Source organism: Myotis nattereri (assembly GCF_964212035.1).
Source record: "Myotis nattereri genome assembly, chromosome: 9".
In the NCBI taxonomy this organism is placed as follows: Eukaryota; Metazoa; Chordata; class Mammalia; order Chiroptera; family Vespertilionidae; genus Myotis; species Myotis nattereri.
Genome location: NC_138084.1, coordinates 47,186,339 through 47,403,339, shown reverse-complemented (window position 1 = coordinate 47,403,339; position 217,001 = coordinate 47,186,339). Strand labels below are relative to the sequence as shown.

General features: G+C 46.3%; 3 protein-coding genes across 3 annotated transcripts; 2 read left to right on the top strand and 1 right to left on the bottom strand.

Moving 5' to 3' along the window:
• Positions 1-5,108: 5,108 nt before the first annotated feature.
• Positions 5,109-166,456, top strand: GAB2 (GRB2 associated binding protein 2). The gene is made up of 10 exons (XM_081100105.1): positions 5,109-5,335; positions 120,537-120,837; positions 140,271-140,514; positions 154,281-154,870; positions 157,233-157,327; positions 158,545-158,809; positions 160,260-160,350; positions 160,658-160,760; positions 161,971-162,096; positions 162,791-166,456. Exons 1-10 carry the CDS (start codon positions 5,261-5,263, stop codon positions 162,932-162,934), a joined length of 2,034 nt encoding a protein of 677 aa, XP_080956231.1. The 5' UTR covers positions 5,109-5,260; the 3' UTR covers positions 162,935-166,456.
• A 1,039-nt stretch (positions 166,457-167,495) lies between these two features.
• Positions 167,496-189,118, bottom strand: USP35 (ubiquitin specific peptidase 35; the record flags this gene model as incomplete). The annotated part of the gene is made up of 10 exons (XM_081100104.1): positions 167,496-168,594; positions 169,523-170,762; positions 171,215-171,321; positions 172,153-172,246; positions 177,540-177,733; positions 183,366-183,524; positions 185,050-185,151; positions 185,565-185,694; positions 187,055-187,187; positions 188,446-189,118. The coding sequence occupies 10 exons, from the start codon at positions 189,116-189,118 to the stop codon at positions 168,427-168,429; spliced, it is 3,000 nt and encodes a 999-aa protein (XP_080956230.1). The 3' UTR covers positions 167,496-168,426.
• A 7,510-nt stretch (positions 189,119-196,628) lies between these two features.
• KCTD21 (potassium channel tetramerization domain containing 21) lies at positions 196,629-212,245 on the top strand (the record flags this gene model as incomplete). Its single annotated transcript, XM_081099485.1, has 2 exons — positions 196,629-196,776; positions 211,433-212,245. Exons 1-2 carry the CDS (start codon positions 196,699-196,701, stop codon positions 212,243-212,245), a joined length of 891 nt encoding a protein of 296 aa, XP_080955611.1. The 5' UTR covers positions 196,629-196,698.
• Positions 212,246-217,001: the final 4,756 nt, after the last annotated feature.

The following is a 217,001-nucleotide window of genomic DNA, read 5'->3' as shown; positions in this document are numbered from 1 at the left end:
ATAACAAGTATTGGAGAAGATGTGGACAGTTTGGAGCCCTGTGCATTGCTGGTAAGAATGTAAATGATGTAGTAACCACAATGGGAAACAGTTCACGGAGTCACAGTATGATCCAGCCATTTGACCCCTAAGTATATACCCAAGAGTATTGAAAGTGTAGATTCACACAAAAATGTGTACATGAATGCTCTTCATAATACCCACAAGTGGAAACAACTGAAAAATCCATCTACTCATGAATGGATAATTTTCATCCATATATTGAAATATTATTCAGCCATAGAACGTAATGAAAAACTGACATATGGCCCAGCCGGTGTGGCTCCGTGGTTGAGCGTCGACCTATGAACCAGGAGGTCATGGTTCGATTCCCGGTCAGGACATATCCTTGGGCTGCAGGTTCCATCCCCAGTGTGAGGTGTGTAGGAGGCAGCTGATCAATGATTCTCAACGTCGATGTTTCTCTTTCTCCCTCTCCCTTCCTCTCTGAAATTAATTTTAAAAAATAAAACTTACATATGCTACATGAATGAACCTTGAATACATTATACAAAGTGAAAGAAGGCAAACACAAGAGGCCACATATTGTATGATTCTATGAAATGTGCAAAATTGGCAAATCCATAGAGACAGTAGATTAGTGGTTGTCAGGGGTTAGGGTTGGGGGGATGAGGAGTGGCTGCTAATAAATATGGAGTTTCTTTTTGAGGTAATGATGATGTTCTGAAATTAGATAGCCATCATGGTTGCACAATTTGGTAAATATACTAAGAAAAAAACACTGAATTGTGCATTTTAACATGCTGACTTTAAGTTATATTAAAAATAAGGGGGAATAAACCAAAATTCATTAGTTGCTAATTATTTTAGTACATGTTGCTCTTATCTCTGCTATTGGTGTTATATCTATTTTATCTTTATGTTGGAAATACTAAATAACTGTATCTCTTAACTCTGCATTCAAAGACATGAAGTTGATATCCTGACATCGATCAGGCAAGGGGTGGAGAGAGTATGGTATTTCCACCACAAAAAAATTGTCACATACTACAAATCAATGCTTCCACCACGAGAGAGCCCATCTTTAAACATGTGCCCACACATCACGGGCTGTATGAGTCAGACAAACATCTTGGGTAATTCTGGTAGAATCAGGGAGTTAGATGAGATGATCTCCTGTGGCCCTTGGGTGCCCAGCAACACAGAGACTAGTGAGTATGCACAGCCACTATGCTTGCATTGAGAAACAATTGCTATTGGTCAGCCGTCGGATGAAACCCACTTTGAGTCAGGGGACCAGATTTCTCCAGCTTTGCTAGTATGTGTGTGGGTACAAAGGGTTCTCTGCTGGAGCTCCTCTAGGACCATCATAGTGAAACCAGGCACCAGATAAACCATAACCAGTTTAAACCTTAGTCCCAGAGATGTCTGGACAACAGTGTCAGGGTTTGGAGACCAAGGGTTAACGTAGTTACCAGTAGCTCTGTAGAGCCTGGGGGTAGAAGTCAAACGTCTACGGAGTTATTGTTTTTTAAACTCTCCAAGGGTTTTGACCTGTATTTAAAGTGAAATTGGGATTACCCCCACCTACTTCTGCCCTCCCCACCAGGCCAGTCCCTGGGGGTCTAAACACTCCAGCTGTTTATAAGGACCTTCACAGATACTGTTGGGGATGGGTCAGAAAGTTCTGGATGCTCCAGGGCCCACAGCTTCCACTGGTTATCCTTTAAGGATTGGTTCCTTCCTTCTCCCAACAGACATTTAATGGGCACCTGTGTGTGTCTGGCAGCACGCTGGGAGGCTCTAGGCTAGGGAAACAAATATTCGCAGTACATTGTGATGGCCCAGTTTGTAAGGGCGTGATGTGAGTCTACGAAAAGAATGAACAACTATGCTGGGGAGTAGGGGTGGCGAATTTTGGGGGATGGGTTCACGATCCAAGTGGAGGCAGGACTTCTCTCTGGAGGAAGTGGTCATCGTGCAGAGCATGGTTTGGAGCACTGGAGGCACCTTCCCAGGGACCTGGCAGTCTGTTCTTGGAAGACAATGATAACCAAGTCTGCAGCACGATCCGTGCACACTGATGTTACCACCCCACCGGTGTCTGGAGAAATGTTCCCGGAGCCTAACTAGCCCCCAAGCAATCAGCACAGGTTCTGGTTCTTTGCGAAGGAAAATTGGGAAGCTGGACTTGCTCAGCCTTTTCTCATTCAGAAAATTCATTTCCAGAATGTTTCCCACTGGGTGTAATGTCAAGTATAAACTGTTAGTGGCCACAGACAGGGAGGGAACCCAGTGAGGTCTTCAACCACTCCCCAAGCCCACTTCCAGATCTCCGTCCCATCCACAGGCCAAGCGCTGATCTGAGCAGGTCGGAGTAATTTGGTGGAGGGGACCAAGTGGGCTCAAAGCAGAACGGGGTTAAAGGAGCCCAGACCTCAATATGCCTGGGAGACACGGTGAAAGCCACCACGCCGAGGCGGCTCAGCTGGCCACGCTGACCTCGGCAAGCAGCACTCAGCGCTGAATCTAACCTGTCAACTAGACTGAAGGGGAGAAAAGGCAGAAGGACACAAACATCCACCCCCACCCCCGGCCCAGCCCCTGACGTCAAGCCTGGCGTGGGTGGTATTAATCACACCAGCCTGGTGTGCAGTTGGGCACAGCTCTCCTTCCAGCCCTTCCAACCCGTTCCTGGGAGCGTTCCACCAGCCATGCACCTGCCGCTGGCCACAAACCCTCAACCCCCAGACAGGCACGGATGCAGGCTGGCGCTGATGAGACTCAAAGCCACAGTGCACCCTTTACAACCCAGGCTTGGTGGGGGGAGGGGGACGCACAACGCGGTGCCCATGCTTCCCTCCCAGGTGTTCATTTTCTAATGTCTGCAATGCTCCCTCCAGAGAAACCCTCCCCATAAGATGGCCATTTCCTGAGAATTTAATGAGTATAGGATTAATGACCCAAAGCCCTCCTTGCAGCCGGTCATTAATTCCTCCAGGAAATAACCATGGTCTTTAATCAAAATTGCCTAAATTATAGACTAGTGGTGCATGTCCTCGCAGGTGGGGGGGTGGGGGAGTTATTCCAACCGATTCCAATAGATGGCGCTTAGCTTCATAAATCACTCAATTTGTTTTCCATTTTCCCTTGGCCAAAGGCAGGGAGCATTGGAAAAAAAACAAAAAAACAAAAAAACAGCAGGGAGTGGAGAGGATTTAGTAAAGGCCCAGACAGGAACGTTCTGTCCAGCGCTGTTTTCCGACCTGGCACGCACCGCAGGCTCATAAGACTGGAGCCACCCCAGCGTGCAGCCAGGGGCCACAGCAGCAGCCCTGCCTCCTCCGTGCAGGCAGAGCTGGGTGCTGGCAGCCTCCTCCTAAGAAAGTTAGGGTGGCTGCAGACACACCATGCGGATTTCTCAGTCTGCAGCCCTTGGACCTGGCACCATGACTCAGATGTGAATGAAGTCAGAAGTTGCTTTAGGTTGAGAGTCGCCGCCTCCTGATGGATTTGGCAGACTTGAGTATTTTGATATTTGTCGCACCGATTTCTAAAGTACCTCAAGCCAGAGGTTAAAACGGCCATAATTTTGGTGGTGGCCCTTGCATGTGGCTTACAGATCCCGAAATTGGAAGGCTAGGGGAGCTCTGGTACCAGCCACCGCCTCATAGCTCTGGCTTCCGTTCAGCCCCAGCAGCACACTGAAGAGTGAAGAAAGTCAGTGAAATGCTGGGTCCCGGGGAGCTGACCTAAACCTCCTGGAGTGTGTAGAAAGGCTGCATATATAGTAAATGATTCGCTTGTACAAGCTGATTGAAAGTGAACTTGTCCCAACCCAACCAAGATCTGTACAACCAGAAGGGTGTCCCACTGCTTGAAGCAACTAGCTTTGCTGCAAAAAGACAGGGGAATGAACAAAATCGCCTCAGTCCAAAGGTCTATGGGGAGTGCGAGACGCTGTCCCTCCAGCTCACCTGCAGGCAGAGCTGTTCCTTACTGATGCAGCGGGTCACTCTCCCCTTCTCAAAGTGGAGGGAGGACCTACCTTTTACTGTTGTTTCTAAAGGTGCTTCCTGAGTGCAAAAGTGCTCCTAGGAAAGGATTTACCCTCCACCCTCCGCTTGAAGTTGGGGTTGTCTGGTCCAGTGCGTGCTTCCCCCCATTCATCTCGGGTAAACCCACCAGGGCAGTCAGAGGGGCTGCTATGCCGCACTTTTCATGTGAGCCAGAGAGGTCTCCAGTGTGGGGGTGCGCTGGGACCCCAGTGTCTGGTCCTACCACACCTTGCCTCCCGGTTTACTATGACACACATTGACTCACTTTTGCTTCCTTGGTTCTGCACATCATACGAGTTTTCTTTTACTGAATTGTATTTCCCAGAGGCAGTGGAGGAGCCAGCGGGACTTTATTTCCTGGTAGTCAGGTGAGAGGGCCCCAAGGTGATCTGCACACATTAAAGCCGCCCCCCCTTTAAAAAGAGACGGGCAGGCCCACCCCCACCCCCCACAATTAGAAGCCTGGCCCTGCGCTGCACTGTCTTTGGACTTGAAGCTGTTCGTGAAATGGGACTAACGTTGCCCGCCCAGTTCGTAGACCCGTCAAGACAATCGTGCAAACGCGGACTACAACGGCGCCAGCGCCTAGTGGTCTGTTTTCTTCTTTCCTCTCCCGCCAAGGGTGCCAGTGAAACCAACTCTTGCTGGGAAGCGGGTCACTCATTTCAGCAGAACCTGACCCACTGGGCCCCGAAACTCGGGGATGGGAGAGTCCAGCCGCCCTCGGGTCCCTTCCTGACGACCCCCCCGGCGCAAAACCGATTGGCGACCAGGGGCGCAGCCCCTTCCCCTAACCCCGCCCCCGCTCCCCCCGGGGCCCGGCCGCCACCGCCGCGTGCGGCTGGAGGCTTCGGGAATAAAGCAAAACGGGGCGGGGGCGCGGCCGGCGGCAGGCTTCGGCGTCCCCGCGCACCTCGGCCTCGGGGTCCCAGGCGCCCGGCGGTGTTTGTGTCTCCGAGGGCGGCGGCCGGGGGCGCGGCGGGCTGTGGGCGTGGCGAGCGCGCGCCGCCTTCCTGCTGTGGCGCCCCCTCCGGGGCCGAGCGCGAGTGCGCGCCGGGAGCGAGTGCGCGCGCGCGGCCGCCGGTCTGCCGCCTCGGCCCCTCCCCGCCCCGCGAGCTGCGCACCGCCCGCCGCCCGCCCCAGGGACTCGCGCCCGCGCCCTTGTCCAGCCGACCCCGCGGCGGGCTCCAGGCGCCGGCAGCATGAGCGGCGGCGGCGACGTGGTGTGCACCGGCTGGCTGAGGAAATCGCCCCCCGAGAAGAAGTTGAGGCGCTATGTGAGTGCGGGCGGGGAACGGGCGCGGCCCGGAGGGCGCGGGCAGGGGGCGCGGCGCGGCCTGCCGAGGGGCTGGGGGTTCGGGAGGGACCGCGAGGACGGGGAGGGCGGGCTCCCGGTCGCCTGGGGCCGAGGGGCGGGGCGGGTGCGCCCCGAGACGCGGGTGTGCGGGGGGCGCCTGCACACCTGTCACAGGTGCGCCGCCGAGGGGCGGGGCGGGCCGGCAGGTGGAGGCTGCGGTGCGTTCTCGGCCGGGCGCGCGGCGGCCTCGGCAGCCAGCCTCCCCGTGAACTGCACACAGGATTGAAGTTTGTATCCATGGTGTTCGGACAGCGACGGAGTTGGCTCCCGGGGCCGGGGGCGCGAGGAACCCTGAGCGGCTTCCGCCTGCAGGATGGGGGGGAGGGGGGCCCAGGCTCCGCACACCCCTTCCCCTTCCCTTTCCCCGCCCGCCCCTCCGGCGGCCGCCTGCTCCTTCCAGCCCAAAGCCTCCCCGTCACGGGCAGCGGCAGCGGCATGTGCAGCCCGTGTGGTCAGTGGCTCATTTGTCTGTCCCCCTCCGTCCCTTTATTCTGTGTGTCTGTCTCGCACATGCACCCCCCAGCCCAGCCCTCGGCGGGGACACTGCAGTTGGGTTTGCTCCAATGACCCGGGTTTTCTGTTGTGCAGCCCCGGGGTCGGGAGAGACCATGCTGCTCAGTTGCCGGGCGGTGCTGACCGACAGTGTTTACTGACGTCGCTGGGACTTCTCCCTTCCAGATGAGAAACTGGCCGCCTCGCGGGGAGAGTGGTCCAGTCTGGGGTTGAGTGGTGAGGAGGTCTGGCTCTCACCCACCCCCCAAACTAGAAGATGACTTGCCTGGTGGGGGTCAAAGTACAGGCTGGTGCCAGTTACTGAGATTTGGCAGAAGTCAGCCCTGGGCTCTGCGCAGGAGTTTGGAACTAGAAGTAAGGTTGCTAAAAGGTGTCAAGGTCTTCATCCGTTCCTGTTCGCTTCCTGTGAAATGCCCTTGTTACATGGACTCCCAGTGCGGGACTCTGGGATCATTCCCGCAGCGTGGAAGTGAGCTGCTGCCTTCCAGCTGCAGTGCATCAAGGGAGCTCTGAATAGACCCTGCCCCCTGTCAGCTGCACCAGTGCTGGGGGGGTGGGGGGGAGCGGATTGGGGGGGAGATGGAGGGGGGAGGGGGCGGCGGCAGCAGGAGGTAGAAGCTCACCAGAGTTTCCTGTCTTGGCTCCCCAGATCAGAACCAGAGGACTTCTGGCCTCTGGATTGAGGAAGTGACATTGTGTGTGTGTGTGTGTGTGTGTGTGTGTGTGTGTGTGTTTTAAGGAAGTATTGTTGCTGGTGAGTGCAAGTGTGTGTGTATGTAAATGAAATCAGGCTCTTGTGTAGATCATTTGCTGGGGAAAAAAATTCCAAAGGTTTAGCACAGGACTTTTGAAAGAGGACATAGATTTAAAATACAGTAGGGATGTGGCAAGGAAGTGTTCATCTCAGTTTAAAAGCTCATTTTCAGACATGTCCATGTAGCCAAAGAACTATAATTACTAAGAAAGAAACTTTTCTGTTCTTCAAAGTGGTATCAGTTCATTAGACACGGTTTTTATATTAGGTTGGGGAAGAGCAATTGGCTATTAATGTTTTCATAAATATAAAAAAACACAAAAATATTTGGCCCCCAAAGAGCTTCTGAAAACTAGCAATGGAAGTGGAATGCCATACCAGCTATGGAATAGAGTATCCAGTAAAAATGTGACTTTTAGTTGTCAGATTAGACCACTAACCTCCAGAACCTTGAAACTTTGTTTTTGAAACAGTTTGCAAACAATTTGATACTGTATCTATATTTGACTGTGACTACTTCAACTCCATCGCCCAGACTCTCCTTATGACCCACTTATTGAGTATGTTTGTCCCCCCCCAAAAAGAACTTTCGTTCAAAAAACCAAGTTTGGGGTCTTTGGGGTTAAGCACCTTTTCCACTCATTTGAAGTACAGGCATACCTCGCTTTCTTGCGCTTCACTTTGTTGCACCACACAGGTATTGCGTCTTTTACAAATGGCAAGATCCTCCACCAGCAAAAAAGATTATATCTGACTTTATTGTGAAACTCACATTACTGAGATACTTGGTTTATTGTGGTGGTCTGCAACCAAACCTACATGATCTCGAAGGAATGCCTCTACATACTTGACTACCTGCATTCGTACAATGACTTCAGCCTCCCTCCCATCTTCCCCACAGCTGCAGCCTGTACGCAGCTAATGACACGAACAGCTTTCGTTAGGCTGTAGTGTGATGTGTTCCATTGGTATGACTGGAAGTCTCCCAGACTGTGGAAAGTTCAGATCCCTTAGTTAAAACTGAACTGATCGGCGTAACCCTGAATTCTTGAGGAACAAACTGTCTGCTTTTACATCTTTTCTTTTCGGGTGTTGAAAATGTTGCAGCCTGTTTTAAATTTGAATTCTGCCAGTTCCCTCTGTATATTAGAGGCCCGCATTTGTTAGAACCAAACTGGGAAAGAAGTATGTTCCAGCCCCATTGCTAACCATATACACCAAAATATAATTCTAGTGTATATATAATAGCCATGTGGTATGATAGGTTGATAACACTTCATTGTATGAATGTATCAAGCATCTGAATAATGGGGAAAAAAGCAGCTTATAAAATAGATCACAGCTATTTAAAATTAATCCAACAAATCCTTGTTACCAAGGATTAGCTTTAGGGATTTCTTTTCATCCACCTTTTGTAACTGATTAATCATAAGAAAATGTAAAAGGTCTATTCAGCATTTTCTATGTGCCCTGGAGGAGTTACAAAAGTGACCTATGCAAAATGGTGAGTATTACCTCTGGGCATCATGATTTGATTGCAGTGGAAGGCTGGTAGAAAGACTAGCCCTTCCATCCTGCGGCAGTGTGTGTGTGTGTGTGTGTGTGTGTGTGTGTGTGTACACGCGCACACACGCCCTTCCCAAAGCCAACCCAAAGCAAAGACTTTGAAGACAAAGAAAGCAGTGCTGAAAAGCATCCACAGCCCCCCCGCCCCGCCCACACACACACACAGAAGATCCACACATCACCCACCTTCCTATGCCCAGTACACGGGGGCTCTGAAGGCAGCCCAGACATTCTTAGAAGATCGCCCCAGGGAGGAACAAGCTCAACCACCATCATCAGGTTCCCCCCAGCTACTGAGTCAGCCATGAAGAAGACAGAAGACAGCAATACACTTGTGTTGACTGTGGATGCCAAGGCCAACAAGCATCAGGTCAAACAGGCTGTGAAGAAGTCCTCTGACATTGATGTGGCCAAGGTCAACACCCTCGTCAGGCCTGATGCTTCGCTGGCTCCTGACTATGATGCTGTGGATGTTGCCAACAAAATTGGGATCATCTAAACTGAGTCCAGCTGGCTCACTATAAATATAACATTTTTACACTCTAAAAAAAAAAATACATATTATGACATACACTACTCTGTAATTTTCTATTTCATGGTGTTAAAAGATGTAGCTTCAGATTGACAGCAGTAATGCCCTCTAGTGGCTAGTTTGGAGAAAGTTGAGTATTGACTCTAATGAGCAACTGAATGAAGGAAATTGTTTGTTTTTCTTTTATTTATTAAATACATGTATTTATTAAGTATCTGTGTCCAAGGCACTGGATTTCATGCTGGGAATAAAAATTAAACCAGCCTTTCAGTCTTATCAGATGACCTTGCCTTCTCTTTCACAAAGGAAATTGAAGCTACCAGGGAGCAGCTGTCTGCACATACTGTGACCAAATTTCCAAATGCATGTGTATCCTCAAGGTTCCTTTCCTTCCCCCCTCTTCTTAGAGTAGATGAGGTGCCTCTTCTGACTGAGCTGTCCTTCTACATGTGCTCTGGGTCAGATCCTCTCCTACCTATTCAGATAATTCATACCCTTTGTGTCATGAATCTTCAACTTCTTCCCCTCTACCTATTCCTTTTCATTAGTATTTACACACACTGCTTTTTTTCTTTCTTTCTTTTTATTTATTTATTTTTTTAGAGAGAGAGAGAATAAGGGAGAGTGATAAAGAGATAGAAACATCGATAAGAGAGAAACATCCATCCAGCTGCCTCCTACAGGCCCCCTACTAGGAGTCAAGCCCACAGCCCAGGCATGTGCCCTGACTGGGAATCAAACCAGTGACCTCTTGGTTCATGAGTTGACTCTCAACCACTGAGCCACACCGACCAGGCAACACATACTTGCTTTTAATAAAATTCTTCCTTAGTATCACACCCCTTCCTTCTCACTGTGCTGCTTTTTTTTTTTTTCTTTAGAGCTAAACTTGTTAATGGTTGTTTATATTATGTCTCCCGTTCTTCCACCTTCTTCTCAGTTAGCTCCAGTCTGAAACCTACTTTGTCATTTCACCAAAGTGATTCTCAGCAGGTTATAAATTACAGGTTTATTTTTCACTCCTCGTTTTAGTTCATCTCTTCACTGCTTGGTCACAGTGGACCACTCGCTCTTTCTTGAAACACCTTCCTCTGATCTTCAGCGATAACGTATATGCCAGGTTTTTCTCCTTTTCTGGCCACACTCAGTCTCCTTGGCTAGATGGGCCCTCTTTACCCAGCACTTAAAGGGTGAAGCTACTTTATCGTCACAGTGGCTCTGGTCTAGGCTCTTTTCTCTTCCTCAGTCATCCATTCTGCTGGCTTCGGTTATCATGTGCATGCTGGTCATGATCAAGTTGACGTTCCAGCTTAGAGCTGTGTTCCGAACTCCAGACTTGTATATGCACTTGTTAACTGGACATCTCTACCTGCATGTCTCTCAGTCAACACAGGCTCACCACACCCAAACTAAACTCATCTTTATTCCTCTCTTCTTTACCCCATGGCTGCTCAGTAAATGGCGCCACTGTCAAGTGGGAAACTTGGGAATCATCTTTGACTCCCGGTCACCCACTGTTCTACATCTAATCTTTCGCCCACATCCGCTAGTACTATTATCCAGAGGTCTTCTTCGATACCCTTCTCCACCCCCACTGCCTCTCGTGGTTATCATTTTAATAGCCGTCAGCTTAGTACTTACCCTGTGCCAGGCACCATGCTTAGACCATTGATCTCTTCACTTAATCCTTTAGCCCTGAGAGAAGGGAAGGGACTTTCCCAACTTCATCTAGCGTTGTCCCAAAGCCTGAGCTTTTTTAAAAATTAAACTTATTATTTTGAGGTCATTGCAGATGCATATCTAGTTTTAAGAAATAGTAAAGAGAGATCCCGTGTCATCTTTTCCAGTTTCTCCTAGTGGTAACATCTTGAAAAACTCTAGTATAATTTCACAATAGGATATTGACAATGATACAGTCAAGACACAAGACATTTCGATATCTACATGATCCCTCCTGCTGCCATTTGTAGTCACCATCCCACTCCCACCGAGTCCTTACCCATGACAACCACTAATCTGTTCTCCACCTTTGTCATTTTGTCACTTCAGGAGTGTTACCTAAGTGGATTCATACAGTGTGTGACCTTTAGGGTTTGGCTCTTTTTCCTTGAGCATAATCTGGAGACTCATCCAAGTTGTATTTGTTCTTTATTGCTTAGTGGTATTCCAGGGTATGGATGTACCACAGTTCATTTGTTTAACTGTTCACCCATTGGTTTTCCTTATGGATAATGACATTGAACATCATTTCATATGATTTTTGTACATTCTCTTTCAAACATCTCTAAGTCTTTTGTCCATTTTATACGGATTGTTTATGTTTCTTTGCTGTTGAGTTTTGAGAGTTCTTTATATGCACAAGGTATCAGTCCTTGTCAAATATGTAGTTTGTAAATATTTTATTTCAGTCTGTAGTTTGTCTTTTAATTCACTTAATAGTATAGCGGTTCCTCAAAAAAAATAAAAATAGAATTGTATGATCCAGCAGTTCCCCTTCTGGGTATATATGCAAAGGAGATGAAAACAGGATATCCAAGAGATATGTATACCCCAGTGTTCATTGTAACATTATTCACAATATCCAAGATTATATTGGTGGGCTATATTGGCATACAATGGATTATATTGTCCATTGAGATACACTGGATGAATGGGGAAAGAAGATGTGTGTGTGTGTGTATTAAAATATATATTAATATATATAACACACAATGGAATATTATTCAGCCACGAGAAAGAAGGAGATCCTGGCATTTGCAACACATGGAAGGACCTTGAGGGCATTATGAGAAGTGAAAGAAGTCAGATAAAGAAATATTGTATGATATCACTTGTATATGGAATCTAAAAAAGCCAAACTTATGGAAGGATAGAGTAGAGTGGTGGTTACCAGAGGCTGGGAGTGAGGAATTAAGCAATTATTGGTCAAAGGGTACAAGCTTCCAGTTAGAAGATGAATAAGTTCAGAGATCCAGTACACAGCATTGTGAAATAGTTAACAGTACTATATTGTATGCTTGAAAACTGCTAAACGAGTCTCTCTTAAATGTTCTCCATAAAAAGAAATGGTATTTCTGTGATGTGAGGGAGCTGTGTAGTGGTAATCATATTGCAGTATATAAGGGTGTCAAATCAACATGTACACCTTAAACTTACACAATGTTATATTTCATTAACTCTCAATAGAGCTGAGGGAGAGAAAAACAGGGGAGAGGGAGGTCTTTAGAAACTAGAGTGAATTCAAGATTTGTTTCTAGACCATCCTAGGCCGCCAAGGCTTTATTCTAACAAACTATTTGAGTATTTAAATAAATGTTCTTTCTGGTTCCAGTTCCTGGGTCAGATAACCAGGTGGAAATTCCTTTTGGCAGCTTTCTGTTCTGTGGTCCTCATCACGGATTGGTTCTTTGAATGTGTTCACAACATCAAGGAAACTGCTCTGACCCAGGGCCAGTCTCCTGAGCTTCTTTGTCACAAGCGTTGGATCAGAATTTCTCAATAGATGAATCAATAAACAAAATATGGTATATACATGCAATGGAACATTATTCAACCTTTAAAAGGAAGGAGATTTTGATTGCTGGACACGCTACACCATGGGTGAATCTTAATTACATTTAGCTAGGTAAATAAGCCAACAAAAGGATTCCACTTATAGGAGGTACCTAGAGGAGTCAAATTCGTAGACAGAAAGTAGAATGGTGGTCTCCAGGGCTTGATGGCGGGGAGACAGGAGGGAGGGGAGAATGGGGAGTTATTATTTAATGGATACAAAGTGAAAAGAGTTCTTGAGGCAGATGTTAGTGAGGGTAGCACAAAAATGTGAGTACTGTACTTAAGACTATTGAACTGTATACTTAAAAAGTGGTTAACATAGTAAATTTTGTGTTATACGTATTGCAGCACAGTTTTTTAAATGCCAAACTCCTTATTTGCTAAGGGTTAGTACTTGGCTTTGCTAATACTTCTAATCCAAAGGAAAAGAGGATGGAATGTTCACAGCCTTAATGATAATGGAATGTTCTCTCAGGGATATCTGAGGAGCAAAGGCAGTGAAATCGTACAAAGCAGGAACACATGCCTGCTGCTTTGCTTAATGAAAAGACTTTGGTATGGCTTTTCTATCCCTAGCTAGAAGGGAATAATGGAATGTGGTAACCTCAAGTTTATGAGATATGCGGAGAAATATAGGCTCCTGAGCAGGCTATTGCCTGCATCCACATTAATGTTGACAGGCATTTCTTTTGCACCCTTTTCCTTCCCAAGGGAATGCATCAATACTCAACCCTGCCTTCAAGGAATTTGCAAGCTAGGGAGACAGAAGTGTACATGTGAAGTAGCAATGCCCTTATATGGAGCGATACGGTCCAGGCAGCAAGCTTCATGAACGCGAGGGCTCTGAGCATGGGGACAATGGAGGAGGAGTTGGGGTTGAGAGTTGGGCCCGAAAGATTAGAGCCTAGAAAGGAACAAGGCAATTCAAGTGGGAAAGGGGTAGTACGTATGGGATTTGGGGGCAGTGAAAATCCATCCAGAGTGGAGAATAAATCAAAGAGAGGTTGGAAAAGTAAATGGAGAGCTGAGGCTGAGAGTCCATAAAAGGCCTTAGAGGGTAGGATGACATTTAATAATGAAGAGCATCACTCTGACTCATAAGTCTTTGCCTCTGAGATAGCCACTCCTTTCATGTGAAATGTCAGTGGTGGGTGGACATTGTTTTTTGTGTGGCTTTTTTAAAAAAAATTATTTTTCAACTACAGTTTACATTCAATATATGTGTAGACAAATTTTTATCTTCAGAAATCTTAGTGCTTCAAGGGCCTTGGGGTCCTTAAACAAGTGACTTGATTCTTTGAGTCCATGTACTTCCTTGTCTGTAAAATTGGAGCAGTACCTCTTACCTCACTGAGTTTGAGAATTTACTGGGATATAACAAGTTTAAAAAATATTTAGCCCAAATAGGTATTTAATATTGGGGGAGGGGTGATGTTTATTGATATGTGTTAACCTTTCATAGGGACTCTGAACATGGGTGTCTTCGCCTCCCTTTCACATTTGGGGCAGACCCGAAGTTTGCAAGGTCAGAATGTAAGTGAAATTCCAAAGCTTGATATGACATCGAGATCTAGGGAGTTAGTTTTCCTGAAGGGAACATCTCAGGGCCTCTGGATTCCTGGGAAGGGAAATGAAACCACATGGGGATTTGTCTGGAGCTGTAACTCTGACCAGGGGATGTAAAGATCAATGTGTGGGATTCTAGAGCCCATGTTTGAGAATGGTTTAAAGTGCAGAAACTTCCCAGTAAGTGGCAACCCCCTCCCTTTTAAAAAAGCAACAACGTTTTCATTGTCCTGGAATTGAACCGGTGTACAGGACAACGTTCAACCATGGCCCAAGTGGTAACCCTTTTAAGCTGATGTCTCCCAACCTCCAGGCCGCTCCAAAGGGCACTTTTTTCATGTCTAGTGTAGCATTGGGCTGTGTCTGTCTCTCTTTGCTAGGTTACGAGCACTTTACATGATGGTGTAGGCATTTCTCTTAGGACTTGTTGCAGTGCCACTTGTCAGGCACCAGCTATAAGCAAGGCACTTTCATAGCCACTGTCATTCTTTACCCCACCCCCAGCTTTATGCTTTCTTCTTTTTATTTGCCTACCATTCATCAAAATAGTGGGTTCTTTATTATCCTTCAAAGTGATCCATGAGGGTATTTTTAGTGCCCATATGAGCTCACATTTATACACATACGATGGGTTTGAATCTGTTCTAGTTGTTATCCTTATGGATGCTGGGGTTGTGCTGTCTGTGGCCAGTGGGAGCCTGTTGTCTTCTGAGTTCTTCTGACATGACCTTACCAGTACTTGATAGTTTCTTTATTATCTGGTGCGACAAGATGTTCCAGGTCTATCTTTCCTGATCCAGACCTAGAATTAGCTATTTCCTCAAAGACTTCTTTACTTTTAGTAAAAATGGTATCTAGAAACCCACATGGACATTAAGGGGTTGCTTATTGCTATTGGATTGGTAACACTTATTTTTTTACATAGTTATAATTAACATAAATCATCACTTTATATTCTGCTTCCCCCCCCAAACCATCATTGTGAATACTTTAAATTTATTTCTACATAATATTTTTCCAGTTCTTAATTATGAAAAATTTCAATCACACACAAAAAGTAGAGAAAATAGCCTAATGCACACCAATTCACACCGTTTCAAATCGTTTTCAAGATTTCACTGCATTCGTTTCATGTATCCCTTTCACTGTTCCTTTGCTGGAATATTTTAAAGCAAAGCCTAGACATATTTATAAGTCTTACAAATGCCATGTCAGTGAATGTATCACACCTTAGGTACACATTTGCCCTGGCTAGACATTTATGCTGCTTCCAGTTATTCAGTGTTGTGTACAGTACAGGCTTGTTCTGTTAAACAGGTGGGACATCTCAGAGTTTCACACCTGCTGATGAGCCACAGCAATTAGGTGTGGTTACCTCTCCCTGCAGTTTACTTCGTCAGGCAATCAGTATACGTAGCCTGCTTTGGAAAAACGTGCCAGTGGAGTTCCACGGGCTAGCAAGAGCCTTTTACATACAGATTTTCTTATAAGGATTATAGGAATGAGTCTGTTGCTTTGATCTTCTTTTGACCTTTTGATATAATTTTCTAGAGAAAAAAAAATGAGTCTAGGCTAGATGTATATATACTTTATTGGGTCCCAACAGGGGTTACGTGTGTTGAGTTTAATGCCCATTAGAAGTCTATCTGAAGAGATTGTTTTACCAAATAGTAAAAGTCTACGGTGTGCATGGTGTTCCCCTCCGAGATTACAGACGTGTCCGGGAAGCAGCTTGGGTTATAATGGCGGGCTGTGCCAGTGGCAACGACTGGTGCTGCAGGAGTCCAGGAGAGACTGGGCTAGTGCGGTCAGTGAGTTGTGTCACAAGACCTGTGTTTATATGTCACTTCTGGGTAATCTTCCATTTCACCTTTCTGCACCCATTTCCTCATATACTGTTAGGACTCCTATTGTGGCAGCCTTTTACTGCCCCGCCTCCCGCTCAGAATGAGTTATGGAACCCCTTCTTCACACTCGTTTGTCATTATGCCTTCGTACCACTGGCTGGCAGCTTCTAGAGTGTACATGTCCTTTGTTCATTCTCATAGCCTGGTACCTGAGGCATAATATATTCTCAGTTGACTAGGATTTTATATGCTGTTAAGTTTTGAACAGATACTGCTTTAGGATTGTTTACATTTCTCTGGAGAAGTAGGAGCTTGAGATGGAATTGGACTGAAAGTGCGATTTATTTAATTTTCTTTTTTAGCAACAGATTTTGGGAACTTTCATGAGATAGGCTATTAAAATTGAATTTTTTTAGTAATACTTAAATTTCACTCTTATAATAAAGCTAGTATAAGCAGGTTGTTAGAAAAAACAAATAGCAGTATTAATTAAGAGTACCCATTATGCTCTTACCATGGCATAAATATTATTAACATCTTAGTGTATTTCCTCATCTCTTCTTTCTATGTTTACATGTGCTTTGTATATTTTACAATATCAGAGTAAGGCTACCGCCTTTTCTATGCTTTATGTTGATGTATTGAAAATATTTCCTTGTGTCACAAATAGTCTCTGAAGACATGACTTTCAGTGGCTGCTTAAGCAGAATGACATCAGACAGAGCTTCTCAAGCATATGTAATGTAAGGACACTTTAAACAAACATTTCTACAAGTTATTGATGTTGAGTTAAATTATCTTTATCATTATGTAACCAAAATGTTTATAAACAAAAACTATGAGGGATAAATGCATACTTACAGCTCTTCTACAATTATAAAATTAAAACAGATTTGCAAATTAAATATACAACTTTGGAACCAATATAATTCACACTAACAACAGTGGATATTTTGATGAAACTAAATTGCTGCTTAAAAATGTGAATATTGCCTTTTTTTTTCTATGGGGCCTGTCTGTTCTGGGTCCCATTCTTTTCTGTGTTTGAACTACAGTAAAACTTTGGTTTGTATAGCAAGCCACTTGGCTGTTAACTGGCATGCCTATATTATTTATTTATGCTGTCCCTCTGTCCTTTCTCATTAAAAAATAGTGTACGATATTGAAGAGCTTCATACTTGATATCAATGCGATAAATGCAAATGCTGATAAACAAGGAGCACTTTTCACTTGTAAGATGATCAGTCAGATCATTGAGACTAGGCTTGTGTATTTTAAGATCACTCTAACCCCGGAGATGAAAACTCAATGTTGAAAACGTTTTTTGAAGTCGGTCTGGGGATCCCTAGGGATATGTCTTTGGATCCTATATTGAGAAATTCTGGTTTCACTGTAAAAGGCATGGGCTCTGAGGTTAGCACTGGGTGGGATCCACACGACGCCTCCCATGTAGTTTGTGGAATTGAGCAAGTTTCATTTCACCCTGTGAAATGGAGCGAATGGTAACTGTAACCAGTTACCCGAATAGTTTTAACGCGGAGGGGTGCAAGCACGAGTGCTCTTCTCTTTCTCCAGTCAGAACGTCCCAGTGTGGTTTGTCAAAGTCTCCTTCCTCTTCTAGAGGGTAAGTCCCTCGATACTTTGGGCAGAGTCCAAAACCTCTGGTCACTCTGGGTTATTCAAAGTCCACCATTTTAAAATTTCAACCTAGCTCAGTGATGGCGAACCTGTGACATGCGGGTCAGAAGTGACACGCGAACTCATTTTTTTGTGTGATTTTTCTTTGTTAAATGGCATTTAAATATATAAAATAAACATCAAAAATGTAAATCTTTGTTTTACTATGGTTGCAAAGGTCAAAAAATTTCTATATGTGACACGGCACCAGAGTTAAGTTAGGGTTTTTCAAAATGCTGACACGCCGAGCTCAAAAGGTTCGCCATCACTGGCCTAGCTCATCGAACGCTTTTCCTATTCCTGTTGGCTGGCCAAACGTGTGGCTCTGGGGACGTGAGGTGGATTTGCTTTATTCGGAGCATGTGGAGGTGGGAGGACATACAGTCCCTCTGGACGACTTCCCTGCTCTCTTCTAAGCTCCTGCTCTGCGGTCCAGGTGGAGAGGGACAGGGATAAGTGCCTCTTCCACGGTGGCTGTTGGGTCTTCCTGGGTGACATTTACTGGTGGTTGGACCAGCACTGCCTGTGTGTGCACGCCTCACCCACACTTGTGAGTTCTTGGGAGGATGGGCTTTCCCACTGCAGTCTCCAGACCTGGAGAGGAAACTGTATGCAGTTCTTTCCATCTCTTTCAGGCCAGCCACTCCCTCTCTGGGTACTGCACAGCAGGGGTCTACTTGCTCAGTGGACAGCCCTCATGGGTAGGGACCTGATAAGAGGGCTTAAGGCCAACAGTTCCATGGAACTGCTTGACACAAGGGACTCGTATCCATGCCACGCAGTCAGGTAGCAACATTGCTGCCCCTCCTCCCTCCGTGTCCACTCCCGTTGTCCACAGTGGTACAGGGCAGATCTTTAAGTCACCTGCCTGAGCAGATTTTCACCAGGCATTATAATATTTAAAAAATTCTTGTCCCAATCCTTTATTTGTGGCACCCCGAATCTCTTAGAGGAGCCCACTGTAGGGGTAGGGAGAGTACCATCCTAAAATACAGCACTGGCCACTAGGTCCGAGGATACACGCTTTCCCCTCCCCATCTCTACTCTTCTTTTGTGGGCTGTGAAGAGGGAGGGGCAGTGCAGGGCCACCAGTGGCAGTTGGGCTAGAAGGTCGCACAAGTACATCTTCTTAATAGATTCTTGAATTAGCCCAGCCCCTGTTTTTGACTGTTCCCTTTACCTTATGGGGAACTTACCTACTCTCAATCCAGTGGTGCCACTGGAAAAGTCCTACTCAACTACTAGTCCTTTACAACTACGACTTTGTAAACTACTGTGGTATTAAATATGATAACATCAGACACACTGTAAGCACTCTATAAATGGCAACTGTTACAATTATTATAGTGCCAAATTCATTTGACTCTTACGTTTTCGGACATTTATGTGGTCTCCTATTTTCCACTATTTTAAGTAACACTGTGATCTTCATAGCAAAGACTTTTTATCCTTAGGACAAATTCCTATAAATAGAATGTTTAATTCTCAAAGGGCGCAGTTATTTGCAAGGCTTTTGATATTTTGGTACATCGCACCAAATTGCCTCTCAGAAAGGCTAGTTAGGGTTTCTCTGATTCTTCTTTGATACCAGGTACTATAATTTTTTTAATATATATATTTTTTTATTGATTTCAGAGAGGAAGGGAGAGGGAGAGAGAAAAATAGAAACATCAATGATGAGAGAGAACCATTGATCAGCTGCCTCCTGCATGCCCCACACTGGGGATCAAGCCCACAACCCGGGCATGTGCCCCCCGCCAGAATCGAACCTGGGATCCCCCAGTCTGCAAGCTGACGCTCTATCCATTGAGCCAAACCAGTAGGGCCAGGTACTATAATTTTTTAAAAATACCTGACAATTTAACAGGTACAAAAGTAGTTCCTTCTTTGAATTTCAATGACCGCTACTGATTTGAATACATTTTCATGTAGTTTGACTTGTGTTTTTAAAGGAGTTGCTTGTTCAAATGACAGGTGCTTTTTTAATATAAATAAATGATGCAATTGGGAAGATTGTGTGGCTTTGGGCAACATAAAAAGAGAACTTGGAATAACTTGAGCAGGGAATCTCCAACAGTGGGGAGAAAAAAGATGGACCAGACCTGACCAGATGCTCCCCGTGTTTAGCAGTTCTCTTCTGCGACCTTTCAGCTCGGATTCCAGAGATTCCCCCCAGCCTTTTGATTTTAACTCGGTTTCAAGGCCCACCTCAAATGTCAGCTTCTTCGTGCCACTTCCTGATTTCCTTCTGAAGATTTGTCTTCCCACGTCATCCTGCCTTAACCTCTGTCCAGCTCTCATGACATCGCAATGTGACTGTCTTCTTAGATCTCTCCCCATACTTATGTGGGCTCCTCAGAGCCAGCAGTTTTCTTTTTTTGACCTAGTGTCTGGCACAAAGATACTCAAGCAGGAGATAAGTTGACGAATAAAAATCATCCTTGCTCTTTGGTAGCTCACAGTTTATCAAGGAAAATAGACATCTGAACTTACTAATCCTCCTATATAATAAAAGCCTAATATGTAAATTGTTTGACCAGGAGCTGGACCGCTCGCTATGACATGTGCTGACCACCAGGGGGCGGCACGGAACAAGGTGGGCATCAGCGATGCAGTGCTGGCAGCAGCAGCAGTGGAGATGCTGCTGGCCCCGATGGGCCCCGTTGAAAGCGGGACCGTGGTGGGATGGTGGAGCAGGTGAGCGGGTGGTGCCAGGCCAGGGCGGGTGTGAGTGGTGTGCCTGATTGCCCTGCCAATCGCTCCGCAGATGGCAACCAATGGTAGGGGGTGGGGCCACCACCCAGCTTCCAGGCGCTGAGGGAGCCAGGCAGGAGGCCCAGCCCTGACCCAATCGCCCCCGATGGTGGAGCAGGTAAGGGGGCAGCGCCAGGCCACAGCAGGATGCCAGGCAGGGCTTCAAGCCTGGGGGTGTGAGCTGGGGCCCGATCCCCGCAGGCCACCCTGAGGGACCCCACCCATGCACGAATTCGTGCACCAGGCCTCTAGTTAAATATAATGCAGAGTATCCTGCTATGCGAGAGGTTGTAGAAAGGGTTGCAGTAGTGGGATGGAGTGATTAATTCCACTTGGAGTGGGGCAGTATCAGAGAAAGCCCTGGAGAAAATGACAGGGGGGTTGGCCTTGAAGAATAAGTAGGAGCTCATTAAGCAGATGGGGAAAGAATATTTCAGATAATGAAAACAACTAAAGACCTAAAGATATGGGCACATAAATGTTGAGGAAAGTGTACATATGGAAAAGGATGAAGGATGAAGTTCACATGGCCCCCTGTGTTCTCCCTGGGACCCCATCTTCATTACCTTACTCACCACAAGCCCTTTGCTTTGTTTGGAATATCATCTCTCTCCCCTAAACCCTCAGAACCTGTCAGTCATTCTGAAAAGTTACCGATACCTTCTGTGTACCATGCACCAAGGGAAAGAGGCAGAAATGGATTTGTGGACGACTCTGAATGGCATCATGGGGATGCTCGTCCCCGACTGAAAATCTAGGCGAGAGAGCGGTGTCTTGCCCAGATTCTTCCAAGTAACTGAGGCATTTTCTATGATAGCAACTGCAGATCAAGTACACATTCTTAACTATCCAAAGAGTGTTACAGTGTAGTCCCCATGTGACAGGATAACAGTTTCCCCCACACTAGGCTTAAACAGTCAAAGAAAATGCAGCTTCTTTTTTTTTTCTTCTATCACGGATCTGCTGCTTTTCTGGCCGTTCCCATCTGTTCCAGTCACTTTTGCCTGAGGATAAATTTTTGGACCTGATAAAGCATGCCCCAAACTAAGTGGCATAGGACAACCATTTTGTTTTGCTCACAGGTTCTGTGGGTCAGGAATTCAGACAGGGCATGGCAGGGACTTGTTTCTGTTCCCCAATGTCTGGTGCCTCAGCTGGGAAGACTTAAATGGCAAGGGGTGCCTCAACCACTAGGAAGCATCTGAAAGTGTCTTCACTCACGTACTCATCAGGGCAGGGATGACTCAAAGGTTCCACTGCCGGAGGGGGGGGAGGGGAGCGGGCACCTGCACATGGCCTTGGCATGCAGCCTGGCATGCAACATGGTAGCCTCTTAAGTAATCAGACTTCTTGTGTGGTGGTTCAGAGGCCCCAGGAGTGAATGTCTTAGTGGCCAAGATGGACACTTCATGGACCTTTTTAATGGCCTTGCCTTAGAAGCCATACCGTGACTCTAGTGGTCGAAGGAATCACAGACCCACTCAGGTTCAAGGAAAGGGCACAGCCTCTTAGTAGATGGAGCATCAAAGAATTGTTGGCTATTTTTTAAAAAACTGCCATAATAATATTTTAATTTTTTCAGTATAAACAGTCTCCTTTGAATCTGTTCAAAGTTCAACTTCCTAATCAGAGATCTCTGAGTAAATACTTCATCTTTCAGAGTGACTCCCACTTCCCTTTCTCCACCCTCAAATCTTGTTTGGTCTGGGATTCTGTCGGCCTCATTTATCTCCAGTCCCCCTCAACCTAGAACAGTGTCTGGCAAGTAGTTGGTGCTTAAGATCTATTGCTGACTGCTTAAGGAGAATGCTCGCTAAGTCTGTGTGTGAGTTAGAAGAGGATCCCTGGGTGGTGCCCTCCGCGTCAGGGTCGAGTTGGAATGTGGCCTGGAGTTGTCTGTTGAGTTGTAAATCATTCTGTCTGCCCTTTGGGAGTGACATGTGGAACCCACTATGGAGGTTGTGATGCCAGACCTCTGTCCCAAAGTCCCCGTGCACTGAGAATCTTTGCTCCAACCACAGACCTCTGCTAGTCACCAGTCTCTTAGCAGCTTCCAGATACCCTGCTCGTCAGGCTCAGGTTTTAGGGAGTGAGTAGCGCTGCCCCCAAATTCCTCTTTTCTGGCCACCTCCTGCTACTGCGTCCCAGCACCAGCTCCCACACCGCCCTCCTGTTGTGGTTGGGGAAGTGGAGGCACAGTATTTCTGAAGTTCCATTGTTCACTAATTTGAACCAGCTTGGTGACAAAGAGGGTGTGCATGTGAATGGGGACCGTTTCTTTGTTTATCTCCTCTACCCTTTTCTTCCCCATAGAGCCGGAAGGAGCAGGCTTCTCTCTTACTTCCCCTTCCACAAGCGAGGGCTTCTCCTATAGCACATCCTCCTTTCAGCTTAGCTGCAAATAAGGAGCCACTTTCTATACGGAGTATGTGAAGAGAAGCTGCTCTGTCAACAAGAGGATACCAGTTAGGGAGCATTTCAAAAATACTGTAGCAATTATTCTTCATTACATGGAGGCTGAAGTAAAATGACCTAAACTAATTGTACGTATTGTATTGTCTTGGATCAAGTCAAGACTTCTGTTTAAGCTGGACTTGTCCAAATTAGAAATCACTTACTTACAGCTTGCTGTTGAAGTAATGGCCTTGCCAAGCCCAATGTTCATTTATTTCAAACTCTATAAACCAGGGGACAGGTGCCAAGTGCCTCCTCGTTTGCAGGAACGTCAGTATCCGAGTTTCCTAGTAACTAGATTTGTGGTTGGTGAGTTCTGAGCGCCCAGCTGTGCTGTACTCTCTTGCACTGCACTTAGTGTGTCCGCGGTGTTGATGTAAACTGGACCTCTCAGGCTGCCTGTGACCCTGATCCAGTGAACTTGTGTGCTGGCGGATACGGAAGGATCTACATCATCCTGAAGAGGACAAAACAGTGTGACTTTATCCTTATACAAAGTTATTGTGCAACAAATGCCTAAAATGCTTGTTGTGTGCAAGAACCCCTGCGAGGCATTGTGAGGGATAAGGGTGTTATAAAAAGGAGTCATGCTAACCTGCTAATAGTGGTAATGAGTGTATGTGTGCCATGAGATGAAAAAGGTGAAAATCGCTGGTTTAAGGCAAGGGAAGAGTTAACTTTTTTCTTTTTTCTTTTTTTTTTTTCAATAAAACAAAAGTAAGCAGAACTACTTGTGGGAGTAGGATCATTGTGTTACTTACTGTGTAGCTCTGTTTCTAAGGATATCCATAGCTCTGAGGGCAGAGGTTGGTAGAGAGCATTTGAGTAAAGATAAGAAAAATTCTTGCCCAGCCAGCGTGGCTCAGTGTTTGAGTGATGACCTATGAACCAGGAGGTCATGGTTTGATTCCCTGTCAGGGCACATGCCTGGGTTGCAGGCTTGATCCCCAATAGGGGGTGTGCAGGAGGCAGCTGATCAATGATTCTCTTATCATTGATGTTTCTATCTCTCCCTCTCCCTTCATCTCTGAAATCACAAAAAAATATATTTTTAAAAATCCTTTTCTGAGAATATATTGTGTATATATACACACACACATGCATACATATCTAGCTATCTATAGTATATAGCAGTGATGGCGAACCTATGACATGCGTGTCAGAGGTGACATGCAAACTCATTTTTTTGGTTGATTTTTCTTTGTTAAATGGGATTTAAATATATAAAATAAATATCAAAAATATAAGTCTTTGTTTTACTATGGTTGCAGATATCAAAAAATTTCTGTATGTGACACGGCACCAGAGTTAAGTTAGGGTTTTTCAAAATGCTGACACGCCAAGCTCAAAAGGTTCGCCATCACTGGTATATAGCCATACCTCATTTTATTGTGCGTCACTTCATAGTTCTTCACAGATATTGTGTTTTTTACAAATTCAAGCTTTTTGGTAACTCCATGTCAAACAAGCCTCTTGGCACCATTTTTCTAAGAGGCTCAGATGATAGTTTTTAGCAATAAAGTATTTTTAATTGAGGTATGAACATTGTTTATTTGAGCAATGCTGTTGCACACTTGATAGACTAAGTATAGCATAAGCATAACTTCTATATGCACAGGGAAACCAAAAAACTGGTGTGAATTTTTGTGTGTGTGATTTTATTTCGATATTTGTTTTATTGTGGTGGTCTGGAGCCAAACCTGCAGTATCTCTGAGGTATTCCTGTATATTGAATGTGTGTGTGTGTGTGTGTGTGTGTGTGTGTGTGTGTGTGTGTGTATATATATATATATATATATATATATATATGGTAAAAGAGTACTATAGTAATTAGACTGGACAGCCGAACTTCCGGACGTCATTCTGGACGTCCTTCCGGATAAAGCCGCTGCTGCGGGGTCCAAGGTAGAGGCAGTTAGGGGTGATCAGGCAGGTAATCAGAGTGGTTAGGGGTGATCAGACAGGCAGGCAGGCAAGTAAGTGGTTAGGAGGCAGCAGTCCCGGATTTTGAGAGGGATGTCCAACTGCCAGTTTAGGCAGGATCAGACCTAAACCAGCAGTCGGACATCCCCTGAGGGGTCCTGGATTGCAAGAGGGTACAGGCCAGGCTGAGGGATGCCCCTCCCCCCGCATGAATTTCGTGCACCAGGCCTCTAGTGTGTGTGTGTGTGTGTGTGTGTGTGTGTGTGTGTGTGTGTATTTGCCTATTGATAGATAAATTGATTTGTCTATTCATGTATATGGGAAACTGTTCTGAGCACTTCTTATATATTATCTCATTTAATCTCCACCACAGCCCTAAAAAATACGCACTTTTATTTTCCCTACTTCATCGATAAGGAACCGAGAGGATCAGGGACTTTAGGAAGTTTACTTAAACTTCCCTATTAAAAAAAGAAATAGATTTTGAACCCAAGTGCCGGCTGGCCTCTCTTTATAGAATAAACATGTTTTTGTCAGACAGATCTGAATTTGAATCCTGGCTCTACTCTAATAAAAAGGCGACCTTAGACGAGTTATCTGAGCTCGCTGAGCCCTTTCTACATGGGGCAGCTGGCAGACTGTAAGTGAAGTTCCTCATTCCATTTTAATTCTCTCTGCCACTTCTTTGTGGCTGTATCTGTGCCAGCATTACACAACCTGACAGTGACAGGGTATGATGGCAGATTTCAACTGAAAATTTTTGGAGTTTGGTTGTGTAGCAAGTAAGTTTATTCAACACATCCTTTCCTGGCCACGTTGGCAACTTTGCTTTCTCAATTCGCTGAGAGACCATTGTAACTGTGGTCTCTGACCCAGTGGGAACTATCTTGGTCACAGGAACTTGACGAGAGCTTGGGAATGTGGTGTCAATTTGGTGTGCTATCAGTAAAGAGAGAGGAAGCTGGACCTCAGACTTTAGGAATACATATTTCAGAAAATGTGCATCTTAAAATCTTGACCAGTGCTAGCACGTCTAGAGAAGATGACTAAGGGATCAGGTAGGAACCATGTCAGAAAGGGGTAGTAGGAGCTTCAGAGCCCTTCTGGTGAGAGGAAAAGAGATTTATTTTCTTCTGGCCGTGGTATTTCTTGTGCTTCAGTGTTTGAGTGAATTCTGTATCATATTCTACTTCCCGTGGAAATTGATAGTATTCTCTCCATGATTTCTTGCCTTTTCTGGTGGCTATTGCTAAGGTCAGACTACAGTTATATTAAATGTACTTTTTGAGAAACATGAATCAAGAGAATCTGAGAGGCATGAAACTTTCGCTGTGAGTAGAAGAATCATGGCTCACAGCCACTAGTTTTGATCTCAAAACATTGATCTTACTGGAATTCCTTGTTCTTAATAGACGCATATAAATGTGTTCTGCTCCCAAATCCACAGGGACTTTTTAAAATTGGAGGTACGGTATTTTCCAGTGCTTTGAACTGTTAGAAAAGATAGGCTTTATCCTGGCTAAGTCTAAAGGCACTCATGGTTACAATAGACTGTGGAAAGCTAGGAGTGAGTTGGTCCCCATGCATGGTGACTTAGCATTGTGTAGGGGACTGTGCAATACACAGAAACTTGCATGGTTGCTGTTCTTGGAAAGTTGATTAGATATAAAAGTATAAGTATCCTTGTTATTGTGTTAGAAAAAAAAAGCATCCCTCGAGCCTTCCCATTTGTAGATTCCAAAGCTTTGTTTTGGAATACGGTGGCCCCAGCAGAAGAAACTAAGAAAGTGGAGGCTTCCACCAAGTGCCTATAGGATGCCTCTCACTGAGGATGTAAATGATACAGTCCTCAGCCTTAAGGAAATCGACCAATCAATCAATAGCTAGCTGAGAGCCACTGAGAACAGTGCTGCTATATAGACATAAGCAAAGTGCCGTGAGGGCACAGAGGAGGTACCACTAATTGACTAGTAATGTTCAGAGAAGAGCCGTTGTATTAAGAAATGATATAATGTAACGTCAATATAAGGCATTTAGCTCAGTCTCTGACATATAGTAAGTAAAGAAACTACTTGGTAGGGCCTGTTCGGCCTCTCACATCCAATCTCGTGCTACACTGCCCCATTGTCCGTTACTGTTCAGCCACCATGGCCTCTTCTCTTCCTCAAAAGAACCAAGTCCTTCCCTTCTTCAGGGCCTTTGCTCTTGCTTTTTCCTCTTCCTGGAATATCTCCTCCTCTCTTCCTGCACCGCCCTCTTCCCCTCACCCTCCCTCACCGGCATTAACTAGTATCTTCAAGGAGTATAGCAGGTAGTAAAGGGCATGGACTCTGGATTCAAATTCACTTACTGGCTCTGTGATCTTGGGCAGGTTACTTCTTTGCATTCCAATTTTTTCAAATGTAAAACAGGGTAATAATATGTTTTTTATGAAGTGGTTGTGAGGATTCAGTCAAAAGTATATATAAAGCATTTGGGCTAGGGCTTGGCTTGTAGTAGAGCTTTGATGAAGTGATTGCTGTTATAATAAAATGTCGTTACCTCAGCGAGACCTTTCTTGACCAGTTTACCTAGAGTTTTCCCCAAACCACTGTAGTTACCTATTGTGATTACTGGCATATGTGGATGTTTTTCAGCATCTTATGTCATGCCTTCTGTTCCCCTCCCTTCCGTTGGTTTCATCTGGTCTCCTTCATTTTTCCTTTTCTTCCTCCCACGACTTGGAATTTATTTACACATCTTATTTCTATTATTTTTAATGATTTTTCCTTGAAATCTTTAATACAAATTCCTTACTTGAAGTCTAAAGTAAAATATCTCTCCCCTCCTTCAAATTCAAGATCCTTAGGCATCTGTGCTTTAATTCTGCTCGCTCCCCTCACTTTCATCTTCATTGTTGTCTAGTCTTTTGATTCCACCTTATTTTTCCACTCTTCAGATTAGTTGCCATCAATGCTTTACACTGTCAGTGCTGCAGATAACCACATTTACCAGTTTTTTTTGCTTATAAGATATACATGTGGTTGGAAGGATAAATGACCATAGTAGTGACAGGTAGGAGTACAAACCAGTTGGAGAAAAAGGAGACCTATGTAAAACTTTAGACAAAAAAAAAAAGAGTACAAACCGGGAATGAAATATATCTTAGCAAAACATCTATAATAAATGCCACTAATGAAGACTGAACCATCATAAAACATAACTGGTTGTCACGTGGTCGTTGAGTGCTGTCTTCCCTCTGATCATAGTACATTAATTCAGCAGATGGCTATGCTGCACTGTGCTTACAGCCTTGATGGCTGTACTGGTGATGCATCAGGGTAAAAGAAGGTCCCTGCCTTTGAAGAAGCCTGTGCCTTATTTACTTATTTGTTAAAAAACATCTACTGTATAGGAAGCCACGTCTTAGACACGAATGTGAACTACATGAGAGACAAGGTGCCTGACGGGTGTAGTCATTGTCAGGGTCGTAGGAGGGGTGCGGCGATGGCAAGGACACAGTCGAGGGCAGGCAGAAGCTCAAGCAGTGAGCACGGTTCATTCCAACACTGTTTACTGATCTCCTGCCAAGTATGAGTTACTGCTCTGGACCTAAGACGTTACCAGAGAATGAAAACAGAAACCCCTTCCTTCATGGAGTTTATAGTCCAGTGGGGGAAAGACTGGAGATAAGAAAGCAAAAGATGCTGTGGAGAAAATAAAGCATAGGAGGGGAGTAGGAAGTGTGTCTGTGTGAGATACCGTTTTAAGAAAGATAGAGAAGGCCTCTAACTGAGAAACTGACATTTGAGCAAAAAACTGAAAGAGGTGAGGGAAGGAATCATGCAGTTGTCTGGAACGGGGATTTACAGGAAGAACTGCAGGGGCAAAGGCTCTGAGGAAAAGAAAAAAAAAGGAAAGAAAAAGCACTTGGAGAGGCCCAGGAAGGGAGGGGGGCCGGTGGTGGTAGATGAAGTCAGAGAGGTCATTGGGGAATAGAAAACTTGGGCCATTGTGAGGAATTTCACATTAGCTGGGAGGTAAGAGTGAAATAAGCGTTATAAAGGAATTAAGTATTAGGTGATTAAGTAAAATATGGTTTGAATGCCTCAAACACTTTTTCTTCGTTTTGTTTTTATGTTTTTCTGGATTGAAGATGATTTATCTAGTACGATTTTAGAATTGTTCATCCTTAAAAGTTGAGGTGGGAGAAGTTCCAATTTTTCATCATGGTATCAGACTAAATCTCCTGTAGGGGGTAATATATATATATATTCTACACAAAATATATAAAAACAATTGAAGGGCAACCAGAGTAGGCAAAAACTAGAGAGGATTTGACTCTTACCATAAGGGCTTTAACTTAGAATGAAGGATTATATCCCCAGAAAAAGGGAATCACCCTAGGACTAAGAGCAATACCAAAATAGACCTGTTCCAACAAAGCATAAAAAAATAAAAAGCCTGCTAGAACAAAAATAACTCTTCAGAGAAATATAAAAGAATCCAGAATCTCCTCAATGTATCATCCACAATAAAAGATTATACAACTTGAAGAAGTTGAAAAATATGTCTATACTCAAGAGAAAAATCAGTATTTTGGATAACTACAAATAACCCAGGTATTGTAATTAGTAGACAAGAACTTTAAAGAAACTATGGTAAATATGTTACTGCCTAAAGCAAAAAATGAATATAATTGGTGAACAGATAGATAATTTCAGTAGAGATTTGGAAATTAGAGGGGTACAAATGGAAATTCTGGAACTAAAAATATATGAAATAAAAAATAATTGGTGGGATTAACAGATCACTGAAGAAAAAAAGAGAGAGAGGAGTAGGGTTGAGACATTATTCAAACCAAAGCCAGTAAAAGAGATTTTAAAGAAAATGAATAGAAGCTCAGCAACTTGTGGGATAGCATCAAAATGTCTAACATACTAGTATGTATAATCGGAGGTCCAGAAGCAGGAGGAGGAAGAGGAAAGGGTGGAGAGATTAGGACAGAAAAATTATTTGAAGGAACACTAGCTGAAATTTTGCCAAATTTGACCACAAGCAGAAACCTACAGATCCTGGAAGCTCAGTGAATTCCAAGCAAGATAAACAAAGAAAAGCACACCTAGGCACATCATGGTGAAAAGGCTAAAAATACAAAGGTTTTAAAACCTGAAAAGCAGCCCATGGGGGGAAACAGATACATGGTCATTACCAGAAGGACAGCCAACTTTTATCAGAAACAGTGGAAGCCAGAAGAAAATGTAATGACATCTCTACAGTCCTGAAAGAAGAACACTGTCGTCCTAGATTCCATATCCAGTGATAAAGAAATAATTCGGGCTGTAGGAAATTGGAACCAGACGGTAAATTAATTATATAGGGAAGGAAAAAGGATGGGCATAGGATATGATAACTATATGGCTAAATCTAACACATTACTTTTCTTTCCGTTAGGTTTTTTTAAAATATGTTTTTATTGATTTTTTAGAGAGAGAGAACGTAAGAGGGAGAGATAGAAACATTGATCAGCTGCCTCCTGCACTCTCCCTACTGGGGATCAAGCCCAAAACCTGGGCATGTGTCCTGACCAGGAATCAAACTAGTAACCTCTTGGTGTATGGGTAGATGCTCAACCACTGAGCCACACCAGCTGGGCTGTGCTAGTCAATTTTTAAAAAGTAAGTTGACTTTTTAAATAATAGTATATTGTTGGGTTTATAACCTACATAGAAGTGAAATGTATGACAGCAAAAAATATATATAACACAAAGGATAGAATGGGGTATAAATGGAATTTGAAGGTTCTTGCATTACAATTTAAAGTAATATTCATTTGAGATATACTGTGATGAATTCAGGATACATATTACAATCCCCAGATGAAGCACTAAAGAAATAAAAGAAAGGGGAGAGGAAGTAAGGAGGAGAGAAAATAACTTGATCAACTAAAAAGAGACAGGAGAAACAAACAGAAACAAAGTCTACTTAAACCCAACTCTATCAATAAATTCAATAAATATATTGAATATAAACAAACTAAGCACTAATTAAATGGCAGAGATGTCACACTGGATAAAAATATGAGACTCAACTGTAGCTGTATCGGTCAACGAGAGAGAGAGAGAGAGAGAGAGAGAGAGAGAGAGAGAGAGAGAAGAAGAAGAAGAAGAAGAAGAAGAAGAAGAAGAAGAAGAAGAAGAGGAAGAGGAAGAGGAAGAGGAAGAGGAAGAGGAAGAGGAAGAGGAAGAGGAAGAGGAAGAGGAAGAGGAAGAGGAAGAGGAAGAAGAGGAGGAGGAGGAGGAGGAGGAGGAGGAGGAGGAAGAGGAAGAAGAGGAAGAAGAGGAAGGGGGAAGGGAGAGGGGGGAGAGGGGAGGGGGGAGGGGGAGGGGGGAGAAGAGGAAAGGCTGCTTCTGTGTAAGAGTGTGTCTGGCAGCTTTATTCATAATTGCCCAAAACTGGAAACACCCAAATGAGTACTGCGTTTCACAACTGCAGAATTTACATTCTTTTCAAATATTTAAGTGACACATGTTCAGGTAATACATTTCAGTCATAGCTAAACTTTATTTAATCATCTTATCAGTCTAATGAGGTAGATTATGATACCATCATTTTGAAAAGTCTGGAAATGAGGCTCAGAGGAAGATTGGTCTTGTCAGGATGGCAGTCATGATGAGAGGTGGGACATCTCTCCCCATGGAGGTAAACAGTGAGCATCTGTTCAACCAAAAATCAAAATTATTTCTGTTCAAGAGCTCAGTGTAAGTTTGAGCATTAGCTCTAGAAAGCTGTCTCCTGAATCTAGAGGCAGAGACCTGTATCATTTTCTCATTACATTCTAACAGAAATTTCTGTAAAAACAAACAAGCATCTATTTGCTCATTGTCAGTCCAACTAATGGGAAATCTGTTCGTGTTTTTTGGATGTTGTGTTTTTGTGTGTGTGTTTTGTTTGTTTGTTTGTTTGTTTGTTTTTTGCTAATCCTCACCCAAGGATATCTTTCCATTGATTTTTAGGAAAAGTGGAAGAGAGGGGGAGAGAGAGAGAGAGAGAGAGAGAGAGAGAGAGAGAGAGAGAGAGAGAGAGAAAGAGAAAGAGAAATATCAGTGTGAGAGAGGCACATCAACTGGTTGCCTCCTACATGCGCCCTGCCCAGGGCTGGGTATCAAGCTTGACCAGAATGAACCCATTACCCCACAGGCCGAGGCTCTATCCACTGAACCAAACTGGCAAAGGCGGGAAATCTGTTTTGTTGGTTAATTGAATGATAAAACCCTTTTCTAAAGGAAAGCCCATCCTTTCTTAGTTTCTCATTATTTTGAGTTTACGCTTAATAAGGAGGAAGCCAAGGCAAGGACACAGCCAAGGACATTGTAATTGAGTCAAGTGGGACATGCTTTTAATCAGGGCTTTGGTGCTCAGCTTCTGGAGAGAGCCTTGAGACCTCTTCATAATCTTGCAAATCAGCATTTCAGTCTGGTACTCCTGAGGACTGAGAGTCAGTGATAAACTGACTGGCTTCCCTGTGGAAAATCAGAGAAGCGCTGGAGGACAGCCTTCAGTCAGACTGAAGAAGGGGGAGCGCACAATAGAAAGTGATATGAACAGAGGGAATTGCTGATCAGATGGTCCAGAAATCTAGGTAATCTTAAAAACTGTTTATTCCAGTTTTCCTTTGGAGTATGTAGTAAGCACTTGTTGATTGCTTCCCCATGAATTTATTTCCCCCTTTCCCCTTTCTAGCAGTGCCTTAATTCCTGTTAAGACCTCTGTGAGGAGTAAATGAGTTAATATAGAAAGTGCTTAGAACGGTTAGTACACAGTAAGTACTATATCAGTGTTAGCTCTCTTTATTATAATTTGTTACTCATCATGAATAGACTCCTCTGATTAATGCTGAAACAGCAGACTCTTGCTTAAGGAATCTGTTTTGCTACTTGGGTCCATGTCTGGGATGTCTGCACTTAGCTCTCAAAGGAGTAAGCCCATCTTACTATATAATCTAAGGAGAAATAAACTACTTATGGTCCAGGAAGCACAGTTCCAGGCCCATCTGGTCCTGTTCACACACCTACAATGAACATTTTCCCCATAGGTCTCCTTACCATACCTCTGTACTGATCTTTTAAACACACAAGTTTAAATAAACTCTCTCTGTGAGCTCTGCCACACTGTGGGAAACAGATGAGTCTGGAGTGCAGGGTTACTAATGTCATGAAGGTGAGTTGGCAGAAGGGCGACACAAGGAGTGGCCTGGACCAGAATCCTACAGAGTCTGTGTATGTGGCTTCTGAAGGAAATGAAATACAGTTTCCCCGGGGAAGAACTAGGACAACATAGCAGAATTCCAGGGGTGCAGGGTCCCAGAGAGCACTGTGTGTGACCCATCAGTCACTGAGTCAGAAAGGGAGATGGAGGGACATGTCACTCACAATGACTACGTACCTGACAGGTTTGGGGGTAGCCCCATTCTGGGGCTCTTTCTCTGCTTCTCTCTAGCTCAGTTCAGATTAGAACTTGATTCTAGGATTGGGTCTGAGACTCATTTGTAATTGATAAATCTCAAGATTTTGCCTCTGCATCAGGGACCACATTGGGAGCCAGCTACACCTTCATGTTATTAAGCTCTTCAGTGCTTGCTGGTCTGTAAGTTCTGCTATGGGAGTATGTACAGATAACCTAACACCAAAGAGCTGGGATGGTCAGGAAAAATAATAATAGCTACATGAATTGAGTGCCAGTCCTATTCTAAACAGTTTGCATGTATTAATAAACTACTTATGATCTAGGGATCTGTTTATGTTTTTGGAAGTTTTCATTTCTTGGTCCCCTTCAATATATTAAAAGGCTTTTAATTCTACATTTAAACCTTTGACCTTTTTTGTTTCATGACTTGAGCTCCCTTATTTGATTCGAGGGAGTCATTACCACACCCAGCAGCTTTAGATCTGGCTCTTTATATATAGTTTATATAACAGAAAAATCACTGACATCAGCATTCATTTATTGTTTCCTCCCTGTGTTCTTCCTGGCTGGCCTTCTTGCTTTCCGGGTCTTCTCCCAGGATCTACTTTGTTTAACAGGCTGAATGGAGTGACAGTATAAAATCAGGAATTTCCACACTAAAGAATTGAAAGATAACTGGGAAAGGGGAAAGTGCAAATTTAAAAGCGGACTTTGAAGGTCAGGGGCTGGGTAGGTTGGTCTGTGAGAGACCCTTGAACAACTGTAGTAATTGGTGAGGAGAAGATAAAAAGTGTGGGTTATAACTTTGATTCCTTTTGATAGCCATTGAGAAATTTAAGTAAAGGCTGGAATTACCTTTTTTTTTTTTTTTTAACCTTTGACTGCTGGAATGTCTGTAAAGTGCCATTCTGCCCAGAACTAAGGCCCTAAATTGCTGGACTTTATTCAGGTTACACACATCATGTCTTCCACTTTAGCTGGCATTTTGTACCTTTCCTTGCTTAATAGTTTTTAAAAAAATGTTTTATTGCTTTCAGAGAGAGGAAGGGACAGGGAGATAGAGAGAAAGATAGAAACATCAATGAGAGAAAAACATCAGTCGGCTGTCCCCTCCATGCCCCCTACTGGGGTTTGAGCCCACAACCCGGGCATGTGCCCTGCGTGGGAATGGAACCGTGACCTCCTGGTTCATGGGACGATGCTTAACCAACTGAGCCACACTAGTCAGGCAATAGTATTTCTTTTAGGGCAAGAACTGATGAATGAGAAATTCTTACATTTTTTTTAGAGTTTTTCCTGAAAGAAAACTTTATGAGAGGTAGAGTGGGCCTAGGGAATAACACAGGCTGGAAGTACTCACCATTGAACCGTATGGGGCCCATCAAATTTACTTGAAATGCTGTTATTTTTAACCATATTGCCAACTAGGACTTGTACGTCTTCCTTGCTTAATGCCTTTGTGGCTGCAGCTACAGTCCTCATCGGCCCCAGGGGTCCTGGAAGCTCCAAGTCTCTCGGCACCTCTAGCGGGCTCCCTGCAGGCCCAGAGCACAGGCAGCAGGATGGAGCTGAAAGAGAGGCTCATGTGAAAGCTCTTTGTAAACCTACAATGGATAGTATTTTGTACAAAGGCTGGCACAGAGCTGACATTCAGTAAAAGTTTGTTGAATGAAAAGAAAAGGGAGAAAAAAGCAGATACCTTTCACTCATACCAGAAATCTCTTTTCTTTTTTTGATCTTACCACCACCACCACACACACACACACACACACACACACACACACACAGAGCCATTCTTTTACAACTTGAGCATTTGCCAAAGAGTTGCCCAAGTCACCGTAACTAGTGACTTTCCTACGTGTATATGTTGGACCACCACTCAGTAAGTTAGGAATTGTGTCTGGTAGCTACTAATAGAAACCGGCTCTAGTGGCTTAGATATGCCAGGGTTGTTTTCCAACATAAAAGGAGTTGAGAGATTTGGATCCATGGAGTGAGGGGCCTAGGCTCCGTGGTCTTTGCTGCTGGTGACTTTCATCCTTGATCAGCTGGGAAAGCGCTCTTCTTGCTCTGCCGCTACCCGGGATGTAGACACAACAGTGGTGCTCCAGAAATCAGCTTGTACCAAAAGGCTCCAAACACGGAGTGAGCAGTTGCTATCACCTCCATCTCTCCTGTCTTCATGACCTTCAACAACAATGCCAACAATGAGGGAAATCTGGAAGATCCAGTCGTGTTTCAAAGAAGTTTCTTTCTCCTGGAAAGGAACATAGGCAGTTTTTCCCCTCCGGCTGTAAGTTTTCAGAAAAGAAGAAAACAGTCAAAGGTCACTGCTCTCAGGGCTGGAGTGTCCTCCCCTGGGATCGACACTGGCAGTTTGTGTCCTGCAGAGGAGTAAGAGAAATATCTGTGCCAGTGTTGTGCCCAGATTTCAAGATTCCCAAGAACCCACAGGGAGCCAGCGAGTCCGATGCAAAAGCAAAGAGTCCCTCATTTCGAACTAGTTCGGCTCCCCGACCACACTCACTGATGCAACAGTAGCCCAGTGGCCGAGAGAGAGTGAGGCCTGATGGGATTGTGGGTTTTATAGTAAGGGCAGGGGAGGGGACTGTGGGCCCGGCCGATTGGCCAGGCGCGAGTCGGGTCTTGTTACACAGGATGTGGTCATCTCTATGGCACGCACGCCCCTTGATTGTCATTGGTTAGTTTAAAGAAATCTTGGGCATGGCCAGCAGGGGCCTGGGCTTCCGGGAAGAAGGCACTCTCCTGAGCACATGGTGGCCGCCCCAAAAATGGAGGACCCAGGGCAAGATGGAGGGCGCAGTCCTAGCCCCCCCCCCCCCCAGGGGGAGCTGAGCCCAGGCTCCAGGGGCCAGTCCGGTTGCTGGGGGTCCAGCAGATCGACCAGTTCCAGCCCAGACAGGAAGTCCACGTCCTCCGTCTCGTTCCCGGGGGTGCCGGCGATCGCCTCCTCCTCCATCTCCTCGGGCGCCCCGCCCCGCCGCCGCTGCTGCCGCATGGGTCCGGTCCGCGGGCGGCGGGCGGGTGGCAGCCTGCGCCGGGCTCCCGCCATGGGCTGGGGAGTCGGTGCCCGAGGCCGCCAGCAGCGTGGTCAGGCTGTGCCTCATGGGGCCCGGCGGCCAGCCCACGTAGGCCCCGCGACGACTCGCCCTTTCACCAGTAGAAAGAAACTGTCATCATGTGGCTCCGCAAACCCCTCCATCACCTGGATCCACAGGGTCTCCCTTTTGCAGAAAAGTACCCTTAGAGGTTAGGGAAAGGATGAGACCTTTCCAATCTCAGGAGTGGAGGGACTGAGCAGCCTTGATCAGGGTCAGAGCGTAGGGGGCACAAGAGTGCCCTGCAGCATAGATTAGCACCATGCCAATCATAGTTTGTATTATGTAACTTCAGTCCCAACAGTAACCCTATGAAATATAGTAGGATCCCCATTTTTGTTTATGTGTTATACAGAGAGGAAGGGAGAGAGAGAGATATATAAACATCAATGATGAGATAGAGTCATTGATCTCCTGCACATCCCCCTCTGGGGATCGAGCCTGCAACCCCAGGCATGTGCCCTGACCGGGAATCAAACCGTGACCTCCTGGTTCATAGGTCGATGCTCAACCACTGAGCAACACTGGCTGGGCTAGGATCCCCATTTTATGTTTAAGGGAACTAACATTTTAGAGGGTTTGTGTGTCACTTGCCCACATGTCACTTATAGTGAGCGATGGAACCTGAGATTGGAATGCAAATCTGTCCACCTTCAAAGCCTTTGATATTTTTTTTCTACCTTTCTAGTCAGAACCAATGTCAAGCTGTGTTTAGGAAGTCTCATGGGTCCTTCAAGTGACTTTACTAATAGTCATATGAAAAGCTATTTCCCATAAGAGTTGGTGTTTGGAGTTCTTTTTCATTCAGCAAACATGTGCTCGGCTTCAGATATGACCGGGACACCAAACAGGGAACCCCAGAGAATCAAATAATAACCCTTTTCTCAAGGAGCTTCAGGGTAGCAGGTGACCAGAAATACAAATCATGCTAAGCAGAACGCTCTTGGTAGTGTAGTCTGAGGTCTCCTGCAGGGGCGTGGGGGAGGGATTGAACGAGGGAAGGAAAAGAATCAGCCTTTCTTATGTGAGGCAGAGCCATGTTTGCCAGAGCCCAGCACCTCTCTTAGCCACCTGAGCTCACTTAATCTCCACAGTGACCATGCAATGTCCTTGTAGTCTCCATGATTACAGGGAGAGCAACCCACCCAAAGGTTCCCAACAAGGTTCCCAGGAGAATAGAATTCTCGAACTCACAACTGGCTGGCTGCAAGGTCATGCCCTTTCCATTAAGCCATTAACCATTAATCAACTGAGCAACCTGGGTGTAGCCTAAATGCAGTTTCTCCTGTTTTAAAAAATAATATATGCATAATGTGCTATATGGGACTCAAAGGTTCCCTTGGTTCTACCTTCCCCCAGGCCCTAGCCAGCTTGCTCAATGGCGAAGCCCAGCTGCTGCTGCGTTTGCCTTACTTCCTAGCACTGCCTGGCCACCTCAGCCTCCCTTTGGTCTCCGTTGTGCCCACCATGGAGAGAGCAGCAGGTCGATGCCTGAGCTCCAAGGGAACAGAGCCAAGAAGTCTCTGGCTCCTCCTACCACTTCCAGATGAAATGCAGGGTGTGTTATTCCTCAGTGACTGTCAGGAGGGGCTGGGTAACAGCCTGGGTGTGGGGAAGGGGTTGGAGAGGGGGTGTGGGAAAGGGAGGAGCTAGTCCATTACTTGCTGTCTGTCCCCCCATCGCGTCCCCCAGCACCCTCCCCCACCATTCCTCACATACACTGTTCCTAGGCACTGTCGTCTGTTGGAAACATTCTGAATGATAGGGCCAGTGGCTGTGCTTTCATGCTAAGCTGAAGTCAGTTTGTTAATGCACAACCTTGTGTTTGCTTTCCTTCCCACCCTGCCTCACTAATTTTTCCCCTCTCTGCTCCTAGACTTCAACACCCGATAAAAAGCAGATACGTTTTGCCCCTGGCGTTGTTATTTAGGGAACCTGGGCAGGGTAATAGTCAATGAAAGATAAATATCTTACCGGTACCCTTGTCCGGTTTACCTTGTCTTCTCCCTTCTTATATCTCACTTAACAGTGTAACAAGGGTAATGCCTGAATGCTCTGTGCCAGCCACTGTTCTAAATCCTTATGATCAATGTGCGCCACACCCTGAGAGAGAAAGTAAACCAGGGAGACAGTTCCACGTTAGCATATACACAGAGCAATTGCATTTGTTTTTTAAAGAAATGGTCCTCACTTTTCTTAAAATGCACCATGTTTGTTATAAATTTTAAAATGCTGAAAAACTCAATGAAGAAAGCAAACATTCACCCCCAAATTTCATGTCTGAGAATAATCAATAGGCAAATAACATCCATGCAGCTCCCACAAACCTCAAGTTTTCACAACCGTATGTTGTGTGAGAATAATTGCCTTTGTTATTTTCATAATTTACTGACGTACAAGACATGTCTCTACACACACACACACACACACACACACACACACACCACCTTTTTTCCAGATAAAATGCACCTATTTGGCAGATGAAAGTCTGGGCGGGAGAGAAGGTATGTAACAGCAGATCTGCCCTGAAGTGACTCCTCTAGTGGAGGAGAATGGGAACACAAATGTGACAGCCGTGCAAGTTTCACATCCCAGAGGTTTAGCAGCTCAAAGAAGCCATAGGCCACACAGCCTGCCAGAGGTACATTTTGGATTATTCCATTCCATTTTAGATTTACATTTTGCTACACTGTGTCATGGCTCAGAAGTGATAGAGGCACTAATTTATCAATGCGTTTTTGTGTTTTGTGGTTTTTATCATTGCATTCATATACATTGACCCTTGAACAACACGGGTTTGAACTACGCAAGTCCATTTATATGCCGATTTTTTCAATACAGTCAGTCCTTTGTATCATGGGTTTTAAATCCAAGGCTTCAACTAACTGTGGATAAAAGACAGTATTTTTGTATTCCCAACAATCAAAAATAGTATTTTGATTGTTGCTTGAATCTGTGGATGCGAAGGGCTGACTAGAGAGTCAACAGTTACATGTGGATTTTTGACTCTATAGTTAAACCTTGCATTGTTCAAGGGTCAGCTTTACACTACAAAGCAACCCAGTTAATGAGCAACAGAACCCCATTTTAAAGTCAGGGGTGACCGAAGTTTCTATTGCTGTGAGTGCCAGTGATTAAGAGAATTGGCTGGAGACCTGCAGGGATGATGGATTTTCTGGTGTTGGGGATGTTTGACCTAACTTTGAAGATGATTTTCCAGGGTCTGAAGTTGAAGATTAAAACTTAACAATTTATTTTTTCTTCTTTTCTTTCTTTCTGTTTATTATTATGCTGTATAGTTACTTATATAGGTAGATAATTGGATTCATTGAAATACCAACTTCATTGTTTCTTCTCTTAACTTTATACATATAGAAATTCTTGCTTTAAAAAAATTAATTGATTTTTTAGAGAGAGAGGGGAAGGAGAGGGAAAGAGAGAATCATCGATGTGAGAGCTGAACATTGATCAGCTGCCTTACCCCCTACTCAGGATGGAGTCTGCAACCCCAGGCATGTGCCCTGACCTGGAATCAACTGAGCACCTTTTGGTGCACAGGATGATGCCCAACCAACTTAGCCACACAGGCCAGGGCGAAATTCTTGTTTTTTATAGTATGCTTATTCCAGTTTTTATTGAAGCATGTGCTTGTACTGTGACAACCTGTGTAGCAATTTGTGTACATTTATTTTATATTGTAGTGTGTTTTTTAATCACCAGTATCATATTTTTAAAATTTTTTATTAATTTCAGAGAGGAAGGAAGAGGGAGAGAAAGATGGGAACATCAATGATGAGAGAGAATCATTGATTGGCTGCCTCCTGCATGCCCCCTACTGGGGTCGAGCCTCCAACCTGGGCATGTGCCCTGACTGGGAGTCAAACTGTGACCTCCTGATTCATAGGTCGATGCTCAATCCCTTGAGCCACCCCAGCCGGGAACCAGTATCATATGTTAATGACTTCTGGACAAACATGACTTAGCTTTAAGATTTTCTAGTACAGTTTCTAGATCAAAACATATGTGCATTTTGAATTTTGACATTGTCAAATTGCCTTTGAAAGAAGTGATGAGAAATAAAGAAGGACGGATTGGGTTCATTCCTCCCCCCCCCCCCCGCCCTCCCCCCCCATATATTTTAAGGTAATTTATTTGGCCTCAAATAATACGGATAAAGACCCTGAGAATTGGAGGTGACAGAACTTTTCTGAATATCTTTCCAGCTTAGCAAGCCTTTTATAGAGAAGATTGGAATTAATCATACTGATGAGCAGTGTTAATCTGTTGACTGGCAGGACAAACCAGCAAGGCAGCTGTTTTGATTGTGTTGTTATTTATGAACTTTCTGTTTGGAGAAAGGTCTTGCCATTCTTAGCAAGGAAGTACCTAAGCACATCAGTGTAGCCAGTAAGTGCTGTGAGAAATGAAAAACTAATGAGAGAATTAAGAACTATAAACTTTCTGGGATATTGTCTGAAAGAGGTGAAACTTCAAAATTCAAGCTCAATGCCTCCACCTCCTTGATGCTTGTCCAGACCTGCTTAGCTGGAACTGGTTTCTCCTTCTCAAGGCAGTGGCGCTTCATTTGTAACACTTATGTGTGGCCACTGTCTCTCTCAATCAAAAATCATGATACATGTTCTAAGACAGGTCATAAACTGGTATCTTTAGCCTGAACTCCATCCACAGAGTGTTTTGCTTTGCCTGCATACTATTAAACAATTCTTCTTAGTTGTAGATTATTAAAAGCTGAGACATTTTGCATAAAATTTCCAGCTTCCAGATTTGGGGACACGGGGCCCAGATCTCTGCTGAGCAGCAATTGGTTGGAACTGCTTGGCGACTGCCCAGAGTGTGTGCTTTCCAGTTTTCCGTATTCCCTCCTCTCCCTGCCCAGGAATCACACATATATGGACCTGCTTGACCCTTTACACCTCTAGAACATATGCCCTTTGAAAGCAGGGTTTTTCTGTTTTGTTCATTGCTTTGTTTCCTTTCTCATAACCAGAGTGTTGTCGGGCACATAGTAGATTAAAGAATATTGTTGATGGAAAGGATGAATTTGTGACTTTTGGTCTGACCTTCATGGGGAGGAATGAGTCAGAGATTTTCAACTTCTAACTCTTCCAGAAAGTGGGATGATGTGCCCCTTTGCCCTTGAGGCCTTATATAGGGCCTCCTCATATTATAATGTCCTTTATGACTTTCCTCTCTTGATGGATGGTAAACTCACTGCGGTCAGAGACCTACCTGCTTTGCAGTGTTTGGTATCTTTAGCAACAACTTGCACGAAGAGATGCTTAAATATTCCTTGGATGGTTGGCAGAATTTTTAATTTCCCATGGGGAAAAAAAAACTTTGTGAATAAAGGCAGGGAGGGAGATGTTAATGAATATATTGTAGTGGGGAATCATGAAATCGCCCACTTGAGTTTCTTTTTCGTCTTTTTTTCTGCAGACCCTCACACCCAATTATATCCTATTTACCATCAAGACCATAGAAGGTTTTGACAATCATCACCCCTATTCTTTAGTAACAGGATAAATTACTCCCCATTCCTCATATTGTGCATACTCTTACTTAACACTCATATATATTTGAGGCCTTACCTTCTACACCAGTCTGTGACTTCCACATAGTTATGAATTCTGTTTGGTTTGTTTTTGTGTATCTAACCGTAGCATTTATGTTATAACATTCATACACCAACTCTGTATGAGCACTATTCTAGGGACTCAGTAAATGTTTGAACTTGGGTTTGTATTATCAGTTGTGTTACAGCTTTTGCACCACTTTATAGTTGATAAAACATTTTTATACTCATTGTCTCCTTTTATCTTGAAATCAACGCCGAGAGTTGCAAAGAGTTTCACAGCAGTCAATGGCTGCATTTTGCCAGTTAGTGGCTGAATATGTACTAAATTATGATGCCTAGATAGGGAGGGGTGAAACTGTGTAGGACTTGTCATTCTTGGCTGAGAATTTGGACCTGAAGCAAGAAGAGAAAGGGAAAGGCTTCTTGATCATTTATTTTTGGATGAGGGCTCTTTGCCATCCCAGGCTAGCCTATCCCCTCACTCTGGGTGACAATAGCATTCCTTAGGGGAGTGAGAAAGATGATGAGTCGTCACCAGTTTGCTTGCCTCACCCAGATTCCATTCCTACCTCCCAGATTTTTCCCTGTTTCCACCCAGCTCTTCAGTAACAATCAATCCCAGTCAGTGGCTCTACTTTACTTTTTGGATCAAGGAGTACCCCTCCCTTCTCCATCTTCCTCCTTAGGGCTTTGGATAGGAGCCCTTTAATTGCTGTTGACTGAAGAACAGGAGGCCAGCCCCTGCATACCAGAAATGCCAGTGGCTTTGTTAGTTGAGGAGGGCATGGCATTAGCACTGCCCTCTAAATCCCAGAGCAGGTGGAGGAAATCTAATTAGCACTTAGGAAGCCAAGGCCCCTTGGGGAATTTCTGATAAGGAAAAGGTCAATTCGAAAGGAGAAGGAACACTGATAGACTTCATTTTCCTGGTGGCAGCTTTCTGAAATGGATTGGGGATCAAATGAGTTGGGGCTGGGCTGACATGGCTCAGTGTTTGAGCGTCGACCTATGAACTGGGAGGTCACAGTTGAATTCCCGGTCAGGACACAGGCCCGGGTTGTGAGCTCGATACCCAGGTGTGCAAGAGGCAGCCAATCAATGACTCTCTCTCATCATTGATGTTTCTGTCTCTCTCTCCATCTCCCTTCCTCTCTGAAATTAATAGAAATATATATTTTTCATGAGTTGGAGTCTAATTCTTGCACTACCACTGGCTAGTTGGCCCCTGGTAAGTCCTTTTACTTATCTGAGATTTCATTTCTCTTGTCTGTGTCCACTCCTTTACTAAGCTTCCTTTCCTGAACAAATGCTTGTTTTGTCAGAGTGGAAGGGACCTGGGATCATCAATTCAGTGCCACCTGGGGAAAGCTTTCCCCAACATTCACAATATCCAAACCTCACTGTGTACCTATCTCAGTAGAGTCAGTAGATATGTAGCCAATATGTATAGTTTGGGGGAAGTTTCCTCCCAAAATTTGATACTAATCTTGTGCTTTTTTTGGAAAAGTTAGCCACATTCTGCCAACTAGAGTCCCACACTGTGTGTCCTTGGCACACAGTAGTTGCTCAGTAATATGTCTGAATGGGACTGTTAAGTGAGGAGCTGGAAGTGGAATTCCAGTTGGGAGAAGCAACCAAGATTTTGACCTTGAATAAATAAACAGCCAGATATTTTTTCCAGCAAAAAATGGGTTTATTTGGGAAGAACAAAGAATTTCAGTTTGGGGCATGTGGTCTTATGGTGAACCATATGGAATTCCAGAGAAACATGGGAGAGGAATGCTTTATTATGGACCTGGGAGGGGCTGTTGTAAATAGTCTGTTGCAGGAAACTGAAAGTTGGAAGTACTGTGACTTTTGACTGAGTTATGGCAGTCTCTCACTGGCAGAGCTGTTACTGGGCAAGAAGGAATCTTTTCTTCTTCCTGCTGAGGTGGTAATATGGTATCACTTCCTGTTGGGGCCAGCAGTGTGCGTTGAATGACACGTGTGTGAGAGTTCTCTCTTCTAGCCTCCCTACTCCATTTTAAATGAGGTTTCTGTTTACTAATTTTCACACACTGCCCCCCCCCCTTTTTTTAATCCTCATATAAGGATATGTTTTCCATTGCTTTTCAAAGAGAGTGGAAGGAAGGGAAAGGGATGGAGAGAGAGACACATCGATTGGTTGCCTCCCACACGTGAACCCACAACCCAGGTACATGCCCTTGACTGGGAATTGAACCCCCAACCCTTCTGTGTGTGGCTCAGGGCACATTTCCTCCTTTACCCCTTTTGATCAAGGTCTTTCTCTGAAAGCATTGCTGATCAACAGCCAGGTTTTTCTGGCTTCAGTGGTCTGTCCTAAGAATTTTAAGGGTGGAGATTTTAGGGGAGGTCCTAGGGCAGTGGTTTTCAACCTTCCTAATGCCGCGACCCTTTAATACAGTTCCTCATGTTGTGGTGACCCCCAACCATAAAATTATTTTCATTGCTATTTCATAACTGTAATTTTGCTACTGTTATGAATCGTAATGTAAATATCTGATATGCAGGATGTATTTAGGCGACCCTTGTGAAAAGGTCGTTCGACCCCCAAAGGGGTCTCCACCCACAGGTTGAGAACCCCTGTCCTAGGGGAAGATCTCAATAGAAAATTCAGCAGCTTCCTAGGTGTGTCCTTTCAGGGTCAGGTTTCCACTGATTGATTGGTCAGCACCAAGGTAGGGGGTCATTATCCAATGCAGCTGGTCCTGAGGGCAGCCATGGGTCGCTGGTCTGGTTTTGTTTCTTTTCTGGGCCCGGAGCTGAAATACAACTGAGGCTGAGATGTTAACTCTAGGGAGGAAAGGTGAGGGGGTCCAAACCTCATGACCAGTGATATGCTAGGGGAGGAAAGGTCACCCTGGGGGCGAGGTCCCACCCTGCAATTGTCTTTTGCTAGGCCCTGGGCTTTCTGCCCTGGTGACCTTCTGTACCTGGCCCATCGTCCTTGCTCTGCTCATGTCTAACAGCCTACCACACTAGGAAGGACCTTTCCAGGTGTCACGTCCCATATTGGAGGGAAAGTGCACAGATGGGAAACCTTTTGTGTTCACATCTGAGTAACAGAGAGAGGTAGGAGAGAGGTCCCTGGGGCATTGCATTGTGTGTATCTTAAAAGAGAGATTATGGCAAAGGTACACTCAGAACTGAAAGACTTAAGTGTTCTGGGAAGACACAATGCAGAAATTTATATAAAGCATTTAAGTAGTATTATTCTTAAAAACCTGGTACAAGTAATACTGCCTGTAAGTTGAAAATGCAGAGAGTGAATATGGATAAAAATCCAGAATCAGTTAATAGTCTAGATTAGAATCTCTAGACTCTAGAGCAGGGGTGGGCAAACTTTTTGACTCGAGGGCCACAATGGGTTCTTAAACTGGACCAGAGGGCCGGAACAAAAGCATGGATGGAGTGTTTGTGTGAACTAATATAAATTCAAAGTAAACATCATTACATAAAAGGGTACGGTCTTTTTTTTCAATAGTTTTATTCATTTCAAACGGGCCGGATCCAGCCCTCGGGCCGTAGTTTGCCCACGGCTGCTCTAGAGAGTCTAGATGAAAGAGACCTGTGTGTGAATTTGAAACCTTCTAAGTGGCCTGGTCTGCACATGTGGGAAGGTTGTCTCATCAAGTGTCGTCTGCTGCAGTTTCAGGACATCTTCACCTGTAGGTCACCTCAGCTGTGCAGGTCCGGTTAGGGCAGGTGCGTCCTTCAGATGCATTGCATGACTCCAGAAGTCTGTTCCCTGGAGTTGGGCAGCCCCAGAGTTGATTAGCAGTCCTAACTGGGGCCTTACCAGTGAGGTCAAAGAGTATCTTTCTGGAGGTGTCCTTCCCCCTGGACAGAACTTCCAGTTTGCAAAATGTGTTGCTTAAGGTCTTCATCTCCATGGAATACACTGAAAAGATTGCACTACTAGAACTGGCTGACTCTGATAGAAGGAGTTAGACTTTTACAATATTAAAATATAACTCCTTGTGTAAGCTGCAAATCAAAAGAGGCAGGGTCCAGGTACAGACTATCTCAAAGGATGAGAGTATATGGTTCTCAAAGTGGGTGGGTCTGAGATTTAGAAGGACCCTGTTATTTGAAGGGTCTCTGCAAATGTTGCCAATTGCATCTTAATAACGCCATGCGTGTGTCCAACTAAACCTGAGGATTAAGGGTGGCTAGTGCAGCATAAGTGTTGTAAAACCGGTCAGACAGCACCTGACCAGTAAAATGGGTTCTCCAATCGCTGTGGAGTTTGACAGGGGTTTCCTTAGTAGGGATACTCTTCTTTAAAGGGACTTTTAGCCCTTTGAGGAGGCAGTAACCTGGCTCCAATGAGAAAACAGACAGACCATGACTAAAATGTATTTACATCCATGAGGATGTGTGAAATCCACCTGCCAAACCTCCAGTAGTCTGTCAGGGAATTTAAAATGTCTGGGAGCAGTGGCTTCCCTGGTTATACTTTGGACAAGTGGGACCACTGAGGGAGGTGCTTTTTCAGCCTTATGAATATTTCCCCACCAATACTGATTCATGAGTGCTGTCAGTTTTCAGTGGACCCATAGTTTGATGCATGTATAATCGTTAGGAAGTGGAAGTTTTAGGGACATAGGACTGGGTTGTTATTTGGGCCAAACCAAAGCTTTCTCTTTTTATCAGACCAACAATTGTTAGATTTCCAATCTTGTTTTTCCTTTTCTGAAGCCAATTGTTGGGCTTCTCTGGCCAGTTTTTCTAAGTTGTTATTTTGGGGGGGGGGGGGAGGATATCTCTTTGGATCAGGGTAGAAGGTTGGTTCCTTTAAAGGTACCATTCCCTGAGGGAATGTCAGCAAAGAGGTTTCCTTTAGCTTTCAGAGGGTCAACTTTAGAATGCCCTGGGATCTTAACAAAAGCCAAAGCAGCGCGTAAAAGTCATCTAGTAATTCCTTAACATACTGGCCACTTTACATTTTATTTCTGCTGGAAGTAAGGAAGTCACTTTGCTTACACAACATTCCAGAATCATGAGCCACTCAGAAAGCATGTCTACTAGCAGTAGAAATGTTGGCAGTTTTGCCCTTGGCCAGGGTGCAGGCCTGTGCGCGTGCATATCATTTGGCTTGTGGGCCATAGTAGCTGAAGGCAAAGGTACTGCTTCAGTTCCACCAAAGGGTATTGATATTACATATCCTGCACAATATTTGCCATTATCATCACCTTTTAACTAAGAACTATCAGCAAACGCTGGGAAGTCTGCATCACTCAAAGGAGTTTCCTGCAGATGATGATGAGGGTCAGGAGGCGACCCTTCGGTGTTAAGCAGATGTGAGCATAAGGGCTTCCTCTGTAACTGAATGGAGAAGAGTAACAGGGTTAAAGTTATTCCAACGTGAAAGAGTTATGTGAGGAGCAGTTAAAAAAAGGATTTCAAAGAGGACATACAGATGTCCAATAAACACATGAAAAGATGCTCAAGATCACTAATCATCAGAGAAATGCAAATTAAAACCACAATGAGATATCACCTCACACCTATCAGAATGGCTGTCATCAATAAATCCACAAGTGACAAATATAGGCGAAGATGTGCAGAAAAGGGAACCCTTGTACACTGTTGGTGGGAATATAGGCTGGTGCAGCCACTGTGAAAGCAATATGGAGATTCCTCAAAAAATTAAATATGGAACTGCCTTATGACCCAGTGATTCCACTGAAACACTAATTCAAAAGAATATATGCACCCTTATGTTCATTGCAGCATTATTTACAATAGCCAAGATTTGAAAGCAGCCCAAGTGCTGTCAGTAGATGAGTGTATAAAAAAGTTGTGGTAGCCCTAGCCGGTTTGGCTCAATGGACAGAGCATCAGCCTGTGGACTGAAGGGCCCCAGGTTCAATTCTGGTCAAGGGCACATACCTGGCTTGCAGGCTCGATTCCCAGTAAGGGGCGTGCAGGAGGCAGCCAATCAATGATTCTCTCTCATCATCATTGATGTTTCTATCTCTCTCTCCCTGTCTCTTCCTCCCTGAAATCAATAAAAAATATATATATATTTTAAAGTTGTGGTACATTTTTACACAATGGAATACTACTTGATAGCAAAAAAGAAGGAAATCTTACCTTTTGTGACAGCATGGATGGACCTGGAGAGTATTATGCTAAGTAAAATAAGCCAGTCGGAGATCTAAGACAAGTACCATATGATTTCATTTATATGTGCAATCTAATGAACAGAATTAACAAAATAGAGACAGACTCATGGATACACAGAACAGACTGACAGTTGTCAGAGAGGAGGAGGGTTGGGGGGCGGAGTGAAAAAGGTGATAGGATTAAGCAAAACAAAAACAAAAAACTCATAAGTACAGACAACAATATGATGATTACCAGAGGGGAAGCGGGGCGGAGGAGATAGAAGAGGGTACAGGGGATGTAAATGGTGATGGAAGGAGATTTGAGTTGGGGTGGTGAACACACAGTACAATATATAGATGATGCAGTGTAGAATTGTACACCTGAAATCTATATAATATTATTAACCAATATTATCTCAATAAATTCCATACAAATTTAAAAAAGAAAAATAACATAAAAGCAGAGAACTGCTATTTTTAGTGAGCCCTACATATGCATCGGTTAAGCAGTAAATTCAATTTCCATTAAAAAAGGGGGGGGGGTGTTATAGGAGGTAGAGAAGCTGAGTGAAAAATGTTAAGTGTGATGAGAATTCAGGAGGGCTTCTGCATGGGGTACAAAAATTATTAAAGGGGACCCTGCAACATTCTCCTCAGTGGCCTTCACCTAAAGGGCCGTGGCAGTAATGGCTCTAAGGCAAGAGGGATATCACTGTGACATGGGGTCCAGTGGCTGGCTATAATGCCCTGTGGTCAATGGTGGCCCCTGTTTTGGGGTGTGTACCCCAAGAACATTCTCTTCCTTTTCATATACAAGAAGGACAGGGGAATCTGGTCATTGAGATGCCCAAGAGCAGGTAGGTTCATTGCACTCTCTTTTAAGGCTTTAAAGGCTATATCATCCTGTTGTTCCCATAAAATTGGGTCGGGGGAGGGGTGATTGTTAATCTTTAGTGAAACATACAGAGGTTTGTCCATAAGGGAGAGATGTAGGATCCAATTTCAGCAATAACCAACTAGTGGGGGGAGACCTCGCAGTTTTGGGTTTGAGGAAACTTAGGAAGCCATAAAGTCTGTCTGCATCTAGGTGCAGCCCTTGTTCTGATATGAGACCCCCTAAATATAGAAGTTAGGTTTGGGCAAGCTGCAATTTTTTCCTTGCAACTGTATGCCCCTTAAAGGCTAAAAGCTCCAGCCAGTGGATGCTGCCTTCCTGTGAGGAGACTTGGGAGGAAGAGCAAAGAATCAAGTCATCCACATATTGCAACAAAGTAGAAGCCCTAGGGAACTTTGTATCCCTGATATCCGCCTTCAGCATTGTGAGAAATAAGGACTGTCAGTAAAACCCTGAGGCATTACCTTCCAGTGAATTGTTTTCCATCCCAAATGAAGGCAAAAGTGTATTGCCTCGTTTCATCAACTGGAATGCTGAAGAACGCATGACATAATTCAGTTATAGTAAAGAATTTGCTTTCATTTGAGGTGGATGTTAGTACTGTGTATTGCTTGGAGGTCCGGGACAAACTACCCTTCACCCTTAACTTGTGGATTTTCTCATAGTAACACAGGAGTATAAGAGGGGATTAGTGCAAGGGATAACAAGTCTGAGTCTTGTAATATTCTTTTACAGGCTTCATATTTTGGAGGATGTCTTTACTTACGTGGTATTGATTGATTCTGGGAAAGGGTTTTGAGGGATCCATTTGAGTATGATAGGTTATGCACTGTGGATTCTGCCAATATCAGTTGAAGATTTTGCCCATAAACAGGATGGTAGCTTATCCAATAAGGACAAAATGATCAGGGCTCCCAGATTCAGTCATCAGAAATGGAGCAAGTGTCGATGGGTCATTCAGTTCACCTGATTGGCTATTTTTATGGCTCCTGTCAAATTCTAGAATTATTTTCCTCTTTTGGAAGAAAGAACTTGCAGCATGACTCTTTTCTAAGAAATCTCGGGCTAATAAACGAATAGAGGTGGAGCAAGGGATGACTCTCTTTCAAAGGGCCTAAACAAAATAGGATAGGTTCAGAGACAGGAGCCTGTTGAGGTTTATTAGAGATCGCCACTATTTTAACTGTTTTAGTACTCTGAGGAAGGAGAGCTCTATAGCAGTGGGGTTGAGCTCCAAGAGTGTGGCTCCAGTATCCATGAGGACAGAGAGATATTCATTCCCAATCTTTAGCGGGGTTTCTCTAAGGCGATTGAGAGGGAGAACTGGGAAGAGCACCAGTAGGTCCTCAAAGCCCCATCATTGGAATTCAGAGGACATTTGAAGGGCTGGTTAGAAGGCTGAAGGCACCTATCATGCATAAGTTTGTGACCATTTCTTTTCCAATATCCTGGTTCTTTGCAATAATAACAGAAACTAGGAGGTTTTTTTATTTTACATACGTGGCAAGGTAGTAAGAAGCTAGGAAATTCCTGGGCAAGTGGAATGAGGACCTGAGACAAGAAAATTTAACAAGGTCCAACAGTTTGGGAAGCTTGCAGCCAGCTTGTGAATTGCTAGACCTTATCTTCCCCAACCAAGGACACTTGAGAGCTAATGGTTTATACCTCTCCTCCCTAACCAGAGAATACATAGTTTAAATCACCCTGGCCTGGGACAATAGAGAACAAAGACCCATTAATGCCATTTGTGCCAGCTAAACCCAAGGACAGATGAAGTCTGGAGGACAAATAATCAAAACCCTGGAAGCATATGGATAGTATCACTTGAGGGGGGAATGTGGCAGGATAAATAGCTTCTAGGTCAGGAGGAGGGGAAGGGGGAACAAAGGAGAGTTTATCTCACCCACTGAACAGAGACGTCAGCAGTCTTGGGACTGGCCAAGATAAAATTGCCAGATGTTCTCATAAAGTCTGGGAAAAGCCAAAACAGAGTAAAAGGGGAACCCTGAAACCTATAGGAGAAAGAAGTATAAAACCCTTAAACCCCCACCAGGCAGTGCACTCACACTACCTGGGTTGCCCTCTTGTGCTTTAGGCCAAGTGTATTCTTAATAAATTCACTTGCTTTGCTTCCTTAATAAATTCGCTTCTTTTGCTTCAACACTGCTTTCTGTCACTCATCTGTATTCTTTCTCACGAGTGTGATAAGAGCCGAGGAGGGGCGAGCCAAGCCTCCTTTAACTTGGCTGGCTCTATGGTAAAATAGGGATCTCCATTGGCCAGAGTTAACAAATTAGAATTTTTGTGGTTTTTCTTTCAGGTGAATCATATTCTAGGGCAGCACTACGGCCCGCGGGCCGGATCCGGCCCGTTTGAAATGAATAAAACTAAAAAAAAAAAAAAGACCGTACCCTTTTATGTAATGATGTTTACTTTGAATTTATATTAGTTCACACAAACACTCCATCCGTGCTTTTGTTCCGGCCCTCCAGTCCAGTTTAAGAACCCATTGTGGCCCTCGAGTCAAAAAGTTTGCCCACCCCTGTTCTAGGGTGTGAGCAAGCTAATTTGCCAAATTGACAAAATCTGGAATGGACATGGTCTCCCATTCCATCCTGGTCTTTTTAACTAAAAGAGAAAGGTCATGGTTCAGCCCTTTAATAACTATAAGTTATGAGCTACCCCAGAGGAATAAACATTGGAAGGAAGACCAGAGTTTTCTTTGATACAATCTGAAGTTGATTCTGATAGTCATAAACAGTTTCATCACACTTTCATGAGAAAGCCTGAATTTTGTTCCAATCAACAGGCTTTGGGAGAGCATTAGGAATTGACCCTTGAAGTTGGTTAGTGACTGCACAAGCCTGATCATATTACAGGTCTCCCACTTGTAATTTTAGAGACCTTTTAGGATTTTCCCAGTCAGCAGCTTTCATCCAGTTGTGAGCCTAGCCTTCATCAATAAGCACATAAACTAGCTGATACAAGTCAGAGAAACCAGGTTGATGAGTTTGAATGACTATATTCAGTTTCTCAACAAATCTGCAAGGATCCACAGTTACTTTGGGAAAATCTTTGGCAATGGTTTAGAGTTCAGTTATAGTCCAGAAACTATTAGAAACGAGTTTAGCCTTTTGATCCTCAGAAGGCTTAATTTTAAAGGGACAAGCCTGATAGGTTCAGAGAAGGATGTGGGGAGAGGTTCAGAAGAGGAAGGTGGTGCCAGAAGAAGAGCCTAAGACAAAGGGGCTGGGAAAAGAGCGTGAGGCACCAAGAGCCTTTTTGTCTTTAGACATTTGTTTACTTACTTCAGTTAATCTTAACTTTTTTATTTTTTAGAGAGGCAATTTTAGACTCCTGGTAATGTTTGGAAGCCTTAAAATACCAATCTAAATAGGCATTCCATTCATTTTTGACAATTTCAGAGCTATGGTTGTCCAATATGGTTTTAAGACAAGTAAGTTTGGGGAATTCAAAAGTTACACATAATGGCCTTTGGTATTCTGAGTTACTTTTGGTCACATCACTTCATTTAGTTAGAAATGTGCATTAGGAGGAAAGGTGATTTCTAAACATAAAACCAGTCAAGAGAGCCTGAAGGGGCATAGTTTCAGTTCCAAAAGGAGTCAGTCCTAAGGCCAGCACAGTTCCGTTGGAAGAGCCTCATTTGAAAAGGGTCAGGCTGAAGTGCCAATCAAGTACTCATGAGCAAAACAAGGCCTTAACCAGAAAAGGATGAAGCTTTTAACGAGATCCTGAATAGAGACCAGAGAGCTTCAAAATGCAAAGGCAGCGGAAGCTCAGATCCAGGAGAAAAACTTACTCTCAAACTCCAGGGTGGGCGAGGAGCAGCGAGTTTAGTGGGCTCTGTGGGTACTGCACCTATTTCCTCACCAGCCTCTAGGTTGTTTGGGGGTGAGGGTGGGGGTCTTCTCTTGGTCCCCATATGAGGCACCAAATAATGTTGACTTTAAACAAATAGCCAGATATTTCCCCAGCAAAATGGGTTTATTCTAGAATAACAGAATTACAATTCAGGGCATGTGATTTAATGGTGAACCACATACCCAGTCTGTTGGAGGAAACGGAAACTTTGAAGTATAAGGACTTTTCATTGGCTGAATTATGGCAGCCTCTCATAGGCTGAGATGTTACTGGATAGGAAGGAATCTCTTCTTTCTCCTGCTGAGATGATGTAGTATCACTTCCTGTCAGATGCAAGATACTTTTCTTTCTGTTGGGGTCAGTAGTGTGTGTTGAGTGACCATGCATAAGAGTTCTCTTCTAGCCTCCCAACTCCATTTTAAATGAAATTTCTGTTTATTTTCACAGAGAGAAGTGCATTATAAACCATTACAAGCAATAAGCATTTTACAAATGGAGTTGGGAGCTATTAGTGAGCGATGAAGTCAATGGTAGTGAATTGCAAGAAGCATCTTTAAAAATAAAATAGAATAGAGTAGCTTGCATTGTGTCCAGTAAAGGTATCTCATGAAACTTTTAAATTTATGGGTACCATGCTGCAATTTTAAAAGAATTTCTTGCTGGATTGTGGTCAAAAGCCATTGATTGAGACAGGGATCTATATTGAAATAAATCGGGGTCCTGAAGGGAAGGAATGTCAAGAAGCAATGTGGAAGAGACCCTAGGAATGTCCATTCTAGTCTTTACCTAAGCTGTTTGTCTTTGAGCAAATCACGTTTTCTCCTGAACTTCATATTCTTCTTTCTCATTGCCCTGGATATTCCTTGCCTGACTTGACCCTCACATCTGCTTGGTAAGACTCACTTAAATGGCCCTGATTCTGGAATACAGCGGGTACTTATAAATACATGCTAAATGGTTGAGAACTTCCTCTTATACCTTCCTCTCACTCAAATATCTGTTTATAGGTTTTTAAAAATATATGTATATTTCTTTCTCTTCTCCTGGAGAACAGACACTGCTTTATTCATCTGTGTATCCCCAGTACTTAACATTGTGCCTAGTACATGGTAAGTGTTTCATACATGTTGGAATGAATAAGTATTTTTAAAAGGAGTGTATAATAGATGATTCAATAAAACACTTACTGAGCATCTGTTATAAACGGTAGGTGCTGGAATAGGTACAAATAAGTGTAAAAAAGCAATATTTTTTCTTGAGGAGCTTATGGATAAAGAAATGGAAGCATAAGCACATAGAGTTCCCGACAAAGCCATTAGTGTTAGTGTCCAGCTCTATGGTTGCTCTGTGGATAATGTGTAAATTCCCATTTCTGTGTTTGAATATTGGCCACCAAACCTGGGCAGCAGGAAGCATGGCTCTCCATCCTGACTTATTTCCTCAGGACATAAGTGAAGAACCTTGTTTCTGATTTGGGGATCTAGCAGTTCCAAAGCAGGTTAATTTGAGGAGGAGCCTTACCCTTTTATATCAGTTACTAAGAGGTTGTTTAAAATCTCCATTATGAGAATGGGCTTGTCAGTTTCTACCGGCAGTGATCACAGTTCTTGTTTCATATACTTTGAGGCTATATTTTAGAATGATATATCTTCCTGCACCTTTGAATCTCATGTCTTTGTAAAGTGACTCTTTTTTGTCTTAATAGCCCTTTGCTTGATATTGATATAACTACAGCAGCTTTCTTTTGAGTCATACATGTGCCTTGTATAATTTTTTAAACTACCTGTGCTATCATATTTTAGATGTATCTTTTAAGAACAGTCTGCATGCCCTAACTGGTTTGGCTCAGTGGATAGAGCGTTGGCCTGTGGACTGAGGGGTCCCAGGTTCGATTCCAGTCAAGGGCATATATGTTGTTTGCGGGCACATCCCCAGTAGGAGGTGTGCAAGAGGCAGCTGATCGATGTTTCTCTCTCATCAATATTTCTAACTCTCTATCCCTCTCCCTTCCTCTCTGTAAAAAATCAATAAAATATATATTTTTTTAAAAAGAACAGTCTGCAGCTGGATTGTGTTTCTGTTTAATCTGACCTTTTTTTAAGATATATTTTTATTGACTTCAGAGAGGAAGGGAGAGGGAGAGATAGAAACATCAATGATGAGAGAGAATCATTGATCAGCTGCCTCCTGCATGCCCCCTACTGGGGATGGAGTCCACAACCCAGGTATGTGCCCTGACCGGGAATCCACCCCTGACTCTTGGTTCATAGGTCGATGCTCAACTACTGACCTACATCCACCTGGCTAGTCTGACAGTTTGTCTTTTAACTGAGGAGTTTAGATAATTCATGTTTATTGTACTTAATACACTGAGAAAGTATTTGTCTTTTGATTAGTGAGTTTAATTGAGTCATAATTTATTGTGTTTATGGAAGTAATTTAGATTTATGTCAACCGCCTAGTATTGTGCCTTCTGTGTGTTTTTGTCTTTTGGATTGAGTATTTTATTTTTATTGTCTCATTACCTTTTTACATTTGGAAGTTATACTGTATTTACTTTGTTAGAAGTTATCCACGATATTCCATTATATATATTTATTAAAAATTTTAATGTAATAGATAAGGTATTCACCTGGTTTCAATATCAAATAGTTGAAAAATATACTATGAAGAGTCTCCTCTCTATCCTCTGTCCCATCTGTTCAATTTCAATCCCCCAATACATCTATGTCTATAAATTCAAATATAGATTATAAATATAGATGCAAATGTATAGGTAGTCTGTTTATTTCATGCAAGTGGTAGTATAAAGCACTTTATATTTAACTTTTTTCACTCTATAGTATATCTTGATACTCTTTCCATATTGATACATGAAGACTCATTCCCCAGTCCTTTTTTTTTTTTAACAATAACATCAAATGATGGAACCATAACTAAATGTCTTTATTGATGGACATTTACACTGTTTTCAGTCTTACTCTTTTAAATAGACCTGCAAAATGTACATAAGTCATTGTGCACATGTATTAGTTTGTCTCTAGGATAACTTTCTAGAAAGGAATTGCTGGGTTAAAGTACATATACGATTATAGTTTTGATATATGTAACTTTGCCACATTACCTTCCACAGAGTTTATAACTATTTACTTCCACCAGCATGTATGAGAGCACCTGTTTTCCCACAATCTTGCCGACATAGTTATCAAACTTCTGAATTTTCCAGTCTAAGGGGTGGAAAATAGTATCTCAGCATAGTTTTCATTTGCATTCCTTTTACTAGTCTAAGTCAGCATGGATCATCTTTTCACATGTTTAAAATCATTTGTATTTTTCCTTGAACTACCTGTTTATATGTTTCATTTATTGCGGGTTTGTTGGGTCTTATTGATTTGTAGGTGCTCTTTGCTTACGAGATTAGCCTTTTATAGTAGGAATTGTAAACTTGAACACAATATTTATGACTTTAACTCAGTTTATTGTTCTCTTACTTTGCTGGTAGGTAGGTAGGATGTGTGTGTGTGTGTGTGTGCATGTTTTCACGTTTATGTGCTTTTTTGTGTGTTACCATGCAGAATAGGTAGCTTTTTGTGTAGTTATTGTAATGATCTTTTCTTTCTATGGTTCTTACACATCATGTAATAGACTTTCCCACTCAGAAATTATAAAAGAAATGTACAGCCGAAACCGGTTTGGCTCAGTGGATAGAGCGTCAGCTTGCGGACTGAAAGGTCCCAGGTTCGATTCCGGTCAAGGGCATGTACCTGGGTTGCGGGCACATCCCCAGTAGGAGATGTGCGGGAGGCAGCTGATCGATGTTTCTCTCTCATCGATGTTTCTAACTCTCTATCTCTCTCCCTTTCTCTCTGTAAAAAATCAATAAAATATATTTTAAAAAAAAAGAAATGTACAATTTTATTCTATTACTTTTACAGTTTCATTTTATACTAAATGCAAATATCCAGTTCCTTTAGAATTGATCCTAATATATGCTTAGAGAGACAGATTCAACTTTGTCACAATGTCATTGAAACATCAAATGCCATCTCAGATCTTTTCTCCATGAATTGAGAAGCCACCTCTATCATAACCTAAACATTTTATGCATGAACTAGGGGCCCAGTGCACGAAATTCGTGCAAGGGGGAGTGTGTCCCTTAGCCTGACCTGCACCCTCTCTAATCTGGGAGCCCTCAGGGGACCCCTCTCCAATCCGGGAGTTTCTGTCTGTCTTTGCAATCATATGAGCGAATTGTCTGAGACCCCAACCCAGTTTGGTTTGGTGCTCACAGAATAATAGAGGTCTTTTTTTTTCTTTGCTCCATTGGTGGAGATTTCCAAGAAGTTGCAGGATATCTTCCTTTCAATTTTTCCTCGACACTCTGACTTTACTTATGTCTCTCACCTTTGCTTTCCCTCCATCCCCCACCTGCAACAGTAACTTGCTCCAGGCTCACTTTGCTCTAGGGTCTAGGAAATCCCACAAGGCGTCTGCCACCAGAACTACGATTTCCAGCATTCCTGGTGCTCCCCGCGCCCTGGGCTTCCGCCCTCCAAGCCGCTCGCTCTCCACCCACTCTCCCACTCTGCCAAGCCCCCCAAGCCACCCACTCTCCAGCTCTGCTGTTCATCTGGCTAGGAGCGACCGAGGGAGCCAAGCCCCCAAAGCCATCCACTCTCCGTCCGCTCGCCCTCTCTGCCAAGCCCCCGAAGCTGCCTGCTCTCCTGCTCTACCCCCGGCCGCTCAGTGCCTACGCACATGCATGCTGCCCACAGGCCTGCCATCTTTGTCGGGTTAATTTGCATACTCCTAATTGACTGTGGGTGTTGTGGATGGACAGTCAATTTACATATTTGTCTATTATTAGTATAGATACCCATTTGTGGACTTAATATATTACATTGTGATGATTGGTCTGTCTATATATTTGGCAACACATTCTGTTTTCATTAATGAAGTTTTATAGTATGTTTATATTATATGGTTATCTAAGTCTCCCCTCATTGCTATTCTCATTTTTCTGTATGAACCTTACAATTACCTTTTTCTATTTTAAAAAATGTTGCTTTTTACTGAGTTCATGTTAACTTTTAAAATCCACTTAGGGAGAATTGAGCTCTTTATTAGCACATATATTTTAATTTGGCCTAAAGTAATATCTGTACCTACTGTATTAGTTTCCTGTGGTTACTGTATAAAATTACTTCAAGTTTGTTGGCTTAAGACAACAGAAATTTACTCTTCTCTCACAGTTCTGGAGGACCGAAGTCCAATGTCAAGGTGTCATGGGGCCTTGCTCCCACTGAAGACTGTAGGGGAAAATCTTGTCTTTGCCTCTCTCGGCTTCTGCTGGCTCCGCATTGTTCTGTGGCCTGTCGCTGTGCTATTCCAGTCTCTGCCTCCACGGCCACACTGCCTCCTTCTCTCCTGCGTCTGTTCTCCCTCTGTCCTTCAAAATGATACGTGTGATTGAATTTCGATCTCACCTAGGTTATCCAAGTTAAGTACCTCCTCTCAAGATACTTGACTTAATCACATCTTTTGCCATAGAAGATAATATTCACCATTTCCAGGGATTAGAATGCGGACCTATGTTTTTGGGGGAGCTGCCATTCAGCACACTACATCTTCCTTCCCAATTACTACGTAAGAATCGCAGAATGCTTAAACTCTGATTATTCCTCCCAACTTATGTTTTTTGTTGTCTAGTATTTTCATTTTATTTTGTTTATTTTTAACCACACAAATTAAGTGGTATTCTTGAATTCCATTGTCACTGTTCAGATTTCCCACATATTTATCAATATCTCTGCTTATCATTGTTTCAGTTTATGTTAGACCTTCCATCTGGGATCATTTTTCTTCTTCCTAAAATTTACCCTTTAGCATTGCTTTTAGTGACGGTCTGGCTGTGGCAATGTCTGTTGTTGTCTGAAAAGCTATATTTTGCTTTTATTGTTGAAAGTGTTTCATTAGCTATAAACTTCCGCATTGTCAGTTAATATTTTTAAGATTCTTTTTATTTTAGAGCAGTTTTAGGTTCACAGCAAAATTGAGGGAAAGTACAGAGATTTCTCATATAATCCCTGCCCCTACACATGCATAGCCTCCCCCTTTATTAACATCCCCCACTAGAGTGGTATATTTTTTAAAACCAATGAACCTACATTGATGTGTCAGAGTCACCCAAAGCCTACAGTTTATATTATAGTTTATTCTTGGTGTTTTACATTCTATGGGTTTGAACAATGTACAATAACATGTATCTATCATTATGGTATCATACAGAGTATTTTCACTGACCTAAAAGTTCTCTGTGCTCAGCCAATTCATACCTTTTCCCCACTCCCCAACCTGTGGCAACCATTGATCTTTTTACTATTTCCATAGTTTTGCCTTTTCCAAGATGTCATATCATTGGAATTATACAGTATGTAGCCTTTTCAGATTGGCTTCTTTCACTTACTAATAAGCATTTAACATTTCTCCATGTCTTTTTGTGGCTTGATAGTGCATTTTTTAATTGAGTTATTTGATATACCATACTGTGTAAGTTTAAAGTATATACATATTGATTTATATACTTATGTGCTATGTGATTGTCATAGTAGCATTAATTAACACATCTATTGCATCACAAAATTGTTTCTTTTTAATGTTGAGAATAGTTCATATCTTTTTAGTGCTGAATTATATTTCATTGTCTGAATGTACCACAGTTTATTCACCTACTGAAGGATATCTTGGTTGTTTTCAAGTTTGAGCCATTATAAATAAGCTCCTATAAATATCAGTGTGCAAATTTCTATGGGGATTTAAGCTTTCAACTCCTTTAGGTAAATACCAAGGAGTACAATTGCTGAATCGTATATGAAGAGTATGTTTAGTTTTGCAAGGAACCACCAAACTGTTTTCAAAATAGCTGTACCATTTTATGTTACCACCAACAATGAATGAGCATTCCTGTTGGCATCACCTCCTCACTAGCATTTGGTGTTGTCAGTGTCCTGGATTTTGGCCACTGTAGTGGGTGTGTAATGGTATCTTGTTTTAATTTTCATTTCCCTGAGAACATATGATGTGGGTCCTCTTTTCATATGCTTATTTGCCATCTGTATGATTTTTTTGGTGAGGTATCTGTTGGTTTGGCCCATTTTTTAGTCGGGGTGTTTATTTTCTTATTGTTGAGCTTGAAGAGTTCTTTGTATATTTTGGATAACAGTCCTTCATCAGATGTGTGTTTTGGAAATATTTTCTTCCAGTCTGTGGCTTGTCTTCTCATAGTTTTGACAGTTGTTGTTTTTTTTAGCACACTGAAAATATTATTCTGTGGTCTTCTAGATTTTATTATTGCTGTTGAGAAGTCTACATTGCATGATAGTCTAATTGCTATTTTTTGTAGGTGAATTTTCTGCTTCTCTTTTAATATCTTCTTTTTTTGTCTTTGGTGGTTTTGTTTGTTTGTTTGTTTTTTGGTTAATCCTCACCTGAGGATATTTTTCCATTGATTTTTAGAGAGAGTGGGAAGGAGGGGGAGAGACAGAGAGAGAGAAACATTGATGTCGTGCCCCAACTGGGGGCAGGGATAGAATCTGCATTTGAGGTACATGCCCTTGACTGGAATTGAACCTGGGACCCTTCAGTCCACAGGCTGACTCAGCTCTATCCACTGAGCTAAACTGGCTAGGGCCATCTTTGGTGTTCTTAAGCTTTATTAAAATGTTTCATGTTATTTCTACTTATCTTGTTTGACATTTGTTGAGCTTCCAGGAGCTGAGGTATGGTGTTCTAACAGATAGTGAAAAAATTCTCACTCATTAATTGCTTGAATAATGACTTTCTCCAACCTCTCTAATTTCATTCTTTTAAAAAAATATGTTTTTATTTATTTCAGAGAGGGGGGAGGAGAGAGAGAAATATATATGTGAGAGAGAAACATTGATCGGTTGCCTCCCACACACACTCTACCAGAGATCAGCCTGAAACCTGGGCATGTGCCCTGACCGGGAATTGAACTGGTGACCTTTTGATGCATGGGATGACACTCATCCAACTGAGCCAAACCAGCCAGGACTCTAATCTCTTTTTTTTTTTTTTAAAAGAAACCACTCTTAAAAAAAATATTTTATTTCAGAGAGAGAGAAACATCAATAAGAGAATCATTGATGGGCTGCCTCCTGCACACCCCAAACTGGAGATTGAGCCCCCAACCCGGGCATGTGCCCTGATCAGGAACCCAACCATGACCTCATTGTATGTGTAAATCATATTTTGTTTATCCTTTCATTGTTGATGGATATTGGTTTTGTTTCCACCTGATTTTTTTTATTTAACTTTTGTTCTTTGCAGATTTCTTACTTTCTTGACAGTTCAGCATTAATTTTAAAAATTAATTTTTAGGAATAATGTATTTAGATTTTTAATTGTTTTCTTTGGGATGGTCGTTCAGAGTATCTAAACCACCCTACTGCAGGAAACCAAAGTCTCACACCTTCCTCCTGTGTGAAGGCCAGAAGACAAGTGCAGAGAACACATGTTTACATTTTTCCTTTTGGGCACTGGAAAGGGGAGTTTCTGAGGTATGCCATAATTAATATAGTTTTATACGTTTTAATTCTTTCCTTGAGGTCTGTTAGATAGTTATTTCTTTACCTCTGTCATAGGCCCTATGAGAAAACCTTTAGACCAGTGGTCGGCAAACTGCGGCTCCTTGAGTGTGGCTCTTCCACAAAATACCACGTGCGGGCGCGCACGTACAGTGCGATTGAAACTTCGTGGCCTCACTCAAAGGGCCAAAGAGCTGCATGTGGCTCGCGAGCCACGGTTTGCCAACCAGGGCTTTAGACTAAGAAAACTCATCTCTTGCCGAAACCGGTTTTGCTCAGCGGATAGAGCGTCGGCCTGCAGACTGAAAGGTCCCAGGTTCGATTCCGGTCAAGGGCATGTACCTGGGTTGCGGGCACGTCCCCAGTGGGAGATGTGCAGGAGGCAGCTGATCGATGTTTCTCTCTCATTGATGTTTCTAACTCTCTATTTCTCTCCCTTCCTCTCTGTAAAAAATCAATAAAATATATAAAATAAAATAAAATATATCCACACTTAACATTAAAAAAATAATAATAAATAAATAAATACAGTTCCTCATGTTGTGACCCAACCATAAAAATAAATAAATAAATAAATAAATAAATAAATAAATAAATAAATAAATAAAAAACTCATCTCTGTCTTGCAGGATTTGGCACTCAAAGCACATTTTTTGTGCCAACCTCCACCTACCCCTGCATGCCTCAGTATTCAGTAGTAGCATTCGAAACTTGTACGGAGATATCAAAATTGTAGACTGCGTGAGCTGAAAGGATCTAATTCTAACTCCTCTCCCCCCCACCACATGTCTTAAAGATGAGTTGACCTTGACCAAAGTCAAGCGACTAGCTCAGGGTCACAGAAGGAGCCTGACAGCCAGAACTTAAGTTGCCTCACTTCTGTCCCAGCGTACCTTCTACTTCCATGTTCCGTCTCTGTTTGAGGTGACTTTCTGTGACCCAGTAATGAGTTCTGAGCTTGGTCTTTTGAAAAATTGATATGGATATTGATGAAGATGATTGGACACTGATACGTGGGTCAGAGTCTAGGCAAAAATCCTCATCTAATTAACAGTTTGAAAGACCAAACAGAATTGGCCTTCCATATTGTACTCCACTCCTGTCTCCCCTATTCATGGAATCTTTTTAGATATGTTAGAGTTTGGGAAACTTGTGATCATTCATCCAATCTCAAATTTTCTACAGGGACATTTTGGGAACTTCCACCTGCAAACTTTGCTATTTTTTATAGTTGAGAAAACGGAAACCTAAAAGATGCAGATGATTTATCCAAGGTCATGAACGTGTTCATAGGCAAACCAGAGCTATCCCCAGGTCTCCCAATTCTTATTGTAGTGGAGGACTTCTGGCGTGCTAAAAATGCATTAACTTTGCTCCCGGTCTTCAACTAAGTTCCACCTCCATGTTCTGTGTTTTAAGATTGTGAAATGTCCTAACGGTGGTTTGCCTTTGAGAAGAAGCCAGAACCTGAAGGGTTAATGGGAATTGAACAGTGAAGGGGGAGCCCTTTTCTCCTCTCCTTAACTGGGGAGCCTGGGCTGTCTCCCTTGCACCGCAGGTGTACATCATTATGGTGTAATGATGTAATTACCAGTAATGCTGCTGCCGCCTGAGTCGTGGTGGAGAGCAGCATTAAGGAAAAGACCAGGCCCAGCTCTCTCCTAAGAGCCATTTCAGCCCACTTCAGTCTGTTAGATTGAAGATGCTGGGAGGCGAATGGCTTCAGCCGAGGAAAAGGTCAGATTTAAAAGCTTTTCTGGGCATGGTATTTATTGTTGCTTTTTTGACCTTCAGAAAAGTCCCCTGGGTGTTTGTCCTTGATTTTTTGCCTTCCCATTAATGCTTCAAAGCTGTATTGCTGGCCATGCAAGGTCTTTAGCATAGGTGGCTTCCTGTTTGTGTTACTTGAGAAGGCAAAGTTCTATTGCCTTTCATACCACCATTACAAAGTCTTTTTGACTCTTGAAAATTTCAGTTTTTACCATTTCCGTGTGTATATATATATTCTTCTACAAATATACTTTAACCTAAATAATTTATGAGATATACTTTAAATACAGAAAAATAAGGAATAGGATCTGGTGCCTTGGGCAAATCACTTAACCTCTTCCAAAACATACAGCCTGCCACCTGATGATTATGAGGAGGCAGTCATGGTCTCTGGAACGGGGTAGACCCTTCCAAAGGTGTTCTTCTTTGTGGGGACAGCCATTATTCTTTGTGTAATGTCACCTGATGGATCCAAGTGTGTGCTGTGGAATTAGATGTCAGCTCCTGCTGTCAGGGGACTTGACCTGTTTGTTAATTTGATGAACACAAAGGAAAGCATGGGTTAGGATGGTAGAAAAGTGGCTTTGACACAGGATGTAGGAAAGCACACAAGCAAGTTTTGCTTTCTCCAGTGGATCAATAGCATCAGCGCCACATAGGAACCTATTAGAAGTGCAGATTCTCGGGCCCCAAGCCAGACCTACTGAGTCAGAAATTCTAAAGATAGAGGCTACAATCTGTTTAAACGCTCTAGCCATTATTCTTTTCTTTTCTTTCTTCCTTTTTTTTTTTTTTTTTTTTTTTTTTGCCTTCTAGTAGTTATGGCGCTTATTGAAGTTTGGAAACCACTGGCTTATTTTATTACTTGGTACTAAGAGCCATTTGATAATATAAAGTCCTTTATGTTTATCTAGGGCCGCAATGTCCGATACAGTAGCCCCTAATCATGAGTGGCTATTTAAACTTAAATAAATTAAAACTAAATAAAATTAAAAATTCAGTTTCTCAGTTGCACCAGCCACATTACAAGTGCTCAGTGGATACATGTGGCTAGTGGCTACCATACTGGATAGTGCAGATATAAACATTTCTACTGTCACAGAGATGGAGTAATGCTGGGCTCAGAGTGTTGGTCCTCACACTTAGCATGAATCGGATCGCCCAGAGCACTTGGCAAAACGTAAACCATGAAACTCCATCGTAGGAGTTTCTGCCTCAGTAGGTCTGGGACGCGCTGGAGAAATTACACTTATCTCAAGTTCCTGGCGATGCTGCTGCTGCTGGTCCGGGAGAATGCCTTGAGAACGAACCACCAGTCTAGCGTACGGATCCTTGACCTGAAACCTGTGACCCTCCTAAAATTGAAGGCGAAATGCTGTACATATCCATATAGTAAAGGCCCCAGGATATAAGGTCTGCAGTTTTCATCTGAGTCTCAAGTGGGTCAGCAGGTCAGTCAGGAGACCGCTTAGCTGCAGTTGAAGGAAAATCTGACTACTAGTGACTTAAATCACATGGACAGTGATGTTCATTGAGCAACGGAAGAGGCAGGACGTTTCAGGGTTCTTTCAGTGGCTCAGGCACCTCACTAAGAAAACCAGGCACTTGACCTCCCCAGGAAACCCCTTCTGAATTTCTGGTCAGAATCCTCACCTGCCCACCCCTAGACCAGTCCTAACCAAGGGGAATGGGATTTGCATAATTAATTTCTCTAGACTAATTGTGATTCAACCCTGGGGGTGAGAGGGAGGGAGCCTGCCTTCTGAGACCAAGGGGTCTCTGTCAGTTCTCTGAACCAAATATTAGTTCCCTAGCAGGGGTTAGAAGAGAAATGGCTGCTAGGTTGATAGGGATCTTTGTCTATCTCAGTAAGTAACCTAAAAAATGTTAGGAACATCTGGCCTGCATCTTTTTAGATCACCACATGCTTCCAACTTGCTGGACAAGGAGGGCCTGGACAAGCTCAGCTATGAAGATGTACTTGGCTTTGTCCTCTCATGCCTTATGGCAGGTCTGTGAAGCAGTTCTGCCTGTAATGGGGGCGAGGTGGGGTGGAATTTAGGAATCATATTCAGGTTTCTGGAGTCAGCATCTCACCACCCTGAAAGTTGGTCCCCCTCTGACTTTGGCCCCAATTTTAAAAAAGGGCTCCTGCCTGGTTCCTTTGGCCAAGTCCCTGCGCTTGGGATTCACATTATTCCTTTTCTCTCACTAGTCCTCTTAGAACTAGTCCTGAATTTTGAGCCCAAATACTTAGATTCTGCTGCCAGAGTTCCTGTCTGCCTGCCTGGGTCCCTGCTTATCTCCTCCCATCTGTATGCTTCAGCTCCTCCACTTCGCTAAGTAGAGAGATCATGTCTAAAAATGTGCATTTGTGTCTTCCATGCAGAAGCGGTAAGTGAAGCCCTGGGAGTAATGAGATCATTGGAGGAGATGATGTCAGAAAAAGAGCTGAGCACGCCCACCCCCGTCCACCGAATCTAATTAAGGGCCTGGTCATCTGTTTTTATCTGTAAACTCCACAAATCAATAGACCATAAATCCCACACAAGTCACCACGCATCAGTAGTCCTAATAGTGCTCCTTGCAACCCTGGGAATCCAGAGATGCCCAATGAAAGGGATGATGGCGGCTGAGCGGGCAGAGCTCTCCGCCTGTGTCCCCTGCCCCAAGAGCAGTTCTGCTTTGATGTGTTTTTGTATAGTATGGACACAATTTTATATGCAGAAATAAAGGGTTCCACTTCTCATTAAAACAGGTGGGAGCCCTGGCTAAATGATGTCGAAGGTGCCTTTTAACACTGGCATTGAGCTCCAGGGCTGGAAGCCAGAACACAGGTCCCAGGCTGTCGCATAGGAAACAGAAGTGCAGTACTTTCCTGTTTAGGAGCTAGAACTCTGACCCTCTTGTTCTGTGGTTTTGAGCTCACAGTTGCCTCCGTTTAACAGCTGGATACAGTACCCAATTGTTTGCAGCCAAAGTCCTGCAAGTCTGTTTCCTCTAAAAGCCTCTTCCGCAACCTCCCTCCCCCATCCTCCCAGGACAGAGGTGGACAAGAGGGGAAATGAATGTTTCGGTTCCCCTGGGGGGTTGTGTGTCTTCCTCTCACACCCTTGTCCAGAATTTCTTGTGTAGGGAATTTCTATTTTCCAAAGATGCTTACCAGAAACAATTTGGCAGAGAGAGCATAGTTTGGGGGCAGAAGCTCTAGTTAAATGATCACAAAAGCACATGTCCCCGTGGCGAATCTTACCTCATGTGAGGAAGGACGCAGCAGAGTGAAACCGCAGTTCAAGCTGAATCCGGAGTGGAAATGAGGAACAACCCCAAACACTGCCGCGCGCATCAGGGCGCTTAATCCCTGACAGAATTCCGGGGTGTCTGTACATACTTGTTAAAAGTCTGTGTCTGGTATTAGAATGTGTACTGAAGCCATGGAAAGCTGCCCATTTTTTGCTGACAGATTTCAGAACGTAAAGCTTGGCTCCTGGGGAATGAGCAGACAGCAGAGCTGTTCTCAGAGGACGGGCACCAGCCTCTTGAGGGTTTCGGGGGAGATTATTTTTGGTTATAAACGGAGGGCCTTTGTTAAAAGTTGAAAAACATGGTCAGTCCAAGCTTCTGAGGCTGTGAGAGAGTGACTTGCCAAGGTCACACAGACCATTAGACCAAGTTAACCCCAGACCCAGGTGGCTTCACTCTCTGCCCACAGAGCAGGCCCGATCCTGACTACCCCTCCAGGCTCCGCGGGTTCCTCCCTGCGGCCCACGTTCTGCAGCTCCAGCCACCTTCTCCTTGATCTGTTGGCCTGGCTCCGGGGGAGATGAGCTACAGCTGGTCTGCAATAGAAAGACGATACATTTATGCAGACTTTCAGAGTGACCTATTCACCTTACATTTTCCACTGAGATGAATGAAAATGTAGACAACCAGACGGACAACTCAAGGAGAACAAGGAAAACCCAGAACAGAGAAATGTGCGATTTGTTTTTGCTTTTAAAAAGAAGCATATCACAGAACTTCTTGGTTTTGTTTTTTTGTTTTTTTACCTCTGTCATCTGTGACCCATTCGCCTGTGCAGCCAAGATATTTTGGCGTTTTTCTCTCTGGGAAAGCAGTGGGTGGGTGCGTGTAGAGGAGCCAAGAGTTAACAAAATACCAGCAGATGCTGGAGCTGAGGGAGAGGGTTCTCCCAGCCTCCCAGGCAGAGGCGCACCCACCTCCCCTCCTCCAGGCTCCCTAGAGAAAGACTAAAACTCTTCTACGTGAGAGGGCTTCCCAATCCTGAGAAAGGCAATCTCTAGGAGTCAGCAGGCTCTTAGGGCTTTGCCTTTCTGAGGATGCCCCCAGCCCTGTAGGAAGTAATAGCATTGTGTGTGAAGTCAAGCTACCTGGGTTGATTCCAGATCCATCATAGCATCCAAATCAACCACTTCCCATCTGGGTGGAAATGGATGAGTTCCTCAAACTTTCCAAGGCTGCGTTCTCATCTGTGATAGAGATAATTAGTGCCTACCTCATCAGATATGTTAGAACTAAATAAGATAACGTGTATAAAGGACCAGGCACAGTGCCAAACACCTGACAGAGACTCAGTAAATTAAAAGGTTTTTGCAATGCCTCCCTTTTCCTGAGCAACTTCAATGCAGCTTTCTCTTTTCCCTGAGACGAGGAATAGTAGCTTTCTACTTTGATTCTGGTTGCAGTAGGAATAGCAGAGTGAATTCATTTTCCTTAAAATTGACAAGGAAAAAAATTTTACACACAGTAAACTGCATCTTTTCAAATTCAGTGAGTTTGAAGCATTCAGAACATTTCTATCAGCCCCAAAAGATTCCTCTGGTCCCTTTGCGTCTGTCCCTTCTCCTTTGCCCTTCGCCCCAGGCAACCACTCATCTGTTGTCGCTATAAATTAATTTGCATTTATATGAATAGAATCCTACAGTATGTACATTTTTATCTTTTTTTCACTCAACATACTGATGTTTAAATGCGTCCATATTGCATATGTTCTTTTTATCATTGAGTAGTAGTCCACTGTATGGATATACCAGCTTCTAATGGACATTTGAGTTGTTTTCAGTTTCTGGCTATTTTAAATAAGCTGATTTGAACATTGATTTGCATGTCTTTGTATGGCATATGTTTTCATTTCTCCCAGTTGAGTGGCTGGGCCATATGGTAGTTGTTTGTTAAACTTTTTAAGAAACTGCCAAAATGTTTTCCAAACTGACTATACTCTTTATTCCTTTTCTATTCCCACCAATAGTGTATGCAATTTTCAGTTGCTCCACATCCTCATCAACACTTAGTTCGTATAATCAATCTTTTCAGTTTTAGTCATTCTAATGGGTTTACAGGTAATAGTATTTCATTGTGGTTTTAATTTGTGTTTCCTTGATGTCTAATGATGCTGAACATCTATTCATGGCTTTTTGTATATCTTTTGTGTAGTCTCTGTTCAAATCTTTTGTGCATCTTAGAAAGTATATAGTTTATCTTCCTGTTATTGAATTGTCAGAGTTCTTTACAAGGTCTGGATACCATGTCTTTGTAAGATAGAAATATGTGAAATTTTTCTTTCAGTTTGTGAAAACATGTGAATTCTCCCAGTCTGACTTGTGTTTTTATTTTCTTAATGGGGCCATTTGAGGAGCAAACACTTTGAATTTCTATGAAGTCTACATTTCCTTTCTTTCTTTTTTGTTGTTGTTAATCCTCACCTGAGGATATTTTTTTTCTTTGCTTATTTTAGAAAAAGTGGAAGGGGGGTGGGGGGGGGGGAGAGAGAGAGAGAGAGAGAGAGAGAGAGAGAGAGAGAGAGAGAGAGAAACATCGATGTAAGAGACACATGATTGATTGCCTCCTGTACACAGCCTGACTGGTGGGGATCAAACCTGAACCCAGGTATATGCCCTTGACTGGGAATTGAACCTGAGACCTTTCAGTATGTGGACCGACACTCTAACCACCAAGCCACCTACCAGAGCAAGTCTAATTTTTCTATTTTTCTTTTATGGTTTGTGCATTTTGTATACCTACCTCAGGATTTCATATATTCTGTGAGCTTTTAATTTTACCTTTTATACTGAGATCTATCATCCATTTCAAGTTAATTTTTGTATATGGTATGAAGTAAGGGTTAGTATGGAAATTATTTTAGTGTCTATTATGTAAATAAATGTCCCAAGACATGTAATTATTGCCATTTTAATAATGAAGAAAACAGATCTCCGAAAGATTAAGCGACTTGCTCAAATCATCCAACCAAGATTCAAGCCCATCCTTTCCCAGTACCAAAGCCCGTGTTCTCCCTACCATATTATGCTGGCACTGTGTCTTCAACTTTGAACTGGAATCCACATAAGCAGTGTCCAGCTGTAACCTGTGAAGAGGATATAAAAATATGAGATGCTACTGCCATTCTGAGGGCATTCCCTGCCTTAGGGTATGAACCACATGGATGTTGAGAACCAGGGCAGGGGTTGCATGTCAGCCAGCTTGCTTAGGTCTGTATCTCAGAAGCTATAATTACAACTCTTTCGGTGCACTCTTGGCAAGAAGCCTAATTCTGAATTCTTTTCCATTTTACAGCTGGTCCATCAGGAATATGAAGTTAAGTGCCTGTCCATATAGACAGTTAATCCTTAGAGCACCCGGCTGGATGGCTGAGTTCCACTGTGTTTGGTTTGAGTTTTTATTTTTGGAACACAAATAGTGAGTCAGCCTCCCTTCTCTCCCTCTCCCTTCCTCACTACCCCTTCTGGGTTCTCTTAGACGCTGTGGTCACACTAGGTAAATAGTCTTTTCCCTAAAACGTCCTTTGAACCATGACAAAGTAAGGCGAGAGAAGTCCCCTGCCCTCTGTTACTCAGTGTGCCTCCCCCACTTTAAAAGAAAGGTCTATTTAAGGCCATTCACTTTTGCCATTTTCGAAGAGTCTCTGAGTCTTACTTAGCCAGGACTATTTTATTTCTTTAAAAAAAAAAAATGGGGGAGGGAATGTGAAGATAACAGCTATACCTCTCTGTTCTTGCTTTTCAACACTGTAGCGTTGGTAAATTCACTCCCTTTCTTCCTTTCTTTTTGTGAGGCAGTGTGGTGTTGGGGGAAGAGCATGAGGCTTTGGAGTAAGAAGTTTGTAGGTTTGAATCCCATATCCAATGCTTACATAGCCAGCAAATCATTCAGTCTCCATGAAGTTCAACTTCCTTTTCCTTTTTGTAAAATGGGAATGACATGTACCTAAGCGTTTGTCATAGAATGTCTATACCGTGCCTGGCATATATGTGTGCTTCTGTCATCTCTTCCTGTTACCTTTTGTTCTCTTTCTGAAGAGTAAGGACATGGGATACTCATAAAAAGTCTGAATAGGGGGAGTTTTGAGTTTTATAAACAGTGTTGTTGTTTTTTTAGTTCAGAGCCCTATTTAAGGTGCCCTTAAAAAAGAGAAATGCTGCTTTCTCTTTGGCCGAGCTGGGCAGTCTAATTCAAAGCCCCGCCATGGAGGGTGAAACATCGGAGTCATCCTGCCTGTTGTTTTTCTTGCTGCTGCCAAGTATATTGTCTTTGGTCTCTGGAAGCAAACTCTGCTGTGATGTGATTATTTGCTAGTGAGAAGCTTATCTTATGGGCAGAAGTGTGAGCTGGGAAAGGGTTGGAGGAAAAAAGACAACCTATCTGTCTAATACGGAGAGGGCCAAGTATAGGTTGATAGAAGGAGAGGGAAACCTAGTTTTCATATTTGAGAGGGTTATACCTCCATCTTCTGCAGTACAGCCCTGAAAAACGCTGATCTCTGTCCGGGTGGGATGAGGACACATCAGTGTCTCTTAGTACCTTCTGGTTGACATGCCTCACAACTGACCTTATTTTCCTCTTTGCTCTAGAGCCTCCTTTGCATTTCAGCTGGGGAGGGGGCTGCCCTCTGCTTCCCCTTTGGCCACTAAGGATTCTGTGGTCTCCCCAGTCACCATGTTCAAACCTGTATACCCTTTGAGATACAGTTCAGGGCTTAGCTCTTCCAAGACGCCGACCTTGACCACTATGCCTGGTTTGATGATTCCTTGGCCATCCTAAATCATTCAGGTAGCCCTGAGAATCTAAATCTGTGAATATTTAATGAGTACACACTGTGTGTTAGAGAAAAGGGATTGGTTACAGAGACAGATGAGAGGTAGGACCAGTGCCTAGCACTTAGACTTGACTATTTCTTGCTCCACTTTCCTCTCCTCCACCAGGTTCCTAGACCTCTTCAGGATTGCCTCAGCAGTCTAGTGATTCCTCACTCTAACCTGCTCCTCTGCTAGTACAGAAATGTAGTTGAAATTTTGTTTCCGTTTCCCAGGCTTCATACTGTCTCTACAATTTTGGATGCAGTTCATTTTACTTAACATTACAAATTTAAAAATGCTTATTATAAACCTTGAGGGCAATTTAATGTCTGCAAATGTAACTTACTCACTGAAGCACTGTACTGCCAGAACACTGGAGGCTTAGTTTTCCTAGATGGAAATGGGCTTCCAGGAACCATTAAAACCCCTGCGTGAGGCTTGTTTTATGCAGGTCACCACTTGGGCCTAAAATTCTGTTTCCCCCTCTCCTACTGCATACAGACTATTTTGACTCTCCAACAAATAAGATGAGAAATTTAGTCTTGTTTATCTTAAGGTATGTGTTATATGGCTGAAGAACATTTACATTCAGATCTGTAAAATAAGTCTTAAGTTTCACCTATGGATTAATTCTAAGAATAAATAACTACTAATTGTCCTTTGCAGTGTTACAGTTGTATAAATGTGCATAGCAGAGTTGGTGAAGAAAATAAAGATCTATGATACTAAGCCTGTGACATTTAAGAAGAATATTTCAAGCATCAGGATCAAATAGGAAATTCCGTTCCTATATTCTATCATTTGCCACATTTTCTTTGCTTCATATTTATACCTTGTCTTTGCTTTTTGTTTTCCTTGGAGTTTGTGATTGCCTTTTTCTCCTGATAAAGGAAAGAAGCATCTGCTTTTACCTTATGACTGACTTCATTTAGCTTCTTAGTCATAATGTTCATTGTAGGGAAATGACTTTCATCATGACACATTCTTCTCTTAAGTCCACAGAGTTCCTGCTCTGATTTATAGTCCTGCTACCCTTTCATTGAATTCCTGCGTTAAACCTCCTTTCTTGTACCCCATGTTGTCCTCTTTCTTAAAATCCTTTTTAATTTTGCTGTAAAGCATACTTGGTAACTTTTTTTAAAAGAACGCATGGAAGTTAAACTAGGTCCTTGCATATCTAAAAGGTTTATTTAGCCCAGCTGTTTTTTTAGACAGCCCTTCAATTAATCACCTTGATTTCTGCTCCTCTTCCTGACCTTGCTCTACTTATTCTCTAATTCTATACTGTCAGTCACAGTAGCCACTAGCCACAGGTGAGCTGTCAAGTGCTTGAAATCTGTCTCATCTGAATTGCGATATGCAGTAAATGTGAAATACTCACCAGATTTTCAAAAAGAAAAACAGTATTTTTATGTTGATTTTATGTTGAAATGATAATATTTTGGAATATTATTAAAATTAATTTCACCTGTTTCTTTTTACTTTTTAAATGTAAACAGAAAATTTTAAATTATATATGTGATTCACATTACATTTCTATTGGACAATCTTTTCTCATCCCCAACATGGCCCCTTCCGGGCCTTCTCAAGGAGCAGCATTAGCTCCTGCCTGCAGCCGGTCCGGGTTCTTTCACCTGGTTCCCTTCACTGGGTTGTCTGTAGATGCATCTACGATGTCGTACAACTACAACATAGTACACTGACCAGTATAATCTCATCTACTTCCTATCTTTTGAAAAGTGTTTAAATTTCTGGTCTGTTCCTTTTTTCTCTTTTTTCCTCTCTCCCCACCCTAACCACAGGTACTAAATTAGTCTTCTTTGTTCTGCTTTGTCACATCTTTAGGATTTAGGAGGGAGGAGAAGTAAAGATATTTTTATTCTGTCAATTGGGAAACAGAAGAATTGACTGATTTTTTATCACTATTTTGAACAACAGTACTGTGGTCATCTTTATGCATAAGTCTGTCTGTATCTCTAGATATTTTCTTAAGATGGTTTCTAGTTCAGATTATATGACTTTCTTTATGGCTCTTGATATACATATCGACAAGTGTATTCCAAAAAAAGATACCAATTTATGTTCTCTGTGGGTTGTTCGATAAAAGATGGGAGCAGTTATCCGAAAGGTGCCAGATTCCATCTGAATCCTCTTATGTGGGCCTTTTATCTCAGCTTCCATGGAAAGCATGTCCTCTTTTCTGAATCACTTAACTTTTATGAGCCTTCATTTTCTTATTTGTAAAGTAGCAATAATCATGTCCTAAAGTAATGTGCATAATAACTCGCTGAAGGCAATATTTCCATTAATTCATTTTGGCAAGTGTTTGAGAGCCTCCTACTTATACTGAGTACATGTGCTACAGAAGGAATTATGGGGGGTGTCCAAATGATATAGACCGTGGCCTCAAAACAGATTTCTAATGAAGAGACTAGAGCGGGAAATAAGACACACTCATAAGAAACTGTCTCTTAGTGACTTGTAATAAGATAGATGCGTGACATTAAAGGGGTTTAGATGGAAAAGGGTTTGCACTCCACTTAAGAGATCAAAGAAGACAGCCTAGAGGAGGTGGCATTTAAGGTAGGCCTTGAAGGAGAAGTATAATTTCAACGTAGTTGGGAAGTAGGGTGGAGGGTGTATGAGGTGTGAGAAAGGCACGGGAGTGAGTTCTAGACAGAAAGTTGATAATGTTCACTAAGGTATTGGCAGAAGGTAAGGAAAACAAACATTTTTATTTCTCTGGGTATACTTATTTTCATGTGCCAACCAATAAGGTTCTTTCTGTTTTTATTTCTGCTGTGCTTCAATAGGGAAGGCGGGGAGAAATCATCTTACTCAGTTTGGGCTCTGACCAGAACTGAGTAGGCGAAGTTTGTCCATAGGGACAAGAACATAATATATTTACACTGGCCCTTCTCTCCCACAGAGGTCGGAAATTCTGAGGCATTTTTAAATAGTTCTGAGCCTGTGACACATTACACTCATCCCACCAAATGATAACTTGCATCAGAAATATTGAGATGTGGCCAGAGAAAGAAGATTCCCGAAGAGAAGAGTAACTTAGACAGAGGATGGGCTGCCAATAGAGAGAGGAAAGGGAGGGCATTAGATCTTTTGGTGTCATCATGAAAAGGTGAGGAATTTTGTGAAACAAGATAAGGATTGTGTTTTTGATCCATCTTTCTGGCCTTTCCTTCTGGGAGTTCACTACCCTCTGTTCTCTGACAATCTAGAACTATTCTGGTCACCCACCTCCCTCCCTCCCTCCCAAGTACTATACCCAAAATTTTTTTCGTCCTCAGCAACATTCAGGATTCTCTTTTTTGTTGCCTATAAAATGGAGCCAAGTTCCTATGCCTGGCTTTCAGGCACTCCCAGTCCCTCTGGCAGCTGTGGCATGGGAGATCGGGCCTAAGCTGGCAGTCAGACATCCCTCTGGCAGCCTGGGAGCCTTCAGGGGATGTCCACCTGCCAGTTTAAGGCCTAAGCCAGCAGTCAGACATCCTTAGCGCTGCCAAGGACGCAGGAGAGGCTCCCGCCACCTTCCACTGTGCTTGCACCTGTCAGCCCAGCTTGTGGCTGAGTGGAGCTCCCCCTGTGGGAGCACACTGACCACCAGGGGGCAACTCCTGTGTTGAGTGTCATAGCAACCAGTCGTTTTGCCATTAGGGTCAATTTACATATTGCCCTTTTATTATATAGGATGGGAAAAGATCATGAGATATATTTGGAGAAATCATAGAGCACACTGTACTAAATTAGGTGTGACAGGAGGTGCCCATGTAGTCCCCTCAAGTAATCATTGCCTTTTGTGTATGCTTGGCTAGATAACACTGGGATCAAGACTCAGGTATTGTTTAGGTTCGATTCAAACACATTGCCAGACGGAGATGATGGATGCAGCAACAATCATGGTCCTGAACTAGAGCCACCAGCTCCATGATGCGAATGGTTTCTTAAAAATATATGACTTACTGCCTGTTTCAATTCATCTTGTCAAAATGGTCAACAGTTTCATTCTGGTTATACCTAGCAGCACGATTGGACTCTGTCTTCTGGGGTCCTTTTCTTTAAATGGTGACTCCCAAAGAGCAAGACACTCAGAATCTGCCACTCGCTTACCTACTGTATCGGCTCAGATCCCTAAATGAGCCAGCCCTTTACTGCCTCGGTGCCTCTCATTACTCCTCAGTGTGGTGGGAACAGAGATGATCTGGAGCTAGATCTGGGTTTGAGACCTAGATTAACCTCTTGTCTGTATCTTTGAACAAATTTCCTAGGCTGGTTAAAGGTTTTTGAGAATAATAATACCTGCCCTTCCCAGTGTGGTTTGTTATAAGGTGTAGATGAGAATTTGTGCTAAAGTACTTAGCACGGTAGCTGTCACATGGTAAGTACTCTTTTCTGTCTACCTCTCCTGGGGGGTTTCCTTTTAATCCTCCCCCTTCTCTATTTGTTAAAATCTGTCCATCCTTATTTAGCTTCTATGTCATCAACAGTGAAGCTTTTCCAGGACTCCCAGATGCGAGAGATTGCTGTTTTCCCTGTTGCAAATGCTCTTTTGTGGAATTTTAGACTTTTGAAGAAAACGGTCTAAGTAGCAGGGGGACTGGCACAGGAAAGTATAGAAATCTGAACAAAATAGCACTATATTAGGAAGCAGGAACATCAGGGTCAGTGAGAAACAGTATGCAAATGGTATAAGTAAGGGTGTTTTGCTATTCCATGTAAGATGTTTGATTCTCAGCCTATCTCATTCCAGTAGGCCAAATATGAAGGTTGACTCTAGTTCCTAGTATTAACTATAAAAAGGGGGCCACTCACTCCTCTGTATTCAGTGAGAGCCAGGTATCCAATCTTCTAGATAGTTCTGTATTTTTAGAATTTGATGCTATGTTTTGATCAGAATTGGGCATTCCGTCTATAGATTTTTCTAGGAAGACCTTGCTTGGTCAGCAGAATAGAATGCATCCAGAATGACATCAGTCTGGCAAGCTTTAAAGAAAACAACCCAAGATAGCCAACACAACTTCTGTTTCTTTTATTTACCATTTTATACCTGGTACCATCAGGAAGTTACATTTAAAAACAATTTTCACTTAAAAAAAAATCCCATAGTCAAAAAAAGCACCGATTCGCTGTGAAGCCGGAAAGATTCATTCATGGGAGCTGATTGTTCATATTTGTAGAATTTAGAATTTTTAGATGGAAGGGACCTTAAAGTTGAATAGGGTCTTCAAAAGGAAACAAAAGGCTCTTCCTTTCTGCATGAACAGAATTCATTCACAAGACAGTGTTTCTTGATCTACGAGGAGTGATTTCAGACAATTAGCTAATTGGTTGAGGGAGGTGACCTATCAGCTTTGCAGAAAGGATGTGTGCTCTTAGGGATACACATAAAGAATATATCTTAAGCTTTCCCTGACAGCCAAAAGGAGCCCCATTAATCCTCCTATGTAATGGCCAGTCATAACCACAGAGAAGGAGTATATTTCACTGGAGAGTAAAGCTATGCAAACCCCAGCAGCTGCCAACAGCCGGTCACTGTCACCATTAGCTCAGTGTTGTTTTAGGCTTTGAAATATTTCTGAATGATCTTCCAATTTGCTCTATTTTAAGGGGATAAGTGACCCTCCAGAAACAGTCTACTGCTTATTTTTAAGTGTTATCTGCTGCTTAGTTCATTAAAATGATACTTGTCTTATTATATAGAAAACAAGAGCATAACTCATTTGTAGCCATCTTGAAAGTCCAAATGGATGCACACAAAAAGGGGTGGGGTGTTTCTGTAGGCAAATGTTAATTTTTCTCTGGATTTCAAATGTGAAATAAATTTAAAATGAAAGAAAAGGGTCATAGACTTGTCAAGAAGTGAATCAGCCAAAACCGGTTTGGCTCAGTGGATAGAGCATCGGCCTGCGGACTGAAAGGTCCCAGGTTCGATTCCGGTCAAGGGCATGTACGTGGGTTGCGGGCATATCCCCAGTGGGGGATGTGCAGGAGGCAGCTGATCGATGTTTCTCTCTCATCGATGTTTCTAACTCTCTATCTCTCTCCCTTCCTCTCTGTAAAAAATCAATAAAATATATTTTTTAAAAAAAAGTGAATCAGGGAAAGATACCTGATATATCAATATGTTGAATCTCTTTGCTCCTAGACTGAGAGCTAGTGAAATTGGTGTCATTGTTTTTTTGAATATATTATTAAGATGTACTCAAACTATAAAGTTTTATGATGAAACTGGCTGTGATCATCATCAGATGTCTAGTCCCTACAGCCAAAATAACCACAGGACTGGTCATTAAGAGACAAGTTTTCGTAGCACTGAGTGCACCCTTATTAGGATAGTGGTTAAGAGGGCATTGGACATGACTTGAATTGTTTCTATTACCTACCTACTTTATAACCGTGGCTAAGCACATGCTAAGTATCTATATCAGGAATATTTTCACTTATTAAACTGACTGACACTGGTTTAAATACATTACATTACATTACAAGAAGTCTAGGATAAGCACTTGCTGCCTTTGGTTTAGAGACTCAGTGTTACAATCAAGGATGCTTAATCTTTATGTCTTCCCATTCAGTCATCCATCACATATTGGCTTTCAACCTCAGGATAAAAGGAAATCAAATGCTTTCCCAAGAGTCCCCAGCAGATTTCTGGTTATGTCTTATTGTCCAGAACTGTGAAATACAGTTGAATACTTCCAGTTTGAAGGAAGACTAGGGAAGTAAATGTTATGGTTTTCTAGACTCTATAATGAGGCAGATTGGCACAACATTCAGTTAATGATGATGATGATGGAGACAAAGCACCTTGTGCTCTCCTGAAAATTCAAGTGATATGATAGTTAACATTTTATACTTTACGAGGTACTTTTTCTAACATGCATAAGGAGTTTGTTGGTAGTTATTGTTGTTGTTGCATGTTTAGAAGTTCTTTGATGATTGATCCACCAACAAAGAAAAGCCAACTAGGAAGGAGAGCATAGTTTAAGCCTTCACATTTTTTTTTTTGGCCCAACTCAGGTCTATTGCTTACAAAACCTTCCTAGACCACCCAGAACCAAAGCTCACTGCTCTAAACTAATATCACTTACGACATAATATTTATTTGCTACTTTATGCTTTAAAAATACTCATGGCTTCTTAGCTAGGTTTGGAGCTCCTTAATCTCAGTCTCCATAGAAATGCCCTCTGGAATGTAGAGAACTCAGTGTTATTCATTTATTAACAGAACATTTTCTGTTTCTCATTATTAGCTGAATTTGAGGTAGTTTAGGGATGGGGAGTGATTACAATGATGCTTTTTTTTTTATGAGGAAAGAATTTTGTTTTCTTTTGCTTAAAGCTTCATGTTTTTTTCAAACTTTCCCCTTATGGCTCTTTTCCTCCTAAGAGAGTAGGATGTCAAGGGGTGAAGTATATCATTCCTTTTTTATTACTCCCCAGCCTCTTCTTAAATAAGCTTAACTCGAACTTAGCTATGAGGAATTCAGCCGTCATTTGTAGTAGATCAAAAACTTCTCCCCCTCACTGACATCTATTAAGACTTCACTCAAGAGGAAACCCTTGCATCGTAGCATCATTGGTGCCTTTTGGACACTCTGCCACTCTTCTTATGTCTTTTTGGAGGATTGACTTAAGAGGCCAATAGTATTGGGTAAGGACATCAAACCCATTGACTGATATCTACAATGAGGCGTAAACAAGTATCTAATATTTTGCTGAGACCAAATGCTAAGAATCTGTAGGGATTTTGGAACTTGAAGATATTAGATGACCATTTCCCAAGGAGTCTTTAGTTGCAAAGCCAGTTGGAGAATCCTATTTCCCAGTCCAAGGTTCTTTCAACATCATTCTCTGCTAATGTTAGAGTCTTCAGAAGTCCATTGTAGAATGTAGATGTCAGAGTAATCACAGTCAGATTTCTGAGCCATTGAATCCAGTAGGTCTCTTCTCTTTACCATGACTCTGCGACTTTAGAAATAGAGATGAGGGTAGTTTTGCTAACATATTTTAGTATAATTTATATCCCTTTTAAAGTGACTAACCCAGTTTGTTTGTTTTGTTTCTAACTGCACAAGACCCAAGAATTTCCTAACATCGTGTTTCTCATACCCTTTGGCCACTTAGTTTTCCCACACTTTTAATTCCAGTTTTCACTGTTTGATGATGGTTGTTCTTTAGATATAGCAAATGTGGTACCTGTATTTCCAAGTTCTAAAATAGACTTTATGTGTAGACATTTGTAGACAAAACAAAACACAAAATCTTAATTATTAACTATTTACATTATAAAGCAGTTCACCATGGCTTGGGAGATCTGGAGGCCAGTTAATTATCTCCCCTTCCTTCTGATCTAAACAGTAGGAAGAAGAACCAAATGGAGGTGAAGGTATCAACTCTACTCATGGCTGCCCAGTGGTTCCTCAAGTACAGTCTAGAGATGTAAGTCTAGGAGTGCTCCATGCACTGAGTGAAATCTAAATCCCTCAGGACTATATAGAATAAGAAGAGAGGAAGCTAAGGATGAAATCCTGAGGATTGTAGTTCTTAAAAGGATCCTCATGAAGACTGACAAGGAGCACAGAGTTGCAGGAAGTTATGGTGTCACAAAATCCAAAGGATTTGGGAGCAGCATTTAGGAAAAGAAGGAGTGCCCACCTGCCTCAAATGCTGCCAAGAAATCAGTGAAGGTGTGAGCCGCAACCACAAACGCATCCATGGGATTTTACAACAAAAGAAGTCTTAAAAAACAAAAACAAAAAAAAAACAACCCACAAAACTTGCTGTTCTCCCATCCCAACCTCCCTAGAGTCTAATCACATAGGACCATCTACATTTTGTTTTCCAGTGTACCTTCACATATGGCTCCCATTGGGTATAAAAATATGACACTGAAAGATCTTCGGCCTCTAATTATTCATTCAAAACCTTGAGGCACAACTTAATGGTGTGTGTCCGTGTGTCTGAAGGACGATTGGTGATAAGATTTTCCTTTGTAATCAGGGCCCAAAATTTGTGAGTGTGAGGACTGTAAACTGTGGACTAGGAGGAGGTACTGATGGGGCAGCAGGAGGATGAGTCCTTCAGAAGGTCCCAGGTTCCCAGGCAGCCCAGCACTGCCTCCTCCTGTTATTTGTAGGATAGGTCTCTGCTATGTGAGGGTTCTTGATCCGTTGTTGTTCAGTGCCAGAGGAGGAGGAACATTGATATTGGGGATGGTTAAATGTTGGCAAAATTAGGCTTCTGGGAGTATAAGAGAGGCTCTGAAAACAAACTTCCGTGTTCTTCAAATTTCTGCTCAGGCCCTAGGATATGAAGGGAATAGCGTGGGCTGGCTTCTGCCTCTAAGCACCTACAGAAAGATGCTTTCCTAAAATGAAACAAATAACGCCATCTAATAGATACCTTTTGGTCTCCTAATGTTGCATTTTAATTCCCCTGCTGTTCAAGCCAAGCTTTGATTTGTCACTCCAAATGCTTTCAAGTGCAAATAAATTTCCTATATTTCATTGCCACCTCTATGCAGGTTTCCTAACCCTTTAAATCTTCCTAACTATTAAATCGTGAGGTTTATTACATGATAATCAGAATTCACTTAAACATAGGATATAATTTGTACCCCCTGCCCACTTCTCCCATCATTTGAAGCCAGCCGTGTGTAGAAGACACGAGACTCATACCTTCTGTGCTGTAATGACTTGAGCAAATAGAAAACCTCGCACACAGTGAGGACTTGATTGAGGTTAAATTGAAATTTAAATCACACCAGGTGCCTGATGAGCTAGCTTTTTCTGGGGAATAAAGCCAATGCTGAATTGAGCGCATTGGGTTGGTGGGTGGGGAGGGTTGGAAGCCCAGTAGCTGGCTTCCTCAGACAGTTCTTGAAGAACTAGGGGCCTCCCCACCAGCTTCCAATAGCCTGAGTATTTTTAGTCCTCGCTTTTCATGTAAGTTTCCCGTTAACTGCTTGCAGGAAATCTTTTCTTGGACATAATCTGCCCATTTCCTGAAGTCTTCCTCTCGGCATTGTGTCAGTTAGGGGATGAATCAAGTCAGCAGATTTAGAGAGTGTGTGTTCTCTTCCCTGCCTGGCTCCCCCTTTGTGGAATACCAGAAAGCTGCCTTTCTTGTCTGTTTCTAGGGGTGAAGGGAGGAGGGGCAAGTCCTTGGTGTGTGTCAGCCTCTTAGGCAGCCTGGCACAAATGTCCTTTTGTATGTGGAGGGGGCATGTGTGTGTTTTGCCCCTTCCCAGTGGACACTTCCATTTATTAGGGCCAGATGGTGTCCTCTGAGCTGTAAACAATGGTGTAGGAGATAAAGAGCCGCCTCAGTGAGGAAGCTGTGGTGACAGCAACTGGGTCGCCTTCTCTGCCTCTGCTCTCCTCTACCTCGTCCTGTCCATCCGTCCGTTGTGCCTGTGGGCTGGTGTGAGCCAGCTGGGACCTCGGTCATTCCTTCTGAGGGCCGAGCAGCTTGGGCACTGTTTTCTAACCTTGAAGACGTCAAACTTGGAGAGAGAGAGGCTTTTCATGATAAGGATAACAGTTTCTCACGTTTGCACAATGTTCGTTTTTAAACGTATCTTTCGAAGAACTGAAATTCTGGCTTTGAATGTAGGGTTTGTATCAAAAGATAGGACTTTGAGTGCTGGCCCTGCTCTTTAGTAACTGTGAGACCACAGGCAAGTTACTGAGCTAATGACAGTTTCTGCTTCATAGCGTGTTCCAAAGCTTAAAAGAGGAAAAATATATAAAGTGCCTGCCACATAAGAAGCACTCAAATATTAACCCAAATAAAAGGGGAGACAGAGAGGAGTATTAAGTGAGATAATTTAGATGAATATGCAATGCATGGGATGCTAAATGTTTTAGTTACTGTTTGGTGTGAGATCTGAGACTAAGCATTTTCTCTCACCTCTGAAGCTTCCCTCTCACCTGGATTCTCGCCCTGACCACTCCTTCCTTGTCTCAGGTGTCCATCACTGTCAGCTCTTCTCGCACATGTTATTGTGGTTCTGCTGAGAGCAAACCACTGTCTTTAGGCCAGCTCCTAGCCCAGTGCTTGGTGCAAAGTAGGGTTCAACAATTAAATGAATAGATACTCATTGTGAGAAACTCCAAAATGCACCCCCTTTCCCATTCACAGAGGCCTGTCCCTAGTCACGCAAGCTTATTTCTTGATTTGTTGTTGTTAATCCTCACCAGAGGATATTGTTTCCATTGATTTTTAGAGAGAGTCAAAGGGAAGGAGAGAGAGAGGGGGAGAGAGAGAGAGAAACATTGATGTGAGAGACACATTCTGGGAATCAAACCCATGACCCTACAGTGCACTGGCTGGTGCTCTAACCATTTAGCAACCCAGGCCAGGGCACTTATTTTTTTTTTTTTTATACCCAGGTGTTAGAAATGGAAACCATTCCATAGGCTTTCAACAGAAAGGAATTTAATATAAGGAATAAGTTGCTTATCAAATGCATCTAGAAAGAACTAAAGCTAGATGTTCTCCACAAGTGACACTTCCCATGCTCTCAGAATACTGCCGCAATGATCAGTCCACACCCCACTCCACTCTGTAGCTGTGATATAGTTAGTGATTGGGAGGTCAGACCTGAGAAGCTATTGCTGCTCCTGAGTGCCCCTGGCACTCAGAAGGCTGGAAAATGCCTCAGCTGCATAAAAACCCTTTCATGGCTACACTCTTGTTTGTCAGAGAAACAAGAAATAGCCAAGAGAGCAGGAAAATGGTCTTTGCCTCACTTTGCCTCACTTCTAACCTGCCAGTCTTGTATGAATGCAAATAATTGGCAGATTAACTGCAAGCAACTCCTGTAAAGGTGATTTTTTTTTAAGTTTTTTACTAAAGGGGAGTAGGTGGAATTTGAGTGAGCCACCCTGCAGTATATATTACACCAGCTTCATCTAGAAGGTACTTCAGGTTGCAATATGACAGGATAAAAACTAGGTGAGGAAGTACCCAAGAGGTTCCTCTGCATCCAGTTGTTACCTTCCAAGTGCAGAATCACTTGGATCACATGTCTCTATGGGAATCTTCCAGATCTCACATGGCCTTGAAAGGGTCTAAGTCCCCATGGATGTACTAACAAGTGTTTGAAGGAATGCCCTCTTGTCTATGTCAGGTACTGTGCTAAGCAGAGGAAACACAAAGTCAGAAAAGAAAGACAAGGCCCTGCCTTCAAGGAGTTCTCAGTAGCCTAATAGAGTGATATGGAGATGAAAGCAGTTACAAAATGATATTATAAATGTTAAAATAGAGATAGTCTCAGGAGCCCAGAAGAGGAGATGAAATGACGATAAATGTGAAAAGGCTGTCTGTATTCATGTGAAGCTATGAGCCTAGCCTTATACACTGAAGGAGATTATATATTTCTCCTGTTCACCCAACCTGGACACAAGACCCCAAAATCTTTTTTTTCCTTAACATTTTTAATGAAAAATTTCAAATATACAGCAAAATTGAAAGAATTTTACAGTCTATATCCATATATCTACCATCTAGATTTTGCCATTAATAGTTTATGATAGTTGCTGTATCACACATCTATCTATCCATTCCATTGTCCATCCATTATCCATCTTATTTTTTAAAGCATTTCAAGTAAATTGCAGACATCAGTATATTTCTCCCTAAATACTTCAGCATGCACATCATGAACTCATTAACTAGAGTCCAGTATTTGTTTAGTATTTTTCTTTTAGGTAAAATGTACATGGAATGAAACACCCAAATCTTAAGTGAGCTTTCTTTGAGATACCTTTGTAACTCAAGCATATGTAAGCATAAATTAATTACCAGCATCTCACAAAGTTTCCTCATGCCCTTCCTAGACAGTTCCCACCCCCACCCTCAAGAAGCAACCACCATTCTGGTTTTTCCCCACCAAACATTATTTTCGTCAGTTTTAGAATTTCATACAAATGAAACTGGTAGTATTTGCTCTTTTTGTAAGGTTTCTTTCATCGAGCATTATACCTTTTTTAAAAATATATATTTTTTTATTGATTTCAGAGTGGAAGGGAGAGGGAGCAAGAGCTAGAAACATCAATGATGAGAGAGAATCATTGATTGGCTGCATCCTGCACACCCCCTGCTGGGGATCGAGCCCACAACCCCGGGCATGTGCCCTTGACCAGAATCGAACCTGGAACCCTTTGGTCTGCAGGCTGACGCTCTATCCACTGAGTCAAACCAGCCAGGGCCCAGCATTATACCTTTGAGATCCATCCATGTAGTTGATTGTGTTTATAGCCCATTCCTTTTTACTGCTGAGTAGTATGCCATTGCATGAATGCCCAGGTTGTTTATCCATTCTCCTGTGGATGGATACCTGGATTGTTTCCAGTTTGGGACTATTATGAATAAATCTACTCTGAACCTGTAATGTACTTTAAAAAATAAAACTTTTATTTCTTCACACAGCTTTAAATTTACAGAGAAAATGAAAAGATAGTGCAGAGATTTCCCATATACCCAACATCCAGTTTCCCCTATTATTAACATCTTACACTCAATATCTTTTTTAAAGCTCCCTTTGGCTTAATGGATTGCTGTTGGGGAAGACTGCAAATACAATGCTACCAGTAAATACCCATAACGGGAAATCATTTTTGTTGTTCCTTTGAGATTATTGACCCAGGATTTATTTTGTCAAATAAGTCGGAGTCATGAATGCCTAATTGTTGGCCTGTATCCATTCCTGGGAGTCTTACCTAAGGAAGGATTCAAGGTCAGGTCCTGGGTCTGTAGGTGAGGGTTGATAGGGCTTATGTCGACACTGCACTAGCAAATGATCACCCCACCACCCCCACTTCTGTCTTCTTCACTTCCTGGCTTTCCTGTCACCCCCAACAAATCCTCAATAAGACTGTAAGATTTTTTCCCAAAGTGCAGCTTATGATTATAACAATAATTAATATTTATGTTGCACTTGCCAGTCTATAAAACTTTCTAACATCCATTTCTTCTTAATTTCAATCTAGTAAGGTATCTGTATACTTACAAAGGAAATACTGAAGCTTGAAAAGATTAATTTACTTCTCCAAAGTCACACTACCAGTGATTATTGGTTTAGGGTATATACCCAGCTCTCTCTTGCTCTTAAATCCTGTTTTGTTTTGTTTTTTTTATATCATATTCTTTCTACTCAAATTTTGGACCTCACAATTCTTTTTCAAGGCAAAGCTCAAAGCACTAGTGGATCATTTAAGACCCTCTGTGATTGGGACTTAATCTACTTTTTCTTTTTTTTTCCTTTTTAGTTTTTAAATTTTATTAATTTATTGGGGTGATATCAGTAAGATTATATAAGTTTCAACTGTACAGTTCTATAATACATCATCTGTGTGGTGCATTGTGTGTTCACCACCCCAGGTCAAGTCTCCTTCCATCACCATATATTTGACCCCCTTTACCCTCTCCCACCTCCTTCCCCTCTGGTAACCACCATACTGTTGTCTGTGTTTCAATTTTTTGTTTGTTTGTTCATTTGTTGCCTTCTGTTTTACATCCCACATATGAGTGAAATCATATGTCACCCTACTTTTTCATTGTCATCTCAGAAACACCTGAGATGACACTTAGATGCATATTGTTTCCTGAACACATCACAAAGATTGCTATCTCCATGCATTTTGATGATGATGTCTTCCCCTTTACATTCAGAATACTTTCTCTTTCTCCCATCTTTCATCTCTTGTTCCCAGAACTTGATTCTGGGAATATCTTTAATCCTGTAAGATTACTTTCATATGAAGCATCCCTTGATCACTTACCTCCCCCATCATTCCCCTTCCCTCACTACTTCCCTTCCCCAATGAGTCCCACAATGAGATACAAGGGACTTTATGTAAGTTGTTTACAGTCTATAAGGAGAATTAGGAAGTGATAACATAACATGGAGATTAAAAATTGACCCAGATATAGATTTATTGAGTTCCCACTGTGTACCCAGCACGGCTACTCAGTACATAGTTGTAGAATTGTATTGAATAATAGACATGATATATCTGGGCTAAGTAGCAATGATCTTTAGCGTAGGCACAAATGAGGCTTACCTGCTGTAGTTAGAGAGATAGAAGCGGTCTCATTCCACATACATCTCTATCCAACTCTTCTTAGCCTTCATCCCACTGGGTCAGAACTGTGTATTCTTTGGACATGTTTGAGGGTAGCAAACTGAAAAGTGAGTTCTCAGGTGATTTAAACATTCTCTGTAATATTTCATCTATCCTGCAAAAGTCACTGATATCCTAATCTCTGTGTCTTTATCTATGACTGAGAATACAAAGATGAACACATTGTTAGTGTCAAGAAGCTCAGAGCAGAATGTAAGCACCTTCACAGACAAATAACAATAAATCCATAACTGGAATCTTTTTTGGAATAAGATAAGAGAGAAGTTAATTTAAAGTAACAATTTCTTTTCCTATAGAAAAGCCCTTTAAAATGCTTTCATGACCACCTGGCTGGAGTGACTCAGTTGGCTTCCCTCCTTTCCTCCCTCCCTACCTCCTTCCTTTCCTCCCTCCCTCTCTCTTTTCATTCTTCTCTCTAAGCATGTTCTCGGGTGAGGATTAGAAAAAAATACTTCTCATGACCATAATTTGTTATTTGCTCTACATATAACCTCTTTTTGAACCCACGGGAAAAAAATTAGCACCAATTTGACTCAATAGAGCTTACTACTCTTATCTTATTGACCTGAAGCCACTATATCTCATTTCATTTTATAAGGAAAACTAAATGCATACAAAAACAAAATCCCCTAACATTTATCAACATGAGCCCAAGTAATTTTCTCACTTGAATAGTATTTGTGTTTGCTAGCTCTCCCCTGGCACAAGTTGTGATGATTTTAAATAAGACATTTATCTGAACATAACACCTGTTCTGATTATCTCACAAGGTTAGAAGTATCTGCTGTAAAAAAAAAAAAAAAAAAAAAAAAGTAATGAAGCAGTTCTTTAGATACTGATATGAAATAAGCTCCAAGGTATAATTTAAGGAAAAAAGTGAGCCTCAGTTACACTATCTGTAATGATACTAAATCATAGACTATCTGTATAAAGAGGAAAATAGTATATATATTTACCTTTTTTGTACACATAAAATATCTCTTACTTGAAACACAAGAAACTCGTAACAGTGATTTTCTCTACACAGCAGAAAAGGATGGCTGGGGTTAGGGTGGAAGGAGACTTTTCATTGTTTGCCATTTTATACATCTTAATTCTTGAGCCACATTACTTCTTCAAAAATACAGTGCTCAGAAAAAAGGAACAAAGAAAGGATTTAGTGCCCAGAAAAAAGGAACAAAACATGGTTTGGGGATAATTTACCACTAAAGTTCATAGGAATAGGCTATTGTGAATTTTATTTCAGGTATCATTCATTTCATGCTTTCTGGTCAAATCACCCTGCAAGATAATCTATCTCTTGACTGCTGACAGTGTGGTGGTTGTCAGGGTGTTGTTAAGTCACCTAAGGTTCTTAGAAATCGCACACTTTGGGTTGGTAGTAGTTTCTGTGGTCAGGAAGAAGGCACATATGAGCAAAGATAGAGTTCTTGGAAACCTAGCATTATAAATTTCCAGGGAGGAAAGAGCCAGAAGGTCAGTCCAGGGCCTGCCTCACTGTATGTCTGTATGCACTCTGCAGCATTCCTGCCCAGTGATCACTGTCACTACGACGTTGCTCGATACTATAAATAAAGATGCTGGCTAAGTCAAGAGGCTCTCAGTTCCCTGGTCTAGGTGCTGCCCTGGGAGGGTCACTGGACCAGAAGTCAGATTATTCGACTTGTAGCTCAGCTCTGCCACTGATTCACTCTGTGGCTTCAGGCAAATCACCTACCTTCTCTGGCTTTCTTTCTTCATCTCTAAAATCAGAGCGTTAGACTGGGTCAGGGACAGCAGGTACATGGCATGGCTGCAGCCATTCTCCCTCCCTTCCCAGGACAGACATCACTTCACATTTTGAGTATATTTTTATGATAAATAATGACAAATGAAGGTTCAGAAGCCTTCTCAGCACAGTCTTCCAAGCAACTAGAACCAATAGGTGGGACTTGAATGGCACTTGGCAATGAAATGAAAGTTACTTCCTTTCATAGCTCCAAGGTTCTCAAGTAGCAGTGTGCTAGTAAACATTTAACAACAGGTTCTCAGAAGAGAGGAGAAGGAGGAGAAGGAGGAGGGAGAAGAAGCTGGGGAGGAGGAGGAGGAGGGAAGGAGGAGGAGGAAGAAGAGGGGAGGAGGAGGAGGAGGAGGAAGAAGAAGAGGGGAGGAGGAGGAAACAGGAGGAGAAGGAGGAGGAGGAGGAAGAAGGAGAAGGAGAAAGAAGGAGAAGGAGAAGGAGAAGGAGAAGGAGAAAGAAGGAGAAGGATGATACCCTAATTTGCAGCCTTTGCCAGTTTCCATGATGTAAATTCTGCAATCATAGCTGATTTCAGACCACTAGGATGAGGTCATCTGGATTGCAAAACTCCTGAAAATGTAATAATCTGTTATGAGCTGATAGACACTGACTCCAGCACATCACTGTGAAATTGATGACTGAGTTAACTGGCCACGGCCGTAAATGAAAGTGACCATCCGTCTCAGGAAGTTTATCAAGAGGCATAATTCTTTGGAAATACCTGAAGGTCATAAGACTTTGACACACTTATTCTACTTCCCTGAGCCTCAGCTACACTATCTGTAAACCGGGACTAAGGATTCCTACCTCATAGGATTATAGTCAATAAAAAGAGACTACAGCTAAATCCTGTAGCGCAGTGCCTACCACATCATCTGACCTCTGGAATGTGCCCCTCCCCTCACCAATGTGGGAGGCTATTACGTTAGTGTGTCCTTATCTTTCCCAGCCTCACAAAGGCTGGTCATTGCTTTCCCTCCAGCTCTCTCTATTTCTAACCATTATACATTCCCTTTCCTCTGTCTCTCTCTGCTCTACTATACTTAATCCTGTCTGGATGGATATAAAACATTTAATCCTACCTATTCCTAATGTTTTATCTGAATATTTATCCTCTGTCCAATTCTCTGGTGGTGGTCTGTGCTGTCAGAGATTAGAGGCACACCTGTGGGTAGAGACCAACCCTTTGGTCATCGATGTTTCTCTCTCACTCTCCCTCTCCCTCTCTCTTTTTTCCTTCCTCCCTCTCCCTGTCCCTCCCTTCCATTCTCTTTACTAAATAAATAAATAAATAAATGGGGGAAAATATCCTCAGGTGAGGATTTAAAAAAAAAAAAAATGAGCTCAGAATCATCTGCTCCAGGAAACCAGTAGATGTCACAGTTTGCTCAAGCCAGATGCTTAGAAGTCATTCTTCTCTGTCACTGAGCAATCACTAAGAAGTTGATTCTAGCTATTAAATATCCCTTTTGCATTACCTTTTCTTTCCATTGCCTCACTGCAGCCTAAGCCACAATCATTTCTCACTGGGACGTGCCTGGTCCTAGACTTGCTCGTCTCCAGCTTTTCACATGGCAGCCAGAGTGATCTTTCCAGAACACAGTCCAGCCATACCACTCCCCTTTAAAAAAAATCCTAGTGTTTTCTGTTATTCTTAGGATGAAGTCCAAATTCCTTAACTTCTTTCCACTGGCTTTTTCTGACCCTTTCAATAAGGATAATTCATCCCCCTAGCACACCATATTTCCCTGTATGCTAATATTGCTCATGCTATGTTGTAATTGTTTATTCCTTGTTGACATCTTTGCTCTGAGATCAAGGCCTTATCTGTGTTGTTTATGCCCCTAGCATGGTGCCTGATACACGGTGGAATACTGAATGGGTATATGAGTTCATTCTTTTAATTTTTAAAAATAATAATCTGCTATCCTGTAAAATGGATAGAAGACCTCCAGTGTCACTCATTGGTAGGTGTGGTTAGTCATACAGTATATTTTTTTCTAGCAGATCTGTGTACACAGGTGAGGGTCCAGTGTCTGTCATTACACCTGGAGTAGTCCAGAGCCACGGAGATCAACTTCCGTGGCCTGGAGGGCAAGACAGGAAGAAAAAAAACCCTGAAGCACTGAAGCTTCACCGCTTTCTTTGCCTTCTGGTGCTATAATAGTGGTCTTCGTGTGTGTATCGTTTTCTTTCCTCCGAATCGTTCCTTTAGTCAGTTGCTAGACATGAGAATTATTGGATAAAAAGGGGTGAACATTTTTAAGGCTCTCGAATGCTGCCAAGTTGTTTTCCAACGGCATCATACCAACAAATAACTTTGAGCTATGGACAAGGGTGCCTGTTTAATCACGCGCTTAGCACCCCTGGGAAATGTCAATGAAAAAATTTTTTTTCTAGTTTAATAAAGGAGGGGAAATGGTCTTCCCCGTTCCTGTTACTTAACATTTGGTCTTTTCACTTGCTTCTTCGTGCCTCTCCTGCAGGAGCATCCTGCCCCTCGAAGGCTTGGTGGGGCGGTGGGGCTGTCCACCTCGACGACCTCTGGGCATAGCATCTGCCTTGTGCTCAGTGTGGGGAGGGGCCGCGATGGAGGAAAAACATAACCACGCCATTGTTAGGGGATGAGGTCGCGGGGATAATGCAGTGAGAAGGATGAAAAGAACGATTCTCCATTCTCCATTGTTGTGACTCCCAAGGATGAGCCAACAGCCCCAGCCCGGGAAGGGATGGGTCTTCGCTGCAGCCAGATGCTCCTTTTTCCAGCGCTGCCTGCCATTATTTCTGGCGAGAAGAGGTAGGGGGAGCCTAGCAGCTGAAACAGATTAACCTTTATGCCAGTTTCCTCCCTTTGAGTGATTGCCCTGGACCTGGGGACAGTCAGAATTAGTCAGAAATTGTTTAGAGGTCCCAGTGTGTAAGAGCCAGCCTCTGGAGTTAATGCGCCATTCCTGCTTTATCTACAGAGCTACACGAGGCAAACAGAGCCTCCTTTCCTCTCCTTCCCCACGGCCACTGCCTTCTGCAGGCCTCATCCTGTTTTGTCTGGGCCCTGGCAATAGCTTCCTGTTCCCCTTCATCTGGCCTCTCGTGCACTGTTGCCAAAGTGATGTTTCTGCCATGCACGTTGGATCCTCTCTCTCTCTCTCTCCTGTGTCAACCGTCACAGATAAAACCCAAGCTCCTTTCTCCAGCTTTTTGGGCATTTAGCACTGAATTCCAGAACTGCTTTTCCAGACAGTCCTCGGCCTCTCCTCTGACCTGGGCCTGACCAGGTGTTCATCCCCCCGACATGGTGCTCAGCACCTGTCGGTCCTTCTGCCTCTGTTCTATCTGATTAACTCCTATTCCCTCACATCCCCCCTCAAAAAGCAGGACCCCCTCAATTATCACCTCTTTGGCATATTTTTTCCTAGATTGCCCTGAGCAGTTAACCACTCTCTCCTGTAGCCTACACACAAGTTGTGATTTCTGTTTATTTCCCTCAAATCAGGAATGATCACCTCCCTTTTGTATATTTATATTTGTGAATCCCCAGCCCCCGCCACAATGTTTTACACATAATAAATGCTCAAAAATGTTTCCTTTCTGCTAGCCTATTCTTATGTATTTAACCTTAAATGTGTTCTTATTTTTAGAGCTGAAAGGGAATGGAATGTAGTTTAATCCTTTTTTTTCCCCCTCCTTTTAAAAAAATGGTTAACAAAATCAAAGTCCAGTGAGGGAAGGAATTCACCTTGGGATGCACAGCTGAATTTAATGGCGGAGCTGGGGAACCTAGCTGGGGCTGAACTCCTTAGGTAACTTGAAAAGAACCTTGAAATAAAGGATTGTAGGGGGGAAGGGAAAGAACTAGGTTCATTGCCCTGTTTTTTTGCTAGATGATTTATATATGTTACCTTATTTTTATTTGGGGGAACATTTCTTTTTAAAAATTGTAGTAAAATACACATAACATAAAATTTACCATCTTGAGCATTTTTTTAAAAATGTTTTTATTTAAGAGAGAAAGGAAGGGAAAGGAAGAGAAGCACATAGGTGGGTGGTCAGTAAATTAGCTGAAAAGATGACTACACATTTCTCTTCACGTGTAATGATGAATACCTAATCATTATTATTATATTCATATTAATATATATTTATAATGATTGCAAAAGCACAATCATACAGCATATGCAATAAAGTCTTACTTGTAGGGATTAGAAAAGATCAGGTGACATGGTCTGCCCACCAGGATTGCAGTGTAGCCGGGAGAAGATAGGATACTTTCACACGTACTTTACACGTTATTCTGTATTACATGTAGCCCTTGTAACATTCATGAATGGCAGGGAGGACTAGTTTTATCTCCACTCTTAGGATTCTAGAACCCACTAAGTTGGGGGATTTGACTCAGGTCTCACATAGCTAGAAGATCGAGGTGACTGACTTCAGGCAAGATGCTCAGTCATGTTAAGCAACTCAGTTTGTTCATCTACAAAGTGAAGATAATAGCATCTACTTCTGAGGTCATTGTGAGTCTTGAAAAGCAGACAGTGTAGATGAGTAAAGAATTCAACACAGTCCTGGCACACTGGACTATTATTTGTCTCTACATCTAGTGTTTTGTCCTTGTTGTAACTCTGCAGATTACTTTGGAAAAGAGGCTTGCAAGTCCCATCCCAGTGGTTTTGCCTCGGGCGGTTAGGAGTATTAATAGCCACTTCTGCTTTACATATAAGTCCTATGTAAAGCACCTCATGTGATTCCTGTCTGACTCAGGCCCTCTGTGAATGCTTCCTGTACTTCCGCTCCTGGCTTTGTGCTTTTACATAGGACTTGATGCTTCTAAGTCCAGAGGCTAAGGCATAAATCCCATTAGGAATAAAACACAGGATGCTCGCGTGTTTTCCGGACTGTGAGTTCTTTTCGATTACCCTCTCTGCAGTCTTCCCTGTGTTCTCGTCACACTTTACGTGGTAGGTGGATTTCAGTTGGTCAGATCATTGAGGCATAGTAGAAACTAATCTGTACTGATGTCTTAGTTTGGTGAGGCCCCAGGGCACTTCTGTGATAAACAGTGCTGTGTAAATTAAAATGCAACTAAGGGTCTCTTCGGTTTTTCTTGAATTAAGTTTATTATGTGTGGTAATTTGCACCTCGGGGCTTTTGTTGTTATTTGTCGCAGTGTCTGTGGCAGTAATGAGCCTGCTCCCAGCATCATTGGCACGGTGCCCCACGGACCATCTATTTGCATTTGGCAGGACTCCGTGGTGTACCCTGAACAAATAAATCAGCCTCTTTGGGTGGTGGGGAGCCTGAATCATAGGGAGGCCGTGAGCCTTGCTCAGGATCCACAGTGATCCGGGATGGGGGAATACCAGCGAGTTCTTGTTCTGTTCCTAACAGGATTACCCCTTAGCTGGTGAGTCTCAGGTGCCCTAACTCATCCATAGAAGCACAAAGCCAGGGCAGGGAAGTACAGGAAGCATTCATGGAGCCTGAGTCAGACAGGAATCACATGGGGTGCTCTAATAGGACTCACATGTAAAGCAGGAGTGTAGAGCTATTAATATTCCCAGCCATCTAGGACTCTGATGCAGAATCCTTGACTATCTGCTTTATTGTAATAGGTAACACTTTGTTTGCAGCTGCATTGATCCAAACCATTTGAAGGACTAAAAAAGAAAATCTTCAAACTGGTCCCGAAGCCAGTACACTAAAGCTTGTACATCTCTGCGTCTCACATGACAGCTTTATCAGATAGAGCAGGTGGTACTCTCGTCATGAGTCTTACAGAGGTCGTGGAACTCTACTGGGATCACATAATCAATAGCAGGCTGAGCATTGAGCCCAGGTTTTCTGACAGATCACCACTCAGAGATTCTCTAATTCTAAGAGTCAACAAAAAATAATATATTACACAATGACTTATTTTCAGTTCCTGCTTTTACCACCCTCATTGAGCATCTTAATACTTTAGACTGGGAAAGTTGCAGAAGCTCCTAGCTGAGAGGTGTAAGGCAGGCTGGGGTTTAAGAGAGGAAGCCTTGGTTATCCAGAAGCACCCAGGAGACAGAGTCAGAAGTCCTTGCTTTGCCACTTCATAGCTTTACACCTACAGTTAAGTTACTTACCTGCTTCGTGCCCCAGTTTCTTCATCTTTAAAATGGGATAATAGCAGAAACCGGTTTGGCTCAGTGGATAGAGCGTCGGCCTGCGGACTGAAGGGTCCCAGGTTCGATTCCGGTCAAGGGCATGTACCTGGGTTGCGGGCACATCCCCAGTAGGAGATGTGCAGGAGGCAGCTGATCGATGTTTCTCTCTCATCGATGTTTCTAACTCTCTATCTCTCTCCCTTCTTCTCTGTAAAAAATCAATAAAATATATTTTAAAAATAAATAAATAAATAAATAAAATGGGATAATAATAGCAACTACTCATAGGGTGGGAAGAGTTAATATATGCCAAATGCTTATTAGTTCAGTGCCTGGCAGGGAGTAAATGTATTTAGTTATTCTTACAGTAAACACCACGCAGCATAGAGAAACTTCAAAATGATCTCCCTCTTGCTTTCCTCATACTTTCTTTTTGAAGACTTACAGGGAAATAACCCATGCTGTTTCCTCCTCCTCCTCTTCCTCTTCCTCCCCAACTCCCTCCCCTTCCACATCCTTCTTCCTTTCCACATCCCTCTTTCTCTCCACAGACCAGCCTGGCTCAGAGCATGCAGTGAACACTAGGGGGCATTCATTTGGTTCAGGGCATCTTATATAATCCTGTATAATAAAAGGCTAATATACAAATCAACCAAATGGCAGAACAACCAGTCGCTATGACATGCACTGACCACCAGAGGGCAGACGCTCAACACAGGAGCTGCCCCCTGGTGGTCAGTGCACTCCCATAGGGGAGCACTGCTCAGCCAGAAGCCAGGCTCATGGCTGGCAAGTGCAGCAGCAGTGGCGGGAGCCTCTCTGGCCTCCACAGTAGCGCTCTGGACTCCTCAGGGGATGTCTGCCTGCCGGCTTAGACCTGCTTCCCTAAGCAGGCAGGTGGACATCCCTGAGGTGTCCCAGACTGCAAGAGGGCACAGACAGGCTGAGGGACCCCCCTCCCTCCAGTGCACAAATGTCGTGCACTGGGCCTCTAATGTGTGTATGTATGTATGTGTGTGTGTGTGTGTGTGTGTATATATATATATATATATATATATATATATATATATATGGCTAATATGCTAAGTGTTCAACCATCCGACTCACTATGACACACACTGACCACCAGGGGGTAGACGCTCAACGCAGGAGCTGCCGTGATGCGCACTGGCCATTTACAAAAAAACAACACTGTGTATCTGGTGCTGACAAAGCAACACTCAGCTTCCCCCAGGTGGGACACAACCCCAGAGCAACACCCCACCAAATCACATCCGATGCTGCCGAGACCCCATGGCGCAAAATGCGGCCCACAGCCCAGCCCAGCCCAGAAACAGTGGCTGTGGGCGCTGGGTAATGATGTCACGTAGCAACACCCAGCTTCCTCTCCCTAGCAACTAGCCTTGCAGTTTCTTCAGCCCAGGAACATGCCTTGCTTTATAGCCAGGTGGAAACATTTTACACTTTAACCAAATGTCTGTGAAGCATTTTCCTGTGCCTCATCTCATTTGATCCTCACAGAAGTCCTGGAGTAGGTAGATAGGAGACTCAGTGGAATCCTATTTTCTTTTCATTAGCCAGAAAACAGAGATTCAGAAAGCTTAGAAACTTTACCTGACTGAAAAGAAGTAAGAAATGGTAGGCCTTAAAATGACTTCAAGTTTTCTCACTGCACAGAATATAGTCAAACACTGCTGCAGTTAAATATTTTACCCTTTGTTCTCCCTGCATGATCTATAATAATAATCTGCTTCATGTTGATATTTACTGCTATGTTGCTGACAGTTACCTGAAAGAGAAGTTGGGGTGCTTCACTGAGCTGGAAAAAGTTTAGCTACATCAGAAAGCTGATCTAATTAAGCAAGCTTATTCTATGTATATAAAAGGCTAAGTTGACTCATGCATGCACGATACATATAAAGCTCTCACTGGCACCAATTGTACGCATGTGTTTCTATCTGTCATTGTCAATCATGAATTTGGTTGACACTTCTATTATAGAGAAAGGGCAAATAATGATATTAAAATATTTCTTCTAATTAATTTCCTTTCAATGTGCATGAATTCTTGCACCGGGCCACTAGTCTTATATAATGATGTACCTTGTGACAGACATGGAATCAAGGTGGCAGAGAGAGACAGGTTACATTGGCTTTCAACCAGTGAAAATACTGCCCGCCCTCCTGGGTTTGGAAATGTGTGTGTATGTATGTGTTGGGGGGGTGGTTAAGTTGTCACAATGATTTGGGAGCACTAGAGGCATCAGAGGGCAGGGGATAGGCATATTAATCTCAAACAATGTATGGACAGTCCTGCATAACAAAGAATTGCCTCACCTGAAACTCCAGTACAGCCCTCTCTCCCCTAGAATTAACAGGGGCAATATACCTATTATTTCTGCAAATACAAAAACCAAAATGGGGAGTTAAGACCTATAATTGGGAACCAGGCCCAGGCCCAAGACTATGTGGTTAAGAACAGCTTAGAAAACAGATTTAAATTAGCGCACAGTGAAACGAGAGTATTAATAGAAATCCAGATATTAATAGTGATGAGTCTCCCTTAGCTGAGGAGGACCTCGGCTCAGAACTTGTCCGACCATCACTGTTCTTGAGTCAATGCTGATAGGGAGTCTACCCAGGGATACATGTTTGGTTTGTCTTCCCCAAAACCTTTTTATCTCTACACTGACTTTGTATGAAATTCTGCTATTGGTCACCCCTCAGATTGAAGCATCAAAAAACCCTATAGTCCTAGCCAGTTTTGCTCAGTGGTTAGAGCGTCAGCCTAAAGACTAAAGGGTCCTGGGTTTGATTCTGGTCAAGGGCACATGCCCCAGTTGTGGACTTGATCCCCAGTAGGGGGCATGAAGGAGGCAGTCAATCAATGATTCTCTCTCATTGTTGGTGTTTCTATTTCTCCCTCCCTTCCTCTCTGAAATCAATAAAAAAATATTTTTTAAAAAAAAACCTATAAAAGTAGGAGTTTTACTTTTGAACATCTCTAGGAGGCAAAGCAGCAGTATGAGCCAGTCCTTAGATTAAAAGAACTTCCATTCTAGTGGTAAAGTTAAAACATGACCACAACTAAATAAAATACACATTGCCTGTATAAGGTATCATGACAGAAATGATTATTCCTGTCTATAATCATGTGAGGTAGGTGGAATTTGTTCCATTTTACAGATAAAGAAACTCAGACTCACAGAGGTCAGGTGACTCATTAGGGTCACACAGCGTAAGTGATTCATGGAGTTTGAACCCACGTCTTCAGATTTGAAATCCTGCTTATTTTCCACCGTACCATGCATCTTTTCTGTGTCTGCCTTCAGGAAGCTTACAACACATGGGTGCATCTGAAGTAACATAGATAACATTCATGATGAAACTTGAAGCAATAAACCAAGACTACTTACGAATGAAATCTCTACTTATACTCCTTTCAGAGAAAGTTTCTGTTCTAATTGGACTCGACATTGATAGTTTTAGAAAGCACATAGGTTTGGATTTGGTTGGAATTGATTTATTCAGGTTAGTAGATCATGCTACATTCTTGTTTATGAAAAGTTCATTTCAGTTTGAAGTATAGTAAAGTGGAAGATTCTAACAAAATAAAATGCCACATTTCTAAGTTTAGTAGATGGGTACAGGGGCTTCATAGAAGGCTATGCATTCTAGATGTTAAACTGTTGAACTTGATTGTATTTTTCAGTGATGCAATGTAATATTTTTTTGCTCAGGGAAGAGTTAAGATCAGAAACGGTTGCTTCAATCATGGAGCTTTATTTAGAAAGTCGCCTGTGTTGAACCTGGGAGATACTTGACTTTTCCTCAAGGAAGGCATAGCTCCTCAAGACTACAAACTTTTGTTCTGAAGTCTTGGCAGAAACGGAGACCTTGGGAAAGTAGGGCCCCAGAGGGCCCTGTGACACAGAGTCAGGGGGCCTCGAGATAGAAAAATCATCTAAATACTGAGTTTCAACCTCTATTTATTCAGCTGCTCTGTTCATGCAGACACAGGTAGGCAGGGTGCCTAGAAATAAAAGGATTAGGTGGCTTTTACTTCTAAGATGAAAAGGTCCTGGTGCTTTGGTTGCCTGAAGTGGTCAGCATCTACCTCCACACACAGAGACAACGCTGACTCAGCTAAGGGGCTAACACCAGATTATGAAGCTGCAAAGAAGGCTTCCAGGCATCCAAAGCCCTAGTGGGCCACCTCCCTTTCTCTGTGGAATGCGTTTCCCAGTCTAGACTTTCAGAATTCACTCATATCTTCACCCCTGATCTCCAGCCTGGTATCAGTCTTACATCCTAAAGTTAATGCAAGTTGGTATAGACCACTGCTAGGAAATTTTTGCAGTTTAAGAGGATATATATATATATATATATATATATATATATATATATATATTTATATATATCTGAAATCACCATGATATACACTTTAAATATTTTATAGTTTTATATGACATGCATACCTCAATAGGGCTGAGAAAATGTTTTCCAAAATTTTTTAAAAAATAGACTTAGTTTAGAGTAAAAGCTTTGGTTCCTGTCTTTTATAACACTAGGATAGCACATTGCATGCTGAAAGGGAGACTTGGGGTCTTGTTCCAGCTCTGTATGCAACTTCCATGTATGAATTTAGTAGGCCATTATTGTTTGCTGCATGAATGTTCTTTGATCTACAAAATGATGATAACCCCTTTCTTGCCCTCCTCATAAAACAATTTCAAAAATACAAAAAAGAGATTTGTATTCTGTGAGCCTGTCAGTACTGGGTCCTTAGCCAGCATTCAGTTCAGCTATTGCTTAGTGAAGGGTAGGATTGACCTGGTCCCTGTCTTTCCAGAGTGTTTCCCAAATGCACTGGAGTAGAATCTAGAAGCGTTAGTGGTATTTGACAGGGGGCATCTCAAAGGTAGACAATTCCAGGGATTCTTGAGTGAAAGCACTTTATGCTGCCTAAAGTCTAGGACATTTATGGGAGTAAGAATAAGATTGGAGAGAAGGAAGGGTGAAGAAGACAATTACAGGAAACAGTTTGGGGCAAAATGAATGCAATCCTGATTAGTTTGGACTTGGTACTCTAGGCCAGTGCTTCCCAAACTTTGTCATAGCATATCACTTTTTTTAAGTTTTTTAAATAACAGGCTATAAGTAGTTTATGACCCCAGATAACTGGCCCAAGAATTTCAACTTTCCTTTAGGCTGAAGTAATCAAGAACTTTCAATAAGTAGGCACACATCCACTGTTTGAAAAGTAGTACTTGGCAATGATAATTTTCCAGACTTCAGGAAAATTCTCTCCTTCCATCTCTTCAGAGGCCCAGATTGTAATGTGACTGCAACTCTGGATTCCTGCATTAGAACTGGATCCCTGTGGAAACAGAGCTCCCCAAAAATAGATCAGCCCATCACTACAGATCCTACAGACATTGAAAGATAATAGAAGATTAGTAGTTTCCAGGGTCTGGAAAGAAGGAGGAGTGGATAGTGACTGCTAATGGGTACAGGATTTCTTTTTGGGGTGAATAAAATGTTCAGGAATTAGATAGTAGTGATAGTTCCAGATCCTTGTGAATATACTTAAAACTATTGAATTGTACACTCTAAAAGATGGATATTATGATGTAATTTATATCTCAATTTTGTTAAAAGGGTAATAGGAAAACAGTATTACCTGAATAAATTTGATAACTTATATGCAGTGGACAAATCCTGTGAAAGACGTATTATGAAAGCTGACACAGATGGAGTAAAAATCCAAATAGTCCTATATTTAGTATATAAACTAAATTCTCATTTAAAACCCCCCACAAAGAAAACTCCAGGCCTGAAGGCTTCTCTGGTGAACGCTAGTAAACATTTATAGAAGAAATTATACCATGTCATTTATTTCCAAATTGATTTATAGATTCAATGCAATCCCTGTCAAAACCCCAGCGCTTTCTTTTTGGTAGAAATTGACAAGCTGATTCTAAAATTTTTATGAAAATGCAAAGGAACTAGAATAGCTAAAACAATTTTGAAAAAAGAAAAAGTTGAAGGATTCACAGTATCTGATTTCAAGACTTAATTGTAAAACTACAGTAATGAAGACAATATGATATTGGCATAAGTATATATAGAGAGATCAATTGAACATAACAGAAAGTCCAGAAATAGACCTACATATATTTGATCATTGATTTTCAATAAACACCCAAGGTAATTTGAAAAGGAAAGAATATTTCTTTTCAACAAACATTGCTGGAACAGCCAGATATGGAAAACATGGACCATGATGCTTACCTCACACTCTGCACCAAAATGGATCATAGACCTAAACATAAAAACTCCACTTGTAAAACTTATAGAAGAAAACAAAACAGAAAATTCTTTTGATGTTAGAATAGACAGGAATTTCTTAGAAAAGAAATATAAGATACACAAAAAGCCTGAACTACTTAAAAAATTATAAATTGGACTTCATCAAATTTAAAGACATTTGGCCTTTAAAAGACATCATTGTAAAAATGAAAGAGCATGCCACACTGGGAGAAAACATACTCGATACTTAAATCTGACAAAGGACTGTATCCAGAATATATGTAGAGAACTTTTACTACTCAATAATGAAAGAGACAAAAACAAAACAAAACACCCTCAGTTAAAAATGGCCAAAAGATTTGAATAGACACATCACAAAAGAAAATAAATGACCAATAAGCACATGGAAAGTTGCTCAATATTGTTATCAGGGAAATGCAATTTTAAAATACAGTGAGATACTGTTACATAGGGCTAGGCGGGTCTCAAGATCTGGGTGGTTCTGACTAAATGCTGTTCTTGCTGAATGGTAAAATGTAACACAGTATTTTGCCCAGGCAGATGTAAAAAACTGCATAAGTGGAGTCAACTGCAAAGAAGAAATTAATATGTAATTAGCCAAATAATGTATAAACAGTGTCCACAAAAAAATGTATACGCACTTTAAAAGGTGATAGTTCAATTTTGAAAGTGAAATGTATTTTAATAAACACTACTTCATAGTTATTCAAAGTGTGTGGATACATTTATTGGGACACCCTATGTCAGTAATGGCTAAGCCTCCCTGACAGGAGACAGAGCTTTGGAGGTGAATCCTGTTTCCTTTACTTGATGCAGGGAAACAAAACTACCTAATGACAAACATCTTGTTCTTTTTTTTTTTTTTTTTTCTTCATTGATTCCAGAGAGAGGAAGGGAGATGGAGAGAAAGGGAGAGAAAAATCGATGTGAGAAACATCGATCAGTTTCCTCCCGTATGCGCCGCAACCTAGGTATGTGCCCTGACTGGGAATCAAATCCATGACCCTTTGGTGCACAGGACAGCGCTCCAACCAACTGAGACACAGCAGCCAGGACACATCTCGTTCTTGAATGGAACATTTCAAGCAGTGAACCCTTTGTGTTTGGTAACAATACCACTACACACCCATTAGGTTGACTCTGATGGCTAAATGTTTTTGGACACTGGACTTCTCATGCATTGCTGGCGAGAGGTGGGGGGGAGATGCAAAAATGGACAACCACTTTGGAAAACAGTTTGATAATCTCTACACTAATAAAAGAGAAACATGGAGCCGAAACCGGTTTGGCTCAGTGGATAGAGCGTTGGCCTGCGGACTGAAAGGTCCCAGGTTCGATTCCAGTCAAGGGCATGTACCTGGGTTGCAGGCATATCCCCAGTAGGAGATGTGCAGGAAGCAGCTGATCGATGTTTCTCTCTCATCGATGTTTCTAACTCTCTATCTCTCTCCCTTCCTCTCTGTAAAAAATCAATAAAGTATATTTAAAAAAAAAGAGAGAGAGAAACATGGTAATTGGCGTACGACCACTACCCTTTTCATTGGCTAATCAGCGAGATATGCAAATTAACTGTCAGCCAAGATGGCGGCCAGCAGCCAGGCAGCTTGAAACTAACATGAGGCTTGCTTGCCTCAGTGACGGAGGACTCCAACGTTCCCCGCCTGAGGCTGCAGGCCTCTGAGCGGGCAGTTTAAGAAACATTGTAACAAATACCGCCGGACTTCAGCCAGCAGATTCGCAACATTGTAAGCAAAGGCCAGAAACCTACTTTCAGCCGCGGAGGCCTAAGAGCTGGAGCCAAACCTCAAGGTAAAGCTGGCCCAGAATGAAAAAAAAAAAGAAGAAGGAGAAAAGGAGCGGTTGGGAACTTCAGTCACTCCCAGCCTGAAAACAGCCCTCAGCCCCTCACCCAGACTGGCCAGGCACCCCAGTGGGGACCCCCACCCTGATCCAGGACACCCTTCAGGGCAAACCAGCCGGCCCCACCCATGCACCAGGCCTCTACCCTATATAGTAAAAGGGTAATATGCCTCCCGGCACCGGGATCAGCATGACAGGGGGCAGCACCCAAACCCCCTGATTGCGCTGAGGCTCTGTGTGTGAGGGGGGGGCCCAACCCCCTGAGCAGCCCTGCTCTGTGCCTGATAGGGGGGAGCTCCCCAACGCCCCCCCACCCACGGGCCCTGCTCTGTGTGTGATGGGGTAGAGCCATAACCTCCCCATCGGCCCTGCCCTGAGTGTGAGAGTGGCAGCGCCCCAACCCCCTGATCAGCCCTGCTCTGTGGGTGATAGAGGGCGGTGCCCCAACCCCCTGATGGGCCCTGCTCTGTGTGTGACGGGGGCAGCGCCCCAACCCCCTGATTGGCCCTGCTCTGTGCGTGACAGGGGGTGGCGCCGCAACCTCCCCATCGACCCTGCCTTGAGTGTGACAGGGGATGGTGCCCCAACCCCCCAATTGGCCCTACCCTGAGCGTGACTGAGGGTGGCATCACAACCTCCCAATCTGCCCTGCTCCGTGCATGACGGGGCAGTGCCCCAACTCCCCAATCGGCCCTGCTCTGAGCCCGACCAGGGGCTGCACCTAGGGATTGGGCCTGCCCTCTGCCACCCAGGAGCAGGCGTTATCTCCCGAGCGGTCCCAGACTGCGAGAGGGCACAGGCCGGGCTGAGGGACCCCCCCCCCCCCCGAGTGCACAAATTTTTGTGCACCGGACCTCTAGTGTTTTATAAAATTAAGCATACATTTACCATGTGACCCAGCCATTCCCCTCCAAAGTATATACCTAGGACAAATGAAAACATGTTCACAAAAAGACATGTACAGACTATTCATGGCTGCTTTTTCATAATAGCTTCAAACTGGAAACACCCTAATTGTCCATCTCTAAGTGACTAGGTAACCAAATTATGTTACATCCATAAAATGGTATCCTATCAGCAATTTTAAAAAACCGCTGATCCTTGCAATAATATGGATGAATCGTAAAACTTTGCTATGCAAAAGGAGCCAGCCAGAAACGAACATATAATGTACTGTATGATTCCATTTCTGTGACAGAACAGATAGATCTAATTTATAGTGATAGAAAGCAGACCAGTGGTTGCCCGGGTGGGAGCGGGGCACGGAGTGGGGAGAGGAGATCAACCTGGAAAGCGTACAACACTTTGGGTTGTTGGAAGTGTTCTATCTTAATTGTGGTGGTGGTTATGTGGTATATATATTTTGTCAAAATCCATCGACCTAAAAATCTTAAATGGGTGAATTTAATTGTATGTAAATCATACCTCCATAATGTTGACTCTTAAAAAACAAGGGGGGAAATGGAGGCATTAGCGCAAAAATAATTCTTCTAATGCTGTGTACTGACTTCTTATAAGTTAAACAAAACCCTTTTAAATGGGTCATATACAGGCAATGGAATTGTCTCTATGTGGGAATGCTTTTCAGATGTACATAGTTCAGGCAGCTGGATTGATGTAAATTTGGGCTCCCAAGATGCAGGGAGGTCATTATTTGAGCATCTTACTAGTAGTTAATCTGCACAATTAGGTTCTGTTTCTCCTTCCATCCTTTGAATCACTTCCCTACATTTTTATTTAGTGGTGTGATTAGGGAAAGAAGACAGGTTCTGAAAGGGCCCCATGCCTTAGATATAGCTCTTTTACAGTATTCGCTCATGACCAGCAAATTCCAGAAAGCACTAGATTTTGTGCTCTTTGTGTATATTCACAATCTGAGTGCTTTGGGGAGAGTCAGTCTTATACAGTGGAGCAAGTATACAGTATACGCTATACCTGGCATTTCCAGCCCTTTGTCTTTTCCTTGTCTTAAAATGTCAGAATTTGAAGGGAATTTGGAAATTCATGAATTCAGTACTTGTGCTTTATCAGTGAGGAAACCGTAGCCCAGAGCAGAAAAGTGTTCTCCCCCTTTCCCCCTTCCGGGTTCACATGCCCAGCTAACTGACTAGGACAGAGCTGGACGCACAGCCCAGATCTTTATGATCCACTTATTCCTCCAGGGCAGCTCACTAAATTGTAATCACACTTTATCAACTGTCCTCAATAGTGGAGGGCAGTGTTGCCCAACATGCTTTTCTTGGATGTTCTGTAGTAGAGTCACTTGGGGTTTGTATTCCTGAACCCCACTCTAGACCTATTGAGTCTGAATCCCTATTGAGGTTCCCTGAGGCCTGGGAGTAGCTGCGTTACAACAGGTGTCTCCGTGGTTCTGATGCACAATAGAATTTTAATTACCTCTGTCGAAGCAAGAAAGTCACACAGTCAGAAGTGTGTTTGAGGAAGTCTGAAATCAGGTCTTTTAGGGAAGCCAAAGCCCATGAGTCTTCTCTTCTCCCATTACTCGGGGGCTGGGCAGCTGATGAGAGAGGCCTCCTTTGTCCTAGAGCAGCGATTTTCAACCGGTGTGCCACAAGAATTTTTAAAACATGCAATACCTGACTACTTAATCAGTGGAACTGACCTCGTTCCCCTGAGATTGTCAAATAAAAAATGACAATAGCCAACACAACGGTAGCCATCTGATGTGAGTGAATCAAATTATACCTATTTTTTTAGTCAGATTGGCTAAAAATATATTTATTGGTATGCTGCGTAATGTTAGTAATTAGTTTATGTGGGCCGTGAGATGAGAAAGGTTGAGCATCGCTGTGCTAGAGGAAACAGTTTCACTATATTCATGGGCATTATTTGTGTACCCTTCCCCCAACTTTGCCCTGATTTTTCTCGTAACCTTTGCTTAATTCAGTGTTTTAAATACAACTGAGATCAGATCATTCCAGGACATGAAAGAGAGGTCGCTCAATGGAATGACCTTTGTTTCATGCAAAGGGTTGGCAACAGTTCATTTTTGTTTTGTTTTTTTGTCAATGGGAGATGTAATTCCACTAATTGATTCCCTGAGTCCTCTGCAGAAAGAGTCCTCTGCTCTTTGGGGATCAATCTCATAGAATCCAGTCAGTGTCATCAGAGGGTCTCCCAGATGTGACCCTCTCCTTCTCACACATGTCACATTTATTTTACCTCTTTGTTGTTGATGCAGTCAAGGCAAAGAATGGGTAGAGGGCGCCGTGATAAGCTTGTCAGGGAGATGTGGCTGTGGTTCTCTTCCCCACCGTAAGTCATAACACAGCCCACCTGCTTGCTCGAGCGGGAAACCTTGGGAGTCTTTATTCTTCATTCACCCATATCCCCCCTATTCAGTCCATCACCAAGGTCCGTGATCACAGTCTCTGAAATGCATCATATATATATATCCTATGCCACTCTCCTGGTCCTAATCGCCGTTATCTGTCTGGGCTCCCTATTCATGCTCTTCATTTGCCACAAGCCAGAATGATTTCAAACAATGATCTGTTAATATGAAAAAATGTAAAACCACTCAGTGGTCTCATGGTCTATTTATTTAAAAATACAGAACTAATAGATTAAAGTGTGAAAAAAAAAGTCTCCATATTTCATTTCTCCTCCACAGGGAGCCATTGGCAGTAGTTTGGAATGCTTTTCTAAGCATTTGTAAAATGTGTGTGGGTGTGTGCACATGCACACAGGTGTGTGTACATAGATGTATGCTATATATATGTATATATGTGGTGGTATGCATATACAGTTGACTTTGAACAACTGCGGTTAGGGCCACTGATTTCCCTACCCCACCTCCTCATACAGTGGAACATCTGCATATAACTTTTGACTTCCCCAAAATTTCAGTCATCCCTTGGTATTTGTAGGGGATTCCAGGATTCCCATGGATACCAGAATCCAAGGATGCTCAAGTTTCTGATATAAAATGGCATAGACAGTGCATATAGTCAGCCCTCCACATCTGTAGATTCCTAATCATGAATTGAAAATACTCTTTTGGTTGGTTAAATCCGTGGATGTGAAATCCAGGGATATGGAAGGCCAGCTGTATATTTATTGGAAAAAATCTGCATATAAGTGGACCTGCACAGTTCAAACCTGTGTTGTTCAAGGGTCAACTATAAATGCGTCCATAAATATACAGGGTTTTTCATATAAATAGGATCATACTGTGTTGTTCTCAAGTTGGTTTCTTCAGTTGCTGATATATCAATTAATTTAATTATGCTGTTATTGGGGGATCTTGTACTATTTCAGATAGAATCTAAACTTCATAAAATGGCCTTCAAGGTTCCATTTTAATCTTCCCCTGCCTTTCCCTCGTGCTACTTTCCACATTGCTCACTATATTCCATCCATTGCCTTCCTGTCACATCTTCCCATGAACCAAGGTTTTTTTCCTTCTCAGAGAACATGCTGTTCCCTCTGCCTGGGCTGCCCACTTAGGTACATGACAGTGATTCCCACATAGTAGGCTGGGTCTTTGAAACACACACACACACACACACACACACACACACACATGCATTGCTTATATACCGGTTTGCATGTAATCATACTTTAAAAAATATAAATATTGTGAATAATAAAATAATCCAGTTAATTTATAGTAACTTTTACTTATTAGTTAATACTAAAAAGTACAGTCTTGTTGTATGGGAGAATTCTATAATTTTAAATTTTGCATTAATAATTGGTATTAAGCCCTGGCCAGTATGGCTCAGTTGGTTGGGCATTGTACCATGCACCAAAAGGTTGCTGGCTCAATACCCCGTCAGGGCACATGCCCTGGTTGCAAAGTCACTTCCTGGTAGGGAACGTGCAGGAGGCAGCGATGGATGTTCCCCTCTCACTTCTGTGTTTCTCTTTCTTTCTCCCTTTCTCTTCCTCTCTCTATAAAAATCAATAATAGCCCAGCTGGTGTGGCGCCAGGGTTGAGCATTGACCTATGAACCAGGAGGTCACGTTTCGATTCCCAGTCAGGGCACAAGCCTGGGTTGTGGGCTTGATCCCCAGTGAGGGGTGTGCAGGAGGCAGCCAATCAATGATTCTCTCTCATCGTTGATGTTTCTATCTCTCTCTACCTCTCCCTTCCTCTCTGAAATCAATAAAAATATATTTTTTAAAAAAATAAAAATCAATGATATTTTTAAATAATTAATATTAAGAACCATTAATCTAGATAAAATGCATAAAACCCAGGTTGTGAAGCCCTTCTTAAAATGGCTCCTTTTGCCCTAACTGTTTTGGCTCAGTGGATAGAGCGTCAGCCTGCGGACTGAAGGGTCCCGGGTTCGATTCCTGTCAAGGGCATGTACCTTGGTTGTGGGCACATCCCCAGTAAGGGGTGTGCAGGAGGCAGCTGATCGGTGTTTCTCTCATCCATGTTTCTAACTCTCTATCCCTCTCCCTTCCTCTCTGTAAAAGCTCAATAAAATATATATATATTTTTAAATGGCTCCTTTCCACAGTTTTCATCCTCTCTTCAGCTTCACCAAACTCACCTTTATTATTTGAACACACCAAGCTTTATCTTATACTAGTGGCCCATTGCATGAAGATTCCCCTGGCTGCCGGCACAGGTTTTCCTCCGGCACCTGGGACCCAGGCCTTTGGTCTAGCTGCAGCAGCGAGGCTTGGCTGCTCCTAGCCCCTCCTTTTTTATTTTCCAGCTCCTCCAGTGGAGCCCAGGGCGGATTGGAAGCCTGGGTTGTCCCCAGCAACCCAGGCCCCCAGCCCCTCCTGAGCAGAGCCCAGGGCACACTGGAAGTCTGGGTTGCCTCTGGCAACCCATGCCCCCTGTGACCCAGACCCCCAGCCACTCCTTGAGCAGAGCCCAGGGCAAACTGGAAGCCTGGGTTGCCCCCTGAGACCCGCCTGCGTATGCAAATTAACCGCCATCTTTGTTGGGTTAATTTGCATAGTTGCTCTGATTGGCTGGTGGGTGTGGCAGAGTGACAGAGTGATGGTTAATTTGCATGTTTCTATTTTATTAGTGTAGATCAGTGATGGTGAACCTCAGAGGTGACATGCGAAGTCATTTTTTTGGTTGATTTTTCTTTGTTAAATGGCGTTTAAATATATAAAATAAATATCAAAAATATAAATCGTTGTTTTACTATGGTTGCAAATATCAAAAAATTTCTATATGTGACACGGCACCAGAGTTAAGTTAGGGTTTTTCAAAATGCTGACATGCCGAGCTCAAAAGGTTCACCATCACTGGTGTAGATAGTTGATACTCCTATTCACGAATTCCATCTTTAAAAAACTCACCTACTTGCTAAAATTTATTTAAAACCCCCAACTCAGTATTCACAGTGCTTTCCTGGTCAGTCCCAGACAAGCACATGTGCAGAGCAATGAAGACTGGAGTAGCCCCCACACACTCATTCCCAGCTGGGGCAGAACAAAGCCACACTCAGCCTTCTCGTTTCAGCTCTCACACTGTAAACGAGTGTCCTTTATCTGTCTGTTTAATGTCATGCTCTTCACACTGTTGTGCTTTTTATGGTGGTTTTGCTGCTTAAGATGGCCCCCAAGCTTAGTGTTGCAGTTCGGTCTGGTGTTCTAAACGTGAAAAGATACATGTGTTAGTTAGAGAAGCTTCATTCAGACTTGAGTTATGTGCTGCTGGGCCCAATTTCAATGTTAATGAGTCAATAGTATAACGTGTCTTCACACAGAAACAAGCATAAAACACGATTATGTGTTGATTGGTTGACAATAAGTGTTGTGGCCAGAGGCTTGCGGACCCTAGCCCTGTGGTTCTCCTAGGAAAAGTGACTCCGTGTTCACCAATGCAGTGTTTGTGGTGACATTATAACCGTAACTTTTGTGGACAACGAGAGTCAGCTGTGCTCATATTATTCTCTTTTCCCGAAGAGTTTCCCTTCCAGCATGTTTTCTTGCACCAGCAAAGCACCTCTCATCATTTAAAACCCAGTCTAGGTGTCACCTGTGCAATGCAACTTTTCCCGGCTCCTCCCTAGCAGGTGATCTCTGTTCATGCCACTGTTGGAGCAGTGATCTCCATGCACAGAGGTACCTGTGTACACTACCTGAGTCCTTTCCACAGGACATGAGGCCCTACGGGGCCTGGCTCGCATAGGTTTGATAAATGTTGATTGAATGATTCAAAGGAGGAAGGGGGGTTGTACATACTAATGGAAAAGAAACATAAAGTGGAATGTGGATTGAATAATGGATGTGACAGGAGCACATGGAAAGGACCCTTGTGTTATTCCTGGGGTAGGTCATGAACTGGTTCTGGGTCTCAATACAGAACACACGCTAAAACAGCCGTGGGCAAACTACGGCCCGCATGGCCCGTTTGAAATGAATAAAACTAAAAAAAAAAAAAAAGACCGTACCCTTTTATGTAATGATGTTTACTTTGAATTTATATTAGTTCACACAAACACTCCATCCATGCTTTTGTTCCGGCCTCCGGTCCAGTTTAAGAACCCATTGTGGCCCTCGAGTCAAAAAGTTTGCCTACCCCTGCACTAAAACCTCTGTTGATTAGATAGTGGCCTAAATTGCCTTAAGTGAGAAAAGAGTGTGAGTCTCCTCAGCCAACAAGGGGAAAACCTGGCTTCAGGGTCAACTTGTTTTAGGACGCACATTTCATCTTTTTTAACTCTGCCCTCTCTAGCTTGGCTGTTCCAGACTCCACAGGGTGGGCTCTGCAAGTTCTGGCTCCCATCACCACACTCTCCTGTCCAGTGAGAGAAAGGGTCCACTTTGAGATGAATCTTAATGACCGCACTGGCAACCAGTCACTGGATGAAATGCATGCATTAATTGGCTTCATCTAGGCCAGTGGTTCTCAACCTTGGCTGCACATTAGAATCACCTGGGAATCTTTTTAAAATCCTGATTTCTGGGCCGCATCCTCTGGAAATTCTGTTTCTTTGTTACTAATGTTGTGGCCTCACCCCATAACAAAGAAACAGAATTTCCGGAGGATGAGGCCCAGAAATCAGGATTTTTAAAAGATTCCCAGGCGATTCTAATGTGCAGCCAAGGTTGAGAACCACTGATCTAGGCTGCTATGACCCCCCCTCCCCCAAAGCCTTGAGTTGAGTCAGTGTCACATAAAAGGTGTCTGTGTACCGTCTCACTCAGGATGGAGATAGGGCCAAATCCTGGAAGTGTTACCTTGGCAGGTCATCTGATTGAGAGGTTTTGTTTGTTTCTACCAAAAGAAGAGCAAATAGATATTCTTTCCTCTTGTTCCTTTGGTATACTTTTCATTGACTTACATAGTATATAACATGGTGTCAAGCACTGAGCTAAATTCTGGAAATAAAAAAGCCCCTGACCAGAATGTTGCAGTCTTTGTGGTAAAATAAAGTTCATTCTGTGCCGTAGGAACAAATATGGTTCTCTAGAATCAGAGAGAAACTTTATTACTCAGATGAGCATATAGTTATGCTGCCCTCTCTTAGGGGGATTTGGATTTGAGAAGTGGAAATGATTTTGGACTAGAAATTGAGGCCTAGATTCTAATCCCTCTATTGCCATCACCAACTAATGGTGAACTTGGCCTTGTATAAACTCTGTGGGCAGTGTTTCTCAAAGTGTAGTCAGTAATCTGCATTAGCTCTCCTCAGGTTCTCCCTGACCCACTGGACCAGAAGTTCTGGGACCGTGATCACTGCAAATTGTTTAACCTCAATGAACTTCATTTTCCTCGTCTGTAAAAAGGGGATCGTGTTTGCCTTGCAGCGTTGGTTTGAGGATTAAATGTGTTAGTAGATAGGAAGCACACGGCACGTGGCGGGAGCTCAGCAAGTGCCATTCTCTTGCCTCCCTCAGAGTATACAGTCCCTGGGTCCAGAGTAGCTGAAGGATTCCCAGAGGAAGGGCAGCAAGGGAGACTCTAATTAATACTTGGTTATTCAGTAAAACTCGTACTTCTGTTCCAGGAATCTGATTAAATAAAGTATTATTGTATCCGATTTTCTTAGTTAAAAACACATAAGGCTGTCAGGGTTGGGAGAGACCCTAGCCCCTTGTCCATCTACAGATACACTGCTTGAGCCCCCTCTTCCGTCTCCTCCCCACCCCTAGCCTAGGCCAGGGGTCAGCCAGCAAATCACTCACTCAGGAAGTGTTCCTCCAGAAATGTGTGCCTGTTACATGACCCACTGGACTCTCTTATTGGTTGCTCTTAACTGTTATGGGACAGAAGACTGCTCCAGAGTCCTTCATGCTGCAGTGTATTGGGGTAGAGTTGTGTACATCATGCACTCACAGTCAGATCAAATTCTGTGTCTTTGTGATTGTTTGAGCTGGAACTCAAACCTCATCACCACCGGGGAGTTTCACTAAGCAAAAGTATTTGAGTATGTGTGTTTTATTGGTGAATTCTTTTTATATAAAGCAAACAGCTTTTGGAGATGCAAGTGTTATGTTTTTAATATCCCTGACTAATCAGTTCAGTTTATTGATATCACCTAGAGAGCTCAGTTAGAGTCTGATTAACTAACTATAATCCTCACTTGAGAGAATCCTCCTGGGTTTGTTGGCAGTTTTTAGCTTTACCCTCATCAGAAAGAGGGAAGTTAAAAGGACACGCCCATTTCTAGGAGTTACACAAAACCCTCTTCCAAGAAATGTCTTGACCCTTCTACAGCTTTAGCCACAAGGCATGTGAGATTTGGTATCTGAAAAGATTATTTGAGGCTCTGAGAAGCCCTTAGTCAGCAAGTTCTGTTATCGTTGGTCTAATACCTAAGGCAGGGCGGAAGATTCTGGAGTTTTAGAAATATTTTCAACGGTCAAGGCTGAAACTAAAAGAGTTTCTAGTTAGTACTTGGTTATTCAGTAAAAGGCATCCCCTGTTCCAATAATCTGAGATAACGGATTAGATGAAGTATTACCGTATCCAATTTTCTTGATTAAAAAGATACAAGGCTGTCAGGATTGGGAGAGACAGTAGTCCCTTGTCTATCTACTGATCCACTGCTCAAGCCTCCTCTTCAGTCTCCCCCTGACTCCCAGCCTTGACCAGGGGCCACCTCTTTCTCTGAATAGTTTGGCTGGAACACAGCCACTCTTGTTTGCTTTCAAATTGTCTGTGGCTTCTCCATGCCACCATAGAATAGGCCAGTTGTGGCATTTGGCCTACAAAGCCTAAAATATTTCCTCTTTGACCTTTACCCAGAAACTTTGCTGACCCCTGGCCTAGTCTACCTCCTTCAGTATCTCCAGTGATGAGTAGTTCTTCCGTTTCCGAGGCACCAACTATAGACCGCTCTTTTGGAAACATTTTCTTATACTGAGCCAAAACCTGCTTGTCTGTAGCATGCCCCTACTGGCACTAGTTCCACTTTAGTATGTGGAGTCACTCAAGAGAAAGACAATCACTCTTCCTTGTGTCGGCCCCTTAAGCCTCAAAACACTACAACATGACTCCAGGCAGAAGCTCACTGAATCCTGGTCCCAAGTGCCTTCATCACGCCCAGGACTGAACACCACACTCATGTGATCGACACTCCAGTGTAAAGTCAAATTGGGGCACACCTGCATTTTCTAGGTGCCAAGAGCTATAGGTAGAAGCCATGGCTTCATTCTACATGCTCAGAGACCTTGTAATCTAACCCAAATAACAGAGACAGGTTTATGTGGGACATCACTCTCTGTTCAACAGCTAGGAATGATGCAACTTCCGGGCCTTATGTACCCAGGGTGCGTGTCTGTGGTCTGGGTGGTTGTGAAATGGTTTGGTTTTTTTTTTACTAGATTTGGGTGCAAAAGGAAAATAGTCACTTCTATTTCATCAGAGAAGGTGGAGGCATTCTCTCTTCACTTTGAGAGTAGAGCCCCCATGCCATATACTTACTTCTTTAAGCTCCGTTGTTGAGTAAAGCGATTTGCATTGTCTTCCCCTATCTCCTTGCCATCTTCTCTCGCTGTTATAGACTATTGCAACAGCTTCTTAAATAGTTCTCCTGCCTCTGATTTTTCCTTTCCCTATTTGGCCTTCCTCATTCTGTCAGTTAGAGCACAGCTATTGTTACCATTTGTCTGCTGATCTGTACTCTTCAGTGGAAAGATAAAAGTTCTTAGGATGGCATCCAAGGCTTCCCAGGAACACCAGACTCATCTTTTCCACATTGAAAGAGACTATTCCACATTCTCTGAACTCATTTTTTAAATTAATTTTATTGGAATGACATAGATTAATAAAATTATATAGGTTTCAAGTGTACAATCCTATAATATATCATCTGTGTATTGCATTGTGTGTTCACCACCCATAGTCAAGTCTCCTTCTGTTACCATATACTTGACCCCTTTTACCTCTTCTGCCTCCCTCCCCACTCCCTTTCCCTCTGTTAACCACCATACTGTTGTCTATGTGAGGTTTTTGAATAGGTTTTATGTTTTTCCATACCCAGGCCTTAGTCATACTGTATGCTGTAAACAAAAGGTTCTTTTCTCCTTCTTTCCCAAAACCATATAGCAAACCCTACCTTCTTCATTATTCATATTCATTCATATTTCTCTTTCTCTCTTTCCCTCTCCCCTCACCACTACCCACTGATTCCCTGTCAGTGGTCTGATAGCATATTGTGTCTCTTTTCATGGTGTTTCTGAAAAGCTGCCTTTTGTTTTAGGGATATGAGCAACATCATAAATAAGTTACTTGAAAGGAGTGTTTGGGTCTTGCCTCTTTTCTTTATAAGCATTTAGCGGAATGTGTGCTTGTTTTACTGAGTACTATAGAAGGAGCTCATTGATTGGGCACTGGCAAGGAAGTAGCAGGAAGAGCTGAAGGGGAGTAGACGATTTTGATCTGAGAGCCTGAAAGAATAGTGATACCTTTGACCAAAGAGGCAGAACTCAGAGGCATGCTGATACGTGGTTCAGGGCAAGAGAAAGGACACACTAAACCCTCCGCAGTGATGATACAGTAGAAAGAATACTGAATTGGAAATCTGGGCATCTTTTATAACAGTGACTCTTCTGCCAATTACGTGATCTCAGAATGTCCTCAGGGAGCTTTAGATCCAATAACTATGTCCTTGGCACCTGTCACACGTCAACGTTTATTAGTTTCACTTAATTCTCAAAGCAATATTATTAGTTTTGCATTTCCCCCCTTTTATATATATTTTATATATTAGAGAAGTTAACAAATTTGTTCAAGTTTATAGAAATATAATTCAGTCTTTTCACTCTAATCTTAAGCTTTTCTCACCACACTCTGCATCATCTACCTCATTCTGCTCTCCTTCTTTCTCTGCACATGTTCCCCCAGGTCTGAATTTTTGTTGATCTGAATTAATAGTGTTTCTTCTGCTTAGATGGGTTGTACCAGGAATTAGGCAAAAGCTGATACCCTTTTTCCTTCTTCATATTGTCTATTTGATGTTTTAAAGTGGTTTAATATCATTTATTATTGAAACTAGGAAAAATGGTTTCAAGATGAGATATTTAAGAGTAAGTATACTTGTATTTTAATGAGATTTGGCTATGTTACTTAGTTCAATAAATAAGAGTACTTATAACATAGAAGGAAGGCCACATGTAAGGTTTTGGGGAAGAGGAAGAGCTATATTCTGAGAGCACTAGATGGTGGAACACTGGGTGAAAGATAATAAAAAAAACGATGACATTGTTACCGGAAAGGGGACCTGGCCCTTGGCGGGTCTGCCTAGGCCTGACTGGCAGTATGTGAGTTCTTGACTTCATGCAGGAAATTTTTCACAACATGAGTCCAGATGAGGGAACGTTTATGAAAGCTGGGGACAGTAAAACAAGAAAGGGCTTAGCATAGAAGAAGCAACAGGAGCACTTAGGCTGGGCTACCCTAGCTCTCTGGGAAGTCAGAGAAAAGGGCCTTGGAACAGGGTTAGCCTGTGAGGAGCTGCCACTGCCCATTGCTCCCCTGGTTGCAAGTCTCTCATGGGGCCCTTTAGAGTTTAAGAGATGCATGCCTGTGGGGGAAGAAGTAGGTAAAGAAGACCTAGATGGTTGTACAACAATGTGAATGTACTTAATGGCTCCCCAGAGGGGGACAGAGTGCTGAGTCCTTTGTCTTGAGGCCTGTATCTCTCCTCTTGCAGGCAGGAATCTTAGGGGAGGTCTCAAGGGAGGGTTTTAGCAGAATATTTATCAGTTTTCTAAGTGTGCTCCTTCAGGGTGGTGGTCTCCAATGATTGGTCAGCACCAGGGCAGGGGGTCATTAGTCATTGCAGCTGGTCCTGGTATCATCCACCTGCTTTTGCTGCTTTTCTGCATCTAGATGCCTAGACACATTGTCTCTAGGGAGGTGAACTTCTGTATCTACTGTAAACTGCTCTGCCAGTTTGTTAGCTGCCTCAGTTTCCCTATTCTACTTGTCCTGGCTCACTGGCCTGTCTCAAATGGCAGGATAGCTTTCAAGTATAAGCAAAACTTTAGAGAATTTAGAAAGGAAGGAAGATTGGGAGGGAAATTGAGTATGTGGAGGTGGAAAAGACCAGGCATGTATTAGAAATAGTGAAAATTCTACTTGGTTTAAATAGCAGCAACTTGGTTTGAATATATACCATGTATATGTGAGTAGAGATGAGATGGAAGGGTGGATTTGAACTAGATTGTGAAAGCCTTAAATCTGAGCCATAGAATCCAAGAGTCCATCAGCAGATAAAAGGGATAATCAAAATGGAATGAAATTTGACACATACTACCACATGGAGTAACGTTGTAGACATCATGCTAATGAAATAAGCCAGTCACAAAAGAACAAATATTGGCATGGGGGAAAGAAGGGAGGGAGTTAGTGTTTAATGGATACAGAATTTCAGTTGGAAAAAAATGGTGTTGATGGTTGTACAACAATATGAATGCGAATGTACTTAATACCACAGAACTACACACTTAAATGGGTAAATTTTATGTTATGTCTGTCTTACCACATTGGAAATGATTTGTAATTAAAAAAAAACACAAACTAAACCATAGAATTTGGAGTTTGCTATTCGGATGATGGAGAGCCATTACATTTTTGAATAGTTGGGAGAGTAAAAGGATCAGAACTTTTTTGCTCTGATTAAACTGGAAGCATTAAGATATATTAAATTAGGGAAACTGGTTAGGAAGCCATGACAATAGTCCAGACTATAAGTAACAAGCACTTGAAATAGAGAGTGTAGACAGGCAGGCATGATATAGGCTGTTATGACCAGTGTGGTGACAAATGTACTTGGACGTTTATTTTGGTGAATGTTTGCACACAGTCATTTGGAGTATGTACCCAGGAGTAGAATTGTGGGGGACTGGCATGAATGTTCAGCTTTAGTAGATACTGCCTTAGTTTTTCAAAATGATTATACCAACTGACACATCTACTAACAGAGTATGAGTTTTCCAGTTTCTCCACATCCTTCCCAGTACTTACTATTGTCAGTCTTTTTCATTGTCGCCTTTCTTGTGGTTGTGTGGTGGTGTTAATTTGTACTTCCCTGATGGTGAATGGAGATGAGATCTTTTATATGCTTATTGCCATTTGGGTGTCTTCTTTTGTGTGGTGCCTAATGAAATCTTTTGCTGATTTTTCTGTTGAGGGTCTGCCTTTTCCTTGCCAATTTGTAGGAGTTTTTTGATATGTTCTGAATATGAGTCCTTCATCAGTCATGTGCATTGCAAGTATCTCTTCTCACTGTCTTGGCTTGGTTTTTCCTTCTCTTAATGGTGCCTTTTGATAATCAGAGGTTACATTTAATGTGGTACGATTGGTTACTTGTTCTCTTGTATTAGTGCCTTTTGTGTATTCAGGAAATCTTTGCCTACCCCAAAGTCATGAAGATATGTTTGTTTTTTCTTCTAAAAATCAATAAAAACATATCCTGGAGGTTAAACAATTTGCAGAGATCACAGCCCCCAAACCTGTGCCCTGACTGGAATCAAGCCCCCTTCTTAACCACTGACAACCATTAATCTGCTGTCCATCCCTAAATTTTGTCCAGGATGTTATATAAGTGGAGTTGTATAACCCTTCAGGATTGACTGTTCACTTAGCATAATTCTCTGGAGATTCATTCAGGATTTTGCCTGTGTCAGTATTTTTTTTTTTTTTTAGAGTTTTTATCATGAATGGGTGTTGAGTTTTGTCAAATGTTTTTTTCATTGATTGATATAACCATATGGTTTTTCTCCTTTAACCTTATTAATATGATGAATTATACTGATTGATTTTTGAATGTTGAATCAGTTTTACATCCTTGAAATAATCCCCATTTGGTCATGGTATATAGTTATTTTTTATCGTATTTAATTCTATATGGCACATTTGGAGAATAATACATAATAAGAATTCCTGTAAGATCTGGAATTCATGCTATATCCTTAGCATCTGGACTAATGCCTCTTGCATAGTAAGCACTAAATAAATATTTGTTGGATGGCTAGCTGGAAGGGAGGGAGGGAGGTAGGAAAGGAGGGAGGAATCATACATAAATGAGGCCAGAGAGATCAGAAAGGTTCAGGAATAGGAGATGTTGTTCATGGTCTACTTGTGAAGAAACAACAAATACAAAAATACCTGTAATAGGTTGTAAAAAATGACATGCCATGAGAAGTACATGAAAAGTGTTATTGCCTTGGCTGGGTGGCTCAGTTGGCTGGAGCATCATCCCATACACCAAAAGGTTGTGGGTTCAATTCCCAGTCAGGGAAAATACCTAGGTTGTGGGTTAGATTTGCTGGTTGGGCACGTACAGGAGGCAGCTGATGGATGTTTCTCACATCAGTGTTTCTCTCTCTCTCCCCATCCCCCTTCCTCTCTCTAAAAAAATCAATGAAAATATATCCTCGGGTGAGGATTATTTTTAAAAGTTTCATTAAGGTTCAGAGGAAGTAAAGCTTCATTTCACCTGAGGGGATCAGAGAAGTTGAGCTAATCAGTGATGGCGAACCTATGACACGCATGTCAGAGGTGACACGCAAACTCATTTTTTTGGTTGATTTTTCTTTGTTAAATGGTATTTAAATATGTAAAATAAATATCAAAAATATAGGTCTTTGTTTTACTATGGTTGCAAATATCAAAAAATTTCCATATGTGACACAGCACCAGAGTTAAGTTAGGGTTTTTCAAAATGCTGACACGCCAAGCTCAAAAGGTTCACCATCACTGAGCTAGACTCTTTGAAGTTGCTTTGTTCTGAATTGTTTGGTTTCCAAAAAAACAGCATGGACTTGAAGAGGTGTTGTGGCAGAAGAGGGATGGGGATTTGGGACTGGACCAGACAGCCTTGCCTGCTCTGTCATACATTTATCAGCATTTCATAGGCAGCCATTTGTCAGCCTACACTGCTTCCTTGGAAGCTGAACCTGACAGGCCTCGATGCTATCTGTAGCAAACACCTTTTTCTTGTTGTCAAGGGCGTCTGTGTGTGGTTATGCTGACACCTGCACTCCAGAGATTCAGAGACAGCTCTTTCTGCAGAGACTAGCCCTGAAGGGCACACATCAACTAAATACAAGCTAAACTATTGACAATATCTTTTTAAATGCACCTGACCCACACATGTACATGTGTCTGTGTTCCCTGCGGCAGGTGTACACACAGCACACACGGAGTTCTATAAGCAGTGGCCTGGCAAGACTTCAGATGATTGTAAATAAATAATATTTATGTTTATTTTCTTACCTATACCCTAACCCTCATTTATGTCTACGGCTTATTAGGCATCAGTTCTGTCCCCATGACCTACTAGTGCAGTGAGGAATTCATGTAAGAAAATGATTCACTCGTTAATTAAATACATAGTTATCAGTAACCAGTTATGTGCCAGGCACTATTCTAAACACTGAGGCTATGGCATGGGATAAAAGAGAACCAACCCTTGCCCTCATGGAGTTTACATTCTGGGAGGTGGATGCGGACACTCAACATAAATATGGTATTTGAGGCGGTGTAAGTGCTAGGAGACCAGTACAGCGGAGAAAGAGAGTGTGAGGCGTTGGTGGTCAGAAATGGCCTCTTTGATAACGTGGCATTTGAATAGGGACTTGAAGGAAAGAATACGCAATGGGAATATCTGAGTGAGGATTATTACAGACAGAGGGCGCAAGCACAGCAAAGACCCTGAGGTTGGAGGGTGTGGCCCCTGTTTAAGGCCAGAGTGGCCAGAGCAGAATGGACTGAGAATGGCAGGAGATGAGGTGAGAGATAGAGGATGAGGGACCCCCCCCCCCTTGGCCACAGTGAGGTGGCTCTTACTCTGAGTGAGATGAAAAGGCATTGGAGGCTCTACGCACAGAAATGAGATGTTCTGATTTATAAGTGCTGGGGATATAGCAGTGAAGGCGACAAGCAGAAAAATCCTAAAATTATGTGCTTCAGAGAAGTTTTAGAAGAGTTTCTCTGTGATTCTTTCAAGGCATCGTGATTTGTTGAAAAACACAATGTACAATGTACAGAAAGTTAGGAAACTTGCTTTCTTCTCTTTGCTGGGTGTGGCGTTGTCGCTTCAGCTCACCATATCTTAGTGGGGGTCCCCGTCCATAAACTGAGATGTTATGGTTTACAAGCTCACCCTGTGAGTGAAAGTACTATGAGTTTGAGTCTGTATTCTAGCCCAGGGATGGCGAGCCTATGACACGCGTCTCAGAGGTGACACGCGAACTCATTTTTTTGGTTGATTTTTCTTTGTTAAATGGCATCTAAATATATAAAATAAATATCAAAAATATAAGGCTTTGTTTTACTATGGTTGCAAATATCAAAAAATTTCTATATGTGACACGGCACCAGAGTTAAGTTAGGGTTTTTCAAAATGCTGACACGCCGAGCTCAAAGGGTTCGCCATCACTGGTCTAGCCTAATGGGATAATTGCTCTAAAGTGTTTTAGTCCACATCTAACTTCCTGATCTAAAAAGTGGGAATGCCACGATTCACTTCATGGTGATAAAACTGTTTCCATAGTGAAATGCCTTCCAAAATTATCCCTCCTTTCTGAAATTCTGGGGCAAAATGGGAGAGAGCGCCCATGTTCAGCCTATAGGTGCACCAGTGCCTATTCTTAACCTCGCAATAATATGGGGACCCGTGAAAAGCTTTGAAACAACTGATGACCTTTCCCCCCTCCTCTTACTCCTTCCCCTTCAGGCCTGGAAGAAACGCTGGTTTATCCTGCGGAGTGGCCGGATGAGCGGTGACCCCGACGTCCTGGAATACTACAAGAATGACCACTCCAAGAAGCCCCTGCGGATCATCAACCTCAACTTCTGTGAGCAGGTGGACGCAGGCCTGACCTTCAACAAGAAGGAGCTGCAGGATAGCTTTGTGTTTGACATCAAGACCAGCGAGCGCACCTTCTACCTGGTGGCTGAGACCGAGGAGGACATGAACAAATGGGTCCAGAGCATCTGTCAGATCTGCGGCTTCAGTCAGGCTGAGGAGAGCTCAGGTAAGAAAGCACAGACCTTGCTCCAAAGGGCAAGGTGCTTGGTGTTTGGGGGCTTGGCGGTTAGGGCAGCTGGGGGCTTGGCGGTTGGGGCTGTGACAGGGCTTTCAGGTTCCTTGAATAAGGAGAGCAGGCTGTAGCTAAAAGCTCCTCTTCAACAGAGGAGTAATAGGCAAAGGGTAAGAGTGTGAAGGGGTTACCAAATATTAGAGGGACTCCTGGCCCTGATGACACTCAAATGGGAAACTGAGATCTGTTGGGTTGTGATGAAGCTAAAGGTACTTTGTGCTAACGGTAATGTGTTCAGGTACCTCAGTGCCACCCCATTTCTCAGCCCTGTGCCTTTCTCCCCTCCCCTCACTCTCTAGCACTCTGTGCCCTGTTACCTATCCAACATCCCATATGGCAGCTCTCACCTTGATCCTTTTTCTGTTCCACCTCTGTTTGTCTAGTCAATCTATTTCACACCATCCTACACAGCTACACTTGCCAATTTTTTTTTGGGGGGGGGGGGTGGGGGGAGACGGGAGGATGGGGGCATTATTGTTGATGTATAATCCAATGTTCATTTCTATGCATTTGGGAGGGGACAGGTGAGAAGGGGTATGCTGACTTACATTTGGGTTTTGTTAACCTTCAGAAGGAATAGCTCAGCTTTTTGAAATGAGTTTTAAATTGCAGAAATTCTCTTTGACATTTGTTTGGACTCATCTCCAACTGTAGGATGATTGAGCAGGGCGTTTTTTTTTTTTTTTTTCTGAGGCAGATGGAGAGCCTAAATCAGTAGTTCTTAAACCTGGTTGCACATCAATTAAAGAGAAGCATGTTGCCCAACTGGTGTGGTTCAGTGGTTGAGCATTGACCTATGAACTAGGAGGTCATGGTTCCATTCCCAGTCAGGGCACATTCCCCGGTTGAGGGCTCGATCCCAGGGGCGGGAGGGGGGGCGGGGGGCGGTGGCCATGCAAGAAGCAGCCAATCAATGATTCTCTCTCATCATTAATGTTTCTGTCTCTCTCCCTCTCCCTTCTTCTCTGAAATCAATAAAAAATATATTTATAGAGAAGCATATAAAAGTCAATGATGCTGAGAACCCATGGCAAATCAGCTAACTAAGAATCTCTGAGGCATTCCTGTCTTTTAAAAACTTCATTCCAAGTAGCAATGATTTTGACCTAAGGCTGCACAGCTAGAAATGACTGAGCCAAGATTCTAACCTAACCCAGGTCTGACTTTCCATTATAATACTAGAGGCCCGATGCACAAAATTAGTGCAAAAGTAGGCCTTCCTTCCCCTGGCTGCCAGCTGCCGGCACCGGCTTCCCTCTGCCACCCAGGACCTGGGCTTCCCTCGCCGCCCCTGGCTTCATCCAGAGGTCGTCTGGTCTAATTAGCACATTACACTTTTATTATTATAAATGTTGTCTCTTTCTCCCTAACCTCCTGAAATATGACCATCTGGCAAAACCAAGCCCGGGTATTTTTGCCTCTTTGGACACTTTGATGGAAGCACTCCCTGGCCCCTTCCACCAGGGGTGTAGCTGGCTTAGGTTCCTGCCTCACCAGCCCGTATTGCTCACATTTCAGGGCTGGGGTATTCCAAGAATTCTGTCATTCTAGGCTTCCATGCAGTCATCAGGCTCTATTGGTGAGTGCGTGGGCTGGGGTGAGGGTGTCTGAGTTTAAATCACAGCTCTGTGATTATGTGAGTCACTTGAAGCCTCGGTTTCCTCTTGCAGAACAGAGATAAATCATCATTATCCAGTGCTTCTGCTTCTCCGTGGGTACAGGACAGACCATAGCCCCACTGCCTGTGCACCTCAAGTTTCACATCTCCCACAGGGCTATCCACAGAGATACCCCATGGGGTTCTCTGCAGAGATACCCCCTAGCAGCTGTGCCATGCAACAGCCCTGCCTGCTGCTTGGGCCTGTACAGACTTCTTCCTATACGGACCCTCCTTCAAGCTAATATTCCCTTTTCTTTTTCTTTTTTTAAGAGTTGCAATAGGACCTATAGAAAAAAAGAAAAAGAAAAACAACTTCTGTTTTTCACTTCCAGCTGGAAGAGGTTCTGTGGCAGATGGAGTCTTTTTTATAATCTTTCTTGCCACTCTCAGCTTCTGCTGTCTGCTGCCACCCTCCAGTTCCTCACATATTCCAGCCAGAAATGCCTGGAATGAAACCTGTCTAGGAACAAGACCAGACCAGGAGTAACACCAAGTCTGACTGTCGACATAGGGTGGAGAACACAACCTCCTGATAAGAGAGAGCCCTTCCCAAAAGGAAACCAGGGATGAGGCTCATGGAGGGAAAGCAAGTCCAAGGATGAATGTCTCGATTTCACATCGCACATGTGGAGGTTTTTTTGTTTGTTTCTTTGTCATGTGCGTGCGCACACATGCATAAAAGCACATATAAGAACCCCGCCTTCCTCTGGGAATCAGAATAGCTCTCAGCCCCCTTCAAATGGAGCAGAAAGCTGCTCTGAGCTGTGCTTCTGAGCAGGCGGGTCCAGTCCGCACATTTGTGGCCCAGACGTGGGCAGCTGTCCCTGACCAGATGTGCCACACACAAAAGAACCAGCTCTCAGCACAGTGCTCTGGTGAATTATTCATGGGCTCAGGAGTCGTCCACTGTTGGGAAAGCCGGCATCCCTTTCAATCCTCTCAGCCCCTCCCTCTTCCAGGGCCTGCACAGCCGCTCTCACGTGGACCTTGGAAGGCAGGCCGGCTGCCCCGGAGACCCAGCCCTGCCATTTATTTGCTCCACGATGTTCAATAAATACCTCTGTGTGTCTGGGGCTTTGTCGCCTGCGCAGTGGGGATGATGCTCCCTCCCAACGTTGTTGGAGGAAGATGGGAAGGTGTACAGGTGCACAGGGGAGCGCGGCAGCTTGTGGCCCTGCTCCCCATGTCGCGGTTGTGTTGATAATGATGATTTTTTACTTTGGGAGGTCAAGAGGAATAGGACGTGATTGAAGTATCTGGTGTTTATAGAGAATATGACACTCTGCAGAACAGTCAGGCAGTCTCCTTTGAGGATAAAGAAACAAATTACGATAGGCGGAGCTGCTAGCATTATTCCTGTTGCACAAGTGAGGAAGCCGAGGTTTAAAGGCACGAAGCGACAGTGTCATGAGGCATTGTCACCAGACCTAGAACCCAGGCCCTTTCGCTCCATCCTGGGGCTGTGCTCTGACTCTTGCCCATGTGTCCTAACCCCCTTTGCCCACACCTGTTTACCATCGTTGCTTGTCCGTCACAAATAGCCAGCGAGGAGAAGCAGGACGTTTCTAAATCACTGAGAACTGACCATGAGGGCAGTAGAGTGCTGTCTGTACATTAGCATTAATCTCTGAAGGCCACATGAGCAGGAGAGCAGGACCCAGCTTAAAGCAGGCCCAAACCTCGAACCAGAGTGTGGGGACATTAGGCACCAGAGCCCCGGTTGGAGCTCTTGAAGGTTTTGAAAGAAGGCCAGAACCCCTCCATGTCCAGTCTCCTATTTGCCTTTTTTCCCTTCTTCTCCAGCTCCCTGGCAGGGATTTCACAGTAGTCATGTGTCAAATTCTATGGCACAAAGACTTTGCAGAGTTCAACAGACTGTTTTTATGTCTTCCCCACCTTTTCTCTCCTAAAATTCTTGGTGAGGCTTTCCTCCCTCCCCTCCCTTAAATATTTTGTAAATATTTAAACTTCTAGAATTCCCTGAGTCTCCTGAGTAACTCAACAGCAGAGTTCTTTTAGCTGCTGGGCCCCCATCTGGGATCGGGTGATATCCATAGGAATGCTTTGGGGGAAATCTTGAACCTCCCGTGGAAGAATGTTATCGGAGGTCTTCACACAGCTCCTTCCCCTCCAGAGAGAATGCTTGGTGCTTAGAGGTCAGGACCCCTTATTCCAGCTGGCCTTCGGACCGCAGGGAGGGCTGAGATGGAGCCAGACCGTGCCCGCAGATGCCTTCTGGTGACCTTGGCCCGGCCCCCGGTGCAGCGAGTGGGAGAGCCAGAGGAGAGACTGGGCGTGAGGAGGGCGGGGAGGAAGGAGGCCTTCCTTGGAGACCTTGCCCTTTCTCTCTTCTCATCCCTGGGGGGACCTTCCCCTTTCTTGTTTCTTTCCCTACCGTTTGCTTCTTTAAAACTGATCTTAGATCTCTCACCTCCTGGGGAGACCCTTGTTGGAAGCTCGGAGCGAATGTGGGAGGTAATATGCAGCTTCTCCCCCGGCTGACACAGGTCCCTAGAGGAGCAAAGAACAGAGTGGAGACCGACCCGGGCCCAGCCCAGAGGCGGAGGCTGCCGTCTGAGTCACCCACCCTTTTTTCCACTGAGACAATGAGGAAAACAAACATGCAGACCCGTTTCCAGCCAGATCTGAACTCCTCATGGCTTTTTAGAGAAAAAATAAATGTTATTCTAAATAACCCTGAAATATCAGGCCTTCCTCATGGGACATGAACTCCATATAGTCCCCACGGACACTCCTGCCTTGTCCTGGGCCAGGCACAGCCCTGACCTGCAGGAGGCCCAGGCCCTCGGGAGGAGGACAAGGAGCAGGGAGAAACCTGGCCCTCTTCTCTCTGTCCTAAGCCTGCACCCTTCTTTCTGCTCTCCCTTTGCTACCAAACACTCCCCCTCACCACCCAGCCGTCCAGCATAGACAAGTCTGGTGTCACCTGCCAAACCCTCAGACTGCTGGCGAGGCGAGCATCTCCTCCCAGCTCCTCAACACCAGCAGCTTGGAGAGCTCCCAGCGTCTCTGAGATCCCCCCACCCTTGTGTTTTCTGACTGATTCAGATGAGCTCTAGTGAACGACGGTAAAAATCATTGTCTCATTGGTCCCAGACCAGATTCCAAAGCCCAGATGCTTATTTTTGGCTAGAAATAAAATGAGGACTTTGAATTCAGTGGTAAGGTCACCTTGGATCTCTGACAATCTTTTTTTAATGTGTTTTTACTGTTTTCAGAGAGGAAGGGAGAGGGCGAGGGAGAGAGAAAGGGAAGCATCAGTGATGAGAGAGAATCATTGATCGGCTGCCTCCTGCACGATTCTCACTGGGGATCGAGCCTACAACCCGGGCATATGCCCTGACTGGGAATTGAACTATGACCTCCTGGTTCATAGGTTGACATTCAATCACAGAGTCACGCTGACTGGGCAACCTCTGACTATCTTGGCTGTCATTACACACCCAGTCACATAAAGCCCTGCGTAAGGCTCTGAACACTACAAAAATCAGTAGGCATGGTTCTCTCTCTCTCTCTCTCTCTCTCTCTCTCTCTCTCTCTCTCTCTTTCTCTCTCTCCAGGATTTGAATCTTGAGTCAAAGTTCTGATTTTCAATTTCAGCTTTACTACAGATCCCATTTCTTCAATAGTAAACGAGGGGCTTGGGGACCAAAACAGTGATTTTCAGCCCTTTTTTGTTTTCTTTCTTTTTTTTTTTTTTTTTTTTGGCATTGCTCATTAACCCAATCTCGCATGGAACACAATGTGTGCAGCAGGTGAGAGGGCGCTGCTGTGAGCATTGCAGGGGAGAGAGCTGGACCCCCAGGGCCTGCCACCCACCACCACCACCACCTCTTCCAGGGTAGCCTGGGAAGGCTGGAACACAGTGTGAAAATATTATTCTGCATCAGCTATTTCAAAACAGGGCCCCGCAGACCAGCGCTGAGCTACGAACGTCTCCCTCAGTCCACCACAAAAAGGAAAAACACTAGGAAGAAGTAGTCAGTTTCCATAAAGCTAAATGTAGTCAGATGGTAAGACTTCCCTTTATTCAGTTTCCCTTTGTATAACTGAGCACATCAAAGTGTTCCTGGGTGTGAAATGGGTCACAGTAGATAACAGGCTCCCATATTGGACATAATGAAAATTGTTAGCCCCGTGTCATCTTTTGAAAGTGCACAAACAAATAAACAGAGAGGCAGCGTTCTAATGCATCCCTACCATTGGGAAGTCTGGGGAACCGTGACCTGCTGGTTATGTTGGCATCAGGAGCTTCTGTGCTCACAGCCAGAGGCCCTTGACTGTGTCCCTTTTACTCAGTCTGGCCCTAATTTTGATTGTGAGCTAGCGTCAGCCCCGGGGTTTTCCCTGGTCTTGAGTCATGTCCCTGTTAACCTACCTGTGGTCTCAGATCCCACATCAGACTGGACCCGGTCCTGTTTCTCAGAGACCACAGCCTTACTCAACCCCTCGAGCAAGTGGCTGGAGCCCACTGCCCAGGGACAGACTCCTGGCGGCCTGAATTTCTGGAGAACTTTTGCTTTGCCTCCCCTCAGCATGCCCCCTCCTCACAGACTCTCCTGCCCACTGGTCTGGTGATGCCCAGCTTGTTTCTGGGCTCCCTCCTTCAGCACACCAGTGTCTGCCAGATCCTGTTCTAGGGACAGTCACCCAAGGAGAGCGTGAGACATGGACCACTGTCCACGAACTCCAGTCTCACCATGTTCTCAGATCATGCCCCCCCCCAACCCCCGCCCCACTGCCAGGCTGCCCTGGCGCTCTTCTCAGTGCCACCAGGCTCCTGCCTTCCACTCTCACTGAGGTTTACCTGCCTTTAACTGACCACGCCTGGTCTGGGCCAAGATATATCTGTCATATAAAAAAGAAAAAATATATATATTTTTTAAATTTCTGAATTTAACTTCAATATCAAGCCCCATCTGGCTAGTAATGGACATTGAAGTTTTGATCAACTTATGATAAAACTGGTCAATATAGGATTCTCTCAGTTAATTCAGGTTTCTCTCTTTTTTTTGTTTTTACATAAATGGGAATATATCCTATCTAATAATAGACAAACATGGTAATTGACCATACCTACGCTACGCCTCCCATGGGCTAATCAGTGTGATATGCAAATTAACCACCAACAAAGATGGCGGCTAATTTGCATACTGCAGGCAGATCCCACTGGCCGCCCTGCATGGGGCTGGCGGCAGTGCGATCCCCAGCCGTCGGCTGCCCCAGCGCGGGATCCGGGCCTGTCATCTGCAATCGGGGAGATGGGGCAGACACCACGGGATTGGGCCTGCCATCTGCCACCAGGGGAGTGGGCCTAAGCTAGCAGGTGGTTATCTCCCGAGGGGTCCCAGACTGTGAGAGGGCACAGGTTGGGCTAAGGGACCCCCCCACCCCCGCCAGTGCACAAATTTTTGTGCACTGGGCTTCTAATATATATATATATATATACATATATATATGTATGTATGTATGTATCAGATATTTATTTTTCCGCCAGCTTTATCAAGGTATAATTGACAAAACTGTATATATTTAAAGTGCACTTCATGCTGGTTTGATAGATTTAAACATTGTGAAATGATTACCACAAGCAGATTACTAATACATTCAACATCTCAAAATTCAGGTTTCTGTTACTTTCTCCATGGGCTGCTATTCAAGTTCCCAGAAGCTTGGGGAACTGGATACAGCATGTGATTGGGGAGGGGGCCATGTGTGAGACAGGGCAAGAGCAGGACTCTCGCCATCTGTCACCCCCACACTCATGCAGACACATAGTAGCTGTCCAGTGAATATTCAGATGAATGATGCAGCTACAGTATTTGGTTATAACTTTGGAAATAGTTATACAAAATTACAGTTTAAAAAATTTCCAACTTTCCCCCCAATATTCTTGGTTTCAGTTGGTCACTGTTGAGATGGTGGGGGGGAAAAAACTTCAAAAATACTCTAACATTATTCACAGGACATAGGGTCTAAAATTCTGTATATTGAAATAATGGTATAAAGTACAATGAAAAACAAACCAAAAAAAGGGGGGAAAAAACACACACACTCAAAATGGATAATGTACTAACTAGGCAGGAGAGACAGGGTATATCCATAGCCTAAGATTTATTTTACAAATCTGTCATCTAATGTTCACTGTTCCCCACCTTCTCACCCCTTTGTGGATGAGTCAGTGAACAAAGCTCTTCGTGGCTGACAAAACGTATTAGCCAAATAGTCAAGACAGAGAAAGGAGAAGCTTTCATCACATGAGAAAATTCTAGAATGTTAGACCTTGAAGGGCCTTTAGAGAGTTTAGTTCCAAGCTCCTCGGAAGGCAAGAGAGGAGAGCTAATTTGCTCAAGACCGTACAGCTAACTGGCAAGGGTAGAATTGAAACCTGGGTTTTTTTACTTTTGGCTAATGTTCCAGGTGATATTGCGGATGATATCATCTTGCACTTGCATAAAAAGGCCTTACGATTTATGAAGTGCTTTTATATATGACTGGTTTAAAAAGATAATTTAGTACAAAGAGCACGGGTCTTGGAAATCCATGAATGCACAACATTGATGAGTTCAATCTAAACATGGTCTTGGGTAAGTTAGTTTACTTTTCTGAGCCTCAATTTCTGCATCAGTAAAATAGAAACAAGACATTGTTCACAACATTATTGTGAAGATTACATGAGAGTTCACTTAAAGCATGTAATGTAATGTGTGGTATGTGATAAGAACACATTAAGTATCTTGGAATGTGTGGCTGATAAGTTTTTACTGCCTCCTCTGTGACCTTTACAGCAGTCTTGTGAAATGTGTACCATGCTAATCTTATCTCCCCAAAACTGAGACATCTGAAATAACTCTATCATTTTGCCCAAACTCAAAAACGTTTTTACTGTGTGTGATTAATATTTTATCAAATAAACATGACTGACTTTCCTGATTTGAGATGCATTACTCGTAAGTTGTTGAGGTGCTCAAAGACAAAGATGTCTTTTTAAATGTGTTACTGATCATAAAAGCTAACTATCTATGAGGCAGTATTCTAAGTATTTCTCAGATCTTAACTCAAATAATCCTGTGAGGTAGATACCAATTTTTTTTATTAATTGATTTTTAGAGAAATTGATTTGTTCCACTTACTTAAGCATTCATTGGTTGCAATAATTTTTTAAAAAAATTATTGATTGACTTTAGAGAGAGAGAGGAAGGGAGAGAGAGGGAGAGAAACCTAGATTTATTGTTCCATTTATTGATGCATTCCTTGGTTAATTCTTGTATGTGCCCTCACCAGGGATTGAACCCGCAACCTTGGGGTATTGGGAGGATGTTCTAATCAACTGAGCTAGCCAGTCAGGGCAAGGTAGATACCTATTATTATTCCCATTTTACCGATGAGAAAACTAAAGCGCAAAGAGGTTCAGTAGCTTTCCTTAGTTCATACAACTAGTAAGTAAAGGAGCTGGGATTCAAACCCAGACGGTCTGGCTCCAGAATCCATGCTTTTAACTATGAAGCCTCACCCTGAAATCCTAGACGTGATTCCTCACCTCAAGCTGTCACAGTACCTGCACAGGAGCTTCAGCTCATGTGCCAAGACCTGGGAAAGACTCACGGCCGTCTCTGCTCTGTTCGGATGACCTTCTTTGGCTTTGCCAGTGTGGCTGCTCTCCCTACGTCCCTTTTACGAGGCAACACACCGAAGTCTTGCTGCCTTTCATTTCAGCCTACGCCAGCTTTCTCTGTTGACCTAAGCCATAGCTTTAGTTCTCTCGGAACCTAGGACAGATGTTTTCACGCCCACTACGGTCCGCATACTTATACACAGAGGTGGAGGGCAGCTGTGGGACTTGGCCATTGGGGGCTGCATTTTCCCCTCAGATGCATCAGAGCAGTGGCCCTCTGGCCAAAAATGTATTTCTCACATGATTGGTGATGAAAAAAGGCTTTGGAGTGAGGGAGCAGGGACCTGGGTTCTGATTCTGGGTCTGTGGTTTGCCTGCAACATGAACCTGGGCCACCATTTGTTCATCAAGTACTGTTTTAGGACTGTATTCGTTGGGCTGTCTGAGAAGCAGCTGTCAAGATGACTTGAGACGTGCTGGAGAGACAATGGAAGGGGGAAAGCCTTCATGGACACAGGACTGACACCTGTGAAGGGGAGACGGACGGGAGCAGGGTTAGACTGCAGTGCCTGGTAAGACTGTCTCAGCCAGGTCAGGGGAAGTTCTCAAGCCCCAGGGCCCCCAGTAAGGGAGTCCCGTGTCCCGCGGGAACAGGCCTGTATTAGTCTTCCATCACTGTCACTGCATGAGAACAGCCGTGGGGAGTTAAGGGGATGCAGAAGGCCAGCAGCCGGGGCTGTCGGTCCATCATGCTGTCCACATCAGGAAACCTGGCAGCCATATTTTTATGGCCACTACACTGAGATATCAGTGATGAATGGGATATGTAAGATCCAAACTCTTAAAGGAGCTTATCATTTAGTGGGAAGGGATGGGTCAAAAACAAAATGTTTACATGCTAGCAATAGTGCTTTGGTGAAAATAAGAGAAGGTAATGGGATAAGGAGTGACTAGAAAATCGTTTAGGTGGGCTGATCAGGAAAGACCACTCTGGGTCTTGGTTTCTGTATTAGTCATATTTAAGTGGTTTTCTTTTCTAATCCCACTGGGTATGTGTTGAGCTCTTGTAACGTAGAGGTGCGTGCTTCTCATCTACCTCACATAGAGCTGCATAATAGAATGAGCCCTCGACTTTGTGCGTAAAAAGCTTGAGCTTGAATCCTGGTTTGGGCATTTCCTAAGAGCTCTGCAGCACTGAATAAGTCGATTTATTTTGAATTTGCAAAGATCACTGCCTTGATAACTTCCAGCCTATTCTAAATGTCAAAGTTGTTGAGAGCAACCTATAATTGGAGAACAATTTTTTAAAATTTCTTTTACAATAGCATCAAAAAATATAGTACTTTAGGAATCAATTTAACAAAAAAAACAAAAACAAGCATGCAAAATCGCTCTACAGAAAACAACAAACATTGCTGGGAGAAATTAAAGAAGACCCAGTAAGTGGAAAAAGACATCCTGTCCTAATATTGTCAGCATGTCAGTTCTCCCCAGGTCGATCTGCAGATGCAGTCCACTCTCTGTCATAATCCAGCAGGCATTTTCGTATTAATTGACACCAAAGAAAATTAGAAAGTTGGGCCCTGCCAGGCTCTCGGCCCCTCCAGTCCCCTATCACCACACAAAGGCCTGTTGAGTCCATGTGCGCCTTCTGGGACCTGTGCTGGCCCTGGTCAAACCTGGGAGGGCTGTGAACACAGACTTTAAGAGGTTCTCTTGCACCAGCAACCTCCCCCGGTGGGTGCTGAGGGAGACCATGCACGGGTGGAGCACTGGCCTGCAGCGTCCATGCACTTGACTCCCTAGCACAGTGGTTCTCAACCTTCTGGCCCTTTAAATACAGTTCCTCATGTTGTGACCCAACCATAAAATTATTTTCATTGCTACTTCATAACTGTAATATTGCTACTGTTATGAATCGTAATGTAAATATCTGATATGCAGGATAATCTTAGGCGACCCCTGTGAAAGGGTCGTTCGACTGCCAAAGGGGTCGCAACCCACAGGTTGAGAACCACTGCCTAGCATAACCCTACAGGTTGCTGTTCTACAGATTTTTACAAATCAGGACTCTTAGATTCAGATGCCACCCTTAGGTTCCATAGTCAATAAGCAGAGATTCAGATTTCCAAATTGATGTTCCTTTCCGCACCACACTGCCTCTCCGGCAGCCAAGGCTCTGCTTCAGGTAATGCGGCTGGAGTTCCGAATCCCAGCCTCTCTGGCCCCCCAGAGCAGCATCAGGTATCGTGATCACTGCCGCTGCCAATGATTCCTGATTAGCTCCTGCCCCTGTCATATCTGACGCTAGTGGTTCACACCGATGGCCAGTTAGTGACTTTCCTCTTAGTGAAAGTCACTGTGAAAGGAGGGAGACGCTCACCTCTTATTGAAGTGGCTAGCTTAAAGATACAGTGGTATTTTTGTGGGAAGGTCACAAGGGTCAAATGCATCATTTACATGTGAGCTCATGGTGCTGACTGGATGGACTGATTCCTAGGGGAAGACTAATGGGTCCCCAGGTTCCTTGGGGGAAGGGAGCAGTGCTGCCCTGAATGTAAATGTGCTTTTTCCAACTGCAACATAAGCTCATCGAGCAAGGACGAGACCCACCCTTTATTTAAAAAAATAAATATTTTTATTGATTTCAGAGAGGAAGGGATTGGGAGAGAGAGATAGAAATATCAGTAATGAGAGAGAATCATTGATCAGCTGCCTCCTGCATGCCCCACACTGGGGATTGAGCCCACAACCTGGGCATGTGCCTTGACCGGTAATCGAACCATGACCTCCTGGTTCATAGGTCCCACAGTCAGTGCTCATGACCCTAAGGAAACGACAAGAGTGAGCAGATGAGATGTGCTGTAGGTGTGGCAGGGAAGGTGGGAACAAAGCTTGTAACCTGGTCTCTCTAAAATGAGCAGGACCCTGGGTGGCCAAATATAATTGGCTGCCCAACCCCAGAAACACACATGGCCCAGGAAACCTCACAAGTGACAACAGTTCCTTTACATTTGGATCCTGGAGCTATTCATTCATGCTTCCATCCTGAAGAGGAAAGATTATGACACACGTTACTGCCAGGGTATGTTCATTGAATACTTTCTTATTTGCATCTGGAAGTTTACTTGGACACAGAGCATTGAGTAAACCCCATCAGAGAACAGAGATGGTCTAGATCCTGGCTTCTAACAGCTCACAGTCTAGTTTTACATGTGAATTCCCAGCATAAAATAAACAGCAAAACGAAGTACTAGGAAAGGTTTAGAGGAAGCCACACTCTGTTCTACCTAGAGACCCTCTGGAATTCGTGGCATTGTCTCGGGGGCCTTAGTTTCCCAGCTCTAAAATGAGATGCCCCAGCGCAAAAGAGGTTATGTAAGGATGTGTGACCAGGGACTGTGGTGTGCCTCTAAGCTACAGCTGCTCACTCTCTTTCCCCTGTGCCCTCCACAGAATCGATTTCTGCTCAAGTATACTGAGAGATGGTCTGCGTCAAGGTCAGAATGCTCTGACCTGGCTCGGAGCTCTGAGATGGTGTTCTTTCTCAGATCCTTCCTCGGAAGGGGGTGGGGGAGCCCAATCCACACAAGATCTCCTGGGGTCTCATGTTACTGCCTGTCTCCGCCTCCCCTTTCTTCTTCTTCTGCTGCTTTAGGGTTTTTATAAACACTAAGAGACATAATATTTTTGAACTTGGGGAATTATTTATACTAGTCTTTAGTAGTTTGATCCAGCAAACATTTATTTACCATGCAAATGTGAGTAACGTTATAAACAACATAAACACGAAATAACAGTCCTTCCAGCCAGTGTCCTGGTGTTCAGATCTCTTCACTGGATTGCACACCACCCCCCCACCCCCCACCCCCACCCCCCCCCCCCCCGCTCCATGTTTCTCTCGGTAAAGTAGGACCCCCAGACAAGGAGACCTGCGTTCGAGTTCCAGGGTTCATGTCTGACCCACTGCACTGTGTGGCCTAGACAAGTAGCCTCACATTTTGGGGCCAGTTTCTCGAACTGCACATGAGAAGTTTGGGGACTGGGGAGGGCAGCAGTGATGAATGAGCAATTGGACCCTGGGGTCTCTTCCAGTTGCCATGTTATGTAACTTAATGTGTAAAGTGAAGCCATTTTGTGTTTGGCCTTAAATGTATGAACAACTCCTGTAATGCTGATGTGTGTCAGAGGAGTCAGGGCCATTTTCCCTTCTTACATAATTTTAGGCTTGGGACTGTGAGTTAAAATTGTCCTGGAGCTATTGATCCAATCTTCCCCTCAGCACCCATCTGATCCTTGTTTTTCAATGAAGCTTTCTACAGGGACCACTCACCCCACAGAATCCTCTACATCTACTCTTTTAAATATCATTTCATCCATCATTTCCCCATAGAACCCTTAGAATTTTAAACCATTCCACTTATCGAAATAAACCAGGGAATGAACAAGTGTCAAGCCAACAACCATTTATTAAGCATCTCGTAGTGACTGTTCGCCTTTATTTCATCTCATCGGCTCCTCGAAAGACCCCTGTTAGGTGGGCCTTCGCTTTGTCGTGTGACAGTATGGAAAGGAGGTGCGCAGAGATGGCAAGGTTTTCCCAAGGCCCTGTGGGAAGAGTTTCAGATCCTGGGCCTCTAGGTTTCTGAATCCACATCAGGGCTCTTTCTGTTGCACTTCATTCCTTTGCAGTTGGCCGTGGTCGGAGGATATGAAGGGCCAGGGAGAACTTGGATGGTTTCCAATTTAAATTTTTGATGATACAGAGAAAGATTTTTGGAAGAATTTGTTCTTTCATTTGGCTTTCAGAGCTCGCTTTGCCCTTGATATTTCAGTTGACCCTAACCTTTCTAACTCTGCTTTGAACTTAACCAGAGATTGTTAAACTCCAAGCCAGTGGATCTTAATCTAAATCTCTGTGTAAACATGACTCATTAGGTCTTATGTGGAACACCTCTCTTAAGTTTCCCAAAGATGACTTTGAGGTGTATCCATGATCTAATGCGAGCTCTTCCTTGTATAAACAGAGAAAGGAAAGGCCCACGAAGGTGACGTGGCATACCCAGGGTCCCTGGCAACAGAGCTGTGCCTAGACCAGGGGTGGGCAAACTTATTGACTCAAGGGCCACAATGGGTTCTTAAACTGGACCGGAGGGCCGGAACAAAAGCATGGATGGAGTGTTTGTGTGAACTAATATAAATTCAAAGTAAACATCATTACATAAAAGGGTACGGTCTTTTTTTTTTTTTAGTTTTATTCATTTCAAACGGGCCAGATCCAGCCTGCGGGCCATAGTTTGCCCACGGCTGGCCTAGACCCTCATTCTCTTCACTGACTCTGCCTCCCAGAAGGCTAGTACCATCCCTCACAGGGATCTTGTGGGAGCTCTTTTCTCTACATGGGTGAAGAGGACTGGCTATGAAGATAGTGAGATCTGTATCAGATCCAGGCTCTGCCATTTCCTAGCAGTGTGACCCCAGAGCTCATTATAACTTTCCTGAGCTTCAGTTCCCCCTTCCCCTCCCCGCCCCCCAAAACACACACAAATAAATGGAAGTAATATCTGAAAGGGCGAGGACTACGCCCTCCACCTTGCTCCAGGGTAAGGGCTATGCCCTCCATCTTACCTTGGCCATGTGCTCAGCAAGGCTTCTTCCCGGAAGCCAAGCCTCTGCTAGCCACACCCAGGACTTCTTTAAACTAACCAATGACAATCAAGGGAAGTCGCCATAGATATGACCACATCCTGTGTAACAAGACACCGACTTGCGCCTGGCCAATCGGCGGGGCCCACGGTCCTTTCTCCTCCCCTTACCCCAACCCCCTATAAAACCTCTCTCCACACAGAGTTCTCTCTCACGCAGCCACTGGGCTTACCGTTGTTGCATCGGTGAGTGTGGTCGGGGAGCCGAACTAGTTCGAAATGAAGGACTCTTTGCTTTTGCATCGGACTCGCTGGCTCCCTGATGGGCTTTTTGGGAACCTTGAAATCTGGGCACAACAATATCTAGCTCATGGGGTAGACTACAGGTACATAGTGGTTGCTTAGTAAATGGTAGCTGTGATTATTATGGTCAGTGTTGTCCTTTTTGGTCTTCCTCGTTCTGCATATAACACCTACATAGAGTATATCTGTGACTAAAACAGTGACACCAGTTGCTTCCCAAGCATCCGCTCTAGCTTAGAAAGAAACTCCATTCCTCTTGGCCGATTTCAAGGTCTCAACCAGTTCCATGGATACTCCAGAAACAGGCGCAGTAAGAAGGGTGGGGTCCTGTGCTTGATGCTTTCCACAAATGGTCTCCAGTCCTTGCAGCAGCCCTGAAAAATATGTATTCTCTCTATTGAACATGTGAGAGTCATGGAGGTTTCTGTAGTCTGTCCAAGGCCACAGAGCCAGGAGTCAGCAGAGCCAGGCTTTCAATCCATCCTGGCTCCAGTCTGTGTTTTCATCTACCACGTTATGGGTTCTGAGACCCACTGAGGATTGGGGTGGGGATTTTGAGGGAGAGGAGAAAGATAAAAAGGGCATTGAGATAAGGGAACCAGTCATTACTTGGCCAGTCACCTTTTCCAGAAAGTCCCGCCACCCGCCCCTTTCCTGCTCCTGTTATCACTAGCCCGTGGCTGGCCTGCCGGGCTGGTCTCCTCTACTGAAATCCTTCAGAGCTTTCCTGTTCTAGAGTTATGCAAGAAGGTGGGAGGAGTGTTTGTGTGCTGGGCAGCTTCCCAGGGGTGATTGTGGAACGGAAGGGGAGTGATTTGGTAGGGCCCTAAAGAGAAGCCAGGAAGAAGAGGAAAAACAAGACCCCGTTTAAAAGAAAACAAATTGACTCAGGCATTTTCTGGCATTATCTTCAGTCTAGACTTGGAGATAGAAGCCCAGGCCAGAAGTCTGGAAACGTCCATTTGTTTCTTGCTCTATAACTGACCTTCCTAATGACCTCAATCATTCCAGCCACTTAACAAAACCAGCCACTCACTGCTCCGTTTAATCTTTTCCTCTATCTTTACCATTCTTTCCTTCCCTCTGGAAGGAAATACCCACAAATCCTCTGAGCGGTTTATGCAAATGGACGGATTTGTTTGCACACCCTTATCTCATTCATCTTTTACAGCCTAGGGAGACTGGCCGGCAGGCCAGGGCGTATCCTCCCCACTTGGTAGTGTGGAACCAGTGCTGGGAGAGGCCATCCAGTCTCCCAGCTGCGGGTGGCAGAGCTGGACTGGGTCCTGGGTCTCCTGACTCCTGCCACTTGCAGGAGGTCCAATCACTGAGAGGTCGGATTTCAAACCACGTGGGTCTTTTCATCCCAAACCTTGCATTCTTGCTATTCTGTTTTGCTGAAATTCCCAGTGCCTTGCTATATCTGTGGGGGAAGCCCTGAGCAGGTATAGGGAACTGAAGGTAGGAAAGGAAGAAGGCTCTTACTCAGTATACTTTAGTAAGGACTTGGTGTTTATTGAGTGTTCAGTTTCCTCTTCAAAAAGGAAATAAGCAGAGAGGGTTGGATGTCTTTAATTAGACTATTGTTAAGCTCTTGCCTATACTTAACACTTCATACTTGGCAAAGGCCTCGTGTCTTTGTATGTGTGTGTTTTCTAAATTCACATACCATGTGTCACCCACTTAAAGTATACAAGTCAATGTGTTTTAGTATATTCACAGGGTTGTGCAGCCACTACTACCATCTAATTTTGGAACATTATTATCACCCCCAAAAGAAATCTCACACTCATTAGCAATCACTTCCCACTCCCATCCTTACCCCAGCCCTAGGCAATCATTCATCTGGTTTTCTGACTATATTTACCAATTCTGGACATTTTATATAAATGAAATCTAGCTTCTTTTTACTTAGCATAATGTTTGCAAGGTTCATACATGTTATAACATGTATTCAGACTTTGTTCCTTTTACTGGTATATAATATTCCATTGTATAAATATGCCACATTTTGTTTATTTATTGATCAGTCTGTAGGCATTTGGATTGTTTCTACTTCTGGCTGTTATTATGAATAATGCTGTTGGGAGCATTCATGTACAAGTTCTTGTGAGGACATATGTGTTCATTCTCCTGGGTATATACCCATGAGTGGAATTGCTAGGTCATATGGTAGCTCTATGCTTAACTTTTTGAGGAGCTGTCAAACTGTGGGTCTGTGTTTATAAATTTACTGAGATTTGTTTCCCACAAAATTCACCCACTTAAAGTACACAGTTCAGTGGTTTAGTATATTCACAGGTTTGTGCAACCAACATAATCAAATTTTAGAAAATACTCATCACCCCAAGAAGAAACATATACAGACAGTCCTCGGGTCATGTCGGACTCGACTTATGTCGTTTTGTGGTTACATTGCCATCTCCCATTTATTTATTAAAAAAAAAAAAAAAGTTCCGTCATTTTGACATATATACATATGTGCTTTATGTTTTTTTATTATTTATTTACCACGAGTAAAGGCAGGAATTGTTATCTTTCTTTTAAATTTGTTTTACTGTTTCACTTCATTATGGCTGTGTATGTGCTCCATGTGAGTGACGTAGGTGCTTATGGAATGGAGTACTGAAGCCAGTGAGTCTGTGAACACATGTCCAGTTCACTACAAGGCCTGTAGTGGGATTTCACTTTGAAGGTCAGTTCAGCTGTCGCTGGAACTGTTTCTCCCCAGGGCCCATGGCTTTTTCTGCTGTGCACGGGCAGAGGCTGTCCTGCCCAGTGTCAGGGACCATTGGAGGGTTTTAGCTGCAAAGCTGTATGAGCTGGTGAGCCTGCCTAGGGCCTAGCAGAGGGCGCCGACTGAGGTAGGTCAGATAACAGGGAGTGGAAGCAGAACTATGTCCCCTCTGAAGTGATTTGAATGGATCCTAGAAAGCCACTATCACTAGTAGTAGTGTCCCCTACTAGCCTTCACATTGCCAGAAATTACATCTTTAAACCTTTACTTCTTTTGCACAAGGCGTTCCACTGTTAGGGAACTATTATATGCTGAGTGAATATGTTGCCTCTTCTGCAAACACAGACGGAACTTTCTATGTGCCTGCCTTTATTAGGTAAATGCGGAGACTGTAAAGACATCAGTCACTGTTCTTAGAAACCCGTGGGCTAGGCACGGAAGCACGTGACAGTGGACATAAGAGGCGAGGGCCAAGTGCTCTTGGTTCCCAGAACAATGGCCAAGTCCAGGAAGGCTTCAGAGAGAATGTGATATCCATGCCGGGTCTGCTGTCGGCTTGTGAGTGCCAGAGAGTGGGACTGAGATCCAGGTGGAAGGGACGCATCAACGGAAACAGAGAAGCATGAAAGGGGCTGGGGTGTTCAGGGGCCGACGAAGCTTCCACCTGCCTTGCATAGGGGAGGAGAAAAGCAGGAAATAGCCCAGACTGTGAACAGCCTTGTATGTTATGCTAAGAATCTGAACCAAGCTTACACAGAGCCAGCCAAATAAATCATGCCCTTGGCTTGGGGTGTAGCTCTAAGCTAGTAACTGTCTTTAATACCTCGTTTCCTTCCTAGCACCACAGGTGAGAGTTCAAGAGTTAAGAGAAAAAAGACCAATGGACAGAGTGGTAGGTGCAAGAGGTGGGCAACGGGGGACATTGCCCTCAGAGGACTTGGAAGGCAGGCAGGAGGCACCGGGGCCCATGTGGAGGGACAGCTCCAAATACATGTGTGCCTTTACCATTGATACAGTAAGGTTCACTCAGCCCAGGGTCTCCGTGGATGAGTCTTCATTTCACAAAGCAGCCTTAGCTCTGAGGGGGTGGTGACAGCAGAGCCACCAAAGAGAAAGAAGGCAGTGGTACCTCCTGCCCAGGGGCTGGCCTTGCACTAGAGTCCCGCCCCTGGGCCACGGGAGCTACGCCTCCTGGAAGTGAGGCAGGTCAGGGCATCTCCTTCTCCGCCATGTGGCCAGCGCCCAGCTTCCTCTCTGGGAGGAGACAGCACTGCAGCTGGACCATCCCTCTGCACTGGATAGTTCTTGCTCTGACAACCCACTCACTCTGGAATAAGCACACCTTTCTTTCCTTTTCATTCACAGCGTCCTTTCTCCTTTTCACAGATTCGCTGAGAAACATTTCCTCAGCCAGTCACGGCGCCCGCTCCTCGCCAGCCGAGCTCAGCAGCTCCAATCAGCACCTTCTCCGAGAACGAAAATCCTCAGCCCCGTCCCACTCCAGCCAGCCGACCTTGTTCACCTTCGAGCCCCCCATGTCCAACCACATGCAGCCCACCTTGTCCACCAGTGCACCCCAAGAGTATCTCTACCTGCACCAGTGCCTAAGCCGGAGAGTGGAGAACACCAGGTAGGAGATGCTGCCACTGGGCCCAGCCCTTTTCCGTCTCCGTGCTTCCATTTTAAACACAAGGGGGTACAGTATTTTATCTTTTCAGGGGATAAAATAGGTACTTTTTCACTTAGGCAACGGTCACATTTTATTTTTATCGTCTCTGTTGCTATACAGTGATAATTGGATTCCAGGGACACCTCCCATTGTTAAAAATCATGCTATAAAAACTTTTTATTTAATTTGGGGGGGAAAAGTCTTTTAGGGCTAGTGTTTCAGAATTGAAAAAGACAAGTTAGTTTACTTGTTGTCCACAAAGCCTTCACATTATTGAACAAATGCACATCTCACTGTTATATACGGTCCCACTGTCCACCTGTGGCTAATTAAGTTTGAATTTTAATTTAAACAATAAAATTTTAAATTCAGTTCCTCAGTTGCACTAGCAACATTTCAAGTGCTCAGTAGCCCCATGTGGCTAGTGGCTACCATACCGGGTAATATGGATATGAAACTTCATCATCACAGCCAATTCTACAGCAAGGACTCCCTGATCTAGAATAATAGTTTTGTTTTTCTGCCACCACCAGCTCTCTCACAGGTGCAGAGCCTGTGCTTACATATGTTTATTACCTTTTATGTCTACTGTTAGGATAAACAAAAGCACAGAGTTTAGTCAGAGCTATTTGCCAATCACTACCATGGCCAGAAGATTATAAATCATGTTCCTTAATTAATTTATTTATAGCTATCTAATTTGTGTTATGAAAATTAAGGCAATTAAAAGACTGGGTGTTTTAATATTTCACTTCACAGAAGATTTTCATGCATAACCTCACTCGATCCAGTCGAACACACTGAGAGAGAGCCAGTATGATCATTTATCTCCCTTTCATAGATGAAGACATGGAGGATGCTTACGACTAGTAAATGACAGAAGTGGGACTAGAACCCAGGTCTTCTCATGTCTGGCCCTGTAATATTTTCTCCATTCTGTGCTACCTTGGTTCTGGTTTTCTGAGTCATTTGCCATCACCCGGCAGAAGCTCCCAAAACTCAAACGTAGCGATGCCTCAAATACCCATTTGATTCATTTGTTTGTGACCTTTCATGAGTTGAGCCTCCATCAACTTAGACCTGAAGAGCTGTGTTCTAAAAAGGTAGAATGAATTAACCAGGGTCACTGAATTCGTTCATGGCAGAACCACAACAGCTGTTGATTGCTCTTGAACCACAGCTCAGGTGCGGGCAGTGGCTGCGATGAAAAGCAGATTACAGATATGGCTTCAAATTTAGGCTCTGCCACTGTCCTTGTGATCTTGAGCCACTTGGTTAACCTTCTTGACCTTCAATTTCCTTGTCTGCTGAATGGAAATAACCAATGCAAAGGCTCCCTGATGAGCATAAAATGACAAAACAGTAGTGGATGCTCAGTCCATGTCACCTGTTGTTCTCCTGTGCCTCATCCCCTCCTACTACATGGCTGATTTCCCGAGAGTAGAGGATGTGCAGAAGTTCTTACAGCCATAGTTCCAGTGAAGGACAAAGTGCTTTATTTTAATGCCTCTCGGACTTTAATGCGCATGTGAAATACTCAGGGATCTTGTAGAAATGCTGGTTCTGACTGAGGAGGCCTGTGGTGGGTCCTGAAATCCTGCCTTTCTGTTAAACTTCGTATGATGCCATTTAGATTGTCTGCAGTTCACACTTTAAGTCATGGGTAGCGAACATCCGGCCCGTGGGCCGTAAGAGGTCTGAGAAATCATTTGGTCTGGTCTTGCCAAGGCATTAGGGGTCAGTTAATTAAATGTTTGACCAGATATAACAGGCTAATTTTTGAGTTGATAATTTTGTATGGCCCAGGAATGATGTTAGAATTATCCAAATGGTCCTTGGCAGAAAAAATGGTTCTCCATCCCTGCTTTGACCTTATACAATATTAGAAGCTACCACGACCTCCAGTCCCATGATATTGCTACAGCAAGAGAACAAACACATATATGTCTCTGCTTGAATTAGCACTTGGGGCCCACTCCCTGCAAAACCTCTGGAAATTCATCTCTCCTCTGAATTACCGTAGCAAGTTTTGATGATCTCCCTCACAGCACTTGGAACTCTCTGCCTCATATTATGGACACTAATATGTTACTGTTCTTGGAAGATCCAGGACACCAGTAGGCACATAGTTAGTATTTGGACAGACCCGTGTTGTAGAGCAAACACAGTAAAGGTGATAGAACGTATCTGCAGCTGGGGAAGCGCCTTGCTGTGGGGCCCTGACCACTGTGCTCTTCTCTGTGTCTTTGTTTTCACTTGTGTGGATGTTGGAGCAAGAGGGTGATGAGCAGAACCTCAGGGATATTTTTGGAAAAAATTAGTTCAGACATTTTTTTTGCAGAATTCCAATGGGGGGTGGAAAGGAAGCGTTCTTCGGTCTAGAAAGACTATATAGTTTCTGGTAGTAGTGGAGTAGCTTTCATGATACTAAACATACTGTAACAATTATAAACTCTGGACAAAACACACAAAAACTGTTTAAAGGCACTTAAGAGCAATCAAAAAGCAGGCAAAGACTGGAAAAGATTTGACTCTTGAAAGAAGGGACTCACACTGAGTGGGTCCAACTTCCATGGCTTTTCCTATGAAGAAAATTCCTATCACTCAAAATATGTAGTATACCATGAGAAATTGTTAGACACATGAAGAAACTGTAAAAGTTGACCCATAGTTGAGAGAACTCGGTTCATAGAAACAAACCAAAGTAAACCCAAATTTTGGAGCTAGAATACAAAGACTTTCAATGATGATATTTATTGCTTTAATATATGGAGGGGGACTAATAATGAGTGAAGAGACTGTTAAATTTAGGAGAGAGAGAGAATCTCTGAAAAAGAACTTAGGAGTTCCAGTTCTAAGTGTGGGACATTCCCAAACCAACATAGCTTTGTACACAAATCTGAGATTTGCACTACCACACAGAAGAGTCAAAATTTATAGTCTGAACCTAACCAAGTTCATTGCCTGCAAAAACAATATCATCAACATTCTCCAGAGAATTATACCAGAACCCTAGGCAACATACGAGTCTAGGCAACATAAGATCGCAACATTCAGGATTTAGTCCAAAATTTCTCAGCATACAGAGAATCATCAAAATGTAACATGTCTCGCCCAGCCAGTGTTGCTCAGTGGTTGTGTCGACCTATGACCCAGGAGATCACAGTTCAATTCCCCGTCAGGGCACATGCCAGGGGTTGCAGGCTCGATCCCCAGTAGGAAACATGTAGGGGCAACCAATCGATGATTCTCTTTCATCATTGATCTGTCTATCTCTCTCTCCCTTTCCCATCCTCTCTGAAATCAATAAAAATATATTTTTACCAAAATAATTAAAAGAACCCTTACTTCATATCACACTACACAGAAGTTAACTCAAATGTATCAGAGACCTAAAAGTGAAGTCTAATACTATGAAACTTCTAGAAGAAACATCTCTGTGATCTTTGCTGGGGTAAGCAAAGAATTTTATATAGGATACAAAAAGCAGGAATCATAAAAGAGAAATTTGATGAAGTCGTTTTGGGGGGAGGTTGTTATTGTTTTTAATCCTCACCCGAGGATAGTTTTCCTCCATTTGATTTTTAGAGAGTGGAAGGGAGGGAGGATGTGTGTGTGAGAGACAGACATGTATTGGTCGCCTCCTGCACACACCCTGACCTGGGCCAGGGAACCAGGGCCAGAAACAAACCTGCAACCCAGGTATGTACCCTTGACGAGGAATCAAACCTGAGACCCCTTGGTGTGCAGGCCAGTGCTCTACCACTGAGCCACACCGGTCAGGGAGATAAAGTTTTTTACTTTATTTTTATTGTTGACACTATTACATGTCCCCATTTCCCCCTCTTTGCCCTCCTCCACCCAGCCCTTGTTCCCCCTTCCTTCTGGCTATCACCTCACTGTTGTCTATGTATATGGCTTATGCATATATGTTCTCTGACTAATTCCTTCACCTTCTTTCATCCAGTCCCTTCTGCCCCCATCCCCACTGACAGGTATCTGTCACTCTGTTCCTTGTGTGATAAAGTAGATTTATCAAAATCCAAACATTTGCTCTTCAAAAGAACCCCATAAGAAAACGAAATGGCAACTAATAAAATGTGAGAAAATATTCAAAGCACATATGTCTGACAAAGAATTTATTTCTAGAATATATTTAAAAAATGATTGCAACTCAATAGACGACAACCCAATTATTTTAAGTGGGCAAAAGAATCAAACAGACATTTCACAAAAAAAGATACAGGAATGAGCAATAAATACATGGGAAAATGCTGAATCACCAAGAAAATGCAAGTTAAAACCTCAATGAGATTTGCTGCATCTCCACTGGAATGACTAAAATAAAAAGACTAGCAATGCCAAGTGCTGACAAGAATGTGGGTGGGCTTTCATCCTGCACTGCCTCTGACATTCACACTGCACCCTAGGTGGTCTGCAAAAGAGGAATAATGCTTTACTGTTGACAAAGCACTTTCACATTTGTTACCTCATTTGATCTCCAAAATAACCTGACAGGGTTCCTTTTGAGTAGGGACTGGACGAGAGAACCAGCTCATTCATTGCTGTCAAGCATAGACATAAATATGCCTGGTTGGATTGCTACAGTCAGTCTGTACTTACAAGGCTAATAACACCAGTCTTCTGTCTATTCCTTTTTACATTTATGGGGGAATCTGCTATCCAGTTACAATAGATGAAGTGCATTAGAGATAAAGCCACGACTTAGTCATCATTACTTTTCACTACACTACCAGCCCCGATTCTTCCTTCAAGTACTGAGTAATATGTATTAAGGTTAAAATGATTTAGTTTTTCAAAACCCAGCTCTTCCACTGAACTAAGATAAGTAACTCCTCAGCATAGTAACCATTGCCAATGGAAGGAACTTTGAACTGAACCATCAAGACCAGCAGATCCCTTTTTGTCTGTGAAGACACATGAGTTCCATTGGATTTATTTTTGTTTGTCAGCCTTTGGGCCTCATTCCAGATTCGAGCCAGTCTCTGTCTTCTTATTTCAAGGAGGCTGTTAAACCTCACAGGAGGGATCCATTTGGGGTGGGTCAGATGCAGGAGGATGGTCCAAATGACTTCTTAAGGTTGCTAGTGACACCAGTCATCAGAGAAATGCAAGTTAAAACCACAGTGAGATATCATCTCACACCTGTCAGAATGGCTACCATTGAAAAATCAACAAACAACAAGTGTTGGCCAGGATGTGGAAAAAAGGAAACCCTCGTGCACTGTTGGTGGCAATGCAGACTGGTGTAGCCACTGTGGAAAACAGTATGGAGGTTCCTCAAAAAATTAAAAATAGAACTCCATATGACTCAGCAACCCCACTTCTGGGTTTTTATCCAAAGAAATCTAAAGCAGTGGTCGCCAACCTTTCAGACTTCACAGACCACTGGTTGGCGAGCGCTGCTCCAAAGGTTTCCTTAAACCAGAGGTCACCAACCTTTCAGACCTCAAGGACCACCGGTTGGCGATCGCCAATCTAAAGCACTAATTCAAAAAGATATATGCACTCTTATGTTCACTGCAGCATTACTTACAATAGCCAACATATGGAAGTAAATTAAGTGCCCGTTGATAGACAGCTGAATAAACAAGATGTGGTGGTACATATATACAATGGAATATAACTCAGCCATAAAAAAGGAATGAAATCTTACCATTTGTGACACGTGGATGAACCTAGAGGGTATTATGCTAAGTGAAATAAGTCAGACAGATAAAGACAAATACTATATGATTTCACTTATATGTGCAACCTACAAAACAAACACACACAGTAAACAGACCCATAGACACAGAGAAAAAACTGATGATTGCCAGGAGGGAGGGGGTTGGGTGGCTGAGTGAAAAGGTGAAGGGATTAAGAGGTACAAGTTGGTAGTTTCAAAATAGCCACGGCGGTGTGAAGTACAGCCTAGGGAATATAGTCAGGAATACAATAATAACTATGTGTGATGTCAGATGGGTACTAGATTTATCGGGGGATCATTTCATAAGTTACATAAATGTCTACTATGCTATACACCTGAAACTAATATAATATTGAATGTCAACTGTAACTGAAAAATTTTTTTAATTTAAAAAAAATATATTGTCAGTGAAAACTACAGAGCTCTAGATTGTGGTTAATCTACCTACAAGCATTCATATATTAGAATTCCTTAAATGGGAGCATACCCATTAAAAATCAAACCAGGACCTTCATCGCTAAAGTACGTGTAGTCTAATAAGGTGGAAAAGAGCGAAATCGTGGCGTAGTGTGGTACATACAGTTATAGGGAAAGTGCAAAAGGCCAAGTGCAAAATGAAGTGGCTGGGAAACTGTCCCTAAAAGCCAAGGAAGAGGTTCGGGGTTGATACTAAGACCAAAGCACAAGCAAGAAGTGGTGCACTCGCCCCACCCACCCACAGCCTCAGGAGCCCTGGGCAGCAGGTCTGGGAGGCAGGCACTGAGCGGCTGGCTTTCAGGAGTGTCTGCCCTCAAACTCCTCTCTGCCCCCTGGGAGCTCCCCGGGACACTTGTGTCCCAATATCTTCCCGCACCAACTCCGCCAATTACGTTTCCCCATCTGGCATGTGAGGGTGGTACCTGCCTCTCAGAACTGTTGGGCTTAAAAGCTACATCCCGTGTGATGTGTCTGGCCCAGCACCATGCTCAGCTTCTGAGGGCTCTCAGCCACAGCCCTGGGAGAGAAGTCTGTCTCCACATCCCCTGCTTCCAGGTGTCCTTCCCAGGAAAGCAACGCAGCACGTCACGGCGACATGGGCCTCCATTAAGGTTTACAAGGACATAGTGAAGGCCCCCGGATTGCTGAGTGGTCAGAATTCCCCTCTCGATTCTTGCCCAAATCAGAGGGGCTTTGAGTAGGACTAGTTCTGCTCCCACCTGGGTATGGAACTTTGGGCAAGTTTGTTCCCTTGTTCAGCTCCTCCATCTGATTCCTGAAGGAACACTGGGTCCCCCTCAGCATGTACCAGTATTATCGACCACATGCCAGGCGCTGCGCCCGAGCACAGGGCAGGTCCTCTGCCTTCCAGGGCACAGGGTCTGAGGAAGTGGAGGGACGCCGTCCCAGCAGCTCTAGTACAAGGCAGCATGCGTGGGCTGACGGAAGCGTGGAATGCCGTGGGAGCCGTGGAAGGGTGGTGGCGTGCACAGGAGGAATGGAGGGCCTGTAACCTCTGGGGACCGGAAGGGCTTCCGTGCATCCAGGAAGCATTCCAGCAAACGGTGAACAACGCAAGCCCAGGGTTGGAGCTTAGGCCACCGGGACATGTTTACGGAGGAGTCGTAATTCGGAGTTAGAGAGGAGGGTGCTGGGCGTGGGCACTGGGACCCCTCCAGTGGTGCTGAAAGGGGAGGTGGGGTTGGATCTGCGGATGCAGCGGCCTTAGGCTAAGCTCAGGGAAGGGGATGGCTGCACCAACACTTCTTTATTCATTGGTTTTCTCCATCCAGCTCTTCTCCATTCATTGCTGTTCATTCAACAAACGTTCATTCCTTATTTACCTTGTGACAAGCACTCATCAGTTGCTGAGGGGGAAAAATGAATGAGAGTTTCTGTCCTCGAGGAAATCATAGTCTGGTGGAAGAGACAAGTGACAGTGGTGGGTAACACAGATAACAATGGCTACCTGCTCAAGAGCAGCGCTAAGCAGGTGACTGATGATGCGCCAAGGTAGAGGCTGGTGAGGAGCCTTTCGGGCTGAGTTTGAGAAGGAAGGAGTAGGAGCTGGTCAGCTGGAAGTAAGAACTCTTCAGACAGCCAGCAGCACAACAAAGCCCAGAGGCACGGCTGCGTGGGGCAGGCTGGGAACGCTGGACAGTCTGGCTCGAGTGGAGACTGGAGTGGGGGTTGCGGGGGGCGGGGTGGACCTGCGGGAAGAGATTGGAGAGATGCTTTGGAGTCGGAATGTGGCTTAGTCCTGAAGGCAGTGAGACAGTTTTGAAAAAGATTACACTGGGCAGTGAGGAAAGTAAATGTCAGTGGAATGAGAAGCCCTGGGCAGATGGTAGGGAGGCTTTTTCTAACCCTTTTGCTAGAAAAATCAGGAGGCCTGAATTGGGTGGATTCAGTTGGACCTGTGGAGTTATTGAGTGAAAACGCATAATATGGGTAACAGGCTTGAATGACTGGTTGTATTTCCAAGACAGGAGGGTACGGAGGAAAATGATGAATTTGTTCTTGAGCATGTGTACGGCTACCGCAGGACACCTGTCATGCGGACCCACCACAGCCCCACCTCCACCTTAAAATCCTCCCAGAAGTGGTGGGGCCAATTCCCATCAGGCCTCCTGGCACACTGGCTCCAGGCGGAGCAGCCTGCAGTCCCTTAAACTTGCCAGGTTGTGTTCTACTTCCTGTGCCTCTAACTGAAACACCTTTTCCCTTCTCTTGCCTTTTGCCTAGCCAATTGCCAGACTCGCTCAAAGGTAACATCTTTGGAGCAGCGACCCTTGGCATTGTGTACCACCCGCCGCCCCAGGGAGAGTTAGTATACATCCGTCCACAGCGTTTACTCACCCGTGTGTGTCCCCTCCTCCACCCCTGCCCCCCTCACTCAGGGCAGGAGGCATCCCTGTGTCCATTATGCCTGGCCAGTCCAGACGGAAAGTAGGAGGCCATCAGTGCATGTTTGTTACATGAAGTAATGCAGATGGGAGCATCCAGCAGGGAGTTGGACATTCCAAACATCAAAATGAAAGGCACCACAGACAAATGCGAACCACGGGACCCCTTCTGCCTGCCACTGGGCGCCCCGCCCCTCCTCTGCCCCAAGCACTGCATCACCTCAAGGCTAAGTGGCCCGTGAAGTAGGCCAGGGCTGGCGGCTTGGTTAGGTGTGTGGTTGGCGTAGAAAGGGAGAAAGAACACAGAGCCAGCAGAGGAGGGCTGCTGAAGGTTGGGTGACTGAAATGGGTGCAAGTTTACATGAGAGCCTGGCCTAGACACCTGTTTCCCTTCCTCATTCTAGGCCTCTGGGCCCTGTTCTCTACCGCCATCTGGTGGCCACGTTTGTAAGTAACAAGCTCCTCATGAGCGGGAAGAGCTTGTATAAGGCAGGAGCTGCGTGGATTGTCCTCAGGGGTTATGACACCCTCGCCCCCCAGATTTAGCCTGAAAATTGTATATATGCAGTATCTGCCTTATTCCAGTGAGAAACTCCAAGAGCTTTTCATCCGATTCTTAGCAGCTTATAGCCCCCAACAGGGGTCAAGTCCAACAGACAGATTCACTACTACAAAGGATTGTTCTAGAATAGTGATTGCTTTTTTTACCCCCAACTGAATACCAATGAAAAATCATAATGTAAGAGAGAGAAGACCAGACCTGGATCCCTGCGTTCTTAGAACCTCATCCTCCAGTTTCCCGAGGCACCTACACAGGACACAAAGTCCAGCTCAGAAACCACGCTTATAGACTCAGAACCTACACACAGAACCTAGAGACAGAACCTACACAGAACCTAGAGACAGAAGAACTTCGCTGGAGAGAACATGGCAAAAGATCCTGGACAGAAACTGGCCACAGAACCTAGAGACAGAACCTAGCGAGAGAACATGGCAAAAGATCCTGGACAGAACCTGGCTACAGAACTTGGCTGGAGAAACTAGAGAGAACCTGGCTGAAGAACCTAGAGACAGAACCTGGCTACAGAACCTGGATAGAACATGGCAAGAGAACCTGACTAGAACCTGGTGACTAAACCTGGCTGGAGAATCTGGACAGAACCTGGCTGGAGAACCTAGCGAGGGAACATGACTACAGAACCTGGCTGGAGAACCTGGAGAACCTAGCAAGAGAACATGGACACAGAACCTGGCTGGAGATCCTAACCAGAACTTCGCTGGAGATCCTGACCAGAACTTGGCTAGAGATCCTGGCTAGGCTGCTGATCAACTGAACGCTGTCTCCGTGTCATTCCTTCTTCGCCGACTCCGTCCACACCTTTGGGGACCCCTGGACCTGCTGGGGTTGGACCCCAGCACCGCGCCATCCTGCTCTGACCCAGCCTCACATGCTGCTAGAAGCTCGCACATGGAACAGAAAACACCTAGCTTTTGATTGACAGGCTCTGAGGCCCCTGAGCATAGAAGAGGCCGGGCAGCTTCACCCTGATGGACCCGCCCTAATTCCGCTCCTCTCCACAGGTTCCAAGAGCTTAGAGTCTTCCCAGTGCAAGTCGGGGGACAGCAGCCCTGGCCAACCCGAGCTGTCACAGCCCCTGTTCTCCGATAAAGGCCCCAGAGCACATCTCCCCCCCTTCCACAGAGGGACCTGCAGCCACAGCTTGACAGAGGCCAGTTCACCACGACCAACAACACCCCTCAGGTCTTCGGCGTCTGGACAGCGGTTTGAGTGGCAGGCAAAACACTCTATGCTTCCAAATCGCGATAGCACAGCCAGCATTGACAGCACCACGAGAGGGCGCACCGGTCAGGCAGGGCTGCTCCCCCATCTTCCCTTCTGACCGCCCTCTGTCTCGCTGCCTAAACCCCCTGGCGACCGGCAGACTCAAGAGGCCAGGATTGGCCGCTCGGAGAGCTCAGGCTTTTTTCCAACAGGAGGGCCAGGCCCTCAGCCGCTGCTGCAGATAGTCTCCCCCAGAGGCCCAGCCAAGGCATGGAGACCACCCATCCTGCCCTGCCTCCAGGGTGTCCTCCAGAGCACCCCCTGTCAGCAGTGGCTCAAGCAGACCTGGCACCCTCTCCTGAGAATGGGGCCTCCCTGACACCCACTCCCACCTGCCCGTGCCCTGTGGCTCGCCAGCAGTTGTCCTCAGACAAGGCTGCCACTCATTCTGCCCAATACTCTGTGCGGGAATTCCATGCACACACCGAATCCACGTCGCAGCAGACACGAGGTGCTGCACGGGCACCACTGCCATGGGTGGGAGCCACAGTCCAATCGTCAGGAGGAGGACTTGGCAGCAGATTCCTTGGGTGTGAAGCCACTTCCTCCACCAAGATCTCAGGCCTCGGTGTTTGGCCGGGCAGGGGGGGGGGGGGGGCCACAAAGGAGTGCAGGAGACATCTCGGCCTGAGCTCCATTCTCAGACTCCGGAGAAAAACCCCTGCCCACCCCTCCCGCCATCCCCACCGCCTCCTGCAGTTTCCCTGCACTGACCACCTTCTGTGTGTGTGTAGGTCCCAGAGCCACTGACGAGTCTGCAAGTCCATGTGAATCCTTTGTGCCTATAAAATAGACTCTTCCACAAAACACATGTGAAATCATCTAAGTGATTTCAGTTCACATGAGCAGCTGCTGGTGAGACCCACAAACTCACACACCCATTCCAGGATCAGAATGGCAAGCGCAGACAGATACATTTCAGGGCCAAAACCCTTTCACCCACAGACGCCCTGTGATGCCAGCTGAGGGCTGCCCAGCAGCCACTCCCATCCAGGCCCAGACCTGCAGCTCAGACCAGCGCTGCACCTGCCACAGGGAAGTCAGCTCACAGGCTCGTTCATGGGGCCCTGTCCTTGACCTTGCCTGGCCCCAAGTGCTTCTTAGAAAGTTGTGTCCATGAGCCCCAAGTGCCTTTTGTGGTGTGGGGACCCCTGTAGAGCCTCACAGACAAGGACTCAGTGCTCTGACAGACTTGGGGGCTCAAGGCCGGTGGGAGGAGGCCCGGGGAGGTAACAGGGTCATTCTTTTGACAGCTCTGAGACCTGGGTGGGATGTGGCTACTCCAGGCAGAGGAACCTCAGCCTGGACCTGTACATGAGGTCTGAGGATGAAACACAAGCTGGGCGCTCCTGACACACGGCCCCCAGCCACGGGATTCTCGGTCACATGCCCCTTGGGACCTAAGTCATTCCCATCATGGCACCCCCGCCCCCGCCCAGCCTGTGCATGGCCAGGCCTCCGCTTCATCCTTCCTGTATGGTTCTTCCTCCTCCGTCCAGCACTGACACCCCATGCGGCCCAGCTTCTCTTACTGTGGTCGGAGCACACAGACCCCCTGTCCCATGCGGAGGCCCAAACACACGTGGGCCTCAGAGCAGGGTGAGCCCTCTGGGACTGTGTCTCCCCACCTTCCAGGCAATTCAGGCCGTGGGTGATGGTCCCCAGGTGGGGTCCCAGATGCAGAGTGAGTATAATGGGATCCTCAGTTGTTTCCTGTGTAACAAGTTGTACTTAGTCAGCAGAGCGATACTAGAGTCAGGCTCAGGGGTCACAGGGGGAGCCTGTGGAGGCTGGGTGGAGGCTGCACCCTGCTTCCCAGGTAGGTGCCAGGGTGGGGCCGGGGCACGGCACGTGGGCCTGCAGCTCTGAGGAGCCAGTGCTGGAGGTCGGTTGGTGTGGACATTGCCCGAGAAGACAACCCTCACCAGATGAGTTGAATCAGAAGCAGGAAGAGCCTGGGAGACTCCAGACCCGTAATGAGCGTCCTGCCGCAGACATCTCACCCCCCACCCCAACCCCACACCCCAGCCACCACCACCACCACCACATGGACCTCCAGGACTAGGAGTGGTGGTGGCAGGGGCCACGCCTCTGTGATTTGCCAGCTGTGGAGACGGTTTTGTTACATGTTTAGTGCTGACTTGTCCCAAACTTAGGTACAGAAATAAATAGGATGTGTTTTTACCAAAAAAAAAAAAAAAAAAAAAAAAGAAACCACGCTTATAAACCAGAGGCTTATGCTGCTTCAGGACCAAATGGACCCTTTGAGACCCACTAGGTCATGCCTTGTGGGGGCCAAACCTTATGGAGGTCACACCTTGGGGAGGTCACACTTTGTGGAGGTCACACCTTGGGGAGGTCACACCTTGGGGAGTTCCCACCTTGGGGAGGTCCCACCTTGAGGAGTCAAACCTTGGGGAGGTCCCACCTTGGGGAGGTCCCACCTTGAGGAGTCAAACCTTGGGGAGGAACGTAGTGAAGCTCACAGAACATATCAGTGGCCTATCCGGGACCTAACACATATCCCTGTACTCCTAGGTCTTTAAACTGCTTGGTTTTACCTTATTGCCCAAAAAACTAAATTAAAAAACACATACACACACACACACAGAAAACGCACAACTCCTTCTATCCTGAATATAGTTCCCAAACAGGAAACTATTTTCCAATAAATATTTTGACTTCCTTACAAATGCCTGTCAACAAGCCATAATACACAGCGGAAAATAAATCTGTAGCTAACATCCGAATGGCTCCTTATGACTTACATCAGCACCTGTAGGATAACTTATTTCACAATAGGAGACAGAGACTTCGAGAAAATGAGTTGTTTGCTATTTTCTGACGACTTTAGGGTTCTTTTTACTGTCTCTCCGTATTTGTATTCAAATGTGTGTATTTTGCCTTAAAACAGTGATCAAGTTAGCAGTATAACTGGCTTCTTGATGTGGGGGTGTTGGTAAGACCAGCCCCTGCTACTCAGAGCCATTTGGGGGTAGCAGGAAGAATAAAGGCTGACGTTGATGGAACATCTGTATACTAGTCTAGTTTCTGAATAACCTTCAGAGTAGGTGTTTAATCACCGTTGTTGAAGAAGCATAAACTGAAGCTCTGGGAGAGAACGTGCCTTGCCCAAGGTCACACAGCTAGTAAACTGAGGCAAACCTCAGGCCGGCTGGCCTCCACAGCCTGTGTTTCTCCCGCACTAAGGAGCTGCACAGGGTTTGACCTCCCTGGGTAGGCAGTCCTGGCCTCCTCTAACCACCTGCCCCGTCCCTTCTTTCTCTCTTAGGAGTGCCAGCTTCTCTCAGGGCACCAGGGCCTCCTTCCTCATGAGGAGTGACACAGCTGTACAGAAACTTGCCCAGGGCAACGGACACTGTGTCAACGGGGTCAGCGGTCAAGTCCACGGCTTCTATAGCCTCCCCAAGCCGAGCCGGCACAACACAGAATTCAGAGACAGTGCCTACGACCTGCCCCGGAGCCTGGCCGCCCATGGCCACACCAAGGGCAGCCTCACAGGCTCCGAGACGGATAACGAGGACGTGTACACCTTCAAGACGCCCAGCAACGCCCTGTGCCGGGAGTTCGGGGACCTTCTGGTGGACAATATGGAGGTGCCGGCCACCCCCCACTCAGCCTACCAGATCCCTAGGACCTTCACCCTGGACAAGAACCACAATGCCATGGCAGTGGGCGCTCCTGGGGACTCAGCCATAGCTCCCCCACCCAGACCCCCCAAGCCAAGCCAGGCAGAAACACCTCGCTGGGGCAGCTCTCAGCAGAGACCCCCCATCGGTGAGAACAGCAGATCGGTCTCTGCCGCCACCATCCCCAGGCGCAACACCCTCCCGGCCATGGACAACAGCCGACTTCACCGAGGTCAGTGCAAGCCCAGCTGAGGTCCGGGGGAGGAGAGGTAGCACGGGGCTTCTCAGCAGTTTGCTAGTCTGTAGCCATGCATGCCCAGGGGACATGAGGACCAGCCTGGTCACTGACATGGTTTAGACATCATCCATCCAGCACTGGAGGCTGTTAGTGGACACCCACATGGTGAGAGTGTAGCAGACCTTCCTCAGAGAAACTGGTATTCTACAAGGGAGATAGAACAGTCTTGTTTAACCACATTACAGCATATTATGGGTTTTGGAAATCTAAATCATAGTGTTTTATTCATTTATCAATCAAACCAAAGATTGCAAAAATCAACTTAGAGGTCCAGTCCAAACTGGAGCCAAACCTACATAGATGAGCAAATCTAATCTAATAAAAGAGAAACATGCAAATTGACCATACCTTTGCTACACCCCCAAGCCACGCCCACCAGCCCATCAGAGCGACTATTTGCAAATCAGCCCAACCAAGATGGCAGCTGGCAGCCATGGAGCTGGAGCAAGCAGGAGGCTTGGTTGCCCCGGCGATGGAGGAAGCCAAGCTTCCCGCCTGCCCTGGCCGGCTGTGGGCTCCGCCAAAGGCAACAAAGTTTCAATTATAGAAGATAAATAAATCCCAGATACCTGCTTCTAGCCAGCCTCTACTGGGAGCTTGGGTGGCTGGGGGCCATGGCCAGCCTGAAAATGGCCCTCAGCCCCTCACCCAGGCTGGCCAGGCACCCCAGTGGGGACCCCCACACTGAAGGTGCAGTGGCCAGCCTGCAAATAGCCATCAGCCCCTCACCCAGGCTGGCCAGGCACCCCAGGGGAAACCCCTACCCTGAAGGGGCTGTGGCCAGGCTGCAAACAGCCCTCAGCCCCTTACCCAAGCTGGCCACACCCTCAAGGGGTGAGGGTCCCTGCTGGGGGGCTTGACCACCCTGCAAACAGCCCTCAGCCGCTCACCCAGGCTGGCCAGGCACCCCAGCAGGGACCCCCACCCTGAAGGGCTGTGGCCAGCCTGCAAACAGCCATCAGCCACTCACCCAGGCTGGCCATGCACCCCAGCAAGACCCCCTCCCTGAAGGGCATGTGGCCAACCTGAAAACGGCCCTCAGCCCCTCACCCAGGCTAGCCAGGCACCCCAGCAGGATGCCCATCCTGATCCGGGACACCCTTCAGGGCAAACCAACCAGCCCCCACCCATACACCAGGCATATGATAAAAGGGTAATATGCAAATTGACCCTAACAGCAGAACTACTGGGAATCACTGGTCACTATGACACACACTGACCACCGGGGGCAGACGCTCAATGCAGGAGCTGCCCTCTGGTGGTCAGTGCGCTCCCACAGGGGTAGCTCTGCTCAGCCACAAGACAGGCTGACGGCTGCCAGCACAGCAGTGATGGCGGGAGCCTCTCCCGCCTCCTCAGAAGCGCTAAGGATGTCCGACTGCAGCTTAGGTCTGGTCCCCGCTGGCAAAGTGAACATCCCCCAAGGGCTCCTGGGCTGCCAGAGGGCACAGGACAGGCTGAGGGACACCCCCGAGTGCACAAATTTTTGTGTACCGGGCCTCTAGTATTAAAATAAAATTAGATCTTCAGAACATTTCCGAAGCCCCCCTTGAATCTGTGTAAAGTCTGAACTTCTAACTTCGACTGTCACTCGTTTCCCACATAGAGTACTCCAGCCCTGCACATAATCTCCTCTGTTCAGTGAAAAAGTCTAGCATATTCATGCCTTTTGTTTGCATTTGCTTTGTAACTTGCAAAGCCTGTTTTATATCTGCTCTGTTGTTGAAGCCAGTAGTACCCTGAGAATTTGATGAGACAGAGCCTCGTCTCCATTCCACGTGAGGCCTGAGGTAGTTGAGACACTTGTTCAGGGGCAGAGATGGGCCTTGGACCTGGGCCCTGACTGCTGGCTCAGCACTCTGCAGTCTTGCAGTGCATCACCTGTTTGATCAGTCACCCCGCTCTTTGGGACAGAGATGGCAGGGACACAGAGAACATGACCCTGCCCGTCAGAGAGCTCTCACACAGGTAGGGAAGTAAAATCACGTGTGTACATCAGTCAGGAGTCAGTGGTGGCCAGGTGAGTGGCCCAGGCAGTAAGGGCTGTGGTTAGAAGAGAGGTGCATAAATGAGGGTGAAGTGATTGGGGCTCCACATAGATGCCAGCACTGGAGCTGGGAGCCTGGGAGGAACTTCTGAGCTGCAGGGAGATGTGACAGGGTAATGCCTGATCCCAGGGCGGGGAGGAGTGGCTTCTGGAATCTCAGCAACACGGGAAGGGTCTGGGGGAGGGTCTGGGGGAGTGTCCACACACAGGAAATCGTGTGTGCATCTGGTCTTCCTTCCTCTGCCACAGCTTCTTCCTGCGAGTCTTATGACCACCCTCAGCGAGGCGGAGAGAGTGCAGGCCGCTCTTCAGAGTCCATGAGTGACGGAGTCAGTTCTTTCCTGGTGAGTGGCCCCAGCCAGGCGTCCTCGGGCCGGCTCAGATGGGATAAGGTCACCCGAAGAGAGACAGTATCTCCCTCTTAGGACCCTGTCTAGTTCTTGTCTCAGTTCAGAGCCCAGGGCTGAATTTTGAGTTTGGTTTGGTTTTTTTTCTTCACCTGAAAATACGTTTATTGATTTTCAAAGAAGGAGAGGGAGAGGATGAGAAACGTCCATGTGAGAGGAAGATCGATCCATTGCCTCCCGTATGCGCCGTGATCAGGGATGGAACCCACAGCCTTCTGGTATACAGGATGATGCTCGAACCACTGAGCCACCCAGCCAGGGCTCCCTGGATTGAGGAACCTGCTGTAGAGAAAGCGTGTGTACTTAGGTACACTAGACCACAGGCTCACCAACCCTGTGGGTAAACAGGAAGGTCTAAATGCAGAAGGCCCAGGCTCTGGGAATGCGGATCTCAGGCTGCATCCTCACCCGCCAGGTCTCCCCTGGGGGAGTGGCTGTGTGACTGCAGGCATAATTATGGCTTGAATGTAGGATCCCAGGCCGCCCTCTGCAGTGGCTGACCACAGTTCTGCAAGGTGTCAGGCCCCAGCTGAGCAGATTGGGCCTGGCTTCAGGTGCCTGAAAAAAAAAAAATGGAAATTAGATAACCAATGCAGAAGCAGTTTAGTTCTACTTCTGGATGCACAGGGCAAGAATTGAAGGAAGGCCGTGGTCAGGGTTGCTGCATTGCACACTCTGGCAGCTCTGCCTGCCCCGTAGTCACCCTGAGAGCTGGCCTGAGTAGCGCAGCTGGCCCAGCCCTCACCTGCCAGGGCCAAAGCCTCTGATATGCTCCTGGCCCAGCGCAGGGCCTGACACACTGACTTCCCAATGGTGAGTCCACACTGACGTGGAGGGAGGTCCTGAACTAACCTGTGCAGCCATGGCCTGTGCTGCCTGGGGCAGATGGAACACCTCATGGGCCCAGCCACTAAGGAGATTTCATGCTAAACATTTATCAAAAATTACAAGGAGTCCCCAAGGGAGCCCGAGAGCTAAAAGGTTCCCAAAGGGGGACTTCCTGTTGCCCACTCTTTCTCTGGTTTCCCAGGGTCTGCCTTATAGCTTCACGGCGCACCTCACTGGTCGTGCCTTTTCCTCCCTGGTGCACAGGTCCTCACCGCTGTGGTTTCTTCTTGCCAGTGATGCTGTATTTCTTTCACTCTCCTTCCTAGCCGGCGAAAACATTCATAGGCCGATCAGACAGCACCAATTCCGAAGACAACTACGTGCCCATGAATCCCGGCTCCTCCACTCTGCTGGCCTTGGAGCGAGCAGGTGACAACTCCCAGAGCGTCTACATCCCCATGAGCCCAGGACCCCATCTCTTTGATCCCCTCAGCTACCCTGCAACAGCCCTTTCTATGCATCGAGGCTCCAGCCGGGGGAGTGAGATCCAGCCACCCCCTGTCAACCGCAACCTCAAACCTGACCGCAAAGGTAAGTCCAATCTTTCCTGGTCCCGTCTCTGGACAATGGCCAGGGGCTGTTTGCATTCATTTAGCAATCAAGTGGGTCCTGCACTTTTTAACACCCCAAAGTCTCACACACATGCACTAACCCTGCAAATGCATCCCAGTGGTCTGGCACCTTAGGGACTGGTTGAGGGAGAAGCCTGGTGTCCAGAGCTGCGGGGGGGGGGGGGGGGGGGCGAGGCTCAGGACAAGCCACATTCTGGTTTCAGCTCCACCACCTGCTGACGTGTGACTAGAGACAAATCATTCTGTGTCTGAGCCTTGTTTCTTCATTTGTGAAAAGGAGAATATAATACAGTGATGGCGAACCTTTTGAGCTCGGCGTGTCAGCATTTTGAAAAACCCTAACTTAGCTCTGGTGCCGTGTCACATATAGAAATGTTTTGATATTTGCAACCATAGTGAAACAAAGACTTATATTTTGATATTTATTTTATGTATTTAAATGCCATTTAACAAAGAAAAATCAACCAAAAAAATGAGTTCGCGTGTCAGAGGTTCGCCATCACTGATATAATACGTACCTCCCAGAGGAATTGAGGGGCATAGCTACATCTGAAAGTTCCTCCTTGTGCATAAAATGTTGTGCAAGGGTAACTTGGAACAGTTTAGATCTGGGCAGAGTGGAACGGGCAAAGCAGTCTATTAAAAGGTCCACTCTGACGTAATAGAAAGGTGTGAGCATTCAAACCAGGTAAATGGGGGTTGGAATCCTTATCCAAGACTTCCTAGGTGTGTCTGGGCAAATCCTTTAAGTTCTCTGAGCCTCAGTTTCCTTATCTGTGAAGTGGGAACAGTAATTCCTGCCTCCGGGGTTGTTCAAAAGGAAGCATCCCGGAGGTTGACTCTGGTCCACAGCAGGTGCTCAGTGAAGTTGGCTCTGTGTTCCCGGCCTCTGGACCAGGAGGACATGCTGGGGTTCCCGCTGCTCCCACCTCAGGCACCAGCCTTGGATCCGTGGCAGGGACTAGAGGGAGAAGTCGAGTCACCTCTGGTGGAGATGAGCCCAGTGGGTCTGGTCACCTGGGAATTCAGGTCTTAGCATTTGAATGGAAGCCTGCAAGGCTGTGGCCTTCATCTCCCTCCACTTTAGGGTCAGAGGTGGTCATGCCGGCATTCTCCCATATAAACGTCCTCCCTCATTTCCCTACATGGTCACAGATCTGGAGAGAGCAACCTGTTGTCAGACCCTCTGTCCTCACTTTAGAATCAGAAAATATGATTCCTGTAGACACAATGCAAAAAAAATCTGTACTTTGGCATCTGAAGACAGACTTCGAGCACATCGCCGCTCAGCCTGTGTCCCTCTGTGAGACCAGGATGAATCTGAGGGCACTCACACTCACCCTGTGTGTCACATGTAAGAGTGACATCATTATTCATGGCGGATAACACAACTTTCCTTCCTGCTTCAGTGAAGCCAACCCCACTCGACCTGCGGAGCAACACCGTCATCGATGAGCTCCCCTTCAAGTCCCCTGTCACCAAGTCTTGGTCGAGGGCCATGTGAGTGTCTTTCTGGACGTGGGAGGGTGGCCCAGAGCCGTCGGGGTTGGTGAGGGGGCCGGTGGCCAGGCTGGGAGTCAGGAAGGCTGCAGCCCGATGGTAACGCCGTCAGTAGCTCGGCACTCCCTATGTCTCCGGGAGCTCGGCTCCTCCTGTGAAGGGGGAACAGTTGTATCCACCCTGAATCAGCTCCTCACCTGGTAGTGATGTGTGGCGCTCTGAGGGCAGAGGTTGGGGTGGGTGAGGGTTGGGGGCCCTGTGGAGGCTGGAAACTCCCCGGTTTACCCTTGCCTTCCCCCCACCACAGCCACAGCTTCAACTCGAGCTCCTCCCAGTACTGCCGCCCCACCTCCACCCAGAGCATCACCAGCACGGACTCAGGAGACAGTGAGGAGAACTATGTCTCTATGGTGAGTGCCCCGGGCCCAAGGCTCAGTCCCCACTCCACTCACTCCGCCCAGGGATCCCACATTACTTGCTATTTTGTTTGCTGCTGCAAACCTTTCCTGAGCCACATGAGGCGATGAAGACAGGGTCCCTACCCGCAAAGAGACCGCAGTCATAGGGGCAGAGGAGGCCTGCCTGTTGTGATGACACAGGTGGTGTGGAGAGTGCAGCTGCAGGGCAGGCTGGGAAAGGTGGAGGACAACAAATGACATCTTGGGGAGACTGGACTTTTCCTGTGGGAAGGAGGGAGCCCCAAAAGGCTTAACAGACCAAGTGACTAGACAGGTTTTCAGAATAAACACTGGTGGCAGGAGCACCTTCAAAGTTAACTCCTTCTTCTATCCTGTTAAAAGCCTTTCAAAGTAAAAGACCTACCCTTCACTCCCTTACGCTGTTGTGCTCAGGGCCATGAGCATGTGTGCAGAGGGGAGGCGCACATGGAAGGACTCTGGAGGCATAGACACAGGCAGCGTGGCACAGGGCCTCCGAGATGGCGGGGAAGAGAGGACGACTGCACAGAATAGGGTGGTTGCTGCACATGAACCAGCCAACCAGGGGGCAGACAGAGCAGAAGACGATCGCCCTTCTCGCTAGCATGGGGCTTCGCGAAAATCCTGGGCAGTTTACCTGGGGCCTGGACAGAAACAGGACCCTCCAGCAGTCCCTGAGGGGCTATTGAGGGGGTGGGGCCCCTTGTGGAGATCTCTGACGAGCTGGGGGAGCACACTGCTGTAGGCCATGGGTGGGGTTTCAGAGAAGCAGATTTGCTGCAGAAGACTTCCCAGCGTCCAGTACACAAAGGGAACGGGCTCCCGTCATGGGGTCAGCAGGCGAGGGCTGGGCTGTGGGGGAGCCTGCGGGGGCGGGAGGGAGCTGGCCTGGAGGGAAGGACAGCTCAGTGGGAGGAGTACAGGTTTGGGAGCCAGCACAGACCTGGTTCCCGCCCCTGCTCAGCAGCTGTACAACCACAGGCCACACCACGGCTCTGAACCAGTTTTGTCTTTGTTTTAAAAAATTAGGATTGCCATCAGGGTTTAAGTGAGCACGCGCCAGGCCCTGGCCCGGTGCGCGCCTCCAGGGGGGCCAGCAGCTCCAGCTCCCAGAGGCGAGCTTTCCGGTGGGGGGTTAGGCCAGTTCCCAAACTTACTAACAGGACTTTCCTCCCTGTGACAGCAATACCCAGTGTCTGCCTCGCCCATTCCCAGTGGCACCAACAGTCCAGCCCCGAAGAAGAGCACCGGCAGCGTCGATTACCTGGCCCTGGACTTCCAGCCAAGCTCTCCAAGCCCCCACCGCAAGGTGCCTGGGGTGGGCTGGGGTGGGGGTGCCTACGCCCCAAACAGCAGCACTCCCCTCTTGCTGCTTGACTGTGCTTTCGTCCGGGTCTTACAGGGCTCACATCACCCCCTCCGTCCCCCCCTCAGCTCAGGTACCTGGGCCCAGGCACGTGGTCAGCCAGGCCATTCCCTGTGCAGAGGGGCAAACAAAAGCACAGAGTGAATGAGCGACAGACCCGGGACTCCTATGTCCTGGTCCCAAGCTCTCTGAGCAGAGCTCACTGCCTGGTGGATCCCAGAGCCCTGCTCTTGACGCAGTGGCCTGAGGGGACTCTGGGCCTAGGCCACCTCCACAGGACGTACAGATCTGCGCAGTCTAGAGCAGGGCAGGCACTGGTCTCAGCTCAGGTCCCCTGCAGGGATACACAGAGGCCTGTGGCTGGTGCTGCTTGGCACCCAGCACATACCCTCCCCTGGAGGAGTGGTCACGAGGTGGGCGGGGACAGAGCTGTGGGCCTGGGTCCTCCTTGGGGCTGGAGGGATGATGCCGTGTGGAGTGGAGGCTCTAAAGGCCACTTTCAGAAAAGGACAAGACTCCTACGGCCAGCCTGAGCGGCCAGCGAGGCCCACCTCCTCTCCCGGGACAGCGTCCTGGGGCTCCCCGCCAGCCCCCTCATGGGGACTCACAGCACTTCTACTCCCCGCTCTGCCCGCAGCCGTCCACATCGTCTGTCACTTCCGACGAGAAGGTGGACTACGTCCAAGTGGACAAGGAGAAGACCCAGGCCCTGCAGAGCACCATGCAGGAGTGGACAGACGTGCGGCAGTCCTCGGAGCCTTCCAAGGGTGCCAAGCTGTGATGGGGCTGCCAAGCCTGGAGAGGGGCCCAGGCACTGAAGTTGGCTCCTCCCCAACTCCCCTCTCTCCTCTCCTGTTGCCCCTTCCAACCTCCCCTCTACTTGGCCACCCTTGGCTTCAAAGCACTGAGGTCAGGGACCCTGAGCCTTTCCTGGGAGGTAGGCCCCCCAGGCCCACCTCTGGTTTTTACCAGTGATGGCCATGCCTCCATTCTCCTTAGTTAGGGCGCTTGCCAAAAGCATCCTTCAGCCACTTCCTGCCCTTGAGACCTGAGTACCTTCCAGGTGTGTGGAGGGAAGTGCCGGGGCTCGGAGCTGGACTCCACACCTCACCTCCCTCCCAGCCCCCTTGCCGCTGCCTCTGGGCTGCCTCCTTCAGTCCCGGAAAAGCCCATCGTCTCACTGACCAGGACGACGAGGACCAGCAGGCCAAAGTGGACATGGACTTTATCCCTTTCTGTCTCAGCAGGGGAGAGGCAAGGCCACCAAAAGGTGGAGGAGTTGAGAGGGAAGATTAGAGGTGGTCTCTGGGCACAAAGGACTTAGATCCCCAGCTGCACTGCCCCCCTCCCCACTTTCAGCCAAGTGGCAGTGCACCTGTTGCAGGTGGAGGGGCAGAAGAATGAGGACAAAAGGAAGGAAAAACTGAGGATGAAGGGCAACAAGAACAAGGAAAGGGCCATAGCCCAGGAGATGGAGAGACAAGGACACAGCTTGATCCTCAGGGGCCGGCCCTGGGAGCTTCCCCAGGACCTCCTCAAGTTCCTGCCACCTGAGGGTACCACGTGAGAGAGGGCTTGGGCGGGGCTGGATGGTATGGGGTATGGGAGAGAGGGAGCCTGGGGGGGCACTGGAGGTGATGCAGGGCCTGAGGGACGACCCTGGGACAGCAGTGGGCTGAGCAGAAGGCAGTGCATGGACACAGGGGGGACGGGCAGCAAGTTTCTGCAAGATCAGCAGTGCAGGAGGTGCAGGTGACTGATGGATGAGAGGCAGGAGTGAAGGCCTTGTGGAGACAGCATAGCAAATATACCCAAAGGGCCCGGTGGAATGGCCGAGGCAGTGCTGTGGGGATCAGGATGGAGCAGAAAGTGAAGGAGAGATGTCATGTGAGGGGAGTGGTGTGCGTAGTGTCAGTTCCCAGCAGTCATGGATGATGGGGAAAGCAGTGCAAAGGAGCGAGCAGGGCAGAGCCTGGAGGATGACGTGGGATTCGGGCCAGGGCCTGGTGCCAGCTGAGTGTTTCTCAGCTCCTCTCACACTATGTTGAACCCTCACAGCCCAGGTGCCATGTTGGACTCAAACCTGGCTGCAGGGACAGGAGGGGGGCTTCACCTCAGCCATTTTCTCCTGAGCCAGGGCCAGGGGGGATCTGATTCTTATGTTAAAAGTTCTTGGCCAAATTTTCTAGTTTCAGAGGGAACTGGGAAGACGAGATGTTTGATCCTGCCCTGGGAAGTAGACCATCCCAACAAAGATGACTTCCCACTATACTGAATGGAGGTGGCTACTGCTCTTTCAGTTTCTGTGAGTGTGTGTATACACCTCTCACCAGCGCAGGGCCTGACCACTCCCTAAGAAGTCACATCCTGGAGAAATTACTTCCTCCACAGTAGCCCCTCCTCCCGTATCATCACCCAGCACATGTATTAATGGCTGCTGGGACCAGGCTCTGGGACAGGCACTGAGGACACAAGGTATTGGTAATGGCCATGAGAGACTGAAAATGCTGCTGTCCCCTTCCTAGGACGAAACACAGCCATCCCGAAGTGGCTGGAGCATGAGTGAGGAAGTGAGGCTGCTCCGGGAGGTGGGTGCCAGGGCAGGCGTGGGAAGGGGCTGAGATCAGACAAGGTGGCTTCTAGGGAAAGGAGGTGCCTGAGATGGGGCTCAGAAGAAGATGGGTCAGATTTTTAAGTGGAGGAAAAGGCTTGGCGAGCCTTGTGCTTTGGGAACAGAAGACCTTTGGGAGTACGGGTCCCTGGCTCCGTGTTCCTGCAGGGGAAAGGGCAGTGGTGGCCATGGCCTACCATGAGCAGGTGTGCCGTTCCCTCTATCCAGCCCTGACTGTGTCCCTAGGAGGGGAGCTTTTAATGGCACCACCCCTGTGCCCCCAAGGCTACAGGTAGGCCCAGGTGTGGGTGCCCTAATGTCAGTATTTTCTGGATGTGCCATGATGTGGACTGGCTGGCGTCTTCAGAGACTGTGTTCAGATCTAATCTGCAAGGAGCCCTCCCCTCAGTTCTTGGTTCCTGTAACTCCCAAACTCTCAGGGTAGAGATGGAAGGAAGTACAAGGGAAGAGGACACTGGCTCACAAGCCCCACACTACCGGGTGTTTAGCACATACCTGTCGGCTCAGTTTAAGAAACTGGTCCTTTGGCCTCTTGGGTCAAAGCTCCCCTCTCCTGGTGGCCTGGCAGGACTAGGGTTGCTGTCTCAGCACCTTTAACACAGGACTCCTGCCTGGGGCGCCCTCCCCCACCTCCAGCTCCACCTCGTTACACATGGCAGAGCAGGAACTGAGAAAAGAGGGAGAGTTTGCTACAGGGAGATGTCGCTCCCTTGGACCTTGGTTTGCCCGTCTATGAAATGGGTGGTTAGATTAGGTCTCTGAGGCCCCTGATAGGGCGGATGCTCAGCTGTTTTAAGGGAGAACTCCCTTCCCTGTGGCCTCTCTCGAGGGTCTGAATCACTAGGGATGGGCAACACCCAAACATTAGCCAGTTAACCCAGTCTCTTCCCTGGTTGAGTTTGGTAACCTCTCCATCTGAAACCACTCAAACTTGCCCCATTCGTAGGACAGAAGCACAGCCATTCTGCAGTGATTGGAGCACAGGCTCCACCCCAGTCTGCCCTTTGCCCCCTTACCTGCCATGGGGTTAAGGCCTCAGCCCCCACCCCGCCGCACCCTTTGACGAGCTCTGGAAGCAGAGCGTAGTGTGTCCTGCCTCTCTCTGGGCCTCCCTCTGCAGAGTGTGGGGGATGAGCTGACCACAGGAGCTTAAAGCCCCGCCTACAGGCCGTCATCCTGGGACCCCAAGCTCTTTGGGGCTAGGTCGGCCGCCTTGAGGGGGGTCCCACTGGAGAGTCAGGCTGTCACGTGCTATTTGGTGGGGTGTGTGTGTATGTGTGTGTGTGTGTGTGTATGTGTGTGTGTGTGTGTGTTGGTTACATGTCTTGAAGTTTAGAATCCTTCACATGGAATTGTTGCTGTTTTTCAGGAACAGAGATAGGCTAGGAGAAGTCCAGGCTTGGGTTCTTGCCCTGTTACCATTTAAAATTGACATTTAATTTTTCAAATCACTGTTGGTGCCTAATCACTTAAGTTATTAATTTATTCTGTTTTCTTTTTTAAAAACAAAAAAATTGTAACATATTTATCCTGTGAGTAGGTCTGGGGTGGGGCGGGCACGGGTTTGTGTGGGTCATTTTTGCTGTGGTGACACATGGTACAGGCCTGACGCGTGCAGGTCGCTTTTTACTGTGGTGTTGGAGCAGGACAACAATAAAGTCCAACGGAAGCAACCAGCGTGGGCTGCCGTGTCTGCCTGTGGGAGGGGCTGGGGCGGACCAGGCCAGCCTGTGAGTCGTGTGTCAGCGTGAACACATGCTCAATGAGAACATGCTTTCTCGGGGTCCTGGAAAGGCTCTGGGCCAGCTTTCATTTTAGCAGAACGTAACTGCTCCTTGGCGAGAAACTTGGGCACTTTTCTTGGCGAGAAGCGAGAATGAACCCTCCTTACCTCAGAATCCGTCCTCCTGGTGTGTAAAATGGGAACTGCAGTAACCTCCGCCAACTCATCTTTCTTAGAAGGCACCCTGCCCGGGACTGAACAACGAACGTGCCTTGGCGCCCGCAGACCCTCGGCCGCTTTTGCTGGGCCCCGCAGCGGACATTTGAGGGTCTATGACACGTGGGCCCAAACGCAACTCCTCCACCTACAGCACAAGCAGGAGGCCTTGAAACCAAGCCCTGGCCACACCACTGGCCGCCACCTTCCCACTTGGGTTGTTCTCCCAAAGGGGACAGGCAGGGTTGTGGGAAAGGGGCCTCCACATGAGGGCTCTGTGTGCCTCCCCAGCCCCACAGGTGGGATGGCATCTGGGGAAGGCCTGCCTCCCAGCGCTCTTCCTGGCCTGGGCCCACATCCAGCCAGGGGAGGCCACCGCCCCTCAGATCTCAGATGGAAGGAAGAAGGAACATGGTATCAGCACGAGCTACTGATGGACAGGCCAGAGTTCCTGGGGTCTGAAAATCCCCAGATACTGGGCTGCAGCCCCACCCCATAGGCCCCTGTCAACACCGCATCGGGCAGCCCCTGGCCTGTGCACCCACCACCCCTCCAAAGGCAAAGGGCTCCCGCTCCTCAGGATACCAGGCATTCTTCCTTCCCTCTGCAGCGCCCGCCTCTGCCTCCCGTCCTCACCTGTTCACAGAGCACTTCCCTGCAGGTGCTGCCACCCCACGTGGGATGCCTGACAAGTCAGCGAGCAGGGGGACCCTCCTTACTGCCTAGACATGCGACATCACAGCCACTGGGTGGGAAGGAAGACATCTTCAAAGGCTTCAGAGAACCCATTTTATTCCTGTTGAGACCCTGGGTCTCTGCTCTCCATGGAGAAGGGGTACAGCCGTGTCAGGGCACCTGAGGTCAGTATCTCCTCCCCGCCAGGCCCTCCCGCCAGCCCCCAAGCCGGGGCTCTCTCTCTGCCACTGAGCAGGAGCTGAGCCAGCCGGCTTTCCCGGACAGACAGTGGCTCCGTGAGAAACAGACACATTGGCAGTAAATAAGGATTCTCCATCTCACCCAGAGGGGATGCCCACAGTGGCATCTCAGGCACTGAGGCAGGCTAGGGAGGGGGACGGTTTCCCACTGTGGGGGCTGTCCTCCGCGACAGGGCTGTGTGGTCAGGGCAGACAGTCTCTGATCCTGAGCCAGGCTGCTTCCCACCTTCCCTCGCTCAGGAAAGCACAGACACCCACACGTTACCAGTGAACCCCTCAGAGAGCCGGACAGTCGCAGGTGGGATGCAGCCCCCCCCCTCCGTGCCAGGGCCTGGCTCCTGCTCTGCTCTCTGTACTGTCCAACAACAGGACCATCTACAAGGAGCTAGAAGGGCAAGGCTACTGGATGGCAAACACTGGCGCTGTGAGGTTTGGCCCTGTCGGGGGTCTGCAGGGGACAAGGCCAGAGTGTCCATCTAAGGTGCTTAAGTTGGCCAGGACACTCAGTAAAATTCTAATGGGGTCGAGCCCAGTGTCGGGGCCCGAGCCCAAGTTTAAGGGGCTTGGGTCTCACCTCTCCACCTCAGTCCCTGTGTCCCAGCAGCTCCCTCTCCACCTTTCTAGCCCTCGGAAGGGCCTGCCTTCAGGACTGGACCTGCCTCCATGGCCCCTCTCAGGCCCCCCTGCCCTGGGCCTCCCAGAAGAAAGGGGTCAAGGCCTCCCCTGAGGCTGGCGCCCCCCACAGGCAGGAACAGGGGAGGCTCCCATTAGAAGACCAGTCTGTGGAAATCACCACCACTGCCACCAGCAGGGCTGCAGCCCCCAGGAGAGCCTTCATCCTCATCCTTGTCTTCGTCGAAGCCCCTCCCCCAGCACGGGGACCCGGGGAGTGCGGAGATGTAGGCCGCCCTGCTCCGTGCCTCCTTCTCCTGCTCCTGGAACACAGGGGAAAGGGGGAAGGAAGCTCAAAACTCAGGCTCAGAAGCAAGTCCTCCTTCACTCCCTGCCCATGTCCCCCCAGGCCCAGAGGAGCCACGCTTCTGCCCTAGAGGCGGTCAGCCGTGTGGGCAGACAGGGGGAGAGACCCATCCTTCCATCTACACCGAGGCTTCCAGCTCATTCTTCCTGCTCCCAAAAAAACCCAGCCCTTGGAGCAAAGAAACTCATTCAGACTAACTAGCCTGACAGTCGCTAAGGGCCTGATGCGACACCAGGAGGCAGGAGGCCCAGGGACTTCAGGGGTCACGTCACACACACAGGGACCCTCCGACGGCTTCCTGGCACCATTGTCCAGCTCACTGCCTCAGGCACTGGGCACAGACTCTCCTGTGTCCGAGCTCTGCCTCCTGCTGAACGGAGGCCGGCCTCGCTGGGCAGCTGGTGGGAATGTACAAGTGGCCCCGTGTCCCACCCCGGGTGCCACCTTCCCCCACACACTCGGACTCCAGGTGCTGCTGTCCGGAGGTCCCAGGTGGCCACTGCCGTTGTTAATCAGAGCCCTCTCACTGTCAGAGCCCTGGTGTTCCAGTTGCCAAGTATTTTGACACCAACCTTGACATCAAAGAGTAGACGGAGGCGGCTCGCTGGGTAGGGAGGCCCCTGGGTGCCCAGAGGCACTCTGTCCGCTCACAGAGCCCACACTGCTCCATCGGCACTTACAACCCTGAATAAATACCTGGTGATACTCAGTGCCTGTCCCCCTGAAGTGAGGGCTGTGTCTGTCTGGTGCCCTATCTGTCCCGCACTAAGTGGTGGATGAAGGACAAAAGGAGGAAGGGAGAGACTCAGGAGCAGTAACTCTGGGCCGGGTGGTGCTGGGAAGCCCTCCACCAGGAGCTCAGGCCTCGGATGGGGCCTGCTCACCTGCAGGAACAGGATGTTATCCCTGGAAATGGCTTCCATCAGGTCCTTGTGCAGGGCGGGCTCTGTCCGGATCCTGGGAGAGCCTGGTTCAGCCTCGGGGCCCTCCCCAGGCCGCTGCCGGTAAAAGAGCACATAGGCCGTGTCCTTGGGGAAGAAGGAGGTGACGTTGCTGACAGACTCGAAGGAGGAGAAGGACACCCGAGTGTCGTTGAACAGGTACCACTGGTGCTCGGGCTCGGGCCTGTCCGCGGCTCCCAGGGCAGGGGCCGGCCGGGCGGCGCCCTCGCGGGCGTAGCAGTAGTAGTGACCGCTCTCGGAGGACACTCCGGAGTGCACCACGACGCTGCACAGGTCGTAGGCCTGGGCCCGGCCCCCGGCCAGCGGCAGGCGGAGCAGCAGGGGCACGGCCACGTCTTCCAGGATCTTGCGGCGCCGCATGGTGCGCAGGTCGAAGGAGAAGCGCAGCAGCGTCAGGATGAGGTAGCGCGGGCCCTGGCTCAGCTCCACCACCTTCTCGGCCTCCTGCAGCGAGGCGCACGACTCGCAGTAGTAGCGGTTCTCCTCCTCCAGCCTCTCGGGGGACAGGAAGTAGTTGACCAGGTCCAGGACGGAGCGGGAGCCCTCCCCGGAGGGGGCGGCCCTGGGGGTCCCTGGGCCCGGGCCGGCGCTGTCATTCTCCCGCTTCTCCACCTTCTTCTCCTCTCCTACCACTTTCTCCCCGTCCTCTTCCTCCTCCTCTTTAGTCCTTCCTTCCTCCTTTTCCTTTCGCACCTCTTCCTCCATTCCTTTCTCCTCCTCCTCTTCCTCCACCTTCTCCTGGCTCCGCTCCCCAGGTCCCTGGGAGCCCAGGCCTGCCATGTCCAGGATGGTTGGGGGGACAGCCCCTGTGATGCAGTGTTTCCTCTGCCTCTGAGGACCCGCCCTGCCTTGGACCTGAGCTGGGGACGGTGGGGGAGATTCGGGGGCTCCCACGCCCTCCGCAGGCAGCACCACCGAGCCCAGGCGGCTGTGGCGACAGCGCTCGGGTGGGGGAAAGGCCAGAGAGAGGTCCGTGAAGGCCTCCTCCCTGGAGGAGACGTTGAGGCAGCGGAGACAGCATATCCGAGTCACGATCTTGCCCCCGAACATCTTCTCCACCGAGGTGGAGCTTGGCCCAGGGGGCTCCTCTGGTGGGGACGGCGAGCTGGACTGCTTGAGCTTCTGGCAGATCCTGGTCCCCGTCTTCTCTTCTTCGTGCAGCCTGGAGCAGGGAGCAGAGCCTCCATACACACACGGTCCATTCCCAGTGCACTGGCCCGATTCATGCCTCTACCCTACTCAGCTGGCCACACAGTCAGACATATGCACATGCAGGAGTCTGCACAGGGAATATACCTACATGTGCCAAATGGCATCCATGCACTCACAAGCCAGGCACACACGCTGTGCATTTACTGCATACAGGCGCACAAAGCTGCTACACATGTATGTATGTGCACACACCCCCAAGACCTGTGATGAACACACACGTGCACACTCAGGCGAGCGCAGTGCAGGGGTATACACGCACACCACTCCCAGGTCACGGTTCAGGTCAGCGTCTCCCAAGCTCCCGTCACACAGCCCCAGCCCCCACTCAGGCACACTTCTCAGACCCTTCCAACGTGCAATGCAGCGTGGAGGGGCGGGCTCCGCCAGGCCTAGCCCCCTTACCGATCCAGCAGGTACTTCAGGTACTCCGAGCAGTCCTGCTGGGCGCCGGGGCTGAACCAGGGTGTCCAGGACGCAGAGAGGAAGTTCTCGGGGGAAATGGCAGGCCGCTGGGACCGAGGCAGGGAAAGACAGGGTCAGGAGCAGCAGGCTGCTCACCACCTGCTCCGCAGCTGGGGACTCTGTTCCCCCCACTTCCCGGCCTCCTCACCGAAGGCCTCCCCTCCTCGTCCATCCCCGACCCGTTCCCTCCCACCAAGTCCACACAGCCTGGGGCAGGGCGTCAGCTTCTCAGACAGGAGCAATCCTCCAGGCATCTGCTCTTCCCTGGGACTCCTCAGACTTCCTCTCCAGGCCCCTTCCCACTGCCATTTCCCCTGCCCAGTACTCCTATGGAAAGCTTAGCTGGAGTCCCCATCTCCGATGCACCTGCTCCATGAGCCCTCTGTCCAGGTACTGCCACTGCTGTCTGCAGGTTCCTGTCCCCGGCCCACCCCCACCCCCACCCCCACCAGGAGCTCCCTGAGGGAGGACTGTTGCTCACTCATCTCCCCGCCCCCACACAGGCCTTGCATGACGCCTGGTCCGTGAGGGCAAGAGACAGCGGACAAAATAAATACGGTCCTCAGGGTCCCCGGCAATGTGAGTGCTCCAACAGGGCAGCAGATGACAAACAACCCTGAGCATTGACGGAACCGCGGACGGGAGGATGCGCTGCTGGGCCCCCAGCACAGAGCAGGCCTGAAGGAGGCACCTCTCTCCTGTCAGGTGAGGGTGCTGAACAGCTCCAGGGGCTTTGGCCCTGAACACAGGCCACCCCAGACTGGGCCTCCTACACCAGGAAGTGGGGGCTCAAAGCCAGATGCAGGCAGGTCTTGGGGAAGGGAGGAGTGTCAGAGGGAGCCTCCTCTCCGCGACGCCCCCGCTCCCCCCGCCCTCACCTGGCTGTGCTCCAGGAAGGCGAAGAGCCACTGCAGCTTGGTCATCAAGGGCTGTGAGTTGTTCTCAGTCAAACGGAGCACACAGTGTCTGAAGCTTCCAAACAAAGCAGGAGCACCGGGTAAGCCAAGGGCACCCAAGGAGCCTGTCCTCGCGACCCAGAGCCCCCCACCCCAGGCTTAAAGGCAGAAGAGACACTTGCAGCCCGAGTCTGGGCCAGGGGCAGGGGAGGAGGAGCAGGTGAACAACTTGGGTTGGACAATGAGGTGACCCCTGATGCCCCTTCCACTTCTGGAAGCCCATGATGCCAAGATTCAGAGATTCGAATGCCCTCCATCCTGTGGTCCCAGGCTCTGCGGCTTGCTCCAGGGTCCATGCCAGTATCCTCACCACCACTCACACCCTTGTCCTGCCTGCCTGGGAAATGGTGTTCACACCCACTGAGAGCAGCAGACCTTGCTCCAGCCTCCGCCCTCCAGGTCCGCTCTTAAAGCGCCTTCCCAGGGCCCCGGCCACTGCTCCTCAGTCCACTCCTGCCGTTAAGTGAGGGAGGCGGGGTCAGCATGAGGGGCGTGCTGAGAGAAGAGGCCTCTGCAAGGGCACACTGGCTCCAGGTGACAGGGGTCTGATCCTATGGGGACGGGAAGGAGCCTCTCCTGACAACCCTACACCCTGGGCCAGTGGGAGGCCCGGCCCAGCCTCACTCCTGTTCTCACAAGCAGCTCTGGGCAGACAGACCAGGCATCTCTCCCATCTGAGCCCACTGTGCAGAGCAGAGCAACCAAAGTGGGCTCCACTTAGCACCTGCCACAAGGTCAGTCCGGAAGCTGAGCACTCAAACATGTGGTTTACTTTGCTGTGACCATAAGGACCATTTTTCTGATAAGTCATTTTATTATATTTTGCAAAAGTAATGGTCTGCAGAGGCTGGGAATTTAAAAAATAATACTAAAACCAGTTTGTCAGGCAGTTCGAGAGCACAGCAACAGCCCATTCGCAAGTCCTAGAGATCCAACCTCCTCCTACTGGCTGGACCCAACATTCAGAACAAACCGCAGTGAGGTCATACCATAGAGCCTGAAGCAAAGCTGACTTACGCTGTGAGTTTATTAATGGTGTCTAAGTGTGGTGTTGGCAAAAGAATATTTGAATAAATCAATGGAACAGAATGGAGAGCCCAGAAATAGACTCACTGACCACTGACAAAGGAGCAAAGACAATAGAATGGAGCAAAGTCAGTCTCATCAACAAATGGTACTGGAACAACTGGACATCCACATGCAAAAGAATGAGTCTAGACACAAAAACCTCACACCCATCACAAAAATAAACTCTAAGTGGATCATAGAGCTAAATATAAAACAAAACTACCAAAATCCTAGGTGAAAACCTAGATGACCTTGGGTATGCTGATGACTTTTTAGATACAACAGACATGACACATAACAGAAATAATGGCTAAGCTGGATGTCTTTCAAATTAAAAACTTCTGCTCTGTCAAAGGCAGTATCAAGGGAATCAGAAGTCAGGCCAGAGACTGGGAGAATACACTTGCAAAAGACACATCTGATAAAGGACTGTTATCCAAAATATACAAAGAACTAACACTCAACAGTAAGAAGAAAAAAAAAACTGATTAAAAAAATGGGCTAAACATCTTCACAGACATCTGATATACAGATGGCAAGTAAGTACATGTTACTCCACCAACACATGTCATCAGGGAAATGCAAACGAAAACAACAGGACACACGGATTAGAGCGCCCAAAACCCAGAACACTGACAACAAACTCTGGGAAGGAGGCGGGGCAACAGGAACCCATTTACTGCTCCTGGGGATGCAAGATGGTGCAGCCCCTTTGAAAGTCAGTTCAGCAGTTTCTCAAAAATTAAACATTCTATTGAGGACCGCACAAAGACGAGTTGAACGGGACCCCTACAACTAAGGACAGAAAGCAGCAGCCACGTGGAGACTGATGGAAGGGGTGGAGCTGCAGAATGAGCTGGTCCCACACCCACATGTGGGGGCTAAGAAACAGGAGAGCTCTCTCAGCTGTGTAGGGCTCCCTGAGGAGCAAGGGGTTCTAGAACCACACCAGGATCCCAGCCCCGGGTTCCAGTGCCAGGAAGAGAAGTCCCTGTAACTTCTGGCTGTGAAAACCAGCAGGGATAGGGTGGCTGGAGTCCCAGGCAACTTTTTAAAGGGCCTGCTCACAAACTTACAGATTCACTCGCTCTGAGCTCCAGTGCTGGGGCAACAGCTAGAAAAGCACCAGGCACATCTGGGAGGAGCTGAACTGACTAGCGTCAGGGCAAGAGCTGGAGGGCCAGGGGCAGGGCAGCTCACTAGGGTCAGAAGTGCCAGCAGAACCCTCGCTGGTTTGGCTTAGTGGATGGAGTGTCGGCCTGTGGACTGTGGGGTCCGGGGTTCAATTCCGGTCAGGGGCATGTACCTTGGTTGTGGGCACATCCCCGATGGGGGGTGTGCAGGAGGCAGCTGATCAATGTTTCTCTCTCATCAATGTTTCTAACTCTCTATCCCTCTCCCTTCCTCTCTGTAAAAAAAATCAATAAAATATATTTTTTAAAAAACAGAAACAAAAGACATAGGGTGGCTGAATGGATAAAAATACAATATGCTACCTACAAGAGACCCACTTCAGATCAAAAGACACACACAGCCTGAAAGTAAAGGGAGAGAGAAATATTTTATGCAAATGGAAAGGAAAAAAAATTGGGTAGCCATGTGACAAAATAGACTTTAAAATAAAGGCTATAACAAAAAACAAAGAACACTTCAAAATCATAAAGGGATCAATCCAAACAGAGGATATAACCCTTGTAAACATTTATGCACCCAGTGTAGAAGCACCTAAGGATATAAAGCAATACATTAAAAAGATTATACATCATGATCAAGTGGGATTTATTCCTGGAATGAAAGGTTGGTTCAATATCCACAAATCAATAAATGTGATACACCACAAACAAAATGAAGGATAAAAACCATATGATCCTATTAATAGGTACAAAAAAAGCATTTCACAACATCCAGCACCCATTTATGATAAAAACTCTCAGCAAACCGGGAATAGAGGAAGCACACCTCAACTTAACAATAGCCATATATGATAAACCCACAGCTAACAACAACAGGCGAAAAACTCAACAGAGAAAAACTAAGAGCAGTTTAAGATCCGGAATAAGAAAAGGATGTCCACTTTCACCACTTTTAAGTCCTTGTCACACCAATCAGACAAGGAAAAGAAATAAACGCATCTAAGTTGGAAAGGAAGAAGTAAAAGTGTCATTATTAGCAGACTAGAGGCCCAGTACACAAAATTCATGCACTCGGGGCAGGGGGGTGGGGGTGACAAGGGGGTGGGGGTCCCTCAGCCCTGCCTGCACTGTCCCCCAGTTCAGAACCCCTCAGGGCTTAGACCTGCTCCCCGGGGCATCTGGCCTAAGCTGGCAGTCAGATATCCTTCCAGCAGCCCGGGAGCCCTCAGGGGATGTCCAACTGACAGCCTAGGGATCGGGCCTAAGCTGGCAGGTGGACATCCCCAAAGGGGGCTGCAAGAGGGCACAGGCTGGGCTGAGGGACCCCCCCTGCCAGTGCATGAATGTCATGCACCGGGTCTCTAGTATCTCAATAAACAATAATAAATAAAAGCAACTTCTTTATTTTTTTAATATATTTTTATTGATTTCAGAGAAGAAGGGAGAGGGAAAGAGAGATAGAAACATCAATGATGACAGAAATCATTGATGGGCTGCCTCCTGCACGTCCACAGTGGGGATTGAGCCCGCAACCCGGGCACATGCCCTCGGCCGGAATCGAACCGGGGACCCTTCAGTCCAAAGGCCGACACTCTACCCACTGAGCCAAACCGGCTAGGGCGCAACTTCTTTCAATAGCAAAAAGAAAACCACTCTCCACAGAGTAAAAAGGCAACTTTTCAAATCGTAATTGGTAAGGGATTAATATCCAGAATATACAAGGAACTCCAAAACTCAACAAAAAAAACAACCCAACTCAAAAATGGGCAATGGACTTGAATAGACATTTCTCTATAGAAAATATACAAATGGCCTCTAAATAAATGAAAAGATGTTCAACAAAATTAATTAGGGAAATACAAATCAAAACCACGATGATACCACCTCACCATTGTGATGGTTATTGTCAAAAATAAACAAACAGGAAGCAAGTGATGGCAAGGATGTGGAGAAACTGGAACCCTGTTCACTGCTAGTGGGAAGGTAAAATGGTGTGGCCACAGTGGAAAACAGTGGTTCCTCAAAAAGTTAAAATAGAGGTTCCTCAAAAAGTTAAAAATATGATTACTTTATGACCCAGCAATTCCACTTCTGGGTATATAATCAAAAGAATCAAAATCAGGGTCTCGAAGAAATATTTGTACACCCAGGTTCATAGCATCATATTCACAACAGCTAAACCATGGAAGCAACTCTCATACGCATTGACCAATGATCAGATGACTGAAATGTGGCTTATACATACAAGATAATATTATTCATCCTTTAAAAGGAAAGAAATTCTGCAATATGCTACAATATGGACGTTCCTTGAAGACATCTGCTAAGCAAAATAACCCAATCACAAAAAGACAAATATGGTATGATTCCACTTATATGAGGTACTTAGAATAGAGACAAAATCAGTGACAAAAAATAAAATGGTGGGTGGGGGAGGGGAAATGGAAATATGGAAAGTGATTGCTTAATAGGTATGGAGTTCCAGATTTACAAAGTGAACAGTTATGGGGATGAATGGTGGTGATGGTTGCACAACAATGTGAATGCCTTTACACCACTGAACTTAAAAAAGTCTATGATGGTCAATTTTATGTTATGTGCATTTTAACACACACAACACAAAAAGGAAATTGGAGGGAGGACAAAGAGATCTACTTCTGTGGCTGAAACTCTGAGTAATTTTAAGTAAGCCATAAGTTGGATAGGTAGCCACTGGTAATAAAGATTTTGTTTGAGTAAAGGGCGGTGGAGAGGGAATCTCATACCAGGGCGTCTGCTCTGGAAGACACAATCTACCCATGGAATCTAAGAGAAAAGTCGGTGGTACCCACCAACCCAAAGCAGAACTCCTTCCCACTACAGCCCCCATCCCTGGAGACCCACCTCCAATTCCCACCCAGTCTCGACCTGAGGCTTTGGCAGTGGCCTGGAGACCTATGGGCCCCTCCATGTATCCACAGTCCTCAACCAATTATGACAAAAATGCAAAACAGGACTTACCCCCCCCCCCACCCCCTATCCTCATCCTCATCCTCATCCTCATCTTCACACGCCCAGGAGCACAAATGAAAGAAGCAGGGACAGAGGGAATTCAAAAGCAGCACCTACTCAGAGGCCATGAACAAGGCCTGAAGGATGCTATTCACGTAGCATGTGTTGCCCAGATTGATTAAACCAATCTTGCCCGTGTCTGACTTGGCCACGAGCCGAGGGTAGAAGCCAGCCAGCTCGCTCTTCTGCGAGGTCCAGGCGTCCTGCCCCAGCAGCTGCTTGATGCGGTCCTCGCTGGGAACATGGAAGTCCTGAGGGGAACAAGGCGGCAGGAGAGTGGGCGCCCAGGTCAGCTCTAAAACATCACCGCCTCCGGGAAGCCCGGGGCTACCGCCTACCCCACACCCGCCCAAGCTCCGCCCCACGTATGTTCTAGAGATACATGTGAACAGCCTCCTGCTTTCAAACTTATTCTAGGGTCTCACCTTGACATAGGGGCTTTCTACATGATCTTCCATGTCACAGCTGCTTTAAGAAGGTGGTAAAATCCCCATTTAATAGATGAGAAAACAACTCAGATAAAGAATTTTTCAGGAAGCCCTAACTGGTTAGGCTCAGTGGTTAAGGTGTCGACCTGCAGACTGAAGGTTCTTGGGTTCGATTCCAATCAAGGGCATGTACCTCGGTTGCAGGCTTGATCCCCAGCACCAGTCAGGGTGCATGCAGGAGGCAACCAGTCAATGTATCTCTCTCACATTGATGGTTCTCTCTCTCTGTCTCTCCCCCTCCCTCCACTCTCTCTACAAATCTATGGAAAAAATATCCTTAAGTGAGGATTAACAAAAAAACAAAACAAAGAAAGAATTTTCCAGGGATATACAAGAAGTGAGTGAAGAATCTGTACATTCTTAGAAGAGCCCAGGGTATGCAAACTCTGAGCAATGACAACACAGGCCATAGGCCAGATTCCGCCTTGTCAAAATCCCAATCCTTGACCTGCCTCTTGTCCTCACTAGCTGTGTGAGCCTCTCTCCATCACTTTCCTCATCTGTCAAGGGAGGTTACTCCGACCTGGTGTGCGTGTGGCACTCTATCCTCTCACAGTGCTCGCACACAGGGATGCTCCTGCCTCACGATCTACTTTTAGGTTTGCAGAGTCCTCTTTTCTGGATTAAGTCACCACCACCCCCCCCCAACCCGACCTTGATCCTACAGTCAGGACGGTGGGAGGATCCTGGGGGTCTGGGATGGGTCCTTGGTCACAGGCAATATATTAGCAAGCTTTCCCACTCATTACCCTTTTTCATATTAAACAGCTGCATCTAAAAGAATGCTACCAAGCACTAGTCCTAATAATGATGTATTTTAAAGAAAAACACCTAAGCAAAATGTAGAGTTACTTAGGAGATATAAGCAGCATTCATTATGGTTCCTCTAGCCCTGCTCTGATTTCCAGACCCTGAGCCCAGTCCCTAGATACAGGGCTCCAGAGCTTAAACCAGAGCTTAGAGCTTAGCACCGAAAGCACGTTGTCTCCGGAGCATACATCCTGTGGCCACTGCAGCAGGTCGGGCTCAAGCACTGGTTCAACACTCCTTCTTAGCCACTTGTCAGGATCACTTGCCCAGTCATTTATCAGAGCAGTCAGGCACCTCTCACAGCTGATTTAAAAAATGTAGGAGCTGCTAGAGGTGAAATAAGAAGATATGGGCCCAGTTTGGTCTCTCTTAGTCCGTTCTTTTTTCTTCCTATTATCCCCTACTCAATCCCCACTCCACACACAACACAAATAAATAGGGACAAAAAAGCAGGTAGTCAGAACCCCACACATGCTCACATGTGCACACAGAAGATGCAAAACAGCCAATGCCACTTTCCCAAAGGTGGCAGCTTTGTCCTCTGAGGAAAAGAAAACAAGAACTTCCAAATACTGGTAACTGTCAAGCTCCTAATGTTCCTGGAAATTTACATATGACAGCTCCCTTAGCAGGGACCACATCTCCCGGGGAAACTGCCATGACCTGATACAACTGTCTGTGTCAGAGAACTTTCCAGAATTTATTTATAAAGGAGCCTAGATAGAAAGAAGGGTGTACTCATAGAACACAGGTGACAGAATCTTATAAACAACTAGCGGCCCGGTGCATGAAAATTCCGGGCCTGCCCCCTCTCACAGTCCGGAAGCCCTCAGGGGATGTCCTACTGACAACTTAGGCCCGCTCCGACCAGGATGATCAGAGGAGGGCGCCGCCCCATCATCCCTCTGCTGCTGCCACTGCCCACAAGCCACAGCAGCTGCGAGGCCTGAGCCCTGGCTTTCCAGCCACCAGGGCTCAAGGCTTCCTGAGCCCCGGGCCTTGCAGCTGCCGTGGCTTTGTCTGGATGGACGTCCAGAGGACATCTGCCCTAATTAGCATATTACCCTTTTATTAGTATAGACTAGAGGCCCAGTGCACAAAAATTGTGCACTCAGGGGGGAGGGGAGGCCCCTCAGCCCGGCCTGTGCCCTCTCGCAGTCTGGGACCCCTCGGGAGATAACAACCTGCTGGCTTAGGCCTGCTCCCGGATGGCAGAGGGCAGGCCCAATCCCTAGGTGCAGCCCCTGGTCGGGCTCAGAGCAGGGCCGATTGGGGAGTTGGGGCGCTGCCCCCTGTCATGCACAGAGCAGGGCGGATAGGGAGGTTGCGATGCCACCCTCAGTCATGCTCAGGGTAGGGCCGATTGGGGGGTTGGGGCACCGCCCCCTGTCACACTCAAGGCAGGGTCGATGGGAGGTTGCTGCACCACCCCCTGTCACGCACAGAGCAGGGCCAATCAGGGGTTGAGGAGCTGCCCCCTGTCACTCACAGAGCAGGGCCCATCACAGGGGTTGGGGCTCCATACCCTGTCACGCACAGAGCAGGGTCAATCATGGGGTTGGGGAGCTCCCCCCTGTCACGCACAGAGCAGGGCCCATCAGGGGGTTGGGGAGCTCCCCCCTGTCATGCACAGAGCAGGGCCAATCAGGGGGTTGAGGAGCTCCCTCCTGTCACTCACAGAGTAGGGCCCGTGGGGGGCATTTGAGGCGTCGCCCTCTATCACCCACAGAGCAGGGCCATTCAGGGGGTTGGGGCGCCACCACTGTCACACTCAGGGCAGGGCCAATGGGGAGGTTATGGCTCTACCCCGTCACACACAGAGCAGGGCCCATGGGGCGGGGGGGGGGGGGGGTTGGGGCGACGCACCCTGTCACACACAGAGCTGCAGGGCGATCAGGGGGTTGAGGAGCTCCCCCCCTATCAGGCACAGAGCAGGGCTGATCAGGGGGTTGGGGCGCCTTTCCCTGTCATGAACAGAGCAGGGCGGATAGGGAGGTTGTGGCCCCGCCCCCTGTCACACACAGAGCCGCAGGGCAATCAGGGGGTTTGGGCGCTGCCCCCTGTCATGCTGATCCCGGTGCCGGGAGGCCTTGCGGCTCCACTGGTCCCGGTGCTGGGAGGCATATTACCCTTTTATTATATAGGATAGAGGCCTGGTGCACGGGTGGGGGCCGGCTGGTTTGCCCTGAAGGGTGTCCTGGATCAGGGTGGGGGTTCCCACTGGAGTGCCTGGCCAGTCTGGGTGAGGGGCTGAGGGCTGTTTTCAGTCTGGCAGGTGACTGAAGCTCCCAACCCCTCCTTTTTTTCTTTCTTTTTTTTTTTTATTCTGGGCCAGCTTTAGCTCTGAGGCTTGGCTCCAGCTCTTAGGCCTCCACTGCTGAAAGCAGGTATCTGGTTTGTTTGGGTTCTATAATCGAAACACTATTTCAACTCCAGCTCTGAGATCCCGGCTGGCTGAAAGCAGGTTTCTGGGGTTTTGTTTAGCTTCTATATTTGTAACAATGTTTCAAGCTGCAAGCTCAGAGGCCAGCAGCGGCAGGCGGGGAACGTTGGAGTCCTCCGTCACTGAAGCAAGCAAGCCTCATGTTCACTTCAAGCTGCCTGGCTGCCGGCAGCCATCTTGGCTGGCAGTTAATTAGCATATTGCCCTGATTAGCCAATGGGAAGGGTAGCGGACGTACGGCTAATTACCATGTTTCTCTTTTATTAGATAGGATAATATCCTTCAGATTTGATTGGTATCAACTGGCTTGTACCAATGGCTATTCAAAGCCATCCTATCTAATAAAAGACAAAAAGGGTAATTGAGCGTACCTTCGCTATGCTTCCCATTGGCTAATCAGCACCATATGCAAATTAGCCGTCATATGCAAATCAGCACCATATGCAAATTAGCCGCATACTGCAGGCAGGGCTGGCCAGCGCCAGATGCCATCTGGGCCCCGTGTGTGGTCCTGGGCAGCCAGGCTTAGGCAGCGCGATTGCGTCACCTAAGCCCCACCCCAGGCGGGACCCCTGTGTGCCGCCTAAGCCCCCACCACCTAAGCCCTACCCCCAGCCGGGACCCCATGTGATCCCAGAGCAGGCAAGTGCAGAGGGCGGCGGCCAGAAAGTAGAGGGCGGCCCGCCCCCAGGTGGGCCTGCTTCTGGGATCACCATGGCGATCCCAGAGCAGGCAAGTGCGGAGGGCAGCCTGCCCCCAGGTGGTCCTGCTCCTGGGATCGCATCCCAGCGCAGGCAAGTGCGGAGGGCAGGCAGCCCCCAGGTGGGCCTGCTCCTGGGATTGCCATGGCGATTCCAGAGCAGGAAAGTTCCCCACAGGCAGCACCCAACCCTGGCCACAGCTCAAGGGAGAGAAAAACACACAGTGGAGGCCAGGAGCCTGAGAGATCAACACAAGCCTCCACGGTGTGCCTGGGGGCAGGCCCCCAGCAAACACACACACTCTCTCTCTCTCACACACACTCACACACACACACACACACACACACATACAACACCTGCTCTGAGCCTTCAATGTGGCTGGGGGCAGCCCCCCAGTGGACACATACACACACACACACACACACACAGGACACCTGCTCCGAGCCTCTGCCGCCAGACTGTGGCCATCAGTAGGACATGCACTGAGGGCTCCTGGACTGTGAGAGGGGCAGGCTGGGCTGAGGGAACCCCACCCCTCAGTGCACAAATTTCGTGCACCAAGCCTCTAGTCATCATATAAAAGTAGCACATCTTCCTGCAGCTACATTCTCTAATATTCAAGGAAAAGCATGTTTGTGTCAAAACAACTGTAATTATAAAATACATACTTGAATCTTTAAAGTAAAATAAATTTTAGACTCTGAGCTTGCATCGGGCTGCCTGGAGTGAGGTCCCGCCTCTGACATCAGCCCAGCTCTTCCTCTGACTGGAGACCTTCCCGCCCTCTGGCTTCTCCCTGCTCCTGGCTGACCCTCAGAGGTTTTCATACACTGCTTAGATCAGAGCTACTTTTATAGACGTTGGTCCCACGACCTCCCCAGGCTAAAAGCTCCTAAATGGCGGTGACTCATGGCTGTGTCCCCGGTTCCCCGTTTGTGTGGGGTGCAGAGTAGGGTATCAATAAACTCATGTGAACAACTGTAAACAATACCTGCTCTGGAATGCTCCTGGTCTGGTGGGGGAGACAGACAGTGACAATGTGTGACAGAGCAATGTCCAGGGCTGTGGGGGCCCAGAGAAATGCTGACCCTACCTGATAGGGCCAACCTCAGGAAGGTATTGAGAGTTATCAGGGAGGGCTTCTTGAGAGAGGTTAACACTTAAGCAAAGCCTTAAAGGATATGTAGGAGCTATTCAGGAAGAACAAGGAAGGGTTTACAGTTAGAGGGGCATGTGAATAAGCTCAGAGCAATCCTGAGAGAAGATGACCCATCTGGGGGCTCAATGTGCCTGAAGCAAGATGGGCCAGGGGAGATGATGGGAGACAGCCAGGAACCAATTGATGGGGGCTGCCACCAACCTGCAGTATGGCCCTGAGCAAGGCGCAAAGTAACACTCGTGTCAAAGTGGAGTGCGGGGGCAGCGGGGGATTGTCACTCACCTTGATGGCCTCCATGACAGGCTCATACAGGTCCGGGAAGCCCGGGAACCGGAACACCATGCAGTGGACCAGCTCTGCCAGCTGCTCCAGGCAGCTGGTCCCCGAGTTGGAGTCCTCCTTGAGCAGAGAGGCCACCATGGGGGGGATGTGAGGGAGGAGCTGTGAGAGCAGAGGGGGGTCAGGCTCAGCACCAGTTTACCCACCTCAGACAGGATGCTGCTCACTGCGGATCACCCACCTGACCACTGTCCCCCTTACCACACACGGGGCCCTGAGCTCTGCACGCAGGTGACCCCCCTTACAAGATCGGTGGATACCCCGCCTCAGTCTCTTCAGCCATAAAATGGGATCAATAATTCCCTCCTCACAGTTGAGGGGAAGCCTGAGCCCAAGCCCTGGCTGTTAAGCCTCAGCCAACTGACCTGCTGTGGCTGAGTGACCATGGCCTCTCTGCCCACCCGGAATGGTGCTGGGCTGCCATGTGGACAGCGTGTGGACAGCCTGACAGAGCCTGAGCGGCCGCCTCGGGACAAACACCATCATTCTTTCACCAAACACACTTGTCAAGCCCTTCGTCCTCACAGCGATTTCATGTGGCTGTGATTCCTGTCCCCACTTTCCAGATGAATAAGTAGAAGTCAGAGAGGTTATACAATTGCCGAGGGTTTCACCGTGGGTTACGGAAGAAGCTGGTGTCTACATCAGGTCTGTCTGAATCCCAAGCCCATTTCTCCCTTCTGTGCTACAGAGAGTTAACTTTCCAACCCGTGGAGGTGCTACACCAGAATGTCCCAGAGATGGACAGAGCCAGGCCACGAACTGGGAGCAGGGGAGCCCAGGACGGGGATGGAAAGAAACCAACATCTGTCAAGTCCCTAGAATGTGGCAGGCTCTTCACAAGTATCACCTCATCTAACCCTCTCCCACCATCCTGGGGGTCACCTCTGTTCAGGCTGAGAGGTAAGTGCCTGACCCCAGGTCATGACTGGCAAAGAGCAGAGCTGGACTCAACCCCATGCACCCAACCCTGGTTCTGCGCTTCTCCCGTTGCAGCAAATGGGACCATCCGAATCTATGGCCCCAACTGCAGGTCCACAGGAGGAGGCAGGGGAAGGCTGCCCCCGGGCCTCAGGCTGTCCTTCCCAAGGAAGGGCCCGGAAGCCAGCAGAAAGGGCCCTGAGCTGGAGGCCAGGCCACCTGGGCGCTGACAGGCAGCAGGGTACAGAAAGGGCACTGGGTCAGGAGTCAGACCAACTGGTCTAGGATCGGCCCTGCACTGCTCACTAGCTGTGTGTCTGGGAAGGGACTTAACCTTCATAACCTTCAGCTTCCCCAGCGGAAGAGTGGAGAAAATGACAGAACCTCTTTCTTGGGGCTGTTCCAGGAGTTAAGTGAGCGCACAATGTACTGCCTTTAGCACTGTGACTGGCACACAGCTGTTACCCAGGGAACATCAGCTGTCATCATTCTAGGCTTGTCCCTCTCCTAGGGGCTCATGGGGAGGCCATAAAAATCCTCTAGTCTCAGTTCCCTATCTCTAAATTGGGGTCTCAAGTCTCCTCCAGTCCTAACATCCAGGGCTTCAAAGGCTGGGGCTTCAAGCGCTGACCCCTTGACCCCCAGCAGAGACAGTTGTCTGGCCTCCGGTCAGACCAAAGCAGGACGCAGCGGCAATGGCCCTTACCAGGTGGAAGGCCTCGTGGGAGTGCTGGAAGGTCAGGAGCATGTACTTGAGGACGGATAAGGCGGCTCCCCGGACAATGGGGTACAGAAGCTTGGAGAAAACCTGCAAGAGAGTCCCTTGTCAGGAGTCCCCCAGGCCTGGGCCGCCCCAGACCAAGTGCAGCCACAGGCCTGAGGGGGATCAGAGACCCCCAAGTTGAAGCAGCAGACCCATGCCAGAGCAAGACCAGGGAGGCACTCACTGGGTGGACAGACAGACGGTGAACTGGACAGCAAGACAGCTTAGCTATCTGGTGGATGTATGGACAGACACACCAAAAGTAACGTACACATGCTTGAGTGAGCAGTCAGAGGAGAGGATGGGGAACCTGAGGCTCAGAGAGGGCAGTGACTTGTCCCATGTCGCAGAGGGCTTGGGTGGGAGTCCCCGTGCTCTGCCTCTCAGACCGGCAAGGCCCCTGCCAAGACACTAGCAGGAAGGGACACGAGCAGGGGCCAGGACAGGGGCCCACCAACCTTCTCAATTTTGGCGAGTGAAACCTCAATCAAGATGCTGAACTTCTTAACAGCAGCCAGGCCCTTCAGCAGTGCAATGATCCACTTGTCAATGTTCTTCCCCAAAGGCCAGGACACCCAGTCGATCATCCTGGTGAGGGGAATGACAGTGACACAGGGACTAGGGAGGCCCAAATGCCTGGGTGGTGGTGGCCAGGAACTAGCCATAACGTCCTGAGGTCCCACAATGACTCACTCACCCTACACAGGGCAGCCCTGGGCTATGTGGGATGAACAAGCAAACGAGCCCAACACAGGCAGCTGGCATACACGATGGGCTGCCTCTGCCTGGGCCCTGGAGCACAATGGCAGGAGGGGCTCTGGCTCCAGCAAACCATGGCTTGTGAACTGGAGCAAGTCACTTACTCTCTCAGCCTCAGTTTCTTCCTCTGTAAAATGGGGACAATGCCTACCAACAACAGGGTTGTATGGATTAAAAGAGATAATAGCAAACACTTATGTAGTATTCACTCTGCATCAGGCACTGCTCTATCTGCCTTATTACATCATCAACCCATCTGACTCCCATAACACAAGATCTGTGCACACTGAGCATAAAGCTAGTGGGTTCCCAGGAAAATACCACTATTACTATTTTTATAATCAGTAGAACGTACTACAGAGAGGTAGAACAGCGTGAAAACAAACTAACAGTAATAACAGTTTCTAGGCACTTTACATGCATTACCTGATTTTATCTAATTTGATCCTCAAAACAATCCCATAAGATGGGTTCAGTTATACTATGTTTTATAGATGAGGAAGCTGGAGCATAGAGGAATTGAGCAACTTGCCCACAGTCACACAGGCAAGAAGTGGTAGAGCCAGGATTTGAACTTGGGCAGCCTACCTCTACCTCTCACACTTTTTACCACTAAAGACAAGGAATCCAGGAAGGCCCAGTCGAGACAGTGGACCTGTACAGGAGTATGGAAAGAATGGCAGGGGGAGGCATGCAGGTGAATGGGACCTGCAGAGCCAAAGGCCTGCCGGCAGGTGGGTAGACAACATTTTCTGGGCCCACTGGACGAGCAAGTGTAAAGATGTTCAAATGAGGTGGGGATTGTGCAAGAGCTCTGTGAGCTGAAAAGACCCAAACTCCCTTTGTTATACTTGGCCAAACTCATAAAACTTGCTGTGAAAGTACTTCCACCTTCTAATGTGACCCCGTGGAAGCCTGACAATTTCTTATACCATCACCCACATCTGCTACCACAGAAGGGGAAACGGAGGCTCAGACAGTTCACTGACCTGTCCAGGGCCTCACCACTAGTACCCAGCCTGGGAGCATCACTAGGGCAGGGCCCTCCGTGCCTCCCACATCCAGCCCTGGGCCAGACACAAAGCAGAGCCCGAGAAAAGATGGATGAATGAATAAGCATGAGGGTGTGGGCCCTTAAACACTAAATCTAGCCCAGCAGCCCCACCCAGAAGAAGGGCCCTCAGCCCACCTGCTGACGGCCGTCAGCATCTGAGAGTCCGTCACACTGTCGTCATTGCTGAGGTTCCGGACGACACCATCCATGAGCTCCAGTGGGAGGTGCTGGACCACGCTGGCCAGGGCACAGGACGGTGGCTCCTCCTCTGGAACAGGGGGCAGGGCTGAGCTTAGCAAGGCGGGTGTGCCCCCCACCTCCCCGTCGCCCCTTCTCTCATGCTGCCAAGGAACTAGCTGGGCCTCTGCAAAGAGGACGTCCAGGCCGCCTCCTCGCCTCCTCAGCATCACGGCCTCTGATTCAATCTGAACTCATTCACTCGTCAACCCGTCCCTGGCACTGCTTTGGGCCAGCCTTGTGCTAGGCCAGCCGTGGGCAAACTACGGCCCGCGGGCCAGATCCGGCCCGTTTGAAATGAATAAAACTAAAAAAAAAAAAAAAAAAAAAAAGACCGTACCCTTTTATGTAATGATGTTTACTTTGAATTTATATTAGTTCACACAAACACTCCATCCATGCTTTTGTTCCGGCCCTCCGGTCCAGTTTAAGAACCCATTGTGGCCCTCGAGTCAAAAAGTTTGCCCACCCCTGTGCTAGGCACACAGAAAAGCACTGGCCTCGCCTGCGGTCGTTCATGCAAGGCCTTTAAGAAGGGGTCACACTGGAGTTGGCGAGAGCAATAGGAGGCATAGATGGGCTTGGGGAGAGGGAGGACTTTCCATCTGGAACCACACAGACCAAGGCCAAATGGTCAAAGGAACATGTAGTCATCAAAGTTTGCTGTCCAGCTGGACAAGGGCCCAGATTCTTACACACCAGCCTTGGTTCTCCGTCCTTCCTTTTCCCTAAACCGCCCTACAATCAGGGAAGGCACAGACCTGATTTCAGTCATTTGCGTGACCATAATCCGGGTTCCAGTTCTCAATGGACGGCCAAGATTCTACATTTCAGAGTTGACACCTGCAGGTTCTATTGCAGCTCCAGACTGTCCCTCTGCCTGCCGGAGCACCGTGCCCCCGCTGCTGGGTGCGGCCCACCTCTCCCAGATCTGGCTCAAAAGTCACCCCTTCCAGGAAACCCACCCAGCCCCAAGGGAATCATGTCCTCCTTCCTATTGTCTCGCTCAGCCCGAGGTCCTCCTTCTGCCCAGATTAATCTGGGTTCGACCTTTTCCCACACCAGGCAGTCTGCTCTCCACGCGCCAGCACCCACCACAGGTCAGGCTTCCCAGCAGGTGCTCCGCATAAGCGTGCGAACTCAATACGGGCACATCGCTCCCCCACCTGTGCATCCGCCCGTGGCACCCCAAGCACAAGAATGTGCACGAATGGGCACACACTCAGCACCTTGGCACACACGAGCTCCCTCCTGCCCCAACCCCAGCCTCCCAGTGAGCGCACACCCACCTGTGCCAGAGATGACTGCGAACAACTCCTTGAGGCAGGGCAGGATGGCGGCGGGCTGCGCGCGCCACAGCTGCGCCAGGAGCCCGCTCACCTGCTGAGCCTGCTCCAGGAACTCCACGGCGCCCTCCTCGCCCTCGGCGGGGCAGCGGAAGCGGCCGAGGCAGCGCACCAGCTGCTGGCAGAAGAGCAGGCGGTGCGGGCCGTCGGGCAGGCAGCGCGGGTGCCGCGCCAGCAGCCGGGCCACCTGCGCGCAGGCCGCGGGCCCCGGGCGCTCGCACACGGCGCGCAACACCTCGCGCCTGAGCAGCGCGCACACCTCTTCGGCCGCGGGCCCCTCGGGCAGCAGCTGCAGGCCGAGCTGCACGCAGGCGAGCGCGCGGGGCCCCGGTGGGCCGGCGCCGCCCTGCAGCAGGCGCAGCACCCGGCGCGCGCTGAAGAACTCGGCGAACACCTCGGGGTGGTGGCGGCCGGCGACGTGCAGCAGCTGGCAGCCCACGCGGCGCGGCAGCTCGTCGGCGCCGTCCACGTAGAGGCGCGCGCCCAGCGCCAACAGCGCCAGGCACTGCTCGCGGTCCAGGGGCTGCCGCGCCGCTTCCAACACGCGCCGCACCAGCCCTTGTTTCACGCTGGCCGGGTACGAGGACATCACCACGGCCTCAAGGATCTTGTCCATGGCGGCCGCGCTGCGGGGGACAGGGAGCAGGCCACACTCTGCCGGACTGGAAGGTGTCTTGGTGAAGGAAAGCACAACCCTGGCACATAATGAGCCCCAGTGAGTTGTCGTCATTGCTGATGAGCATCTTTTATCTCGCAAAGGTAACACCTGAGCCCTCCCCTTCTCCCCACCCCTTTGCCCTTCTCTCCCAGGCCTCCCTAGCGACCTCGTCCACTATGGCAGTGGTTCTCAACCTTCTGGCCCTTTAAATGCAGTTCCTCATGTGGTGACCCAACCATAAAATTATTTTCGTTGCTACATCATAACTGTAATGTTGCTACTGTTATGAATCGTAATGTAAATATCTGATATGCAGGATGGTCTTAGGCGACCCCTGTGAAAGGGTCGTTCGACCACCAAGGGGGTCGCGACCCACAGGTTGAGAACCGCTGCACTACTGGGACAAGTAGGAGCTAGATCTAGAAGCCGCTGGTCAGGATCTTGGCCAGTCATGTCCTGTGGGAAGAGATGAGATGGAGCGGGGACGCATCCATTACACCTCCGGGGTGGGCGGGCCAACAAGGCTTCCCGAGATCCCCTGCACACTTCACTTTGTCCCCAATCAACTTCTTGCTCTTTCTCTGAACCTTTGAAAGATTCCACTTCTGTGTTTGCTGTGCGTTTTGCCTCAAACATCCTATTCCCCAAGGTCTCCACTACCACCACACACTCACACAACCAACCAAATTTCTGTTTTCCTTCACAGCCCACCTTGAACACCCTGTCTTCAATGAGAATAGCCCTGGACCTCCAAGTGTGAATTCATCACTCACCCTCCATTCCACCTGTGGCCTCTTCCTCCATGATAGTGGGGATCACATACTATAGTGCTGGGGTGTATGGGTCCAAATCCCTCCAGTGAAACAAAGTCTAGTCTCTGTACTCCAGGACTGCACACTCAGCGTCCTGCCTGCCTCCCTAGCCTCGGTCCACACTAGCTCCTCCCTTGGGTTATTGTGTGCTTCCCTCCCCTCCTTGCTTGGCTCACCCTCAGCTCAAACTCACTTCCTTGAGGAAGCCCAGCCTGGCCTTCCCACTGTTCATTTCAGAGCACCCATCCTCCTTTATAGCACTTATGTTGCTTACTTGAATGGAGTCAGCCTCCTCCGCTATACTATGTGCTATCATGGAGGAGTATGCTTCACAGATGTTGTTTTTTACAAATTGAAGGAGGCTGCTTCACTCTATTGCACTTGTGTTTTTTATAAATTGAAAGCAAGACCCTCGCCGAAACCGGTTTGGCTCAGTGGATAGAGCGCCGGCCTGCGGACTGAAAGGTCCCAGGTTCGATTCCGGTCAAGGGCATGTACCTGGGTTGCGGGCATATCCCCAGTAGGAGATGTGCAGGAGGCAGCTGATCGATGTTTCTCTCTCATCGATGTTTCTAACTCTCTATCTCTCTCCCTTCCTCTCTGTAAAAAATCAATAAAATATATTTTTAAAAAAAAGAAAGCAAGACCCTCGACTAGCAAAAAGAGTATGACTTGCTTTATTGCAATGGTCTGAAAATAAACCCAGGACATCTCGAAGGTGTGCCTGTAGATTCCCGAGGGTAGGAAACAGGGCAGGGTTCATTCACCATGGTATCCCCAGCACCTAGCCCAGTGCCTGGCACACAGGAGGCATTTGTTGAGTGAGCAAATGTGGAAGACAGCGTGAGTTACTGCCACCTTATTCCTGAGCCATAATAGCCTTCCCTCTGCCCTTCCCGTCCATGTGGGCTATTCCCTGGACGCCTTCATCCCACTGCCCCACTTCGACTCCTGATTTTCAAACTGGTTCACATGGGTACCGTTTGCTCTCAGAACATCCAACTTTCAGCTCCGAGAAGGCAGGGCCATTTCTGTGCTTCTTTGTATAATCCCACTCTAAGCAGAAGCTGACATAAGGCTCAGCACACAGTAGGTGTTTCACTAAACTTATGAGCTCAGTAAAAACCACTCTATCCTTCAGACGGAGAGGTGGTGCGAAGACGGAAATTTCCTAGAGGAGGTGCCAGAAACTTGTTCAGAGCCACAGATACTGTGAACTCTGACTATGTGCCAGACCCTGTGGAGACACTCTTCTCCGTCCTAGCTCTTGGCCAAGACCAAACTTCCATTTCTGTGTGTATTACAATGCAATGGGCCCATTTATTTAGATCTCTGTCTCTCTCAACAGACTATGAACTCCACAGGGAAGCGACTGGGGCTTAATTCTCAGTGGCTGGCATCTCCCATGCCAGTCACTGCAGTCTGAGTGCCTCTGAAGAGATGATTGTGGGTATAGCCTAGGTACAGATCAGTGGTTCCCCAACACTGGCCTGGCTGCCTCAGAGTCATCCTGGATGCATTCTGCTTACCGTTCGGGTTACGTATGCTCTCTGAGCCTGTTTACACCTGCAGGGTTGTCGTGAAGACAAATATAAAGGCCTTACGGTGCTGCTAGGCACAAGGAAGTGCTCAGAAAATGTCAGTCCCCTTCACTTTAGAAGCAAAGTCATTGCCCTTAGGAGCATCCGGTCTGATGGTAGAGGCAGAGGTGTTGGCAAAGAGTGCCAAGGCAAGGCGCAATCTCAAAAGGCCTTTGAAAGCATCTTTAAAAACTGGTCTCCCTTCAACCCTGGGCCTCTATTTCCTAGGCAGTGGCTGTGACCAACCTCCTTTAAAGACCATCCCCCTAAGCCCCTAACCCTGCCCTCCAGGCTAGTGAATTTAGTATGTAATATACTTTCAACCCAGGATGCCAGGTAATTCAGGTACAGGCATACCCATTTTATTGCACTTTGCTTCATTGCACTTCACAGATGTTGTGTATTTTACAAATTGAAGGCTAGACCCTCTACCAGCAAAAATATTACAACTTGCTTTATTGCCATACTGGCTTAATTGGGGTGGTCTGGAACAGAACCTGCAATATCTCCAAGGTATGTCTGTATTCAGGCAGCCAAGGAGAAACCTCAATCGATCAAATATTGACATTATGTGTGGAGGAAGAGGACATGGGGCAGGCAGAGTTCTGGGGTGAGGGAAGGCTCTAGAAGTGGACAGTCAGACTAGGAATGATGAGTTCTGCATTTCAGTGTGACCTTGAGCAAATCTTATTCTAGTCCTGCAACTCATTGTGTGACCTTGAGCAAATCCCATCATAAGCCCCTTTTCTCTTCTGTAAAATGGGGGTGAATGATATCAGGTTGAACCACATGAAAGTGAAGGATCAGATGTTGGCAATTTCGCATGGTTCTACCTGATACCTACCACATAAGGTGGTTTGTGCCTGGCAGCTGAGAGTTCAGTCAGTGGGGCCATTCTGTGAGCGCTCTGATCTCCAAGGCCAGCCCTGCAGCCACAGTATAGTCCATGGCCTAGCCACTCCAGGCAAGCCTGCCTACCTTCCCCTACTGCCATGCAAGCAGCCGGAAGTCAGCTGCCACTATGGTCACCAACAAACCCACTCACTAATGTCTTCAGTGCATTCATGCAAAAGGTTCTAGGGGCTTGGACCTCATCTGACCCCATCACGGGCCACAGAAAGGAGCAGGACAAGGCTTGCTATCCCTGTCGCATGAACGGGGAAGACAAGGATCACCCAGCCAGAGGAACACAGCCTCAGCAGGTGAGATTCGATCTGTACTCGGCTTCCCTGGCAGAGGAAGAAGCAGACGGCTTCAGGGAGGTGGGATTACTCCTCTAGGCGCTGGGCTGGGAGATGGCCTGTGGACTCTGGCTCTGACCCAAGAGACAGCTGCCCCACGCCAAACAGCGGCAAACGGCAGCTGTGACCTCCCTCAGAAGAGCCTGCATTAAAATCACAAGACCCAAGTTCTCTGCTTCAGAATCACCAGGTGACCTTGGGCGAGTCCTGGCCAGGCCCCTCAGCCTTCTCACCTGGAAAATAGGGACCATTCCACCTACCACTGCGGGGCTGGGTCCAGGTGTAAAAGATGAAGGCTGGGGCAGTCATGAGTCCCCTCCTGGGCCACCTGTTCCAGACCAATGCAGTAAAGCCAGTATCGCAATAAAGCAAGCTGCAATATTTTTGCTGGTGGAGGGTCTTGCCTTCAATTTGTAAAATACACAACATCTATGAAGTGCAATCAAGCGACGTGTAATAAAACAGGTATGCCTGTGCCTGAATTACTTGGCATGCGTCATGAGTCTATCCTGGGCCACACTGTCAGGGAAGGAGACAGGGAGACACCCCACATCTCACCGATTCTACAAGGCATTTCATCCATTAGTCCTCACTGCCAGTTTTGGTTTCCAGTCTCGCCCCGAGTCCCAGCCCAACTCAAGCTTAGCTCCTCTCTACCTCATGCCTGGACCAGTGCAGCATGCTCCCACCAGCCCCCTCCTTCCCTCCCTCCACCTGTCCTCCCATAGAGGCATGTGCCCTGCAGGAGAAGAGTCGAGGCTTCTAATCTAGCCCAGCCACGGCCCTCCACGGTGGCCCCTGGGGTTGGTGCTCTTTCACCTCTCTCAGCCTCTGAATCCCCAAATGGGAGATGACCACCCTCCTGCCCCTTAGCCTTTCCCAGCCAATGCCGCTGCTCCTACCCAAGCCTTTGGCTTCTACCTCTCACGGCTGGCAGGACAGCCTGAGAGTCCCAGCAATACCCAACCCTCTCCAGGCCACATAGTAAGCACATAGGAAAACCACAATCCCTCCCCTGGAAGCCCAGATCCCTTTATCTGTCCCTCCCGATGACCCACTGCATTTCTGTTAAGTATTGACTGGTCTTTGTTCCTACATGGTGGAGCCTGACTCATCTCCATCATCTCCAAAGCACTGTGTGTGTGTGTGTGTGTGTGTGTCTACAATATCCTGCCCCGCCCCCATGCCCTGGGCCCCAACTCAGGCTTCCTCATCCCTCCCTGATCTGTTCCATCCACCCTACCGACATGGTCGGATTAATCTCATTAGATGGCAAGCTGTCATACCCCCTGTTCAGAACTCTCAAGGTTCCCAGTGCCTTCAAGGCCCAAAACTCCTGAGCCTGACATTCCAGCCCTTTCTGTGACACTCAGCTGATGTGGGGCAGGGGTGGAAATTAACTTGGCAAAGGCTGTTCAGTGGTGAATCTACAGGAATTTGGGCAGTGGGCTTTCCCTGCTGGCTACCTTTGGGGAATACCCTCTCTGCTGAAAAAGGGCTTCCCCTCTTCTCTCCTGGCAAATTTTGACTTATCCTTCCATGCCCAGGTCATGTGCCCCCTCCCCTGGGAAGCCTTTCCTCGTCCCCCTGCCGTTCAAGTCTTTGAGCTCTGGTTTCCCAAGGCCCTCTTCACTTCTCTCATCCCTCAGCAGTGTCACTGGATTCTGTGTCTCTCTCCCCGACCCAGGCTGGAAGGAATTTCCTTTGGTAGGAAATAGGTCCAATCCCCCTTGTCTGTAGCCAGTGCCCAGCACAGGACCAGGCACAGAGGAAAGAGTGCCAAGTGACCAATGAGAGACATGTGACAGCGAGATGAGCTAAAACTAAAGATATGACCAGAAAAGCACCTTCTAGGGACTGGCCTAATCCTTGGTCCAGTCACTGCCCCCGCATCTGTCCAGGTCTAGTCTTGTATTGCTATAACTCTGGAATCTTAAATACCAGCCAAGAACACCCCTACAGAAGGCACTGGATGGGTCTAAGTGGGGCTCTAAACATTCTAGAAATGACTCAAACAACCAAAGCTAAAGAAAAAGAAAAAAATATATCTATTCCTGGCTATCCCTCAGGTCAAAAGCTCACAGAATCTCATGAGACAGGGGAGGGAGCTTCAGGAAGGTCTCACCCTCTCCCTGCCCCAAGAGCACAGTAGCCCCTCCAAACCCCAGCTCAGCACCTAAGAGTTGAGTAGCCCATTTCCTTTCTCTCTGACCCTCATACCCATTTTACCTCCTTTGACTCCCTGGTGGGCACCTGGATGTCTCCCCCCCCGCCCCCCCTAACACACACACACACACACACACACACACACACACACACACACTCCTTCCAACCCTACCCACCCCCTTCCTCCCTGGGCAGCAGAATCCCTCTCTGTATTTTTAAACAACTTCTATCCAAGGCAGGAGACCCTCATCTGGGCCACCAAACTATCTCCTGGGGGAAAAGGTGAAAAGAGGTTTTACTGGTAAAAAAGCAAATGCTCTTTTACTGAAGGGGTATGAGGGGGAAGGGGAGAAGGGAAGAGTGGGGAGCATACATCCCCTTTTCAGGAACCCACCACACTCACCCACCTCCACTGGGGCCACCCCTCGCATACTCTGATGGCCTGTCCCCATCCCCAGGTTTTCTGGAAGGGAATGGACCAGGCTGACACGTCAGGGTCTCCTGTTCCCTGGGCTCTAATAGAGGGGTACCCCGGGGCGGAATGCTGAGAATAGCAGAAGCCCGAAGGCGGACTCTCGACACCTCCTCCGTCCCCCGTCCCCCCCCCCCCCCCCACGCCCCGTTTGCCCCGGCTGGGCCCAACCCCTCCCTTCAATTACACCAGTGCACCTGCTCCCAACCCAGGCTGGAGCTGCGGACCCACGAAAGGCCGGCAAGCTCCATGGTCCTGGGCGCTGGTGCCCTCAGCCCCGAGTGGGGCAGGGCTGCATCACCTCCACACACAACTGACGAAGGAGGCTGAGGCCCAGAGAGGGGTAGGTATTCACCCAAGGTCACACAGCGAGGCCAGGATGCACCCAGTCATCCTGCCTCCCAACATCGGCCCCTCGGAGCCCTACGCTCCCGAACTGTCAGGGTGCTGACTCTCCCTCCCCCGAACCCGCACACCTGGCCCCAGCCCCCTTACCTCTGTGACCCCAGTGGACCTGCCTCAGACCAGGCTCCTGGGCGGAGCTCAGGCGGGGCCGCACTCGGCTGCGCCAGGCTAGGTCAGGGCGGGTCCTCTGCTTCCCCCGAAGGGACGACGCCCTCCGCCAGGTCCCCGATAGCGGGACGCTGCCTCCACCTCCCCGCCCCTCTCTGCACAAGCCTCTATCCGGGAAGCCCGACTCAGAGGCGCAGCCGCGGGGCTGCGGGGCTGCCAGACGATGCGGGGGGAGGGGCGAGGTGCGGGTGACAGGGCGGAGCCCGAACGGGGGCCACCCCGCGAACCGCCGCTCAGGCCGCGTCCCCTTTAAGGCCAGCCGGCCTGAGCGCTAGCAGGGGCGGGGTGGGGAGCTGGACAGCTCACTGCAATGCCTCCTGGGAGATGTAGTTTGCGGTCGGCTCACCCAACCACAAAGAGCCCAGAGAGAACTACAAGTCCGGGAGCGCCGCGCGCGGCCCCCGGCTGCCACGCCCCTGGGCTGGGCTCCAGGCCTCCGCCCCTCTCGCAAAGCTGCGCTGGCCGCCCGCGGAGGGGAGGCTGCAGAGCGAGGGCAGGAGGTGGGTGCGGCGCGACTGGGGACGCGGGGCTCAGGGATAGCCGGTGAGGGGGCGCGGGTCCCCCCGAGCACCTGTCCCACCATCGGAAATCATCTAGCCCAGCATAGCCTCGCCAGGCTCAGCTATGCGATGGGGATGGTCACTCCTGTGGCTGCAGGGGCGGGGGCGCTTATCGAGGAGAGGGGGCGGAGCTGATGGAAGGCGCCGGAGTGGACGGCGATTGCAGGAAAAGCCGCGGTAATAAGGATCGAGCCTGTTGGGAGGGGTCTTTGGTAGGTGGAGCGAGGAGGGGCGGAGTCTCTAGGTGAGACGTGAACACGCGTGAAGTGGGAAAGGGGGAATCCAGGGCTGGGGCGTGCGCGCTGAGAATGCCTATGAAGCAAACCTGGGTTGGATTGGGTGAAATGGGCCGAAAAGCCTTGGGGAAGAAGGGGCGGAGACAAAGATGAAAAGGCCGCCTCCCAGCCTTGGGACGCCCAGTGTCACAGGCTATAGTTTGGACAAGGGGGTGAGTGCCCACGTGGGCAAATACCTGTGGATGCAGAACGCCTTCCTTTCCTTGTGACTAGAAATAAAGAGCCCAGCCCTTGAACTCCGTGTGTCACATACATGGTCTTATTCAACTCTCACCCCCTGTAAAGGCGTCACCATATCCATTTACAGAAGGAACATGAGGCTCAGAGAAATGAAGTGACTTGCCCAAAACCACCCAGGACTCCTTATCCAAAGACCCTGCTTTTTTACCTGCCCTCTAGGGAGGCAGAGGTTTAGTCTGGAGTGTGTGGTAGGGAAGAAGAAAAAAAAAAAGTTTCACGACCTGCCTTTTGCAGGTTGTGTGACAGGACCAGCTTCCTCCACCCTCCTGAATGCCAACCTGTAAGGCAACCCTCCTCCTATGCTATTGTGAGGATGAAATAGGATATGGGCTTAAACGCCCGTGTTTATAAATTATAATTGTTAAGAGCAGGACAACCTTTCACAAGGAAGAGAGTGGTTGAAATGGAGTGCTTGTGCCTGAAGAAAATCACAAAATGAAGCCTGAGTGTGCTGAGAGGATGAAGGAAAATTCTGGGACAGGATGGGGGACGGTGGTGGTGGTTGGGAGCTTGTAACAGGCGAGAGAATACTTTGCTGTGCAAATAAGTCAGGTTGCCGGGGCAGGTGGCCTTCCTGCTGTAGCCCACCTTTCCCTATCTCCTGGGCTACTGGGCAGCTCACTCCCTTGGGGCCATGTGTGTCACCTGAGTTTAGTCATAAGTTTTCCTCCTACAGTGTGGATTGTGGGGAGAATAGAGCTGCCTGAGGGCTTGTTAGAGATATGAGCTGGGCAAAAGAGAGCTAAAACTACAGGTGTTGGGTGTAGGGAGGCCAGGGAGAAAGTGGATGGTAGCCCCCAGGGCTGGGAGCCAGTCTTTATCCTGGTGGGCTGAGTAAGGTCGGGGAGTCTCATCTGCTGTTCTGGGAGACACATTACTCCTCTGAGCATTTTCATCCTTGAAATTTACCCAACCCTGTTCTCTCCATCTCCTGCACAGTGGGAGTTCTTGCATTTACTTCTAGGTGGTCACCTGGGCTTTAGATTCCAAACTGAAAATTCAAGAGAGTGTTTCCAAAATAAAAAGTTTTTAAAATTCCAGAGAGGGTGATAAACCTCCCTATTGGTAGATGACAGTCAATCTGGGGTGAGGAAAATGGATCTGACTAAACCTGAAGACAGTTCTTGCCCTTCCTCTGCTAGCCTGCTTCTGGGGGTACAGAGAGGGGGGATCCAGCAGGGTAGCAGGCACCCATCTACTTAAGTAAAGTGGGCGTTGGCAAGGGGTGTGAATAATACTCCCTGGAAATGCAGAGAAGGAAGGAATGACTTCCTCCTGAGGAGCCTGGCAGATGAATGGGATTTGCCTTCACAGCGAGCAGAGGGGATAGCAGCTGCCAAATTGCAGAGGTAGGAGAGGGCCTGGCATGAAAGCAGGGAAAATAACAGTGCAGGCATCCCTTGGAGATGTTGCAGGTTCCGTTCCAGACCACCGCGATAAAGCGAGTATTGCAATAAAGCAAGCTATAATCTTTGCGCACCTGGAGGGTCTTGCCTTCTATTTGTAAAACACACAAACACCTGTGAAGTGCAATAAAATGAGGTGCACCTGTATCTACTTCATCTGCAATCAGCATGCATAAAGTGCTTAGCACAGTAGTAACTGCTCAATGAGTGTCAGCCATCATTATTAATAACTGCTGCTATTTTTACGATGATGGTGACATCATCTACCCAGGAATTGGCCTAGAGCCTAGGGCCAGTGATGGCGAACCTATGAACTCATTTTTTTTTTGGTTGATTTTTCTTTGTTAAATAGCATTTAAATATATAAAATAAATATCAAAAATATAAATCTTGCCAGAACTGGTTTGGCTCAGTGAATAGAGCGTCGGCCTGCGGACTGAAAGGTCCCAGGTTCGATTCCGGTAAAGGGCATGTACCTTGGTTTCGGGCACATCCCCAGTGGGGAGTGTGCAGGAGGCAGCTGATCAATGTTTCTCTCTCATTGATGTTTCTGGCTCTCTATCCCTCTCCCTACCTCTCTATAAAAAATCAATAAAATATATTAAAATATATATATATATAAATCTTTGTTTTACTATGGTTGCAAATATCAAAAAATTTCTATACGTGACACGGCACCAGAGTTAAGTTAAGGTTTTTCAAAACGCTGACACGCCGAGCTCAAAAGGTTCGCCATCACTGGCCTAGGCCCACACAGCTAGTTAAGTGGCAGAGCCTGATTCCAGCGCAGGCCCAGGTGATGTCGAAGTCCATGCACTTTCCTTGCCCCCCCTCTAAAGCCCCTCCAGTTCTTTCTGCCTGTCCACAACATTCACGAGGCCCACAAGTGGCCCCCGTTTGTGAACACTGTCCGTGAGCCATGACAGGAGTTTCTTTCCTCCTGTAGTAGCAGACACTCTGGGTTCAGGAGGCAGGGGAAACAAGGCCTGGACAACTTGGATCCCAGCAGAGGCAGGCAGGCCTAGTGCTGTGGTTTCCATGGGCAGTTAGTTGGTCCTTAGTTCATTAAGCATCCTTATAACCAGTGTTTTGAACTCTGTATCTAGTAGATTGCTTGTCTCCATTTCGTTTAGTTCTCTCTTTTTTTGGAGTTTTGTTCCATTCTTTCATTTGGGACATGTTTCTTTGTCTCCTCGTTTTGGCAGCCCACGTGTGTGTTTCTATGTATTAGGTAGAGCTGCTACATCTCCCAGGCTTGGTACAGTGGCCTGATGTAGCAGGTGTTCTGTAGGGTCCATTGGCACAACTTCCCCAATCATCCTACTGGGAACTGAGGTGTGCCCCCTCCTCCTATGTGATCTGTGTACACCCTCCTCTTGTTGAACCTTGATTTCTGTTGGCATGTCAGTGGAAGCAATTTACCCCCAGGCCAATCAGCTGCAAGGACTGGCTGTGACCACCAACCACCAGGGAGGATCGATCAGCCACAGAACAGGCCTTACTTCATTGGCGCTCTGGTGCTCACTGACACTGCCCCTTGAGTGTGTCGCTTGTGGAGGTCGTTGGGTAGTGGTGCTTTGAAATGGTCTGAAGCTGCCTACTGGGTGCACTATCTCTGGGGCCACCTGGGAGATGCAGGCCAACATCAGTCACTGCCTCTCCTGTGTTCTTTTGACATGACCACATTAATCTTTGATTGCTTCTTTGCTATCTGGCAAGAGATGTTCCAGGCTTACCTTAAACTTTTCCTGTCTAAGTCCTGAAATCATTGTTTTTTGTAGGAAATAACATTTAGAAACCAAGATCTAGGGTCACTTGTACTCATTATTACTGGGGGTATCATTTCTAGGCTCTTTGAGCATAGCTAAGAAAGGATGGATGGATCGGTGGATGGAAAATCATTACTTAATAGATTCATTGTAGTCACAACTACTGGTCCTCACTATGTAAAATGAGTAGATTGCAGCCCTAGCCAGTTTGGCTCAGTGGATAGAGCATCGGCCTGCGGAGTGAAGGGTCCCAGGTTCGATTCTGGTCAAGGGCACATGCCCAGGTTGCAGGCTTGATCCCCAGTTGGGGGCATGCAGGCAGCAGCCAATCACTGATTCTCCCTCATCATTGATGTTCCTCTCTCTCTCTCCCTCTCCCTTCCTCTTTGAAATAAACTCTCTCTCATCATTGATGTTCCCCTCTCTCTCTCCCTCTCCCTTCCTCTTTGAAATAAATAAAAAAAATTTTTTTCAAAAAGTAGATTGCACGGAAAATAATTTCGTTAGGGAAGTTCAGTGAGCAGTATTGTAGGAAATTGTACAAAAAGAGTTCCTGCCATTTTCAGGACTCCATGAGTGTATAAGCCATCAGCTAGGAACTCTGTGGCTGGGTTCAGTCCCTAGCTCAAAACCCAAATTAGAGAAGACACACCCCAGGCTGCGCCAAAGGACTGGTCCTCTGAGCAATGTCCAAACCCAGATCCTTCCAGAGGCCATGACTCAGAGGTCAAGAATGCACAGAACACCGAGCCAGGGATTCATCCTCTCTGAGTTTGTGAAATAGAGATAATGTGACCTGTCCTGCAGGGTCCTAGAGTTGTTTGTTGTAAGGATTTTTTTTTAAATTGCTAACCAGTCTTTTCAACACGTACTACAAATTCCTTCTCCTTTGCATTGGTTTATGATCCAACTTAATGTATTATAATAATGTAACTACTCTTTTTCAATATTCTTTCAGGTTATCATTCATCAGCTTTTCCAAACTGAATTTTAATCCTTTTTAAACCTTTTTTTTAAAAAAAATACTAATGGCCGGACTGGTGTGGCTCGGTGGATGGAGTGTCGGCCTGTGGACTGAAGGGTCCCAGGTTCGATTCCGGTCAAGGGCATGTACCTTGGTTGTGGGCACATCCCTACTGGGGGGCCTGCAGGAGGCAGCTGATCAATCTCTCTCATCGATGTTTCTAACTCTCTATCCCTCTCCCTTCTTCTCTGTAAAAAATCAATAAAATATATTTTTTAAAAAATACTAATGGTATTTGGGCCGAAACCGGTTTGGCTCAGTGGATAGAGCGTCGGCCTGCGGACTGAGAGGTCCCAGGTTCGATTCCGGTCAAGGGCATGTGCCTGGGTTGCGGGCACATCCCCAGTGGGAGATGTGCAGGAGGCAGCTGATCGATGTTTCTCTCTCATCGATGTTTCTAACTCTCTATCTCTCTCCCTTTCTCTCTGTAAAAAATCAATAAAATATATTTAAAAAAAAAAAAATACTAATGGTATTTGGATTAGGATAGCGTAGTGGCTCTAAACAATTTTAGAAGAACAACTCTCAGAAGAATTACAGATCTCTGTTCAAATAGGCTTCTTAATAAGATGTCATAGCCTGTGTTACTTGAGGGAGCACAGGCTTAAAGACCTCACTTGGAATTCTAGCTCTGCTGCCTCTAGCTGTGTGATCTTAAGCAGCTGTCTTCACTGCTCTGCTCCAGTTTTATAATCCGGAAAAAATGGGATGACAATAGGACCTGCCACACAGCATCCGAGTGGTATTTTAATATTCTCTTTGCCCTGGTCTTTATGTAGGTCAGAATCCAGTTGAGACCACCAGGTAAGAGGTGGGAAGGGGACAAGTGACAGACTTCAAGGGCCTTGGCTGCTGAATGCCCAAAGAGGAGTGTATTGTCATTCAGAGCACAGACTTTGCGGTCAGACCCAGGCTTGAATCCAGGCTCTGTCCCTCTGGGCAAGTTACTTCTTTGAGCTTCAGGCTCCCATTTGTAAAACACAGGTAGAACTCGCCACCTTTGGGGTTTGAGTTCATATGTACAATGCATCTAATACAGGTATGGTATATGATAAGTACCCCCAAGCATAAGCTGTGTCCCTCGTGAGGCCCGTGGGGACCATGGATATTTATTTATTTATTTATTTTCATTAATCCTCACGTGAGGATATTTTTTTCATTGATTTTTAGAGTGGAAAGGAGGGGGAAAGACAGAGAGAAACATCGATGTGAGAGAGACACACTGACTGATCGGTTCCCACATGCACCCCGACCAGGGGATCGAGCCTGCAACCGAGTTATGTGCCCTTGACTGGAATCAGACCCGAGACCCTTCTGTCTGCAGGCCAACCCTCTAACCACTGAACAACCAGCCAGGGCTGGGACATAGTTTTAATGAAATAAGAGAAATGTCTCACATAGCCTGGGACCTAGGTGCTCAGAAAATGCTGACTCTCTGTGATGATAGGCCTCTCTAGAGCAATGTCTTGGCTGCCCTTCCTTATAGGACATCTCCTCTTAAAGAATTTCATTTTCTGTGTCACAATTAGAGGTTGCAACCAGGTGATTTTTAGGCCCTAGACTGGAATTGCCCTCATGTGGTACCAGGCTGGGCCTTAAGCCCCCTCTTGTTTGGGCCACAGACCCTCTCAGGAAGGCGAGAATTCCAGCCTCAATGCCAAGTTCCCCCTGGCCTTTCCTGCCAGGTCAGATGGTCTGATGATCAGCATGGTATGATTTCCTGGTTTAACACCAGTGGTCTTCTCAGAGAGGGGGTGGGGCTGATCTTTTTCTTGGTTCTTTTCAAGTTGAGAGGCAGATTTTGAAAGTCTCCTGCTTAAGAAAACTATTCATTCAGACACAGTAGTGGGATTTCTTTACCTGGTTCAGTTTGCATTTGCAGACATCTTTTCTAATCTGGCTTTTAAAAACCTGGCTTTTCATGTTTTGCTCCTTTGTCATTACACATCATGAGATGCCTTTGCAATAGAAGGGTCTAGAATCTCAGTGGACTTGCCCTATGTCAGCTATGGAGGGGCTCTGGGCCATCCTGGGATCCCGTCCCCATGTACTCAAGATGCAGGTGGGCAGAGCCCCAGGTTGGCAGTGGACTAGCTGTCAAAGGACCCTACCCCAGTCTGGCCTAGACAGAATAAGGGAGTGTGCACTCTCACTCACACTGGGACCCTGTGGTGGGATGGAGAACTGACCAGAGGTGTTGGACTCACACTGACCTGGATTCAGATGCCAGTTCCTCCACTGACTGAACCTTTCTGAGTCTCAGTTTCCTCATCTGTAAAATGGAAGTGATAGTATCTGTCTCACAGGATGCTTGTGAAGACATCAAGTGAGGGAAAGGATATAAAGCATTAAGCACAGTATTATAATTCTCTGTAAATTTATATATATATATATTTTATTAAAAATAAAGTGCTACGAAGTGTTATGTGAGGCCCCTCACATTATAAAAACAGGAGGTATAAATTCAGCAAGTGGTGACTATTGTCTTGCCAAGCAAGCTGCAGAGCAGCATTTATTTTTGTTTATTTAATCCTCACCCAATGACATTTTTTTTTTTTTGGTACCCCAGGTGGGACTCGAACCCAATGACATTTTTAATGATTTTTAGAGGGGGAAGGCGGAGAGAGAGAGAGAGATGTGAGAGAGGAAACATTGATCTGTTGCCTCCCACACGCACCCCGACCAGCGCCAGGGATTGAACCTGCAACCGAGGCATGTACCCCAACCGGAAATTGAACCCGTGACCCTTCAGTATATGGGACAACACTCCTACCAACTGAGCCACACCAGCCAGGGCTGCAGAGCAGTATTTTAAAAAGGCAGGGACTTTCAAACCGGTTAAAGCTATGATAGCCTCTTGTTGCTATTACCACTCTTAGTGGCCTTTACAGGGGGAAGAGAATTGTGTTCCTTAGCAAGTCACCAGTCTTTCGGAGTCTCAGTTCCCTATCTGCCAACAAGGAGAGTGATGCTTACATTGTAGGACTGCAGTAAGAATTAAAAGGGCTTATACGCCTGGCCGGTGTGGCTCAGTGGTTGAGCATCAACATATGATCCAGGAGGTCATGCACATGCCCAGGTTGCGGGCTCGATCCCCAATAAGGGGCGTGCAGGAGGCAGCTGATCAATGATTCTCATTGATGTTTCTATCTCCCTCTCCCTCTCTGAAATCAATAAAAATGTATTTAAAAGGACAGATAAGTGTTAAGGCCTTGGATGTAGTAAAACCCTCAGTAAACTTTCATTTCTCCCCTCTCAGGACCTCCCTGCTGCATCCTCCTCCCCTCCATAATGCTACACAGCACCTACTGTGTGCTAGGCAGGGAATATAAGACGTGGCATTGCTCTCAAGGAGATCACAAACTAGACCAGCGGTTGTCAACCTTTCGGACCTCACGGACCACAGGTTGGCGACCGCTGAACTAGACAGTGGTTTTCAAAAACAATTTTTATCACAACCCAAAGTATGCAGATGTACTTTATGTCACAATCCAGTTCACACACACACAACTAAAACAAAAGTTTCACAATATACATATATAATGGTCATAATCCACTGTATGGATTTTATGACACAATCACAATCTTGATTTTTTTCAAGTTTATTAAGGCATCATTTATATTTGGTAAAATTTACCCTTTTTAGGTATACAGTTATATTAATCTTTAAAATCTTTATAAAATCATTTGGCCACATATCAAGACAATAGACTATTTCCATCACTCCGAAATATTCCCTCATGCTTGTCAGATAGGACAAGGGCATGAAGGTCGGGCAGTTCTTACTAAATGCTATTCTTGCTCAATGTCAAAATGTATCACAACAGTTTGCAGATGCAGTTGTAACTAGAGGAGCTTGACCCTAACCCAACAGGATAAGTTTAGCTAACTGCAAAGAAGAAATCAACGTATAATTAACCAAATAGTGTACATAAGCAATGACTAAGCTTACTTTTGGGGAGACAGAGCTTTGGATGTGAATCCCATCTCCTTTTCTTGAATTTGGTAACTGCCTTTACATAGGCACTCTTCTCCCCAACCCAGCCCCTAGAAATCACTCATCTGACTTCTGTACCTATAGTGTTGCCTTTCCCGGGATATTATATAAATAGAATCACACACCGTGTAACCTTTTGCGGCTGGCTTTTTTCACTTGGCACAATGCTTTTGAGATTTTTCTATGTTGTGGTAGGTGTTGTAGCTAGTTCCTTTATATTGCTGAGTCATATTCTATTGTATGGATGTCTCACAATTTGTTTATCCATTTACATCTTAGTTGTTTCCAGGTTGGGCAAATATGAATAAAATTGCTTTAATCATTCATATACAGGTTTTTACATGGACATATGTTTTCATTTCTTTGGGATAAATAACTAGGAGTGGGATTATGAGAACTCTATGCCAAACTATTTCCCACAGCAGTTGTGCCATTTTGCATTCTCACCAGTAATGTCTTAGGGCTTCTGTTGCTCTGTGTACTCATCAGCATTAGGCATTGTCAGATTTTTTACTTGAGCCATTTTAACAGTTATGTAGCAGTATCTAATTGTGGTTTTAATCTTCATGTCCCTAATGACCGAAAACTTTACGGATGAGAAGTCAGGAGTGCCTCCCAGGGTCAGACAGCTGGGTAGCTGAGAAAGTTCACATGTATTTACCTTCTTTGTTGAAGTGTTTGTTCAGGTTTTTTTTTTTTTAACCATTTTTTAAATTGGGTTGTTTTCTTCTTACTGAGTTTTGAGAGTTATTTTTATATTCCGGTTAACAATCCTTTATCAGATAAGTATTTTGCAAATATTTTTTCCCAGTCTTTGTCTTATTTTCACTTTCTTAACAGTGTCTTTTGAAGAGGTTTTCATTTGGATGAGGTCCAATTTGCCAGTTTTTTTATGGTTTGTACCTTTGGGTCCTATTTAAGAAATCTTTGCCTAACCCAAAGATCACAAAGATTTTCTCCTATGAGTTTCATAGTTTTAAGATGATTTTACATCTAGGTTCCTTATCCATTTTGAGTTGTTTGTGTATGGTGCAAGTATGGGTTAAGGTCCTTTTTTCACATATGGATGTCCAGTGATCTGCATCTTGAAAAAGCCAGGAAGGAGGGCCATGTGCAAAGCAGAGCATAACATGATGGAATGGTGGACATTGCTGGAGAGGGCTGTTCAGGGAAACTTGAAGCCTCAAGGAAAGAGCTATTAACCTGCTGGACATTTGGGGACAGCCTTACAGAGAGGCAGTGACTTATAGGCAGGGCCTTAAAGGTGGACAGCAGAGAAAGTGGAGAAGAGGGGTGTAAGGAGAGCAAAAGCAAGGCAGGTGATAGTCTGAGGTGTGTGCTGTGGTGCCTAGCGTGACAGAGCATAGCGTAGGGGGAGGGACAGGGTTAGAGGTGAGAGTGAAAAAGCAGAGTCATTTGGGCTGGCAGCAGTGTTTCAGGAAGATCAATCTGCAGACTAAAATGGAAGGTGGGCAGAAAGAGCCAAGTGAGGATGTACGGGGAGAGGGGATAAGGCCTGAGCTCTAGAAGTAGCTATAGAAATGGGTTCAAGGAGATAGTCAGGAAAACTTTACAGATGAGAAGTCAGGACTGCCTCCCAGGGTCAGACAGCTGGGTAGCTGAGAAAGTTCACAGCAGATTTGGGAAAAGAGGAATTCTGTTAGGCTGCTGGTGCCTGTGGTATATTCAAGTGGAGATGTCCAGGAAGCAGCTGGGTAAACACTGGGCTGTAGCTCAGTGATGTTAGCTCATCCCCATGTGACCAAACGCTCTGCCACACTCATGAAGCTCCTCACCTCCCAGTTCCTGCCCCTTGTGTCACTGTGCCTTTCACAGTGGGGCCTGAGCTTTTATGATGGTGGACACCATGGCGCTGCCACTAGAAAATAGGGGCTTGAAGGACTGGGTTCTGTGACTCATGGGCATGGAGAGAATACCACAGAGAGCACCCTAGGAGACTTGCCTTCCAACCAGCCTCTGCCCCTACTGACTGTGCAGCTAGAGCCAGCCATGGGCAAACTACAGCCCGTGGGCCGGATCCAGCCCGTTTGAAATGAATAAAACTAAAAAAAAAAAAGACCGTACCCTTTTATGTAATGATGTTTACTTTGAATTTATATTAGTTCACACAAACACTCCATCCATGCGTTTGTTCCGGCCCTCCGGTCCAGTTTAAGAACCCATTGTGGCCCTCGAGTCAAAAAGTTTGCCCACCCCTGATAGACACTTCCCTGGGAGCCACACAGCTGGGGAGGCGCGGGGAGGGCAGGCGACAGGAAAACAAGTGCTATTGCTTTTGCAAGAAAAATAGTAGTTTGGGTGCCCACCCAAAGGTCCCCAGGTATGTCTGTGGCTGTTATCTGTCTCCTCCACCCCCAGTGCTGAGGTCTTCAGCACTAATGCACAGAGGTATGTGGTCTGTGGCCCACAGAACTGTCAGGAAAGACAGCCTAGCCTCTCAGCTGAGCCACTTCACAGAGCCTTAAATCAAAGAGAGACTGAAAACTAGAATATACAAATTACTACCTAGAAAGAAAAGGCAATGAATGAGGCAGGGAGTAGCCTATTCCAGGGCTCCTGCCTGAGCCTTCTGGAGAGAATTGGCCAGACTCAGCCCCAAGACCAAGCATCTTCCCCAGCTGCAGGTCTCCACACAGCAGCTGTCCCTTCCTCACCCCACCTATCTCTGAACTCCCCACTGTCTCACAGCCCATCTACTTCACGCTGCTGCTGCTGACGATTTTATAACTTCATCATCAGCTTGTTCCTCTTCCAACACTCCAGATCAGCGGTTCTCAACCTGTGGGTCGCGACCCCTTTGGGGGTCGAACAACCTTTTCACAGGGGTCACCTAAGACCATCGGAAAACACAGATATAATTACATATTGTTTTTGTGATTAATCACTATGCTTTTTTTTTTTGAAAGTTCTTTGTTCTTTATTCAAACAACAGATTAAATCTTTATTGTTCAGATTATTACATTTGTTCCTCTTTTTTCCCCCCATAACTCCCCTCCTCCCAGTTCCCGCCCCACCCTCCGCCCTCACTCCCCACCCACTGTCCTCTTCCATAGGTGCACAATTTTTGTCCAGTCTCTTTCCGCATCTCCCACACCCCTTTCCCCACCAAGAATAGTCAGTCCATTCCCTTTCTATGTCCCTGATTCTATTATGATCACCAGATTATTTATTCACTTGATTCTTAGATTCACTTGTTGATAGATGCATATTTGTTGTTCATAATTTGTATCTTTACCTTTTTCTTCTTCCTCTTCTTAAAGGATACCTTTCAGCATTTCATATAATACTGGTTTGGTGGTGATGAACTCCTTTAGCTTTTCCTTATCTGTGAAGCTCTTTATCTGACCTTCCATTCTGAATGATAGCTTTGCTGGATAAAGTAATCTTGGTTGTAGGTTCTTGGTATTCATCACTTTGAATATTTCTTGCCATTCCCTTCTGGCCTGCAAAGTTTCTGTTGAGAAATCCTCTGACAGTCGTATGGGTATTCCCTTGTAGGTAACTGGGTTTCTTTCTCTTGCTGCTTTTAAGATTCTCTCTTTGTCTTTTGCTCTTGGCATTTTAATTATGATGTGTCTTGGTGTGGTCCTCTTTGGATTCCTTTTGTTTGGGGTTCTCTGCACTTCCTGGACCTGTAAGTCTATTTCTTTCACCAGGTGGGGGAAGTTTTCTGTCATTATTTCTTCAAATAGGTTTTCAATATCTTGCTCTCTCTCATCTTCTGGCACCCCTATAATTCTGATGTTGGTACGCTTGAAGCTGTCCCAGAGGCTCCTTACACTATCTTCATATTTTCGGATTCTTTTTTCATTTTGCTTTTCTGGTTGGGTGTTTTTTGCTTCTTCGCGTTTTGAATCTTTGACTTGATTCTTGCGCTCCTCTGGCCTGCTGTTGGGTGTCTGTATAGTATTCTTTATTTCAGTCAGTGTATGCTTAATTTCTAGTTGGTTCTTTATCATAACACCGAGGGTCTCATTAGATTTCTTGAGGATCTCACTACATTTATCGGCGGTCTCACCAGTCTTTTCGAGGGCCTTACTAAGTTTATCGGCAGCTTCTAGACAGTTCTTGAGAGACCTTAAAAGTGTGGTTTTGAGCTCTATATCTTCCATTTCTGACATTTGCGTCCTGTTTCTTTGTCTCCGCATTTTTTTATCTTTTCTTGGTGCACCCCCTAGTGGTCTTTGTGTGCAGTCTTGTAGTTAAGCCTTGATTGTTGTCGGTAATACCAGGGGTGATTTGACCTCCAGGCTAACTGGCTATGAGAGTCAGCTGTGTCTGCAGTGGGAGAGCTTCTGTGCTGGATCTCTAGGGTGGTGCTAATCTAGCCTTTGCCTGAGGCTATCTGGCAAATGGCTCTGCGCAGGGCTTGGGCAGGGCGGGTCCCCGGGAATCTACAGGGCGGGCGGAGCAAGCAGTTATGGCTGCTCTCAGTTCCGTCCCTAGGGGCTCTGCCTCTCAGAGTCCCAGCAACTGCTGCAAACCTTGGAGAGAAAGCTGCCTTCGAGTTCCGACCGAAGCCAGACAGTCCCACTTCTCCCGTTTGAGTCTGGGTCCCCAGAGACTCGCCCGGATCTGGAGCTCAGAGTCTGAAACTCCCTCCCGATTGAAAACAACAACGGCGCCCTCCGCCGCCAGCCCGCTCGGCGTGCACTCTGCACCTGAGTATTTCACTTCAGCACTGCGCCTCCTCTGAGTCTGGGTATGATATTCTCTTTCCTCCTAGTTGTAGAATTTCCACTCAGCCAGCCTTCCTGTGGTTCTGGATGGTGTCTGTTCTGTCCTTTAGTTATATCTCTGAAGTGGTTGTTCGAGGCAGCAATCTCTGGCATTAACCTATGCCGCCATCTTGGTTTCTCCATCAGATTTCTTTTTAAGAGAAATAATCAACTGCTCATTTTACCACTATGCTTTAATTATATTCAATTTCATGTATAACAATGAAAATACATCCTGCATATCAGATATTTACTTTACAATTCATAACAGTAGCAAAATTACAGTTATGAAGTAGCAACGAAAATAATTTTATGGTTGGGGGTCACCACAACATGAGGAACTGTATTAAAGGGTCGCGGCATTAGGAAGGTTGAGAACCACTGCTCCAGATGGCTAATGCCTTTCTGCTGTATCAAAGTGCCCCACTAGACAGGGATGCAATCACGAGGGCTACCCCCCCCTCCCCCAAGACAATAGGGTAGGGCAACCAAGCATCTTGTCCATCCTCAGAGTGGTGGGCTCTATCCCCTAGGATAAGGGGGTCTCGGTGCAGCCTCCTCAGAAGGCAGACATGTGATGAGAAGTACTCTGGCCTACCCACCACCCCTGCTAAGTGATGTTGGAGAAGTCCCTCCTCAGACTTCTGTTTTCCCATCTGGATAGCAAGTGTGCCAAGGACTCATTCACAACCTACTCCCATAGTGCCTGGTACATCTCCCCTGGCACTGCACCCTCACTGCCTCTTGTCTCGGCCTCCCCCACCAGCCTGGGCTCTTCTCAAGGTCAGTACTGGAGTCAGTTCCTCTCTATGCCACTCACATCAGGGAAAGACTGCTGAATCTGTCCCATAGACTGGCTCTTGGGAAAGTATCATGTTGGAAGCAGAGACGGCACACCCCCCTGCTTTCTAAAACCTTAAGGAGAAGGTTTAGAATGTAAGACTTCGGGTTGAAGGAGATGCTGGAGGCCATGAGATCAGTCGGGTGGGGAGGCTCTGTTAAAAAGTAGGTCAAGAGCCTTTGGGAAGGGTGCTCGGTGGCAGACTCCACATCTGCACTGACCTCCAAGAAAGTTTCAAAGGAGGCTGGGGTGCCGTCATGACAGGAAAGGGCAGGCACCAGGAGCCAAGCGCATCTTCATGGCAAGGCAGTTTGTTACAGGAGGATGAGAGTCCAGAAAAGGGTGTCATTTAGAGTCCAAAGGGCCGAGTGAACCATCTGGGTCTGGTAGATAGATGGAAATGGCACTGATCCCAGCCATTTGTTGTAAATTTTTTGAGATAAAAATAAAAAATTAAACAAGAAGGCAACATTGGTACAGCAGAAGGAGTACTAGGAGTATAAGTCTCAGAGCTATGGTTGGGTGACGGTCGTTCCTCACTTTTCTCCCTCTCTAGGACTACTTCCCGGCACCCGGGTCTTCTGCCATGTCCGACCCCATCACACTGAATGTCGGCGGAAAGCTCTACACAACCTCACTGGCAACCTTGACCAGCTTCCCCGACTCCATGCTAGGTGCCATGTTCAGCGGGAAGATGCCCACCAAGAGGGACAGCCAGGGCAACTGCTTCATTGACCGTGATGGCAAAGTGTTCCGCTACATCCTCAACTTCCTGCGGACCTCCCACCTGGACCTGCCCGAGGACTTCCAGGAGATGGGCCTGCTCCGCAGGGAGGCTGACTTCTACCAGGTGCAGCCCCTGATTGAGGCGCTACAGGAGAAGGAGGTGGAGCTCTCCAAGGCAGAGAAGAATGCCATGCTCAACATCACCCTGAACCAGCGAGTGCAGACGGTCCATTTCACTGTGCGCGAGGCACCCCAGATCTACAGCCTCTCCTCCTCCAGCATGGAGGTCTTCAATGCCAACATCTTCAGCACCTCCTGCCTCTTCCTCAAGCTCCTCGGCTCCAAGCTCTTTTACTGCTCTAATGGCAATCTCTCCTCCATCACCAGTCACTTGCAGGATCCCAACCACCTGACTCTGGACTGGGTGGCCAATGTGGAGGGCCTGCCAGAGGAGGAGTACACCAAGCAGAACCTCAAGAGGCTCTGGGTGGTGCCAGCCAACAAGCAGATCAATAGTTTCCAGGTCTTTGTGGAGGAAGTGCTGAAAATCGCTCTAAGTGACGGCTTCTGCATCGATTCCTCTCACCCGCACGCTCTAGATTTTATGAGCAATAAGATTATTCGATTAATACGGTACAGGTAAAAGGACCCCAGCCACATTGGAGGGGGATTGCCAAGAAGGTCCATGTCAGAGCATCTCACCAATGGTGTGAGCCAGGGCACTCTACTAATCTATTAATCACGTAGCAGGACTTGATTCCCCCGATGATGCAGTCTAGTTGTAGGAATCCATGTGTCCTCTCAACAGAACCACCTGTTTTCTTGCCATTTTGAGCTGGAGATGGGCAGTCTGTTATGACAAGTGAAAAGTCTGCTGATGTGTCCTAAAGGAGGGCACAGGAGGACTTTCTGGCTAGACAGAGGAGCAGCACTTCTGACATGGACTCCACCTCTCTCTATATGACTAAGCAGTGCCTCACTTACCCATCTGAATAAGGGAATAAGGTGAGAACAAGATGCTCCCTTCAGTTTCCCAGGATAAACTACCCAGAGGTCCCCATCACTCCTGCTCCTCCATCCGGGGATGCAGCCAGGACTTGGATTTGTTTGCCCAAGGGCGACCATGTTTAACTGGCTTGGAAAAGTAGTATGTTCTCAAAGCTGTATTAGCCCCACTTGGGGAGAGATTTGAGCTGTGGCATGGCCTAGGGCAGCCGTCGCCAACCGGTGGTCCATGAGGTCCAAAAGGTTGGTGACCGCTGGCCTAGAGGAGTGAGCATCCACGCAGGGTCAGAAGATAGGGAATATCCCTTGTGACTCGATCAACTCTAAGCATTGGGAGATTTTTGGCTTCAAATGGGCTTCTGTCCCTATGAAGGCTTGAAAATCTGGAGCCAGTGCAATGAAAGGCACCTCATACTATGGCCTGTTACCTGACTTTTGTAATCCTTTCCCCAAGAATTTAAGGTATCACTGGGACAAGTTATTTTAAACAAATATATTATGGACTCTCAGGGTTGGAAAATAATTCAACAGTCGCTTAGTCCTCCCTCACCCAAGCATACCCCAGGACATTTGGGGACCAGTTCCTTTCCCCAGTACCTCCAAGCAATCACCTATCCCTGCTTACATACCTCCAGTGACAGGAAGCTCATCATCCCTAAGGCAGGCCCTGCTGTGGTTGGCTAGTGCTGGCTATTAGAATGTTCTTATATTGAGCCAAAATCTGCCCTTCCACTCCCATTTTCTGGTATTGGTTCTATTTTCTGGTTCTTCTCACCCAAATAGGTATTTTCTCTTTCAAAATAGTCACCTTGAGAGACCAGACACTCATGAAATTATTAGGATTCCCCTTTGGGATCTGTCTTCAGAACCAAGGTTAGCCCTCTTCCATCCTCTGTAAATCTACCACATTTTGTTCTGGCTTTGCCTCCTTTGTGACCCCCCACTTCACCCACCTTCCTCACTAGCCACAACTCCAGATACCCTCTGACCATCTTCTATTGGAGGATGAAGATTTGCCGCCCTTGAGGAAGTGCTGCTAGAGGAAGCAGACCAGGGTTTTGGAAAGCAGTGTGCAGCGAGGAGCCCTGGAGTCGTCTGAACCATAACACTGCCCTTGGAGTGAGTGTCCATCCCTGAGACACTGCTCTGAAGGAGGTGGCCTTCCCCTGTAGTATTGTGTCTGGTTAGAGCCAGACCATGGACCTCCTTGGGGTGAGATCCAGGGCAAAACACCTCAAGCCACTACTTCCCAAGGGGTGATGAGCAGTGCAGGCTTCAAAACTGCACATTATGATTCATCTCTAGAGTGAGTACGGCCTTGGGGGTCTCAGAATCTTCCCTACTGGGTAAGGGTCCCCAGTTAAAGCCAGGAAAGCCTGGTGGCACAGGCGCCCACGAGAGATGGGTCAAGGAAAGGTCTTCCCATAATATGTTCTCTGCGTAGGGAGCTTGTACACAGGGCCGTGGGCAAGGCCACATCCCGTAGGTAATACGGTCTCTTTCCCTCTACTGTGAGACCCAAGCGTCTCTGACCGCTGCTCCAGGCCCCCAGGCCAATGGTACTCGAATGGAAGCTATGGCCACAACAAAACAGTTTAAGGAAGAAATCTCATAAATGACCACTACCCGTTTTCCTCTCCATAAAAATTCTTTTTCTCCATCTTTTCGGTGCTTCTTCATTCAAGCAGCTTGACTTTAGAAAAAGTACAGGACCTATGAAGCCACTCATGTGCTGTGTGACTTTATGCAGGTCACTCACCTCACTAAGCCACCTGTTTCTTCATCTGTGAAATGCACATAACAGTAACACATAACCCTACCTACCTCACAGGGCTGTTGTGAGGATCAAATGAAATTATGTAAGAATACCATATAAATGATAAGTGGTTGTTATTTTGTGTCTGTTTATAAGGGAAAAAACCCTGGCCTTAGAGTCAGACTAACCTGAGTTTGAATTCTGACTTCTTCACTAGCTGTATAACCTTGGACAAGTCACTGGGCCTCTCTTGTTCCTCATTGGATAACAAACCCACCTCCCAGGGTTACACAATTTAAATGACGTGCATTTGAAAATTCCTAACTACGCCGGGCACACAGGAACTCAATCTATATTTGCTCTTTTAGGAGGTAATAATGATGGGCTGTTGTACAGGGGACACCACTTTAATAAGCTCTTCCAGAGTATTTGGTGTATAGGCCCTGAGGATGGAAATGACCAAAAATAAAAAGCCTAGGAGTTCCCACAATGTACTACAGGAACTTGGGGAAAGAGTTTAATTTTCAGAAGGTGTAATGGAGTGCACAGCTGGGCCTTTGAGGGTGGGTTGGATTATGACAGAATAAGCTAAAGAGGGCATGTGGGCACTGGAAATAGCATGGGCAGAGGCCCAGGAGCTGGCAGGGCAGATGACAGAGGAAGGCTGAGCCTTTACGCAGAGCTACAGCACAGGCACTATGCACGCACCTCACTTAGGTGAGGGCAGCCATCTGCTTAGCAAAACTGAGAACACAGCTGTGCAGGCAGCGCCATCTTAGGACTAGTGAGGCAGAGTGAGTGTAGACTGGGAGGCAGGGATGTGCTGCTGCTTGTTAGCTCCTCACGGCCCTGAGCGAGACCCAATGGTGATCAGTGATCTCAACCAGACTTAGTTTATTTACCCTTTTGCACAGCCAAGAGCTTTGTCCCAAGTGAAGGGCAATTCCGGGCACACTTGAGTTTGTCAGCTCTCTGTTCCTGCCCTAGGTGTGGTCTCAGGCATGCAAAGATAGTCAGAAAGGGTGCTCAAGGGAACCCTAAGGCACCTTGCTGTGACCACTCTGTGAGGGCTGCCACCAAAGATCACCACTGGCCACCATCTCGGGCACTGCTCCCTGTAACCTCACACCTTCAGGACCATCTAAAGCCCTTGCCCTTTTACAAAGGGCAAGCCTTTGGACCCTCTATTCTACCGTTGAGTCAGAGCTCCCTATGCAGAGGTGGCTGTGGTCCCACCCTTGCCCACACATCAATGCCCAACACAGCCCTGAGGACCAGGATGTGGTCACTCTGATTTGTAAATGGCCACATGGCCTAAAATATAGCACTTGTATAACTGCCCCTTTGTTCACCCCAAACTTTCAGCTTTTACAAACTACTCCTAAAGCAGGCTAATGTGAGTGGGCTTGGCCAAGGTCTGCCTTAGACCAATTTCTTGGCTCACATGGCCAGAGAACCAGCCCATCCCTTTCCTAACCTGTGTTCTCTTCATGCTGACTGCCTGTGTCCCAAAGGGCTCAGGGCTGATGGGGGCAGCTGGCCTGGAAATGAGGCCCTGTGACCATCTGCAGAGCAAAACAACCTTGATAACAGGCCCACCCAAGGGAGGGGCCCAGGCTTGTTTCCAGGCCCCGTGGTATCCTAGCTCTGGCAGCTCTATCTGCCCAGATGGCCCAGTGACCTCAGTCTCCTTCAGAGCCTTCAGGACTGTGTGACACCAAGCAAAGCGGGTGACATGCTCACCCCAGTCTGCACATAAGAACCAAGCAGGCCCTGAGGAGCAAGCTGGTCTGTGGAAGCCAGAAGATCCCTGAGGAGCTCATAGCACCCAGGACCCCACTAGACACAAAGGATAACAAAAAAGCTCTGAGGCGCTACTATCTGGCTTTAACTTCTGGGCAGGAAGTTTATGCCTAGCCAGGTGCACCTGACCCTTAATGCCGTCTCCTGATCCTAGTTCCTGCCAACTTCCCTGGCCCTCCTACCCCAAAATACAGGACAAAGCCTTTGTCAACATTCCCCAGTTAGCTGGGAGCCCTAGAGTGTTCTAACCTATTTTTATGCCAGTTCTCTCCTCAAAGCCTAGGTTTCCTTTCACTGAGATGTTGGGTAAAGGATGCTGCCAGATAAAGACAGAGGTTAATGTGTTGTGACATGGGTACGTCCCCTCAACCCCAATTAGTTCACTTTATAAATCCAATACTGGATTTGCTAAATAAGCACCCTTTTATTCGGCACCTCACAGGTTGCCACGCTCCTTCACATCCATAGTTTCGTTTCATGGAACTATGGAACATGCCAGGCCATTCCACACCTCTGGTGAGCTGCCCTTAATACTTAGTCTTCATAGCAAGTATCTACTCATCTTTCAGCACTGCATGAGCCTTGCCTCCTGAGCTCACCAAGCAGAGTTAGCCCCAACCCCCTTTGTGCCGCCCTGTACCTGAGAAGGTCATGTATCATCATGCAGTTGTTCATTACCAGTGTGGTGCTGGTAAATATTTAACAACCGATTCTCCGGGGGAAAGCCCTAATTTGCAGCATTGGCCAATTTCCATGGTATAAATACGCCCACCATGGTCAATTCCAAGCTATCAATGTGATGTCACTGATCATCTGGGAAGAGGCAAACAATGGG

Bases quoted from the DNA above. Each gene is read 5' to 3' on its own strand.
- GAB2 (XM_081100105.1), top strand. From the start codon at position 5,261: ATGAGCGGCGGCGGCGACGTGGTGTGCACCGGCTGGCTGAGGAAATCG. The intron at 120,838-140,270 runs GTAAGAAAGCAC...TCCTTTTCACAG, and splicing joins TCAGGCTGAGGAGAGCTCAG to ATTCGCTGAGAAACATTTCC. The intron at 158,810-160,259 runs GTAAGTCCAATC...TTCCTGCTTCAG, and splicing joins CCTCAAACCTGACCGCAAAG to TGAAGCCAACCCCACTCGAC.